Source organism: Pieris rapae, chromosome 7 (genome assembly GCF_905147795.1).
Source record: "Pieris rapae chromosome 7, ilPieRapa1.1, whole genome shotgun sequence".
Lineage (NCBI taxonomy): Eukaryota > Metazoa > Arthropoda > Insecta > Lepidoptera > Pieridae > Pieris > Pieris rapae.
In genome coordinates this window covers 5,315,002-5,603,359 of record NC_059515.1, presented here as the reverse complement: position 1 = coordinate 5,603,359, position 288,358 = coordinate 5,315,002, and the positions used below count along the sequence as shown (strand labels likewise).

Genomic DNA, 288,358 nt, shown 5'->3' with positions numbered 1-288,358 from the left:
GGTATAATAATCTAATGAAGTATGGCATTACTTATGTTAGTAATACTTATTTATCAATAACATAAGTAATAAAGTATTTTACCATCCAAAACTATGGCCAATATAAAATATTATAACAAACATTGACGAAATGAAATATTTTTTGTTTCCTGTATTGTTTGGCTCTCTGGACATACGAAGTTATCTACAGCAATGATTTGATACTTGTGACAAGAAAAAAAATGATTTCGGTTGTACCACCAAGGCTATTTAGTTTATATTGGAGGATAAAACTTGCTGAGTTTCTTGCCCGTTCTTCTCAGAACAAGACCTCCTGGTAGTCTTGCGAACTGTTAGAAGTATCCCAGTAATTGGGATTTTAAAAAAAGAAAGATGAATTCACTTTTTCACAACTTTATTTAATTACACGATATAATGGAAGCCAACAAATGTGTGTGCGCGACGAAGGATGATACCGAACTGATTCATGTTTTTAATTATTCATTTTACCTCTCGGTTGAGAAATGCTGACTAAACAGAAGGTACTAGTATGTCAGCCACATAGGGTGCAAGGCTATGATATAACAACCCCCCGTTTAAGAGTAAACTTACAGTTTTAGGTAAGTTTGCGAAAAAAGGTAAGATGGTTATTCCATACGGAGACGAGGCTGAGGATGTGGGGCTTCACTTGTTGAAGAGATATTATCTGGATTCTCTATGTCTTTGTTTCTAAAAACGCATTTATTGGCTTTTACAAGGATTATTAATGCAATACTTAAGATAATTATAAAAGAAATTACACTAAAGCTAAAACTAACATAGTCTGAAGAGTCATTAAGGAAAACATCTAAATTATCATCAATGGGCTTAATAGTTAAGTCGTGAATTAAATTCAAACTATCAAGATTCACATGACGTAACTGATGTGTTGAAATATTAATATTTACTTTGGAAAATTCCATTAAATTACAACAACTATCATTAATAATGTTAAAATTTGAAACAACAGGACTTACGGTAATTTCATAAACATTTTTCGCTTCAAATCTATTTTCTTTACAAAATGCGGTACAACCTGGTGTCAGGCTAAGTATTCCGGTTCCTGATATAACAATTTCGATTGTTCTATGATTACATTTAATATTCAGTTTCTCATCATTAGATTCAACATAAAACCATTTATTATTATTTAGTTTATGCCAGATATCAACTTTACCGAATATAAATTTTGTAGTACAACTTTTAGGTAATTTTTCAATAGCTTTGGTGATTATTTCTGTTTCACATATTGGATAATTAACAACACTGAGAGTATTCAAAGGGTTACAAATATACTGATGTCCAATTATTAAATTACAAGAATCTATATTATCAAAATTAAAATATAATTTCTTATCTTCACTTATTCCTATAAAAGATTTCGTAGCAGTAATAAGTGCAAATGAATTTGGAGATGTCGGGTTATGTGGTACAGGGATAGGTATAACTTTATAAAGATTGTATGTTTCTACATTTACAAGTGGAATTTTTATTACAAATACTAGACAATTATCGATAACATATGAAATTATTTTAGCGAGGTTCATGAGGATATTAATATTATCTAAATTTAACTCTACAGGGAAATCCTTAAGTCTAGATACATCTTTAATATTACTTACTAAATCTACATATAATTGCTTAGGAGTAATGATTGACGGATGAATAGTGTTTGATTTTGAAAACAATACACTGTTTACAATGTCTTCAATCTTAAATGAAAGTGTTAATAAGCTAGCTTGTAACACACTCAAGATTTCATCTAAGTTCGTTTGGAACTTGACAGAGTTAATGACCTCAGAAACATTTTTGACGGAAAGAGATAATTTATCAAGCACATCGTTAAGTAGAATTTGGTTTTTATTGAGTTCGTTCATTGAAGCGTTGAAATTTGTAATTGCTGATTTAGAAATATAGATGCTTTGTTTAAGATTCGAATTTAGATCTTTATCGGTTTGTTGCATTTTAGCTATTGCTTTATTATATCGATGTGCATCATCTTCATCCAAAGTTCCAAAGATATGTTTAAACACAGTTCCAATACCGGCAAACCAGGCAGATCGTTTCGATTTGGAAGTTGTAAGGTGTGATACAGACTGAAAATCCCGAATTATATCTTTGAACAACGAATCGAGTGGTTGAATAAGATTATGACATTCAAAGTGGTTGAATGATTGGCTTTGTTGACATAAGTAACGTATTGTACCGAAAGCATTTTTAATATTGTCAATATGAGTTGGGGCAAAGGATATATCAATTGGGATCACTATGTGAATATGATCGTTTATTATTTTTGCAGTACCGTGTGGATCGAAGTATATACCAGGACTTGAGGTGATAGTATGAATATACTCTGCATTCTCGATTCCCAGGATAGGATTATAAATTATTAGTCTGTAAGAAGAAATAGAATAATAAGTGCAAATTATAGTTTAGTCTATCACTTAGTTTTAATTAATATATATAATTAATTTATGTATAAGTAAATCTTACTTAAAAAATTAACTTAGTACTATTTCTGTAGTATTTAGTCTTCACTTTCGACCGCAAGTTTAACTTCGTCATAGTGATGTTTTACATGACGACGATTAATTAATAGAGATAGGGTGTTATTGCCGTGTATCTTTACTACTTTATATGGACCTTTCCATATAGGTGATAAGGCTTTACGGAGTCGGACATGGTTTTTAACATATACGTAGTCACCAATTTTATATTGTACAATCCGACTATGTCTGTCGTAATATTGCTTGGATCTTTCTTTAGAAGTATTGATGTTCTCTAGGGCTTTTTGATGGGAAAGCTTTAAACGATGGTGTAGCATTTTAATATATTCAGGGTAAGTGAGATCCGGTTGGGAGTTAAAAACTGAGTCTGGTATGTATGGTTTATGACCGAATATAAGTTCGTAAGGAGTAAACTTGGTTGTGCTATGGATAGTACTGTTATAGGTAAGTATTGCTGTGTAGACGTATTTGTGCCAGTCTGATTGGTTTTCGTTTACGAATGATTTTAAATATTCTTTTAATGTTGAATGGCTGCGTTCAAGCGCGCCTTGTGTTTGAGGGTGGTATGGTGTTGACCATATTTGTTTAATCTTTAGAAATTTGCAACACATTTTGAAAAGTTCTGCAGTAAAATTAGTACCCTGATCGGTTAGGATAGATTTTGGAATACCGAATAAAGAAATAAAATGAGTTAAGCATTCACAGGATTCTTCAGCATTAGCATTGGTAATAGGATAAGCTAAAGAGAATTTAGTAAGATCATCTTGTAGAGTAAGTATGTATTTGAGTTTAATAATACCAGCTTCGGGCAAGGGACCGACTATGTCTAAAGCAACTCTTTCGAAAGGACGAGTTGATGTCGTAGTTATTTGCATAGGAGCTCTATTGATTTTGCGAAAAGCTTTGTTAGATTGACATAAACTACAATTTTTTACATAATTTTCAATGTCGGATCGCATTCCTTTCCAATAGTATCTTTCTTTGATGCGAGAGAACATTCGATTAGAGCCTAGATGTCCAGCAATAGGAATATCATGATTTTCTTTCAGCAGTTTGGTAATTTCTGTTGGAACAGGATATATGATACTGTTATGATAGACATTAACTATTATGTTTGTATTATTAAATAAATAAATTAACATGTTATATATTTTACAGAAAGATTGGTTTTCATACGGATTTTTAAAGTCAGATATAGCTATTTCACTGATATCACCGGATAATAAAATTTTATCCCGTATAGTTTTTAATGTTTTAAATATATCTGGATAAGAGCAACTGTCGAAATAGTAAACTTTTGTTAAGAGGAGGTAAAAGGATTTTTCATTTATCTGAAGTTCCTTAAAAGAATGGAGTTCTCGTTCCTCATTCAATATTTCCTGGTTTTCTAAATTAGAAAGGATTTCCTCGAGATAAGGATTGGATTCGTCGAAATCGATTGACACCGGTACAAGGATAGTTTTGGATTTAGTCTTCAGGAGATTTTCATTATGTTCTTTAATGTGAGTTGTAAAGGTTGTATCATCTTTGGAGAATGCTTTCAAGAACGTATTGTAATCGTCGTTGGATGAAGGAATTATCTCAGGAGGAGAATCGTCAAAATGAGAATTACTGGGAGTCAATAATTCGGAAGGAATTGAATTATTTTGTAGGTTCGGAGAGTGCGAGTCTCCTAGTTGTATTAAGTCGTCTAGAACTCGTTGTGCATCTATAGGAGATTCAGCATGCCGTTGATCTGGCATTGGATCGGGATTTTGTATTTCGGAAGGGATAATGGCATCTGGACTCAAGGGCTCAAAATCGACAAGATGATCGGGATTTAATGGGCTAATTTCATCAAGGTTTAAAGGAGAGTCATCAGTCTGTATAGGGTTAACTGGGTATCGTGATAGAGCGTCTGCTGCAGAATTGAGCAGACCTTTACGGTAGATTATATTGTAGTCATACTCCGAGAGTTTGAGCCGCCAACGTTGTAACTTACTACTAGGGTCTTTATGGTTCATGAGCCAGGCCAATGGTCGATGATCGGTTATTATGTTAAACTTGCGCCCATAAATATATGGACGAAAGGTTTTGCAGCCAAAGAGGATTGCCAGAAGTTCTTTTTCTGTGGTGCTGTAGTTGGTCTCAGCTTTATTCAAAGTTCTGGAAGCATAGGCTATTGGTCTTTCTTGGCCTTTAGGTCCTTGAGAGAGAACAGAACCTATGGCATATTTTGAAGCATCGCAGGTTAAGGTAAATGGTAAGGAAAAATCTGGATAAATTAAAACAGGAGCAGAAGTAAGTTTAAGTTTTAATTCGTCAAAAGCGATTTGTTGTTGATTTTCCCATACAAATGGTACATCTTTTTTCAAAAGAGCAGTTAAAGGTTTGGCGATTTTGGAGAATTCCGGAATAAACCTTCGGTAATAGGAAACAAGGCCTAAAAAGGACTTAATGTCTTTTGGGGTTTTTGGAGTTGGGAATTGTGTCACGGATTTGATTTTGTCTGGATTGGGTTTTACACCTTTATCGGAAATAACATGTCCTAGATAAATAACTTCACGTCTCAGAAACTCACACTTATCTGGTTGAAGTTTAAGGTTAAATTTTCTAAGACGTTGGAAAACTAACTCAAGGTTTGTCATATGGCTAGGTAAGTCATGGGAATATATAACAATGTCATCTAAGTACACAAAACAGCGGATATCTTGGAGACCAGCGAGAGCTGTGTTCATAAGTCGTTGGAATGTAGCTGGTGCATTTTTAAGGCCAAAGGGCATTCGAGTAAATTCAAAGTGCCCTTGTGGAACACTGAAAGCGGTTTTGGGTGTGTCCTCTTCTCTGATGGGAATTTGATGAAACCCAGAGGCTAAATCAAGAGTGGAGAAGTATTTGCTTTGTCCGAGTTGGTCTAAGATTTCGGAAATTTGAGGAATAGGATAGCTATCTCCAATAGTAATGTCGTTTAATTTTCTGTAATCAATAACTACACGCCATTTGCGATGTCCTGAAGCGTCAAGTTTTTTCGGGACCACCCAGATAGGAGACGACCACGGGGACATAGAAGGTTTAATTATGTCTTGCTCCAACATTTGGTCTATTTGTTTTGCTACTTCTTGTTTGTGAATCTCTGGAAAGCGGTATGATTTTACATGTATAGGATTCTGGGGTGATGTATTTATTTCATGTTGGATGGCATCAGTATGAGATAGTCTATCTCCAGGAATATGAAAGATATCAGAATACTGAGAACATATATCATGAAGAGCATTGGATTCCTCTGTATTAAGGTGATTCACTCTTAATTGATTTAATACTTCTTGAGTGCGAGTATAAGCGTCAGTATGTTGGGTATATTGTAAGGTAGAATTGAAGTTAACTGATTCATGAATCATATCCTCAAAGTCTAAAGGATTCAGAGTAATGTCAAGATTTGATCTTAAGGTAACAGGAGATTCAGAGATATTCAAAACAGAAATATTAATTCTTTTATTATTTTTTACTGAGACAAGACAATTAGCGAAAATTAAATCTTCGTGAAAATTTTGATCTAACACGAGACCTTCCTTTACGTTAGGGTTGGATACTGAGCATTCAATAACAATTTCTGAACGAGCTGGAATTACATATACGGGGTTATGAAAATCTATCTGAATTTTATGATTCTTTAAAGTTAATGAATTTTGGTTATAATCAATTATGCCTTCCAGGTCGTTTAGGAAGTCATTGCCAATTATTGCGTCATAGGGTAAGTTAACGTCATCAACAGCGTGAAAATCAAAAATAATATTTTGTTTATTGCTCAGGAAGAACTTTAATGGAAACTGGCCTAAAGTTTTGGTTGCTTCGCTGTTTGAGTTTATTCCTTTAAGTAAGATCTGGGGCGGTTCGAAGATTTGTTTCTTCTGGATGCAAGATTGTTTCATTAGGCTAACTGACGAGCCTGAATCAATAAGGAATTTAATTGGAGTTTCGGATACATTTGTCTGGAGTAATACATATGGTAAGGATCTCTTTATGGCATTGGATGTCACCTCGAATACAGTAGGTGTGTCTTTAGAGTAAGAGCTTGTGGATGTATTGGGTATAGTGGAATCAGGAAGCCCAAACTTCGCGGCGGAAGCATAAGATTTAGTGGGGCTTATAGGTATACTGGAAACAGAGGATTTAGTCACAATAGCATCTCGTTGGTTAATAATATGACAACCATGTCGCGGAGTCTGTGGATTTGGATTACCCTGAGAGGATATTGAAGTTTTACAAAATTGACTACCATGTAGCGGAGTCTGTGGATTTGGATTACCCTGAGAGGATATTGAAGATTTACAAAATTGACTACCATGTAGCGGAGTCGAGGAGTTGGATTTTGGTTTAGAGGGTAAAGAAATGGGATCACTATAATTGATAACATTGTTGTTAGATGTTGTGCCGTATTTTATCCTTTGACCCGCACGGCACTTACGCGAGTCGGGATTCAGTTTAAATCATCGACAACTTCATCATTATTAGTATCTTCATAAGATATCGGATCTGCAAAGTTTACGCGGTTAGAACTATCGTTAGTTCGTGGTTGGAATGTGCGTGGATTTTGATTTGTATTTTGGAACCTTTTATTATTAAATTCACGCTTCCGGCAGTTTTCAATTACATGCCCTTTAGCTTTACAGTATCGACAAAATAACGACTGTGCACTGCTTGCATTTACATTATTAGGAGCCCGTTCATAAGTTAATGTTGGTTTGTTTTGATAACGATCTCGGAATTGGTAGTTAGGGCGCGTATAATTATTTTTATTGAGTGGCCCTTGAGGATTATTGTATCTTTTCCGAGAAGCTTCGATGATTTTCTCCTCGGAAATTGCAAAATTTATAGCGTCATTTAAAGTTTCCGGGTCTCGACATCTGACAATAGTAGATAATTGTGGTTTTAAACCAATAACAAAATGATGCAGAGCTAGATCCTGCATTGCTGCGATTCGGCCAGCAAGTTCGCTTTTCTTTTTTTTTTGGGACAGATTTACTTCTGTCAATAGTCTAGATAAACATGATTCTACACGTAAAGCGAACTCATTAACCGAATCATTATTCTGATTACAATTTTGTAAGTCGGATAATAAGGCCGAATAATGTTTTTTTTCTCCGAATTGTGTATTTAAAAATTCCGATAATTGTTCCCATGACTCGAATTCTTTAATGGCACATGCACTTTCGGCTTTACCCTCCAACTGACTTAAAATATATTTTAATAATACGGGCCGTTTTGAATCACTTGCTAAATCATAAGCGTTTTCGCAATTGTTGAGAAATGGGATTAGTTTTTCTCTAGACCCATCGAAAGGTTTAATAAACTTTAATAATATATTTAAGTCCATCTTATCGTCGTTGTCTTCCTTTTTTGTTCGCCTTGAAACTATCTCGGCTTGTGTAGTCATAACAATCAAGGTGTCACGTTACTTGTTATGGTATGCGGAGATTGATAACTCGGTATTGAATTGTAAGTTGGACAAAAGTATTTAGAAAACTTACAGGGTGATGTACATAAATATCGTTCTTGGAAAATAATATAGTTCCGTCGGTGCTGGGCTCAACTGGGCTGATGATGAGGCCTGTGCCACTTATCACACAGTGGACGGAATGAGTTCGATACCACTTTTCACTTTCACTAAAACACTTTCACACACAGGAGACGTTTCCAGGATTTATAAAAAATCCCTTTTCGCTGCCACCAATGTTAAAAGTATCCCAGTAATTGGGATTTTAAAAAAAGAAAGATGAATTCACTTTTTCACAACTTTATTTAATTACACGATATAATGGAAGCCAACAAATGTGTGTGCGCGACGAAGGATGATACCGAACTGATTCATGTTTTTAATTATTCATTTTACCTCTCGGTTGAGAAATGCTGACTAAACAGAAGGTACTAGTATGTCAGCCACATAGGGTGCAAGGCTATGATATAACAGAACGGATGGCGTAGTTTTGCTCTTTCGCGAATTTTGTAAACGTTTTTGACTTTCATAAGCATGCCTTAAGTCGCATCTAAACTGAATAAATAAATTTTGATTGATTGATTGATATTTATACTGTGATAACCATTACTTTGGATTAGCTTGGCGTCTTTATAGAACACATGTTTCATTTATGTCTTTTATTCTTATTTAGACTGTACACATAAAAGGCATTTTAGTAATATACATTCTTGTTTCATCATTTAAATCACAATCTTACTCAGCGATAGTTTTGATTTTGGAAGTAAACCAAAATGCAGATTCTAAGGAATAGGACAGACGAGGAAGTCTACTAACTCCAAAGAAATATATTATGGCCTGAATTGAACCTTTGGCCATATCAGTTTACCACTAAGCCTAGGCTTTAAGGCTAAGCATAAGCTTAGGCATTTTAAAACGGCAAATAGGAATTACTTTTGGCATCACCTCAAATCACATGAACACAATTAATTTGCAGTCCTTGCCACTGTAACACCATAAATAATATCTCGGCAGTTCTAAAAAAAATGAATAATAAATAACCTTTTTCAAACAGCACGTTAAATAGGAAATTCATATCAAGTACGTCAGGAGAAAAAACTTTTGATGAGAGCCATTTTTGGCTCCTTGGCACAAGTTTCAGGAAACTTTACACAAATTACACTAATCGCGCATCGAGAACTTCCAAGGGGCAACCGATCAAATATTTATATCACAATAATAATATATCAATCAACAAGGTATTTACATCAATATATTCCAAATGAAATAAACATGAGTTATAGAGGAGTAGAATTTAAGGAATAGAAGGTTAACGGAGGTTTTAACTCGGAGATCGTTGGTTCGAGCCCCGTCTGTGCAATTTAATTTTCGTCTAAGTACGCATCTCAAATCCCGCTCGGTGGCCGCACATCGTGATCAGCATCTCTTACCATTAGACGCACATTATATTACTTTAATATGCTTTTTAGATGTCAATGTCTAAGTTAACAATATCTTTAACTAGAACATTAACATAAATAATTACAAAAGGTACCAAAAGTGGGGGGTGGCCCCACAACAAAACACTTATTTTCTTTTTAGCGTAAAAAATGAACTCATTGACCCCAGGATAATGGAGGTCCTTGACTCTTGTACAGTTCAAGAAGGTTTTATGTAGCTCAATACAACCTAAGTTTATACAATGCGTCGAACTACTCTGCAAAATATTTCCTTTAAAGCAAGATATAGCTTTACTTTTTTTTTTCAATTAAAAAAACTGATAGTTTTTTTATATTATATATGTTTTTCATGGATGCTTAACTTAGATAAACTTAGAATCAATTTAACATCTTTTCCATTGAGTTCATAAGTGTTCTTGTTTAACTATATGAAAGAAGTTATTTTGAGTTTACCTTCATCCAAGGACCATACATATTGATTACTTACTTTATACAAAAAATATGTATAACACTTAGCTGGTTATAAAATGTTGCTAGTCATTATATATTTATAAAAAAAAACTGGGATTATAAATTAATATGTAAAAGTGTTTAGAAAACATATTTTTGGTTATTGTACTTTAACATTTAAAGTACAATAACCAAAAATTTTTTTTTTTTGGTTTTAACGCATTTAACATTCGCTCGAACGGTGAAGAAAAATAATAGAAACAAACATGTCTTATACCCAAAAAGTCGACGGCGTGTGTCAGGCATTGAAGGCTGATCACCTACTTCCTATAAGATTTAAAAATGATCGTGAAGCAGATGTTTCTTTTGAATCGAATTCGAACTGTTCACTTGATCTCTAGATCTAGATTATCTAATCTGTTTATTTTGATACAGTTTTTGATGCAGGCTTCGCATCAAAAAGTACTAACAGATCCATTAAAAAGTACATTATATTATCTACCTATGATTTAAATACGTAAAAAACCATAGCACAATAACTCGTACTGAACGCAAAAATGTACTCGAGAAGGACTTAAAATTCAAAACATGCGGACGTTTTAATAAAAGAAATTCGCCCATAAATTAAGTTGACGTCAACTTGTTATTTTGTTGCGAGGAGTTTCTTAGCAAATTAAAGTTGTAAGAGGGATTTCAATTAGTTTTTTGCGGACTGAATCGATCTTCCCTAAAGTTTAAGTGATTAAGTATCTAGCATATAACAATACCTTATACTTTTATGGCTTTTTTTTACTAACAACAAAACGTGCAAAGAGTGAATTTTATACAAATTATAATTTGGACTAGAGGTTTCCAATTTTGTTTTCATAAACTATTATTAAAATCGTTCTGTTTTCCTGTCGACCTGCAACTGCATTTCAGTTAATCTAATGTAAAATTTGCGATGCAAATATTTCAAACCACGAATTAACAGTTTTCGAAAAATAAGTGATTATTAATTTTGCTTTGAGTGAATGTTAAAAGTAAAGCTTTCCTGGACAGAGCACAATAAACAATTCTAGTTTGTTTAATTTACAAAACTTATTCAGAAAACAAAAATAAAAACGTGTGTTATATTTACACAACTTTCATCGACGACGAATATGAATGGTGACATCCCACTTTTTAATGGTCTTCGCATTTTGGTAGATGTCAGTAAGTTCGTGATTATATTTGTCTATAAAACTTACCCTGAAACTTATCTGTGGCGACAGGTCCATATGTCCTAAAAACTGCAGTTGAATCATTAAAAATATGTACCTTTGTGTACCAAAAACATAACAACAAAACAAAACAACAAACAAATTCCAATAGAAAAGTGTGGCACATTCTAATTAACATTATGTCCATTGCAGCATAATAAACCTTGTTATTATTAAAATTTATCCAAAACTTTCATAACAGCGTATGGATAACAGCATAATATCGATTGTGGGAACTTTATAACTTTGTTGTTCCAAAGCTACAATTACACGAACAAGCCACAAATTCTGAAAGTGCAACTATGAAACTCAATCGTTTCGTACAGTATAAATAACCTATACCTTAGGGCATTTTGTATTTATAATTATTGAAATTTTGTTTATAATTCTCTGTTCAAAATTCTCATATACATAAAACTTCTGTAATATAAACGAATTTATTGCATTATTTAATAACTACACGGATTGAGTGACGCAGCGTTGGCCGAGAGACTTCACGGCGCGACTCATTCCTAAGATTGATCCCCGGTCGCGCACTGATGGACTTTCTATCCATGTATATAATATTCGTTAAAAACATCGTGAGAAAACCGGCTTATCTTCAATCTAAACATCGATGTGGATCAATCAGAAGGAATCACTTATTAGTCTATAAAAACATTATCAAAGAAATACATGCGATTTGGGGCTAAGATCCATATAAGGGTTGTAGTGCTACTATATCTATACTTAATATTATAAAGAGGAAAGGTTTGATTTTTTGTTTGTTTGTATGAATTGAATAGGCTCCGAAACTACTTGGCAGATTTGAAAAATTCTTTCACTGTTGGAAAGCTACATCATTCCTGAGTGACATAGGCTATATTTCATTTTCAAAAAAAATAGGCATCCTTACTAAAATTACGATAACATTAACATTTGTTTATTATTTGATACAATTCTAACAGATGGCGTTGAGTTAAAGGTAGTTTAGTTTAGGTCTGTGTCGTGGTACCAACGTTTCACATAAGTTCTCCTACGGTTTCCCTTGATTAATTTACTACTATGTAATATAACAAAAACCTTAGCCACAGCAACGCTTGGCCGAGTCTGCTAGTTATGTATATATTAAGACGTTTTGAGTAGTGTAAAATGAGAGGTGGATTCGCCGACAAGGACTATATTATACGAAATTTCGGATAAACACAGTAATAGTAATGTAACATTTTTAATATCACAAACAGTGACGATGTAAGTTATAATTAATGTTAAATTCATGGCCTCACTCAGGCTTTATAAATAATGGCTGGGCTATGTTAAAATAAATCAAAATACTACTAAGATGTATCCGCAAACCCTCATAAAATAAAAGTTGAACGAGCTCCGAGCCATGGTTATGAACGCCATTATTTACATATCCAAAACCTTCCCGAGCCAAATACAATATTTCACAAATCCATACCCGGCGCCACAAATCCAAAACGATATTCAATTAACGCTACCGAAATTTTTGTAACAACAAATCGACAGGAAACATTCGCAAATCGCCTCTTTTGTTACCTAATTCCGAGCTTATGTCCGTAGCACAGCTGCGACCGATTTATAGCTTAACCTTTCCTTTTCCATCGAATTGAAGATAATAAATTATACTTGAAACCCAAATAACGCCGCTAAGTTACAGAGGTCTGTCCGATCGACCGAGATAGATTAGATAGAAAAACAAACTTAATCCGAAGACTTCACGTATAGGTAATAACGCTTTTCGTTGAATTTCCTTGCAGTATTTCACCAAACTGTTGAAACCATAATATATTTTGCGAAATGTATAATAGGAAAATAATAATTGTAATTTGATTTAAAATATTCAATTTTATATATTTTTTTTTAATAAAATAGGAATCGGTGGCCATTAATATATTCGGTATATTGTGTCGTATAAAGTAAATAAATAAATCAGTGGCGCTATTACCTCTTTAGGTCTTGGCCTCATATTTCGGAATCTGTTTCATGATCATTCTTAAATTTAATAGGCAAGTAGGTGATCAGCCTCCAGTGCCTGACACACGTCCTCGACTTTTTGGGTCTAAGACATGTCGGTATCCTCACGGGGTTTCCCTTCACCGTTTCAATGTTAAATACGCACATAGAAGGAAATTTCATTGGTGCATAGCCGGGGATCGAACCTATGACTTCAGGAATGAGAGTCGCACGCCGAAGCCACTAGGCCAACACTGCTAATTTTATATTGTGTCGTATACAATTTTGAATACGACAAAATACATCGTGTTGTAACAATGTAGGAAAGTAATTTCTTTTCAAATTTTTGCAAAATAAATCTAAATATATTGGTATAGTTCTTATATAATTGTTGTATTTTAATTAAGTTCGAGCAAAGCTATTAAAATTCCTCCAATAACAAGTAATTACACGCAACTCCAAACTTTTGTTTTCGGTATATCACAATAAGAATATAACAAATACTCGTTTCACGTTCGGGCGAACTCGTTCTATTGTCTCTTACTGAATTGTTCTAACAGGCTTATACATTATCGTATTTGTGAGACCAGAATAATACTGTTTTTGATACACCCGGGAATGGGGTGGATTGAAGATCTTATATCTATGGGACTGTTGTAATTTTGAATTGGAATTTCTGTGGAAAAATATTAATATATTTAATGTCTTGGTATGTATATACAGAAATGTAATTTTAAATTAAAAACACTTATAAAATAACGAGACTTGATTTATATCTAAATAAAAGCCATATTACAAAAAGTAAACGCAGTCACAGAATGCTATAGCTAATTCAATAAGTTATCTAAACATAGACGTATGCAACCCATCGTTACGAAAGTAAGTGGGCTAATTGACCTATTTTTTCACCGGTACTAATGAACTTTGCTCTACCGTATAGCATCTGTAATGAGAGGATGTTCGGATTGTTTTTGCATTTTTTTTCACAAGTAGTTTGATTAAAGCCTGACTTTTAACTCTTTTGGAATTAACTTTGCGTTGTTTTAACTCGATTAACATTGAGATTTCGTGAAATACTGCATATATAATATAATGTTTTTAAAGAGTAAACTATTAAAACGTAATGATGTCGTTTAGCTGCGACTAGTGTGTTCATTATACCACCATTTTGTGGATACTGCTGCATTCTTAACTAATTGAGAATAAATTTCATGACTTTAGTTTATTTAAGTTTACTATAATAATGTAAGTTTAACTGATATTAAAAACAACTAACTACTCTGTACGGGAGTTATTATGTACGTTTCCAAATAATTTGTTTTACTTTTAATTAATAAACTGTGATATAGAAAAGTCGCAAACATTGGATGTGTGGTTCAAAATAACTTTATTTAGATGTAAAGTAGTAATAACATCCCAGTGGTGCTAGCTCAAAAATATAGAAAATGCAGTTTTCTAAGAATATAATTAGCCCTCTGCGCCTGACACATGTGGTTTGGTATAAGAAATTACGGCTTCCTTCGCTTCGATTTTGCTTCGGCGATGCGTGCCTTTCCCTTATACGCAGAGATGCAAGCCGGTTGTGGTAACCCAACAAATGAAAAAATAGAGAATGGTTAATCCAGGTATTATGATATTTATTGGTACATTAAGAAGTTTTTATGAAAGTAAATATATGTTCAGTATGAGAAAAGCAAATTTGTACATGACGTCATAAAAGTAATTTATTACGTCGTTATCCAAATTTTTGTTTGTCAACAAGCCTTTTTGTCATATTATATTTCTCTTTACTTTGCCTCGAAGCATGGTAGAATAATATAATTATACGAAACTAAATATGGAATCATACAATAAGGTTTGACTGGTTACGATATAAATGTGAATATTAAACAAAACCTTATAGATTTAAGCCTCACTTTTTTGTATCATATATTTTTCTCAGGTATAAGTATTAGTAAGTAGGTATGTGGTGATCAGGCTTTTGTGTTTGATTTACGCCGCCCCATTTTATGATCATATAATCTCCTCACAATGTTGTCCTTCACTGACGAACATTCAGCAATGAAGAATACATCAAAACATACTATTCCTGAGTAACAAGGCTTTATATACAGAATTTTGATTGAATATCCAGCCGTGCACAGTTCTTGTTTTTAATAATGAATTTATACGCTGTTTTCTATAATTAGTTATGTTAGTTTCAGAATTATAAATACACTTTTGCCGAACTTAAACGTATCATAAAAAGCATTTAATGTTATAATATGATAATAAGGATCTACGCGTGCTCCAAATGCCTGAATGGCAAGCCTGCTACGAACAGCATAGGTGGCGTCCTCTAGTTTCGGAGGCCAAGGCTTGATTTTGGTCGCTCCGCCAGTTAGAAAAGGAATAATATAAGAAGACTGTAGAAAAGCATCTTCTACCGTCATAGCGCGTATTAACGTAGCTAAATTTAAACGTACGAATTTAAATAACTGTGAATAAAAAGTAACAAAAGTCGTTGAATCAGAGCTATCTGATGGTTGTCACAAGTGGCTTGGGACGGGACGTGCACAGAAACTAATATGGCTTTAAATGACATCCACTAAGATAACCGGACGCCAGGGACGGCTTATAAATAATAATTTTCATTAAAATAAATCATAGATCATTTTAAATCATCAAATTTTATCATTAAATTTTATCGATAAATTTCATTATTTTTTATTTTTTAAATTTGAATTTGGTTAACGCCTGAATATTAATTTTTTTTTAATAGAACAGGGGGCAAACGGGCAGCTCATTTGTTGTTAAGTGATACCGCCGCCCATGGACACTCAATGCCAGAGGGCTCGCGAGTGCGTTGGCGATCTTTTAAGAATTGGTACACTCTTTTATTGAAGGACCCTACGTCGAATTGGTTCGGAAACACATGATATATAAAAATCTTAAAACATCAAAAATATGGTAGTTTATCATTAATAAATGACATAAGTTAATGGAATTGTTTTATGCTTACAAACACAGCTTTAATATAATATTAAATTATTATTACTAAAAGGAATAATTATTATTAATTTTAATAGTGGGTAATCTAGTTTTAGACAAACCTTAATTTTATTATAATAAATTCCTTTGGCTTAATAAATTAACATTTTTAAACATTGTTTAACATAAACCACACGCTTAAACTCTTTTCCTACTGCATTACTTATATGTTAGAAATGTCATGGCTCCAAAATCACGGGGCCACAACCAGCATTCAATGAAGTCCATCCCTGACAGGAATACGGGGAACGCTTAACTTTTTGTTTCGCGGACACAACTCCTGTTTGGACTTGTTCCAATGGCAATTTTTATATTTGTTACAAAAGCTGAACAAAACATATTTTATGTAATAGAAATAAAGTTATGCAATGAAATATTTTATGGTGCTTAAAAAGTCTTTTGAATGCCGTTTTAATAATTATACAGACGATTTTAATAAAAATGTTTAAATATATTTACTTTGAATGGTGAAGTTAGTGGGTGGGAAGACATAATTGGTTATACGAACGTTATTTTATTATGGCGAAAAGATAAAAATATACCAGAGTATTTCGCATGTAAGTAAGACTAGCTCATAGTTTTTTTTTTAAATTAACATACACGGCTGCAGAAGTCTCCTTCATTCATTACGTTTTACTTTATTTATTTTTTTATTAATTTAGTACTCCTACAGCTAACATAAATGATACATAATGACATACAAATGTGTATTTGAGAATATAGCCAAATATGGAATACATGATATATTTAACAATAAAAAGATTTATAAAAGGGAACATACAAACAAAAATTCTTTTAAAATTTCAAAAATTTATATGAAACAAAGATTTAATTTTATTTTATACCTATTTATTTCTAGCCATATTCATGCCATGGCCATATATATAAACTATACGTATCTAGGATTAATTCTCATTCACGCCTGTATGAGTCCTTAATATCCTTGTATTATGTACGAGTGCGTTTATCCTAACAAATAATCCTAATTACATTAATAAAGTAAACTACGGGACTGTTTCTGTTATTTACGTTAGTTATGTTATATAGTTATATAACCATAGTATAGTTAGGTTTTTGTTATATTACATAGTAGTAAACTATTCAAGGGAAACAGTAAAGGTAGATAGATAGATAGCCTATGTGAAACGTTGGTACTTTTAACACAGCGCTGTTAGAAATGTATCAAATGATAAACAAATATTTTCAATAAAATAATATTCGGGTATAAATTGAGATGTAAGCTATCCTATCTTTGAAGTTAGATCAAACTGTACTGCAAATGTTCGGTAGTTTAGGAGTCCATCGCGGACAAACAACGTGACACGTAATTTATATATTTTACTATTTGTAGACCAATGCGTCAAATGAAAGCCCCTGTCCAATCGAAATTCCAAAAATTATCATTACTTTTATAAAATGAAAATAACAATATGCCCACCTTTCCGCGTCCGAGAGATTTATAGGACAATTTTATCAACAAAAGGAAATATGTCCAACGCATTATGCGATATCATAACACACTTTTCTTGTGAAAAGGTTTCAGTCCGTTTCATACATGAGAAGTGAACATCTGTGTAGAAAAATTACCTTTTTAAATGAGATCTGTTGGATTTCCAGGTTTATTTGTGAAATATCTTCTGCGACTTCTCGGAATTGGGTCATTTACTGGGTTAAGAAGTTGTAGCTGTTGTTTTAATTGTGCTTATTGTAATATATATAATATCGTTCATATTGCATATACAAAACGTGTATATTGTATATGAAATAAAATTAATAAAAAAATCCGACTTATTATACCTGTCACCTTGAATATCCCAGAAATGATCTCAATACTAGGTCGGACTAATATACCTTTTTGTTTTATACAACATAGAAACAAAAAGGATGATATCGTATGACTGTGTCAAAAATTTGTGTACAAACATACATACCTAAACATAGCAATACAAAATACGATCGGTGTCAACTCGACGTCCGTATTTCCACATCTAATCGTTTTTTAAGGCATCTTAGCCGCATACCACCACAATGTGGAATCAGCTGTATAAGTATTTCGGAATCAATTCAACTTAGGGTCCTTCCAGAAAAGAGCGTAACAATTATTAAAAGGCTGGCAATGCTTACGACCTTTCTAGCAATGTGAGTGTCGATGCGGCGGCGATACTTAAGATGTCATTTAGAACATGGTGTAATGGTTGCAACTCCTTACAAACGTTGTGTGAAACAAAAAAATAACTTGGCGATTAAAAGGGGTGCGGAGAATTTATTGCCAGTTCTTCTCTTCCGTTCTACGTCCTTGACTTGAGAACTGGCAGTAAATTTAAGATTAGAAGCATTTAATGTATTTTCTTTTTTTACGTTTATAAATGTACATTGTGTTACCTTTATGAATAAATTATTTTTGACTTTTGATTGTTGACCGCTAAGACTCCCGCCTATTTGCCTCCTATTGCAAAAAAACATCATACTCATACACTACATCTACTTAACTTATATTATTATTACTAAACACTATACAAACACGCAAGAACGTATAAAATTCCTCTCAAATAAACATTAAAATTTGATACGTGCTAGCTCAACCGCAAAGCTCATTAAACTAATTTAAGATAATTGCTATAAAATCCTCGGCTCCTACTTTATAAGGATTTTTCGGATAACAACAGATTTACATTTTTCAGTAAACATTGCATGCTTCTTGTTTAATTAGGTGAACGGTAAAGTTATTTTATTATTATGATAAGTTAAGTAATGTTATAAAATAGTAAGTGCTACCTACTCCAAAGGCTTTAAGTGTTTATAAGCAAAGATTTTTGTGCCGTGCACCACCGCTACCTGTAATCGGCTGACCGATGAGGTATTTTCCAACCAATGCTACTTAAGATCATTTGAGATAAGAGGGTACCAATTTTTAGAAGGTCGGCACGCCACTCGTAGTGAGCACTCTGATTTGAGCGTCCATGGGTGGTCAAATCACTTAAAATCAGATGAAGATCCTTCCCAAATGCCTTCTGTTCTATAAATAATATATTACTGGTTTATAAAGTTATTTCAGTCGTTTGGAAATCAATTTTAGAATTATATAAAAATAGTATTAAATTTTAAAAAATAAGTATAAGTATATAAAATGATTTCAGACTGTTACTAAACGAATTTCTTGCTTCTACTGCGCTTTGTTACAACGCAATTAACATTTTCCCATTCAATTTAAAAAAGTCTTAAGCTATATTTCTGTACAAGTTTTTAATAGTCAAATACATTTAAAATCTTATTTAAAGGCCGTTCAAATGAAAAACGTAGTGGAAGAACTAGTACAAAAGTAATTAAGGATGTTAGTTCGTAGCCCATGAGGCACGTTTGTTCATTAATATGCTAATACCGTGGCGCATCGAGCGAATCGCTAAAAAGAACCGACATCTCCCGGGATTTCATTATTTGAGTTTATTTTGATACTTGAAATAGATCTAGGCTTGTTACGACTGCTTAAGCCAGCGACGTGGGGCTGTGCCCTATAACACCGGTGCTGCAATGTTTTTTTTTTGATAGCATTCACATTAACTCAATAAGGCCCGCAATTTGCCTACTCTGCCTATTTATAAATCTGAGTAAAATATACGAGTTTGAGTTTCAAAGAAATTTGTGTATACACATTAAATAATATGTGTTTGTACTATACTTACCTTCTTAGAAACCTACATAGATACACAAATATTATTACAGTCAAATTGTTAACCTCGCTATGGTTCGGTTAAGTTAAGAAATAGACACAGATTGTCATGTAAGTATAATGTTATTATACTAAATTTATGTAGTAAAGTGAGCTATAAGCTAAATTCTTGTATGTGTCCCATTAAACATTGTTTTGCCTCTAGTTTTTATGTAGGTCTTATATAAAAGCAAAAGTGATGCATGTCAAGACTTGGCATAAACTCTGGTTTCGTATTTTTAAAAGATACCTACGGGACGCTGATACTGAGCAATCATCACCGCCCATGGACAGATTTTAGTGGGTGAGTTGCCGGTTTTTGAGGGACGAGTATAATTTCTTTTTAAACATTTGGACGTCGTATCTCTCAGGACCTTTCTCGGGAGTCATTTCCACAGTTGGCTAGTTTGCAAAGGAAAATGCTTAAAACGACTTTTAGCTTTCATCATGATGCGGATGAAATAGTATTATATATTTCGCACATATTGTATGGTTTTTATACTACGAATGATTATTTCTACAAATTGTAGATTATATGGAATGACGCAGCTATTATATACAGCGAGGAAATTTCTACAACAATATATTATTGAAAATACAAACATGTTAAATAATATCGAATTGTGAAAATAATCTCAAATGATAAAACCTAAAATCATCGTTTTTTTAATTTTTTTATAGAACATTGGGTAAACGGGCAGGAGGCTCACCTGATGTTAAATGATACCGCCGCCCATGGACACTGTCAATGCCAGAGGGCTCACGAGTGCGTTGCCGGAAAATTTTAATTCTTCCTGATCTCAAAATTAATGTTTGTTTAAAAAGGATGGTACCCAGCTTAGCCCAGCTTAATCTCAAATTAACACCATAACCGCTGGTCCTCAGCAAATACAATGTGATTCAAAGTTATAACACTTAATTACGAGTACATTCTGTTTAAGACCCCCTGAATCGCGTAATCCGTTCTAATTTGCGACTTGTCCGGATAAGACCGTGATAAATTTCAACATATTCTTTATGGGATAAGCTCACAGTAATTACATTTAAACTATTAAGTTTAATGTGTTTATTTGGTCTAATGTTTTGTTTTAATTGGCTTTGCATTAATCGTGATTTCAACCCCCTAAGAGGTCAATTCGAGAGATATATTTAAATATATTTTTTAAATAACACAATTTGGTCCTTATTAAGGAATAGTTAATTATTCTTGTTAATTTATATAAATTGTCAAGTCTTTGACCCAAACCCTTTCGGGTCCTGACTAGCTTTATCTACTTTCATGACATCAATATGCTTGCTCGTTATGTTTATTAGTCCCTTTTCTATTACCTTCTGGATATGCTCCACGTAGGTACAACAACGCATTTTACATGGCCATGCCACCTAGCAATCCCTTAGGTATCCTTTTCAATACATCCTATTAATTATTCTTACTGTGATTTAAATTATATGAAAATTTAGTTACCAGATGATACAAATTTATCGGTATTTTTAACAAACGGCAATGTTTCATTTTGAATAATGAGTAAAATTTTACTATGATTCATATTTTGTACATCGTTTTTTATATTTATTTAGTTACTTAAAAGTAAGGAAAAAAAACTTGGCTATTAAAAGGGGTGCGGAGAGTTTATTGCCTTCTTTTCTTCTGATGTACGCCCTAAATGTAAACCTAGAAACATTAAATGTATATTTCTTTTTTGACGATCAATCCTATGACCTCAGGAATAATAATTACAAGCACACGTCACTAGGTCAACACTATTCTCATCATACAAATGAATAAAGTTAATAAATATACGTATACAGTATACTTATATTTAGGCTAAAAGTTAGTCATATCATCTCTTTTTTCATCTGATAGTAAAAATGATCACATATTCAATATTGATAATAATAATAATATAGTACTCCTGACATTTTTCTTTTACAATAAATATCTTCAAAGATAATGCCAAAAGACAAAATAAATGCCAAAGCTTATCTTATAGACCAGTGTCGATAATTTTTGAAAACAAAAAAAATTACAGTAGGATGAAACCCATTAGAAATGCAGGGGAATATGATCAAAATGAAAGGAAAAATAAATTACGGTCGATCCGAGTTCGGGAAGTGGGAGGGGGGTGACTTTTAAGGGGGAAAAATTGTTTATCTTGATTTCCGGCGAAACTACCAGTCCTATGGAAAAAAGTTAAATGGCAAAGTTGTAGGTCATAAAAAGATCTACAACTTTGGTATTTACAATTTTTTCACATAACCTCAAAATTTAGGTGAAAAATTCAAAAAACCAAGTTTTTAGTTTTTTATTTATATCTTTTTTAAAAAGTTTTTTTTTTCTACGAAATTTGGTGAAAACTTACCTTATTATGTCCCAAATATACTGTAATTTATTTGATTAAAAATATTTATTTTTTCGCCTCATTTTAACTTAATATCAAAAAAGCAGCCTAATTTTCAATCGAAAATTCTGACGTCAAAATTTCAGCTTTTTTCAAAAAGTTTGGGGGCTTTTTGTTCGTTGAAATATCTACTTTCTGATGGTGTAAAAAAAATTATACATTACCATAGGAAATATTATTACAAATGCAAAAAATTGAAAAAACCTCAAATTCGAAAATTTTCTTTGAATTATGTACAATTTTGAGGTATTTATTAAAATTTACACTTTAATTACTCAAAAAACGTAAGATTTCATGCTTCATTGATAAACGAAAAAATTGCCAATTAAAATATACTTCTATAATTAACAAACAAATAAGTTAATAAAGTTAATATTTAATAAGACATCTACAATATTTTGAAAAAGTTGTAGAATCTTCTGTAAATAATATTTGTAGATGCCTATTTATTGCTGTTTTAGGATAATTTATATACCTGAGTGACCTTCGGTGAATTTTGAATTTTTCTTTGAATAAAGTAAATTTCTCACAAATCACTTAGAGTAACTCAGCCTGCAGGTGTATTTTTAAAAACGATGTTGTACACTACTCTGTATCTCGAATACTGGCTAACGGTTTTTACAGCTGCTACGAAATAGCAGGTATGTAGTAAGGCCCAGACCCTCCTAGGTCCATCCCCACTTCTCAATGAAATAACTTACACTGGGCTAAAATTCACCGAAGGTATATAAATTATCTTAAAACAGCAATAAATAGGCATCTACAAATATTATTTACAGAAGATTCTACAACTTTTTCAAAATATTGTAGATGTCTTATTAAATATTAACTTTATTAACTTATTTGTTTGTTAATTATAGAAGTATATTTTAATTTGCAATTTTTTCGTTTATCAATGAAGCATGAAATCTTACGTTTTTTGAGTAATTAAAGTGTAAATTTTAATAAATACCTCAAAATTGTACATAATTAAAAGAAAATTTTCGAATTTGAGGTTTTTTCAATTTTTTGCATTTTCTAATAATATTTCCTATAGTAATGTATATTTTTTTTTACACCATCAGAAAGTAGATATTTCAACGAACAAAAAGCCCCCAAACTTTTTGAAAAAAGCTGAAATTTTGACGTCAGAATTTTCGATTGAAAATTAGGCTGCTTTTTTGATATTAAGTTAAAATGAGGCGAAAAAATAAATATTTTTAATCAAATAAATTACAGTATATTTGGGACATAATAAGGTAAGTTTTCACCAAATTTCGTAGAAAAAAAAAAACTTTTTAAAAAAGATATAAATAAAAAACTAAAAACTTGGTTTTTTGAATTTTTCACCTAAATTTTGAGGTTATGTGAAAAAATTGTAAATACCAAAGTTGTAGATCTTTTTATGACCTACAACTTTGCCATTTAACTTTTTTCCATAGGACTGGTAGTTTCGCCGGAAATCAAGATAAACAATTTTTCCCCCTTAAAAGTCACCCCCCTCCCACTTCCCGAACTCGGATCGACCGTAATTTATTTTTCCTTTCATTTTGATCATATTCCCCTGCATTTCTAATGGGTTTCATCCTACTGTAATTTTTTTTCGTTTTTTACTATTTTTGAAGGCTTCGGCACTGGTCTATTAAGCTAATGCGGATAAAGATAAGAGACTAACTATAAAAATGAAATGCCGTTAAACTCCTATTACGATTTAAGTCTGCAATTCTTTGTAAATCTTCACACTTGAAATCACCAGAATGGACAGATATTTTAGTATTAGAATTACGTGAGCAAAATACTGGCATTATTTCAAACGGACCGAGTACACATAGAACGAAATAGCTAAACACGGTTTGGGTGGAAGATGACAAAGAGTAGGGCGCGAAATAAAGCGGCGAGTTCTCTATATTGTATTGTGGGTTGAAACGGTATTTTGAATTGGGATAGAATCTAGATTAGACATTCTATGTGAGGAAACTTGCTTTATAGAAATTGTTACCTAAGTGTTTAAAATTATTCATAGATGGTTTTTTACCATACTTTTTTTATTCTCAAGTATACTTTAACATTTGCTCGAACGGTGAAGGAAAACATCGTACGGAAACCTGCTTGCTTTAGACCTAAAAAGTCGACGACGTGTGTCAGCCGTCAGGCACTGGAGGCTGATCACCTACTTGCCTATTAGATTTAAAAATGATCATGAAACAGATTCACAAATCTGAGGCCAAGACCTAAAGAGGTTTTAGCGCCACTGATTTGTTTATTTTATAATTGAACAACACAAATTTTAAATTGTATATTTACTATATATATTTTAGTGTTCTACATTGATCTAGTTCCCTTTGGAGTAGAGACTTATGGGACGTGGTGTACACAGGCACCTGGTAGATAATACCCCCAGAGGTGGTGCTATCTTCGCTTCGTTTCGCAACGAGTAGGTATCGCAATACATAAGGGTAATGCACACTGTCATTGGGAACAAACTTAATAAAATTGTTATTATTCTTTTATTAACATATACATATGTTAAGAATATCGTAAATACTGTATATTTATGTGGGAAATATAAAGATTAGTTATAAAATAAAATAATTATAATTAGGTGAATTTCTTCCGCCGCTTCTGGTTTAATAAAAACCATCGAGCGAATATAAATTATGCCATATATGACATCGTTACAGAATTTTATAACCAAGCGATAAAAATGCTACAAAGATGATTTTTAATGAACTTCTTTAAGTAGACTGAGCTGAATAGGGACTGTAAATATGTATTTCAGTACTGGCATTACGTAACACGCTACAACCTTGGTACCTTGTACTTAATAAAATTTCCTTACAGAGGTATATTTGATTTAGGCTGTGTTCATACGACAAACGATGTATTTGTGAATCGGGCACCGTGAGAATGAGCAAATAAACTTCACAGTTCGTTTACTGCCTTAGAGAAAGAAATATTTTAGCCCTCAACACAGGAGACATATGTAAAGATATAGAAGACACTGCTCACATTGTTTTCTGCTCAACTTAATAAAAGAGCGTACTAATTCTTAAAAGGCCGGCAACGCACTCGCGAGCCATGGCATTGAGAGTGTCCATGGGCGGCGGGGCGGTATCACTTAACATCAGATGAGCCTCCTGCCCGTTTGCCCATGAGCCCCTGTTCTATAAAAAAATAAAAAATAAATAAAATAAAAACTTGAAAGAGACAAAGAAGGCTAAATTACGATTAATAAACAATTTTAATAATAAATTTACATAACAATCGCATACGAAACCACCTCGTAAATATTAATTAATTAATTAATTGTTCAAGTGAAACAATAATATACATTAAATTGCGTTAATAAAAGTTTTCAGCGAATTACTTCATAATTATCCTTTCATAAAATCCCTCCTTCAAATGAACGGGATGATTACAAAGAATAATGTTCTGACCGCCATCATAACACCTGCAACGCTAAGTCCTTGATAGTGAATCCCAGTTTTAATATGAACGGTCTTTTCTAGTAAATTTTAGGATTAGTTAGTTTAAAATACTTAGATTGAATTGACATAGAAGTACAAAATGTGCTTTAATACTGTCACTATTATTACTTATTAACTGTGACATTTTACCTGAAAATTACAAAATAAGGTTTTATATTATGTATGACACGGTATTCTCTTGAGTGGGCACGTTCCTCCAATCTACTTAACAAAATGTATCCTTTATTATAAGACCTACTCGAAAACTTTCTTTTCCTTTGGCGTCCCTTAAGTATATTTTGTATGAATCCGAGATTTAAAAGGTCAGCGGTACCGTCAGTAAAATTTTATTCTCGTGTGAAAGCTGAATTAATGTTTTTTAGATAGTTTTATTGAATTCGTCCTAATCTAGAATTTATTGCTTGAACTTAAGATATCGTGGGATATCGAACAGTCAGGCTTATTTCATTGGGTCATTAAGATGTTGTTTATCGGTCTGAAAGAGATTACCAAGGGGAATTTCAATGAATTCAAATACTTTGCTCTTGTATAAACCAAGGTACAATTATAAAAGTTTTATAATTACAACGTTTTGTTGGCCGTAATTGTTTTACAGCACAGTTGTATAAGTCGATATTACAACACGAATTTAACTAAGTTTCGTCTGGGTAAAGTTTTTTAGTTGTGATAAATAGAGAGTAAATCAGTAAGAAGAAAAAGAAACTCAATAGGCTGATTTAGTTTTTAAAAATGAAGAAAGTAATTTACATAAACAGCATAGTATTTGGTCCTTACTACTATGAAAATGGCCTTTTGTATCAAAGTATGTACCATTCCTATCTATGCAATTTTACCATCTTATAGGTAGTTCATTGAGCCCTTTACTATCAAAAACCATTGGGACAAAAATCAATAAAATCTATGAAGACGGTTTTTTTTAGTTAAGTAATTTTTCACCTTGCAAGAAGTTATCAATATTTAGGAATAAATTGGTAATCTGTTGGAGCAAGTTAATTGCGGGGAGTTCGGTGGGTGTTTTAAATATTCTAATTGAAGCTACTCTAACTTGGTAGCAGCGTTGGATCTAGCGTAGTCGAAAAGCAGCAGTGACTAGAGCGATTGACTTGTCTTGGTTGTTAAGCAGCTCGCTTTTCCACCATGGTTTGCTCTAGTTCACCAACCACTCACAAAAAACTTTTACCCAGTCCATTTTTGCTTGAGGCAAGGTTTGGTTGGTTCGGCTGGGTACAACCATTGCGATGTGCTTGTGCCGATTGAGTAATGTAACGCAGCAGTTGACGTTTGTCGATTTGATTTACTCAATTGGTGAGGTATCTTTGCAGTTTTTTCACCTTTCCAATTAGCTTTAAGTGGATTGATATAGTTTTATCATTAAAACCGCAGCCTGTAGCTAATCCGCTTCCACAGTAGCCTTCAATTCTTCTTTATCAACTTTGGTTTCCGGCCGACCACGGCTTGTCCTGCAGGCCGGAATTTTCAGATCGACACCGCCGCAATAATGGAACTAGAACTCGTAGAGTTACTCGTACTCATAATAAATTCATGATTTCAATTTTATTAATAGAGTGTCGAATAAATAACTGTAATAATTTGAAATTGGAATATTTAACCAAAGAGGAGATATTAACGTTCAAAGTGGTCAGTACGATTAAACGCCAATTTCATATGACCTAATAATGTAGAAAAGGAGGCAATCAGGCAGGTAACTCGTCTGATGATAATACCGCATCGCACTAGGCTTTGCCTAAACAACTATATTCACAATTACAAGTTTTTTATTCATAATGACAAACTCATTTGATTGTTTGTTATCATTGAATTTTGAATCAAGTTATATTACTTCTGATTAAGGTATATTTAATTTAATTATGTACTCTATATCATATTTTAATTAAACTTTTTAAAGTAACACCTAAGTTGCAAATATCGAACCATTGAAAATACTTTGAAACACTACTTCGAAGGCATTCCGACGCATTGTAGCATGACATTATCAGTTCCTGTCGCGAATTCTTTTCAAGTAAAATTCAGCCGGCAGATGCTTGAGAATTTATTAGTTCAGACTTCAAATAAAAGTTACTTCACTTTCTCATTGAAGCAAACTGCAACTACTTGAGAACGATGTTACGTGCGCATTGTGCCCTGATTCGTTCATTATATCACTTAATTTTTCATTTCATTAACAATAGCTTGAAAGTGTTACTTTTGTATTAATATCAGAATTATTTTATTTTATATATACAGTGTAAAGTCTGGGCGTGCGTTTGTTGGTAAATACAGAAGGCTACTGGTTTATTAAACTGATTTAAAATATAACCGACTTTATTAAATTATTTATCGATTTGATAACGCCCTTCTATGATTTTTTGGAGTTAATGAGTAATTACGAAAACTTAGTCTAGTGATTTTATAACCTGTATCTCTCTTCGGGATACATTAAAATGAAACCTGATTATTTCAAGCCGTTTGAGTATAGTAGCTCTATAAAATTCCTATAGACAGTTAGATTTTACCAAATATTATAAAAATAGTATTTAATTTGAAACTAAATGAATTGCTTTATTGAGTTTGTAATTAAGCTTTATTTTAGTCCCTGATACCAGAATTACATTTATGTATAAACAAAGTCAGTACAGGCACTCATAACAACTATTAAATATTAAATTTAAATTAGTAAAAATATGAGAAGGTTATATAATTAGCGTATCTAATTAAACAAAACACGATTTTGATATTCTGGAAATCGATAAAACGTAACGTCGTCAAAATATTGCTACATCTATTGAACCAACACAATACCTTCCCTGAAAATTACATTGGATAGAGAAAAATATTCTCCAGAACACAAAGGAAATCCTTTACTGAGGTGCTTAAAATGAAGTCTCTTATTTATTACACTCCAGAAGGGCGTTACACACGGAAACGTCTTTGTTGTTTAAGAATGCTTAAAAGTAAGGAAAAAGTAGCCTTTTCAAGAATACCTCAAAATGGGGTATAAACTTTTTTCGACTTTTTGTTAAGAATTATCAACTTTTCATTGTGAGGTAACTGTGAAATAGTTAACAGCTAAGAAATGTTTATGTTCTATCAAGTGTATTAATAATTTCATATAAAATTCCGCTCATTATATTTGTACTTGTATAATTTGTCCTCATTTGATTGTATCAGCTAACTTATGTAAATAGTTTCTTCGAGGCGAAAGAATATTCAAAATAAAAGGTTCGGAAAGCACATACAACTGAACACATACTGCAGTACTGAGCAAAGTATTCTTCAAATACAATACTATTAAATAAATTGCTAATTATATTTACCAATAGTAATACCTACATTTATAACTTTAAAACATAATATATAAGAATTAGTCTAGCTATTCAAAGGGGGAACACTGCCAGTATCTTCGGAACCTTGCCTAAAGGCACTCCTTTTAATAATATTTTTTAATAATTAAATTTTAAGGTTAGTTATTAGGTATATTTTTATGTATTATGTTATTTGTTTTGACTAAGTAATAATGTACACATATATAATTAAAACTACACAATATACGAACAAAAATATTTATAGTTATCCCATAATCTAGTTCCTAGAATGTTACTGCATTTCCATCGGGGCATAAATGATCAGATCACTGGTCTGATGTAAAACAGAGCAAATGCACTCGATCGATATTGTAGTTGTGGTCAAAGTCATGTAGATTAAGGAAAGTTTTCCTTTTATTTCGATATAATTATACACCTTACTGGAACCACTACACTTTTAATCACAAAAAATGATCCCTTAAAATCAGTCCCTAGATCACTTATCAATTTTGAATCCTAAATCCTCAAAACATTTGATTAATTTACTACGAGGAATAAAACGCAACGCATTATTTAAAAAAATTGATATTTCATTGCATCTGCCTTATCATAAGATGAACATGGTTTAAATTTATGAATAATAAAGTTTTATTTTGGTTTTGATTAGTTAACGATCTAATCAGTCATTATACGCACTATAGCGAATTTCATACTCTTTTTTTTCTTCAGTATAAATTTAATTCAAAAGAAACGACATAAAAGCACCACTCAAAAACTGACAACGACATATTTTAATTAAATAATAATATTATAATTTGAAAATTTATGACGTCCAGCAAACAATTTACTACTTTAAAACTTCCATTCAAGTAAATATTGAATGTACTTTGAGAAGTTTAACATATTTATTCGCTTTTCATTCAATCAGAAATACAATTTAATACCATATATATGAATAAAAATTGAATGCTATAAATATAAAATTCAATTCTCAAAATTTCTACACCGTTTGTTCGTATTTTACGTAACATTAAGCACTAAATTTGCCGATTCAAATGATTGCAAAAACTGCCGTCATAATTCATTTAGATTTTTATCAATAAATACGAATAGTTTGTTATTCAGTGACAATAATTGCACTGAAACAATTAAAAATACATTGTTTGAAGAACATTGTTTTTATAAAGTTATATAATATAATATTAATACTATTTTCAGTTTCAATGGAGTTACGTTTAATTAAATATAAGTTTTAATATGCTTTTAAAATATGGTTCCGGGCTCCTTTATCTGTCATACATCAACTTATCGTTCATATACCAAGATTCAAATTATATATTATATAATTTGAAAATTTTGTTAATTTAAATTTAATCTTCAAAAAGACCTTTACTAGCCTTTGGTAAAATATTATGGTGGTACAATCGTATGTTTGCATATTCTGGCACTCATGATGGTTTCAAAATTTGTCTTTAAAGGAATTTGACATTATTAGTCATATCAATTAGTCTATTCTTATATTATTTGTATCATATCTTACTAACAAATGAATAATAATCATAGTGTTTCACGCAAATAATATTTTTTTTTTTCAAAAGTCGTACATTAAGTTGATTTTTAAAAACTGTAGACGAAGGAAGATCTTTTAATAATTTTGATAAATTAATGTAGACCGTTCTATCCCTATCTAATAAAGCTCGCGTAAATAAATAAATCGTTTTTATTAACGCTAGCTTAAATGGTTGGTTTACAAGAAGATACCTAGAACGGATATCACTTTTTTCATAACAATTTTTTTTATACAACAGGGGGCAAACGGGCAGGAGGCTCACCTGATGTTAAGTGATACCGCCCCGCCGCCCATGGACACTCTCAATGCCAGAGGGCTCGCGAGTGCGTTGCCAGCGTTTTAAGAATTGGTACGCTCTTTCCTTCAAATAAAGTCTAATAAAGTTTCAATACTAATAAAATATTATAAACATATTCAATAAACCACTAATACAATTTTTTGACAGCAAAAGAGCAAGTAAGCAATTACTTTTGCTTAAACATCGCCATATTACTTAAATGTGTTTGTTGATTTACAACAAAGGTATTCTACTTGCTAAAGCTACTTGTAAAACCCGCAATAATAACTTTGACAGCACTCAAAACTAGATCACGAATGAATACCATTTGTAATATGGGTACCTATAAATTATTAATAGGCACCTTTATCCCAAAGCAAAGGAAACCAATTCCTAAACCGAAATTTAAAGGGAATAAATTAATATTAGAACGAACAAATTAAATTCGAAACGTTCTCAAGTTATAATTCATTTACATAAAATTTAATATAATAATAAATTGAGTTAGACAAAAACGAGGACGGAAAATTTATATTCTTATTTTATTTTTATAATTATTAATAAATATTTATTAATTATTTATTTTTTAATTAATTATTAGATGTAGTCCTTAACTTCTTTTCAAAGTCGTTCCTTTCCTTAATCTATGACCAATTCTAAAATGATTAATATTTATAATACCTACAAATCTTAAAATTAATTGAGCTTAGAAATATATCTTTTAAATGGATTGATTTAAATAGTCTAAAATAGATATACATCTAAACAATTTCAAAGTCAATCTACCTAAACTAACCATCAACATTTTATACAAAATATGACAGTAAATTGTCAATATATATATATAAATGTACTAAAAATCATATTTCAACAAAAAAATACGCCTTATAAACTTACCATAACAATGCATAAAAACTTTTCACATCACAAAAGTAATTTTCAATTAAAACAAAGCTATTTAGATGCAAATCAGTTTCACAATTCCCACCAACAAACACGTATTTAGATGACGTGTGACGTAACGTCCTTTCGCGGTGAAGTTAAAAGTACAACTGAGGCTCACCGACACTCTAGGAGCGGAAATTCTCCCAACGTTCCAGCACTGTGTCATAGAATTCACTTTTGTATGTAAAATTTCGAATTTCTTTTTCGTGAGTTAAATAATACCTTTTTGTCATTAATTCTCGATCATAATATCTTTTAGCTGTAGGTTATGTTTTAATAATGTATTAAATAATAAAGTGAGCTTGCAGACTAACACAGACTTTAAGTAAACCGTCATTGAAACTAACAGTTTTTAATAAGCGATTATATATTACTTATGATGAATCGTCAAAACTCCGCTAGTGTGACGGTCTTGGTAACCATTGTATCCGACGTCATAAAGACCTAGAACTTTACCATTCATCACCAAAAATGTTATGTCATTTGACCCACTTCTATTAAAAAGTAAAGTGTTCCCTTTTTTAATATTTAAAAAATAACATATATCAAAAATCGTATCGTAACAATACTTTATGATCATGACATACAATCTTTTAAAGTAATCCTCGTAAAAATGAAGTGATTAGACTACCGCTAAGAAGAGATTTGGTAAAAGCTTTTAAGAATAACTAAGTGACCAATTTGTTGTTGTTATTTTTACGTTTTGGTATATTTTACTAAAGTAAACGTACTTTATATATTTAAAATATTTTACTGAAAAGAAAAGAAAAACAAGAAAATCTGTGGTTGATATGTAGAGTTACCATCAAAAGCGCGCCTATTTTGCAAGTAAAAAACCTTTGACTGTTTTTTGGATCAGGGTCAAGCTTAAATCTCTGGCTTCACAAAGAACTAAATGAAGCCATTGTTTAACGAAAGCAATAGAAATATTTTCATTATTGACTCATTGCTAAGACTTATTGTAAAATTATTTTGTTTTAAAGCATAGCCAAAATACTTTTCAGTACTAAAGTTTGGTTTAACTAAACCATCTTGATATAAGTAATTTTATCAATGGAAATATTTTAAAAATATTAATAATTTTCTCAGTCCTTTTCTATTCTCTATAGATTGCTACGACCTTACACTTTATCAGGAGCTCGTAGAACAGTCGTAGCACGTCCGTAGCGTACTGTAGAGTTCCTTCCGCGGTGATATTGTTTGCTATACTAACTTTTTTAACTTATAATTTTAACAGTTTGATTCTTTCATTTCTCTCTTGTCTTTGATTTCTCGTTATAATTTAATTCAAAAACCGCAATATCTCTCAGAAATATAAAAATTGTTTTGGATACACATCCTTTATACTTTAAAATGAAATTAATTTATCAGTAATCTAATTAAAAGGAAAATATATTATTTATACAGAAGATATTTTCATTATTGCATAAATATTATTACGAACTTTGATGAAATCTTAATTAAACAATTTATACTTAGCATCTAATCAAATACATTCGTCATATTATTGAGGCTTAAACATGGGTCCAATGTTATTGAATAATTTCACACTTCCAGTGGAGTGAGTGCTTCTGGCTTTATGATCCAAAGTGTCTTAGCCTCCAAAACGAGCCATTCCTGTCCCTGTCATTAATATTGCTTAATAACACTAAAAAATGTTTATTGGTACATCGCGCCTGCATTGTTGTGTGATATACCTTAGCTTTGATCTATTTTTTTATAGAACAAGGAGCAAACAAGCAGGAGGCTCATCTAATTTTAAGAGATAACATTCTCAATGCTAGGCGCTCGCGAGTGTGTCGCCGGCCCTTTAAATAAGTTATAGTTTAAACAATAAAACGTTGGATAGTAATTTTATATATTTTTCGTTCGATAGTGAATTTATTGACTACATAGTTTTATATAGTAATAATGAACATAAAGGTGATTTTAGAGCAAGATTTTATATAGGCGTTTTGTAACTTTGCATTAAAATTTTGCCTGATTTCGTTTAAATACTTTGGAAGGTGAAAATTCAAGCGGGCCTCGCAATTAGATTAATAACAAGAAAACGCCTTTGACCTGCTCTAAGTTCGCTAATTACTTAGAATTTATCCAATTTTTAAGTTAAGTTGCCTTAAAGATATTACGAATCTTGCTCGATCTCTTATACCATAAATTTTAACTCATAAAATTTACATAATAACAGAATTCTATTTCTTTCCTTTTATAATATCGCGGCCTTTCGGGTATTTAACAAGCTACTGAATTTTATAGAATTACATAATAAGGAAGTATTTAACTGTAATACTTAATAAGAGAGCATAGATTTCTGTATTTTTTTTATAGAACGGGGGGCAAGCGGACAGAAGGCTCACCTGATGTTAAGTGATACCACCGCCCATGGACACTCTCAATGCCAGAGGGCTCGCGAGTGCGTTGCCGTCCTTTTAAGAACTGGTACACTCTTTTCTTGTAGGACCCTATTTCGAATTAGTTATCTTATTTTTTTTATTTCTTGTTATGTTAAAATCCCTTCTTAATCATTAAATGTAAATTTAAGATACGACAGTGCTTTTGAAAAATGAACGAATGATAAGATTGTCACGGTTATTACAGATTTAGGAAAACAATGTTTAAATATAAAAACGAAGTATGAGAGAGACATTTGTTATTGATACAAAGGTATGCCAATAAAATAACAAACATATCTCTCGCGTAGCCCAAAAAAGTAACAAAATATTACGTACTAAACCCTCAATCGAATTACGAAATATCGGCAATATTCAGTTACCGGTACGACACGAAGCAATCAGACAAAATTGGGCCGACAAGCGCCACGGGTTTCAACTTAATTGTTTTGTATTATTCACATCTCTTTCTACGCTTTCGGATGTACTGTTAGTATTACTTAACGTTAATTATGGTATTTTCTACACATAATGTAATTCCAACTACTTGAGCGTAATCATGGACCGAATATTAACCACGGAATTACGATGGTAAATTCACACGCCTGGTTGCGCTTGACTCAAGCGAATCTATACCTTAGGGATTAATAAGATTAGAGTGATCACGTCTGTAGCAGAATTCTGATATTAATTGTATTTTTCTTTAAACAAAGTAATTGATGTTCGGGGTGATTTAGGTGTCCAACGATTTGATGATGAAGCTGTGTGTGTTCACATGTCATTTACTTACAATATTTTTATTTATCGTATTACAGAGTATTACTTGCGCATATAAAAGAGCAGTTAGCTGAGAAGCATTTGCGTGGTGGTAAGGTCAAACGTCAGGAATGTGAAGCAAGAGACTTTTTTCTATGTGCGCAAGAGAAGAACAGAATTCAGTACAGGAAAATCTTCATCTGCTAAAGGTCTTCTGATTTTTTTTTAATGATAAACGATTGGTATTGATACTTTTTTTTTACATTTTGAGTCATTTGAACTGTACTAGTACCTTTTAAAACTATAAATAGAAAATGTTAAATGTTCGAACATTGTAAACCAAATCGTGTGTCCACGATCAAAACATCTCAAAAGCTAATTGTATTAACGAGTGAATAGTTTGATTGGGGCATAGCAGGAATTCAGCTACAACACATTTGTAAGGCTGTTATTTGGCATTAAAATAGTGGAACGATAATTACCAGCTATTTTGTTAGTTGAGGTCGAGTATACATCAGATTACAAGCTCCCATTTGAACACTCATAACAATATAAGAGAGCAAAATTTGTATTATTTTATTCAAATTTGTTTCTCTGTGTGTGAAACACATGTACAAGAATGTCCGGTCCCTATTGTTTTAGAGGCTTAACGTATTGAATTTTTAAATCTGATAAAAAAGTGAGGCTAAAACCTTTTTAGGTCTGGGCCTCAGCTTGTACATGTATCTCATGATCGTTTTTTAATCTAATAGGCAAGTAGGTGATCAGCCTTCTGTGCCAGACACACGCCGTGGAATTTTTTGTCTAAGACAAGCCGGCTTCGAATTTCATCTTTTAAATGTTAAATGTGCACATAGTTAGATGTTTTTATTGGGTTTAGTCTATTGGGGCACAACCAGGATTAGAACCAACAACCTCAAGAACGATAGTCGTACGTTGAATCCACTACGCCAAAACTGCTCTAATTTTTTAATCTAATATTAATTTTAATTTACAATTATTATTTTGAATAAAGAAGAAAAATGTTCTATATCTATAACTGATTGTTTTGTAATCATTATATATTTCGTCCGTTCTTATTTGTAATGCTTTTGGGGCAGAAGTGAATAAAAACTAAATTCCCTTTTTCCCTTACTGTTGCCATGTTGAATTATTGTCATAAACAGTATGACAATAACTATTCTTAATATTTGTTAATTATATGGCCTGGAACAAAGAGTTTTGCTTGCGATCATTCTGTACATGTTTTTTAAAGTATTCAACTCAAACTACCTAATATCGTAAATTAAAAAACCTAATTTTTAAGTATACTATATCAACTGCTAGACTGCCTAAATTCGGCTCATTAGCGCAAATCCAGCGAATAATTATCCCGTAGCTTCAAAATACATGAATAATGAAAGGGGCTTATCTTCAGTGGATAATTTCATTAGAACTTACTTTACAGCGCCGACGTTGATTGATAACGAGGCTATAATATATAGAGGTATTGTTAGGAATAGTACAAGAGACGTCGAATAAAATTTTATTCATTAAAGTTTAGATTTATCAATTAGCACTATTGTTTGTTTGAAAGAAGATTTAAAATAAATGAATCTACACTATCGCTAATATAAATTTGGTCAAAGAACCAAAGGTAAAAAGTAAACGTTAATCGAAATACTTAATAATTAAAGCCAGTGATAACAAATTGTAGATGAAATTACTTGATATTATAATACAAAACCATTTAAGAAAAAGGAAAGTAATTATATGGGTTGGACGTTGAATTCGGTTAATTTCTTACAAGGTTCCTCTATCCCACAATAATTACCCATATAATTTCTACAAATCAAAGAGAAGGATGAAAACCGCACGTAATATTCAATCTTGCAAATTGCAAATTCAAATTACTTTCATAATGAATTTCATTTCATAATTTTGGAAGACAAAGAAAGTACTTTTTTTATCCCTGGCACTTACTTAAGTTAAATACAGCTCAGTAGTAACTAAAATAGTAGTGTTAAAGTGAAGAACTCAGGACAGGAGCCTGTATAGGGTTTAGGACATTTCTGTGCTTCTTGAAGGAGCAAGGCTGGCTTAGTTAGCCAGGATTTTAAGCACTACGGACGTAATAAGAGTCTAAGGACAGAACTCCACCAACCAGTACCAAAAATACAGCAAAATTTATCTGAAACACATATACTATTTCGTATTCTACGTCGAATATAGGTATAAAATATTTTACGTATATGACGTATTTTAATATATCATCTCTTGAACTATGGCTCAATTCTCTTGTTTTATGAAATATGGCTTTATTCATTGACACTGATGGTAATTTATCGAAATGTCAGCGACACCGGCCGCTCGCGGTTTTAACTCAACGTCTAGCTGATCGGTTTGAGCGAAACGTAGTGAGTATTGACCCCCAACGACCTTTAAAATTAACTATTGCCGATATAAATAAGTGGGTGAAACCTTAAATTGTGTTATTAGATTGATGTGGAGCTTCAACACTGGAACAAAGAAATGAACTTGTTATATTAAATGACTGGACATAGTAATTGAAACCCCCGCCCATGAGCAAAGCCAACACAGTCGCGTAGCTGGTCATTAAAGAAAATGTCCGCTAGATAGCTAGCTCTAGATGTTTATTTCCTATTTTTATAATAACTAAATACTTAAACAATATAAAACTAAACTAAAAACGTTTTATATAACAACTTAAAAACATAAATCCTAAGCCATTTTATAACTAATTATATATTATATAGAAATAGGTATATCTGTTATATGTTATAGGTAAAATAAAAAAATAAAAAAAATAAAAAATACGTTTATTTTGGAACATAAGATCTTCTAGGTATCACTTATTCCACGTCAATCAATTCGAACTTGTAGGCATCCCTACTCATCGGCAAAGACAGAGGGTGTAGGCCGAGAGAAAAAGCCGGCGTAAAAAACTCTCGGTACTCTTTTACTCGGTATCTGTTAGGTAAACAGACAAATAACAAATACAGGTTGTATATGTGAATGACATATACAAGTTATAATTGTAAAAGTGCCCTCAAATTGCTTCACAGATATGGATAAAATGATATTAAAGAGTAAAAAACAACTTAAGAAATTTGAAATGTACTTATATCAACACTCATGAGAATGTGTTTATAAAACAGCAATCATAAGACTACATACATCACAACTCTTAAAGGACCTTCATGTTGGTTCGGAAATATCTCGCCTCACAGTTAGTTCGAGTGCATCTTGACATCTAGGTGCTCTGGGAGAAACTTTGACGTGTTACCACATTATTAACTATGCGAAGAATTAATTTTAGAACTGTAACTACTCAAGTTACATGTTAATATTTTCGCCAAAACCTTACCGAAATATGTTACCTTATTAAAATAATGAACAAAAGTTCTAACGCAGACTGTTCAGATTCCTTGCGGAGTATGTGCAAAGTGAGTTTCTTTAGTATATGTCTCTCAGTCCATTACTACTTAGCATAATACAGGGTATAAGTAAATATCTTTACTTAAAAAAATAACGTGTACGAAAACATTGATAAAAAATTCAATTTTTTTATGTTACAGGAGGCAAACGGGCAGGAAATAAATTATCACAAAATTATAATTATTTTATACAAAGGAGTTAATTAAAAATTAAAAAAATTGATAAGTTCTTTCATCCCCTTCATTTTTTAATTGACCAAATAGTTCATGTATGTGCCACTGTCAGACAAATAAATGCGTCACAAGCCAAACGCTCAGTCCGATCGTGCCTCTCTATCACTTTTTCCGCGCTCTCACTTGCACGCTCGGCTCAGGTGGAACGCGACAACGCACACAAAAACATAACTCGTTTTTGTGTGCGTGCAGCCAGCGTTCATCGATACTAAATCAAGTAAAAACTAAATGACACAAACGTTCGTTGTAAAAATTAAATAATTGATTTATGATAAAGTATTAATGGGAGTTAAAATATACAAATTTTGGAGTGTACGATTTAATATAGCTTTTTATAAACAAATTTCAAATAATAATTCTGCAACACTTTTTTGGTCACTAGATGCTCGTCATTGGAAAAATTTCTCCCAGTATACAGTGGTACATACTGTTAATATAAGGTTCATTTAGCTTGTATTCTGCGGGTTTATTATTGTTGACGCTGGCTAATGAGAAACTTAGTGTATATAAAACGTAGAAACTGCCAAAAAAAGTTGAAGTGTAGTCGTAGAAGTACTTCAATTCCGTGGTTATTTTTTTTCAGTTCTAGTCATCTCTACGATGATCCTAATACTGCTTTCGTAAAGATTAAATATATTCGGAACCGTGCACTCAGGCGGTGGCTGGGTGGTGATTTTAGTAAAACTTGATCTTAACGCTTTACAATATGACTCCAGTTATACAAAGTCACACCAACTGTGGGTTACTATGCATAATATAAGTCGAAATCTTGTTAACAAACCAATAAATCTACCCCATATTATTACGGCATATTTTACAAGGATATCAGTAAAGTCGATGGTACAAATGATCAACTTGCTTTAGACATAAAAATGGCATCTAATAAAATGTCTTGACCAATATTTTTCAAATTCGTTATCAAGGGTAATAATAATATAACATACAGTAATATAATGGTATATATACCTTCTTAAAATACTGCTTCTTCCTAGAATAAGAATATAATAAAGAATTTACCAGTTCTCTTTGGATGATACAAATAAACAAAGGAGATAAAGTTGTTCAAATAAATACCTACAATAACTACAAAAACTACAAAAGTAGTGGAATGTTAAATACTGAACTTTTCTTAATACATCTAGATAAATGGAGTTATCATTCCAATGATAACTCCATTTATGGTATGGATGGTAAGGTATGGATTATTCCCATGTAACTATGGTGGCGTAGAGGCCTTCTAATATAATAATACTAAAACTTGATTAATCAAACCTTATTCTATTGTTGCACTATTTAAAGATGCTGTAAATAATCCTTCTTTAAGAGTGTTTTTGCGTCAACCTTGTTCACCTTCTGATTCCGCATCGGCAATAAGCAAGTTTGACTATGTAAATAGTAAATGGCAACTGTAAATGACTCGGTCATGAATCTCAAAAAGAGTTTTGTAGTGAAAATTTGCCTCCAGTACAGTTTGATAAATTCACACGCTATTTCTATTTATATCCACAACAATACACCTTTTACAGTTAGTTTTCTTCTCGGATATGGAGAAAAAAGTCCACATAGTAGAATATGTCAAGACAGATCTGGAAACTCTAATTTTATTTAAGAAATAAATAGAAAAGTTATACCGACTTTGAAAAAGTATATTTACCGTGTTAGTCACGTTATTCTTTTGCATTAATATTACAAATTGGATATCGATAGGGATCCTTTAACATGCTTATATGATTTCAAAAGTTATCAGGCCGTTGTCATAAGAGGCTTCACATCTGACTATGTGGCCATGAGATCTGGCCTAACTGCCAAAACCTGCCAGATCAGGTAAAGGTCTGTTCCCAGACGCAAAACCAGATACAGACACAGACACAGACTCCATACTCGGTCAGTAAAAAAATGTCTTCTCGTGATGATAGAATTTGCGTCTACAACTGGTACTGCATATTAAAAAACATAAAAATTATACAAAAAAATATCAGTAAGTGGTCATGTCTGACTGATATGTATAAACACGTCACAAACGTAAGCATGTACTTACTAATATTTACGAGTATATAGGCCATCATGGCAATTTCTTCTTATTTTCATTTGAATACGTATTTTTTATAAAAACCGTATCTAAACAAATGCATTAAACAAATTATTAGTGCAAAATCGTTTGTTGCTTGCAAAATATAAAAAGCAAAACGCCAATTCATGGTAGACAAAAAACACTCAATCAATCTCAACAAAGATATATTAGGCGAGATATAAAGCCGTAACTTTGATACAGTGCCAAAATGCAGTGTTACTTAGATTAATTAGATTAGACAATTTATCAAAATATATTTAGTGAGCAAAAACTACTGGGGCTGAATCAATAGATTTTCCTTAAGGGCGTGGGATTGCACGCGATTTATATGAGATAAGAATTATTTATTAAAAATTGAACATTCACTTCCAACGAAAGCATTTAAATTTGCATATGCTCTTTTTAATTATCGCTTAGTATTGCGACAAAACAATGCAGTAACTTAACACACAAATTATTTTTCGATATATTTAACTAAGGAGGTCAAAAACAAGGAAATTCTATTATTTATGTTTCTCGTTTCGTACGTACTTTTAACCATTAATGTATATGTAGTTGTATTTTTTAAGGAAATAGCGAAAAGGTTAGTCAACATCACAGAAGACCGAAAAGCTGTCAGCTACCTAGGACAAAGAATTAGTTTAGCTATTCAAAGGGGGAACCCTGCCAGTATATTCAGAACTTTGTCTTAAGGGACTCCTTTGAATAATGTATTTTTAAAATTAGTTATTATTTTTTGCTTTATAAATTTATGTGAGAAGTGTAGTTAGTGGTATTTTATCTTAATAATTGACTTATGTTTATAAAGAATAAAACTCTTTGTCTGACTTAATTGTGTCATTTTTACTGCATTTCAGCAAGGGTTGCCGGTAAGAGATAATAATTATAATAAGAGAGATATATAGAGATATAGAGATCACATAGCGTTAAATCCCGTTTTATCCAGCTTTACTTAAACTGAGGTGTATTATATTTATTATTATCTTGTGTACAAATAACTATAAAAGAATAAAACAATATACAATGTTTGAATACGCTAACAGAAAGACCGCAAACTCTTATAACTAAGAGACTGACTCATATGAAGATAATAAACAACGTAAGGCAAATAAGTGCGCACATAATGGAGTTACCTCTCCCTAATATTTGATGAATTCTTCAATAACAGGTAAAAGGGAATAATATTCTATTTATGCCTGATTGGTTAATGTAACTTAATAAATTAATAACCAATATTTTACTTTTGGATCGGTTACGTAATAGGCATTGTTTTATACTAGTCAGCCTACTTTTGATTTAAATATAAGTGTTATTTGTTTGCGACAAAATTAACTTAGTCTAGTAATCTAGACTATAATATAATCCGGCGAAGTCCAAAAGCGGTGTTTTTGCTGAGCTACGAACAAAGGATATAAGCAATTTAATTATATTGGATTCTTTGTACGTTAGAAGCAGGTTCCTTTGAAAGGTCGCTCCGAGTTCCAATTTAAGGAAATTGCGTCTCCAAAGATGGCGGTTAAACGTCGCATCGTTTATTTGATTATCTTGTGGTAGTGTTTAAGTTTAGTCAATCGGATGCGATTTTATGACAATCTTTTTGTTTAGTGCATATCTGCTTTTCTCAGGAAGTAGGAAAAATATGAAAGACTTTATTTATAACTGTATGTGTACGGAAAGTGTATTGACTGCATAGGTCTGCTAGCTGTAGCCACTGTCGGCCAACAGTTATAAAACCCACATGGTTTGGTGGTATAACCGTTACCTCACTTCGGCACCACCATTGGATATATCTGAGACAGGTTTGGGAAGACTGAAGACTGAAAGTAAGCTTTTGTTTTATAATAGCAAAATAAATTGTTGGTAGTTTAAGGTTTAATACTGAGATTTGGCGTTTGTTATTTATTAATAAATAGATATCGAAAAATGGATTGTACCATTACGATATATAACTATGTTTTATCTGTTGTTTTAATCGATTGATGTTAGAAAAAATTATAAAGTTTTATCTAAAGGATGTCTTCGTCAAATATTTACATGAAAGCTTTTAGCTTTATGTCATTAAAGGCATCAAGCGTTTCACGTCAAAAACATTTATTTTCTTCTTCTTACTTGTGAGTATTAAAGGACTAAAAAAAGTCTATTGGTGTACAGTTGTGATTCAAATGCACAACTAGGGTTGAGAGTTGCGAAGCCACTAACGCTCGAACCCAAAATGTATCCACAATCTCAGATAGAAAACAATCTGAGATTGTAGATTGACAGACCGTGGCTGTCAATCCATCTTCTATATGCATCCCAATAACCAAACCCTACAAAGACAATCCATTTTTGGTGACGGATAAAATGCAATCTCTTCCCTCTTTCTTGTTCCATTTTACCGAGTTTACACTCATATTTGTTAACCAAATAAAATTTAAGATAGGATATTGGCACAATTTAACTGTCATTTTCAAACAAAGGTCTATCCGCGGATATCGATCCGATCTACCATGGATAGCTTGTATCGACAGATGGCTATTACAATTCATCGATTGGTTATTGGCACACTTTTTACAACATTTGGATTAAGATGTCTATCTCAGATGGTCAAAAATGGATTGAGAGAGTGCACTTAAGTTTCACACTTGACAAACATAAGTAAATGAATGAATGAGTGAATGAATGAGTAAATTCGGTAGGAGTTAAAAGACAAAATAGTGCAAATTCAGAAGGCGGCGGCTTTCAAGTGAAATGAATTAACGAAAGGGCACAGCAGCTGTTTCCGTCGACAGATGTTGTCACACCTGTGTCAAATTGCAATGCGACTTGTTAGGTTTATACTGTTTTCTCTACACGTCTGTCTTGGGCTTAGCAGAGCTTTAATACCCATTTGCACTAAAGGCATTAAGATCTTCGCTTTGAGTTCCTATTCGGACAGCACATTAAGGGAATAATTACTAATACATTACTGTCCTATCTCTAAATTAGGAGTGAAAGTGCGTATCCTGACAGGTCGGCAACGCACTCGCTAGCCCCGGGGTGTCCATGAGCGGTCACTTTACTCAAAATAATCCGCTTGTTTACCTTCTGACATATAAACCTATATTCTTTTAAATGTTAACATTAACACAGATTCGCAAGAAATGTATCAGATTTTTATTTTTAATAGTTATTTTGCGATGGGATTTCTTAGGACATTTAAATTAATATAATAAAAAAAAATCCCTCGCTATTGGCCAGACATAAGTTATTATATACATATATTATATTATATTTTTCATTTAGCTTATAAGCTAAAAAAATATAAATTAAATATGTTAAGTTAAGTTATATAGTATTTTATCGCAATCTTTACTTAATATCTATCAATTACGTATAAACAAAAACGTTTTTTTTTATAAATCTTGGCGTTCTCTAGCGATGACACAGTGGACCCACTATATTACTATATTTTTTAAATTGCTCTTCCAACTGCCAGCCTCTTTTTCGTTTCCTGGTTTACGATTCTGTTAATTTATTGCTTTTTTCTGCTTGCTTATTTTTAGTTGTCCGTATATTATGTATGCGTATTTAAATTCTGTATTTAACACTGCTTAATTTAATTTTGTTTTTTTTTTTTGCTTTTTAATCCTGTTGTAGTTACTTGCTTTAACATTGAATTTTTATCACAATACCTATCAAATACACATATTGATAAATTTCCTATTTCCCTTCAATGTTATTTCCTTTTCTTTGAATAACCTCATCCAGTGACCAGCCCCGTTTCCAAATGATGGCTTTTCTTCTCTCTACTTCTGTGACATGTCAATCGTGTGATTGGTAAATCAGTTGACGTTTGTTTCCCGCGCTGCGATGCGGTGCGCAAACTTTCCCAACTTCCTTGTTTAACGCTCAAGAAGCTTGCCGGTATCTGTACCCGTCTTACCGTTTTCTACAGCCAACTATTACAAGTAAGACTAAGTCGTCTTCAAAACGCTAGTGGTTCATATACGTTTTGCGGACGTAACAGATTAAAGGTTTATCGAAACCAAGTTCCTGAATATAATTGTTTATGATAGCAGAGAATACGGTCACCATGACATACAACTCTTTTTATTATGTGTGCATTTATATTTTATTTGTGGTGTACAATTGTGTTTCTTAATAGTAATGTTCAAAGCGGGCAAAAACTTGAATAAAGTCTACAAAATATTTATTCTTTACTTTTTGATTAGCTTGTCGGTAGAAATAGATGTATAATTACTTCATTTAATATAATTATAATAACAATGAAACCACGCATATAATAATGAAATTAACATACTCTATTCCTTACCGCACACTTAACTTCAACAGTACTGCAAACTGATTGCAGGAATTTCATACAAAAACGACCGCTTATTACTAGACAAAGCCAATTATCTCGTTCACAACGAAAATAATTGTATGAATTATCAAAACCGTAGCACATTGTTACAATCCGGTACGTAGTTGCAAGAATTGCCACCATTAAAATAAGCTTTAAAATAATCCCCAGTAGTTCTAAAGAAATAGTACTGGGAACGCTTCTTGAATTTCGTTGCCAGATGTGCACTAGCAGTTGAATTCAAGTTGACTTTTTTAAGTTAGAATGTCGAATTGACGTTTATATTTTCGGTAGGAAGTGCATTTAATGTAATATTCTGAAAGCTTTCATTAGTTACTAGTAAGTGAAGTGTATTAAATGGCAATCACAACTAAGTAATTAATAAATCCTATCAAATATTTGCCGTTTGAGTACTGAAGACCGACTACATATCCGATTGAGGATCTAAAACCTTTACTCCGTAAACGCCGACACAACATACCTAGAATCAGACACCCGAGAGGCATGTGCACTTAAGTTGAATACCTAAAGTGAACTACATCTACACTCCTGTATGGGGCATCTCTGCTTTTGATTGTTTTTCTTCAAAATCTATTTCTACTTCAAAGAATTGCGACTCACCAGCTTTCGATGTGAATTCGTCGCAATAAACCAAATGGTGCAACGATTAAGATCAGTGGTAATCTTGAAAACTGATTAATTCTTTTGAAATACAGATAAATGTATCAGAATTGGACTCCCATATTTGGCACAATAAAGTGCGAAACCATGGACTCGTAGTTCACAAAGCAAAGACGCAATTTGCTAAAATTTTTATTATAAAGGAAGACCCGCAAATGCGGCGTACAAAGGGATCTGAAAGTTTGTTTATTATTTCCGCTTGAGGTCGCCCCCAAATATTGGTTCACAATTGTCAAGTGAAAATAAGCTTTGTTAATATTTTACAATCAATTCGTTCCAATTCATTTTCCGAGACTTTGTATTGTTGATATTGTTATTCTTTAGACTCATAAAACGAAAGAATAAATATTGGTAATATATATAATTCAAGTCGCATATAATATATGGTCCTGTCAAACAATCACAATCTAGCGCTCCATTTTTTCGTCCGTTGTTTTACACTCTCACCACCCAATAATTTAGAACTAGTCTAGCCACCGTTACAAATAAAATAAAAAACATCTATTTCAAACTTTAATTAAGAACTTCTTTCGATTTTGCGCCATTTATTCTTTTTTAGCGTTCTTATCAAATTACCATATTGAATGGATTGTCGATCGAGAGAGTCTTTTAAAGAGTCTATGGAGCAAGAAAGTGGCGAAATTTTACTGCGTTTAAAAACAGAAGAAAGAAACAGTGCGTTAATCCACAGATACGTGGCCTCTTTAAAAATATATATTTTTTTAATATAAAGTAAATAGAAGGACTCTATAAAAGCCAAAGGTGGTCATTTCGAATAGGATATTTTTTTATATTTTGCTGACACTTTAATAAATATGTGTTACACGACTTCTTAAAAATATTGCATATTAATTTATAACATTTATGGCTGGTATGGTATTTAACGGGGTAAATAAAACACATATTACTGTAACAATTGTAATCCAAAATAGCTGTATCTTGATTGTAAAGAACTTCTAGCGTACCGCCTCCTTACTTTCAATGAGTCGCTGTGTAGCATTCGTTCGGGACTTGTCCGTGGGGATATTAGATCTGGGCACCTGGAAAAAATACAATGTATACACATAATTAGTAATTTATTATTAAAGGCATCAGCTTTGCCTTGACCTTAAAAGGTAAATCAGAGTCGTTTATATGTTAGAGTGCGAGTTTTTTACCTTCCCGTACGTACGTATACTTAACGCTTAATCCAACGTCTAAATCTCACTACAAATAATGTTTAAGGAATTCGTTCATAGTGTTTAAAGTTTTAAAAACTTCACTTTTTATTTTTAATTAAAGGACGTTTTTACTCAGAAAATGGCATCTTATTGTTTTTAATCATTAAAATAACAATGAGCACAGAGAAAAGCATTTGAATTTTTAATTGTATTTATCCAGAAGTTAAAAAGTCGACGACGACTTTCTTAAAAGAGTGTTGTACACTGTAGTGTACAATTAATACTATAATATACTACTATAGTATGAAATTGTGCTGATTATTCGTATATGTTCTTAGAACTTAAAAATATATGGAAATAAAATTCATACTAGGAATAAAGTGTCATGACTCATGAATAAAGGATAAGGAAGATAAATAATAATTGGCACTTTTTTTATATCAGAAATACGAAAAAATTGTGTCTATGCTGTAGACGTAACATATATGGTTACTTGCAAATAGCTCTATTACAAAAAAACCTAAGTCTAAACCTAACACAAATAAATATTGTTTTATCTGTGTTACCATATTTATAAGAAATTATGTATCTATTTATGTGTCATCAGCATACCAATTGTAAAAAAACTATCATAAGTAAGTATATATGTATAGTTTTAGTATTATGTGCACACGCCTTTATCCCTAGAGACAAAACATTTTCTTCTAATGAGAGCTAAAATGCAACCCATCAACTTGATTCAATGTGACCCAAGGGCTGATTATGCAAATTGAAGATTTAACAAATGACTAACGTAAGGATCTATATGCATTTGAATTTTTTTTGAGGCTTATTCATATTTCTTTATACTTAGTTCTCTAATACGATTCAATTAACATAAGTAACTCAGACACTCCACATTATTACTTTTTTAGTCTGAAGTAATACATAAAACCTCATTCGTAATTATTAAAGTGTATTACGCATTATATATGATACAAAGTATAATTTTAAGATTAACAATGTTCATATTTAGGACTTTTAGCGATCGTCATTTGTCACGATCTTCTGTAATACATTATTTACAACATAAATTATATAAAGAATAATACTTTCCGAATTACAGGTGAGTTCAATTTTAATAACTGTTTAAATGTTTTAGTGCGTTCATATGACCAGTTTCCGAATTAAAATGACGTACCACAAAAGATACTATTACTAAAAAAAATACGTAAATAATTTATTTGCAATGAAATTAGTTAATATTATTATGGATGAATAAAAAAACCGCAATTTTTTAATTATAACTAAAAGTAATAAGTTATTATGTAGTTATTAGTTATTATGTTGGTTTATCAAAAGTTATTTTACCTTATAGAGGAATAAAATCTGCTAACCAACTAACATATTTCGTCGTAAGTAAAGTACGTACTAAAAATACTTACTTATATATTTCCTTTGTTATAAAATTATCATTCTTGCATCGAGCTGACCACTGGGTCCAGTACTTGAAGCCTTCGCGATGGAAAATGTTCACTGCGCACGCTGTGTCATCCCGTATGTCATCGTCTAGCAAAGCTGGAGAAAAAAAAACAACAATTAATGCGTTCTGTTTTACGTATTTCTATATATTCTAAATTTGGCTACACCATAATAGAGGAAATTAAAGTATTTCAATCAAGATTAATAAACAAATTTACATTGTATAAATTACAAAGTATATGAAAAGGTTTTATATAAATACACGTATATTAAAATTCACGAATATCTAAAGAAATACACGTTTTTTACGGATTATAGTTATGTATTATTGTCACCGTGACCACATGTAAATTGTCTTTTACAATACTATTCACGAATATCATTTTGCGACGGAACGACAAATAAAAGCCTTATTTGATCGTTATTCTACCTCATGACACCTTGGAGCGTTGTTCAGTAGTACCAATTGTTTTTACTTCGACACAATAGGAATGTAGGAGCTATTCTGGTAGTCATTATGAATACTTTGAGTATTAATAACACAAAACTTATTAATACTAAGATGACAGCATTTTGGTCACTGAGGTGCCCTTATGAAAGGTCAATGCCCTGTCGATATCAATACGTTCAAAAGGTATTGAAGGACAAAGAGCAGTGGTTTCATTGAAGGTTAGGGACTGGACATTGATAATTTAATATATTACACGTAATCACAAGTTTATTTATCTAATCACACAGAAACACAATTAAACTAGCAAAATACTCGTGGCTGATTTTCAAAATTATCTACATCTGAAAATTATGATTGCAATTATTAAACTTGTAATAAAAGTAATACAAGTTAACTTAAAATTATTCATTATCTATTCAAGTGTCAGAATATATAAAATATATACCATAATTACGAGTATTAACTGTATTGACAAACACAATATACTGACTGATGATATTAAAACACAACTCTCTCATTTTAATATGTGTACAAAAAGTGGTTACGTGAGTTACATAACCTGTATGTTTTTAATAGATTCAGTAATTGTAACAACTTTCTGTCAATGTCCAATAGGTCTACTTATATTCTTTGTAGGTAACAGATTTGTCACATTTAAATCTCCAAAAATAAGTCAAGTTAGTTTTTTTTTGTGAAACTTCTTTACGCACGGTTGACTTGGGGAGTAAGCTGGCGAACGCGTGACGTTAGCGTTACGAAAAGTGTGATCGGGCAAGGCGAACGAAAATTGAGTGGGGAATATAAGCTCCGCACATTTTCTTTCTCTCTTTTTGTAATAGATAGTAAATGAAATATATATAATATCTACATATAAATATACTTCAGTCAGTAGTTCGTTTGCGAGTTTACTAGCGTTACTCGAACGGTGATTCTTTGGTTATTTTTCCTAATACTATTTCGTTTTGAACAATTTTATTAATTAATATTTTGTACAATACATTCAATATTCTACGTTTGAAGTGAATAAAACTGTAAATTCATTTTAGAGTTCATGTTTTGTGAATTTTCAGGTAAATAATAACAAATTCTCTTTAGAAAGAAAGAAAGAAGTTTCACTTCTGTCGTGTGGTCATAAGCACACTCGTTTTTTTTAATCCAGCGTTGCAACCCCAGTATTCCCTAAATTTATGTTAGTTCTTAACGATTAAATCCAGTTGACACCCAGCTTCAAGGAGTTTCAATTGTTTGAACATCCACAACCTTTACTCGCGCAAAACAATTTTTCTTTTGGATTCACATTTTATAGTAAATAAATGTCACTATAGAAATTGTATGATTTTTAAACGCAAATTATTATAAATACTACGACATATACTAGATTTTTAATAAAAGATAATATCTAGCTCAGCTTAAAGGAAATTAGTTTATCATCACAGTCTAGAAATTGTATTTGAACTACATTGTGGAAACCACTTCCCCCGTAATATAGTTAGCCTGGCTGCAATAGTTAGGCGACAGTTATTCTAACTATATTATATTATGCATAACGAGCAGTCGTTATTCATGCGATATTAGGTTTGAGGCACATCTTGGTACAGTGGCTAAATTATTCTGTAAGAACAAAACCGATTCACCAAGTAAGTTATTTAACTACTAAAAAACATAATCTTCCATAACAGTAAAACTCTATCAAGTACTATAAAAATAATTTCTTCTTACGGAAATATGCTTAACAAATAGTAATCATAATATTATCAATAATAATCAAACCAAATTTTGAATAAGGCAAACAAAATCTACCTAAAGTTATTCATATTAAATAAATTTATTTCTCATAAGAATTGCATACATAATTCAATTACTGAGGAACAATATATAAACTAAGATTAATAATTGGAGCGCACAGATGTACGTATATAAAATTAGAAAACAAAACAGCTACAAAAATATGGGTTGATATAATAAATTTGATCACTCAACCAAGCAAAACATGGATGTTCGGATGTTCTGTTATTAAAACTGTAAATAAATAGATATTGTTTTCAGTCCAATCCCAAATTTCGTTTCAATAAATAGGCAACCTCAACTTGATTTGAAAAATAAAATACGACCAAAAAGCACTTGTTCACTTAGTATTTTACTAGTGGTACTTGACCGTTGTAAAATTGCCGCGAACGTAAAATGCGCTCCATAAAACTCTACAATAGACCTAGGGAAAGAAAGAGATTTTGTTTATACAAAATTGGCTCTTAAAATATCAAACTAAGGGCTAAATTCCTGTATGCCAGTGATTGTTGTCGAACCTTTATGCCTGAAGGAACTTACTTCGTTTATATTTTATTTGTTGCTTATAATATTATTTCGTACCAGTTTTTGATGTGCTAAGTAGCGTATGAATACAAAAATATATAATAAATAAAAACCGCTAAACACGCTTAGTTAAAATAGACATTGCAAAAGATGTGTGAAAGTAAAACGAAATAATAAAGGCGCGTTTTGTTTCATTGTGTTTAGTGAAATGAAATCGTGTCCCGTGTTTATGATTAGACTTGAGGTGCTCAATGACAATCAAACGTAACGTCCCATTGTTTTTTCTGTCGTTTAGTGTTGTAAGTAGTGTTGGCCTAGTGGGCTTCAGCGTGCGTCTATCATACCTGAGGTCGTAGGTTCGATCCCGGGCTGTGCACAATGGACTTTCTTTCTATGAGCGCATTTAACATTTGCTCGAATGGTTAAGAACATCGTTGAGGAAACCGACATGTCTTAGACCCAAAAAGTCGACGACGTGTCGGGCACTGGATGATCACCTACTTGCCTATTAGATTTAAAATGATCATTAAACAGATTAAGAAATCTGAGGACCTAAAGAGGTTGTTGCGCCACTGGCTTTTTTTTTATTTTTTTCAGGGTTGTAATATTCGGCTTTTAGATGTCTTTGGGTACAAAAACTCACATTCGCAAGCAACATTACACTCGCCACCTTTCTTCCCTTCACGACACCATCTACTGGGAATCTGTGAACGAAAATTATAATTACATAAATACTTAAATTGATAACGATCTGATTTACTGTACTCCTCATGCATTTTCTAAAAAAAACATTCTTAGAAAATAAATTATCAAGTTTGTATCAATACTACTATGAATTAATTTGAATTACAATAGAACGCTTCGTATATGTATGAGACATACTTAATCGGTCATTGTAACCCCACTATCTAAATGTTATTATGAAAACTTATGTATAAGTTCTAGTATGTTTAAAGAAAACACTTTTTACCGGATTGAAGCTATGTATTATTGTAAACTTATAATTATTTAACATAATTTATCCTACCCAAGATATGTGCGAAGCCATTGAAATCAAAAAACACGACAATTTCAATAGAGCCTAAAATTATCAAACACCTGGGATCGAATAATATTCAAATTAAAATGGAGGACACTGTAAGCAATTTCTGCAGAAACACTTCATCTTTTAATCGATACTAACTCGGGGGAAATAAATACAGATATCACAACTTTTTCTACAGCTGTAATACTTTTTTTGACATAACCTTTCGTCTTTAGTTACCGTGACCACGCACGCTGTACGCGAAACGTCGGATAAATTAAAAATTATGTTAAATAATTAAGTTTAGAATTATACATAGCTTCAATCCGATAAAAAAGCTATGTCAATAAAAGACTATCTAGTATGTTTTCTACACTAGCACGTTCAATAGGGAATTCCATGGGGCAGTATTTTAGCAGGATTATACCCGCTCTTGTTAGTTATATTTTACATGCGTATATTATATTCTTTGTTAGCCATGAGTTTCTTCTGCAAATTAACTTTATAATGAATATAAGCAGGTTCAAAAAGAATAACCCAAAGCAATTGGATTCTAAGTCTAGACGTCGGCTTAGTTAGGAGCCGTCACTCGGCAGATAGAAATTAAAGGCCCGTGAAATGTCTGCCCTATTTTCATGAAGAAGCTTTACACGTCCCCTGAAGTATGTGAACAATATTCACTAAGATTCTCTCGCGGCCCAGATACATACACCTACGACCTACAAACGCAAGTTAAATGCAAGTACTTTTAAACAAGATACCGACTGACAAACAAAAAACGTATCCTGGTACATTTAAAACAAGAATCGTTATGCTGGTCCTGCTACATAGGACAATCATGGAGCCTTAACAAAATTAATTAGTTGCTGATCTTATTTTAGATTATTTTGTTTTTTTAATTTAATTTTTATCTCACACACGTTAAAATCGATGTTCAGTTCAGTTTACCACTGAACTGTTGCATAACATAATTTGATAATCATAAAGTATATTTGGTTATAAAACTGATTTTTATATTATTGTGAGCACACTTTGAATAATTTTTTTTAGTTCTTATAATTTAGGAATCGATGTATTTTATTCCTTAGTGTTTGTTATTCGTAATAAGAGCTTGTCACATGTAATCTTGTATATTGTTTTTCTTATGTACCCAATGTATGAGCGTAGCGTTCGCAAGCTTTTGTAAATAAATAAATAATATACATGGTATGATTATGATACCTGATATAATCCATAAAATTTCTTGCCACTCGGTGTAACGACAAAGGCTCTAGTATCTCGGTTACTGACCTTCTCAATCAGACATACCCCTGCAACATATAAAATCTGTTACCAAGGAACCGTCCTATCGTTTCGGAAAAACCTTTACGGGTAGATCCGTAAAGGTTTTTCCGAAACGATAGGACTTAGGCATTCAAGAAAAGGGCGTACTATTCTCTAAGGCGTCAACAACGCACCCGCTAGCCCCCAAAATTGCAGGTGTCCCTGCGCGACAGTTTTAATTTTATTCAAAGTGATAACATGCTCGTCAGTCATTATATTATATCTATTGTAACATTTTCTAATAATGTGATGAACAGAATAAAAACTTAATTTATATGAAACTTCTTTCACATAAATCCTATGTTTATAACTGATATATAAACGAATGTATTTTATGTTCTAAAGAGCGTATATAGCTTTATTTAAATGCATATACGTTTCAGTTATCAAAAGGAAATCAGGATTGTTTTACTGTCCTCGTTTTGTAGTGCTGATTAATATTTAATAACAAAGTGTGTATATCTTTACAACAAATTCAATAAACAGTACTGAAATTTTAATTATTATAAATTATATGCACTAATGTTTAAACATAAATGCTGTTTGTATGAATTAATTATATAATATGTATATAGGATAGAAAGTTCTAGCACTATATATTCATGGTTTTATTTTAATTCAATCAATTCATGCTTCGTTGCATATATATCATTACATATATAAATCTACTGTGCAAGTGTATGTCACTGAACTCAAAAGATTTGAATGTATATTTTTTGTATTCGTTTGTATGGTACCCTGGATGATTTAGGGTCTGTTTCACAATGTCCGGATAAGTTAATACCAATAAGTTAAATAAGCTATTTATTACTTATTGGTAGGATAATCAGTATTTTTGCGTTTCACGACTGTCAGATAGCGCTATTCGTCACGAAACGCGAAGTTTAGTAAAGATTATTTGTAACTTTTATCTTCGAATAATTTATGTGTTGCATAGCTATCTGGTACTTTATCCATACATTGTGAAACATGCCCTTAGATTTACAAATTAACCCGGCAGATAGCGTTGCCGGTAGAAGTTTATTTATCTATACAGCAAATAAACAGCTATCAATACACATAACTCTTCTATGCATGTGATCGTTATTGAACTCCTAAACAGCGGGACGGATTTTGATGAAATTATTTTTTGGGTTTTTTTTTTATTATTTAATATAAAATTAGTGCAAATCCGTTTTTGAAACAGATAATAATCGAAGGATTTTTAAAAAGATTATGAAATTTAAATTTAATTGTTTTCGTAGATTATTGAGTGACCTTTGACCTTTCACAAAAACACATTTTCACTATGTGGCATTACAATTTGGTACTTAAATATAACTAATAAATTATTTCTTTTAACGTTCTACTTAAAGTTATAGTAAGCATAAGCCGTTTTAAATTTGAAGTAATTAAGAAACGTATGACAATTATATTAAAATGCATATATATAGTTTGTAAATTTTAAAATCAATTCACTTTATACGAGTTATTTAAATGAGTTCGAGCCCGGCCTGACCTTTCTTGTGTTGTTTATTGTTTCATATTATGTATAACTACATTTGCCAGTAGATATATATATTAGTGTAGCAGGTATTACAAACATAACTTTTTCCTTGTATATTTGAGAATATGCAATTTACACTATACAGGAAGTACGTGTTAAACATATTTAATGAAAATTTGACCATGTTTGAATTCCAATGACGGGCCTTAGCTAAAACTCTCTCTCTCTTCTCTTTATTTCTCCTATTATTTCAATCATGTTTATAATGTGGGTTGCTTGCTGTACTGATAACCGAAACAATTTATATTTCCCCGGGACGCAAAACTTGGCTAGTACGCCACGCGCGTCAACACTAAGCTATAGAGGATAATACGCAAACACATACAATGGAATCTCATGACCAAAAAACTAGTTAAATTCAAGGTAACTCGCAGCGGAACTAACTGAACTTTACCCTGCGCATGTGATGTATTATTTAACGTTATTTAATATGCTTACAATGTCCAAAAAAAACATCAGTGGGCATTCCAACTTTGATTAATTCCCGCGCTAGCTTGCATCTTGTCTCAAATCGCTTAGCACTCACACAAACAAACAAACAAATAATCACACATGCATACCGCATCACGGTCGTTTACGTATTGACGTAAAAGTGCGCGCGCGAGGGAAATGTCAATGTCATATGACGCGGAAGAATGTAAAGATTATAATTAGGGTAACAGTAGAATGTATAATTGCCAAACGGTTAATTCAAAACATTAACATATTTATTTTATAAACCCTATAATAACTTGCATTTACAAAGACACTTATTGAATTAAATTTGTCTTAGAATATAAAAGTACAATATAACGTTTTTAAAATAAAAAATATTGTTGTGATGATACTATCAAACCACAGGTAATGACTATAAAATTAGTTTTTAATTAATTTCCCAGTATGGACGTGAGATAACAATCAAAACAATTTATGAAGTTATCACTATATAGTAATCATATTAATAAATTGTCTAAAATGTGTCTTGCAATATTGAATTGTTTCAGCGAAACTTATTTAATAAATCCGATTTGAGTGACAAAAAAGGGAATGAAAAGGGAATAAAGTAATGAAAATAAATCTCAAGACTCAATAACCTTGAACCTATCAGATCTTCATTAGCAATATATAACTAGAATAATCATCAAACGCGGCACAATATACCTATTTCATATATTATGTTCAATAAAATGTATAAACAAGATTTTACCTATAATTTAAGTAACCCGTTGGCTGGCATATAATTAAATAAAACGGTTTTTTTAAAGGAAATTATGTGTTCCTCACTAATGAAATATTTATCTGTTCTGGCGAAGAAGAAGAAAGAAACAGACTATATAAGTTTTTACTTTAATACATAATATTAATGTTAAACATTTTTTATGTCAAGGTTTTCACTAAGATATAGCATTAAAATATGATTTATATCACAATCACGGAGTTCGCTGTGCTTCTTGGCAAAGGTCTCCTCCAACCCTTTCCACTGTTCTCTATCTTTTCTCTACATATAGATATGGAGTGAAAAAATATGTATATTAAAGTTTAAATGTATAAAGTGACTGAGTTTCGGAGTTAAAAGAAAAAGAAGTATATATTTCAAAAAAATATATCTCAATTAAATCCAAGTGATTTATAATAAAAATGAAAGGGTATAATTTTTTGCTAGTAGCCTATAATCTGTACTCCTTAATATTAGTGAGTTATTTTAATACTTACAGTTACCAAGGAAGGTTTTATCGATTAGCGACGTTTTCATCAACTCAGTAGCAAGCCTACACCTTGTAAACCTCCGACATTCACAAATACCCAACAAGAGAAGCACTACGAATATTCTCATTGTTCAATTATCACGTATAATATGCATGAACATCGTGTTTCTTCTGTCTTATCATAGATGTATATACGAGTTATATAATTCATAGGTATTAATTGATACTTGTCGTAATCTTCGCATTATAAGTACTGCAATAATATTTACCTACTAACGTTATGATTGGATATGATATGATTTTAATCAATTCTATTTAGAAAATGTTTTATTATAATTGCTGTTATCAGTTTATATATCTTCCTACAGTTAGTCCGTTGGGGCAGCGATCCAAAGCATGCCTGGGTCACCGAACGCCATATGCCTTAGATCGCGCGCTACCGGTTGCCATTTGGCAACTAGGAATGCTCAGGACCTTCTTCCGATGAGTATGCAGAAATCTCCTCACCTTTCCTAGCTCTCCATTCCTGTCCATCTTTATCGGGCCAAAATCTTTCGCAGAACCTTTCTTGTACCAAATAGTTCTATTAACATCTAATGAAATCTACGACTAATATTTTTGAGTAGAAATTAAAGAAATGTACCAAAACGATACATTTTACGATAAACTTAAAACGCGTGTTATGCCTAATAGATTCAACAAAATGTGGCAAAAGTTTACGTGTATTTTAAATGTAATAAATTAGCCAAATCTTTTTTCTTGCAACAAATTGCGCATATTTATGTAGGTGTAAATCGAAACTGTTTTAATTCTAAAGCAATGAAACTCGAATTAAGCTTAGCAACAGCTCTGCCGCTACGTATTTGTAGCTAATGTGTTCTTACTTTAGATTAATAATAATTTTACTAACAAATTTCGGTTTATAGTTGGTATAATATGTTGAAATATTGTTACGTAGACGGGTTGACTGTTATATATCTCGATATTTCTACGACTTTCGACACTTTCTGGTCAGGCTCTCTAGAGACCAAAGCAAAGCAAAGAGCATCTTCTTTCCATTCCGTCTTCAACGATAAGTGATCCGAATCGTCGAGGACCTGTCACTTTCTTAGCGGCGAAGGGATCACCATTGGTGTTACGTAGAATTGTGGGGTCTCTATGCAGCTTCTGCTGTACCATGTATAGTGGAGTTGTTCAGATATGTGCAGCTGAGTTTTATCATCTCGACTCGTTATACGATAAGGGTTTTTAGGCAATTCTTGCCGCGCACTTCTTTTATGTGGAACCAGCCGTCTACCAGCATTATGACTTAGGATTCTTCATGAGAAGAATTTTCCGATAGCTTTCTGACACTATATCTACAAATGGGTATTACTTAATATGAGATGAGCCACCTCCATTCGGGCCAAACGCACTTGTGGGGCGTTTTCTTCATAAAAAATGATTTACCTTAATGTGTTACATTTAATATATGAATTTAATATATCTAGATCAATGTGTTTCTAAAAAATGTTGTACCCAAGAGCTAAGAATTAATAAATCAAAGTCATCAAAAAAGACATCAAATAAAAGTAATAAGGTGTTTTACGAAAATGTAAAAGAAGTGTCAATCATGTCTTATTATCGCAATTACGATACAAAAAGAAATATGAAAGAACATACTATTTTGTCATTTCAAAATACAACCCTTAATTGTATTGTGTACAGTCGAGTATGAAAGTGATATGAGTACTTTTAGGAAAACAATATGTTCATAGTGTAACAATTTTTCTTATAATATATACTGTCTTATCTTTACTAAACTTCAGGTCTTGTTGTTAACTAAATTACAAAAAAATACGTAAAAGAAGTGTGATCCTTACTGATCCTACCAAGAAACGGAAATACAAAATAAATATCAATTCAGCAGCAATTTCTAACAAAAAATAAAAGCACTTTTTCACGCGTAAGTACAACTTTATGTCAATTATGATACTCAAAATTTCGTATTACTCCAATAAATCACTTCTTAACACTCGACATGGATGAAACTTTCCAAGTCTTCGATCGTATTCTCTCTTTCGCGGGCATTTCGATTTTCGCAAAACCAAACTGGAATTCCAAAGGATGGCTGATAATGCAGACTTTTATTTTGCTTTTAGGTTTTTTAACATTTATTTTTACCTCGGTTTTTGTGATGTCGAATCTATCTGACTTGCTGGTATGTATTCAAGGAGCTTGCGTGTGGACAACTGGAGTTATAATGTTCATCTCTTTTGGTATTTGTTTGATATTTAAGAAGGATTTTCAGGTATATTATCATTATTTAATGTTTAAATATATATCACGAATACTATTCACTAATTGCTCAAATATAAGCTTGTTTAATATATTACAGCACCTGTATGACCGAGCTTTGCTGGTATTTTTTTTATAATAATTTTTTATAATAAATAATTGTGTTTTTTGGAAATTATATTTAAGTACGATTAACATACTAATAAAATTATGAAATATGAATATATTATGGAATAAAGATATTCATATTTAAGTTTTTATTTGACTAACACCTTTAAATTTTGAAACAAAACTAAACCTGAAACCTTTTGAATAAAATATCATTTTCTAGAAATGATTCCTAGCTAGATCGATTTATCGCCCCCGAAACCCCCGTATACTAAATTTCATGAAAATCGTTGGAGCCGATTCCGAGATTCCAATTATATATATACAAGAATTGCTCGTTTAAAGATATAAGATAAGATATGAATGTCTGATTTTAGGCTTTCGTTGAAGAAATGGCGTTTTGTGACCGAGCTTTAGACATACCACTTGTAAGGTCAGTTATATCGTTACCTACTACGACGGGTAAGCTCCATGAGTTGAAGAACCTAGTACTCACTTCACAACTAAGAGTTTTTAAGGTAACCAAGATATTATTGAAGACATACGTCGCAAGTGTTTGGTTATGCGCTACATTATATCTTTGTGGACCAATTTACATGATGATTATAAGGGAAGACGAAAATTTACGACTTTTAGGTACGTATTAATAAATAAATAAATTGTGTATTTACAAAGAAAGTGGTACATTCATTAATAACAACCACAAAATCAGCAATAGAAAATGAGACATGCAGTCATATTAATTATCATACTGTCATAATAACACCAGTTAAGATATTTATAATTAAATACTCACCCACGCAAAAAACGCACAGATCTATAACATTTTAAAAGATGATTAAATAGTTTGATGGCATAACAATTTTTATAAATAAAATAAGGTTATTTTATTTTTAATCTATACATCAAAACTGTATACGTACAATTGAATATAAAACAAATGACGATGCGTGTAAATGTGATTGCACAAGAGGAATGACGTATCGTGTTGCATGTACATGCTCTTGACCAATCACAATCAAACGGAATGCGATACCGTTTCGTTTGATGACATTGTAAGCTCTATGGTTTATGTAATTTGAAGAATTCGTTTGTAATTAACACGTTAGAATGGTTTTGATTACCCTCGACATTTCGGTGCATTACCAACACGTTTCATATACATTTACGTTTCGAATAAATAATATGTAAAAAATATGTTAAAACTCGGCACACGACCACAAAATGGAAAAATTTATAAAAATGAATTTACGATACTACTATTTAAAGATACATTTGGCGAGTATAAAATGAAAATAAAAATATATCTATATAAAAGCTTCTGAGAAAACACTTACTGTTGTTTCAGAGGTTCAATGGGGGTTCTTGATTCGTACTCGATTTAGTTCCGTTTGATACTTATATAATATTATATAATTAATGCCTCCTGGTTAAATACGATTATCTCAAAATCAAATGTTTATTCGTCCGGTTTTCATATGAATGTTTAGGTTACATTTATTATAACGATTATTATAGAAATCAAAACACAAATTCCACGCCCGGAAGGTTTTTTTCATTTCTATTCACTGTTTGTCATTGGATATGATTAATATTATCAAACTGTCTCAATTGAAGTACTAGCTTTACTACTTTTGAAGCTATATCCGAAAACCCAATAAACAGACTTAATAATAATACTGACGGTACACCTAAATCAGAACCAGTATAGTTTAGACTTTAGATGATAAAGAATAATATAATCAAATATTGTGATCTATTTTTATTATTTTTAGCGTTTGATATGTGGTTTCCATGGAGCTTGGATGATTTTAATGTGTACATTGCGTCATTCATATTTCACGCATATGCTGGGTATTTATGTTGCATAGGTAGGTTTTTCATACTTACTTTTAATACTTATAAATTATTGAATTTTTTATCCTTTTTCCGTGATTTTATTAAAGTACCTTGTACTTAGGGTTTACAAAAAACAGTGTATATGTTTCTTTGGTAAAAAACAAAATTAAAAATAATAATCTTCTTGATATGTTCTTGAGATCCCTACATCTACCTCTATATCTCTATATTTGTTATATTAAAATATAATGAATCTGAACCTCCAATTCCTGCATATGTTTCGAGATCGTCTTTTCTAATATGCAAGTAAATAATCAGCCAGTGCTCCGACTCACGCCGTTGAAGTTTTTGAGTCACAGACATGTCTGGTTTCCTTACAATGTAATGCACCGTTAAAAGCTCATAGACAGAAAGTCTAATGCACCGGGAATCGAACCTACGACCTCATGGATGAGAGTCGCATGCTGAAACCACTTGGCTTACTTACCAATAAGTTAAATACTAAGATCAATACACGAAACAAATATGCAACCGCCGCCGGCCGTTAAAAGGCCGGCAACGCACTCGCGGTATCTGATAGTGAAAAATATAATTTAAGCAATGTTATTTCCAGCATATCCCGGTCTCCAGGCAATGATAATTTTGCTCGTCTGTCAAGTGATTCGACAACTACAAATAATAACATTTATAGTGACTTATCTAGATGACTTAGTTTTAGAAGTGATTGGTACTAGAAATGAGAGGTGGCAAGTCGCTTGCACTTCTGTTTTATCACAATGTATTCAGCATTATGTTAGAACGAAACGGTAAGTTACATATATGGAGATAGATTTAGGTATTTATATAGATAGATAAGTTATAAATAATGAAGCGATATTCCAGTATACTAAATCATACTTTCATTTCGAAGATATAAGTTGAGCAGATCTCACTCAAATATTATATTCCAAATTTATTATAATATATAATATTCTATTCCAAAAATATTATTTGCCAAAGCTTTTGAAAGAAAATCGACTGGCTTTTATAATAACTCTATACTCTTTAACACTTCAATAATAATTATAATAAATAATATTATAAATGCAAGTGTTTATTGTGCTAGAAAGAAAATATTCTAAATCAGTCCTTCTCACTAGGCTAACACTACTGTAGAAACAATTTACAAAAACTTTTATTCCCAGGGGGATATACGTTTAAACTGTTAAGTATAGATATATATGGCCAAAACTCTAATTTTAAACCTTTAAAACATAGCCTTGCATTCTCTGTACTAATCCGATGTTAAATGAACGTCCAATCAATTTTTAAAATATCCATTTGAACAGATTCGCCAATCGGCTTAATGTTATTTGCCAGCCATTCTATTTGGCTTTGATACTGGTCGCTATCATGCTAGTCTGTGTATGCTCGGTGAAGATTGCAGTTTCTGTAAGTAATATTTTCAAATATCAATAGCGGACAGCTGAAACTACGAATATGAACTTTATCCAGTTATTATAATTTCAAAATAATAATTTAAAAAAAGCTATCATAAAATCTTGAAAACTTGGCACTTAAAAAATCTTACCGATAACGATCAATTAAAACGAAAACTAAACGACTTATAAAGGTATCTATGTTGTATTTTTATTGATAAACTAAAAAATAATGCATACATTTATGTGTGTGTCAATGTTATTTTGGCAGCCTAAACTAGCATTGGAGACGTTAAAGTACTATATTCATGAATTTTGTTTTATTCTTGTCGTGTTCATGTTTTGCACGTTGGGACAGCAGGTTGAAAACCAGGTAATAAAATATTATAAATAACAAATAGAACTAGTTAATACTGTAGTTTAAACTTAAGGTAAAAGAACTTGACGAAATTAAAGGTATCATTCACACATCGGTGAAGCTTTTATTTTATTTCTCCTTTTTAAAATGGTCCTTTAATTATATTTCAATACGTTTCAGTGTGAAAAACTAGAATTAGCAGTGACAGAGAAATGGTATATATTTAATCGGAAACATAAAATCAACGTATTAGTATTCAATATGGCTCTCAGTCAAAGGATGCCTATTTTCGTATTTGGATCTATAACCCTATCTCTACCTACATTTACATGGGTAATATTTCAGAGATATTATTTAATCTAGTTATTGTCTTCCAAGTCCCAAATGAATACATAAAAAGTTTATATCTTCTAAAGCTAAACGCACAAACATTTTACACTGAACTAAATTAGTACACGTAGTGAATTAAAGCAAATGAAAAAATAAACACAAAAACAATAGCATATTTTAAGTGAAATTCAAAATAGCGCGTCACCCGCTCAACGCATACGCGATCATGTACTGGGTATTTGACATTTGGCGCCATTTTGTTGAACTAAATTTGGCGGAAAACTCTTAATAATTTTTGTTTGTGTATCAAGGCATTGAATGCGAGGAAATTACATTATCAGATATAAACGTGTGATATAATATCTACTAAAATGATTAGATACAAAACTTCATGTGATAAGTCTAAAAGTGTATCATCAGGTTTCTTATTTTCTAATTTGATTTTTTTTCAGTTTATCAAAACGGGTATGTCATTTTTCACTTTAGTGATGTCAGTGTTAGAAACATAGAAACTGAATCATCTGTCAAACATGAAATATAGTTTTAGTCAGATTATGTGTTTTTTTTTAATTTAATTCCCATCCATTATCAAAGGTAATGCAGAACTTATTAATAAAATTGCTTAGTTCTTAAGTAAGGATATTATAAATGTTACCCTTAAAGAACTGACGTTACATTGAAACCACTTGACAGGCACAATATACGTTTTCTTTTTAGATTATTATATATTCCTAGAAACGTTAAAATATACATATATATATATAAATATATATAACAATACATATATATAGTTATAAAATCTTTCTTAACATTTTATTATATTTTTTAATACAAATTTTAGTCAACAATAACATAATATAGAAAGAGTAATGGCTTTTTCATAATACATTATGTTTATAAAAGAACGCTCAAGAAAAGCGAAAGAAAATTTACCCAAATATAGAGTGAAACAAAAACATTGATCATTTCCTCATCTGTTTCTTCCATTTGTGTTAATGGGCCCGTAAATACTTTTTACCGCCTCAAATAAATCTTTATCAGATAAACGGTATTCATACTAGTCTCATTTCGGCTTTTGCCTGCAGGGTTATCCAAAATAATTTATAATGAGACATCCGTTCATTAATTTAAATTTTATTGAAGAAGTAAGAAAAGCTTACTTAACAAGCTGGTTACCATGTTCGAGCGAGATGCTTAATTTATTTATTTAGATGTCCTTAACAATGTGTATGCTGAAGAAATAGAAGAAATTATAATGTCACTAATTTTACACATGTACACATCAAGTTTGTTAGAACATAATTCCGGTTATATCTGCTACGTGCTGACGAATCGTCCGATATGCGGGGGTGCTCAGAAGTTGCAAAACTTCTAAACCTTTTAAATTTCTTTCTTTAAAACGAGAATATCTTACTGCTGGCCCAACCCGAGATTTTATGGTCTGCAGTTGAATATGATAACCTAACTAATGAAAATTTAAATCCCTGTTACTAGATAATTCATTTTCTCGACAATAAAGTCACGGACATATTTGCCACATAAAATATGGGCATATTTGCCACATAAAATATGCATAATAAACAAAAAGCACAATTTGTTAAATGGTTAATTTGTGCATTTATTTCGTGCATTCATCAAAATACCGTAATTTTGATATTTGGCATTTAATTAGTTATAATCTGCTTATAATCACGCTATTAACTATTAATTCAGTGAAATAATCAATTAATGACTTCAATCATTGTCTTTAATAAGCTCTATAGATGAACGTTTGAGAGGCGGGAACGCACTCGCGAGCCGTCTGCAGTTTGCGTGTCCATGGGCGGCGGTATCTCCTAACATAAACCCTGTTCAGTAAAACAACATATAAGCATGAATATATTTTTATATAGAACTTATATATTTTTTATTTATAACTAAATAAAGATAGATTACATACATTTTTATTTCACAGACTCCGACAAACCGTCTCTATATAAATATTTAATGAGACTATATAGATTTGTCCTGGGTTCAATTCTCAGTGATAGAATAATTGTTCCGGATTGTAAGACGCAAATGTCTACGTAGGTTACACGATTTTTTTTTATTTAACTTTTTCTGGCAATTTCGTTTACCGTAAAAATATAATATAACGTATATTCCTAGCTATGTCGGTATGAAAAATTGCATAATTTTATTATTAATTTAAAAAAAAACTTCATTCATGATGCTTTATATCTGTGAATGCAAAAGTGTATCCATATTTTCGTAGCTGAAGAAGATTTCGTAGTTTTAATATATATATATATATATATATATATATATATATATATATATATATTAAATATATCTTGACTTATTTATATTTAATATACTACATGCTGTATAATTTATTTTTATTTTTGAGTATACTCCTTAGTCTTAGCGTAGAATATTCTTATTTTAAGATCGCATTCAACCTCCTTTTCAGAACTATTTATTAAATTGTAATAAAATACTCATATTGTTACAAAAGAAATTCATCATCAAAACAGTAACCACGAAAGTATCACAAAATGTTAACGAGCGAAATAAGACATCGAATGAAACAGCTCATTCATTCGTTCTTTACGACTCACTTTTGTCTCGACCCCATTCAGTCACGATGTCATAGCATAATGTAATTTATTAAGGCGTTGGTTGCTCTTAAAATTCTTAAATGAACTACTATTGTTACTCGTTCTTTTCTCGAATCTAAATTTATTCATCTTTAATAATAAAAATACTATCGAAATATACTTACTAATGGTAGGATTAAGAGTCCAAGGAACATGACTTAACGCTAAGTCTGACTCCCCTATATCAAAACTGTATTAGATTTTGACAATCAGGCGTTATACTTAAGGGTAACATTCAGAAACGACTCAGTCCGAAGTCTGACTCCCGAACGTTAATAATGATTGGTATTAATTATAATTTGAGCAGCGTTGGCTTAGTGGCTTCAGCGTGCGACTCTCATACCTGAGGTCGTAGGTTCGATCCCGGGCTGTGCACCAATGGACTTTCTTTCTATTTGCGCATTTAACATTTGCTCGAACGGTGAAGGAAAACATCGTGAGGAAACCGACATGTCTTAGACCCAAAAAGTCGACGACGTGTGGCACTGGACGCTGATCGTCAACTTGCCTATTAGATTTATAAATGATCATGAAACAGATTCAAAAATCTGACAAGACCTTAAGCGGTTGTAGTGCCACTGATTTATTTTATATGTCAAATTTAATCCTACCTACTATCCTTTGTTTTAATCTAAAACAACACTGGTGGCTGGTGGATCACCTGCTTGCCTAATGAATTTAAAAATTATCATGTAACAGATTCAGAATGAGGCCAGGACCTAAAGAGGTTTAAACTGATTATATTTATTATTAATTATAATTTATTAGTATTGGAATCATCTTTCAAAAAACTGTTTCGGAAGCTGTTCACAAAAATCTCTGTAATAAAAAATCTTGATGCTCATTCCAAAATAATCTTGTACATTGTTTCTTTTTTCTTTTCTTCTACTCTTTTTGAGTTGTTAAGGTAATAAAATATATAGGTCTATTCTTGCGCACGAGAATGTCCGGCGTTACCTTTCGTAGGCTAAACATTAACCGTTCCAATCATATGAAATAATTAAGAAAAAATGTTCTTTATTTTAATAAAGGCCTTTCGAAAACCATTAGTACAAAGAGTTGTTAAGTAATAAGGTCATCGAGGAGTTACTAATTTTAAAGTTTGCTGCTGGTATTGTCGTATCAAATTAGTCTATTACGTAGTTTGATAATAAAGTTTTCTTTTCTTACAGTCGTGCCTTATCTTTGTCATAAAATTGTTTCATTAAGATTTAGTGCCGATTTAGTTAATCTGTAGTAGCATATTAAATAGTGCCTCCAAAAAGGGCGCCAAATCGTTGTCTATGACATTAAACCAGAAAAGTATTCTAAATTTTCTAAGCAAAATTATCATATTTTATGTTATTCATCGAACTTTGTCCTCTACATTTTTATATGAAATGAAATGAATAAATTATTTTATAAATAATCTCTAATGCTTCACAAATAATTAAAAAAAAATGAAAAACGAGCCTATATCCTATTTGTAAATTGGCAGCATGTATACAAACTTACAAATTCCCGTAAAAACCTAACAAATATTTTTTTCTACTGAACAAAAAACAACTTATTACTATTATCCATTTCATAGTCTTCCCAAACTAGTCACAAATATATTCAGTTCTGCTGCAGATCAGAGGAACGGCTAAGGAGCGAGATCACTAGCGGAATTGGTGACTGCTGGAGTTCTTATGCTCCACTAAAACAGCAGGACATCCTCCTGGAGGCATCTGAAATACTTTTCAGGTATATACAGTTGAAACCGATCCGGAAGCTATTCATGCAGTCTGTTATCCCCCTCATTAAGGGCAAAGTTGATTGCCGAGTGCTCTCTCGGTAGTTCAAGTGATTCATACCCCAACGTACCCAGCAAAAATGCAAATAGGTACTAGGGTTAATAGTAATATTTACACCGGTAAAGTTGCTTTAAGAACCGTTTGTACTTTTCCTAGTTCTTTAGCTATTAGCTTCAATTTCATACCAATCGATCTTCAATCCATACTACTGAATTCGACATGAACATTAGGAGCATGTTCGAGAACATGCAGTGCAACATGAAACGTTATCATTGCCCTTACGTAAGTATAATAAAGCATTTAAATTGTTAAACTGTCGCATTGGTTATAACGGTTAGGATAGAAGTAAATTCTCACTCGAAGATGTTTGCAGACATTTTTGCGTACAAAGGACGTTAAAACTCATTGTTTTTATTTAATGGTGGTCAATAAATTGCAAGAAATCTTTCCTACGTTTCTCTGTTATATTTTCGATACATCATAAAATTCAAAGAACGATAATAAAGCAATCTTCTTAATAGTAATGGTACAAGCAACAGCAATAAGAAATTTTTAAACGGAAGAAACCTTTAAGTCTCACAAAGTTGCAAAAATGTAGCGATTTTCTGTAAGCAGTTTACCTTTGGTGCAGAGTAATAGTATTATGTAAAAGATTTTAAGGCGATTATTTTAAAATCGATAATTTCCGAGTCTACCATCTTTTACTTCCGTGTTGAACACTTATAATACAAACGGCTTAGCATATTTAATAGAAATAACTTTGAAAATAGACAGAGGTACATGTATTGAACCAACTTATCTATACTAAAAATTAGAAAAGCCTCGTACAAAAACCATCCAAAGATCTGCTAATTCCCAATTAACATTCATAGTATCATAAAAAAGCCAGTTAGGCATCAGCAGCACAGTAAATGTAATTAACGTAATTATGTAGTGCGTCCTTGTCCTTTTTAGGGTTTTTCAATCCTGAATACGTTTGAAAATAGAACACAAAGTACTTGCTATTCAGACAATTGTTGTCAATAAGTTATTCCATATGAATCTAATCTTCATTGGTGGACATATAAAATATTGGAATTCCGTTGAACCGCTGATCCTATTATGCAACCGCTGAGAAATAGGAGTTTCTCTTTTGTTTTTATCATAGTTAAAATGGGGATGACGTTTATTTTGTTTTCAATATGTTCTTTTGTTTTGGAGGTAAACACTGCCTTTGGGTCACTACCCCTGCGGCGTAAGGATGTGAATGATTATTAAGTTGACTATAAAAAATAATAGAGGCACGGATCAATACATATAGAATATGTATCTTTGGATATCTCTGGTAAGAAACCACATTTCTCGAATAATTCCCGGGACCAAATCGTCACGGATGATAATTGTTGAGCTTCAGATTGTCTGGAGGACGTGAGTGTCTAACGGAGACTCGATTGAGATAAAGCGGTTTGAACGGTGACTTGGCAGGCATTGGCTTAAGAACTAGAAATACCTAGGAATAATAATATTGATTAAAACATAATATATTTTAGTGTAATTATTATTATCACTACTTTCCTGTATAGTGCTTTCGTAGTTTAGTGCTTGTAACAATGAAATTATATATAATATATATAAACAGAAGTTTATATCGTAACTTGATAAGGTTGTGAAAGAATATCAAACAATATTCTAAATAACATATAGGTAATAATTTTCTCAAATACTTTATAGAACAAGAATTTGTTTTCCACTACACTATCTGGACTACACTCACACATATTCGAAAATAGAAATACCAATGTAAATATTCCAAGTCGTATTTACAGTCGAATGCAATTTGTTTGATTGTGACTCAGGAGACTGCACTTCATGTATTTTTCATACAATATTTATCTGTTCAAAGATTTCTATTTTAAGCGTAGTATCGTAACAGATACTCAATGGAAAGTTCTCAAAAAGTATTGGAGTGAAAATTCTTGGTGGAGAATCTAAAGAACATTCTAGTATTGAGACTAAGGGTAACGAAAGTGATTGTATCTGTCATCTCATGCATTTTTATTTTATTGCGGTATCACTTAACATCAGGTGAGCCTCCTGCCCGTTTGCCCCCTGTTCTATAAAAAAAAATATTTATATATTACGATCTGTTATAGTCTTAATTAGTGATAAGTCATTTTATAACCACAAGTAGACATGAAAATTTCTAAAAACAAACGTTTTATATCTGTTTGAAGCTTTAAACTTACTACGATAAGTTTATGATTTATTCGTACACTTTTATAAATATAGTATATTCTTAGAGGGAAATTTTGTTATATATAAGGCAAATTTCCAACTTTGGTCCAGTGACGATTAGTCTCGAAAACTATTAATGGAAGGGATAAGTGTTGGCAGAAGAAGTCGGTTTGATGGCCTACCCGTTGGCCTCACTAAATTATGAGTCTCAACATCCCTAATGCAGAGACAACCTGATGATAGAGTGATGCAGTAATGAAGACTACGAAGAAGAGAGGTCAAACGGGCAGGAGGCTCATCAGGTGTTAAGAGATATAGCGGCTAATAGACACATTGCGAGAGTGATCGCAAGTGCATTGCCTTTTAAGAATCGGGCCTATAAACGTTCTTTTCGTAATACTACAGTGGGCTTCTGGTTTTACATAAAAATAAAAAAATCAGTGGCGCTACAACCTATTTTAGGTCTTGGCCTCAGATGTCTGAATCTGTTTCATGATCATTTTTTTTTTAAATTTAAATATTTTTTAACAAGTAGGTGATTAGCCTCCAGCGCCTGACACACATCGTCGACTTTTTGGGTCTAAGACATGTCGGTTTCCTCACGATGTTTTCCTTCACCGTTCGAGCAAATGTTTATTGCGCACATAGAAAGAAAAAGTCCATTGGTGCACAGCCGGGGATCGAACGTAGGACCTCAGGCATGAGAGTCGCACGCTGAAGCCACTAGGCCAACACTGGTCTTACATAGTATCGCCTTATGTCACCTTGACTGTACAACGCGTGCTTATCAATGATTTGTTTTGTAAATTAAATACTCTACTGATCGTTAAGAATATGTATGTATGCAAAATTAGTTGAATATATTTTTAACAAATTATTATTACTTTTCGTAAATTACTAATATTATGTCACTGTAGGGTCCAGTATTGTAAAATATCTTTAGATGTGAATTTAAGCAAAGACCACTTAAACTAATAAATGCTTTTCATATTCAAATATTTGAGCCTTCACCCTTTTCATCCTATTGAGTTTTTCAGCGTGAAAAGGGTCTACTCAATTTCCGCGTGTCTTTTGATTTCCGTCCTTTTCTTTCCTATACAATTTCGATATGGTAGACGGAGATGGTTAATATAGGTCGAAAAGATAAGTTCCTGTCTCTAACATTCTCCATTAAAATAGTTTTCAACTTTGTGGAATTTACCTAAATTATTTTATAGGAGCTTTTGAACAGTTTGTTTTACGAGTCAGTCTTAAAGTTTAGAATATTAAATACCTCTAAATTCTAAGGAATTTTGAAGAGCAATATAACTGCATGTCTTATAGAAATTCTTTTATTTATCATCTCTTTTTTAAACTGCCGTGAACGTATATAAAAAATATTTAAAATTAAATATCTTTCCTTCACAAAATAATACTACTAACAACTCCAGAAATATAGAGAAAACAGTATTAACAGAGTATTAATTCAAACTCTATCATAAATGTCCCTATTTCTTGACACTTATCTAGTGCCAAGCTTTTTCATTACTTTATGTGTGTATTTTAAAAATATAAAAATAGTGTAAATGAAGTCTGTTACTTATATTATTAGGCAAAATTACATATAAATATTTTAGATTTGGTGTGTTGTGATTATTAAGACTAAGTGATAAAATCGCTCTTTCATATAATATGAAAATACACAGTACACCTTTGTTTTGTGGCGATGACGTCCATTCTTTATTTTCTCATAACAGTTGCTACTAATACGATACAACGACACAATCATACCTACACCGATAATCCTAAAATTAAAATCATTCAAAATATGTATTATGTATACATAAATATATATATTTAAACTTCTAACTAATAATACAGCAAGCAATCGCGAGAGTAGTCATAGCCCGAATCGCGCAAATGATTTGTTTAATAGACTAAGAGACTGCCAAAAGCCACGTCAGGAGAGCCAGGTCACTCTTTAGAAAGAACAAAACTTCCTCTCTCCTCAAAATCCTTTCAGTTTTTTTTTATCTTGTTACTATAATTTAACAGAGCAGAGCACTTATACGTACCTATATTTAAGCTGGGACGTGACTGTTTCTCCCAGTATCAGATGTCACAAGTAGGCATTCTATGTCATACCTATCTACGTTTTATATTTCAGTACGTATTATATGTGTAATCTACTACAGCTAACTTCATACCGTTAGCACCAACCTCATTTCACAACAGAGGTTTTATTCAAACGCTAAAATTTTGAAAAGAGAATAAAACGGAAGATGGGAAGTTTCAATCCAGAATAGCCCGTCACGGGTCACAAATTGTTTTTGTGGCAGCCCTAATTATTTCCACTTGATGACTTTACACGGATGTTGAGTTTTACTGGATTTGCATTAATTGCTTGTTTAATTCGATTTAAATTAAAACGAAACAAATTGTTTACCATTTATACTCAATGTTGGAGAAATTTAATATCAAAATGATTAATATGTAATTCTATATGGTTGTTACAATGATTCTATATATAAGGAATAGGATAATGAGACTATATTTCTCAATTTATTTAATTGTCAATAATATTTACAATAAGCCGTAGACTAATCAATCAGTTCACATTATAAATGTCTTTGTTGCCAGCAGTTGCTCAGCCTTCTAAAAGTAGTGTAGTGTACAATTTTAAACATTCTTATTAAATTCCAGTTCTTCAGTAAGACATAATTTTTGCTGAGAATGTATGTAAAGACTAACTACTAAATATTTACACTTTTACTTATTTTTAATACGTAAGTGTAAGTTACCTTTCATCCTTATAAATATATATGCCGTGGAGGAAGGATGAAATTTGCCGGCCTGAAAGTCTCAGTTGCTAAGTCGATATATTGTATATATCCTTTACGGAATAACTTTATCAACGCGTTTCAAAGTTAGACGTCATCGCAGTGAAAAGCTACATACCGATTTAATATTTTGAAAAAGCATTAGTTTCAGAGTTTTATATCTATGACCAAAACTACAGTAACAACAAAAATATAAGTCAACATTTATCATAACTGCACCTCGGTGGACTACAGAATATACTGCCTCAAAACAATGAAACCATGTTAGTATTCAGAGTGCTTTAACATTTTTGTAACCTCTTTTTTAATTACACTCGGCTTGTCACTTAGTGCATATGCGTAGCAGATTAAAAAAGCCCGACTTCTTGTTGCCCAACCAATGCTAGGGCAATGTAGGCATCCATACCAAAGATTTGAAATGCATACAAAAAACTATAAGAAGCTTATATTATTTCGTATTTATGAGCCATGTTACCATAGGTGTTCACTTAAAATTATCTGTGGTGAAACTAACACCTAACATTAGTTATAAAATGTAATTTTTGAAGTATAATATATATATGTTTTATTTTTATTTTAGAAAAATGACGAGAGTAAACATTAACGATGCACTCGCACACCGTCACAAAAAGCCGACACCCTGAAGCTATAGTCAACATTTTGGTTTTTTACTATTGTTAGTGTCGTTTTTTGTACAAATGTAGAACTAAGCGAAAGATAAAAATTTTGAAAAGATTTTTGTCTTTTTACGCCAAAGAAGTACTAACGCGTGTATATGAGTACACATATTTTTTTTAAAGGTGTTTAACAAATTCCGCTACCATTGTAAGACAAATATTGTTCATACTACGTCAACTTTTATGTTTTGTATGATCCTATTCATACCGTACAATTTAGCCTTGAAAGCACTCCTGACATGATTAACAATTAGACACATTGTCCACACAAAAAACAGTACCATCATGTATTAGTTATAAAAGACATTAGACACGAAACACAAAAACCTTACAAACTAACAACGCATTAAAGAAATTCCCTGTTAAAATGTAGAACAGAAAATCTAGCGAACATTTGAACCTTCGTAATTACTTTTCACTGGTATTTATTTGGCACCAATTTAATTTTACAATCCATTTACAGCGATCTCGCACAATATCGTCACGATTGCTTGTTGGAAATCTAATTAAAATGTCTTTACATCTACATTTGTCTAATATTCGTTTAAAACGCTTTCTAGTTAGAAAAGCAGGAATAATAAACACATCCCTATTCCTACTGGAAGTTGTTTTTATTCAGAAGATTCAAATATGCGTGGGCTAATGTATTAAATCGTTGCATTTAATTGTAATTCTATTAGGACATCAAACAACGGGTAGTAAAATGTATTACGCCTTTAATTCGATCCGGAGTATCCTGTTAGGTTTCAATATGAGTACTAAAGCCTTAATACTATAAATAAGACGGTATCCTATACCATATCGGTTTCAATATATGAAGAAGCATAAATACAGCTCAAGCCATACAAAAGGCGCCGTCTCAGATTTCCCGTCTTGCTTATTTGAACTTATATATTTTAAAAATTCATATTTGAATTTAGAATATTTGTTGCAAAGTATAATATCAGATTACGGGAATTATGCTAATTTAATAGGATCGCGTCAGAAGGCTGCCCTAATACCGTAAATTATTTTCGTTACGTAGATTTTACGGTCAGATTCAGAAATGTAGAAACCTTGAAGACAGAACTAAAAATGTTCTATTGTCACTGATTGTTTAAGATATTACGGTAGGATTAAATTTGACATATAAAATAAATCAGTGGCACTACAACCGCTTAAGGTCTTGTCAGATTTTTGAATCTGTTTCATGATCATTTATAAATCTAATAGGCAAGTTGACGATCAGCGTCCAGTGCCACACGTCGTCGATTTTTTGGGTCTAAGACATGTCGGTTTCCTCACGATGTTTACCTTCACCGAGAAAACTTCGAGTAAATATTAAATGCGCACATGGATAGAAAATCGAAGGGGATCGAACCTATGACCTCAATTATGAGAGTCGCAGGCTGGAGCCACTAGGCCAATACTGCTCCAAATTTCACATATGAAGCAGGTAATACAGCTTGGTAGTTGTAGAAAAAGCTCTAGGTGTTCTTTATTCAAATATTTTTGGTATATGTTCTTTACGTAAATATTCCCTATTAACTAGCAACAAACATTAAAGAGCCAAGTCACGAATCATAAATATATCATAAACATCGAGCCAAAACATTATAATATATCAGGCGCCATTGTGATTTATTGCGATGAATGAATATTGATTGATATAAGACAAATTTTTATCCTTGCTTCATAGATGAAGACTACAACTAGAGTTTTACCTCATTCTTTTCATTTACTATATTTGCCTATAAATACCGTAAACTATAATTGTAAATAAAAACCTGCTATCATATATTGGAGATATTTATTTTTAAGGATAAGATATATATATATATATATATTATATATATATGCTGGAATAGCTTTAGTTGTGTCGTTAAATAAATTTAATTAAAATAGTATTATTATTCGCCGATAGATGTCAGGAAGAGTCATTTTTCAGTTTAAATTGGGACTACTCAAACGCCACCTTTTTGTTATTTTCTATCATCTATTCCTAGCTAGATCGATTTATGTCCCTCGAAACCCCCCGTATACTAAATTTCATGAAAATCGTTGGACCGATTCCGAGATTCCAATTATATATATGCAAGAATTGCTCGCTTAAAGATATAAGATAACAATAATATTATTTTTAAAAGAATAATAAATTAAACTGTTGAGTTCCAGTTTAAAAACAGTAATCTTAAAAATTTAAAGAAAAACACTTTTCAACGGATTATAGTTATGTATTATTGTATTTAAACTTATAATTATTTGTACATAATTTTAAATTTAAACCGACGTTTCGCGTGCTTTACAGCGTGCGTGGTGGTGGAAACGTCGGTTTAAATTTAAAATTATGTACAAATAATTATAAGTTTAAATACAATAATACATAACTATAATCCGTTGAAAAGTGTTTTTCTTTAAATGTGTAAAAGTTATGTTAATAAAAGACAATACTAACAGTAATCTTCTAAACTACTGTACTGATTCTGGTCCAAGTCCAGCTTACTCGTCATATTAACAATATGTTTAAAGGGGGTAGGGGTTTATTCTATTATTTTTTATGTCCGTCAAGCATCTATGGGCTGAAGAGGTAACGAATTCTTAAGCCGGTAGCTGTAACCGCTAATGCGTGATCAATGAATAAAAATGTAATTCTTAAACTACCTATGCTTTGATAATACTAACTTTCTTGTTTTGGCGGCGTTTTAAAGGTGAGTGTGATGTTAGTGTGGCTCATACGGATTTTATTTAGAATATACATTAACAAAGACAAATCAAATGTACCCATGTCCCATAGCTTATGAGAGTGGTGAAAGCGGGAGAAGTATGTAAGGACTATAGAAAATGTACGTCCTAGTTGGAAAACCGGAGGAAGGATAAATAAATGAGCATACTTTGTGGAACCAGCTGCCAACTGAAGTATTTCCGAACCAATTTGACTTAGGGTCCTTCAAGAAAAGAGCGTACCAATTCTTAAAAGGCCGGCAACGCACTCGCGAGCCCTCTGGCATTGAGAGTGTCCATGGGCGGCGGTATCACTTAACATCAGGTGAGCCTCCTGCCCGTTTGCCCCCTGTTCTATAAAAAAAATTCTATCTGATAAAAAAACAAGCCTTTATTGGCCCCGTACAGTCACCATAGACATTCTTTTTAATATCGGGCTTAAAACCCAACAAAAGTGGGCTAAAAGCTGCTGTCACGTTTTATGTGAGTCCGTTTTATGAGTAAGTAGCTGAAACGACAACTGTCACTTTATGACCACCCTAAAAAGGTCTATAGCGATATAACAATGAGTATATTGTAGTAAAAATGTCTTAAGGACCATATTATAACTTTTTTTTATAGAACCGGGGGCAAACGGGCAACGGCTTACCTGATGTTAAGTGATACCGCCGCCCATGGACACTCTCGATGCCAAAAGGGCGTTGCCGGCCCTTTAAGAATTTGTACTTAATATAATGCCTTTTAAGCATTTTATAGAGTACTGGTCCGTCTAGACGATTAAATATATATAGCCATTTTTCCCAAACATGTTACAATTACAATACAAATTCTAAACAGTTTTGAAGAAACCCTATGATAGAGCTAGGCGCCCTGCAAACATTCAAAGTTACCTTTCTTGGGCTTGTCGGAAGAATCTGATTATTTAAGACAGGCCGTATTTTTAATTTAACACTGTAAGGAACTTGTATCATAAACTCTAGTGATTAAGCTGCTTTCTTTTTAATTTAAACAAATCAGTATTTTAGAATTTATATCCCGGAACCGGGTCCAATGTTTTGTCTGAAGACGAATTCATTCATCAATCAGAAAGGGTATATTATATATAACGGTGAGCCATACGATACATACAAATACCATAAATACGATAGCCATTACTCCGACATATATTTATTTTATATTTAAAATACAACCATTGAATCTTGGTGGTATTTTAAATACAAAATAAATATTTCACTTCGTTATAATCTAATTGTAATAATTATATTAAATTGTTAGGTAAATGATTTCCGATTGCTTCAAAGGTAAAATTTATGCCAGATAATAGGATATATCAATGTAATGAAATATCGTACCAGTAGTGACTAGAGGTTAAAGCTGGATTTTTTTTTTGTTAACAAAATAATTTCAGTGTATGTAAAATCCACAACAATAAATATCATAATAAATATATAAAGTATGACCTCAAACTTCAAAACTCCAGGGCCGGCAATATACAACATATGTTAAATAATTATAAGTTTACAATAATACATAGCTTCAATCCGGTACAAAAGTGTTTTCTTTAGATACTATTAGTTACAATTAGGTATTATTCGTAGCAAATGTTCATAGCATAACCAAATAATGCTTCGCCATTGTGTTACAATATGAATTATTAATCTCCATGGGCGATTATTTTCGGTCTCAAGTTAATAAAACATTATCCGATTTAATTAAGCCAAACATGAAGATAAATTTGCTTGGAAAATAATGACTAGTCCAGGTGTTGTCTTAATTTCCTGTTAATGTTACCTTTTTGCTGTGTCATTTCTCTTACCTTGGATTTCTACATTTTCATACTATATTATGATAAAGATAATGAAATAACCAATATATTAAAAAAAACTTTTCAATAAACATTATTAAACTTAAATGACGTTGTGGTTTATGACATTTTCTTTTGAATTATTGTATGTAAAGGGAGGATAAAACTTGCTGAGTTTCTTGCCCGTTCTTCTCAGAACAAGACCTCCTGGTAGTCTTGCGAACGGATGGCGTAGTTTTGCTCTTTCGCGAATTTTGTAAACGTTTTTGACATTCATAAGCATGCCTTAAGTCGCATCTAAACTGAATAAATAAATTTTGATTGATTGATTTGATTAAACGCTATTTATTTTTACGTTCTATAAAAAATATCATTTATATATTCATAAGGTATTAATGAGTATATTAGTCATATCACATTATTTATCAAACAAAATCCTATACCCAACACACTTTGTTGAATTTTGGGTCTTTTTTTTAATAGAACAGGGGAAAAACGTGCAGGAGGCTCACCTGATGTTAAGTGATACCGCCGCCCATAGACAACATCGATGCCAGAAGGCTCGCGAGTGCGTTGCCGGCCTTTTAAGAATTTGTACGCTCTTTTCTTGAAGGACCCTAAGTCTAATTGGTTCGGAAATACCACAAAGTAGTGTTGCGCGGCAAAAACGGCCTTGAAAAACGCGCAGTTGTGGAACGGTGGACGTCGAGGTGATACGTAGGTTAACGACTAAGCTAACAATGCTCTTACATTACACGTTTATCATCTAAATAATCATTGTTCACCTCATCTATATTGTAAAAATAACCTAATGTTTCATCAAAATGTAAATGTTCTTACTAAGAATAGCGACTTCATTACAAGTTCATTTTACAGTATGCAAAGGTATGAACAGCTCTAATAAGTACAAAGTATTCCTTAAGGGCATTGTTAATGAACAAAAATGTATTTTTTACAAATTCTTTTATTCGCTGGTTTATCTTGTATCTTAATTAGCCCGTCTTTTTCTTTTCAACTTAATTATTTGAGATTTAAAGGTATTATCTGAATCTGAACGAGCATTAATGGAATAATTAATAATTAATTAGTGATAAACGTACTTGTATTTTCTTACAAGAAAATCAAAGATAAAATTAATTGTATTTCCTACGTATAATTTTAACTTAACTTAAACGAAATGCCACATTACTCTTTAGACAAGTTATTTCACTCTTTTTTTACTTAATTGCTAGAGTATTGTTAATTTTGAAATTTCAAATTTTAAACTTAATTAAAATACTTCCACAGACATTAAGAATATGTCATCTATATAATTCAAGACGGTTTCAAAACTATATGCGGATCCAACAAAGCATATTGAAATTTGAAACAGGAAGAAAGTCAGGATTTCCTTTGAGACTCCAAGAAACGAGACTTGTAAAATCCTGATATTTCTGAACTTTCTGAAAACTTCGTCTCGGTCCCAAAAATATACACGCGAAGTTTATTTTATGTGGTTTACTTTCAAATTTAGACTGATTAAATGTTTAAATTATTCTCTCTTTTTTTAATATGTTCTAGAACTTTCTTAATGAAAAGTGTTACAATACATGGAAGGCCCTACTTTTTATAATTTTATCCAAAAGCAATTTGAATTTGGAACTCTACCCATATTATTTAGCACGGGGCTCATAAAATCGGGATAAAAATCACACAGTTTTGAGCGATAGATACAGACCATCACCTACTTAATCATTATAAACATACTCTTCATATGTATTTGACTATGAAATGGATGCAGAATACACGAAAATGAAATATATAAACGGGTGTAATGGAAATCATTTATTAAATATAATTAATCAATTTGACTGAGGGGCCTTCAAGAAAAGAGCTTGGACTTTCTTGGACTTGGACGCCGCCCATGGACACTTAACATCAGGTGAGCCTCATGCCCGTTTGCCCCCTGTTCTATGAAAATAAAACATATTAATTAACAAAAAAATTAATTAAAGTATAGTATATAAGATATCACGTGTAAAAAGATTCAATTTTCATATTTCAAGAGTTCAGTTGCACCAGCAGGGTAAGTGCTGCCGACTGCCAAACGTGTGATAAAACTGCTGGCACTTGACACAAGGAATCCTATAGAGACTCTGCTACTTAACATTAATTTCTTAGTATTCTTTGTCCTATATTTATATTTTAAACTCTGGTATTATTGATACTGTTTTTAAAAACATCGTAGCTGCATTATATCTAATGTAATGTACATGTAGGTGCGGGTAGAATTTGTATATACCCCTTTTCATGCATGGATTATTATTTAAAATATTTATTTATAAGGGAAAAAAATTCAGGAGCGCAGTTCTTTATGGGTTTTGACTTCATCCGTTAGCGTTACATCCGTTTCTTTGATCATTTATTTGTTTATTATTTATTTATCCTTTATCGCCTTATACAAAAACAAACATAACAAAAATAACAGTTACAAAAGATATAAGGCAAAGGGCGGCATTTTTTCATTTTTATTTTATAGACAAGTATGTCTGACACATGTTGATTTTTGATTTGAGACCTGCCGGTTTCCTGGCGATGTCGTATACGTGCACCTACAACTTCAGGCATGAATGTCCCACGCAAAACCCACTAGGCCTACACAGCTTTAGGGAAATAATGTAATGGTAATTGTGATATACAACAATATAATTCGAAGTTTAAATTTTTAAGTCGACTCTATTCAACTCTTATTCCTTTTCGTCACCCAATATTACTTGAGGTCGAACATTCAAGTAGACGATTGCTGACTTTATTCCTTCAAACCCAAGGTACATTCTCTCTACATTTGCAAAACCTTTGTTCTAAGACGACAACGTCTCCTCGGAGTAGCGTGACAAAATTAAGACGGCCTCTCTACTCCGAATAAATGTAGGAGGGTGTGGTCCAATTACACTGGCTTCAAGGGTCTCTTTAATCTGGCTAACCGGTTCCGCTGGTAGTTAAACAAATACTAGTCGTTAACTTTTATGAACTATAACATGTATTTGGTATAATAGAGCCATGTTTGCATTTTGCGTCTCATATTTAATATTAACTTCTTCAGTTTCACAACTTCATACAATGTATACTTTCCATGAAGATTTTTATGAGAGATTTATTTTCTTTGAAAATATATTGCTCTTAAAATTTTGTTGGTTTCTCTAAATGATTGCTTTATATTTATTAATCAGTATATTGTCTCAACTCCCTTGGACAAGAAAGAAACCTCCCTTGGCAAAAATAGTAAGCGGCTCAAATATAAGAGTCTATCCTCTAACTTCTAATTCGTTCCCTTCACACTCTTGGGCCGTGGCAAGTACACAGATGCTAATTACATATTTAAGTTGGCGCCTGGTATATAGCATCGGTGACCTCAGAGCTAGTGGAGTATCGCAATACAGCGAAAAAATGCTGCCAGCGTTAAAGGTACACTGCCACAGTTAAAAAGTTATCAACAGTATCTTCACTTATTTTTTATTGAATTACGATAACTATATTTCGGGCAAACTGTCCCGAAACTAAGCAGTATTATTATTGCAACTTAAAGTTAATCCAAAAGCTCCAAGTGACAAGCGGCAGCACGCGTTCGGCAAAGGGTGCCTTCCAGTTTCGGGGGCAAAGGCTCACTCTATGTTTCTACGCCAGAGGAGTTAAGTTTATATGGTGTGGTTAAAATGTTAAATGGGAAAATAAAGAAGCTTAAATATCCTCCTAAGCAGAAACAACCCCCCTAACTAAATCTAAAAACACTGTTATAACAAAATTACTCCTTTATCTCTTTCTGTTACTTTAAATTTTTTTATGTATATTAATATATGGTTTGGTAAGGAAAAATAAACTTTAAATATTCTTTTTGTTAACGAACTATACATTAATATTTTATTCTATGTACTCACTTGAAAAACTCAATCACTCACAATATTGTCAACATAGTCAATGTTTATTTATCATTTAAATTACGCATGACGCTATTAATATTGAAGGAACATTTTATATACTAACTAGCAGACTCGGCTCGGCGTTCCTGTTGCTAAGTTTTTTGTTATATTACATAGAAGTAAATTATTCAAAGATAGGAGAACCTATGTGAAAGGTAGATAGCTGTCTGTGTCTGTGAAACGTTGGTACTTTTAACACAGTACCATCTGTTAGAATTGTATTAAATAGTAAACAAATAATTTGCAATAAAATAAAATTGCGACTATAATTAAAGATTTAAGTTATCCTATCTCTTAAGTTGGACCAGACTGTGTTGCAATAAAACACGGTGTGCCAATTTAATTTAAAATCTGTTAAGTAGTTTAGGAGTCCATCGCGGACAAACATGGTGACAGGAGATTCATATATATTAAGATTAGTAATTTCCCTATTATATAATAATAATGAATAATTGCATAGAAACTATAATGTATGCTATTATCATATATAATAAGTTTTACAACCACAGAGTATTTTAAGTTTTTCGTGAAGAGTAGTTCCAGTTATGAAAAGTCTGACAAAAAATTATCAAAAATCAGAACATTTCCATCAAAGTAAGATAATAAACGGAACTTTATAAAACGTGATCGGTTGCCGCTAAGTGAAAAGCGAAAAAAACGAAACTTAGCTCTCAAAAGCATCAATATTTCACGTAGAAGTTAGGTGAAGTATAGCGAATTTCAAAGTTAAGCAATGCGAGGTCACGTATTGCACGGTTTTGCTCATAAACTGTATTATGCTCAAAGTTGCCGAGGTTTTACTGACTTATTTATTTAGAGTAATCCCTTACGCAGCCAACTCGGCGCTTGGATGCTGTTGTTGTGTAACGAATTTGTAGTTTTCAAAAGATCGCTGCTACTCTGGAACTTCCATAGCGATATTTATACCGCTCCCGAAATTTTCCAATGTATAATAAATATTTGTTTCATTTTGTGACTCCAGATTAAAACAATAACGTCTTTAACAAGTAATTTAATGAATTGACTTACACCTGATTTTAAATAATACCACTGCACATCGACGGACACACTAAGTAGGTTTGTAAACACGTTGCCGACTTTTTAAGTAAACATTCTCTGACGGTTTCCGCCCGCCTCACAAAGGCGTTTGTTCCCTGGGTAGGTGAGGTTGGCAGTATCAGCCGGAGATGATTTTACGAACATATGTTTTATACTTTTATTAACTAAGCTTCTTTGTGGTGGAAAATAAGAAAACTTATTTGATATCTGTCATTGAAACCATTAAGAACTTTAGGCATCGTGGAATATAATATCCACAATTTTATTCAGAAAAACGTTTCGCGTGCTTATCAACCGCAGAGAATATCAATCATACATTAGCTGTACATAGTCGTTTCGTGAATATCCGATTTGTTTGACTAACAGTAACATGCTTATGATACTCAAGTTTATTTTAATTAAATTTGGCCATATCTCTGCACCTTTTTCTTATGATTGCGAAGAAAGTTTACTTTTATCATCGTCAAGTTTATCGTGGGTCTGCAGGATTCTTTTGTTTTTGTACAAAAAAGTTTATTAACATTTAATTACATAAACAGTGTGTTTGTAATTTATATTTTGGAAAACTTAGTCAAAATATAAAAATGTAATAAGTAGCGCACAGCCTTAGATTTTTGTATCTGTTTGATGGTCGTTTATCAATCTAATAGGCAAGTAGGTGATCAGCCTCCTGTGCCTGACACACGCCGTTGACTTTGAGTCTAAAGGCAACCCGACTCGAGTGAATGTAAAATGCGCACATAGAAAATCCATTGTTTCATAGCCGGGGATCCTAAGACCTCTGGGTCGAGAGTCACACGTTGAAACCACTAGGCTAACACTGCTCATTGCGGGAAGACTTAATGAGAGAGGTGTAATATGTAGCTACTTAACTGCTGATGAAATCTATATAATATTTTGAAAGGTTAAAATATTTTATTGAGGTTGATAAAAAAGGTTGTATAAAATTAAATAGTGGTTAATTATTAAGCCTTAACTTGAATAATAATCCTGCACACACACACATAATATTAATACAAATTTAACACAGTTTATTTTTGTCTATAAAGAAAATTAAATTACGAATGCCCAAGTGTTAAATTGAAATTTTCTATTTGCATCTGTTGTTCACACAATGTATTCACAAAGAACTTCATGCATACTAAATTTTTTATGCTTGATTTTCTTAATATTTGAGTTTTAAATAATATTGCCTAAGTACGTAAGTGGTTCCCACTGCCAAACCGGGTTCGAAATTCAAACATAAAAATTATACGAGTTCTTACCAGCCAGGTATTCATAAGGTAACATACAACCTTACAGGTAGCATTTGTGTTCCAGGTTTCAATAGTCTTAGTAAAAATACGAAATCGCCATAATGTGGCAAAGTTTATATTTATACATTAAACTATTCAAGGGCACTTGAAATATAATTTGCTTTTAATATTTATGACACTTTATGTGCGACAGATTCGATGTCGCTAATTAATTTAATGGAATAGTAAAAAATTATACTTAAGTATTCACATAGTGGCATTTAATCCCAACAACTACCCCCTAGATAAATGGAACTGAAGAAAACCAAGGCCAGGATCTGAATAAAACTTTATATAATTTCAAATGTTATATATAACATTTCTTTTTCCTTACTAGTTAGAGCAAGAGTAATTCTGGGAAATATACGACTAGCCATGTTCCTTAGAAATTTCTATTATACTTCTGAAAGCAAAAATTCACGGAATTATATCCAGATTCACAGGAACGATGAAGGGTGTTAGTTCTCAATTAACCAAAAACATACATCGTACAGTGAAATGGACTGATTTTGAATGCAAAAAATACAGAATGTATAAGAAAGAATTATTATTTTTTTGTTTAAAAAAGAAAGAATGCAATTTTTAAACTATAGACTTCAGGTTCTTTTTTATCTTATTTATTATCTAAGAACTGTTTTTATAAAAAAATCCTAGGGCCCTAAAAACTAAGCTATTAACAAAGTAAGCATTCGATGTATTTGTCTCCAACTGAATGATATTTTGATTGTGTACGCCATAGGCCAATTACGTTTTCACAACATAAAAGCTACGTTAATTTTCAATTGGAAGGGCGTATGTTACCGTCTTTTGTGCAAAATTCAATCGAACGCCAGTCATACGGCAATCTTGAGAGATTTAGACTTTATGAGTTTAATCAAATAATTCTCTAGTTCAGTCATGTGGTTAAATTTTTACGATAAATTAAAAAAAAACGGTAAATGTATTTGGATAAACGGTTAAAAAAAGTAACAGACGTATTTTTAATGTTATTTATTTTTTCCTTAACTGTAGCCGCTTTAGTCTTTCATATTTTGTTAATATATTTGTTGATGGTACATAAATAAATTGACGCGGATTTCTCTTGAAGCGATCGGGAGATGCTCTTGGAGGGTACTGCCAATCTGGACACCTGGAAATAAAATACCATAAGCACCGATATCTAGAAGATAATAACAAAGATAGATACATATTGATGATTATTATTTTTTAAAAACTCGTTTATATTACTTAAATAAAGTACAACCTATACATACGTACATAATATTTATGTAATATATTAATTTTATAATGACAAATACCACATAATATCTGGTGATAAAAATGTAATTAATATAAATCTATAAGAAATAAATAAATGTAGCCATGTTTGATTGAAATGTCAATGTGTATGAAATTAATTAAAATTTCCATCTTCGCATCTATTTTCTTAATACATACTTCTCAATATCAGGCAATCGTTCTCCTTTACATCTGTTCTCCCACTTTGTCCAATACTTAAAGCCTTCCTCTTCAAACACTTGCAGTGCACACGCGCAGTCGTCTCTTATTTCTTCATCTAGCAACGCTGAATTTTTTTTTTTTACTACTATTATTTTATTTTGACTTTAAAGCTAAAAATGCAAGGTGAATGACCTTCTTTCATAGATTTGAATATTGACTATAATATGTAATTGTATCTGTGCAGGGTATCCTTATATGTTATGCATGTTTTAATATTTCATTGACAAGCCAATAATTTTATCATTTTGTTACGTCTTAAAACCCGCTCAATCATTGACTTACGTGTGATTGAGGATAAGTGGAAAATTATCGACTATAACTAAAAAAATTTTAGTAATAAACATCACCTTCACAAGCGACGTTGCATTTTCCTCCTTTGCGGCCTTCCTTGCAATATTCGTTACCTATCTGTAATTATATAGACCAGAGTTAGCCTTCAGCTGACCTAAGACGTTACGTGTAAAATTGCCCCCAACAGTGAATATCACAAAACTAAGAGTCAAAACGACGTCACCCACAGAAGGCAATCAGGCTTTATGTCTATAAATATAGAGAAATTATTGAGAGCGTGCCCCATAGAGTATAGCCGAGATATATTTAATTATCTATAGATCCCTGACGACAGATATTTGCTTTCATGACAAATTTGGTATTGCCCAGTAAACAGTACAGTTAAGATTAAAGTATAATATAGGTGACTTAAAATTAGTCTTTCAAATGAAAACGTTTTCTCCAGAAATTAAACGCTATTTTACTTATACATACTTGAAATAATCCATAATACTGCTTTCTCGAAGACTTTACATTAAGAGCCGATGTATTTCTGCCACTTTCTTGTTCTATTAAACATACCCCTGGAATTCCAGACGAAACATGAGACGAATATACAACTTGAAAGAAATATACTAATTTGGTTAACATTAGATTTTTTTTTTAAATATTATTTCGTAGAAATACTGCTTTTTTGCTAAAAATGTTAATAAAAAAATATAAAAATCTTTGTAATATGTTTCTCTATTCTTGTTTTTATTTTTATACACCTTGTATTAGTGATGTGTTTTTTATGTTTTCTCTAACTCTCGTTAACTCTTTGTGCATTTTTTAAAAGAATATTTAACAACATATTTATCAAAGCTCCTTGACTAACTTCTAAATAGTTGACGATTCTAGTCGGAGACACACACATATAAGCCGTGCTAGTAGTAGTGCTATGTAGCTTACATCTAAAAAGAAATTGTATGAGCATGAACTTGAAAATTCTTTAAGAATGGAATCATATTTAATATCGGAGACTTCCTTACAGTTTGGTCACCTAGCTCCCGACGTCAAATTCCGACAATGATATTATGTGAATTTCATAATAATATGTAATTACAATTTATTTTTCTTCTGATTAAAACTGATTTCGAGAGTACACAAAAATGTCTAAATATTTGATCGGGAGCACGATGGCAACATTACTTAATTATATTAAAGTAAACATGTCTGTTTATAAAGGCATTTAATTGTATGTACTTTAAGAACCACATTATTTGAACGTTTTATTCGTTGTTAGATGAATATTATTTTTGTATAAATATTACAATTTTATTATACATTGTTTGAACTAATATAGCATTTTCCCATGGTTTTATAAAAAGGTAATTTATAATATATATTAAAGCCTTACTCCGAGTCATCATTAAATTCGTCTATAATACAATTACAAATATATAAATGTCAAGAATGATTTAATCTAGCGAGGTAAAAACATAGGGCGTTAATGGTTTAACCAAGGATTCTTTAAGATAAAACTATAGACAAATTATATAATTTAGGTAGGTACTTTTTATAGCTGTTGAGTCTATCTAACAAACCATATATAAATACATTCGAAATTTAAATAAAAAAATTGTATGTGCGTAAAAGATTAAATTAAAGAAACTGCAGGTGGTACGTGGCCAAAAGTGGCACAATGCAGAAAGCAGAGGCGGGATTTGGAGGAGGCCTTTGCCCAAATAGGGCACACAGATTGAAAAAGAAACATGTTTAAATGTTAAAGTATCTGAATTAAAAGGCTATTCTTATTATGAAAATTAATTATAACTATGATTTTACCACGGTTTAACGTTTTAATAAAATTGAGAACAATATACATTTCAAACAATTAACATGACGTGTAATAAATGTCCCATACATTCTATAACAATAATGTTTAAAGTTTATCAGGAAAAAACCTAACTAATTTGAAATAACTATGCAACATAACAATAGAACATTACGCGTACATATTATTAAAATAATTATTTTGAAATTTACTTACAGTTGCTAAGGAATGTTTTTTGATGAAAATTAGTTTTGAGAAACTCTCGTGTTAGTTGGCATCTCGTAAATACTTTTGCCTCTGCTACATATACGAATATATAGATAATAAAAAAAACGCCCAGCACACATCTTGCCGCCATCACTGTTGGTTGACAACTGATAGTGTGACATTTTATCTTGCGCACACACCGTTGACATTTGACATCTGATTCGGGAAAGCCAGTGATAATAAACATTTGAGATTATAATTTGATCCAAAGCAATTATTTTTTGGTTGCAAATACTTGGCTTGAACGCAATATACAAATTATGACGATAATTTTCAACGGATATGAGTATATTATATATTATGGTCAGAGAACTTGGAAGTATTATTAAAATATATGAAGCATTAATTAACTCACGTAAACCTTTACGAAATGATCAGTCGCATCGTGCTGAATAGAAACACAGTTATAAAATTATATCTATATTAGAACACGGCGACGTACGCATTTTTAACATGGCTCGGCTTGTCAAATTTAATTAACGAGTTTCCCGCGCTCTAAGCTTACTGAAAACCCGAAGGCTTCTAAATATTTAGTATTTAGGGATTTACAGATTAAGAATACATTCTGCTTTTGCATAATATACGTAATATGAAGTATTCTAATTCAAAGGTAACATAAATCAATACTAGAATTATATTATTACTATTTATATTAATACATATGAGAAAAGGCATTTTTACATATTTTCCTATTTTTCTACTTAGCAGCAGCAAAAAAAAAGCAAAAAGCCCATTGTTAATATTTTATTAAAAAAATAAAATGTAATTTATAATTTAATTTGTACACTAATTACAATCTAATTAAAGCAGAACCAAAGTTCTATTCAAACATATACAATCGCCGTTACAAATTAATTAAAATCTACGTTAATACCACAAATAACAGAAGAAATTAATTAAGGGGAAAACTTGTATTAAATACAAAATCATCATCATTCAAGTTTAATATTACATAAGAACAGAATTAGGCAGATTAGTAGAATATAAATATTTATAGTAGGTAATCTAAAAACATTATGTGAATCTAAGCTAACAAATCATATTATGTAGTTCATAAATTTTCTTAATATAATTTTTACAGCACATAATAAACGAACGAACATTATTGAAAACCATTCAAACTTAATAAAAGTAACTACAATCTCGTAAGTATCACATATTTTACAGTTCAATTATCGTCAAATGACTCATATATTAATATTTTGACCTGCATTGTACCAGTGTAATGCGATTTAATTTCCACGCAATTTTTTATTTAAACACGTGTGTCAATATCGACGTCATTGAGCAGGTAGGATTATCGTTAGTGTAACTATATAGAATCCCGAATATTTACTCCTAAGTTGTACACGAATAAATTCGTTCATAGCCTTAGGCCTGATTGCAAATTACCGCAGAAAAAAGAATAAAAAGCAAAATTTTGCGGCCATAATCTATCATTAATTTTTAAACATAAAAAAAAGTATTTTTCTAAAAAAAAACAAAATTATATGATTACTTTTATCAGAGTAGAAGTTATACATAAAAATTATATAATCTAGTATAATTACTAGATTATATAATTTGTATTTGTATGTAATATAATATAATAATAAGTAATATTTAGTAATAGTAATATTTACAATGATTCATTTTTCGTTTATTATTTAACCTCATTGAAGAGTTTCTCCTTAGAAGTCTTTGAAATACCTGTTGTATAGTTTTGAACTTTTATTGAATACAAATATATTCTATCGTACCGACCACAGGATAAATAATACTTTTGATGGATCTGCAAGGTATTTTGGTTAAGAATTGCGTGATTTATTTTTGGATTCAAATTTTAATTTTTTTACAGAGTTTTAAATACGTATTATATAATATGTAGTTGTAATTATTGCGAATTAAATTGTCTTTTTGTAATGAAGTGAATATTTTATATTTCCAAGGACTTATTTTTTTTAACTACATAAAGTACTTTAACAAAAACATTTAAATTAAAGAAAATTTAATTTCCCTTGTCGAGTTATTTGTTAAATGATCATATTGACAGGTTCATAGCTGCTCCACTGAATGGCAGTTTTTAAATATTGATACAACATCATTTTTAAATTTCGAATAAAAAATACGTATGTTATAACGATAACATAATCATGTACGTAACGATAATATTGAAGTAAAAAAAAAGTTAATACAATAACGAGATAAATTCCTCGATGCCTTGACGTTTATAAGAAAATATAATTTCCTTTTCAATTCGTAATCATGTAATAAACGTATAAAATTAGGAATATAGACGAACAAACTCGCAATCAAAACGTATAAGGACCCTTTGGAAGCCATTAATCTTCATGTTGTTTGAAATCCTGATCAATCGTAACCTGGTGACCTAGTTATTGATAAACGGCTTTTTAAAATTGTATAGCTAGAATGCTAATTCGGAAACTCTTTTAATATACATTTGGGTATTTTCTTACATACATTTATACTTAGAGATACAGAACATCCTTGTAAGTTAAAGTCGGTGACAGATAAGATTTTGATATCTATCATCAATTTGAAGTATTTACGTGATAAGTAAGAAGACACGCTCTCGCAAGATCTCTTTTTAATTTTTATTGAAAAAACATTTTTAATATTAGGTCTAACCTCTCTGTTTTTTTAAATACATTTAAAGGGTTCGGAAGTCAGGGGTTACAGACGTATGTTTTAAAATATTCTGGACCTATTTTTATATATATTTTAAATATTCTGGGATTCTGGACGTCACCCAAAAATACGATTCATGTAATAATTCAAGGCATAGATGGAGGAAGACCTTGCCGCAGAGGCACGTCTTGTTGAAAGAATCTTAATGGTTTGGTCCAGGCATCCAGTAATTGTTCAGAAAAAGTAAAAGTAGCCATTATGACCAACCGTGTAATGGAGATGGTACTATGAGTAGATTTAAAGATTCAAACTCCAACGTTTACTAAGTTAAAAATTCTCCTCTAATATGCTTTTTTGCAATTATTATTACTTGTATAAAATGTATATATTTGACTTTATTCAATTAATTGTAATTCAAATTGAAACAAGTAAGGAAAAATAAATGATTAAACTTATTTCAATATGTTGCTATATTAGATAAAACGGAAATTCCAATAATTAATTACAACCTTAAGGTTAATTATAATAACAGTTACAGGCGCTTATCAACAGTTAAATATAATTAATATATTCTAAGTCTAAACACGAAGTAATCCAAATTTAAATTATTTATATACAATTCATCATAACAGAACAATTTATAACAGTCCCTTACATAAGTACCTGCATTATACACAAATAAATACAACTATGCATGTCAAAACTTTGTATATTCTAAAAATCTATAACAACTTCCAATGAAATTTCCAAAGTTTCTTAAATATACTTCGAGTATGTAGAACATTACAAACGTAGAAATAATTTAAGTTATGTGAACAAGTTACTCCCTTTTTCGTAAAGAGTCTTTCAGTCTAATTGCACTATTTTAATTAAAGTACTCTTTCGTCTCTATCTGTCTGATTGCAATGATTAAAGACGAATACTTTAGTTAAAATAATGCAATTATTTTATTTTTCAACAGCAACAATTGCTATTATATTAATATAAGCCTGTATTACTTAAATTGTTCCCAAGGTTTACACTTTCAGACTTTCGATAATAAACACACTGCACATTTTTCATGCAAGACTAGTATCAAACCTTAGACGTAGCAGTCAACATCACATAACTAGCTCTAGTCTCCTCTTGCACCTGCTCAGACCGAAAGCATCTATGAGGCTGAAATTCTACTGGCTTTTTCAGCATTTTCCTAACAAACCAGACCAGACCCACGACAATCACCATTAAACCTAACGCAATACCAATTAACGCCGTATTAAGACCTTTGACTCCAGATTTCATTTCGGAACCCAATGGTTCCAGCATTTGAGGTACAATGCATATAGGCTGGGACTTATCTTTCTTCTGGGATATTGTAGCGCAGACTTCATATGGGCCGGTAATGAATCCTTCCATGTAAATTGCTAAGGTCTCTTGACAAGGCGAATCTTTTTGCGCTACCAATGAGCCCCGGGATAGAATTGCTAATACGACATAGCAGTGAGGATAGTGGTCTGAGAGGCGCTGGGAACGTAATGAACGTAACGGGAGACCCATTACCGATATCAAGACTGTGAGAACTCCATCGCTTGTTACGTTGGATCGAACCTCGGAGACACTGAAAGAAAATATTGATTTGCATTCAAGTGAACAGCTTATTGCAAACCAGACTTTTCTTTCAATCTGTTTACAAGTAAAACATTCAAAGGATATTTTAAACTCTAAAATTACTAAATATTACTATATTATTATTAAAAAAACCTCCTTTTCTCTAACTTCTTTTGTTTGGGTTGATTCTATACATGTATTGCAAATTCGTTTTGTTAATTAATACATATAAAAAAAGTCTTGTTGATTCAACTTAGAAAAGCATCATATCTTTGAACTACGTTATTAATAATATTGTTCTGCAATTAATTAAATGGAGTATTACCGTATATCAGGTTCGGGTGGTAGAGTAACTACAGTAGTCCTTACTGTGATGTAGCTCGCTCTTTGTCGTACCAACTGTGGAACACCACATCCTAGTACCAACGCCATTGGCACATCTTTATCATCCATTTCTTCGAGTGCAATGCAAAATCTATGAACAATAAGAAATGAGTTGTGTGTTAAATAAACTTTTTAAATTTAGAGTAATGCTATTAATGAGATGCATTATTTTACTAGATATATTCTATACAGGCAGTTAAATATATATATGAACTATTTACTTATAAAATGCCCATGCCAAATTGTTGTTACAAGGAAAGTGATGGTTTTATTAGTAACGCCTTCAAAAATATACACAGCTGAGTAGATGTCAAAGAGAATTGCGATTTCCATCGATCAAGTGACTGATCTCTTTATTGACATAGCGAATGCTTCGCAATATTTATTTTACTTTTTCGTCAATAATAGGCATAATCCTTAACTGGATTTTCATCAAAGACTCATAATAAAAGTTATACATAAACTTTTTAATTTTCACCTGTTTGAAACTAGTTTACCTATTATAAACTAAACTAACCAACCTTTAAACGTGAGATCTAGAGGAAAATAACCAAAACTCCAAGAATGTAATATTATAGTCATTCAAAAAGAACTCATAAATATACTTACGTATACACCTCTAATGGATCAATTTTTAAACCCCGTAATATTACGTTAGTGGGTGGAGCTCGATGACAAGCAACATGCTTCGCCAGACCACCCCCTTTAGACGCCGTGACCCCAGTACATCTGAAGCGCCGAGTAGATGGAGGTTCTACTGCCCAAGATAGGTGAATCTCTTCATCGTCATACCAGGCGTCTAGCAAATGTACCTAAAATAAGGAAATTCTCATAATCTGTATTTTCATTTAAACTAATGATTTTTACATTTACGAAGCAACATAAATGTTTTTTAGTAACCTTCAGAGATGAATTTTCAGCGAGATACCACGGCTGCGATGGTCTCAAAATCTAAATTTATGTATACAATGTAGTTGCCATAATTTATTTATTACAATTTGGTATATTATATCTTTGTTAAATTATCAAAACTTTATTAATTTAACAATGAAACCTTATACCGTCACTGCAAAGCGAATTAGCTGCTCTTTTATCGAGTTTCTCCGTAATAATATTAAACGTCCCTATTGAACATTAATTAGTGATAACCAATATAAAACTCGATAAATTTAATATTACTAGGAAGCATTTCAAAGTTAAGCTTTCTTTCAAGACCGACTTCTTTTTTTGTATCGTTTGTTTTCCATTCAAAACTGAGATATGTTTTGAAAGAAAGCGAACAATTTTCAACAAATTTATTTATTTCCAAGGACACATTGTATACATATCTAATTACTTTGATGTCTAGACGAAAAAACCGTTTTCCTAAGTGGTAAATGCTAAAGAACATAAAGAAAAATACCTGATCTGTCGAAATTGGCAAATCCTCTTCGCCTGGCACATCTAATTCTTCGTCGTAAACATCATCATCTAATCCATCGCGTTTATCACTGTACATTTCATCATCTATCGAGTTAATCATCACCTTACTATAATCGTACACATCCTCCTTCGTACCCACGTGTTCGAAGTCGTCACATAATTTATTTTTCGACAGCCTTGCCAATAACGCCCCCTCCAAATGAGGTGGGGTCGCACAGACCACAGAAGCCTTATCGGTCTGCGAGACGTTTTTTGCTTCCCGTAACCACCGGGCAAAGCCAGCCATTAAGCAATCGCAATTAAGAGGATTATCTGAAAAAGAGAACGAATTTATCTTTATGAGTATAAATGGGATGGAATTAAAATTAACGATCATCAAACGATTGTAGCGAACTTTTTGCTTTTTGTTTCAGCGATGTGATTTCATCGGCATTAATGAAGGCTTCAATTGTGAATGGAAGTTGGGAATCCGTGAATTGTTCTGTATAAAAATCGAGTGCTTTCCGCCGATAATCAAGTCAATGAGTGAATATAATTATATTTTTCCGTTTTAAATATTGCCTCCCGATTGTTGTTAAATTATATGGAGTGGATTTATTTTCTACGAGTAAACCAATTTTCAATAAATTGTGGTTTACAATTAATTGAGAGCATTCAAATATACGCTATGTTTTACTGTCGTATTTGTTTTTGTAAATTTATGATGTAAAGCAGTGTTGGCTTAGTGACTTGCGTGCGCGTGCGTCCTTATGCTTGTAGGTTTGATTTCCAGCTGTGCACTAATTAACTTTCTTACTATGCGCATTGCTTGAACGGTGAAGGCAAACATCGTGATGATGTGTGTACGGCACAGAAGGCTGATCACCTACTTGATGAACATATAGTGATGAAACAGATACAGAAATAGGGGCCCAGACTATAAAAAGTTGTAGTGCCATTGAATATTTATTTTATGATGTAGAAAGAAGTAAAAGTATATATTGATCAGAGTTTAATATTCCCAATTTAGAACAGTATTTACTCTTCATCAGTCTTCACAACTTTGTACGTTCAAATCCACTTTTATATTTGTAATTTGAATATTATAGAATTTTCTTTTATTAGACAAAATAGCCATTAATAGTGGTTAGTTGACGGAGATCACCGCGGTTATTGAAAATATTTACGTACAGGATGTAAAAGCTAGTAATCCCATAAGTTATGAAGGCCAGATAACAATGAGTCATGGGCGCCATGGCATAATACAGGGTGATACGCTGACAGCTCAACAAAGGGTTTGACATACCGACGCACAATGACCAGTATTGGATATACGGGAAATATTACTAGAAAACATTTACTAAGTTTTTTTAAGTGAGACAATGATTTTAAATAATACGCTACATATACAGAGAAACATTTTTATTAGTAGCTAAATTTGTAGACAGCTCAGATCAGTTTTGGTAATGGTAATGATACTGGAATGGTGCAGAATTAAGATTTCCCAAAAACTAATTATATCTTTGATTTGTAACTGGCAGTAAATGTAAAATTAGATTCATTTAATATTTCTTTTTTTTTTGACGTTCATAAGTGTACATTATGTTACCTATATGAATAAATGAATTTTGACTTTGACTATCAGTTAGTGAAAGTATTTGAACAAAACTTAACATATAAACATTTTCACAAGAAAACAATTTGTAAACATGCGAATAATCCCTGTGGTAATTAATAATTTTCAATAGTTACATAAGCTAAATTAACAATGAAAATATGTGTGTACCGGTAAAGTAGGTGTTTGAGAAATCTTTCGTCTTATTCTACATATGTAGACGACTATGTAAACGACACTAACAATAGATAAAAGGTTTAAATAACGTTTATTTAAATATCACAAAAACTGAAATGTTCACTTTAGCTAACAGGGTGTCGGTTTTTTGTGACGACGTGCGCGCGCATCGTAAAAATCTACTCTCATAGTTTTTCTCTAACGCGCGAAAGAAGTATAACTTCAAGGATTTAAAAGTTTTAATATTTTATTTTTGTACAGAACAGGGCTCCTGCAAATGGGCAGGAGGCTCACCTGATGTTAAGTGATACCGCCGCCCATGGACACTGCGTTGCCGGCCTTTTAAGAATTGGAACGCTCTTTTCTTGAAGGACCCTAAGTCAAAATTAATAATAGTACATACAGGTATAAAAAAGGTTTTAAAGTTACAGTGTGCCAACATCATAGATTTTGTTTGATACACTTTCAGTCTGTATGTATCCCAATAAGATGCTTGTCACTGTATAGTCATTACAATAGAAGCCCAGATCATTGTGTAGCGTGCTATCATCATTGATAAATAATATTTCATTATTATTAATATCCCGTGCTTAACTTCATATTAGCGACGGATATATTTCCTTTGAAATATGTATTATTAATAAAAAACAATATCTATTTAGGAAATATTTTAGTATAAGATTCAGGTCAGACTAAACGCGAACTTTGCTCATGTATGTCAAATAAGGTAAATAACGTATTGAATCTGACATAAGGGGGCTCTAGTATTTGCTACGGAGTATTATTTATGAAAAATACTTTATTGGTTATATTGAAAATGATCAATCAGCCAGGAACAATAAATCACGTCTGAATTACGCAAAAAATTTATAATAATAATTTATTTATTGCAAGATTATGGTACAAAATGTTAAGGTGGTACAATCGTAAATTGTTCGCATATTCTAGTATCACACCATTCGCTGTTAATAATAAATAAATTGTAAATTATACCATACCTTCAATAGTAAACCGGCTAAGATTTTTATGTAGTCCTAGTGCCCCATCTTCAATAATCGAAATGTCATTATCGTGTAACAATAACTCGGTGAGATCGTAGAGCGACCGTAGAGGCTCCGCAGACAGTGAACGTAAAAAATTGTGGGATAAATCCAGGTGAACTAGGTTCGTTAGCTGCGCTAGTGAGGCACCTGTTGGGAAAATAAATAAATAATTCTCCAAAATTTTTTTACATGGTATAAGGTAAATACTCATCATAAAGAGATTAATAAACAATTCTTATATTTTTTGGTTTTTGAAACTATCCTAGGATATATCGAACATTGTAATTTCTATTTGACTTTTATATAGTACAAATAAGTTAAGAGAAGTATGTTACCGTAATTATAAACAAAATATAATAATCGACTATAGTTAAGGTGCATTGCTATGCACCGAAAGACTTTTCTTTTGTTGGGCAAGTAATACTTGCTGGAACAGTAGAGAAAGACATTGTAAAGTACTAAATATGGCTTGATCGATGGTTTTGTCAGACAAAGAAGGCTCTTCCATCTGCCTATAAAATGATCAACGAAATAGCTAGAATGTTAGGCCAAGACCGAAACACGTGCAGGTAGACCTATGTCATTGTATAATCATTTTCAATCATTGTATTTTCGTGTTGTTCCCATCATGCCATGATAGAGGACAAATCTTTGTTTTTTGATTTTATTATTGATTATTTCAAAATTTCATGTGTAACATGGTGTAATGGTGCAGCTTCTTACAAAAAATTGTAAAACAAAAACTTGGCGATTAAAAAGATTGGTGGAGAGTTTATTGCCAGTTCTTCTCGTCCGTTCTACGCCCTTGATTTAAAAACTGGCAGTAAATGTAAAATAAGAAGCATTTATAATGTATGTGTTTATTTATTGACGTTTGTTAGGTACATTGTGTTACCTACATGAATAAATTAATTTAAATTTGAATTTGAATTATAACGAGTTGAAAATGTACTGAAATTGTTGAAATTACCAATTTAGAATATTGCTTGAATTCAACTACTGACAGTGGTCAGTTAATACTTGACAAATCTAGACCGAGTTTATTAGATCCTGTAAGATTTTCTAGTCATGACACCAGTTACAGGAAATTGCTTGTTTTACGAGAGTCAATTATCACTTATAGTTTTTGTAGAAAAATATACAATAATACGCCCTGAATTTTCTAGATCTACCTATAATTTAAGGACAGTAAAAATAATACATTACTATTTCTTGTTAACTTAATTTATTAAAGCATAAAATATAATGACTAAAGCAAAATACGGCAATCTTTTCGCAATCCTTCGGTATTTTTTGCGGAAATTGAACCGTCAGGCTTCCTGAGCCCCATTTTATCACAATAAAGCTTATCTGGACCTAATCTGATTTAGGTCTTGGGAAATATTCTTGAATATCAATTCTATAATGTCTCGGAAATGATTTATTACAATGTTATTCAATTACAGCTTTATGTAACATTACTAAAAATGTTCATGATTCAGTTTCTTTTATCAATGGATTTTCTTTCCATGTGCGGAATTAACACTTGTTCAAATATCGTTAGGAATTGGCAACTAAGGTCTAAAAATCGACTTTTCTTTGCCACAACATGCTGCGCAAGTAAGTTTTCTGCAGCATATATTAGTTATATAAATAGATAAATAGGTTATTTTGTGCTATATTTTTAGCCAGTCATACACACAACCATACTGATGAAAGATCACTACTTCCTTATAATTGACTGTTATGAATTATTTCTACTTATACAAGAACTGTAATTTTAAAGCAAATAATTAAATAAACTTAGAAGAATCTTTGTTTGTAATGTTTATTTTCAATCATTTATAATGGTATAAGGGTTTCAATAAATGACATGCTTTATATTTTCGGCACACTTGCGCTGCCTTTCTAGCTTGTTTTCTATATGTTCCAATTTTACACCGGTGTCGCCCATAAAAAGTGACAATTTTAAATGATGTCAAAGGCCACCGACAATCCATGTTTTTTAGATTATACATTCCGTCTCATTAGTGTTTTTTAGATTTTTCGTCGTTTTGCTTTTAGACTTGTTAAATTGACTAGCGTTACGAAGTTAATTATATACTAGTTACCGACAGCTGCACACTAATGAGCAGAACTATTACTGTCATTTGTCAAGTATTAGCTGTCAAATGTTATCTATGAACTATCATCTGTCCACGGTCATGTAAGCTATTAAAATCTATCTATATTTTGGACATAACAGTACTAATAATTATACTGAATGTAATTATATGACATACCAGAAACGGAAACGATCTCATTATGTGATAAATCGAGATGTGTTAAGTTAATGAGTTGTCTAAATGCGTAGTCCTCCAATACGTCTATTTGATTGTTATGAAGATTTAGATGTGTAAGATTTGCGAGACCTGAAAAATAAGTAGGCACCTGTCAAAATGTCAAACATTATGGAGGATTTAATAAATATTGAAACAAGTTGTTAATTTGATTTACGTTTTAATACGGCTTCGCTACAAATACTACGAGTCGATTTACAAACACTACGTCAATCCGACGTTATTCACAATACGAGCCTCGTATTGAATAATGTCGGATTTAAAAATGATACATACAAGTAATTTTGTTTATTCTCCATAGCTTCTAAATATAAAAAAAAGACACGATGAGCTATTATTGTCTATGCTAACGTAAAGCTTTTAACTGTTAGCTAATACGTATAAAAGACTACTCCAATAAGTACAGTAAATATTAAGAATAACTTTCAATATTAATAAAATTATGTATTATACACACAAGGAAATATACAATTCATGGTTGAGAATACTTAATTCCCGTGACCACCAATAAAACCAGCAAAATACCTGCCAAAGCGCCACGCCGTATACTCGCGAATGTATTGTCTGACAGGTGTAGGGTCTCCAATACCCATAAGGTCGGCAGTGTTGTGGGTCCCACAGGCCCTTCCAAGGCATTGCTCGATATATCTAGTTCTTTCAACGATTTAGCCCCCTATGAATAGTTTAGATATGTACGTTCGAAATTCAACGATTTTATCTTTAGGTAAATGTTCCACAAAACTATGTTCAACGATGATAGTTATAATATAATGGTTTAAACTTTATGCCAGATTCAAGTAAAAGATAGGGAAACTACAACGTTGTTCATTTAGATCATGCAAGTGTTCTAAAATCAAATTTAAAGATATGTGCCCAAGAATTGCCACAGAATTTATAATTAAAAATAAACAAATTTGAATTTAGAATTTCAGCTGAAGCAGATTTTTTTAAATATTACAAAATATGGAATCTGACAATACAATAAGTTGAAACATATTAAGACATATTAATCACCGTGCAGACTTTTGTGTATTTGTACTAACATTTACACAGTCCCAAAGAATAAAAAAAATAATTATCAACATCTTGCTAACGAGTTAAAAGTAACTATAGAGCTAATTTCGCTAATATTCTGGTTAATATTAATCCGTACCTTGAGCGAAGATAAGGCTGATACTTTAAGGAGGTTTCCTCTTAACCTCAAAACTGATAATTTGATTAGGGGTTTGAAAGCCTCGGGCGATATACTCGTCAGCTGATTGTCGTTTATGTCGAGATAAGTTAGATTTTGAAGACCCTGGAAACATTATCATAAAATACATCAGTCTCGTAACCTAGGCTTTTAATGGACTGGGTTGTTTTAAGAGACATGGAGCGGATATTTAACACTTAGATTTTTATTTTTTGTTACTCAAATATTGTATGTTGATTAGTAGAATCGAATTCAATGAATTGTGAAGCAATACATTGTCATAAAATAACAACCACATTGATACAAAACATTTTTTTTATTAACTATAAAAATACAAAAATAATTAAACACAAAATGCATTAAGAAATTAAAATTACTGAAACACTTTTCTATAATAACCGCATTTAATTGACTTTAATCAAAGTTTTAGTAGGTCTCCTCCTTATAATATAATTATAATATAATATTAATAATTATTTTTCTTTAACAAAGTTTTCTGCATCGATTTCGATCAAAATTTAAATTATATTTATCATATTATTCACACTTTCATGTGTCCACAGTCCACTTCAAATCGTTAAATTAGATCGGATTTTTGGTATTAATTCAAAATATTACAAAATATATGTATACCTTAAATGAGTTTCCATCCAACGCGTGAATTTTGTTATTTGAAAGATCTAACCTGTCTAAATAACCTAAGTTTGATAAAGCTTCCGTAGGCACTGATGGCAGTTGGTTATTTGGAAGACCTGTCAACAAAAGAATTAAATTATTAAAGTGTAAGTGTATTTACATATACAAATTATTCGTATTTAATCACGTTATTACTCATAATTGTGTTGTCTATGCTGTCTTTAAACTAACAATGGAATTTCAACTATTTTTTTTAGGTGCATAATTATTATTTTTACCGATCAAAATCAACAACATTGGCGAAGTACCTTGTTTCCAGTTGGCACAAATTAAAGCCATTATTATTTTTTTATTTATAGCCGTACTCACACAGTTACACTAACTAGAACCAACATATAGCATACATATAGCAGCAACATAGCTTCAATAATAATGTACGGATGGTGTACACAAACATATTGCGTTTTTTATTATATTTTGATGTCTCATTTACATTGATATTTTAAATAATTATTGTAATTTGAATGCGGTTCCTCCATCTTCTCTCTGTGTAAAATATATCTTAGACATGCTATAAATTGTGACAATTAATCAATTTTCTTATGTAAAATCTAAGAGCCTCTAATTGAGCTGACGTAAGCCAGTTTTGAAAGAAATATGTGTGTTACCTAAAGCCAATAATGTATTAGCGATACTCGTGAATGCACCCTGTTGCACCCGTTTAATGTCCCCAGAAGATATCACTAAACCGTGAAGTCCTACTCCTGCAAGTTCTGCCACTGAGGCAGAGGGGAGGGACGTCACGCCGCGCAGAGCACAGTCTAAGAGCGAGACAGCTGAATTCTTATTTCTCCCTCTTTTTTCGCGGAGATGTCGACCTATTATCTGAAAAGAAAATCTAATTAACGTAATTCTTAAGAATAGGTATATACTTTTATTATTTATATTATTTAAGGTAATAAACTTTTATTTACTTAAAAATATAGTAACACAGGTAAGTATATGCATGGTTCGATTTACTTCACTGGATTATGTACACTGAGAACCAATGTTCTGTATTTCTAAATTTAAAACGATTCAAGTTGCGTTCGTAAATGCGTACGTACGGATTTCCTGAGTGTGTTTTAACAACAAAGAAATGTTTGTGAATTGTTAGGGTTTTTTTTTAATAGAACAGAGGTGAAACGGGCATGAGGTACATCTGATGTGAAGTGATACCGCCGCCCCTTAGAAACTCTAAAGGCCAAATGACTCGTCAGTGCGTTGCCGGCCATTTAAGAATCCGTCTTCAATCAATCAGGCTCTTTCCTTAAGGGACTCTCAGTCAAATTGGTTCCACATAGTGATGGTGCGTGTCAAAAACTGCTTTAAGCTCAGTTGTGAAGAAAGAACTATGAACCTATTATAAATACAATGAAATCATTTAAATTATTTCAAATAAAATTTTGCTTTTACAAATTCGATTCAGTTAAAATGAATGATTGGTACCGAATTCATTGGTTGTATTAATTCGTTTAGCTCTGAGGGCAATTTGCTCCTAGTCTGCAGCTCAGAGTAAATATAAAATTTAATTAATGTTCTTCTAATACGAGAAAGCTGTTTTATTTGATTTATCGGTTAATGGGTGTGTGTTTCAATTTAAAACTCTTTGAAGCCCTGGTCAATGTTGAACTTTTTATATCGTTTTATTATTGCCTACTTTTACGATTATTTGAACTGAATCATACAAGTCGAAATTATTGATTAATATATGATATAAACATGTAATCAACCCTGTTATATATGAATCAAAAAATGGATCGAAAAGAAAAAGATAGTTTTAAAAAGCTACGTCAAAGCTTCAATAAGCTCAGGTCACATAAAAATTAATAATGAAAACTGAACAATCGCTCTTCTCTTAATACATCTTTTGGTCTTTGCGAATTCAATTTTCCAACCATTGTTGTTCTCAATCCATATTTTTTCTTTAGTCTCTGGTCGTATTGAAAGATTTCTCATTAAATTCACAAAATTAAAAAAGAAATTTCCAATTTGTGGTCTGTTTGAAACAAATCACTGTACGTTTGTATACAAAAGTTGGGCACAAATTATATCGTTTCTATTATACGTTATTACTAAACTTGACAGTTCTATGTGAACGATAAACACATTTTGAATTCAAAATTGTTTAGTTATTACTATTCTCTAATTTATTTTAAATATACATATCTAACAACTTGCGTGTTTTACAGCATTGTCATAATAGTTGAGTAAAGTTGACTGCTTAATTAAGTGATGCTTAATTTTGTATATTTTTAAGATAAAGGGTGAAAATTAAATTGTATAAATAGTCTTTGTAACATAATGTATATTTTATGAATAGTTTGAAATATAATGTTATACCACTATAATAAATACTTTAATGGATCGACTTGACATTTAACAAAACTTCACACCAATCCACAATAAAAATGGCACCTAGCTTTTGAGATGTAGTGCTACCGTCACAGTATTAAAAGTTCATGCAGACTTTCGGAAAATCCGGACATGACTAACATCGATTTGACTTGCAGCTCGAAATAATGGACAAATTTCAAGGCAAGAGACGGGTAGGTAGATGGAAGATGTGGTTGCGGAATATACGGGAGATTCATCACATCCGCCTAGGAACTGTTTTACCTTGCGCCATACATACGGCAATACTAGTTAACAAACTTTACTAATAAAGTGATATTTGAAGCAATAGAAGACATTAAAAATAAAAGCAAAATCTATATCTTTTAGAACTTTTCATTAATCGTAATACGTAGTTTGGGCAAGCGTAACACATTGGGTAAGCATCTGGTGCAAAGATTGTTATCGAGATTTTATTTTGTTTCAAAGCAAGGTTATTTATTTTAAGTTAATACTTATTGAGATTATTTTTTGTTTTAAATTTAAAAAAAATTAATTTATTAATAAGGTCAAAAAAGATTATCTATATATATCTAATCACAATTGTACCTTAAAAAAATTAGAACTTTAACTAATTTACTATATTCATTCATCATTATTTACATATATAAATGAATATTAAATTGTATCCCTATATTATGGTTTGTATAAAATAAATAGACAAGATAGCGACCTAAAAATATTTGGCTCAATCCAAGAGTAATCCATAATGTCTATCTGTATTGTCACTCGAAGAAAAAATATGAAATATTTGCGGCCAGTGATAGAAATGTGTGTTTGTTTTGCTCTAGATTTAGTCGAAGAGGCATCTATTATAATATGCGGACGATTTATTTGTCCTTATAAATTATAATAAGCATTTAATGTATATCTCTTTTTTTGACGTTCATAAGTGTACATTATTTTACCTACATGAATAAATGATTTTTGAATTTGAATTTGAATTGCTTAGGTAAGAGAACCTTACTTAAATTATTTTTGTGTATTCATGTACAATCTGCGCTGAATATATACAATGGACCTGCTAACAAACCTAGCAACCTGCGTAAACCTTTTGACCTTAGCCACTGGGGCCCTTGACAAGTGACTTGTTGAGGATTTTCTCTGTAGGTTGGAGAAAGAGAAGGAGAAGAGAAACTTCGTTCCTCTACACTATTAACACAAACTTGCGAAACTTACCGGCTTTGTGTGTCGTTGTTAAGTTTATTCAATAAACTAAGGACGTGGAATATAATTTTTATACTTCTAATAAAACTTACATTTTATCTCTTACGGTAGAGGCTATATTATTCCCGTCAATGTTCGTAAACACTGATGGGTTATAAGATACCGTTTATAAAAGGAAAAGTAATAATAGTCTGAGATCGTGTGTGTTTTACGTGACAGGCGACAAAAGACATTATTAAGTTATTTGTTCATATTTTCACTCGTAATATGAAATATGTTTTGGAATAGGTTGAAATAAAATTTATTATATTTAAAAAGCTTTAAACCTGGAAATCTTTTGAGAAATAGGCACATGTATTTAGGCGAAATGAATGTTTAATATGCTACCTGCGGGTAAAGGACAGTTCAGAAAAATAAGTTATAGGTTTAGTAAAAATGTCGGTTTTCGTTATATTCGAAACTTCGAAAATCCAATGAAATTACACCATTGACACTCTCAATGACAAGACTTCAAAAGAAAAGGAATTCTTTCAATCTATTTTGTTGGATACTATGATTTCGATTTGTTTATCATCTAGTTTTTACGCTGCTATTGTTATAAATATATATATATATATATAAATATATATATATATATATATGTTAAAAATAAATATTATATTTTTATATCGGTATGCATACTCTTAAAGAACGCAATATTTCCTATAAAATAACCTAAGAATCATTTAAAAAGTTAGCCTGTTAAATAATTATCGCATCACCATACAAATCACCTGATACATGTACAGAACAGGTATCTCAGGCTCCCGATATTATGAACACAGATTTAAGATGTCTGTGAATGTCAGCAATATGCTGTGAAGGAATATACTTTTGAAATAATCGTTTAATAGTCTATAATAATGTAGATTTACCTGTAGGGCGGTATGATCGCCTGCGCAGCGAAGTGTGTGAGGTAGATCGCACGAACACTCGGCCGATGGGCGCGCACTAAGCTCTGGACAACGCCATTCCGCCACCGAATTCGATACCAGACACAGTAACGCGGGAACCATTAGCCACATTCTGAGGAGGAATATACAAATTATTATGATGATTAACTTTAAAACAAGGAGAATTTCTTGCGAGTTCTTCACATCTATGTGCTTTATTTGAGAAGTTGCAATATTGCAATATTGCTTATTGGTGACATGAATAAATAAATTAACATCATAATCTGCTAGCTACGCGGCATTTTTTCATAGCAGCTGTAAAATTTAGAATCTGGCTATGGTAATCACTTGTTATCGGTGTAGCTCCATTGCCATTCAAAACAAAAAGAATTAAAAATACTAATATAAATAATAACTAACATAAAATACTAATAAATATAATAACTATATAATAAAAATCCCTGCTTCAATGCTGACTTCCCAATTTAAATACAAGTACACGTTTAAATAAATTAATAATGCGGAAAATGGAAATTTAATATGAGTTTTACGAACTAAACTAAATTACTAACTATATAATAAATTAAGCTATAGCGGCAGCGAAACGGTTCTCAGTCGAATAAAATATCACATAAATAATAGAGGTTTTATGAATACTGTAGACACGTACTAGGAATGCTAGATTAAAAATATTTTTCTAAGTTTTTCTCTTGGGGATATACAGATAACATTTATCCAATTAAATATAACCTATTTTTATTTCACATTCACAAATCATTACATTGTCTAATATAATATAAGGGGTTTAATTTTGGTGTCTGAAAAACTACGTCACAGTACAAATGTTAAATCCCTATAAAGCATGGCAACTAAATAGTTTAAAAAAATTATACAAAAAACGATACACAAACAAACAAAGAACTTTGTAAAGTATATTTATAAATGTAAATCGACTGACTAGCTTAGCTTATGCGTTAATTAAAAACTTAAACATATTATATTCAGATTTCGTTAAGCAACGAGCTATCATATATATAAGCTTATTTGCAGTAAGCCAAGCTTATTTGCAGTAAACATATTCGTTTCGATAACAAAGCATCGAAAGAAAGAACCCGCTAAGGCATTAATTCAATAAGAAGTAGGTAAACATCGGTTATAAGACATCTCAAATCTGTTCCGGTCATATTATGTGGTACTTGTAAAAGAATTGCCACTGCATTGCGTGTGGTTGCGACATAATGGGATATTTCCACTGAGTGACGGCCGGACGAATATTGTATGGGATAAGATGTAGGAATATAGAGGTTTCATTTTTATTTTTTAAAACGTGGTTTTTGTTATCAAATGGTAGTATTTCGTATACAGATACTTAGTGTGATATTTTACTAACACAAACATCATGATTTTACTAGGAATAGATAATTTTTTTAAGACATGCCAGTTATTTTTTTTTTTAAATTTAATCTGTGTAATCTGTTTTGGCTTTGTGTATTGTATTTGTGTTTTGTATAATAATATGTGTTAAGTAGCTGTTGGATTACTTATTATTAAATAAATAAATAAATAATATTTCATATTTATGACGTTTTAGATCGTTGTTATTTCAAAAATACCTCTCTCATGTATATAAATATGTGAATCAGTTCCAAGTTAGCAACAAATTCTGACAGCGAACATGAAATGGGCGCTCTTGGCTATCGCCAATTCATTTATCAAAGCTAACTAACAAAAGCTGGTCAATCGCTCAAGGCTGCTGCTACTTCACGACTCCTCAAGACTCCTCAAGACTTCAATAAGAATGTCTAAGATATCTATCATACTCCCCGGACCTCCTGATTATTTATTATTTTTTCGAAATTTGGAAAACTTGCAAGGTATTCAACTGCAAAGGCCCAGTGGAAACTACCTTTAAAGATTTTATTGATTCCCGTTCGAATGGTTTAAAAAAAAGAAAGAATGAACCATCTATGAGATGGCAAAAATGCAAAGTAGCTATGTTACACACTTTGATTAGTTAAATCTATTCTATTTTTAAAAAATCTACATTTTCTTCCTCCCATACAATGATATGTGTACCTAATATGATGCGACGTAGGCTTGTAACTTACACTGTACAAGATGTACGGTGGGAATAATAGCAAATTGCAGGACCATTGATAACGCACGGTGACGGACGGACAATGCTCCCTCTTCGATCTGCATCTTGATGTATGACCTATTTTCATAGTTAAATTCAGTGTCTCTGCAATTCGCAGGATATACTTAAAAATTAAAATTATAAAGAGATGTACTCGTGTATAGTGTGGAATTTTTATCCCTGGGTCTTTTTTATTTAATTAAGCTATCTGTAGTACTCTATAGTAAATATCTATGGATTAAGTATTATCTTTTATGGTAATTTCATTATTTAATTTGCATAAAGTACCTACTATTTGATAAATTATTTCTGACAATTTAAGATTCGCTTGGTTTGTATGTTAGACATAAATGATAATTGCTTCCAGTCCTTAGTTTTTCAACAAAGAAGGCTATCACAAATGTTCTTTACAGAGTAAAGGAGAATTATATCGAAAAAAAGCTTTTTTTTTTAAATTATTTTATCAAAACTTGTCAAACATTTACAATAACATCAAAAATCGCCAAACTGTATAACAGTTTGTCGGCGATGAAGTGCGTTTGTTTTTTTTTGGGAAGTTAAATACTTCTTTAAAGTTACTGGCTATTATTATACAACTATTTTGTGTGTAAATAGTTTTTCTAGTCTTTGTGATCGGTTATTTTCCATTATGATTTATAAAAAAACTCACGTGCAAAATTAACGATTAATAGGCTTCGAATAATCCTATTTTCTATGCCTACACTTAATATCTAGCCTACTTATCTGATATTATATTTACTTGTTGGCTTAATTCTTTATGGTATTACGTTGTTTAGGATACAAAAAAATAATATACGTAGGTTGTATCAGGCAGTTATTATTCAATTTACATTTAATTATAATCAATCATACATTATGTTGCCAAAAGTGAGCATTCGTGGAGTTTAGATATTCAATGGAATGTCCAAAATCATACTAATTTATGTTATTATAATTTTCGTATTGATAAAACTAAACTAAAATATTTGGTAAATTTTTATATTCTATGAATGATTCAGAAGCAATCTAGCTGCCTCATTTTCGAAATATGTCTAGGCACGAAACTTGGCTAGATTGTGCGTGGCGGCATTCTACCTTGTATTTTTATGTTTTCTTGGAAAAAACATTTAACGCCATGTTCATATGTAAACTTCGTTCATACATTTACATGTCGTTTTTACATAACGTTGCTTATCTTGCCGAAGCCTCGTACAAATTATTTAAAGATGTCCATTAGGTATGGTGTGCAATTATTAAATGAATTACCCTCTAAAATTAGCAATATTAGCTCGTTTAACAAATTCAAAAAGGCATTAAAGATTCATGTAGAGTGAACATAGTAGACTTAAATTGGGACGGCTAATGGCGACGTGTATCTCGCTCGTATATACATATTAAGTTTCTCATGTGAATAAATTTATTTAAACATAAATAATATTTAAAAAACATAACAACGTCTAAAATTTCACTAAGCGAAATTTTAATCTCATCCTACCGAGTACAAAACAGTTACCCTACAAGCTTTGCACAATTGAATAAACATAATCATATCACTACATACAAACCCTGCGAGTACAATTTAGTAACACAAAGCACCAGAAAGACTTAATATTCCCTTTTAAGGCGACGTTTTTGCACCATTATTCGGACCTACGAGAAAACCGCCTCTTCACACATTAAAACAATGTGAAAGGATTCATTTGAAATTGGAATCATTTATCAAAATAATATGAGTGTTTGTGACAGGGGCTTATGTTTAAAAATTACCTCAAATTCATGTTTAATGTAGGAACCCGAGACTCGTATGAATATTCTTCCTATAAATCTCGGGTTCATAACGAATTTGTACCTACTTCTAAAGGGACTATCTCTAACTTAACTTAATTAAAGTCATATTCATACATTCAAGTAAACCAACTTACTTATGAACACTTCATAAAAACTTTATGTTATTTATTTTTTTAGCTAGATAGAAACGCACAATATAATTGACAAGTATATTGAGCCTATATACTCTGTACCTGACGCTTTTGAATGTCCCAAATGGACCCATAAAACTGGCCTATAATTTAAAAAGTTAAAAAGATAGAGCCTGTGGAGACGGGCCATGAACACATCACGTAAGGCTTGAGAGTCACACGTTCTTCATCAGTTCTACATTAGTAAATCTTTTTTTTTTCTTATTTATTATTATACTTCCCCTTAAGTCCTCACGCAATGCGTACAATTACCTAAATTGGTAATTGTCGACTCTTGCCCAGAGTTACTTGCATTTGCATCACGACCGCATCCACACACTAGGTAAATAAATCTTTTATTTAATATACCCTTTGCTTGATCCATATGTATTAGCAAATAATTCGTTTTATTCATAGGCGTTTATCATTCATTACTTATACCTTGTTGTTTATCGTTGTTGCGTATCGGGCGTTTCTCTAGATTTTACGATTTTACGTCACTAACAAATTATTGCTACTAAATTTATGTTACTGCTTGTTCTCAAATCTAGGGCGTAGTACGAGAAAAAATTACATAAACTATCTCTTTTAAATCGTCATGTTTTTTTGCAAACGGAAGCACATTATCAAAGCCGTTTCTTGTTGTCATTAAATAATAAATAAATTCGAAAATAAATCACGGTGAAAGAGAAGCATTACGTAGCCTCTAGAAAGAACACGAAAAATATTAATACATGGCCGTATACACTTTGCTACACAAACCTTGAGTGAGCTTTTTATATAGATATTATGTATATTACAAATTTTAATCCTTTATTTTAATTCGTAAACGTTCTGATATAAAAAAGGTACGATGACACGTACCTTTTATGCACACAATGTTGAAAGAAAAATTACTGTAATACAATCATAGTATAAATATTCAATGCTGTTATTAAATGCTCGTTAATAATGAAACTGTATTACTTGAGCAAACAGAATTAAATCGCTGTTGTAAAAATGTTGGACTAATCCAAACATGTACACTGTGTTCATAGTAATTTAAATTAATTATGAATGTTGCTCGTTAAATGCAAAATGTTTTTTTATTAAAATATAATATTATGTATGATATATATGAAATATTTTATGAGTATGGCAATTTATCCGCGCTCCGTAGCATATACTCATAGTTCGTTGATTGGATTCCCGGCGAATCCAGTTCAGAAATTCCCGTGTGGTAGGTAGTGAGGTAGATACTAACCTTAAAAATGTAAATTAAGCGAAGAATTTTGCATAACAAAATCTAGTTTTCATACTTACAAACATTATACCAGCTATGTACTTTATGTTATGCTATGTTTTATGTTGTGTATGTTATTTTATATTAGAAAATTTGTAGCCATAATTTATAAGTCTCTTTTTTATTTTCGATACTAAAACTAGATAAATATTATAATAATTTCTGATATGTTGATACATATATAATCATTTCTAAATATATTATTACCGCTGCAACAACATTAATTTACTGTGAATGTATCAATCTCTCGTTAAGAAATATATATCCCGGAAAAACATATAAACCGATGTTTTTATATAGAGTATCAATGTGTAGGATTATATCTAGAATTTTAAACCTCATTACAGACCTGTTGTATCCATAACTGTGTTAAATGCTTTGTATATTAGGTATTTACACAATAACTGTAGTCGCACGACTTTGGAGGTACTACTAACTTTTTTAATGAATTACACAATTAATATTAATTAACTTTCATGTGTTTGAAAAAAACTAAAAAACTTGAGACAATACCGGGAAATAAATGAACTTTTTCAAGAAAAATATTAAAATAGCTTTTGAATTAATTTTTTTTTCGCCCATGGTGCAGGCTGTAGACTATTCTTTCGTAGAATTTTTCCATTAATTATTAATTATATATTAGGTTCATTTATGTCTACTTTTGAATTTAATCTTTAACCATCAAATCTACACCACAGATTAAAACTAAATGAAATGGCTCCTAAAGTGATTATTAAATGTTACACTCATAAAAATTATAGACAGTAAAGTCAATATAATATAATAGTAAAAATAACTGTTGTCATTTAGATGTGTCTATGTTAAATGACAGATGCGCCTTAGTCGCTCGTGTAATACAGGCCTTATCGCGTTCGTGGTCGCTGATTCCGCGTTTAATTGAGTTTCAAGTTTTTGCATCTCGAGCGGGCATTTTCATTATAGCTCAACAATGCTCTGACGAATATGTTAAATTTTGTGTCTGAATAGTATTACATTATATCGTTTAACAAATTGCAATGTTTATATTGGTTTTCATTACTTTAAAATTACAATGCGACGTAATTTCATAATTAAAAATGATGACGCAAACAATCAATCTTTCGCTTTTCATGTATAGTTTTTAAATTGTCTGTCTATGTGCGTATTTAACACCCGAAGTACATCGAAGGAAAATGTCGTAAGGAAATCAGAAAAAAGCTTTATACAAAACAGATTTTTTTATCTCGCCTTTATTTATCAAATCGCTTACAGTACGTTTAATTCGTCTACCATTCCTCATTCACATTCCCGCCAAAACGTAATTACGAATGCCGCAAACCATAGAATATGGTTCTATAGTAGATCTTAGTATTTTTAACAATGGATGTCAATACTTGACGCTGGCTAATGCACAAACCGTGTTAGAGCCAAAAAAAAACATTGGTTGTGGTACGAATAACGTTGGGTTATTTGTACTTAAATACAAAATTTATGTACTATATTCAAAACATGCTTAACTTAAGAATCTAGAACGCATTTTACTTTAATAATAATAACATTATGTAATTTACTCACAGTGGTTTTTTCCTTTACCCACAGTGATTGTCTGGAAGAAATCGCTGTAAAGCGATAAGGCCGCCAGTTGCCTTTCATTAAATTATGTTTAATATATTTTTTTCCTTTTATGTAATGCAACGAAGTGTTAATAAATATTAAATAAATAAAAATTATTGAAACGATTTTTTAACATTAAAAATAATAATTCATAAAGATAACCAGGAAAATACTTCTGAAATTCAAACTATAGAACACATCAAATATTCCTATTTCATTGTCTTCAGGTTAAGACATTAAGACTCGACAAAATTCAAATTAGCGTCGCTGTGATTTTCTCTTGCAAAGGACGGAATCACAAAGTTGTATTGCAAATAATAATTTGGAAGTCTTTTGCAACCTTATATTGTTGTTTCCTTTTGTATTCATGCTAATTTACAGTGGAAAGGCGAAATTCGTAATTAAAATTCTATTGCTTTTTTGAGTTATAAAATGTTTTCCAACAGTGTAAGCCTAGAGGCTAGTCCATGAGACCTATGTACACATGTACTTTCTATGTCAGAAAGATCACACACAGAAGATCTCTCGACACAAGATCTCTAGATCACATACAGAAATTTAAGCTTAAAAAAATTAAAGTTAGTGGGTTCTACTATATCGTGTTTTATCTAAGGAAATTCATATTATATTGTCGATTGCTATGGAGCGTCAATACTTGCTCACTTTTTCATTACATAGGTTCCCTACCTACAGGACATGTTCAAGAAATTCGTAATTTTTTTTACATTTGTTTTCAGATTTCCAAGATGAGATTACATCCAAAATTGCTGCTCCTAACCACCTTGGTACTGGTGTACAGTGCCCATGGGCACAAACGGACGTTTACTAGATGCCAGCTCTCGAGAGAACTACTGCGGTATAATTTCCCAAGAACATTGATACCCAATTGTAAGTTGTCTTTTAACTACGAATTGACTATAATAGTGGCTTTCAGCATGCAAATCTCATCCTTGAGATCGTCGGTTCGATCCCCGGCTGTGCACCAATGGCGTTTCTGTTTATGTGCGCCTTTAACACTCTCTGGAACGGTGAAGGAAAACATCGTACTAAAACTGGCGTGCCTTAGGCCCAAAAAGACGACGACTTGTGTCACGCGCAGTACAGCTGATCAGATGCGGAGTTAAATAAATAAATTTACAATATAATTTAACACGGCTTTAAGCTAATACTAATATTATAAACCGGTAAAGTTAGTAAATTTGCGAGGTTGTTTATGAAAAATGATTTAGCCAATAGCCGAGTTAGTTGTGAATGTCATGGGCTGTATAAGATCTCGAAATTTAAAGACTTTTTCGTGGTAACTGGATTTGCATAGTAATTCGAGAAAATACCTTCGTACGCAAGTTTCTTACGAAGGCTGCAGTAACGATTATAGATTAAGATTGAGTTCTAGAGTAAAGTGTAAAGTTTGATAATGCCAAAAAAAACAAGTGCCGATAGAGTATACTCTAGCAAGGAATTTACTGCTATTCTCAACAATATTTAGAAGGATACTATTTTTTAAGGTTCACGGGCTCGGGTCGCTAGTAGGTTCTAAACCTATAACTTTGTGTATTATGTTATGGCTGCATATGACTTAGGCGTTTAAACGTAAATCAACCGTAACTCGACCTGAATGTCATTCTTGACTTAATTGATGCTGACACAACACAAAGCTGTCAAAGTTACTGATTTCCGTATCCCCAAAGTTAGTATGCAAATGCTATAAATTATTCAACATACCAAACAGATTGTGTATTGAAAAGTTATACACGTTTATTTTAGTTTCAATACTTTTCATGCCTTAGTTGCCGATTCAGCCGGTTTGATTTGTCAAATTCTTCAAAATTATGTTTCCGACTATGACACAGTGTGTCGCTAAAATATCATTGTTTATAATAGAAATGTAACTACTAGAAGATCTTACGAGACTTTTTAAACAGCTGTATTCTTCCTATCCCTTGTAATGTATAAAATAATTGTTATAAATATATCCCATCTGTGACGGATTATTCATCAAGATACCTCTTAAAACGATTGATGCACTCATCCCTGTGATTTCAGGGCGTAATCTATGACATTTTATTTTTATAACGCGGAATTATATTTTTTATTTTAAATTCTGTCGATCATTGAAATTTGAATTGAAAAAATGAAAGTGTGAATTATTTATAGGGCAGTTTTTGGAATACGCCAATTACTTCCACACAATTGAACATTAAACAGTTGAACAGTAAACATTGTTTAATAATCTAAATAGAATTGTTTGAGTTGCAAATTCAATTAACAGTCTAACCGAACGTAAATTAATATCTTATATTAATATTGACATTTCACTATGCATTTCCCTATTAATTCTGTCACCGAATCCCAATCCTGCTATAAAGCTCTATAAATCTAATAATAGCTGTTTATTTTTGCTGAAGACACTTCAACTGCGCTTCGATACATCATCATTTTATAATAAGTTTAGATCAACGGTTACTTATGTCAGATAATTAATTCAAAATATATGTTATTGAACACAAATTAATTTTGTTGTTATATATTTACAATATAGGTAAATAAGTTGTAATTTGTTAGACTTATATAATATATATATATATTATTAGGGATGCATCGATACACCTATTTGCCGATAAGACCGATACTCTTATAGAAATATCGTCGATACAGAATTAAAATTAAATTAAGGTAAAATATATCAAGTTTGGTTAAGTTTTTAATTTTTATAATAAAATATATACATACACAACCTTTAAATACAATAAAAGGTTTAGTAATAAAAATTCAGAATTAACAGTAATAATTGAATTAAAATAAAATAAACAACTGTTAATAATTAAAATTAACATTGATAACATTTTTGTAACTCTGTATTTTATTTTATTTGGTATCAAAAACATCATGAACATATATCATGTTTGCACGATGGCAGCAGTTCATGTCTCTTTTGCAACGCACTATATCAAACAAGATGCGAGTTCACATAACTTTTTGAAAAGTATCATTGTATCGGCAAACCCAAGTATCGCCGATATTTCGGTATCGGTATCGGTGCATCCCTAATAGATAGATAATTATTATCTCAAGAAAACAAAGTCCTGCGCGTTTGCTTGCGTTATACTCAATAACTAGTGCACGGATTTTCAACTAATAGTGAGGACACTTTTCTACAATATATTCTCAATTTTAATAGTATGTGTATTTATATTACATCGTTAAACCACTTTAAGGCGGCAATAAAGCACGAAGCTAAGACAAAATATATACAAAAACATGTTATAAGACGTTATGCGAAATGAAATTCAATTGTTCTGTCGGATAAAAATTATGATAAATTAAGACTTAACCTTTAATGTACTTTCGGAAGTCGGTTACAATTTAAAGTAAATTGGGCTAAATAAGTAGAACAAAGTTGGGTAACTATTTGCATAAAAAGGTTTCGCTGAGGGAAAACATTTCTAGAGGCTTTCATTTAAGTTTAAAGTCGGAAAACGGGTTTAATTGACAATGTACAGGGAACCGTATCCAAATTAATTCTAATTAATACGAAACGCGTAAATCAAAAGCCACTGGTTTCTGATAATATCATCTCAAACAGTGGGATTGTCTGAAAACGCTTATTTCTAATGAAGGATTCTTCTACGTTTAGTGTCATCTTCTTTCGAAGATGATCATTATGACTATTAATTATTGTATATTTTGCCACGCTTCTGAACAATGACTTGGTCTTTGCCTAAAGGTCGATTTACATCAGAATATCTTCTTCTAGTGTATATAGGCGTAGATCATTTTATTGTTCTCAGTGCGCTTATAAAGAATACATGGCATTTTACTTGCTTGCTCTCTCGGTATAAACGGGGCTAGAGCGCGCGAAACTGTTCGCTCAGAGCGTTCTTGTGTGTTCGGGTGTGCCAGCGCCCCTTAGCGTTCTTGTGTCCTAGCGTTCTTCATTGCTTCACTTAAACATTCAAAGCAGAACAACATGACGCAGATCTCCTTCAACATAACACTTTGTCTTGAATTGATTAGTTGAAGGGTAATTTTTGGTGTTTCGTAAGACGTGTCCAAAATATTTAAGTTTTCTTTAAATTAAATAATGTTTCACGTTTTTTTTCCATAACCATGTATATAGGTTCAACAAAAAATACCGTACCACTTTTATATTATAAAAACAGGTAAATTATTAAAAATGTTTTGTCACGAAAAGTACTTGGATAGCAAGAGAGTAATGATGGCAAAATATTTTATAGCTATTTAAGCTTTAAAGTACGTGTCAGGACTATAAAAGCTCAAGTATGAAGTTAATAAAAATTGTTACATTATTGAATATATTTATCGATACTTTTTACGCAAACAAATTTACACTATATTTACGTTAAAGTTAAAAATTAAGCAAAATAAACATTGATTGTTTTTTAAATATGAAAGTGTATAGGCACGTAACATCACGAGAATAAGGTTAAATTATTACTTTTATCGGTGCGTGTTTAGGGCGGTTTTGTAGACTATTGTTAATACTGTGTGGTAGAATATTGTAGAATTAGTTTGGATTAGATATACTGTAATGAGATGCGTGAAGGTTTAGAAATGAATTATTGATGGGATCGAAAGATTTATTATTATATATCCCGTCGGTTTGCCGATATATAAATGCCAATAATAATTAGTACATAGAAGAAGGATATAAGACGGACGGCGTTATCGCATTTCAGCGATCTCTTACTAGCAAACGTTAAAGGATTAATTAAATTAAATAAGGTGTGTGTAACACGTGCAAGTTCACTGCAGTGTAGTGTTTATACTACTGATATTGTTAATTTTATTTAATAATCTTGATGTATTTAAATGTAATTTGTTATTATAACAACTTAATATTTCAGTACAGTACTGGTGTTTAGCAAAGCTTATATATTATTTCTTGAATAATTTCAACACAATTGTCTCTTATGTACTATGAATTTAAATTATATTATTTTCAGGGGTATGCCTGATCGAGCATGCAAGTGGCAGGCAGACGGATAAACAAACGAACCACAACAACTCATATAGCAGCTATGGACTATTTCAGGTAACTCATAGTGTGTAATGTAAACTATAATTCAGAAAGTAAACTTTTTAAAAATTTAATTACACATATTAAAATGAAATATAAATTAACTATGACTGAAATCTTTGATTATCTTAATATATATATTTCTTGTGTGCGTGTGTATGTGACTGAACTCCTCCTAAACGACTGGACCGATTTAGACGAAATTTTTTGTGTGTGTTCAAGGGGATCTGGGAATGGTTTAGATTCACAATTTTGTCCGCTGGACAATGTTTTTTTAATTAATTTTCAATTTATTAGTTGTTGTTGATTTTGGAATGTTTTACATTGGATCCGACAGACGGCGCTACCATCGCAGTGTCAAATTTTAAATAATATTCGAATTTTAATTTTAGTCTGTCCCGAAATTTAAAAAAAGTTTTGTTATCATTGTATTATATCGTGTGTGACCATGTGCTGGATCGTTAGATATTATCATAACATTTGAATAATAATTTTCATCAAAATGGCTTAATAAAAATTGAAATTTTGAAATTAAAGACGTGTAGACAGGACAACGTCTGTCGGATCCGCTAGTTACCTGTATAAATTTATATCAATTAATAGGTACAGTTCATCACAAAGTTCGTTTATTTCAGAAGAATATTGCTACAGGTAATGCATATTCTTTATTTCAGTAAGGCACAGCTGTTGATTATCTTCCTTGGTATTTTACCTAGTATAAATAGAAAAATAAGCAATTAAAATCAAACTATTGATGTGATATTTTTACAGCTATCACTAAAAACGTTTTCAGTTCTTAATCTAGAATTCTTTTTTTATTATTATTCGATTTATATAAGTCTTAATATACGATTTTATGTCAGGATTTTGCGGCTAAATGTGAACAGTGTTGACCTTCAGCGTGTTACTCTTATCCCTGAGGTCGTAGGTTCGAATCCCGGTTGTGAACGGTGAAAGAAATCATCGTGAGGCAACCCACATATCTTAGACCCAAAAAGTCGACGACGTGTGTCAGGCAACGGAGGCTGATCACTTACTTACCTTAATATTATATTAAAATATGATCATGAAACAGATTCAGAAATCTGAGGCTGTGAATTTATATAGAAAAATTTAGAATAGGCTATTTAGAAAATATTAAGTATACATATAAAAATAATTGTAATAATAAACAATACTGTTCTAATAAATACCAAATAAATCTTAACAAATTAATATTATATAGACAAAACGATATCGCTTTACCGAGCATTAATTTAGCTTAACGCTAAGCTCCTAGTGACGTCTCCCAATAGAAATTAACGTATGACGAGCTTAAACATGACATGATGTAGGTATAGATGTGTAAACCAATAAAACCATATGACTAATAAAGATAAGACAGATTTAATGATAATGACGATAATATTTATTTAGACCTATTTTGTACATAAAAAATAAACATTAATAACAAAAATCTTCAAAACGACATGATGTAACTAAGGAGTAAAGCTTCTAAGCGATCTCGTTGGCAGACAGAAATTTAAAAATAAAATGCGAAGCAAAGCAAGAGTTCAGATTTTAATTTATAATGAAACATATTGTAAAATGTTAATTCTTGTAATATGCAATATACCATAAGATTAACTTACCATAAACAGAGAGAAACAGATCAATGTAATGATAAGAACATGATTATTAAAATAACGACTGTGATACCATATTACACAGAATACTGACTTCCAGGCAGTATTACTTATGTCTCAATATTAAAGTCGTTTTATAACAAAACACAGCTTGCTTTAATTTTGCCCATACAACCGTTGATCCCTAATCCAAAATCCTTGATAAAAGATGTCATCATAAACCTGTCACCAAAGATGTCACCAGGGCAAATGTGAATTAAAATTTTATACCTAACGAGTATTTCATGTTACAATAACTCAAACTTAAGTTTAACATGGTTGTTTTTGCTTCAAGAATAGTTTTAAACAAATGGTCGTACGTACTAGCTTTAATATTCTCATGTTTGCCTATAAGTGCTTGTCACATTTAAAATTGCATTTAGTGATTTTTTTTGCGATGTAACAGTGTGCCAAGCGTTGGCAAGCTTTTTATCAATAAAATAAAATATTAATATTATTTTATTTTATTAACATGTCGGTTTCCTCGCGATGTTTTCTTTGACCGTTCGAGCAAATGTTAAATGCGCACATAGAAAGAAAGTCCATTGGCGCACAGCCCGGGATCGAACCTACGACCTCAGGTATGAGAGTCGCACGCTGAAGCCACTAGGCCAACACTGCTCAATAGTATTTATTAGTAGCATCAAAAAACCATCATGGTTTAATGGGCACAAAGCTTCGGTCCTTACATAATTAATGCAACAATATCATTTATCCATGTAGTACATTCAAGCGTGTTCCATTACGTTTCACACAATATAATTGTGCCAGGCAAATCAGCTTGTGTAATTTCAATTTCAATGCTCAAACTAAGGTAAAGCACAGCCAAACCTCAACTGCACACAGACAATGTATTTACATATTAATGATAGATTAGCAGGCTAATTGCAAACAATTTAAACTCGGCCAGTAAATGAGTGAGTATTAATTAAAGTATCGTTTTTATCGTTCACTTGGTCTGTTATTATAAGTCAGTTCAGGGGATTGAGAATCTAAAACAAAAGACGGTTAAGTAATCTAGAGAATACTTTCTACAAACTTACAAAATTATTTTTCTATTATAGGGAAAATATATAAGTACATGTTCATAAGTGTTAGTCTAAAACTTGGACGTGTAACTTTTATACCTTAGGTCCAAAGTTCAAAACCCGGCTGTGCTACAAAACACTTTTTATGTGCACCTACCCTTGCATTTATGGTAAACGAAACATTCAAAAAGTCGGCATGTCAGACACAGTTTATTAGAAACATACAGTGTCTATTAGAAAATCCAAATGATCACCAAAACAGATACAGAAATCTGAGGCCAATGCTGTTTTTTTAAATATTATCTCTAAAACAAAAGTATTGATATTTATTAGCGTTTTCAAGCGCAAAATATGAAACGTTCTTAACGATTTTGTTATTAAATTAATAAACAACGAATGTTCATGATTTTAAGCCTGACTTTTAAATATAGAATCTATTTAGTTTACTTTTTAAAAATAAAGTTATTTAATTTTAAAAAGGAATATAGATTAAAGGTTAAATTGAAAATTCCATTCGTGCTTTCAAAGGAGCTACTTTGAAACGTATACTGAAATAAGAATGAAACGCGATATAAACGGTAATTCTTTTGTCAAAACTTCTGATTATCTCATTATATCATTAGGAGGGAGAGGCTTATTGTGGATAATGTATGAAATCGTAATTTCCATACGTAGGGGTCGTTTGTATACGAATAATAACTGAAATCATTATTGAAATTTTCGTTCAATTTACTTGAAACAAATTAACAACATTCGTTTGTAAATAACAATGAATTGATTTGTGCTAAAAGTAATTCTTATGCAATTTTAAAGCTGAAATTGACTTCGACAAATTCTTTCGTTCATACACACCGATTTCAATAGATTAGATCTGCCAACGCAAACTATTGATGAAGTTTCATCCCCATCTAAGAAGTGTCACTCACAGAGCCAAACCAGTTCTTAATATCAGACACCGACAGGCCAGTGCAAGGTGTTTTCTCGTCGTTAAAATTAAAAAAAAAAACTTATTTCAAACGTTAACAAGGCATCTATACTCGCGTATTTGCATGATTCCACTGTAATCACCAATGCAGAACTCTAAACGAACTCCAGTCAATGTTTATTTCCCCAATTGATTACTAACAAACATTTATTTTCAATAATGTTAAAACTGTACCGAAAACAAATTTAAAATTGGTAACTCTGATAATATAAATATTGAATCTATATTTATACTGTATAGTTTTAAATTAAAAGTTTCTGTCTTAGACTTTACGGCAAAATTAGAAATAACAAAAAAGTGGAAGAATTTCTTTTTTTGAATTAAATGTAATAATAACATAAACTTTAAAATTATACTACTCGAATATAGGCATTTTTCTAATGTACAGGTCTACGGCGTCCCATGTGATTTGTACATGTTAACACGTGTGTTTCATTAGAATCTGACAAAGCCATATATGAAATACAGTAAATTATTTAAAAATTAAAAACTTCCTTATTTATTATCGCTGTAACATAATTTCTATGAAAACTCGTATGTTTGTATCTCTTCTATTCAACACATCGAATATCCGCTTTTCGTGTACAATGTGCGTTTTCAATAGCAATTTGTGTTATTGTCGACGTGTTCATGTATGTCCCTCTACAATGTATTCTACACTGATTCGTCGTGTTAATTTAAGTGGAAGTGACAGGGCATCGAACCGCACAAAATATCAGGATTAGATGTGGTTAATCGGAGCTGTGTTTTGCTATGGCTTTGTCGGATTAATCGGATTTGAAAGAGAGCCTTAATTCCGTGTTTTATACGAGAAACACTTTTGCTAACTGAATTGTAGTAATTATGTACATTTTCAAAGAGACTGCACCCAATACAATTTAATATTTTAAGAAAATATTTGTAACAAATAAAACCTAATATATTTTTACAATATTACAAATATTTTACACTCTAAAACAAAATGTTTGATCTCCCTGTGTTTGTGTGTCTCTCTGCGTCTTTTCGTGTTTAAACTTTATTGGTTGAGATCAGTATAGAAATGATTAAATTTAATATCAATTTTATAATTACCATGTCCACATTTAATTTTTAATATGGATATGATAACGTAATTAACTGATGCTCTTAAGTACAATTTTAATCATTTTCTTAGCGATAGTTATTTTCTTACACCTAAACAAAATCACCGTACATAACACACATACAGTCTTCAATACAATACTATATTACTGTGTTGTGTAAGCGTGATTTGGGGTGTGATATTCTCCTAACTCAGACTTCAGACGACCGGTGACTTCTCTATATCATTCGTCTGTGTCAGCTTCAACTTAAATAGGGTTGGGTTACAGTATCGTATGCTTATCGATTATTATATATCTCTACAAATCTATAAATAACAATGAATCGCAATATAAATTGCTTAGCTCAAAACTCGAAGCTGGACCATCACGTGTTATTTTGTTTCTAAACCTATCAGGAGAAAAATATAAAAACAATTTTGTATTTTTGGAAAAGTGAACACTCTCCTTGCATTAGTAACATATTCCAAATGGTGCGTAGATGTTACAGGAGCAGGCTTAACAATACATTTTACGATGTTAAATGCACACATCGAAAGAAAGTCCATTGGTAGACAAAGATAATAAAAATAAAAGATCAATATGCTGGAGCCAACACTGCTTAATTGTATTTATTTTCTTTTAAACTTGGTTTACTACACAACACGTAAAAAAAAGTCGTATTTATGTTTTAAACAGTATCGATAAACATATCACATCCCTTACAAACGTAAGCTTCCAATACATGAAGATAGTACTTACAGTTTCAATCACCGTGGAAATCTGAACCGAAATCGTTTACAAAGACCCTTTGATATATATTTAGTAGCATAATTACATGTTATATGTTCTGGTTTCCAATTACGGCGTCTTCAATTATATGATAAAATAATTATATACAATAAAATAATATAATAAATAAAAATTAATATAATATAGTGTTTAACAGTGTCAGTTAAGGGGCGTCTGCGTCTCTGATCTCTCAGGTCCTAGATTCAGCTACCCTGGCATCAATCGCACGGTGAAGAAAGACATTATGGTGAAATGCCTAATGCTCAAAAAGTGGTATTTTTTATTCATTTAGGTAATACAATGACCGAATCAATAAATAATTAAATATTAATAAAAAATACATAATGCTAAATGTTTATTTTACTGCCAGTTCTCAAATTTCGTAGAATGGACGAGAAGAACTGACACTAAACTCTCCGCCACTTTTTTTGGCTGATTTCTTTTTTTTAACTGAAGCCTGATCACCTACTTATGAAATAGAGAAAACAATTGATAACGAAACAGATACAGAAAAGTGAGGCTCAGACCTAAATGGTTTTAGCGCCACTTTTTTTAATATCAACGAATTAGCAAAAGTTTTGATTTACATACTTTAAGTAGCGTTTAACAGCAGAGGGCTTCTACTTAAAACTTTACCCACTTATACACTAGTTAAACTATATTCAAGTATATACCTTTGAAGTCTGAAGCGTTCACAAGTATTAAGTATCACCATTGAGCTATAATCCATCGTGGTTTTGCTTGGTCGAGTTAGAACCATAAAGAAAAAAAGAATCTTAGGTAGTAGTCTTATAGACTTTATTTAAGAAGCTTTAAATATGTACTTAAACTAATTGTATAAAAACCGATATGGGATTAAGAGTTAATGGAACTTTACAACAAAATAAATTCTTTATTAAGATCGACTACAATTGGAAAACAATTAAATCGTCTACTGCCACTACAATAGACAGATCACTGTTGTAGTGTGGCAATCAAGTCAATTGTTACAAAGCTCGACAGTTCTACAATCAAAGCAAATCTACAACCATTTGACGAGATGTATAAAATTTCATTGATTGAACTGTATTGACTGAGAGTATTGTAAAAATTAATCGCTGAATATGAAATAAGGTATTTATTACATTGCTTCTCTTAGAAATATGTGACTACTATAGATGCAAACATAATATAATTTTTTTTACAACATTATAACACAGAGTAGGAGAAAAATTGTATATTGTGCGGTTCTTTAATAAGACCATCCTGCTAAACATAGTTTCTATCAGACAACGCACGTTCAAATTCTCTCAATTCTATAGTTTTACCTCTACTGTATGTAGGATTATCCCAGTGCAGTGTGTGCGCCCAAACATATAAATAGTTAATAAACTTTATTTGACATTTTTATAGATGAAAAAGTTGCCCGGAGCACTTCAAGTATTTCAAAACAGTAGATTACAGCTGGTACTACCAACCACTTCTGGCCCTGAACACCACTTGTGTGATGAAATTATATTCGTATCCTAAGTCCCATTTATACCGTAATGAGCAGAACAGCTTCTGTACGGCTCGCAGCTTACTAATAAACAATACTTACACGTAAAACTATCATAGTTAAGAAGCTCACAAAACAATCACATTAATATCATCAATATTGGTCCCTTATCCCTATACTTTACCTAAATCCAAATACCCTGTGAGCGTGAGTCTCATTTCGTGAAACCGTATTATTCCAGCCAACATGTGATTACTCAGAAAACCGTTTCTCAAGACTTAGTACACTAAATTGAAACCACTAAAGACGGTATCGACAAATCGAAGTCGTTGAATTCAGACGGGACAATGATAGGGTTGGCAATTTAGATCTGTAATTACATTTAGGGCATTTGTACTAATGTTTTTAAAAATATTATTCAGATTTTTAACTCTTGAAAGTAATTGGCTGTAGGTATATACAAAAAATGTTATGAAATAGATCATAATGTTACAATTCTCTCTCGACCTATTTTGTCTGATCATAAGAAACTTGTGCTTTTCAATCGCAAATAACTTATGTGAAGATACTTCTAATATAGGTCTAGGTCACTGGGTTCACTGAAACCCTTTACAGCACTACTTGTAAGGGTATATATCGATTTTAATTAATTAATTCGAAATAATAATCAACCATAAATATTCAATAAAACACGGTAGTTCGTAAATTATAGCAGTAACAGCCCTATACCAAAAGGTCAGAAGTCGCCGAGACGTGTCGGGGTCGGTAAATAACATAGTGAGCTAATACTTTCACGCGAGATTGCTAATCCCCAGCTTGTACCCTGCTCGATCACATTCACAATAACTAAGATCACTTGGAAGAATTCATTCATGCGTGCCAATTAATTGTATAGGTTAATAATTTAGGGTATGCTATTAAGACTCAGTAACATTTGCCTTGACTTAGTGATGGATCAAAGTTAACTAAATTAGCTATTAAAATATATTTTGACTATAATAAAATAAATCTTTATTTATAATACTCCAACTTATTGAGTACAGTTTGGAAATTTTGGTAACAGGCGTTGAAAGGCTATTTGGTAAGCGTTTGAATAAAAACATAAAATTATAGAAATTTAATGTTATGATAAATTAGTAGTTTTTAAGAAATAGAACAAGACGTTGAACTTTTCTCTTAAATTAGTATTTTTGAAGTAAAACTTCTTTAGGCGCATGAGGGTAAAATTTTAACGGATGAAACGTCACGAAGATGTGCAGCGTTTTTGTCGAAGAAAAGAGAGAGAGCGAATGAGATCGAATAAGAGAAGGTGAGAAAGGGAGATGGAGAAAAAATACACGCTTTTGTATATACACGATTAATATATTCATATAGATATAGATGTCGTTCATGTATATTAGAACTTTAGATGGCAATTCAGTAAACGATTTTTTATTATTATTATCACGTATACAGTGTGAATATAGATATACTCATACATGCAGTGATCATATTCTGGTACATGATCACATATTGGGGGGCTTTTACCTTAGTAATAATTAATTCAGTCATGAATGACATGTGTACTTTGTACGCACGCCCTTTTTTAAGCTGCGGTAAATTGAATAACCCCTTAATGTATATAATTGAAAACAACCATGAACTTGGTATAAACCAATATCATTTTGGCATTCCGAAGTTGGAATATCACCTAAGTATTCACGAGGTAACTATCACAAGTTAAAACTATTTACAATTTCATCACATATCAAAGTCTAGACAGTGGTTACTAGACATCAAACTTCATAAATGATTGTCGTATGCATACTGAAATAGAATACATAATGCTATGTAATAACAGACTAGCAAATTTATACAAATAAAAGTAGTAAAAAACAATATTATGTTTTGTTTTAAAATGACTTGTCAATTCAAAAAGATGAACATATTTGACAGATCTGAATGAAACACAGACTTTACGCATTAATTAAAATATGGTTGTCACCAATAAAGCGTATAGCAACTCAATATGCTTAATATCCCGCAGCGCTATCAATACACGTTCAAATAAATAAGCGAATTAATTAAAAACGTGTTTGCTGACAAAATACAAAATGCAGCGCTGTGCCGCTGAAATTTACATTTTTATCGCGCTCCCCGCGAATATGTGCGTATCTGACGTTTTTCTACCGTTTACGGTTCAAATGTCGCTGTAATGGCTTTTATGATACGACTTGCATACAAATATGTTTAGCTTACACAAATATGGTAATACTTTGTAACTTAGATATATGACTCTGTAAATATCAGCTTATTCCAACTTTGTAAATACATATGAAGTTTTATTTTTAAAACTATCGTCTACGAAAAATCGCTAATTAGTCAAATGTGTTTAGGTTACATTAGATAGCGTGTTAGACATACAATAATTCATCTGTAAATCTCACGAATAATTTAGGAAAGGTACAGATGAGATTTCATATAAATAGTATTTTATTATTTGAAATTGATCGTAATACAAAATTTTAACTAAACTATAATTAAATATTTTTACATCCAATACTACTAAAAATACTATCTAAAATGCAGTACCCTTGGAAATCTCTTAACAACCCATCGAACCTAACTTACATCAATTTAGAATACCCATTTGACTGAATGCAGTCATGGATTGCCTAAGTGCCTAGCCAAAAGCCACTGAACAGTATTACTGATTGTAAGAGAAATCTGCGTTTTACCACGAATTAGTGTGAGACCACATATCCTTTATGTTATAAAATTTTATATTTCCTATAAATTATAACTTTTTAACGATTTTTAAATCATACGTATTAGAAAAGTGTGCTACGGTGCTACGAGCTACGGAAATAGCAAAATATATCAAGGTATCGTTAAATGCTTATAATTTATAATTACCTTCGAATAATCAGTTACGATTGCATTCAGTGCATTGAGGACAAACCAAAATAATGCATGTTCCGTGCGGTTATACGATTAATATTGCGGTCCGGCGATTTAATAAACGATTGTTATTTTTGCGATCCCAAATAATTTGTGTGATTTATTTATATATTTAGCAATATAACCCAAAAACATGCTTATTCTACATCGCCAAACCAGATAAGCATTCCTTTCGTACACTTGTCTTTCGTTCTCTTTTGACCCTCAATATTACTTATCCATTCCCGCAATGCTACACCACATACTTCTTATTCTACTTTCATTCTTTCTCTGCCACCTAGCATTCAGAAGCGAATGTTAACGTCGAAATATGCACCTATGTACGTCCATCCGAATCGCGTATGAGATTTCTTGACATAAACAAATGCAACACTTCATCTACTCTATTCCCAGCATGTGCAGCATTCGTCTTTCTATATTATCGTCATACTGTCCGCTTGTTTCTCTTTTGCTCCTTTTATATATTATTATTTTTTGTTCTCTGACAAAACGTCCTTTATCTTTATACTTAATTTTAGTGGGTAACGTCTCACTCGTTTAAATCTGGTATATTGAGTATTAATAAAAACATAAAATAGATAATCGTAGTTTCTAATTTCCTTCTCTGGTTTGTTGCCTGTGTCTTCATAAGTGTACATTTGAATTCATTGATTACATTTAATTTGAATACTGTTTATTGTTATAAAGTTTAATACATGTCAAGTGGTCTTATAGTAATAAAAAGAATTAAACTTTATTTATAAAAAAAAACATATCACATGATTGTTATAATATGATATTACAATGTAATCAAATATCAAATAAACGCAAATCGTTCATACAAATTTGTTAATGTAACTAATATTAAACATGAAAATTGTCAACAACGGTCTGCCTATTCACAATCAATCCGAACAGTAATTACGATATTTAATTAATAACTATTGATTATTGAACATATTGCGACTGAATAGTAAATCCAATTTCACTAAGCTTAATTGTGGTTGTATTAGTATTTTAATTACGTATGGAACAATGCTTCTAAATAGTGCAGGAATTACGATGTAAATTCAATTACGAGGTAAATAGTACTAAAATATATCTAGCTTCAATGACAGTTTTCAGTATCCCAACCTTGACTTATATCTATATATATATATATACGTATACATATCATTTACATAACGAAATTGCTTATGTATAAAGTTTTAGTGTATGTTATAAACGAATTGGGAATATTTCATACAAATTCAATCGTTTATACGTTAAACCTAAAATAGTTACAGAATGTTTTGTCTTAATATGATTATTATCAAAGTTATGTGAGCGTGATAAGGAGAGAACATTAATTACATGTTCGACTCATATACTATCAATATTAAAGACGAAACATTACGATTAAGTAATCGTTTAAAATGTCTATATTATGCTTATTTTCCATTCATAATAAAAAATATTATTTGTCCAACTACGTTTGAAGAGAAATTCGAATATTTTAAAAGTCAATATCTTCTAACAGAAACCGTAAAATATAAGAGACCTATGCTAAAGAAGTGATCCTATATTTTCCGCAAATTCAATTGGCCTGAAATCCTATGGAGTGACGGAGCTCTATATAGACGGGCGCAGACAGCGAATAAACGTCACCATCGGATGGGGATTTCACTATTTTATATTTGAACCGTTTTAACGGAAATTCTTGAAAGTGTACATTTTATTTAAATTATGTATTACTGTGCATCAAAGATGTATTCGAATTTTGAATCAAATTAAGTAAAAATGTCGTTGATAAATTAGTTTAGAAGTAATGGATGTCATAAACTGCTTGATCATCACGCTATGTCTCGACTCTCGATGATAGACTTACAACCTGTGACATATGTATATTAGAATTAACTACAATTACATTTTTAACTTATTATATAAGTCACAATTTTCATTAACTTAATAAACTTATATTACCTGTGACATAAATACATAAAAATAAATGTGTGATGATATAGTTTTGAGTTTTATAATTTAACTTACTTATTAAGCTAAGAATCGCTTTTATATCACCAAAATTGATAGTCATTAATACATTTTCATCATAAAAAAGGAAAAATATATATTTTCAAAATTATTATGTGTTAATAAATTCTTTAATGCCGTTTTTCGGTTCCGGTGATAATATAATAATCTTAATTTCAAAATCTTTTACAGATAAACAACAAAGACTGGTGCAAAAAAGGCAGAAAAGGTGGCAACTGCAGTATGAAGTGTGAAGGTATTTTACTCATTTTTTAATCCCTTCATACCTTTTAGTTATTTTTGATTTTATAGCATAAACATATATTTGCTGGATAACAATACATTATAATAAGCTAAATTTTATTTTATTAAACAATGCATTTTATCTATGATACAATTATATTTAATCTTAATAAGACGCTTTTATGAAAATATGTATTTATAAAATTACAAAATAATAAGAAACAAGATCAAATTCATAGTATAATTAGAAGTAAGTATAAAAATTGTGTTTTTGTTTTATGTAGTGGTTTCTCGGCGTACGGAAATTTAATTAGCACATTTTCGTTCGTCTACAACTGCTAAATTCTAAAGGGTTACTCTTAACATTGTAACATTTTATTAAACATTACAGTCAAAGCCAATGCTTTGAATTTAAGTAACGTGCCTTGACTGAACACGGTAAGACTGCTGCATTAATAATATACATATAGTACATTCAACGTAAATGAATAATAAAAATAAAACTTTAGAATGAAGATTGCGCAGCGCTTTGGGTTCGTGCTCCTGGGTAATATGGGTGTATTTGGAACTCAACAGGAGCACGAACCCACACCAAGCATTATTCGTGTAGCATTATGATGTACGCATTATGTGATTAGTATAGAGAACGTAGTATACGAATATGTGACAAAACTATCGAAGGGTTTTTGCTATGGGTCTGACTTCACACACAGACGCCATGAAAATAAGGGTGCCTAAATAATTTTTGCCACACTTCCACGACAAACTATTATCTATATCCTTATATATAAGTAAGTAATTTAAATTTTCGCCTATTGTAGGTACAATGGATACATAAAGATAAAGAATATTTAAAACATACATATTTCGCTTATCGGACCTGTCCCCAAAGATAATATTTATGTTTGTAGTTTAATTTTACTTTCTTTATCTGTATTTAATAATATATAATTTAATATCATGCCGCAGAAGCAGTCCGTTCATCTCCCGGAATAAGCAAGGAAGCGAACTTTACCTATTTAGGAAAATAAAAATGTATATAAAACTGGAGAACATTTTATTTACTCAAAATTAACAAATAATAAAAATAAATGCGTTGAAATATGAAGATCTCTGGGTCTGGCTAAAATGCATGTTTTAACACTATGTTTTTTTAGATCTCCTTAACGAAGATTTGGCTGATGATGTAAGGTGTGCCAAACGCATCTACGATCGAGTAGGATTCAAGGCCTGGCCCTCCTCCTACGCATACTGCAAGGAAAAGAGCCTTCCGGATCTATCTAGATGCTAAGAGGAATAATTTGCGCCTATTACAAAGTTAATGCAATGTTGCATGTGCACGATAGCTCTATTTTAAATCGACTAAAAATATGTTTTGCGCTGCGAATATTTTGAAGTCGATTTTTAAAGAAGTATCTATAGAAATATACATATACATTATTATTCATTTGTGTGTAAGCAATCATTAAATATTAGTAAATTCGTATTTTAAACGACTGATGTACTGTTTACGAAATTGAATCTTTGATATTGATAATTGATATATTAGCTTAGTTTGAATAAATAAAGAAATATAGGATGTAATTTACAATGTTATATAAAAAAATATCAAAGGAAAAATAGTTATGCCTATGTTGATTCCGAATTATATTACTTTAGTTTTAAGTTATTAGTTAATTAGTAAGTAATATTGTATTTTTTTTTACATTTTAGCGCAAGATTATATCGTAATGTTTCTCAACATTGATTGTTTTTCAATATAAAACAGAATGAAAGTATTGTTTTTATTACATTTTTTTTAATATGTTCATAAGACCAATTTTTCCCAATTCCCCCAATTTTTTTACCTTCTACCAGGAATTTAACAATTTAATTTTAATAAGTAAAGATTCTTTTGCAACCATAGACTATTTTTGTATTTAAGAATAACGTGTAATGCAAAGTTAAATTATACTCTTCCTTCATACAGTTTCCCATGACAAAACCATGAGCATTTAGCACTCGCACGCTAAAGGAAAACCTCGTAAGAAACCCGGCCTGAAAAGAAAACGGCGTTATATAAACTGGAGGCTGAACACCTACTTTTTTTTTCATTTACGGGCCGCACGATCACCTACTTGCCTATTAGAAAAAAACAAATGATCACTAAAGATATACAGAAGTCTGAGGTATGACAACAGGTTTTCGTCACAAAAAACAAATATCATAACTAAAATACTAATTGAACATATTCAAATATGGAATATTTTTAATTAAAAATTATTTACTGAAAATAACCAAAACATTAATTCAGGCTCGAATTAAATACCTATCATCAAACATAATTATGAAATATGGTGGAATAATATTGTGTCGAAATTTCATTATGCTGTTAAAGTTTCATTAAAAGTTATCAGCTGCACATTACTGAGTTAATTAGAGCAATGATGCTTTAACTAGATAACGTGAATATAATTATAATATTTAATATTAAAATTAAGGCTTAAATTAATATGTCTTAGGTTATAAATGTATATGCCATATTCACATGGAGCCGTTGGGATATAAACACAGACGGCTTAAGATACATTTCTGAGTCTGTTTCACTCATATTTTTAAGTACGTGATCCATCCATATAAGGCATCATATAAGCATTGAAAGTTTTTCATTGTAAGCTGTTTTTTAAAGAAATATATGTAGGGATGTTATCGTCAGTTTGACAGTGACGACTTTGACTCTTTGAATTTAATTAATTAATTTATTTTATAATTAATTAATTAAAAAAATATAACAAATTCTTCCCGCTCAGTGATAAAAATAGGGGAAGAATTAGGTCAAACAATAAAAAAAAATAACATTGTAATTACGTATAAATAAAATGGAAGAATGTATTTATATTTATATCTTGTATATATAATATATATATAGATCAGCTGAGAGCTGGGAGTCCTGACACAGGTATGTTTACTAAATAATATGTTACAAATGTGACACATTGTAAGAATATTCGCATATCTACATTTAAGGAGTAAAAACATTTTTACTAAATCAAATAACAATTCTTTAAACATTTTTTATGCCTCTACTAAGACCAGTATTCTGATATCTTAATCTGTAAAAAGCTTTGATGTACCAAAAGCCAATTAAAAACCTTCGCTTGTAGCACATGAATTGGCAAGACTGTCAAAACATGGTATGAAACTGGATTTGACCTTAATTCAAGCCTAGTTTACGATAATCGGCAGATCATGCTTTTTTGTATCGACCTTTCATTTTTGTTTACGAAGATATATGATTGCAACAATGTTAGGTTAAATTATTTGTAAACAAAAACAGAAAAGGATATTGAACAATATTCTGGAAAACGTAAAAAACGGTAGCTCTTATTGATAACGTCAGAATTTTATTTACCTATTGAGTTACTGGATTCTCATATGAATGTTTCCACTATTCGCAATTCCACGAAGGCTTATTGAAAAGAACAATGATTGGGAATTGATTGAAGCCGTATACTAACTGTTAGATATGTTTTGCATCAAAAAACGATCTACGGTAGTTCAATCACCTTAGTATCTCTAGGATGACATTTTAATAATTGACAAAGTGGTAGTATGAAATAGCATTGTAATATGTAATTTCATTAATAATAATAATGATAATAATAATAATCTTTATTTCTTCTCTCACATATACATGGTTATAATGATTAAAACTAAGATGATGATAACATTTGAAAGCGTATGTGAGAGACTGGTCTCTGTAACAGAAGACCTGAGTGCCAAATTGGTATTCATATTAATTAAATTGGCCATAGAAACAATTTTTTCTCCTCAAAATCTTTAGATTTTATTGATAGGTTGTTAAATGTTTCTACTTTACAGATTCGGTATCTGTGGTATCGTAATAAAGTCGTACGTATTTTATACGCGAAAGAGAATTCAGACTTCCTAATTTGGAGTGATCATAAACCGATGTAGTACTAAAGTATATCGAGTCTTGACATTGCTAAGATATTTTTAATTAAAACTTTCGAAAAAAATATAAAAAATAATGGCTTCCTGCACTCAAGTACTTGAAGTATTCAAATAAAGTTTAAACGTCACTTATAAATCGAAAAGCTACAAATTGCATATCAAATATGTTTCATATCTAAGTTATAACTACAACTAATATTACGACTGTAGTAGGGTAGCCATAATTATAAATTTTGCCAAATATATATTTAAGTAAATCTTCGAAAGTTTTTATATTTTATTAATTTTTTATGACTTCCTTATTAATAAAAGTTATATTTTAACTTGCAGAAGCCCTTGTTAAAAGTAAATTAATTAATAAAGCCTTTTATAAATGTGACGAATACTTAAATGATCCTAATCCTTGGGATTGATTTGCTCCAATTCAAACAATTTGTGTTAAAAACTTGGCGATTAAAAAGAGTGGCGGAAAGTTTCCTGCCAGTTCTTCTTACAAGCTCTACGCCCTTGACTTGCGAACTGATTGTAAATGTAAATTTACAATTAATTCAATTTGTTTTTCTTGACGTTCATAAGTGTACATGCTTACCTATATGAATAAAGATATTTTTGATTTGATTTGAATGGAAATAAACACCCATAAAAATAAGGCCAAACAGAGAGAAAAAAGAAATTATCTCTATAAAACGTTAAATTCTCTGAATAACAGTACGCTATTGCCAACTTTAAATGTATATTACAAAATACATTTGTTTTATGAGTATGGTGACCCTAATCCCAACATCTCGTTACAAATTTCAAAGGCCCGGATATTACTAACATGCGGTTAGTTTGCAGTTTTATTTTCAAAGCCTCGTAGTCTGATGAAACGGGATCTTGATGTATACGGACCGAAATATGTACTCTGTGAAAGATTTAAATTGCACTACAGCTTACTTCTTATCACTAAATAAACATGTTAAGATTTCTTAAAGACCTATATAATAACTGGTGACACGGACATTGATATACAAATTAAATTGTAGCAATCTTGAAATAGTCGTTGTTGAGTGAAATATACGCCTATGTAATATTTGTAAGAAAACATCACAGGCAATGTGTATGGAAGAATTGCAAGAGACTTAAACTTACATTAGGTGCTACTTGCAAGGGATCTTTTAACTAGATGCCAGCATACTGTGCAGGGGATCTTTCTAACAGGATTTATTATGCCGCCAACATCCCTTAGCAGTCAGTAGGAACCAATTTTAATAAACAAATATGCTATTGTTTTATATACATGTGTCTTCACTAAGACATCATACAATATTACGATCTAGCCTAACTTAAGACTGATAAGTAATTTAAGTCTAACCTAATTTACTAAAAAGGACTTTTATCATAAGTAAGTGTCCAATAATACTACTTACAGTCTCTATTAAAAGGAAGACACTCTGTTCATATGTTCTATTTTTTCACTCATTGTTGAACACTTAATATTAACGTACACTAACACTAATTCACTAGTTCAAATGGTTTTGTCCTTTCCAGTCTTCTCACTAGGCCTATGGTGTCAAGGAGTTGAATAGCCTTATTTACGTGATGGTGGAGCCTGTCCATGGACTGCAGCAGTATTTTTTATTAATGTAGCGACGTCCACATTATATGCTATTTAATGAATTCTTACATAGGAGTAAAAAAATAGAAGATGCAATTATCAGTTGCTTTCTCACAAGAAATAAAATGTCATTTACTCTTTAAACGTGTTTAACATTTTACTACTGTCATTACAATGATTAATCGTAATTTAAGTAAATGGATCCGATTATTTTTAATCGATCGAATCAATTTCCGATTCGATGCCACACCGGATGTTTTTCATTATACTTATTCTACTGAATATGGAACTCAATAAATGTAAAATTATTTAGTATATTTAAAGTGTATTAACTAAAGACACTGGAAAATATTTTATCAATCTAATATATTTCATAAAGCGATCTGAACAAATCATTATAATTTCAATAAAGATATTAAAATCGTTTTCAAACTGAATAAAATAATGGTTGCATAAAGGTTTAAATAAATTAACCTCTATTCAATCACTCATTGCGTACACTCTTTATAGCCCAAAACATAATCTTATTCATTTAACATCGTATCGGAAGCAATAAAATCACTAAGCACCATTAAAATCGTAAAATCGGCGCCGTTTACACAGTTTAATTTATTAACGAACTCCTCAATAAACTGATAAAGCCTACGCTTACGTAATTACCATAATATTGTTCGCTTTCTTTCATTCCGATAGCTCTTACATCTCCAAATGGGTATAACTTATAGGGCTGTCTCGAAGTTGCTTATTACAAATATTTTTCGGCTACAGAAATGTACCTCAAATATTAATAAACTGTAAGATGAACGAAAAATGTTTTTGTTATAGTCTAACCATAATTATATAATTTATAGTAGACATTTTGTGACAATAAAAGTTTTCAACCAGGTACTTTGAAACCTTTTTAATATGTATAACCATATTTATATCACAAAAGTGAACACAACATTAGTTTTTTAATCTATAAATTAATACCTAAACCTAAATCTTTAAGGTTCTTTAACTTATTTATAGCTTGTTTGCTTTTTTAAAAGAGTATCGAAAGTTTTTTACGCCGGCTTTTTCTCTCAGCCTACACCCTATCTTCTTTGCCGATGAGTAGGGATGCCTACAGGATCAAATTTAATGACGTGGAATAAGTGGTACCTTGATGATCTTATGTTCCAAAATAAACGTATTTTATTTATTTATAGTATAATAAGTTTTCTACCACATTAGCGTAAAATTACTGAAAAAATAGAATACACCAAAAATTAATTTAATGATAATGTTTTTGTTGGTGAGACTAAATGTTAAATGCGTTACATTGCACTGGTTAATTTCAGTGGCATTGATTATAATTAACATAATTATCACTTAATGCTTAAATCTAACAGAGGTTAAGCATTCACCGTATTAGAATTGTAAAACATTTAAGATAAAACTGAAGTGTCTCGTTTGAGATAATCTAACTTTATTTATTACGTCTTCATTAGCTTCAAGTTAAAAGTCGATTTTATTTATTAAAACATTTCTAGAAATTGCACCATGAACTGATGTTTTGAGAGAAAGAGTAGTAGGTAAGTAAGTTAAAAGTGTGTGACATTTTGTGACAAAAATTTTATCTATTACATTTCTTATTTCATAAAGAACTGACAAATTTAAATAATATATTCTTACGAATCCGTTTATAACAAGTATAATTTGTCAAAATAATTATGGGTTTGATGGAAACGCGCGATATTGATTGACAGAAAGCAACTGTTTAGTGTAAACCAATACCAGCTTAGATATGAAAAAATTTCACGCACTTAGGGTCCTTCAAGAAAAGAGAGTACCAATTCTTAAAAGGCCGGCAACGCACTCGCGAGCCCCCTGGCATTGAGAGTGTCCATGGGCGGCGGTATCACTTAACATCAGGTGAGCCTCCTGCCCGTTTGCCCCCTGTTCTATAAAAAAAAACTTTTGTCAATCTGATGCCCATGATTAAGGCTTCTTAAATACTGTAAGTACCATTTCCCAGGGTATGTGTTGTAGAATCTACGACATTAATATCGAATTGTCAGAAGTTTTAACAAATTTATTTTAAATAGCATTCAATTCTTAAATTAACAATATTTCTTAGCAATCCCTTGCGCGTGCTTTAAGTATCGTCTTATGTACACCATTCAAATAAAAAATATTAATAATCAACGCATTTGAATTGTGCTAAATTCAGATAAATAGTGTTTTATATCTATTCCGAATTATTTCGCATGAGATTTTCGTGTGACTATATATTGTAGCATAAGCACCTCTACCGTTAACTAAAAGTCCATTCTGATTCAATCAAATTTGGCAGTTTTAACGAGCGCCTCTAGCGGATACATGATAAAATTACCTTACGAATCCTCGTTAAAACTCTAGGGCTCCTGAATTTGGCAACAAAAAGTGTACAATACGATGTCATCTCGGCCGGATTCCCACATTGAGCCGGTCATTGACACTGTATCGATAGGTTCTGATGCTTTTTGTTATCGAATGCGAACTGGTTGAATTCCATCCCTAACGAGCATTGGATGCCTTGAAGGTCGGATGTGGAAAAAGTACTTGATTCGCCCAATGTCATTTGTTTTGTTTTATGGAATGACAGCACTTCACTTAAGCTAAAATCGAAGTTTTAACTACAGGACGTCGCATTAATTAATCGTAAAAAGACATACCAGTGATCATGCTGTAAAGTGTATAATTAAACTATAATTGTAACATAATGATTATCCTTTGCGTATTGGAGAGGTAGCTAATCGACCAATAAGAGAAAATTAACCATTATAGGTTCGTTATTACTACATTTTTCAGGCCTTAGGTATATTAGCTAGTGACCAAAATCCTTACAGGCGTCATGGCGCAAGTATCATCTCCTTTTTTTGTTAATACGATTTAAATATAAGAAAAGTATAAAAATGAAGATTGACAAAATAATATTTTAATTTCTAGAACATTTGCAGAATTGCGAAGTTTGGACAAGTACAGAAGGACTGTATCACTGTCAACAAAGCGCCTCCTTTGAACACATACACAACAAATACCAAACCTATATGTAACAAATATTCTATATGTCTCAGTAAAGTAGTCTAAAAGTATTAACTGCTTTAAATTGGAATACGATTAAAAACGTTGCCTTTAATTTTTTACATTAAATTCCACACTTTCAACTAATTCACAATAAGGCACCGGCTTTGTTTAAACGCTATTCAATTTAACTGCCTTAGATAAGATCAATCAATTAACATAGCTATTGATTTACAAATACAAGACAATAAAAGAAATGGACGTCCTTGTTGAAGGACATAGAAATTCTTCTCGGAAAGCCGTGCCTAATCTGGCATTCATACCACACAAAATGTCGCCCGCTGCGTCATTTTAATATTGAACTAGGTTTTGCTACTGGCTGATGCCGTCACATGTTTTACCATAAGTATTTTTTTGTGTTATATCTTACGGTATGATTTTCTTAAAAATTAAAATGCAATTATTTTACGTATTTTATACTGTTTTACAGAAGACTATTTTATATTATCAGTATATTTTTGAAGTAGAATATTATTTCGTTTTAGCACTAGAGTATGCTAATTCGTACCTTGTAGATTGAATTTATATTTATTGGATTCCCAATGGGCTAAGCAAAAAATGGTTTTGGTTAGTTCAACTATTTAAAAAAAATGAACATCTGAACCAGGTTTTAGTTATTTAATCTTCAACACAAGCCTTCTGGATTTTTCCATATATGGATTATAAATGCGTCGTTTATGGCAATGATAAATCAAGCATGTTCACATTGTCCCATGTCAGGAGTGGCCACAATCTAAAGGACTAACCGATTCAGTTATTGTTAAAAGTTTTTACGTACTTGGTTAGGGAATCAATTTTAAAATGGGTCGAAATACATTTCAAAGGGTGATGTGAAGATTTTTTAAAAATAAAGTTGTTATTGTACGGTATACTAAATAATGTAAGTATTTTTACTGCTCCGAGACCTGCACAGTTGTTAAAGCTTATTTATCAAATGTTTTAAAGAAATCACTTGATAAACACCACCTTTTTGTGAGGAGCATGAAAGATAATAATAATATTTATTGGTGTCGTTGAAATGGATTAAACCCAAATTTTCCTACAATTTAATAAAGTTTAAATTTTTAAATTTATATTTATTTTTATGGCAACTCTACTGAATGCCCGCCAAATTCGGACGTTTACTAGAGACATATATAGTAAAATAAAATGTTACCGAAGATGCTAAACATTTATTTTTCTACTGAGAGAAGCTGCTAAATATTAAATGCACTGAAAGTAGACAACCACAGATATTAGAAACTGGCATGTACGGTACAATGTAAAAAGACAATTGGTGGAGTGAAAGAGTCCTACATTGGCAACGGCATAGCCCTGGTGCAGCTGGCCGGCACATACGCAACTTTGAAAGGGTTTTTTGGGTTGGGTAGGGTTATTATTTTGTTTCATATTTATTTAATTGTAACATTTCTTTAAATAAGTTATATTATTATTGATAACTGTTACTACTAACTGATAATGAGCATACGCCATGTGAATATCGTTTTCTTGTCGATTATTATTTTCAAAAGAATATTTTTGTGTATAAACAAACTATCCAGTTCACAGACTCCAACCAGAAGTAGTACTGACATGTAAGGTTTGATAGGGGGAAGAGGAAAGAGAAAAATACATTTTTGCGCAAATGCAAGTTTGGTACACCGAATAAACAATGACAGTGTCAAGTGAAAGGGGAAGGTCAACGGCAAAATTTGTTATATCTGTAAAACATAAAAAAATCGTCAAGCTTTTTATTTCTATGACGTAGCAAAAAAACTATTCCCAAATTTGCTGCCTTAGCTGATAGCTCCAGCCTACTCAGCCACTGTTGGATTGAAAATTTCACAGCTTTACTTGAAGATGCTAATACTTTATCACACCCACACAATAGCCTAATACTCCAGATATTGGCCGTTAAATAAATACACAAACAAAATTGGAAAGCAATAATTGTGTTGAATAAAAAAATCATTATGGAATTATCAGTCCTATTGTTTTAATGTAAAGGTGAAATTTGCGTAATAGTTTTAGATTGTGTTTAGTCAAGAGGTGTACCGCCTACAGACGCGTGGGTGCCGTGGAACCTCGCGATAATAGCGTGTACCTTTTGACAAGCGAGGCGATTCTTCGATTAACTTTATTAAAAGAAAGAGATTAACGGATGGCTTGGCTACACTAAAATTATTTTTTAAAAGTTATCAAAAAACAAAATATTTTACAGTAGGAATAGTTTTATATCAAACAAAGTAAAACATTTAAAAACATGCTTAATTTCTTTGTTATTCAATTCATAAATACTCTTTTAATTTAAAGATTTATGAAAAAAAATCAAATTCACAGTCATTTGTGTTATAGTTAAAATAATATAATATGATCTATTTATAAAATCTATATAAATAAAATTACATCTAATGGACACTGTATTCAAATGATACTCAAGTACTGCATAGAATACATAACAAAAACCTTGCACTATGGAAATAATAATAATATTGTATTTATATATTTAGTACTGTATTTATTATCGCTGAATATTTATACATATTCGCTACTCGCTCCCGCTTATGCATATGAACCAGTCTTAACCCATTATAATTTATCGCAGATTATTAAACATATGACAAGTTTTATATGAAACGTAAATAAAATATAAGTTTTAGTGAGAACCTATTGTAATTTTAATACCAATGACCATTAAAGTCTCAAGACGGCTTTAATAAAACAGGTTTCGTGTTATATGTAATACATTCGCAAATACTATAAATTATATTAATTTTAACTAACAATAGTTTATAATAATTCAGACGTCTTAATTATTTATTATGACTTGTTTTATCAACCGGCTCCGTGGCGGTATTCTAATAGTTTTGTGAACAAACCTATGTAATAGGCGCATTAACGTATGTGTTCATATATACACCCGTATTATTGTTATGGAGGTTCATACAAATGCAAATTATTTAATAACAATAGTGGCATCACCCAACTCAAAAATGCGGAGTAAATGTTCATTGATCGGTTTCCATTCAGCGTAGGCTCACGCGCATTGTTGTCGCACGAGTGGGAGGTATATAATGCGTGTGGCACCAAAACCTTATGGCAGTACAGGGCCGGTTTTATGGGGCTCATGCTAAGGCCCCATACTAATAATTATACCAGCACTACAAATTATTATTACATATGTAAAAAATTCAAGTATTGAAATTTATTATAAAAAGTCGATTTAATTGCGTGTGGATACTTAAGACACACAAACACCTACCAGATCATATCAAAAGGGTTTTTTTCTAGCGGCATTTGACTCTATTTTCAATCTCTTTCCTGTTCACAAATACACACAACTTTTAATTTGTTCCTATACTTTGTATAAGAGTAGTAAGTACTCATTGGAATAAATATTATTTCTAAGACAAAAAAATCATAAAATTAATGAATTAATGAACCATATAAACATATTTATCTCCTGTATTATACGCTACCGAGTGGTATACGGGTGAAATATTTTTTTTAAAAAATAGATCACAAACTCCATTTTGTAATAAATTTTCAGTTAATCTGTCGGACATTACGTTCTTTATATATCTCCTATGATATCCCTACAATCTTTGTTTCTCGTCGATTTTAAGAAGCTACTGTGTCAAAGTATTTTAGTATCATAATTCAAATACAACAACCACACGGACGATTGGTAATGCCACAAAGTAGTTTTATCCAAGACACAAAATTATAATAAAATATTAAATTCAATCCATTTAGTATACTTAGGGTCTGTTTCACAATGTCCGGATGAGTTTCAAATAAGCTATTTATTACTTATTGGTAGGATAAACTAGTGTTTGTTGCGTTTAACGACTCAGATAGCGCTATTCGTCATGAATCGCGAAGTTTCTTATTCGGAACTTTCATTTTCCGAATAATTTTTGTGTTGCATATCTAGTACTTTATCCATACATTGTGAAACAGGCCCTAAATATCCAATAGGTTATTTGCCTTCATCTTTCCCATTCCTTTGACTTGGATAACATTATATTTAGTTAACGAACCGTAATATGAATTAACTATTACGAAGTGTCAAAGATTAAAATTAAAAGTGTCATAATTATAAAATGTTGTTAGAAGCCAACCTAGTTAGTTACCTTCACGTTTCGTCAGACGCCTACACACTGTTGGTATTTCGGAACAGATTAACAAATTATTATACCATTATTATATGTTTGACAATTAATCATAGTTATGCAATAAAACGCGCAAATCGCACTTAATTCTTAATCGCCAGTATCCTACAAATTTAAAATTAAATCTGTAGGAATATACCGGTAAGTACCGCGTAATTAATTTGAGGATTGGTCATTTGATCTAGATATTACAATAAAGAAAGCTGGTAAGATGTTTGGTTTTTGTCCTAAATAACAAGAAATGATTCCGAACATCAAAAACCAAAATACAATATCCGCACGAGACGAAGCATACGATACAGTTGTATTAAGACTGTATTATAAGACGCATTTGTTGCGCCTTGCGTGCTTACAAAAAAGATTACTGTGTCTACTTTCCTCTAGTATCTCGTAAAAAAATATCGACATATCGTTTGCACTTCAGATATTAAAAATCAGGATAATTATGCCAACCTTTAAACTAAACATGCGACCTACCTACACTTTTGTAAAACATATCGTACATAATAGCAACTAATTTTAAATATTTTAAATAGTTTATTGTTAAATAGTTCCAAAACATATACAACAATAAAATTTCTCATTAAGTGAATGTAATTCTTTGAGAAATAAAGTCTCTTTGAACTGAAATTTAAATTTCGTGTCCTCTAGACACCTCAAGCGTCCTATCATCACATTCGTCCCTCCTTTCAGAAGAAAGCGTTTAGGACAAAACTCACCGATATCCAGATTGAACGCTCTGACAAGATGTCTAACAAAGTATCCGACGGTCACTTTGCATAACAGCAGAAGCGACTAACAGTCACAGTCCACATACATTCCAATACATGCTTTAACCTTAAACCGTTAAGTAGACAAGCATTAATTATATCAACTCATTAATTTGTTAACTAGTATAATGGGTTAATTTAAACTTTTTCGGTGTATATTTAAAATACGGACTCAGTGTCGTAAAATTTTATTCGATTTTTATCAAATCGTTTTCTCCATTCCAATATTTTAGGTAATAATTAAAATGCGAGCGTTATAATCAAAAATACTTATATTTGTGGTTTCAGCCGTAAAGAAACTAACATTCGAAATCCGAAGAACTTTAAAGAATGAGTGCTAGCGCTAAGCCAGGTTACCCAGCAATAGAGCTCAGGACAGACGTTCCAGTTTAATAAAAAAAAAATACAAGGGAATAGGAATGTTGTTGTGACATCAGCCTGTACCTGCATAAGTACTCTCGAGACAATGTGCTGGAATGAAACCCCAGATCTTCCTGCCCATAATACCAACAGATAGCAGGTTCGACACCTATAATCAATCATGATGTAACTACGTGGGCTCATAAGCCCACTTGATGTCAGATATGTTAACAAGCTCTTAAAATGCATCACCTACATAATGTTTTAAGATAAGTATTACTTTTAATAAACTTTTAATCTTTTCATGTCTGAGCGTTGATGCGGTTATATGTATTAAAATTGCGATGCCTGTCATGTCTAATAAAATATTTATTTTAACCGCTAAATTACACATATAATATTGTATATGAAAAATATTGTTGTATAAATTATTTAAAGTGGGTTTTATTTTTAACGTCTATTACACCTTCATCCTTAAATATATCTGTAGTAACTTTAATTTAAATTCTTAAAATATTTCATTGCGTATAAAAACAAGATAAATTTTTTAACATCGATTATTTTAGAAATGAAATTGGCCTCCTAGCGATATCCAAAAATATTCAGTATAATTAAAGCGATGACAGGTGCCAATACGTCTCGTAATTTAAAATTCCTAAAAAATTCCCAAATTTATCACTTTCCTAACTTATGCACATATTGACCTGCATATAGTTAATAGCCCTTCGTTGAAAGTAACTTTCTAATGCCACACGAAAACGCAAAAGGCATATGTTCAACACCTACATGTATATATACTTATGACTTTGGCATTTGCTAATGCTTCATGATTCCCTACCCGGGAATTGAATACAGTACTTGAAGAAGGTGGGTCTGATGGAACTATGGTGTTTAATCAACCTTTCGCATTTATACACCATAAAATCCAACTCATAAAAACTACGCACTGTGGTTTCGTACGAAATGTACAGAGAAATAAAAGAGTTTTTAAAATACTATCGTGAGTTTATCTATATAATAACGCAGCTCGGAAAACTGAGAACACTGCCAAAACTCTAAAAGAAATATAAAATCTACGCGAACGATACGGCATTTTCATTATTTTTAAAAATATTCACGATGGCATGAAATAAGAATTCTTTCACACCATTTTACTTATTTGAGTTTTTTGAGAGAAATGCCGAGATCGTGTTTATGCTAAAGTTTTATAAGAATATAAATTTAGACATTCGAAAATCCTAGTAAATTTATACGTGATATTATTCGATTATAAGTTTCAAAATCAACATTTTTATATCATATAATAATATGGGAACTTAATTAAATAAGTTTTATAACAAACATTTATTTATACAAACAAATTCAAATCATTCTGAGTATTAGTGCAAGTGCAACCCGAAACTCCTTCATAGACACATTTTTATGCGATCGCTTGCGCAGGTGCAGTCCTCTAAAATAATACTGATACAAGTTATTTTAAAACCAGCTAATTGACATTATGTATAAGAGCCCCTAACCTCAGTGCAGTTTTAATAATAATAGTATTGTCTTTTACTAACATAACTTTTACACATTTAAAGAAAAACACTTTTTTACGGATTGAAGTTATGTATTATTGTAAACATAAAACTATTTAAACATAATTAAACACCTTTTGTCTTCAGTCACCGTGACCAAGCACGCGAAACGTCGGTTAAATTTAAAATTATGTATAAATAATTATTAAGTTTACAATAATACATACTTCAATCCGTTAAAAAAGTGTTTTTATTTCTCTACCAAAAATTATTAAAAAATATCCTTAAAGCTGTGATGGATTCATCGTCTCTTTAAAATATGCATTAAAAGCCTATTGTGGGTAATAGTAACGAGAGCATACAAGCACTCTTTTAAAAAACATTTGTAGAACAATGTGCAGTTTGCCTTTTGACCGCTGGCCTATTCTTGGGACAATGGGGTAACTCTGGGTGACCTGTATAGACTGATGTAAGGGTAAATGAGAAAGTATGAAAAGCGTTTTACCCGACAATGGAGCTAAGGGCTATTCAAACAAGAGGGGTATTGCTTTAATGTCAGTGTCCTTTTGCAATGATGCACTCAATAAAGGCAGTGCTAATATTGACATACATATATAATAATAATATATTTCTGTAGCGTTAGTTCAACGTGGCAATTAAAGAAGATTTTTCTTATTAAATCAATATATTTTAACAATTGCACTATACAATCTTCAAATGTGCTATTTCTTCTTATTACAGAAGGCATGATTTTAAATCATAAATTGCACATTTAAGACTTTGTGATGTCATCATCTCTTTTTTTAATTAAGAGCATTTACGTGTCAAAATAAAAAAACCTATTTCAGTCGTTTATGCTAGCGTAAAGCTATCAATTTTCTTTAAATATTGCATTTTAAATATACAATCTAAATCTTAAACTATCTTACGAAGGTTTAAATAAATATATAATAGTACAGGTAACATATGCACCGATAATTTCGTATTCCAGTTCTATGGAAATAAATTTGAGTACATCAACTAATAAATGTATAATAGGTGGTCCAAGTATCTAAAATTCCAGTGCATTTGAGCTATTACTGAAGTGATTTTAAGACCTTTTACGATTTACATAATATTCACTCAGATAATTATGAACCAAAGCTTTTTGTCAACCGACTCTGTAAAACTAAAGTAATATGAAAATTAGCAAATAGCAGCCAGAGGATGTCCATTTATTTTCAACCTTATCTCATTAGAATAAAGTTCAAACTATATCGTGTAAATGCCATAATTTCGAAATGTCGCGACATTACGTCTACTCACCCACGCGTCCATTCAAATATTCGTATGTGTGTGGTAAACTAGAATGATTACTATGAATACGGTGTTTCATCCGGATGGCTTAAATGTTTATTCTAGACTGCAGGAAATTTATCTTGTAATCATCCCATTGTCGCCACGGCTTCAAATGAGGATCAATCAACTAGAGTTTAGCTGGCATGACTGATATTAATTTTAAATTGTAACCAATAGCGTTTTCTATGATTGATTCCATTAGTATTTTGCAATTTAAGATAATTACTAATCACATCTTACGACAAATGTGCATTTCAAAGTTGTTCTTTCAATATAGATTTGCATATCGCTAAATTGTGTCTCATTATCCGGAACTAAACGCTACTAAAAAAAGATTAAAATCTAGTTCCCATTGAACTTATTTTATAAATTTGCAAGGGTGTATATTTGCAGTAGTTATAAAATAATCTAATATAAAAATCAATGTTAACTGCTAGTCTTGATGATTTTTAGTGATAATGACAACCTATAACGATACCATTTTTAAGGGGTTAATTCGATCGAATGATACTAGAATTAGTATCAGACAAAACTTTACCTTCAATAAGAAAATAAAAGAGGCCTTAAATAAAACTCTTAAGAGGCCGCACTAGTGAGTCTTGTAAATACTAATCTACAGTCACCGTCACATGTATATAAAGATTTTATATTGGTAACGCCATAAACCATCGTTAGCGATAAGTCATTAAAATTATGTTTTTTTGTTTGCAAATTCTGTTTATGAGTATAAAAAATTTGTGGATTACTAGCTACCATCGTTTTAATTTCGAAAACCTTCTCTCGTTGTAATTCATTAGGTTCATAAAATGAACGTTGGAGTATAAACGAAGGTTCTCCTCAGCAAACGTAGGTTGCGTGTAGGCGAATAGGCTGTAAGTAGTAACCTTAGATGTATACTGACGTTTACTGTTGGCCCAACAAATAGCATACTCATTACACTCACCTTTCCACTCTAATGACTGCGCATTGTCAACTATTTGCCGCCCACCGGACTAGAACCAGCCACAACACTATTCATATCGTCACAGTACACTCATTCATAAACATTCACTCAGTGTACAACACTATGCCATTCCAAATCCAAACAGATCGAGCACAGATAAAACCGGAATTGTCAATTCGATTTTTGAATTAAACTTATCGAACTACGTCTGTGACGAGCAACGCGCGCGCAGCTTTGAACGCAGAAGCCTCCGAACGATCGCCCCCGCGATTTTGAAGCGTGGGCGCAGGCCGGTACAGCCCAAAGTAAATTTGCGTAATATGAATAAAACACCTTTGATTACTACCTCCGCAAGACGACCGGCGACAGCAGGGGACCGCATCGAAATGGCGAGCTTTCTTTATATGCTCATGTTAGAATTTTAAATGAGTATCGAATAATGCATGGGACATAAAAAGCTATCGGCGACTAACAATATTATGTGAGCTGGTGCGTTGGAAAGCCAGTTGTGGAGTTCCTTGTATGGTGAAACAAGTTCGCCTGGAGTCCCACACGTTTCGACTTTTTGCGGTTCAGCTAAGTGCTAGGGGCATCTTCGGCTGTTGTAAGTTGAAATGCAGGGTGTAAAGAATTTGTAGGCTTTATAGATACTATCGGGTGTCATCTTAGCCTGGTCTGGGGATGGTAAGGACAGAGCATTGTACCTATAGGTCGTGTGCTTGCAAACCACGTCTGCTTCATGCATTCGTAATGGAATCGTCTTAGCACAGTTCTAATTACACATAGCTGCCATTGCATTTACACCGACGTCGTCAACTGAACTGGGATTTGAAGTCTAAAAGCTTGTATATCATCACAAATAAAATCTACTATAATATTCAATTAAACATAAAAATTAATATCGGGAAATGTCAGTATTATTTTTATAGTAATATAAAATACTTAAATATCACCAAAAGAATAATTCACAAATTAAAATCAACATGGCATGAATTTATAAAACATTAGTTCTAAAGAAATAGTAAATTACGAAAAGCTTATTTTCTAAACAATACATTAAGTATTACAAATTCTTTAAGTAATTATAATGGATATTAATTACGGCGCATTCCTTAATTATCAAATTAGATTTACGTTGCAATATTGTGATTTATATTATCTGGGATCGTCTAATAAAAACAAAATATTTTTTATCGGTGTTGGTAAGTACTTTTTTTATATTATTGTGTACAGTAAATCATTTATCTTCAACCTATTTGAGTTTAAGGCACTGGCGCTCTAAGGGTAGTAGTTGTAGTTGACTGGTAGTGGACAGAAATAATTTTAAATTATTAAGGGACATAAATAATTTGTAATTATTTGTTTTGGGCCCACTTTCTGCGCCTAAAATATTTTTTTCTTTTTTCGGGTATTGCATTAAAGACTTCTAAAAAATTTCACGTTTAGTTGTGTGTGTCACGGAAAAGCTAGGAACCCTGATACAAGTTATTTTCGTACTTAAAAAGGGTTCCGGAATCAAACACTCTATAATTTAAATAATAAAAGAAAGGTTGATTTTATTTAAATGGCAAAATATGAAATCTATTTATTCATTTTCATTGCTTAAGAACCAGCCAAAATGTTATACATAGCTATATAAGACATAAACATATTTTTATTTGCTCCTAAGTTATGGTTAAAAAGTAACAATGAAATACTAATACAAAGTTATTGAATGTCACACGCACAAAAACCGCTATTTATAAAGTAAATAGTCTCAGAAGTCAGAAGTGTGTCGGCCTATGATCGAGTCAGAGATTTTGGTACTTTATACAACGAATCATTATCACGAATATAGAAATAAATCTACTGGAAAATAGAGGAAATTCCATATCAGTAACCAGCAACAGACTTTTGCAGACTCAAAACCGCCACAGAACAATTATTGTAAGTGGATCGGAAGTGAATGAAACAATTGTTTTCAAAATTCAAAATTTATTTATTCATGTAGGTAACAATGGACACTTATGGACGTCAACAAAAAGAAATATTAAATGAATTTAATTTTACATTTACTGCCAGATCTCAAATCAAGGGCGTAGAATGGAAGAGAAGAACTGGCAATAAACTCTCCGCCACTCTTTTCAATCGCCAAGTTTTTTTTTTACACAATGTTTGTAAGGAGCTGCAACCACTACACCTCGTTCCGTATTCCATGTTTAATTGTGAACGAATGAACTTCAGATTTGTAAGGTTGGCTGCCGACACTCAATTATTGGAGGAACACTAGCACCAGAAATGTATTATATTTATCATATGTGACATATATTATACTCTGAAGTAAAAGAGTGTAAAGTAAGTCTCTTTTACCACAATTACTTAAACTGTGATAATTATATGTATCTACCGAATCCACACTGTGTATGCATCGAAATGCTATATGTTTTTATTCTAGTACTTATATAGAGCAGAGAAGAGCAGTGTTGTCCTAGTGGCTTCAGTGTGTGACTATTATCCTCAGGTCGTAGGTTCGGTCCCCGGCTGTACACTAATGGACTTTCTTTCTATCTGCGCATTTAACATGCTCGATCGGAAAAAGAAAACATATTGAGGAAACCGGCTTACCTTACCGAAATATCGACAGTGTTTGTCAAGAGGCTAATCATCAAGTAGGTGATCAGCTGTGCCTATTAAATTGACTAATGATCATGAAACAGATACAGAAATCTAAGACCTAGACATTGTAGGTTGTAGGGCCTCTGATATATTTTATTTTATTTATAAATATGTATTTTTTTACAATTTATAATATTATACTTTATTCAAAACAAATAACATAATACATAAAAATATACCTAATAACTAACCTTAAAATTAAATTATTAAAAAATATTATTAAAAGGAGTCCCTTTTATTTAGGCAAGGTTCCGAAGATACTGGCAAAATAAACAAATATGTATTATATTTCACATGATATTGGAATTTGGCGCAACATTATATGGCTCTTAAAATAGTAACAGAATTACTATTTCATCTGTGTCTGACATCTGTAATTTAAATGTTTTGGAATTATAAAAGTCCCATACTTGACGCTGGCTAATGCACAAACCGTGCTGGAGCTAAAACGAAAAATAAGTAATAAATCATTAAAATGGTTAAATTAGAAACAAATAATATAGCTCAGTAAACGATAACTGTTTGTCTATACAAATAAACAGTTAGTGACGCTACTACAAATGACTACTCAGTACTAAATTACCTAGAATTGCAATCGCCCACCGTTACTGCTTTTAATTTGTATCGTTAATGTCTGTTTACTTACTGGTTCCTATATCAAGTTTATAACGGTACGTTAATTAGAATACAGAAGTTCCTCCTAGTGGGAGGTGTAGAATATAATGTAAATTGACATAAATAAAATAATATAATGTAGAATGTTCAGTTGATAGCTGAAAGGGCAAAACTTTTGGTGCAGTTTTGGCAGATCCTCGATTATAATATTTACGATCATAAATAAATTATATTAAGGCATTTATATTGGAAGTAATACCTACCAAATACGCTACAAATACAAAATTATATATCTCAAAACAATTACGAATGAAATTTGTAAATATTAAAATTTTGTGCCTTCTTTAATATTGTTAGCAATTATCAGAAATTAAGTATAAAATATGTAGAAATTATGTATTAAAATTAACCTAAAATAAATATCTTATACCTTTGATTTATTCGGTCCAGGTCTACCTGAGTGGAAAAGAAAATTTCATTACAACTAAAATAATTGTGGCGGATCCTCCATACATTAAATGACCGAAACTATTATCTTAAGGGTGGGTCACACCGCTTCATCAGCGGGAATCAGATTTCTAATCAAATAAATCGATGTAGATTCCATTCCTTTTCCTATTAATTTAGTGGGATTGTTTTTGCTCATCCTTCCTGCAGAGTTTATACGATATAAATGTCTCATACATAGATAACATTCTAAATTATATTAATATATGCACTTCGTTTGTATACATACAAGTTTATCTTTTTAAAGTTCTATAAGTTAATTTGATGAACGATTGGCATTATTTATCTTTATGCTTACACTATATTTGCTAAGTAATAAGCAAAATTATTCAAGTCTAAATTATAGTTATGGAATATCTGATTGATAAAACAAATATTCTATATGTTTCTTTGTTTTTGTTTGAATTCGTTACATCGCTGTTAGACTTTTTTCAATATTCTAAAGATATTGTACAGTGCTGAAATAATACCCTTATTAAATTTGAGGTTATTGTTGTAATGACAACATTAAGTCATTGTAGTAAGACAGGGGAATAATACTTAATATAAAAAAAATAGTTTTTTTTGTTAATTAAGAATGTTGCGTAGCTATATTATTATAAGTATTAGTGCGCATAACTGCCTAGCCAGTTATACTAATACGAATATAGTCTCCAATATTCTTTAGAGGGAAAACCATATTCATTTAGTATATATACTTTTTATAGGTTACTTTAAGTTCTATCAACATTATATGATAATGATTGCATATTATATAAACATTTTCTTGCAGTTTTCTAAAAACACTCAAAGATTCTCATTAAGTTAAGTAAGAAATATCCACTCAAAAATAATTCCACTTTTGTAATTTAGGTATCTTTCTAATCCATCATAAAAGTAAAATAATCGTCATTCCCACCAATCTTTTTTAGTTATTTACTTATCATCTTGAGTCGACTGAGAACCATACTGCAACTATACGTTGTGTAATGTATTATGATCGTATTTCTAACGACTCCTCTGCGTGAGTGCAAGCTTAGCTTCGGTTTGACAGAGCCTTAAGCATTGCGCACATTCATGAATATTGTAATGAAACTAATTGTTGCATTAGTCACAACATATGTAGGGAACATAATTATATTGTCTAATTTAACAATTTTCAGACATAAGCTTTGTATCTATGAAGCTTTCAACTAAGTCGTGATAAATGTTTGCATAATTGCCAGTGGCGAAGGGTGAAATTTTGGCAAAGGGAAGCCGGTCCAAAAAAATGTTGAACAGCACTCTATATGAATTAAAGCCATAATAACAAACAAAATCCACAGTATTTAACCAAATCTGCGATTAAATTACCTTACAGAATCAGTCACAGTTTAAATAACACAAATATTAAAATATAACAAACGAAATTATCACGCACCAGTGGTATAGGAACACATGTCACATACTAAAAATAATCTATTTTCAACCAAACGAAATGGAACGCGAAAATATGCCAAAATAAAAAGAATATGACTTGCGAAGGATTTCATTATAACGCTAATTCTTTTTTTTCAATAACAATAATTTCTTTGTCTCTTTCTAATAGAGGAGAGGAGAGAACTGCAAGCCGGTCGCGATCAGCCTTATCTTTCTTTAAATTTTACGTACAGTTAGCGAGCATTAGAAAGAGATGGTTTGACACGCTCTGTCTCTTTTCGCCTCATAGTAAAACGTTGGCCGAGATAAGCTGTAATTCGTCGAGTTACCTTTAATGTAATTTAGGTACGAAAAATTGACGCGCTGATTAATTTACGACTATAAAATGAAATGTGATACTTAGGGTATTGCTAAGAATTACTATTGCTATTGTAAATCGCGCAGGCATTTAATTAATAATACTTTGTTAATGAAATAGAATGTAAATACTTTTGTATGAATATGGAACTGATTTTTGAAAGGTAACCCGGTGGGAATCGGCTTGTATGGACTCTTCGCCACTGATAATTGCATACACGAATTATTTAGGCGTTAAAATACCAAATACCTAATGTCTTGTGACATACAAGCGACAATATCATCAACTGTCTCTTCTAGAAAAGTTCATAAGAATAGATAGCTAATGAAAACACTACTCAATATTTTTTTTATGTTACAGGACGCACACAGGCAAGAGGCTCATCTGATGTTAAGTGATACCGCCTATGGACACTCGCACTGCCAGAAGACTCACAAGCGCGCTGCCAGACTTTTAAGAATTGGTACGCTCTTTTCTTGAAAGACCCTAGTCAAATTGGTTCGGAAATACTACAGTGGGCAGCTGATTCTACATAATGTTGATGCGCTCTCAATACTCTCAAAACTCAATACTCGTCATATTCTGAACTTTATAACAGTAAGAATTATATAGAAAAAATCAATACCGCAAGTCACTTAGCAATTTTAAGTATTAATATGTACCTAACTTTTTGAAAGCGCTAATTTCAGGTCATTTTGACTAGTCATAAAAACAAAAGTACATTATGCATGTCTAGCAACATTCTATGGCTGCGACATCTTATCCTAAAACGCGCTAAAAAAGTTATTGCAGCTGCTAAAGATATACACAACTTCTCGAACAGTCTTCTTGGCCAGTCAGTGATTAAAATGTTTGCCATCGTGCCTCTTATATAATGAAATAAAGCGAAAAGAAAATATTATAACCTACAGATTGTATCATTAAGTAGAAGTTTTAAAAACGATTTCCTTATGAATACAGAAGTTCATTTACAAACATAAATCATTTTGATTAGAAGTTGCTGTAATTCATAAATTCGTTTATGAATTCCGCTAAAGAAATTCAAAACCTATTAAGGGTCTTGAACTATAATAAATTTAATTAAAATATTTCGTCTGTAGAGGCAGTTCACAGTGATTTTGTTCGGGGACCAACTTAAGCATCTAAGAATCTGTAAGCGATGACAGAAGGAGTCGTTAGTACGTAGTAAGATAATACAGAGCGTATTTCAAGACATTGACCTTATAACCCACAGATAAGTGAATTTTAAAGTCAACCATTCATCTCTGAATTGAAGCGAATAAAAAACTTGTGCAATACTTTATTCTAACACATAAGAATAACATATAACACAGATAACATAAATTAAGACAAAAATAAATACATATTTAAGAGTGACTTGCAGCTCCTAAACTTCCCTGCAGATAGATTTACCCATATTAGTTAATAATATATTAATATTACTATATAATTCGGGTAAATTTATCTACATATTAATCGGTACGCTTTTATTACAAGGTTTCACATGTCCGAAATTATTCTATTAATAAAATCGACAATAATTTAGGATTTGTTGAATTTGTAGAAAACTCTAGAGCTACGGGTTGAAGTGCCCAGACGCTTATTTAAGCGGGGCCTGGAAGATAGTACCGGTGTCCCCAGAGCTGCTGCCAGCATTAAAGGTAAATTACCACAGGGCCTTTGGGCCCTTTTACAGTATTATATTTATCGATTTTTTAAAAATTATTATGTAGATATATCTAACAACTAGCAGACTCGGCCAAGCGTTGCTGTGGCTAAGGTTTTTGTTATATTATATAGTAGTAAGCCATTCAAGGAAAACTGTAGGAGAACTGATGTGAAAGGTAACGTAAGGATTTGGTACTTTTAACACAGCGCCATCTGTTAGAATTATATCAAATAATAAACAAATAATTTGCAATAAAATAAAATTGCGACTATAATTTGAGATTTAAACTATCCTATCTCTCAAGTTGGATCGAACTGCACATGGTGTGCGAATTTTATTATAATCGGTTAAGTGGTTTAGGAGTCCATTGAGGACAAACATTGTGACACGAGATTTATATATATTAAGATATGAAATTATTCCATATATCCGAAAACGCATCAATGTACTAACGTAAAAAAAGCTAACGTAATACGAAGTCCAATTCAATAAAAAGAGTCAGGAAAGAAGCTAATCGTGTATATCACATTACATTCGACGCGTACGCAATTCGATCTCACTTCCCGCCAGTTGTCAGTACCCTCCCAATACTTATCATTGGTCGTTTACAAATTATTCTAATTAACTGATAATTTTATTTACACTACCCCTTTGACCCTAGATAAAAGTTTTGTCATTTCAATTGGTGTTCGGCTGTGAAAAGACGTGTACAATGATTTGATCATGTATTTTAGTGTGATAATTTTGTGGTTGTGTTTAAGTGCCGTGAGAGGATCGGGAAGTAAGTTGTTTCATTGAAATGTTGTAGACAAACTTAAGTCTCGCTAATTTAGGTACTTAAATTGACTTTAGTTCGTAGTTTTCATCATGTTGCAGTTACTGCGGAGCTTCGGGTTTTATAGAACTAGTTTATTTAGTAAATTTGCAGTCATGCATCTTTTGGCACGTTGATACTATACCAGCAAATCTGCTATTTACATGACATGTTAGTGTACTTAAAAATAAAATTTATTTCTATAGATTATTTTTTTGTATAGAGGAGAATTTTAGATGTTAATTACTTTCAGTACCTTCTAACCTACATATATATTGTGCATAGAAAGGGAATATATTATAATGTCTATATGAAATATGATATCATTGTTTTTACAATTTATTAACCTGTAATGAAGTAGTGGATTTTTTCAAATGTCAAATCATATTGTATTGATGTTTAAGAGACCTTGATCTTATTCTTAATCTATTGAAGTCAACACTAGTCTTTCTACACTTTTAAGAGTCAATACGGGCCTATTTAGATATTAAAGTTGATGTTTAATTAAATAATCTTACTATATCGCAGCAAAGTTATAGGGGAAAAAATCAATAAACTCACGACAATTTTCAAAGTTAGAAAACTTTCAAAGTTAGTCAATCAGTCAAAGTTGGGACACTTTGCATTATGCGAAGTTTCTCGTGTGTTAAATGTCTTTACCAGAGCAGCGACTAATGATAAGCGATAAACTAAAATTGAACTAAATCGACTAAACTTAACGATAACCTTATATTCGTCTTATAAGAATAAAATGTATTAAAAGTCTTCAAACTGTTATGCGCCCATGGCTTACTTGGTAATGCACGTGGTACGTAACTGTGAGGTATAAACGGTTTTTGAGGTTCGATTCTGGTAACAATTTGATGGGTTTAGAAGGCTGACCATTCTAAATTCATCAATCTAATTGACACAGAAACTTGTCTGATCTACTAATGTGACAGACGTTGTACATAATACATTCTGTACATAGGAAATATAGAATATACAATTTTGATATTTGAGATTAATTAAGAAAAAAGATTGTTAAATGTAATAACACTGTTTTTTCGCTATCATCTAAATACCCAAAATATATGCTATATAATCTAATTCTGTGTTGTACTTTTTATTATGAAAACGGATAAGTAATTTACTGGTAGCGTTAAACGCCTAAAATAGTTTAGATGTTTGTATGTAGTTTATTGCTTTCCTAGCTATATTCAATATGCAATGTTAACGAAGTGAGCCTTATTTACAATTGAATCTACAATAAAAACAAAAACAAAAAACATAAATTTCCTTTATTAAGTTAATGGTTTTAAATTTACATATTAGTACATCCCTTTTAAGTTCTATAACCTGTGTTAGGGATGCACACCATCCCTATAATTCCCTATAATGTAATCTAATATAATCCCTATAATATAATATACAATATGTTATTATTTACTTTTAACGTACTATTTTCTTTTTTAATTAGCCGCCATTGTGTCTAGTAAAGCCATGCAAGTGTGTGAAAAGAATATTTTATGAGCAATATACAAGTAACGTGTCTTCTAATAAAATACATTTAAAATTGATTTTTCCTCATTCCTTGATTAATTGTTTCCTTGATTGGCCCCTATCCATTTGTATTGAAGATCTGGAACCCTTTTTTGAGACGAAGGGTCATTTCCTCAATTGGAAGGGACTCAATTTTTCTTTGTCTTCGCACAAGCCGTTTTTATCAATTTGCTCGGAATTTTATTATAATTTTATAAACAAGCATTTACGACTAATTTAAATAACCATTGTTTTGTTTTACGTTTGTTTTTTATCGTAAAAAAATATTCAATCTTTATGACAGAATTTTATTAATTCGTAATACTTTAAACAGAGAGCAATATAAACTTAAAGGTTTGTAGAAATTGAAGGTAAAAGAAAAAACTTTTTTAAAAATGAGTTCAATTAGGATAGAGAAAATAAGTTAGTTCTATATAGAATTACTAAATAAACTAGAACAATTCATAACTCCAAAGACAATTGCGAAGAAATCCCGGCATTTTATCGCTATTTTAATTTTCTTTAAATTTTTCTATTCTATAAAAGATAAAGAATAAGTTCAAATATTTTACGCTCAGTTTAATTAATGACTCTTTGTATCCTGGGGCATATTTTTAATTAATTTTTTAAGTAAATTTTCCGGGAATCCCCTTTTACCAATATTAGTCAATGGCTCGTTGGAGTTTTATTACAATAGCATTTTTTTTTCATTTACTAAGCCAGATACAATATGCAGTTCATTTAAGATCGTCGGGTCGATTATTAATCAGTGCTGAACAAATTTTAATCCTTATACATACATATATACTATATCTACTGTACGTGTGTATGCCGAACTCCGCCTAAACGGCTGGACCTATTTGAATGAATTTTTTGTAAGCGTTTGGGTGCCGCCCTGGATGGTGTAGATCCACAAATCAGCCCCGCAGATGGCGCTGCAGTCGGTATCTAGGTTATGTATCTATACAGCAAATAAACAGCTATATAGACTTTTGTGCATGTGTTCTTATTTAAACTCCTAAACGGCTGAACACATTTTGATGACATTTTTTGTGTTCAAGTGGAGTCGAAATTGATTTACAGCATTTGTTTTTTTTTTGTATGTAAGACGTGTGAACAGGACAGCGTCTGTTGGATCTGCTTGTCATATATATTATATTAAGGGCCTGTTTCACAATGTATGGATAAAGTGCCAAATAGCTATGCAACACTTAAATTATTCGAAAGATAAAAATTCAGAATAAGATACTTCGAATTTTATGACAAATAGCGCTACCTGACAGTCGTAAAACGCAAAAATACTGTTTTATCCTACAAATAAGTAATAAATAGCTTATTTAGAACTTATCTGGACATTGTGAAACAGACCCTTAGTGTACGTGGTTTTCGATAACAATAGTTAGCATTTAAGTTTTAGTTCTAATCAATATATTAAATATATGTATACAGTTTCTCACAACTGTTATATTAATAAATACCACGAAAATAGATAAATAATGTAAAATTGCTTTAACGTTATACTTTAATTTGTGTGTTTTGTATATAAATTCATATATTAAATGTTATTGTAATTAGTTAATTGATATTAATAGAAATATTTTAGTGAATTCAAAATTTGGTAACGATAAAGTTTACCTACATTACTATGGATTTACAGTATCCGACTATGCGTATTAAATAACTGATTATATGTGACGACACAAGTTTAGACAGTAGGTTATCCTCTGGATTCCCATTTTAAAAAAGTGGCGGAGAGTTTATTGCCAGTTCTTCTCTTGCGTTCTACGCCCTTGGTTTGAGAACTGGCAGTAAATGTTAAATTAGAAGCATTTAATGATTCTTTTTTTTTGACGTTCATAAATGTACATTATGTTACCTATATATTCTAAAGTGAAACAACATCAATTTTATATTTTCATCTGTCCCTCCAGATAATTAAAAATATTTATCAATACCGCCCACAGAATTATAAATTGACAAAATCTTTTATCTAAGTACCTATATTAGTCAATGGCTCGTTGGAGTCATTTACATATCACATATCATACTACTACAACTTTAATTATCTCGTATGAAATTGTCGCTTTACGAAGAATTGATTGCTTTTGTCGACAGAGATTAGTAATTGTTTTCATAATAAAAGTAAAAATATACGACGCATACATAGACGTTATATTAAAAAATCATTGTCCTTCGTATCTACTAATTTAAAACTGTTCTAGCATTGAGCAATAATAAAGAACGCTCACCATTTATCCTGTTAAGTCTAATAGCGACAAACAAATGGAATATTATTGAGTATTGTATGAGTATTGGTATTTTGAATTTTTTATTCTGAATAAGCATAAATAAATAATTTAAATGTTAATAGGAAAGGTTTAAACTTTTGTAAACTAAGATAACCTATTTAGTGCGTGAGAAAATAAAATAAAAAATAAATCAATGGCGCTACAAACTCTTTAGGTCTTGGTCTCAGATTTCTGAATCTGTTTCATGATCATTTTTAAATCTAATAGGCAAGTAGGTGATCAGCCTCCAGTGCCTGACACACGTCGTTGAATTTTTGGGTCTAAGACATGTCGGTTGCCTCACGATGTTTTTCTTCACCGTTCAAGCAAATGTTAAATTGCTTGAACAATTATATTTTATTATAAGAAAGAAAGTCCATTGGTGCATAGCCGGGGATCGAACCTACGACCTCAGGTATGATAGTCGCACGCTGAAGCCAATAGGCAAACATTGCTCTGGAACACAACAACAGTGCGCGTTCAAATGAATTATTGTTTGCACAAAGAGTAATTAGATGCGATGACTGATGCAATCTTAAGCCTGCTTGACGAAAGTGGTATTCATTTATTAATTAAGCCCATAGGCATCTCAAGTACTCATCTAACAAGTAACCTAGGTTGAAACCAACTTTTTTTTCAAGTATCAAGATCAGGCTCGCAAAGCTCAGGTCAAGAAGATATCACGTCAAGTGTTACTCGACATAGTTCATTGAAATACCTTCACCGAGGTATCTAAAATAATGCTTTAACAATTCATAAAATCATTTTTTTTAAGTTTTATTACAGAATACGTATTTTTAACTGATTAATTGGAATATTAAATACAAAACGAATGTCGAAGACACACAAACTCGCACTCATAAACATACCCTATGTTTATGTATAAATATTTTATGCTTTTTGTTATAGTTATAATCATAATTGCTTATTCTCTATTTTTTAATATCTTCTGTCGATCCGAAGTGGTGGAGGTCTGATGACCTGTAACACAGGAGCTCCTACCTTAAGCAGGCATCAGTCTCACATAAACAATAATTTCCTTCAAAAGAAGAATGACAATTATGTATTTATATTATTTTTTGTGAGAAATAAAGATTATTATTATTATTTACCATAGACCATGGGCAAAACATTTTTTTGCGAATTACGCAATCTTGTGAAAAATCAAAGCAGATATTGCAAAATATTCGCAAAATATATGCAACATTTTATTCTGTGTTGCCAGTAGAGGCGGTTATTATTCCGTGTCGTCGGTTTTCAATACTCAATCGTTCCCATTTACGCTCGCATGGGATTTACAATCTCTCCCTAGTTATATCAGTGTATCTTCCTACATATTGCGTAATATTTGGCAATGCGTTAAAATATATATTTTAAAATATCCTAGAAAATTTTAAATAATTCCGTTTCATGTCTGCATTGTTCAGGATTGTAGTTTTATGACACTATTAATAAAGATTCAGTTCATAAGTTACTTATTTTCAAACTAACGAAATGTATGTTGGCAAATAATGTTACTTCAATAGGCAGGAGAGTGTTAAGGCCTGTATTCACTTTTATTAGTGATTAGTGCAGATTAGTGGTGATTTAGTGTAGGTGTGTAGAATAAATTGCGTCCAATTATTGTTTAGTGGCTCTGTTAAGTAAATTCAGTTGTCATAGTTTGGCAGGCACGTTGCGAGTGAGGGGGAAGGGTGCACGTGACGTCACTACTCGCAGTTCACTCGCAAATAAATATAAAACGCTTCAAATCACTTTACTACGCAGACAACCACCTGCACTAATCAGTCTCCGTCCACGTTTGTTTTCTACTAATCACTAATCAAAATGAATACAGGCCATTTTTGGCCAGGCCAGGCTTTTACTTCAGGTCATGTGTTCGAAACAGCTGTCTGCTGTGCATAAATATATTTTTTCAATATTCGTAATAATACTCGCGAATATAAAGGAAAACAATGTGGTAAAAGATGCAAACTTAAAACCACAATATTAACGGCGTGAGCAAGCCCAGAACCAGATCACCTACTTGCTTATAAAATAAATTATTCACGGAAACAGAAATCAACGACCAAGGGTTTTGGGGCCACTGGTTTGCAGTTTTAGTTATGCAACGGTCTTTTTTCTTAAAATCTATCAGCTATTTAAATTAAGGGACGTCAAAAGTTAAACGAAATAATTTCTCATTTATTTATATTGAATTTGTATAATTTTCTTTGACCGGTCAAGACAAAATTGTCTATATCTCTGACGTTACTAGATTTTCGTTGGCGAATACGAAGCCTGGGGGCTATGTCAAGATGCCTTAACAGAAGTGTATGTAGAAAGTTGAAAACTTAATTTGAAATAATCTTGACTAAGCGCCCTGGTCACTTTATGAAAGTGCTTATTAATATAATATTGTAGTATGTACCTATTTGGACTGCTTGTTTATTTCTTCTTTTGTAAATTTCTTCTTTTATCAAAAAAATATGACTTGTTGCGTTATTTACTCAATTATAATATTATATTCTACCTATTTAATTTCTCTCTAACATTTTTTTTTCAGATTCATTAAAAGATCCTTACATTTGTGGATCGCCAACATGTACACGTAAGTAAATTTCATGAGTTCAGCATTGTAAATAATTAGGTGCCTAAATAGTTTACTTAGGGTTACAAGAAACCATACCTTTCTAATTTATGTTTGACTGGATTTTTTTCTCTCTCTCTTCTACTAAACTGTTAACATTAGGATCTTAGATTTTAATTTTTAAATATCATTTAGTGAAATTTTATTAGGTACTTGAATTAGGTATATTTATTATGGTTTATAAATTTTAAGCATCGTTGAGATTATAATTTTACTAAAGTTTATTGAGAAACCCTACCTGCATAATGTGTTATTCGTAAAATTACTGTTAAAATGACGTTTAGGTACATTTTTGTAAATCGGAAGAGTTCTTAATCAGAGATGTACCGCATCTATTTTGTTATATGGGGACAAGAAATGTCAATTGTCAAAATAATTATTTGAATTCAAAAATTTCCGAACAAAATTTACAAGTAAACACTATTATTTATTTACGATGTTGTAACTGGAATAATATTTTATTATAATTGAATATAAGTTTATTTTAATTTTCAGAGTCTCAAAAGTTTAAATATTTAACGTCAGTAAGCTACCACTACGAATACAAAGTGAATGTGGAAACATTCTTTGCTGGATCTAGTAATAACCGATCAACACTTGATATCAAAACAGAGGTACCTAAGTTCTTATAAAAATACATAATGTTGTTTTAACTTTACTGTATTAAGTGTAAAAAATTTAAAAAAAAAATATTATACCTATATGCTTAAAGTGCTTATCCACGTATATATCAAGTATTAAATAAATTTAAAATATTAAATAAGTATTAAATAAATTAATAATAGGATTTAGGAATGATGGTACCTATTCTGATAATCTTAACCATCCAAGAAGCCAATTTCCGAAGTAGGCAGTAATTGCTTTTAATACTACAGTTGGTTAGCTAAAAAAGATTATGTTAAGTTTTTGTCTCATTAATTTTCAATTTTATCTAACAAATTATTTTTATGTTCCAGGCTGTAATACAATTTATCAGACCTTGTGAGGGTGTTATTCAATTAACTGATGTCACTCTTCTAGACCAGAATAAAGATTATCCAGTAGAAAGAGCTGAAAAATTTATTCATGCAGTGTCACTTTATGATCTCAGGTGTTTACATGTTGTATCTTAATTGTTTACAATTTTCTTGCATTAAAATCTACTTGCTTCAAGTTTCTGAATTAACCAAAATATTTTATTATCTTGTTACATGAAAGTGAAACAAACACTATTGTCATTATTTTATTTTGGTAAAATATTATTTAATAATTACACTATAACAGTTTAGTTACACTACTGAGTGGCGCTAGTAATGCCTCAATGAGGTGTACATTTGTTTCAAAACAATTATTAATTTATTTGTTTTGTCTGGGCAAGCAATAAATTTCATTTAATACATTAAAAATAAACTTAAATAGATTGAGAGATTTAGAAAGTAAATTTAGTTGAAGTATTATGGTTATAATTTTTAATCTTACAGATTTGCATTTCATGATGGTGTTATATCAGAATTATGTCCTCAAGAAAATGAAGAAGACTGGGTTCTTAACTTCAAACGAGGCATTTTGTCACTCTTTCAGAATAGCATGAAGCGATTTGACATTAATTTCAAAGGAATCGAAGTAAGTCCAACAGTAGAATAAAATTTTGTCATTTCTGTTGTTTTAAAAAAACAGACACAATATTACATTAAGACTAAAGCTTTTGTATATTTGAGCCTAAGCTAATAATTTTTTTGCTGAGAATAAAATATAGAACCATTGTATTATTATTTCTTATTAGCAAGACACCCATGGAACATGCAATGTGGAGTACTCAGTACGAGGACAAGAAAACACCAGTTTGATACTGGTGAAGACACGTGATCTTTCACAGTGCACCGACAGATACAAATATATGTCTATCTTACAGACTGTCAGATATGACTTTCAAAGTGTAAGTAATTAAAATATCTCTTTTTGTTATTGTTTGCTTTTTTGAAATGTAATGTACATTTGAATAGACGGATAACATAATTTACTGAAGGAAATTTTTTCTTTTTGTTTATTAATCAAATAAAAACATATTATATTTAGAAATTACTTTAATGTCTGTAATTACATACACAAACAACTTGAATTAAGCACCGCGCCATCTAGCGGAGAGCCTTGCAACTACATATGTTTCACTACAAATTTCAGAAATTCCAAACATGGCCAGTGCTTAAATCGGAAAGCAAGTGTCGCATCAACGTGGATCATCACATCTACAAGTCGGTTAACTGTCGAGAACGACATCTGTTTGAGCCGTTCTCGGGAAAAAATTCTGGTGCTATGACCACTGTTATACAGGATTTGGAACTAATTAGAGAAGTTAATAAGACCGATGAGCTGACTGTCGATGATGATACAAAGGGTAAATAATTAGATGATTATAATTTAAGGTAAAAAAGTAATTAAAATTGTAGGAAATTTAAGTGTGTATTGCACCTTAATAATATTGCATGTTAAACAAATCTTTTAAAAATATTTCATACAGGATTACTATTAACATAAAAAATATAACTTCTTGACAAATCTTTGTTTAGGTCAGAAAAATAACGATAGATGGTTTTAATCAAACAAATCACACGATACGATATTTGAGCTAATCGAATTTGTTACGATATTAAATTTTGATAGATTTCTATCATAGCAATACCTGTATTTTATTTATATATAAACATATTCGTGATGTATCTGTTACCTCTTAAACATTGAATTCTTAAGTAGTGAAATATTCTTTAGGAACTATACCAAACTATACCATTTCTATATTAATTTATTTAACGATCTTATTATTTAGTGTGTGCCATTACATACTTTTCAGGATGGACTGTGATACAGAGGCGTTCGAACCTTCTTCACCACCATCACCCGCAGTACATGAAGTCGGACAGCAATGAAGTGAAATCGGCTAGAGATGTATTGAAACTACTTTGTCAGTGAGTAAATCCAAAAAAAAAGTAGCGTTGAAACATAATTTCTTTATTACCAGTTTATCGCTGTAGTGGTTTTTAGTGTTACCAAGGAAATAGTTATGCATATATGAGGCTCGTTATTATGTTTTTACTCTAGAATCGAACCTGAAACATTATTCTTTAACCTCTATAGCATTTCAGATTCTGGATTGAATATAGGTGTTCAATGATTTTCGTTGATTGCAAAGATTCGTTTATCTAGGCAAATGGAATAATTAACTAGTATTCCGGTTTTGAATTTAACTTTCTTATAAAACCCTGTGACTTATTTTATCTGTACTAATATTATACAGAGGTTAATTTGGGATGTCGTAGGAGGTGATCCCTGAATCTAATAAACCAATTTTGATAATGCTTTACATCTTATAAAGCCACGTTATTTGTGAGTATAATAGGACATACATGGTATTCGGATTTGCAAAGTTAGTCGGAGTTAAAAGGCTCGAACGAAAACGTTTTTTACGTAAACTGCCTATACGTTTAGAGAGATATATCATTGATCTACAGAAAAGTTGTAGAGCTTGATAATGCTTACAAATACTCAACGACATGTCTTAACTTTTAAATTATATAAAAAGAACCACCGCGTCTATGTCTGTTCGTGATTTTTTTTTAGAACAGGGGGCAAACGAGCAGGAGGCTCACCTGATGTTAGGTGATACCGCCGCCCATGGACACTCAATGCCAGAGGGCTCGCGAGTAATCCCGGCTTATCACGATAGTGACAATTCTCCGACACACATACAGGGTGTCCCAAAAGTCGACGTCAAGTCGAAATTTTCTGATAGGTAATGCCACACCAGTTATCAGAAAAATTTAAAAAAAAATTAAGTCATGTATTTTTGAAGTTATGGAAATTTAACTTTTATTCCAGAAAATGTACACCATGTGACAGTTTTTTCATTCCTGTTGTTACAAATATTTACTTTTTGCCAATTTTTTTTCTCTTACGTCATCCCGAATAGTGCTTTATGTAACCTATGATCCTAAACCCTGTGCCGATCACTCCAACTTGTAGGAAAATGTCATTTTATACCGTACCAAGTTTTCAAAATTAATTTTCGCACTACTTCAACTGATCGTCCTGAAAAAAAAATGTACTACTCCAGTTTGGCAAGTAGCTTTAAGTTTGCGCATTTAATAAGGATTCTAACGTGGTATAACACTTACTTCATTATTTCTTAGATCGGCCATAAAAAATTTTTTCGTTAAACAAAGTCTGTTTTTAAAAATTTCTCTGGAATTACATTATATACATAAGTAAGTATATACATTATATTTTTCTTGTTACCATAGAGTAAAGCAAAATACAGATGAAGAGACTACAGTCGATGAGAACATGGATAGTGGTTCAACGGTTGGTTTGTGGGGGCAACTTGTACGATCTGCACGTAAATTACATCACACTACACTGGACTTGCTACTCACCAGAGCACATACTATGTGCAATACTGCCCAGTAAGTGATGTCATATATTTATTTTAGCTACTTCAGAAATAGTAGTAATAGAGTCAAACTGTTCTAAAAATTGGTGTTACAAGAATAATACTATTGGTATACATGGAATTTAAATCATGTTTTTTTTACTGAAAAACTTTTTTCTTATTTTCTATATATATAAGTAATAAATTAATACAAAAAAATGGCTGGATTGATTTGGTTAATTATGATCGGGAAATATTTGTATAAGTTCTGGGAAGTTTTCTAAATTAAGAAACATAAATAGGTAATAAAAGATACTAAAAATTACGACGAAACAAAAACACTAAGATGAATTTTCTTAAGAAAAATATTTGTTTTTTTTTAAATAAATAATTAGCACTAGGTTTCATATATTTATTCACGTTTCATAAATGCCTTAAAAAATTGGTGTTTCGTAGGTGTAATGTGAGGTCCGATCTCTTTGCTCTGTTTTTAAAATCTTCTGTTACGTTTTGACACAAATATATGTCGGCGATACGAAATTCGACGAGTCATATAGTTAATTACTTAATTTTAGGAAACATATACTCGATGCCCTCCCATACATAGCTAGTACGGGCTCAGTGGAGTTGATAAAGGACAAAATTCTGAAAAACGAAGTAAACAATGACACGAGACATGAATGGCTTATGTCTATGGCGATGATTCCCAGGTATAATTTTAATCTTCATAAAATAATATAGCTTTTTTAATTTACTAAAAATTTCTTCTGTCTTACTGTTTGTATAGCAAACTCCTCTATTGAGCTGAGAAATTTCTGCATCTGAATTACGTAAGATACAAATAAATGCTTTCTCAAAAAAATTCTCCGGGTTTAGGTCTGATATGTAAGATTTTAATGTGATAATTTCAGACCGAAAATTGAAATGTTAGAGAGTATGCTCGAACTACTCCGTGGTCAGAGGAATGATAAAGTTGTCAGTTTCACCGTCTCTTCTATGGTGCATTCATATTGTAAACACAGTGGAAAGTCATGTAAGTATTAAACTGTTTCATGTTATTCTGTGATACAATAAATAATTCCATACATCGAAGGCTTCATTGACTATTTTAGTTTTTGGAAATTAAATTATTTAGTATGAACAAATATTGAGTGGACAAGTAAAAGTAGTTTAAGCGTGCGATTCTAATCACTGAGGTCGAAGATTCGAACCCTGGCTGTGCACTAATTTTCTTAGTCTTTGTAAGTATTTACTACTCGCTCGTACGGTGAAGGATTGTAAAAATACCTGGCCTTAGACCCAAAAAAATACCGCACGTGTTATGCGCAGAAGGCTGATCACCTTTTTTATTATAAAAAACAAATGATCACAGATCATTTATTACATTAAAATGCAATAAAAAATCTCTCAATTATTTTACAAGAATATGGCCTGTGATAAGTCCATTATACGTTCCTTTAATAATAAAATAAATTCATTATAGTGCGTGAATGTTGCGAGGAAGACACTCCGAAAGCAATTGTGGAAGAATTCCAAAATATCGTTAAACAAATGATACATCAAGGAATTACCAGTCCCATGCGAAGTGATAAGGACACAGTAAGTAGACTTAATACAAACAACATTTCCTATTTAATTTGGCCTTTTGTGGTGTTTTGAGCATAAAGCAAAACGTATTACAGTATATATATATCTTTTGGTATTGAGTCAGAGTTTTGAAATTATAAAAAAAGAGTATCTCCTTTGAATATACTGTTTTATTGGAGCTTTTAAAAAAACAAAGTATTGAACTAAAAACACAGAAAAAACTAAGAATGACACTTGTTTACACTCGTTATTTATTTTATTGTTTCAGCTCATAATAACGATCAAAGCTCTAGGAAATATAGGCGGGTTCAACAAAGAATTTGCCGATTTATTAATGGGCATTATCAGTGATCCATACATTTCAGTCCCTATAAGATTAACAGCCATTGATGCGTTTAGGAGAACACCTTGTACAGAGACCAGGTATTTTTTTTTTATTTTAATGATAAAATAGTTCAATTGTTTATTGGAAAAAGTAAAACAAAATGAACCATAACTTGATTTGGTTTGTGCAAAAATTACATGAATTTTCATATTATATATCTCTTTGCCGGATCGTAGATGACATGACAAAAACTTATTTTCTACCTAGAAATGGCTAGGTAGATCTATCAATCAATCAATCTTAGAACTTATAATTTAGAATTTAGTATGAATTTGTGCTTTATAAAACTGTGCTTTATGTTTTTTTTTCAATGTGTATTCCGTTTTGGCTTTTGTGTATAATATAATTATTTGAATATTGTTTAATAGTATTTATTGTCTAATAGTTTCATATACTTTTTAGTGAATATTTCATGGAAACCTATCGCCAGGATCTGATTGATGTGGAAGTCCGTATCGCATCATACTTACAATTGATGCGTTGCCCTAATCTTAGTACTATCAGGAAGATATTTCACTCGCTACGACAGGAATCTGTTAATCAAGGTAAACATACATACATATATTTTTCGTTAAGTTAGTAATTTATAATACTTAGCAACTCCAAATAAATGTGCACTTTTTCATATTGTATCCTTTTTAGTTTAGTTTTTGTCCCTATCATTGGTTTTTATAATATCTTTATCTATTATGTATTTCTGCACTTATGGCTTGCTTTATCTAATTAATTTTTTTACGTTGGGTGCCTGGAAGAGATCGCTCGAAAGCGATAAGGCCGCCAGTTGCCCTTATTTTCATTTAATTATGTCAATGGTATTATATTTCTGTACGCAACGAAGTGTTAATAAATGAATTTAAAAAAAAATGATCACATTCGCTTATATTTGTTGTGATAGCAGTTTAAAAATAATTAAAGCTTCTTACGTCCCTAAAAATTTATTATTTTTCAAATTTAATCCAAACGAAGTATCATATCCGCCTGTACTTTTTCAATATACTCTGATACTTTATATACTCTCATAACTTAACTTTTTTTTCTAGTGGCAACATTTGTATGGAGTCACCTGAACAATCTTGGTCAGTCATCATTGCCTTCCCGAGTGGAAATCCAAGGTTTATTATCGGGGCATGAGATGCCACAGTTAGAAGATATACCCGACTTTAGAATGTTTTCGAGGAATTATGAGCAGAGTGTATTCTTCGATCAGTATAATGCTGGTAAGATTAAATTGATTTATAATGACGTCAGTTTCGCATTTTTTTTATTATTTTATTTGATTTGATACATAAAAGCTAAATAGTGAATACACAAACACAACCAAAAAACATGGGCGTGTCATTTAATTTAACGAAACATTTGAGAAACCGCCCATGGACAATATGGATTGACCATGGGTGTGCCACATAGCATTGGGTATGCCTCCTGCCCGATTGCACCCTGTTATATAAAAAAATATAATAATCCTTATATTTTGAATTATATGATAATTTGCTAGTTAGACTTATCGCAGACGCATTTTAATGATAATGTATTTTGTACTACATGTTGATGAACTACATTAATTATATTAAATTACCTATTTTTTTTTATTATTTGTAATATGTATTTTTTGCACTTCTTGCCTACTTTATGTAATATACTCACAGTAGTTGTCTGGAAGAAATCGCTCTAAAGCGATAAGGCCGCCAGTTGCTTTTCATTAATTTATGTTTAATATATATTTTTTACCTTTTATGTAATGCAACGAAGTGTTAATAAATAAATAAATAAATAAATAATAAATATGTTCACAGGTGGTAACTACGAGGCAAATGTTGTTTTTTCACCGGATTCCTACATTCCACGTTCTCTGGCTCTCAATTTAACAGTTGATATGTTCGGCGAATCAATCAATTTGCTAGAGGTATCGTGTTATTGTTATAATATATATATATACGTTGTTATTATATACGTTGCAAACTTAAGTAACTAGGCCATCACTGATCTTTTGCCATAAAATTTCGCATAATGTTATATCTAAAATTGTAAACAGTATAAGTACTACCGCGAAATAAGTGAGAATTGTTATTATTATAAATAACTTACAAACTAAACCTAACCTCTTGTTAATAATATACTAAATATTGTTAAAATTTTTAACGTTTTATCGCGTTTTCACTAACAAACACTTAGGTATTGGATAAATGTACGTATTTTAGTTAATTTTTATCCGGATTATGCCTTTTTTTAGATAAAAGCTAGAGGAGAAGGCTTCGAAAGATACATCGAGGGCCTGTTCGGTAAAAATGGTCCTTTAAATAAAAATAAAGTTGTTGAAAATATCAGTAAACTTAGATTCTTCCGCTCGGCAAATGAGGCGGATCAACTTCGGGATAAGATAGACGATATTGGTTACAAAAACAATGCTCTTAAGCACCGATTTCCCATAGCAGAGTTGGGTTTTAAGGTGTTTGGTAATGAAATATCGTACTGGAGCGCTGAAGGCGACGAGGAAATTCGGAAATCTTTGGAAAGATTGGATCCGAAGTTGAGGATTTTGGAAATTTTGTCAGGAAAGGTAATTCGTTAGTATTATAATTTTTTGATCATTCGTGCTATTAATATTTAAGAAGACGACAGACATTTTTTGAGTGGCGGAGAGTTCTCTTCTGTTCTTCGCCCTTGATTTGGGAACTACTGTAAAATTAAAAAGCATTTAATATTCATTTCATTTGATTTGGAAAATTGTTTGTTTTTCAAAGATCAAGCAAACACTAAATTCATATTAAGATCAACTAATTAAAACTCAAATTTCATTTGTTCATTTAGGTACCGCAATGAGCACTAATTATTGTGAATTTATTTTAAATAGCAGTTCTTAATCAACGAATACTATATTCTACTATACACTTTTTAGGAAATTTCCTATAACAAAGCCTCATTATTCCTTGATACAACGTTCTCTGTAGCAACGGGATGTGGTCTACCACTCAATATGAACCTAATGGGTACTAGTTACGTCGATACAAAAATGTCTGGTACGGTCGTCGATAAATACACTCAGCACGGGAATTTGGATTTTGAAGGGAAAATACGGCCCAGGTAAACATGATTTTAATACGAGTGTATAGTAAATTTTACATCTCTGACATTTTGCAATCAGTAAAATCCTTAAAACGATGATCAAGATAATGAAATAATTGTATAGGTAGATGACGTCATGCTTTCCTTATAAACGTGCTTTAAGTTACATTAGATAGTGTATCGTTATATTTATTTACTCGTAAATTGACGGAAAATATAAGACATTTATTATCTGTAAAGGGTACGATTATAATAAGCGTTTTATTTGTTGTCATTTTAATTCTTCTTATGGGAAAACCTGATACTACGTCCATTACAGTGTGGCAGTAAATATAGCAGCAACAATGAGTGTTCCGGCCGGCTCTTTAGCTCTGAGTGGTATTCGGTTATCTTCACGACTGTACACTGCTACGGCAGTCGAGGCTAAACTTTCTGTACGTGGTTTGGGATTGCTGAGATTAGATCTATCTTTACCAAGGGACAAACAGGAGATATTTGCTGCCAAGTAAGTTTGCAGAGTTTTATTCTAATTTAATTTTTAGTTCTTTCCAAGTTTCTTTAGGAGATAAAATTAAATATATTGATAACTGTTTAAGATAATATAAAAATTTGGTGGCGAGTAAAGTGTTGCCTCATTGCGTATTATTAACATAAATGGACCAATAATACCACCTTGAGGCACTCCTTCTTGAATTTTAAAACGAAGTAATTTATATAATAAATTAGTTAAAAGTATTTTATAAAAGTGATCCTTATTTACTCTCATACTAAATACGTTACAAATATATGGTTTTAAATTTACAGATCTGAATTATTAATACTTCATGGTGATCAGGAATTACAGCAGCAAGGTCTGAATAAGAACAGAATAGAACAGAACACTTGCAGTTGGACCACCTTCGATAAAGCTATTGGTATTAAAGTCTGCGCTGCCTATCAGGTAGAATTTTTATTGTTATTGTTATTTTTTTGAAGATCTCGAAAATGCTAAACTAATTTTAGTTATATTTGTTAGGTTAGAATTTAGATATAAAAAAAAGAAAATAAGATATTTCACTTTCTGATGATCTTTCAAGAATAAAAAAAAAATAGTTCTATCTGTTTATATCCTGTAATAATTATTTTTAGTTCCCAAATATGACGAATCTCCGCGACGCTCCATATTTCATTATGAGCGGACCAGCGAAGTACATTGTTTCTTTGGAGAAAGCAGATCCGTCTGCAAAAACGTACGCCCTACAATACAAATGGGATCGAAATGAAACTACCGATGTCTTGGAATTCTCTTACGATACACCTAATAGTAAAGTAAGTATTCAATTAGAAAACTATTTATTTTAAGTATTATAAACAAAGGTTTATTTGAGGATTAGTTTAGGGATATAAATTTAATAATTTGGATAGAAGAGTTACAGCCGATACCAGGAAATTGTACTTCGGAAAATATTTCTTAGTAAATTATATATGCACTTTTATCGGTGTTTTTTCGAAATAATTACCATAATATGGAATATAAACGTCGCATGTTGCGACTTATTTAATGACACCAATCTATCTTGCTTACAATAATACTCAGAATAGCAAATGGGCTGTGGTTTGTGATCAATAGATTATATAGTAGATCTGATATTGAAAGGAAAACAAAACAAATGATGACGTATAATCCTCGAAAAACGCTATTGCTTACAAACTATTATTTCTAGGAAAAACGAATGTTTAATGCAATCCTTAGTATATCAAACACAACCAGTACCGCTGGGGTCACCTTCCAATCATCTGAAAGTATCATGAAGGCTAAAGCGCTGTATAGAAACCTCGTCCATGATAAATCGATAGAGGCCAGTCTCGATGTAGATGGACGAAAGCAGTTTGATACTGTGATGTCTTTGAAACGGCATGATATAAAGTATGGGTTCGTTTGGATACCACATGCATATTGGGTTGTCAATGATGAGCGGATTGCTGAATTGTCTGGTAAGTTTTATCATATGGAAAATGTTTCGTTGCATTTTTTTGTTACAATAGTAAATATTTCTGTATATTTATATGCAATTGGGATGAATATTGATCATAGGATCTTGATCGTGACTAATCAAAATGTATCGATAAAATTCATATGTATTATTTTTAATTCTTTAGTAACATGTTTATGTATGTTATATATTTATATTATATATAAACGTTGTGTATGTAAATGTTGTATATATGTACAACAGGGGACAAATAAGCAGAATGCTCATCTCATATTAAGTGGTATCTCACATTGCCAGAAGGCTCGCAAGTATGTTGCCAGCCTTTTAAGAATTGCTATGCTGTTTTCTTGAAGGACCCTTAGTCGAATTGGTTCGGAAATACTTGTGGGCAGCTGGTTCCACATAATGGTGAGGCAAAAACTGCCTTGAAAAACACTCAGTTACATTAATTGTCAAAATGTTTTGTTAACATTAATTTATTTGTGACAGGTTAAGGTATCTAAAATCTAACCAAGCTAGCTAATAATAGTAGCAAATATCATATAGTATATTAATAATAGTAAATAATATAGAAAATAATTAAAATAATAAGAATAAGTAGGTATTAAGATCAATTAGTTAAGCGTTTAAATATATTTAAACGCTTAACTAATATATATAGTGTCAAACAAGTATTATAATATAGGTAAATAAATATAAACAGTAAATAGCTACATAATATAGAACATAAACAAATAAGTAGGTATTAATATTAATTTTAATTAGTTAAGCGTTTAAAGATAAGTTAATGTAAAAATTATATGTAAAATTAATTTGTAGGAAATGCCTTTTATTTCTTTTTTATTTTTTTATTTTATTTATATTTTATTTGTAGGTACTCTGAAAGTGAAATCAAAGGGCGGCGTCACCCAGTGGGATATTACCGCCGATTTCCAAACAAAACAGCTCGCTAGTCGACTTTTAGGATATTACACCGTTAACGGACCAACACAAGGCATGAAATTGCAGCTCGATTACCAATTTTACAAAAACACGAAGCAAACTATAAAATTGGAGGGCGTATACAGCGAAAGGTCATTGAACTTTAGGCACGATTTGTACGGGGATTTGGCCATGGAGTTCACCGCATACCCTGCGTATAATTTCTATGCAGTCCTGAAGAATTTGGTGAGTGGCGTACTCAATTTACTGTTGTTTGGACATGTTTTCTTACCTTTTTATTTATATTTTGCTTGTATTTAGATATATTTGTCCTAGTGGTTTTGTGAGAAAACCGTTCTGCTTTCATAGGCTTGCTTTGGTCAATTGCTTAAAATGCCTATTAAATTACGAAGACCAAATATTCTTAAATAGCGGAACATTCTTTTAGCAACCTTGCATGAACGTAATATGCAGTTTTAAGTAGATAGTTGTCAATAATTCATCACCAATTAGATTAGTGTAATCTTACAAAACAGTAAAACAAATAATGAAAAAAAATATTTTATTTTAATAATAAATGGAAAATTCTGATAAAATAGCGAGTCAATATATCTTTTAGCAGGAATTTAAGATTGCATTTTTTAAAACATTATTAGATAATTGCATAATTTTTACAATTATTAAACTATGTTGCAACTATAACTATGAGAGTAAATTTGTATTTAAATCTTGTCTTAATTAGACTAACCATATAATTCAAACATGCCATACTTATCAGATTTTTCATCAAATTTTAATGCCACAATTTAGTTTCATTAGTTAGTTGCCTTTTTACTCTTTACTCAGTAAGATACTGCCCACGATGTTTTTCAGTCGGATTTCTGCAAGTTTCCTATACCGAATTCTAATTACTTATACAAAAATTACCCTTTTTCAGAGAACACAAAATCACGTAGACGTTTCTTTTAACGTCAGCGCGTCGAAAGACCTTAAACTAGATCCATCTTTCACGTTCTCGTTCAAGCGAGTAGAAAAAATGAATGGTATGAAATTGAGTACGGAGGTCAATTTGCATAGGCCGAGACCGATTTTAATGAAACTGCAGTTTGAAGAGGTATGCAATATTAAACATTAACAAATTAGTACAAAAATTCTTAATATTTGAATATGTAAAATTAATAATTTTTTTGGTCATTGCTAACTAAACATTTTGCATGCTTTATGAGTTTAATTCGTAACACATCAAACAATGAAAATGCTCATAACCATTTCCCTGATCATTTAATCATTTAAATATTTTATTACATCATTTTTGAAGTTATACTTCTTTTGGAGCGATATAGAAAAATGATGAGAGTGAACGCGCCCTCACCAACACCTGAATTCGACACCGTAAAGTTAGGTCTAGGTGGCATCGAAATTGATTACTATGTTCAAGTTGTATATTCTAGTACTTTTATATTAAGAACGTGTTTCGTAACAGTACAATTAAAGAGTGTGAGTAAATAAATATTATTTTGGTGTTTTTAAATCAATTTCATATACGACGGTGATAGTATTTACTAATTATTTATTTATTTAAATAAAATCTTTTTTATTAATTTTAATATTTATCGTTAATCACTACTGCATTTTAGTTATTTTCCATACGCCAAAAAAGTATAACTTCTAACGCGTGTACGTAAGTACACACTCTTTTTTTAATTCATGTTTATTTTTGGCTGAAAATAAAACCTAAAACTTCACCTTAAAAATGAAATGATAAAATATTCCGCTCCGCAACCAAAAGAGTGCCCTGACTTATAGTGAATCCTGTGTGTCACAACACTGAAACAGCAAATGACTTAGGAATCTAAAATACTTGCAGATAGGACCAAAATATTCAGCCCTGGCCGTACTAAACTTCAACCCTAAATCAAGGGAGATAATTGTATCTGGATTTTTATTCACGCCCCCCGGAACGCAATTGTACGCGGACGCAGAATTAAACGTTACACTGCCGAATTTGCATCCCTGTATGTTGAAGGGAAAGCTTTTCGAAAAGCGCCCTAATGAGTTCCAGGTAAAGTTTGTATGCGCAATTAATTTGATTTGAAAACTTATTTTTTTACTACGCAATTAAAAATTACGATCTCTTCCAACTTAGGATTAATAAGTTATTTGAAAAGTTATTTACTAAAAAGGATATTTAACATAAGAAAATATCCCTACAATCTCTATTACACGAAGACACTATTCTTGTGTTTTCTTCCACTTACCTCTGTATAGAACTTAAGACTAGTTATGTCCTTTTCTATCTTCATACTAGGCCCATGGTCAAGAATAAAGTCCTAATTTATGAATAAAGTATTATTAAACCAATTGTTCGTTAGGTAAACGCGAATGGGATTTGGTTCACGGGTGTAGATTTCAATGTAGACGCAGTGTATCAGGACCAATCAAAAACCAACATGGCGTCGCATCGTCTCAAATTACTCATTAACAGCAGCCATTTTAAGGACATCGCTGTGGATGCGAGATTTACACAGGACAATCGGCAGATTACTTTTATTGCTGAGGTAACGATATTAGTTACTTTAGAGAAATGCTGCAAATATTTCCTGTATCGTAAAGTTTTAAAAATATTGAAAATATTTGGGAAGGTTTTAGGTTATATTTCCACATTTCTACTTATCTTTTGTTTTATCTTCAGTTCTACCCTGTTATGTGCGGACATCATCCAATTGTGTCACACGGTGAATGAAATACACCTATCATATAAAAATCACATCAATACAAAATTTTATTTTATGTTGTGTATCAGTTTCAAAATTAATCATTTACAATTATTTATTTACAATATTGGCTATATATCATATTTTATTTTTAATTTCAAATTTCAAGCCAAAAACACTTTTCTAGAATTCAATTTACTGATTTTGGCCAAATTTTGTATGAATATCAAATATTCACCTATCAACCCCTTGGTAATATTTTAAAATCGTTTTTTTTATTTTTCAGGGCGAATACAACGCGGATACATACAAAACACTAATCCGCTACATACTGCTGTCGGAGCAGAACTTTACTGCGTATGGTGAAGTTGACATTAGTGGGAAAGCGTACAGTGTCAACCTTAACGCCGATTTGAACAATAACACTGATGTCAATATGGACATACATTTCGACCAGTAAGACTTTATAATTCTTATATAATATAGCCTTTTAATTCTGACACTCCATTATATCTCGGAGTTCGGTGTGCCTCTTGGCAATGGCCTCCTCTAACCTTTTCCACTGTTTTTGTTGAGTTTTTTGTTATAATTCTTATATGAATTATCATTAATTTATACTAAAAGGCTTGCCTGAACTTGAATAAGCTGTTAGTATAAAATTTACAGCAGCGTTTTAAGGATAAGTACGATTCCCATATTTCAAATGTAATATATTTTCTGTTACACGCGCTTCCACTTAGTAGACAGATACTAAAGCCAGCTTTAAAAATATATCTTTTTTTCTTATCTAAGAGGTAAGAAAGATAGGTATTGTTTTAAATCTCAGATAAATTTTCTCCGCGTTTATAATAACTTTTAAAAATACGTACGCTTTTGGAGACACACTCCTTCGACTGTTTGGTCTAAGACATGTCGGATTCCTCTCGAGGTTTTCCTTCACCGTTCGAGCGAATGCTAAATGCGCATAGAAAGAAAGTCCATTGGTGCACAGCCGGGGATCGAACCTACAACTTCAGGGATGAGAGTCGCTACCAGGCCAAAACTCCATTAAAGATTTTACAAAAAAAATTACAGATTACGAGACGTTCATATATCTTACATCCGAGTAACGACACCAACGCAGAAACGCCTTAGCGCCTCTTTCAACTGGGACGCGAACCGGGACCCTTCACAGAAGATAAGCATTGATGCCAAACTGGACCATAAAGGAAAATGGCACCATGCGGGACAAGCCACAATGCATTATCCGGGACAAGTTGTTAATGGGGAATTTGAATTTTTACTTAAAGGTATAATTTTTATATTAATCTTCTACAGTATTTTTATGTTCCTTCGCGCTCGGATTCTAAAGGTGCGTCCACATCGGTGAATATGCCGCGAATGTGCAGCTCACGAGCTGAATTCTCGACAGATGTGGACGCACCCTAAGAGTGTTTAATAATAAATTTATGTAACTACGTAATGAAAAACTACCATGTACCTCAAAATTATGGGAGATACTTTTGAATCGCTTATTTATTTTAATAAAATACTGTCCTTACTGGTGACCCTAAATCATATGAAGGCATAACCAATAATAACGCAGGAAATAAAAAAAATAGGGATAAACAAGGTAAAGAATTACATGATTAATAAATTACTAATTATAATAACCACTAAGAAATATTAGAACTTTTGTCAGTTTAAACTACGGACTATATTAACAAAACAACAATAAAGTAGGTCCGTTAATCTGTATAATTAAAATTAAATACAAAACATAACTGAATTCGTACCAGCTGAAGGACAATTGGCTCTTAATATATTTAAATGAAAATTATTTATTGTCACACTTAATGTATGCCAAATAATTAAAAGTATATAAAGATAAGTCTAAGAAAATAAAACATTGTATTCTTAGACTGGTACTGCGAATGGCTTGTGCGAGCTGGATGGGCGGACCCAACATCTGTAGTGTGGAGGGTGAAGGCGTATTCTGAAGCTCACGAGCAGACAGTATATGCACTGCTGTCTAGTCTCCAAACACCATTACCTGGCTGGAAGGATACTAGCTTTAATGTTATGTGAGTAGATATAGCCTTTTCTTTGAACATATAGAAAGTCCTTACAGTTTATAGATGCCTAATAAACTAAAATTATTGTTTAAGAACTCAACTCTGGGTAGAAAGCATTTTTCGTAACGTAACGGTGTAACGCTAAACTTAATCCTGACTATTGACTAGATATAATGTTTCACTTACTACACCTAGAAATCAACTTAGCACCTGCGAGGAATGTGCTTCCCCTCCCACCACACCCCACCGTCTACCGCTCTCGCCCTTGACGCGACAGTACGATCAGTAAATTAAATACTACCGTTACGTTTACGTTAGTCTTTGATAAACCTATGGATATTTAGGTTATACCTACATTTAACCCCTTATTGATAAACGTTGATATTATAAATAATAGATAGATACCTTGTATCGCGAGTGTCAAGAGGCCTTAATTTTTTAGATACTTTAATTTTTTATGCAGTTAGTACAACACTATGACGTCATTACAGCGAGGTGCCTAGTTAACTTCTGCGTGTAGTATGTTTAAATTATTGAGTACCAGCATGATTTTTTTTTACCTTAAAACATAGGTGGCGCTACCAGGACAACTTACAAGCCCTAAACGCTAGTATGAATTGGCAGGAAGACTATCTCGCTTTCAGTCTACTAGCAGACTATTTATTTACTACTACAAAATTCTATGGTGAAATAAATGCACTTGTCAACTCGACTATACCAACGTTGCCCAGGGCAGCTGCAATTGCGAAACATACAGTTATTTGGAAGAAGAGTGCAGACACTTTGTTAAGTTTTCAGGTAAAAAATAATAATTTGTAGACGCTCTTTGTATTAGACCATAGAATAGATCAAAATAAAAAATCTATAAGAGCCGCTAGCGTTCCTACGAACTCTTTTAGAAACAGAGTACCCTCATTGGTCCCACTATTTTATTTCATACATACGTAAAATGCAGGCCATATGAATCGTGCATATATTTTATATGTCCTCCTCCAAGGACAAATGATACCTTTTAGGTATGCCTTGTAAATAATTAAAAGTATATTTAAATAATTTAAATGTTTTTTGTATAATTGTGTACAAATTTATTTGTTTATATTTCAGTATAACGAAGATGGCCTGTTAATGATAAATTCCTCGTGGGTATTTGATAAGGGACAAAACGAAAATAATATAACAGGCAATGTGACCATCTTGACTCCATTCCCAGTAAGTATAACATTTTCTGGAACAGTTTAGGGACGTCCTTATGTCATTGTGTACCTGTAATGCCATAAATACGAGTAAATACAAGAATATGCGTCTGAAACAACAGGCATTATTATAAATATTCAAATATCAAGTATAGGATTCATTTAATTTATAAAGCAGGAACAGATTTCTGAATTTTATCATTTACTTTATATGGGATCTGCTGTCCCAATGATTCGCCAAAATCTAGACGATGCACCGGGTTTTACGTAAAAAAACATATAAAACCGCCAATTCTTTGCCTTTTCTAATAATATATATTGTTAAACGACTGGAAGAACACCGCGCAATAAAGGCATTGGGTCCTAAATATCGTCGTTGAAATATATTTAAATATATTTGTTTAAACATTCACGGACGGACGAGTCAAATATTTATAATTTATAAAGTAAAATAGAAGTTGTTGACGTTTTACTTTTTTTGGCGCGTAAAAATGATGTTACTAAATTTTTACGCTGCGCACGCATACCGTCACAATAAACACCCTGAGGTTAGCTATAGACCTATAGACAACATTTTAGTTTTTTCGATTGTTAGTGTCGTTTCTACCACAAAATTAGGCGAAAGATAAAAATTTTGGTTTTTTAAACTTGTTACGCCAAAGAAGTATAACTTATAACGCGTGTATATAAGTATATACAGGTTTTTCTCACATAATATTTGTTTATTAAAGGGTTATACAAAGGGTTACTTGGATACCAAATTTATATTCGGTCACAAGAGAGATATTAACGGAATAACCATCATGGATCTAGAAGGAAAAGCTATAGAAATTCGGGTTAATGGTATGTTAATTTTATAGTATTTTTAAATATAAAATATGTGATCTCCATTAATATATTCAAAAAAATTATTTTTATTTTTATTACATAAACAATATGTATAATTTTGTATGTCTGTAAATTTAATAAATAAAAAAAAGTTAAATTATATTAACAGCCAGGATGAACCTGAACACTACAAAAAAAGAAAAACATCGGAGGCAAAAGTAACATCAAAATCTTCTGAAATTCCTTAACGTTAAGAAATGACTAGTGTTATGGATTTCAGATTTAACTATTTAGGCTTTCATGAAATAAAAAAAAAGAAACTAGTTTTAGGAATAAGACAGTTCATTATTAATAATTATATACTTGCGGTGTTATTTTTTTTTTTACCAAAAATCTGACTCGTTTCATCCTTGTCTTTCTACGTACAATTTTTCCAGGACACATGCGTCGTATAACGAACTGTATGCTCGTGGTGAATGTTACGAGTCCATTACCCCAATTCTCACAAACAACTGCTCGACTTGGTTTCATAGAGGCTGATAGACATCTTGTAGCCATGGTGGTCACGACTAACTCTACTACTGGTAAGTATTCTTAATATTAAATTAATTCTTGATTATCTATTCTACAGCTGTATAGAAAAAGTAAATAAATGACATGTAGTCGAGTAATTGGAGTCGAGCATGACGTACATACCCGCACAGTAACACTTTGTAAATTGAGAGCAAAGAACGTATATGACGAGAGAGTTGAGTTTGCTAGCGCGGCTAATACTTGGGCTTCCTAGTTATAAGATAGCCCTACGTTAACTAACATAAAAAGTAAATTGAAAAAGTTATTATTGTCGCGTTGTTAAACAAGACTGCTGGTTACATTTATACAAATGTTATATGATTTTATTGCATTTTCTGTTATAAAAATAAATATATAAAAATCATGGAGGACGCGTAACTTGCTAAAAAGAGGTCTTCGAAATAGTTAAAATATGTTAACTTCCTCGATATATTTTCATTATTAGATTTGGATTTCTTGCAAATTTGATATTTTTTATAAAAGTGTAAACTAATCATATTTACAGGTATTGAAGTTTTACTAAAATTGGTGTCGCTCCAAGACTTCAACATATTAGGTCACGTGGCCTTGCCAATACAGTATTTGAATAGAGCTCTCATTACTGCCAAACGGGCTAAGGAAGAGGTAAGTAAACATATTCTGCAAATATTGATATCGTGGTTATGCACTACAAGCGTGACATTTATCCCACATATCCAACGCCTTAAATAAATGAAATATAAATAAGCGCAATCTCGTTTGTTTCTGCGCGTCAGAACGGATTCTGGACATGTCTCAGCGTGATGAAACTTCATAAATGGTTGTGTATGATATAATGTCCACTTCCTTAAGGACCTAGCCGGTCGCAAAACTCCAAAAAACCACATTGTTTCTTTGCATATTGTCATCGTTTCTTAAAGTAAGAATAAAAAATATATGGTTGAGTTGAGTAGTTTATGTTTCCATTTTGAAAGATCGATACACGATTTAAATAATTTCGCTCGATAGAAAAAAATCAAACAGCCAATTTTTGACACTTTGAATTCATTCTATGACGAAAATTTATATAGAACATGAATTTGAAATTTACATGATATATTTTAACGCTATCCAAGAAATCCATTGCACAAAAAAACAGATAAAATTACATTAATTTAATGTTTTACATAGGTCCTTTGCTATGTAGTGGCCTCCTGCTGCAGTAGTTGTTGTTTATATTGGAAGTTCTTCCTCGCTTGAACTCAGAACTTCAACTATAGAATATGAAGAAAATGTTGCTCTGAAGTCAATGTAAAAAAAAACATCATTTATTTACCTTTTAGGTGGACTTCAGAGTGGGTTGGGACTCCATGGATTTTGGTTTCACCGGAATTTGGCAATGGCGGTCCCTTTTAGACTTTACATACGTGTACAAATTATATACACCCCTTGATGGATTTGAGGAAAATGGTTTAGTACTGAAAAATGTGTATGGGAAGGGATTGGATACTGAACTGTCAGTGAGGTTGTCTAAACATAAGGTCAGTTCTCAAAATTAGGAAATGTTTTAATTATTATTAGCCTTTAAACTTTTAACGTATTTTTTTACGTTTATTTTCTATATCCCCAAAAATATACATTTCTAGGTTTAATCGTAACTTTAGAACAACAAAAAAATATTTATTAAAAATTATATGAAATTTATTTTTTTATTTATTTATTGAAACTTACCAAATCATTCATAGTAATAAATCTACGGCATATTTTACAACCTCTTGTATATAAAATTTATGACAATTTAAGTAACATAAGTGTTACAAAAAAAATATTATAAAAATACAATTAAGTATACAAGATAAAATAAGCATACAATAAAAATACTAAACTTAAATAGTGATATAATACTATATATAGACCGTTATGTATTGCCTGACTTTGCTTGTTTGATTTCAGTTCGGCGTGGCGATCCTCCTAGTAGACAACGGCAAAGGACTCATAGAAGTAATCAACGATCGTATTCAACGCAAGCCCAGCGACCCAGACATGATCGTAGAAAACTTCGACACGGCCGCAACTGTCACATTGGACACCTTGTATTTGCCGACTATCAAGTTCCACGGCCATATTATGAAGGTCTATAACAATACTTTTTTTTCAATAAATCTTATACTAACTTAACTAATATTAATAAATGTAAACTAAATAATTGTTGTATGGAATTATAAAGCTTTCATAATAATAACAATACTTGTACTGTGCCTCGACTATTAATAACTTATGGTTATCAACTGTTGTTATTGTATTTATTTTTGATCTTATCAGTTTTTTTCGAAAAAAAAAAATTTTTTTAACTTATAATTAATTTTTGGAAATAAAGGCTTTTATTATTATTGTATCAGTAATCATCAAGAAAATGTCCTTGACTGTGTATTATGTGTATTTGCGAACGCACGAACTTGTCATGCCTACATGTCCAATGTCCATTAGAGAGCTTCCGATATATGATATAATTTTTACAGTATGTGGGTCCTGATGAAGAAGATATAATTGAAGCGAACGCAACGCTACACTTACCGGACAAAACCCCGATAGTGCTGACAGATGTCTTCATACTTGAGGTACGTTAAAATTAAAAAAAAACTAAATGCGACCTACCTTGTACTTGCATGCATCCGGGTGGTTTTCGGAATATAAATAAAATTGTATTACTACTTTGTAACTGTTGTTAAACTCGCACTGTTGTGCAAAATGATTGATGATGATGATTCATAAAAAAAATTGAATTTCCTACTTGTAAGTTAACCAACGTGTCAGAGGCCATAGCCAGCGAATACGTAGATAAATAATGCGTGCGTACATTTTTACGTACGTGTATTTTTTCTCGATCTCCCTTTCTCATTCTCACTCAATCGGTCTCAATCACTCTCTCCCTTTTCTTCGACGAACGCTGCTTCTTCGCGAGTATCCGTAAAATTTATACCCTCATGCGCCTCAAGAAGATTTACTTCAAAAATTAGGTTGTATGTTAATAAAACTGTCAAAAACTAGAATTGACGCATACGCGTACCATGTATACATATGGGTATAGGTATGTATTTGAAACTTTGCTCTTTGAAATTGATAAGAGTTTTTTTACAGGAATATACGGTCTTCCGTAATACACTGAATTTAGTGACGCCATATCAAATGATGAAACAGGTTAAATCGGTATATACGGTGGACATTGCCATTGGGGAGAAATTCAATGTTACCTGTGTCGCCTTGTTATACAATGGAACATATTGGCATGAGGTACGATTATTATTTAACAATTTAATCGATTGAAAAATCAGTATAATTTTTGAAATAGTTGGTTCCGATGACAAATTATATATAAGACAAAATTTATTATAAATATATCGGTGTGATACTTTAAACATATTTTTTCGTCAATAAAAAAATTGGAAAAAAATTGCTGCATATTTATTAAGAAGAGAAACGATATTATATTCATATATTAACAGTATTTATATATTTTTTGCCTAACTCTATGTACTAAAACTAGTTTTTTCTCCAAAACTTATACTAGAATAATATAATCAAAACATAAATAATTATTTAAATTTATTGTATACTTTTACGCTTGCTTTCGTGTTTACTGATTCCAAGTGTAGTAACATTCATTAAAACTAATTTTATACTGTGTACTATGTATACTGGAATTATATATATATATCCCAGTTGTCTAGTATCAAAGGGCTTATTAACGAACGACATTGAAGTGAGAGTTAAAAAAGCGTTATTATTATTATTAAAATGACTATTAAAAAACTATGCTACCTATATTATGCATTAAGTTAAAATTTTAAAGTGACTCTTACAATCGACGATTTTCTAGAAAGAAATAAAAATATCATCACTTCATTTGAATTATTTCACTTAATTTATCCAGATATCGTACAAAGTCTATTATGAATACGAAAATGGCGAAGATGACGCTTACAAGTCGTATTTAGCATCTGTTGGTATAGCAACACCACTGGCTGTGTTGCCCGCTCTAGAAGCAAGAGTTTCCGCTAGATTGGAGGATGCTCTATGGAAAATGTCTGCTGATATTGCCATGCCATCGTTTACTGTCACTGCTCTTGCCCGACTTGAGGTAAAATTTTCATATTTAAAAATAATATTTTTATATTCCTTTTCTTAGAGAAAGTCAAACGTAAAGAATAAATAATTTTCATATTAACATTCAATTTCATTTTCAGTTGGATGATCCGTTCGTTGAAACATCTGGTAGTCTGAATTTATCGTCTGTATACCTGGAAGATTATTTCATAAAAATGGAGTTCAAAAAGGACTTTTCTGATGTGGAAAACGTTGTTAGTGGAGGCATCCAAGTCCTTCAGGGTGAACATAGTAATTATGTAAGTACATCACTAAATCTGTAATAAATTTAAATTATTGTGAAGCCTATTTTTTATCATGTTTATTAATAAACGTATTCATTTGCGTACACGTTCATTAACGTACTTGCCTTTAATTTGTGTATTTTAAATAATGATATTGTAGAGTAAATCCTGAGATTGGTTGACTGCATTCTGTATATATGTTTTACAAAAGTCAGGATGTTTTAAAAAATATTTGCGGCAAGCGGGCCGAAAAAATTATCTCGCTGTTAATCACTGCTAAAAAGATGCACATTAGAGAAGATTTAGATAAAATTCCCCCTCTTCTATCTACATATTTACAAAAAGTTGGTGGTATTGGTAAAATTGCCAACCTCAAAATCATGGGTACAATACAATACGCGTTAAATCGCCCATACTTTCTTCAACGTCTCAAATCAATCTATGGATCTCTGGAGATATTTTTTCTAATAGTCAGAATACTAAAACTCAATCAGTAAAGTCTCTATCTCAGTACTTTTGGCCGCTTAATGGCGACGAAAAGGACAATTAGCCAAGTTTTCTACTTCATCATAAACAATGAAAATTTTGTTAACATGTTTATTTATACTAAGACATACCAATTAGCTTCCATTGTTTATTTCATCATGATTCTATCGGAAATAAATGAATAAAGTCCTAACGTCCGAGATTCAAACCATCTCTTCCTGTTTCTCTTATTATAAGACAATGAACAAGAAGGCGGCTTGCTTTATCTCGGTAAAAAGTAAGTTCCAGTGTCATTCTCGGACGTCTTAGAAAACATAATACAAATTTTTTTAGATAAATTGTTTTACTATATACAGTCTAGTAATTGCAGTATAATTATGTTTATCCAAAACATTCTTGTATTCACGCATTATAATGCGTACAAGAATGTACCGTGTTTGAGACTTTTTGTTTATCTTAAAACATTACTTATTCGCTTTCTTACAACAACATTTATTTAATATTATTTTCTAGATATTCGCAGACGTTGTTTGGCGTCCGTCACCAAACATGAACGTCCGTTTTAAAGCGCGTGGAGCTTTATCACCTATTCTGTCTCCAGCAGATGTAGCATTACTTTATAGTGATGAAAATAATCAAAGATCTCTTACTGTGGATCTTAATAGTGAAGAGAATTATTATTCCTTGAAAGCTGACCAGTGGCCGTCGTCTTTGAATGTGGCTTTGAGCAGTCCGCATAAAGGATTTAGGTAAGAAAATATCTCTGAAAATACTCACTTATACAAAGTAAATCGATTTAGTAAACTAAAGTTATCTTTCGTCTCTTTCTGTCGAATCCTGTTAACGCTGTAATAAAAAGAGACAGGGTAGATACTTAAGTTAAACCTTGTTATCCAACTGATTTAATTTGTATTAGTGAGTGTGTCTTATCTTTTCAAATATTTTAATATTTTTACATATTAACGTAATTGATAAATGTGAGCATAAATAACTGTTTAAAATAAATTTGTCGTGAAAATGAAAAAAACTAATATTATTAATATCCTTTGTTCATTAGTCTCCGAAAGAATAGATAAGGAATTTCAGTAAAATCATAATTTTTCTTTATTTTTTTACGTTACTATTTTCAGGGCTGTGAAAATAGTTAGTGAATTTGATGGAGACAATATACGAGGTTCATTTGTGACGGACACATCCGAATATGGAATTACTGGCAAGATACTTAATAGACAACCACTTGAGGTGACTTAATATTATTATTAAGAACTACGAATACATCTAATTCAATATAATTTTTAAATAAAAATTTCTGGCCTGAATGAGAGGCAGAGTTATTGCGTCTCTATGCGTATACTACTAAGTGTGTTATGGAAAGTATTCTAAAGAGTAGTTTGAATTGATCTCTCCTGCCTTGTTTCATCACCGTTCGAGCCGTATTACCTCAAAACATCTTCCGCGTCAGAGGTCTTCCACAGTCCGCTAAACTAGACGGTTTCTTTTGCGATGTTTTTTTTTCGATTGTTAAAAAGAGCATACTCATCCATCAAAGGCCGGCAACACACTCGCTATAATGTGAAGAATACACGTTTTTAATGATTTTGCTGACTATCATATGATTTGTTGCAAAATAAATACGTTATATAGGAGTTTAAAATAAAATACACCTTCAGCCAAAGCTATAAAATCGACATTTCAATGAACCAAAATTATAAATAAAACAATTATGTTAATAATGGCCATAATACTGTCCAAATGTGTCCTATCTTTCGTTGGTTATTAATGTTTATATATATTTCTAGGTCACCCTAACTCTAGTACCCAAAGGTCAAGGAACACCAATTATAATTCGAGCCAAATATGACACCAGCCCAACAGTATATGGCTTATCAGCGCATATAACAGGCCCCATACAGTCCACCGTACACGCCAAGGCAGAGTTCGAATCTAATTTCACAGACATATATTTTAAGGTAAGAAATCATAAAAATAATTCGTTATTTAGGCTTACAAACACGTGTTTCTATGTCAATATATCAATATCAAAACGCGCTCAAAAATATCGAAAGTCGCTATAGACATTTTTGGAACGACTCGGCCATTTCTTCAGCATATATTAATAATCCGCGTAAAGACGGTGCTAATTTATTTCATTACATAACATCTTAACAAGAGTCGTTGACAGTTTTTTTGCCAGTTGTTCTTTACTCGTCTCTTGATTTGAGAACTGGCGGTAAATTTAAATAAAACATTTTATTTTCTTGAGTTTTTTGACAATCATAATTTTACTTTGTAAGCAAGAGTCCAATAGGTTTCTTGGAAATAGCTTAATTATCAATTTGCAGTACGATAAAACTTAAAGGTGTAGCTTGTATAAAAATCCAAATTTTGTTTTGTCCCTTCTGAAGTGAAACTAATTTAATTAAAAAAAAACAATGATACATCTCAGGTTGACATACCACAAGTGAAAGGTCGCGAAGTATACTTCAAGGCGCGAGTGGATAGTTATCCCGGATTACGGCGAGTATTGAGTGTACAGGCCGCCACGCCCATACAACGGCTCAGCTATGTGAAGGGAGATACTGATTTTGTGTGAGTATACTTGCTTGAAATGTTTGCGGAACGAGCGACAAAAGGGCACAATGGAGGCCTATTGTGCCTCTTTGTCGCTCGTTCCGCGCTCTCGCTTGCACTTTAAGCCTTAAATGGAACGACTGAGAGCGAGGAACCGGCTCCATCGAATTATAAGACGTCGCGTCAAAAACTTACTAGAACAGGAAGCGTGTTTTATACAATACTAGCGACCCGCCCCGGCTTCGCACGGGTGCAATGCTGATACTAAATACACTACAGAAAAACTGTGAACGTTGTATATAAAAATGTGGGTTATCCATAAGAGATAGACATATACCATCATGGACTTTTCACTGTACTTAGTACATTATTTTGATAAAACTCGTAGGGTTCAGCCTGCGTTTGCAATGTAAGCGGAAAAAATGTAATTATTTACGACATCACATTAGAAACCTCAAAAATAACAGTACTTCTCCACTATTTAATGGATTAATAAAGATTTTAGCATACAAAGGGACATAGGGACAGATAAAGCGACTTTGTTTTATACTATGTAGTGACATAAAAATACACGAAAGGACCAGGCATCGTTAAAGTGTCACTAATTGAATTGCATACTTCACAGATATATTATATTAATGGTTTAATTTAGTATAATAATTATAAAAGGTTTTAGAAGATATTCCTTACCTAAGTTGTAAAATGATCTACCCACTTTAATTATTAAAATTGGTTAAATTTTTGATATCCCATATGATATTACTGTATCTCGTGTTTTATGGGTCAATTCCGACATATTCAATTTATTGTTTACAGTTTCGGACCGAAATCGGGATATTTACTTGGGAAATATAAGCTGCCAGAAATAGAGGGAGATGGTGATTTGAAATGGAGTTTTATCCTTGATGATCTTTATATACGGGTACAGTAAAAATATTTTACGACTTCCAAAAGCTTTTTATTTAACATTCAATCATTTGTTTTTTCAATTTAAATATCATATTTGTCTACATACGGGAATTCAGAAAACACCGGGTCACAGGGATAATTTAATGTTTCGAGAACATAATAATGAGGCGTGGAGCAGCCTAATTTTTTTTTTGTCAAGAACATTTCGATATCGCAAAACCGATCTTATAAATTCTAGATGCACTCAAATACTACTCTTTGGTCCACTTTGTCCTTAATCACTTTTAAATTATCAGGCACTCGGTCATCAACTAGTAAAAGAAATACAGAGGAGCGTGGACCTAGATATTTTCTTTGGCAATAATACAGTGGAAGGTCTTCCGAAAACCAATGCTGGATTCAGAATGGATCTGGATAAAGTTTGGCAGTAAGTCATATTTATTGATGTAACAATTGCCGGTAATTTACGGTAAACTCTAGTTATACGTTCATACAAGATGCGAACTACTCAAATCTATTGGGTTTTTGGGAAGTCTATAAATAATGAATTTACTTATCTATATCTACGGACCTGATCAAATGGAAAAGTGTATTTGAATAGTTCTATAACATTAAAATTAATATTAGCTATACTCCCCTTTACTATTCAGACATTTATCCCTAATTATTCTGTGTGTGTGTGTGTTCTTGGTAATAGTATTATTTTATTTTTAAATTGAAGTAGTCTTAAAGAAACTCTGAATTCCAGAATCGGTGCAAATGCATCGTTCGGCTTTATAATGGACCGTCGTATTAATTTGATCATAAATGCGATACTTCCGAAGCCGAATGTAGATGTACACACCCTGTACATAGACGGAAATGGCGGTAAACAAAATGATCCTGGATATGACGTAGACGCAAAATATATGACTGATGTGACTAAAATTATTGCTGGGATTCAAGGAAAGGTTGGTTTTTTCAAATTTATACTGATACTAATCCGATTGGATCGCAACTATAATCAGCTTCTGATTTTGTTAAAATTTTCGCTTTATAGTTACCATTAAAAAGTTAAATAAATAATCAATGAAATAACTCTTCCGAATTTATCCAGATATATAATGGCGGGCGATACCGCTTAATGAAACTGTATGGGATTGATATAACATGACGCTGATTCCATACAAATAAATTTTAATAGAATACAATGTAAATACGTTTAACCTAAAAATAAATTAATAATATAGCCTGTAGATCTGGGCCTCAGATTTCTATGTCTGTGATAATCATTTGTCAACTTAATATACAAGTAGGTGATCAGCCTCCTGTGCCTACACACCGTCGAATTTTTGGGTCTAAGCAAGCCGGTTTTCCTTCATCGTTCGAGTGGCTAAGTGCAAAGCCAGGAATCAAACCTAAGGATGTCAAGTCGCACGCTAAAGCCACTAAGCCAAATTTCTCTCGTTACCTTAATGCTAAGGTAAGGTAATTTGTAGTTACCTTTATTAATTTTCGGAATTTCAAGGTAATCAAACTCGAAGAAAGCTTCGATGGAAATGCAACTGTCACTTGGACTTCCAATTCTGTGTACAAAAACGTTGACAACATAGTGTCATATAAATGGGACGTTAATGGATCTAAATATATAGACTATGTATTAAATACACCGGTTTATGAAAAGGAACCTACCTTTACTCTGAAGGGTTCATATCAAAAAGATATGTTGCACGATTATCATGTTGTCAAGTAAGTTTTTTATTCATTTACTAATTGGAACTTTTTTTTCATGATTGTTATCAATAATAAGTGTTAAAATTTAGTACTCAGAGTATCAGTAAGTCAAATTTTAAGTTATTTTTAACTACTAATTTACACAAAGCTAATAAAAAATATCATTTATATTTATAGATTAAAAAAAATATTTCGTTAAATTTTTTTCTTATTTTTCAGAGGGCGTATGCATCAACCAGGAAGTAGTCAAACCGGTGAAGTTGACATTAGATATGGAGGGTTGAAGCATTCTGACGGACATTTTAATATGTCCACACCATTTTCGAGGTTGCCTTGGCTGAAGTCAATATTTAATGTAAGTGGATTTTTAATTTAATTTACTAAACATTGATTTCAGAGGGGTTTTAGGTTTTTTTAATGAATCCCTTATTCAAACTGTTGTTGGGGTATAAAATACCTAATCTAAACGCCTAATCAGAAATTAGATGCTGTTTCTGTTCTGTTATTTAGATGACAGCACATTCACTTATCAAATTTTATTTAGACGGCTCTCGTTCGACAAAATCTATCGTTAAATTATTTACATAATTTCAAATTTAATTGCAGGTAATGCTAGAGCTAGCTCTTATGTTGAAATCTTAATAATCGTTCATCCTGCGTAATTTCATTTTGCTCGCTTATATTAAGGAGAATAGAGAGAGAATTATCTTAATATTATAGAAATTCCTAGATATAATTGCCGATTTTATACGATTTCAGATTAACAACCTGGAAGAGATATCAGACAATAAAGTAGATTTATTCTGGCCGAACCATACCACGTCAATAAATACGACTCATACTTACCAAAAACAACAGAACGGCTTCACACAAACGGGCACTATTGCTCTTTCAATTCCATTGAGTACTCAACACTTAGTTAGCACAGACTACTTCTACATACAAGGAGACAAATGGAGCAATGGAAATACCACAATCGATTTCGACTCGGAAAGATTCGTTAAGGGTAGCTTTAATCAGATACTTAGTAAGAGCGACAGGAATTTGGACCTTGCTACCACAGATATAGAGGTCGAAAACGAACATACGCCTGTGGGAATTAAGTATATACACGAATATGATGATACAGGAGATACGGTAAATATATTCCGATATATATTAATAGTAAATTTTCTTTCATTTTATAATTTATGTTCATCATCATAATACCTTATGTATTTTAGTACTAGGTGAAATTGCAATTTCAATAACCAAGGATTGATCCAATTTACCGACTTTAAAAACCAAGAAAGTTTTTATCTATCGATCTCGGTGAACTGTGGTAGAATATTGAATAACTAAATATTTACAGGACGTAAAACAAGCTACAGTATTCCATTTACACAATGCCACAAAGTTCAACGTTACTGGTAAGTTAGATGTGCAGACATACGACATTGGCAAAAAGATGCAGTTCACGGCCATCCAGGGTAATCGAACCTGGACCTTCGACAATAAATATGAAGCTAAGGATCGCGAACTGACCCAGGGTAGCAAATTAACATGGGCGGAAGATGTATGGATTCAGTATAATATTCATGTTACTAATATGAGTGTGGTAAGTTTTTATAGTTTTAAGAGTTTAATTTAACATAAGTTTCATTAACATAAGCTTTCTGTTTCTACCAAGCACAATCATAACGCGAGGTATCAAACCAAAGCTATAAACTAAGCACGCTAAATGTTAAGCAAATTTTTTAGTAGGAAAGAAATATGTACGTATAAATTCTAAGAGAAAAATTACGTATACGTTCCGAAAACGTTTCAAGTGGTATTTGATGTAACATATCACTTTAGGAGAGTATATTGCCAAGTTTTTTCTACCATCCTTGATATAAGAACTGGCAGTAAATGTAAAATTAGAAGAATTTAATATGTATTTCTTTTTTTACGTCATGAGTATAAATTGTGTTACCTATGAATAAAAGATTTTGATTTATGGTTATTAAAATCTTCTTACTCCTTACATCCTTTAACAAAGCATAACGATACTTTAAATCAATAAACAGTTTCAATATAACTTCATATTTGCAGGATTTTGGTATCTTTACCCTATTTTCAAGAAAATTTATTTTTAACAGGACGAAACAGAATCGCAAGAAATTGTAATGGATATTGAATATCCGATGCGTAATTTCCGTGTGGCCGCAATATACCATCTTCAAGACTCTTTGGTGGATGGAAAAGCAGATCTTCTATGGAATGTGAGGGCCGAGAACAAGACTGCCCAAATAAGTGGCAAATGGGAAAATCCCCCGAATCCAGAGGGAAATTTGCACAATGTGAACTTTGCGTTATCCCATCCGTCATTTAAAAAGGTATTGATTCTCTTTGTTTACTCAAAATTTAAATATTGTTGTAAAAAAATATTTGGTTGGTTTTGGTTTAAGTGCTGAGAACAAAGACGTTTGAGCTGCTACATCTTGGATAAAAAATAATATTGAAGATAAGAGATCAGGGAAATTAAAAATGTGTTTAAATTTCAAGTATACATATCTGTTATTCTTACGGTCAATAAGAATTACTTCACAATAACTAAAAATAAACTAAATGCCGATAGTATTTGGCAGAATGACCAGCGCTGTGGAACAGTCTGCTTCTCAGCATAATGCTGAGCCAGGGCCAATTACAACCACAACCCACACGTATTATACACTTAAAACGGACCTTGTTCTTTAAAAGAAAAAGTTATCTCTTATTATTTCTCTTTACTATATTGTGTGTTTATGTGTGTGTGTGTGTGTGTGTGAGGTTGTGCGTTTCTGTGTGTGTATTAGTAATAAATATTATGTATATGTCCTTTGTCATTAGTCTTTACAATATAGGTAACACATATCGTAATGAATATGGATCGTCCATAATAGTCGGCTTACATAACCTCTAAATGAGTAAAATTCTTTCCAGGACGTAACCTTGAAAGGCCAGTATCTAAGTTCCCCAGTGGTCATGTCCAATATATCCCTAGAACTACAATACTCGGACTATGACAACGAATACCTAAAACTGAATTCGATATTAACTGACAATTCAAACGGACCAATACGTGACTACAAATTTTCATTGAAATGCACTCATCCATCCACGAATTTGGATCTAGATATGAACACTGATATATCCATACAAAGCAGATGGTATCACTTGAGCAATTTCTACAAGTTTCAAAAGTCATTGTTCTATGAAAAACTTCGGAGTAACAAGCTATTGGTGGATTTGAATAAAAGTTCTGTTAATTGGGAGGTAAGTGTGTCTATTACATTTTTCATTTATTCTCAAAATTTTAAAAAAATTTGGTCAGAATTAATATATGTACAGATACCGGCAAACTTCTTGAGCATTAAACAAGGGAGTGGGGGAAAGAAAAGTCATCCCCCCCACCACCACAGTATTACCTAAAAATCGCTTCTGCGCAGGCAAGAACATTTGTTCAAGGTCTTCTCCTCTTGTTTTTTTTTTAATTAACAAATAAGTATTGAATTTGATTTGTTATGTTTCAGCGTGTAAATGAGACGTACTACTACAAAGTGAACGGTACATGGTCGTTAGTGTATCCTCTGTACCAAGTCCGAGGTTTTGTCGAGCGGCCAGATGCAAACGATACGACTGTCGCTCAACTGTCTATGATCGATAAGGCATTTATTGCTCACTATAATAGTACTGATGGTATGTAATTAGGGTAAATTATTTTTAACACACGGATCTAAAGTCAAAGGCAATAAATGGATGAAAGGAAGTGGTGGGGAGCATTCTAGAATGCTTCGTATAAATCAAATCGTATCCTAATTTCATTATCAACCCTAACTCAGAAATTGGTTCGGGTATGCTCACGATTTAGGGCTAATTATAGTCTGTGGATTTTAGAGCCCTGTAGCCGCTTTAAAAAAAATTGTAAACATATCATCATCGGCAAGAATCATACCTACGTCGAATTCTATATAACTTAAAAAATATTTAATATGTATAATAATCAACTAAAAACGTTATGTACGGGAACTTGGTACATAAAATGAAAATAAATGCATACTTGTTTTGATAAACTAATTGATTAGTTTTTCTACTGATTTCCAGATATTTCGTTCCACTTAATTGGCGAAATCATTGACACTAGATCCGCTCAACTTAACGCTTGGAGGAACTACGATGACGTCACAACCGTCGACATAGCCTCCTACATACGCCTTAATCATTCCCGATTACTGACAAGCTCTCTTGTTTGGCGTCCACAAATATTCGGGGAAATCAGATCACAAGCTGTATCTTCATTAAAAATAATATACGCTCAAATCAATGAAACTCTACTTATTATTAAGGAAGCTCCTATGGAGGCACATTTAGCATTACGAAACATCTGGAGCGATGCAAAACCGAGGGTCAGGGATTTCCTTGACGATTTGAATGATTTACACGTAATCAAGGATGACTTGGACGAATTCGAAAGATTTTTGAACGAATCGTACAACAAGAATGACTTTTACGTCAAGGATATAGTTGAATTCACGTATTACGTGCTAGACGAGATGGCTATACGTAATCATTTGGAGAATTTGCCCGGCTTCGTGAATGATATGTGGGGAATGATGGGTAACACTAGTCAATCGATCAAAGATAGTCTGACGTACGTGATTGAGTCTATAAAAAAGGCGTACGCGAACTTCTTGGAGTCCGTCAACAAAGTGCTGGAAGCCGATTTAATGGAACTAGTATCGGAGAGATTGGAAGCAATTATATTGCAATACGACAACTTTGTTAGAGACTTGCATATGCGTTTTTTGGAGTATTGGGAGGAGACTTGGGTAAATGCGACTGCTCGATTGACGAAATACTGGCACGAGTTGTTAAAATCCATAGAGCCTTTGTTCTTCAAGATAGTGCATTACACAGAAGCCTTCGTGGTAGCTATTTGGAAAGAAGTTATGGACTTCTTCCACGAGAGGACACATGAATTAACGGACACGCCATATTTCAATTATGTATCTACATTTGGACACGAGATGGACAAGTAAGTATCAAAAGCTTCTCTTTTTTATATATTTTTAATCTGAGAAGTATTTAATCTAAGCACTTTGCAATAAAAAGTAAAATGCAAAAATCTGACGTTATAAATGCTTGTACTTTTATATATGTATGTAAATCAATTTTAAATAATATAGGGTCTGAATAATGCAAAAGCAACATAAACTATAAGTACACGTCAGACAATTATCTATTCTTCTTTTTTTAGAATCTACAAAGATCTAATGAACAACGACATAATTACGAACGTAAAGAAATATACAAGAAAACTATGGAATGTCATTTGGAGTAAAATCGAGAAATATATACCATTCACTGAAGAGTTCAAACAGTTGTACAATGAGTTTAAAACCGCTTGGGAGAACTTCTTGGAAACGCCACAAGTTGTTTACGTTAGAGAAAAGGTAATTAAACATTACGTAGTACGTACATACATGTACGTACATGCATACGTACGTACTTAGGTACGCAGAGTCGTAGATTCTAAAATCGTATTAAAAGGCTTTTTGTAAACAATTTATCTTTTTTTATTCCATCCTTAAATTTACATAGTTTTACGTTTATTCAAACACGATTTTAAAGTAAATATTTCATTATATTTTAGTGTAAAGAAGCATATGTTAGATTAAAATGGTGGTACGATTACTTCTTGATTGGCGACGCCTTGGACTCTCTATGGGAGATTTTGTATGAAAAAGTAACGGACTTCGCCAAAACTGCTCTTCAATATGAGGAACTGTAAGTAACAACTTAAGTAAAAATATTTCTATTTAATAAATAAAAAATACGTTCAATAACAGTATTGTCTTCAAACTATACTAACCTATAATTATTATATAATTATGATATAATTTTCATCTAACGTGTTAAAGTTTTTACCTAAATATTAGTTAATTAGTTTATTACCGATTTTTGGGCAGTAAAAGTTATTTTTATGAAATACATGGATAAATTAAATAATAAACAAATTGTTCAATATCTTTAAGAAATATTTAATTCGTTGCCCGTTTCATATTTATTTTTAATATTATAGACACCGTACACCGAAAACAAACTTCATATTCGACCCGCATAAGGGCAAAATCCTCCTCGAACAAAAACTACCGATGTCCTGGCACGCATTTAACCAAACTCCTGACTTCACTGAAATAGCTGAATATAAGGCAGTAAGAGACTTCCTTGATGAATGGGTCACAAGTAATAAAAGTATTTGGACGTATTACTATGAAATACGGCCATATTTAGATTTTAATAATATCCTACCACCATTTGCTGGTAAGTGTAAATAACTATTAAATAATTAAATGTTTTATTTTTTTTTCTAAATTACGATTATTTATTTAATTAATCAACTCGCAGGTATGGCAATGATGACAGGGCAAGGTACATTGGTAACATTTGACAAGGAGGTCTTCACAATATCGCAGCCGGGAACCTTCTTACTAACCAAAGACTACAGACAGAACAATTTCACAGTTCTTATGGAGAGCAACGAGCAGGGTCGTTATGATTTGGTTGTTTTAACTAAACGATCGCTGATTTATATCGATCTATATAAGGAGGTAAATATAACTCTCTAAAAAAAGTGTTGAAATTAACATCATTTCGATTTTGTTAATTTTAATCACTTCTATTTCTTTTAAATTCAGTCCTAAATGAACTAAATAATCTTCGTATTCAGATTTAAATAAGTAACATGTACATAGACAAACAAAGCTACTTTTTCCATAGACTAATAAACAAATTAAATAAAACATCTCTTAACACAAAATAGATAATAATCTAAAGAATCTTATTCAAGAAATATTATTATTTTTGTATTCCCATCAAATATGTTAGCATACCTATCATCATAGTATACACGAGACAACCAGGTTGTCTCATCGCAAAAGTTTTCCTCCTATATGTCAAAACGGTATTGAAATTTGACATACCCTAGAGTCTGAACGACTCGAACTACGAACTAACCCTAATTGTTTAAGAGGAAATTTAAAAAAAAATACTGTAAGGATGTAACATAGAACATTGGCGCTACAACTCAAGTTCTCCGTCTTGCATCTTCCTAATCATTTGTTCTTAATGGTCAAGAAGATAAGTGTTCTGCGCATGACACGGCAACTTTGTAGCATGCTGGTTTCTTTCCAATGTATTCCTCCATCGTAACATACAGGAATGTACAATTCATAGTAATTTTTACGCAATAACAAAAAAATATTTTTGCAGCAAGTTTCACTCGGCCGTTCGAAGCCTCTAAACTTACCGGCGTCTATAGAAAACTTCATCATAGATAGGCAAGCCGATACAATTCATATAGAGACCAGGACTGGACTGGAGGTACATTGTGACCTTCTCTTCAAAACTTGCAAGCTTCAAGTTGATGGTGAGCTTTTTTGTTGTTATTTATTGTAATTCAATGGATAGATGTAATATTATGATGAATTTTGAAGAGATATTTTCTTATAAATTAACACGTTATTATAATTTTTAATTTCTTTTACGAATTGAAAAAAATATTTTAAAACCTCTGTAGAAATAGGTGTATATGTTGGCTAAATCTATAGAGCAAAAAAAAACAACATAGGGAATGGAAGATAAATAGCGATTTAATTTTTTTTGATACCGCTATAGGTTGGTACTACGCAAGTCTTGGCGGGTTACTAGGAACGTATAACAATGAACAATACGACGAATTACAACTACCCAATAGTACAATCCGAGCGAATATCGATCAAGTGGCCAATGCCTGGCTGCTGAGACAGATGTCCTCCTCGCAACCCACCTGGGGTCCAGTTAATGATACACAGTGCGCCAAATTCTTTATGAACAAAGTTTCTCCTCTGCATCCGTGTTTCACTGTGGTAAGTTCAATAATTGCCCTATAACTTGTATTGATACGATATTCTGCGTTTGTTTTACTCATAATAGATTTATTTCAATTCAAAGCATCTGCATTGGGGGTCGAGATTGATTACCACGCGAGGTAGAGAACTTAAAAAATGCGTTGATAAAAACCACTTAACAACAATCTCCACCCCCGAGCCTACCCACTGGCCAAGCGACCCTGGAAGATTGCCTGATGTCCTGGACTTCTTTCTAATGAAGGGTCTCACGACTCTTTCATCACATTGATGGCTTTCTCGATGGTTCTTCAGCCCACATCCCAGTGATATTAACTATTAGTACCAACGTCCTGGAGTGCCAACGGAAACTAGTACTGTATAACAATAGAACAAATTGGCAAATGTTTCGTGAACTCGTTGAGGACGCCCTACTTCTGCGGATTTCACTAAAGAATGAGGAGGAAATAGATGAGGCAGTCTTGGCATTTACGAGGGTGGTGCAGGATGCATGCTGGAGGAGTTCTGAGGAAGTGGGTCGGAAAAACACCAGACAGCTCTCTGTACCCCACGAAATTCAGGGCATGATCCTAGAGAAGAGAAGATTACGTAGAGTGTGGCACAATAATCGTCATCCCGCTGACAAAACAGCACTAAACATCTACGCTAAACACCTTAAACAGGCTATAAAAGATAATCTAGATGCTACTATTGAGGAAAACCTGAAGTCGTTAACAGCTACAAAAGACACCGACTACTCTCTCTGGAAGGCATGCAAAAATCTAAATCAACCAACAAACCCTAAACCACCTATACGTCTAGATAGAAGCAAGTGGGCTAGATCTAAACTAGAAAAAGCAAATGCTTTTGCTGACCATCTAGCTAAAGTATTTGTACCAAACGAAGCCACTCCAGGGTCGGATGAAGCAGAAATAGATGATATTCTCCAGCAGGATTTCCAATTGGATTTGCCCTTGAAGACTGTAACACCAAGGGAGGTACAAAGAACTATACAACAAATGGAGAATAGAAAGGCACCAGGTTTCGACCTCATTGACAAAAAGGTTCTTTCCGAATTGCCTCGTAAGGCTATAACCTACTTGACAACCCTTTTCAACCGGATTATAAGTGTTGGATACTTTCCAGCGCTATGGAAGGTTTCTCAAGTGATTATGGTCCATAAGCCCGGGAAATCGCCACATGAAGTCTCATCTTACCGACCTATAAGTCTTCTCCCGATTGTCTCTAAAGTACTAGAAAAGATATTACTACGACGACTCTTGCAAGCTATGAATGAAAATTCTGTAACTCCAGATCACCAATTCGGGTTTAGAGCACAACATGGCACCATTGAACAAACTCACAGGGTGTGTAAATTCATAAGCAATAGCCTCGAGCTAAAAGAGTACTGCTCCTCAGCTTTTCTGGACGTTCATCAGGCATTCGATCGGGTATGGCACAAGGGGCTCTTATGCAAGATCAAGTCACTTCTGCCTCATAGTTACTATGGAATCCTAGAGTCTTATATCACCGATAGAATATTCCAAGTGAAAGAGATGGATTGTACATCAGGCTTTCATGATATACTTGCAGGGGTACCTCAGGGCTCTGTACTTGGTCCAGTGCTGTACACCATATATACCTCAGATCTACCATGTACCCCTGGCGTCAATATTGCAACCTATGCAGACGATACCGCAATCCTGGCTTCGAGTAAACAACCGGAAGAAGCCACGTTAAAGCTCCAGCGAAGCCTAAATGAAATAAGCAACTGGTTCGATAAATGGAGAATCGGGGTAAACACGGGCAAGTCAGTGCAGGTGACATTCGCTCTGGGAAGAAGGACATGCCCGCCTGTCAACCTAGGAGGAAGGGAGCTGCCTCAAAGTGATACAGTCAAATATCTTGGACTGCACCTGGACCGTAGGTTGACATGGCAAAGGCATATCGAGGCAAAACGGCTTGAAATAAACTTGAAATACAAGAGGCTGCACTGGTTATTGGGTAGAAACTCGAAATTGTCCATCGACAACAAACTCCTTATTTACAATTCTGTTATAAAACCCGTGTGGACCTACGGAATACAATTGTGGGGAGCAACATGCGACTCTAATAAAACTAAAATTCAAAGAACACAAAATTACATCCTTAAACAAATAAGCAACTCGCCGTGGTTCATTAAAAACGCTGAAGTACATGAACACCTGGGCATACCTACAGTTAAAGCGGAAATAAAATTGTACGCCCAGAAGTACAAGACTAGGCTGGAAAATCATCCTAACCACCTAGCTGTTCAACTCACCCTACCCGAGTGTATAAGCCGTCTCAAAAGACGAAGAACCCTTGAGCTCGGCAACATTGTCTGAGCTAATATTATTATGGTAGATATTCCTATTGAGGAATGTCTCCACCCGTCAGTCTTCCTACAACTCATCTGCTCATATTCAGAAGACTGATTGCACGATGCGCTCTTGAAAAAAAAAAAAAAAAAAGATTTATTTCAAAGCCTATTTTAGCTTCAAGACCAATTTATATTGCTGAAAATAAAACCCAACTTTTAACGACCAAAACCTGATGAAGAAACTGTGAATTAAGAGATGTCTACACTTGCTTTTTAAAGTCCTGAAGTATTTACAAAATGTATTTTAAATATTATACTATTCCTTTTAGATCGACGCTCTTCCATTCTACTCAGAATGTGTACGTGGCGTAGACGCTTGCGCGCTCGCTAACTCGTACTTAGAACTTTGTGGACAACAACATGTTCCTACCCATATACCGGACCATTGTGTACAGTGAGTATTTTAGTTAAAAACTATTCTACTGTATTTCCTTTTAATAAGACTAGAGATCCCGCCCCGGCTTCGCCCATACAACCCTGACACTTTAACATTGAAAAAATATATACTGTCTGATTCCGTGCAGTAGTTTAGACTTATTATGCTGCCACTGACTTTACATTATTAGGCATTCATGACTAATAATAATAATGCATTAATGGAGATTAATTTCTTTTATTTTTTCCGGTATCATATCGGGCCTTTAACGATCACAAGTAACGTGACAATCGATTAAAAAAGAATTTTCCAAATCGGTTCAGTAGGCATAGAGATTACCATTATTATACTCGTATAAGTATATATTACCAAATTACCCATTGTTCCTTATATCATTCATTCTCATATTTTGTACTTTTACAAAATAATACAATTGTATAGATGCACAACGCCTCAAGGAGACATGGTGGAAGAAGGGTCCTTCCTGGAGTTACAAAGCCCGCCCAAATCCGCCGACATAGTATTTGTCGTCGAAGCTCAGTATTGTAACAAGAACGTGCGAAAACTGAAGAACATAGATCTTTTCATTGACACGTTTGATAGTAAATTGCAGGAGAATGGATTCTCTGACAACAGGTACGCTTTTTAGGCTAATTTATTTTTGATATTTTTATTATAATTTTACATAATCTAATTATAATTAATAGGTTGTATATAAGATTATATAAAATTCAATAGGTATTTAATCTTGAATGTTTCCTAGTTGTATTTAAGTAATTCATTGTATGCCACTTGTAAGTAATTTATTGTATGTAACATCTTGTGATAAAATCTATAGAATTATCGCTTACTCTACTAATTATTTTTAACCAAAACTACTCGTATATCTGATCTAAGGGAGTTCCAAAAGGGTATCTAAATCGAAATTAACATGTATAAATGTATAGACAAAAGTATTAATATTTTAAAACTGCATTAAGCAGACAATTGGATGATTAATTTTAATAATTAGAATCATAAATTTTTAGATATGCTGTAGTGGTGTATGGAGGCAGTGGGGTTTACCGCAAGCCACGAGCTCTGTATCATCAGAATAAATTGTTCACGAATACGGTGGACATACCACGTCATTTCGACACATTTACTATAGGTGAGATTTATTTTATCCTAGAAGTGTTTTTTTTTTGTTTTTGATAAGGAAATAAATGATATTTCACGGAAAATCGCTATATACCTGTCAAGAATTCTAAACCTCGGAAAAAATTTAGTTTGAACAAATTAATTGAATGAAATTTGGTACTAGAACGTGTTGTTACTTGATAACAAATTTATTATCAATTTTTTAATTAGTTATAGCCGCAACAACAGTAACACATAAGAAACAAAAAGATGTTACATAAACTAGAACCAATGATATATATAATTAATAAGGTTACAAAAATGAGACCAAAATTTAAAAACAAAAGGCTAAGAGTAAAGTGCTATCGAATGTACTTTCAAATCGATGATCAGATGGGTCGTCCGAAAAATCTAGAACATTCGGGCCTCCAACCCAAACATTACGCAACAAGATTGTTAAATCATAAAGCATTGCACTGTCTGCAATACATAAATCCTTTAGTTATTCTGTAATCCTATCAAATTTTCATTTTATATATTTGGATATATTTGTTTTATAGAAAAAAGTGACTTAGTCCGTGGAAACCGTACGGTTCGTTCGGACGTGTTCGCGGCCGTGCGATTCGCGAGCGGACTTCCGTTCCGTGCGGCAACGCCGCGCGCTCTATTCCTTATGCCCTGCACTAAGTGCGATGCTAGCCGAAGCGAGGTAAGAATATAATCTAAAGAGGTAATGTTTTTTCAGTGTAATGAATATTTGGGCTTGCATTATAGTAAGGAATTCTAAAATGTCCAATATTAAAAAGCAAACTAATTTAAGAAAATCCTAGGTTCTTGAATTGAATACAATTAAGTACCTTAATAAATAGATGCCCCAATGTAAGCACAAGTAAATCTTCAGTTAGTATACAATTTTTTTTTCAGTTGGACTATTCGACTATTTACCACCACCTGATGGAAAACTCGATCACTTTACACATACTAATGGATGAGGATTTCACGCTGTCCAAAAAACGAGTGGCAAAATATCTTTTTGGTGAGTGAACTTTTACGATTTGTGATAAAGGAAACTTTAAAGTAATGCGGGGGGGTAAATTCACCGCTTCGGAGACTAGTAATTTTTACGTATGGAAAAAATTGAAGGACCGAAAACTCATATGAAGTTGCATATAATGATACTTATGTTTGAAAATCCATTTTCGTTCGGCATTTAGCACATTTGTTGAACACACTGTATTACATATTAGTACGATCAAAACAGTGATATGTTTTCATATTTTAGATACATGATTGAAAGATTTAAAAAAACTAATCGCATAATGATTACACTTCTAGGTGTGGACAGTACTCTAGCGTACACAAACAAGGATTACGAAAGAGTAGTAGGCGACGCTGGATTGAGGAAACAAGTGAAGTTGCCTAAAGACAAACTGGGATTGTGCACCTCATTAGCACTTGAAACCAATGGTACAGTAAACTTAATTATAAAATATTATCAACATATATGGTTCTTTTTTCGGCAAATAAGCTGGCCAGTGTATCGCGCAAAATCTGACTCGGTAAATTTTAATTAATTATTTGAATTAAAATTCTATCGAGTATACTTCACAGATATTCTACTGATATCGAACCTAGAACCCGCCGGGTTGTACGCACCACAAAACGTTTCATTTATAAAGTTGGTGGCGAGTTACATACAACAACGTTGTTAGTTACACATTATAATTGGTTGTCGCAGGTACAATTTGGGCGGGCGGCAAGTTACAAGGGGAGCGCGGGGCGGCGCGGCGCTTTGCCACCGTAGTAGGGGCTAGAGCAGCTCGTGCTTCCAGCGTGTGCGCGGCGCCACGCTGCGAGTGCCGAGCGGCCAGGCTCCACTGCCGACCATGCACTTCACATGACCCGGTAACTAAGTCTTTAATTGCTAATACTGTTTCAACTCTATACTGTTTTTTTTTTTTGTTCTTCACAATCTCGTAGTTTCTGACTACTGTCAAAATTAAAAAAAAATTAATTTGACGTTCTCGAGTCTTCATCTAATGGTCTAAGATCCAGCCCTAAACGTCCTGCACCGAGGTGATTAATGAACGAAACATATTTTAAATGAAATTTACAATATTAAAAAATAAATAAACAATGGGTTCGCTGAAAAAATCCTGGACAGGCTGTATTAAATTATTAATTAAAAAATGATTTTTTATTGAAAATTGTACTGATGAGATTAATAAGAAAATCTTATACCAGCTGAAAGTATGAGACTTGCAGAATGTGCTATTGTTAGGTTCTTTATTTTTTTCCTGGACGGACACAAGGTTCACAGGTATACACAGGTATATTAATAGTAGGTTTTTACACTGAAATGATTAATCAATAAATTTTATATCAATGTGAGCGCTGTTTTATAGCAAACACGTTGATATAAGGTTCACTGCAAAAATGTTGGTCCTAAGTGCGGTTCGCGAATTTTGAAAATTTGAATTTTAGTCCGGCTGGGAACAGGCCGACAAAGAAGTCCGAGCTGAGTATCTCATGGGACAGAAAAAGATGCAACAATAATGCACAGGTGTTATCAAGCGTGTTCGTTTGATTTTTTTTTTGAATGGAATCTCGCTGATGGCCTTAAGGGCCTTTACAGCTCAGCATGGGCTGTTTGGCGAGCTTAGCTCGGCCTGAATGGGTGGGGTTCCCGGGACTCGCGCAAGGGCGTCTCCTGTGAGACTCGAACCTCGGCTTAGGCCGTCGCGGGGGGGTCAATCGCCTGAAGTGCAGGACGGAAGCTTGTTCGTTTGATAACACCCGTGCCGATTCCATTCCAAAAAAAAAAAAAAACAAACGAACACGCTTGATAACACCCGTGCATTATTGTTGCATCTTTTTCTGTCCCATGAGATACTCAGCTCGGACTTCTTTGTCGGCCGTTCCCAGCCGGACTAAAATTCAAATTTTCAAAATTCGCGAACCGCACTTAGGACCAACATTTTTGCAGTGAACCTTATATCAACGTGTTTGCAATAAAACAGCGCTCAAATTGATATAAAATTTATTGATTAATCATTTCAGTGTAAAAACCTACTATTAATATACCTGTGTATACCTGTGAACCTTGTGTCCGTCCAGGAAAAAAATAAAGAACCTAACAATAGCACATTCTGCAAGTCTCATACTTTCAGCTGGTATAAGATTTTCTTATTAATCTCATCAGTACAATTTTCAATAAAAAATCATTTTTTAATTAATAATTTAATACAGCCTGTCCAGGATTTTTTCAGCGAACCCATTGTTTATTTATTTTTTAATATTGTAAATTTCATTTAAAATATGTTTCGTTCATTAATCACCTCGGTGCAGGACGATTTAGGGTTGGATCTCCTACTATAACAAACACACTCGTTGTATTACTAGATAACTTGCTGACATACTAAAAAAATTGGTTTATCGTTTAAATATTTATTTAATTACATAGTCATCATACTACTAAAGCATTTAAACCAATTTATATAAATATTGTAATAATCTTATGAGACACATTAAAAATATGAATATGTTTTCAGTTGGAGCTATCATTTTGGAACACTGAAGACATTGACGAGCTAATAGATATGGCAATGGACCCACCCAGTCTGCCGTCATTTAGGTGATACTCTAGGTTATTATAGCAATTTAAGTATGTTTATGTGAACAAAAACCTTAGACAATATTTAATGAAACACAGGTTTCAAAATTCAGGTAAAGAAAAAAACAATGAAAATACAGATAGACAAACTTTTACAGATTTACATAATTAATATGAAAAAGATTTGTGTAGCTTCTATGCCCAGTATTTTTTAAACATCCTTCATATTTTTTTTTTATTTTATTATTGACAAAGAACAAAAATGTTAAATGTTTAAATTTCTCTATCCTGAAAATGGACCCTACAGCTTGACCTAGGTGTGACTAGAATCCTTGTTACAATAATTGTAAATGTATATTGTGTAGGACTAGTATAATTCATAACTAAAGTAAGGATTATATATTAATTGTATTTATTTTATGACAATTACTTATTTAGTGTAATAATTTATTGTTTTATTTTAATGCCTGCAATAAATTATTTTTACATGTGGTTGCTTATTTTATTAACACTTAAATGTTACTAGCTGCCCTCGCGAACTTCGTTTTTCTGTAATGCCTAGCCTATCTTGGAACATTTGGCTATACTACCCTAGAGACTATTTGGTTTTATGGAATGAATTTTTTTCCGGGTGGACAGTTATAAGGGATAATTAACTTAGGAAACTTATTTTATTAATTAAGTTTGAAAGATAGATGGTAGCCAATTCTCAAACTTACTCAATATGCATAAAAAACTTAGCCATTTTGGAGGATTATGGGAACCAACATAGTGACTCAAGAATTTTATATGTTAGATGTATTTGTTGTCATTAAACTTCAGATTGTTGTCCCATTAGCAAATAAAATACAATTAAAATTTTCAAAATAATTTCAGTCTTTATTAACAAAAATAGCTACATAAAGTATTTTTCTTATATGTCAACTAAAACTAATAATCACAATGAGAGGAACTAATGTATATGTTAAGCATCGGCATATTCCAACCACAATGTTGAATATACTTGATATTAAATATCTTTGACATATTTCCTGTATGTATTGTGTATTATTGCTAAAAATTAATATAACATTGTCACTATACTTTAAACTATAAAAAGCTAAATAAGAGAAAGAGAACAGTGCTTCCAAGAAGATTATTTGTGTAATTTATAAACCATAACAACACTAATTACTACTAACAGCACAGCTGATGCCTTATACATTAAATTGCAGAGAACTTTATTCTGGCCCCCCACAGAGTTGACAATCAGATTATTCATTAAAAACACTTGGTTGCTTTCCTCTATAAATGCGTCTTTCTCCTCTTCAGTCATCTTTTCAGCGATTTCATTCATTGCAGCTCTGAAGTCATTCTTCAATTGGGCTATATCTACTCCAGTGAAATCTGTCACTTTATCATTGTATCCAGCTGTGGCATCACTTTCTAAAATATATGTATATGAAAACATGTACTTGTGACTTATATTATAACCAAAACTTTTTATATATTTATTTACAATGAATGAACTAACTACAACTTAAGTTATTAATCAATAGTTTAAGATATTCTTAAATGTTGAGTTGAAGAGTTGAGACACATCATACTAATTTATGAGTTCTTTATTTAAAAATAATCCAAAATGAGCAACTTACTGTCTCCAAACATTTTGCGTTTCTTTGAAAGGATCTGTCCACCACTGAGTAGGCCCAGATACAAATGATAGATATAAGCCATTAAAAGCTGCGGGTTTTCTTTTTCTAAGTTTTGCAGGTGTTCCAAATAATTTTCTAAAGCGTTAGACTTGGGCAGAGACTTCCAATCTGGACCCAGATAATGAGCAAGGTCTTCTTCAAAGGCCACTTTTCTGTCAAGTTAGAATACTGTATATTTTATAAACTAAACCAATCAAAAATTTACAAGTAAATCTTTAGGAGCCATACCTGTATAAGAGTTTGTGAACAAATAATCTATCAAAGTCTGACGAGTTCAATCTTTTCTTCGCATCTTCCAGATAGGCAAAAATATGGTAAAATACATACAGTCCTCCACCCCATACTTTTTCATCACGTAATGCTAAAAAAATATCATAAAATTCGATAGAGAGGAAGTAAGTATATAATTTAATGAAAAAAAATAATAGCGAATATGCAATACCACTTACAAATAGCAAACTTTGCATTAACCAATGCATCGCTAACGGAATGAATTTTTCTGGTAGCTTTCCTCATGCGAGTAGTAAAAGGTTCACCACAAATTTGAGCCATTATTAAACACGAATGTACTCGAAAATTCTAAGCAAAGGAATAATCACGATTTCACAGCACTTACTTTTTTCTGTTATTTTTATTTTTTTGTAAGTCCCGAGCACAGACTACAACGTTATCGGTTGTTAGACATAGTTTAATCTCTTATCACAGATGTTTCAATCTTTGTCACAGACTGCATAAAACCTACATAGCAAGCTAGTTTGCTATCTTTAAAATAACACCATATCGTACAAAATAAACTTTGTAGACATATATGTGCCCACATCGCTGTCTGACTAATAAAAAATGTTTCCATGCGATTTATTTACATTAATATAATTCGTGGAAAACGTCCCTTGCCTGTGTGATAAAACAATAGAGGATTATAAGAACAAAATATTAAAACGAAACTCTTAATGTCAATTCAAATAAGGCGTCATTCTATAATAAACATAAAATTTTCTTTCATCTTGAACTAGCATTTCATGAGAAATATAAAGTGTTCCTGCTAGGCACTTCTACCTTCCGCAACAGAGGATGTATCCAACAACTCTTCTTTCTACTTTGTCTTCGAACGTATAACAATATAGGTAAATGTTGTTGGCGATTAAAGGTAGGACTCATTGTAAAGCCGAGGAATTTTAGTAAAGCACTGCGTTACGTCCGTTGCGACGGGGTGACATAGTTTTACTGATCGATTATTGTCGGATCGGATTACGGATATAGTGGAGAAGCGCAATCCGGCCTTTCGATATTTTTCTCATGACTCATTCCGGCTTCCGACGCCGAACCGGAGCAGTAGAGAAAGGGCCTTAGGCAACATGGAAGATATGGATATGTATATCTCGGATCCCAAATCTCAACGAGGGCGGATTGTCTTCTTAATAAAATCGGCATGGCTAAAGATGCTATGACGCGTTTAAGCAACATCTGGACGAAAAGTCTGTTTTTCATGGCAGTCAAACTATTGCATAAAATTCTTAAAAACCAAATGTAGTTTTGTCTTTGTCGATCTTTTAACTATGAGAACTACGGTGTATGGATTGTATATCTTAAGAGATCTCTCTAAAACCATAAAATAACTTAGTTTATTGAATTAATGTATGTAGGGTCAATTAATATAAGCGGCAACATCAATTTGGAACACAACTTATTTTTTTAAATTCTATATTTATGAACAAAAATCTAAAAACAAGTATTAGCCCCCTGTTCTCTTGTTGTATTGTTGCCGTTCTCTTCAAAACAATTGTCTTTAATAATATTTTAATAATAAATAATGAGGACAAAGGTTTATTAAAGTAGGGATGCCTACAGATTCAAATTTAATGACGTGGAATAAGTGATACCTGTCCATCCTATGTTCCATAATAAACATATTTTATTATTTTATTGGAAACCAAAAATAAAGTTTTAAAATATATAATATTAATTTTGTAAATAAAATAACTATCATAACATTTTTACGTTTATTACAAGAAAAAACAAACAACTGTGATAATATTTTTTACTTTTATGGATTCAACGTCATTCCTTTAGCATTATGGCGGATGTCACCAATTCCTGAAATAGAAATAAATTGTTACGCAATACTAAAATATAAAACAATATCGTACGCCGAATATTTATTTAACAATTTATATAAAACAACTACTCTTAAATTTTGAACCTAATCACATTCTAATACACTTGAACGACTTCTAAAAAAATGTATCTTTATACACTTATAATAGTTTGGGAAAAGGAAAATCTTTCGCTGTAGCCGTCTGCCAGGCTTTTGATTTATGGAATGCCTTAGCCATAAGTTCAAATGTCAAACACGCAATTTATAATATATAAAAATGTTTCCTATGCTCTGTGAAATAAGAAAGGCAAACGAAATCAATAACGTCATTCTCAAACAATAACCTGACCTAACGAAACCAGGATACTTAATATAAAATGAACGATGTTTATATTTAAAGCTTACCTTATGTGCTGCTAAATAGGGATGGTCGGTGGAAGCAGCAAGTATTTGAATAGCGTCCACTATCACGTCAGCCGCTTTCTTGACGTTCTTAGCGAATGCCTCTAGGACGTCACTAACACATACCTATTTATATTGTGTATTATTAATTATTTTGTATAAAATAACTATTTACTATTTTAACTATCTTAACTTTAATAAGTCTTATTAGATTCAATGTATAAAACACACATTTAAGCTGCTTCGGCCTTAGCTATTTAAAATACAAAACATTAATACACAGGAACAAATCTACAAATCGCATATTTTAAATTATTTTTATTGAATACGAAAGGGTAGACAGTATCTATGCGAACTAAACAACTTTATTCTTCATTATATATGTATATTGTTTAAAAATTGTTGTTAATAGTATGAACTATGCACAGTTTATCTTTTCATCAGGACCGTGTGGATGTTATGTACAATTCAGGAAATACCTATATTGAAAAATTAAACAAAAACGACAAATTCTGTCAATACAATTTTTTACAGAATAACCTAAATCATGTTTTATTCTATTTGTGCTTTGTATTCATGTTTTATTAAAAGTATTGATAGGAGCGCGACAATTTGCTTAATCGATCTAATAACTGACCGGGTAGTCTATTAGCTGCGGTGGCAAATACCTAAACGTTCTCCATGGACAAGACCTCTCTAGAAGTACATAGCTCGGATATGTAATTAGTTTTTTTTTTGTGATATGAAATATCCGACATGTCAAATCCTTGTGACTGAGGTCAGTAAAACCATTTTATGAATTAGTTATTTTATCAATTAGGCCGAATTCCTACTCGGACTTACCGATTTTTCGTTATCCCTCCAACAGTCATAATCTGTGACAAGAGCAACCGCAGCATAACTCAAACCAGCTTCTTTGGCTAACACAACCTGAGATGGAAAGAAAATCTCAATACTAAATATATCGAAAGAAATTTTTTGATTGCTTTGGCAGTGTAACTCTGTATGAATTAATTACGCATAAACGAAAATGATTACATCATTTGTATCGTTCAATTATGACTTAATTAACAAATACATAAAAAATCAGTTTATCAAAAGTCCTAAGTGATTATTTTAGGAGCCACGAGTGTTGTTGTTTGACGACAATTGCTTGATTCAAACTTATGTACAAAACTATTTCATAATTTTAAAATGATTACATTTGAATATTAATCTTTCAAGACTACTTCAGAACGAAGATATACAAACAAATAATCTAGGTCTCCGTCTAAGACATAATTTTCATATCATAATATTACAGTTATACCTCTGGGACTGTTGTCATATTGACCAGATGACCTCCCCACTGACGATGCATAAGACTCTCAGCACGGCTTGAAAATCTGAAGGGTTTTAGTAGAATTTATGTATTATAAAAAAATTGGTATAAAAAATAACCTCTGTCGTAATTTTATCAATGTCGACTTATATGTACTTATTGCAAAGTATTATGAATTCCAATTGGTTTTGGTAATTTTAAATCATGATACAATCGTGTGGCGTCCAAAGGCCGGGATGTGTCTTTCTCTACAATATGGTGAGTGGTTGAGCTGGCCATGCGTCGTACTCGTGAACAGGTGCTAACTGTGATGACTCAACGGACTTAAGCCGTTGTATATATTTAAGCTAGGCTTTATGTATTTTGCGCCTTGATTCACATCAAACGTTTGCGTGTTGTTCCTACCCACCTAAGTGGATTCTCCTATTCCACAGTGATAGAAATAAAACGTTTGGTTTGAGAACTGGCAGTAAATGTACATTAATAAGCATATTTATTTCTGACCTTCATAAGTGTAATATATCACCTACATGAAAAAATGGCTTGGTTGTTTATTTACCAAATTTATTTCAAAAACAATTAGGTCATTAGCATAACATGTAATTATGTATACGATACTATGCTATTTGGTAACAGTAACTAATTGCGAACATAATGAAGTTGTAAAAAAGACCAATGCCGATGAAAAGAATCGCGATCTGGCCTGAATATTGTATATTTTTTCCCGGGTTAAATTTCGAAAAAAGAATTGCCAGCAAACAAAACTAGGTTAGAGGTCAATCCAATGGTAATTTTACTGGTAAGATGTTACCATTGGAGAATCGTAGTTTTTTCTATATCGTATGCTTTTATATACGAATGCCCCAACCGTTCAATTAAATTTAAATTATTTTTACCCTCTATCCCATTATCTGATTTGTCCCTCCTTTCTTAGCGATATCTAGATCGATCATTCTGCTAAATAAGATAAGTCTAGGTTTTATGAATTAACGTAGTTTTGTCCCATCGGTTTGTTTGCCAGTAAGTACTTGTAATAAATCTACATACATATGCTGTTACTTAACGTACTAATGTATCAGTGTGCCGAGCGTTGACAAGCAAAATGAACAATCAAAATAAGTTATCTTAATAAAGACATTAATTAATTATATTACCTTGGTCCCTGTATAGTAACAACAGTTCCCTTGTGGTGACATAAATAATTCCGTGCTCGTGCGGCGGTTGATAGAGCACTGCGAGCTACTTCACAAAAAGCAGGGCTCATTGGAAGGTGGCAGACGCCTTTGGGCCCACCTTCGGTTCGATCGTAAAAAGTACATTTTCTACCCCAAGTCCTAGGCACAAGAAAAATTCGAATTCAACGACATTATAGACTCATCAACATTCATATACTTATAATTAAACAATTTTTTGAAGTTTGTTATGCCGTAGACATTTTTATCATTTAAACTCTTTGAAGAAAATACATTTTCTACCTATCTATCTACTTATATACCTTTTTACTAGTCTGGCCATAAGTTTTATTACAGATGAAAATGCATTTTTTTAACACTTCAATGATTTTGAATTAGGTTTCAAACGTATTCTGATATACTTTAACCTCTGTCGTCATTATAGAATTATATGTACCCATGACAAGAAGAGCCCCTACATGGGCTGTTAAAGCCAGAATTCGTCAAAACCCCATAAGAAGCAAAGACTCTTCTGAAAGACCCAAAAAACCCAGTGTGTTAAACATAGAATTGTACTGATCATATACTTGCCTGAATAGAATAAAAATACCTACAATAAACATGGGTATCATCATATCACCTAACGTCTATTTTGACTTCTTTGACATATGAAAATGTTCATTCCTATTTAATTTCAAAAACTTGTAAAGAATTACCGATCAATAAAGTCATCTACGATAACCAGCGAGCCGGGCTGATAATCCTCGTGCAGACTGCCGGTGGCCGTAGTTGCCAACACGTGAGTACACCCCACTTCCTTCAAAGCCCAAATATTCGCACGGTAATTCACGTCACTGCATTTGAAACAATGGACGATAAAAAATTGTTCTGCCTTAGTTTAATACCGATTCACGCCTGAGTCGTTAATCGTATTAAGGTAATAAACATGTAAGATAACATACATTAATGTAAAGTTAAAATAAAATAAATACATTATATTATTTTTTTCAATTTATACAAAGGATATGTTTTTCTGTCAATTATATATTCGATAGTATATAATCTATATGCAATGTATAAACAATATTTAATAAAACATCTAATTATAAATATGAACCATTCTTGGAGCCACTTAAACATTTAAAAAAACGGTAATCAAATCAAAAATTCAGATAAATTCTAAACGCAGAACATTTATAGACATAAAGATATTGCCTATATTTTTTTTAAATAAAATAAACAGTGGTACCAGTAACTAACTAATTATATATTGACCATCTGTCAGATGAGAGCAATGTATAATAACTGGTTATGCACTTCTTGCACTCATCATTTTTTTTATTTATTGTTTTCTTTTCTTACTAGGGTTGCCTGGAAGAGATCGCTTGTTAGCGATAAGGCCGCCCGTTGCATCCCTTGTAATTTATATATATTGTGTTATTTGTGTTTCTTTCTAGCAACGAAGTGTGAATAAATAAATAAATATATTTTTTTAATCAGTTCAAATATATAATTTTTAGTACCTTGGTTGAAACTGATGTTTCCGTCCATGTCTTGCCAAAATTACACACGGAACTCCCTTAATAACTCCTTCAAGTAAAACATCTGAAGGGTTGCCGAAGGGCGTAGAAACAACGCGTTCCACGGGGTTTTCAAATAATCCTGGTTCATCAAAGCCTGACCCTCCAATTATGCCAATCTAAAGTATTTTGTAACAGTTAATGCAATTATTGACATGTAATCTCATCGAAAATCGAAATATAATCTCAGCATAAAACTCAACAAACATAACAAACCAGAGTAAAATATTTTTTTTTACCTTAACATAGTTTCAAATAACAATTATTAAACAAGCGCAAAAAAGTAATTGAAATGTAAGAAAATCAATGATTATATTATGGACCATCTGTCAGATGAGAGCAATGTATAAGTAGATTAACTTAAATTGGGTGGGATTGATTTGCTCCAGTGCAAACAATTTGTATTAAAAACTTGGCGATTGAAAAGAATGGAGGAAAGTTTCTTGCCAGTTCTTCTTACCCGCTCTACGCCCTGGACTTGCGAACTGGTTGTAAATATAAATTTACAATTAATTTAATATTTTTCATAAGTGTACAGTACATGTTTACCTATATGAATAAAGATATTTTTTATTTGATTTGAAATGTTTCTAAAGTTTGAATGAATGAATTAACTACTCTAGACTACTACAGACTACTATAATCATAATGTTTGTTACTAGAGAAGGCACCTCACCTTAAAAAATTGTATACATTCATTATGAATAACAAATACACCATTTATTGATAAATAATATTTTAATTTACCCTCTACACAACAACTAATACATATAACAAACAACTATTTATCATCCATTTCACTTATTATCAAGGCCTTGTTGAAATTTGACTTCCTTTGTTTGTTCCTTGGCATTTTGAAGAGATTGTGCTATTGTGAAATATTTCTTTGCCTGTTCTAAGTCTTTTTCTACCCCATCTCCTTTTTTATACATAAGACTAACATTAGCGCAAGCATAAACATGTCCTAGCTCACAACCTTTCAGAGCAAAGGAAAATGCTTGTTTCAAATCTGGTTTGATCAAAAAATCTAAGTTTTTATTCTTCTCAGGTTTGTGAGGGTTATACTCCTTTGGGTTTTTGGGTACTCCAGTTAAGTACATTCCTGAGAGATAGTGGCATGCCATGTTCTCTCTGTTATCACAAGCTTTCTTTAAGTAATTATAACCTAAAAAATGGAAGAACTAGTGAAAATATATTCCAAATAAATTTAAATATCATTGTGTTTTATGATGTTTTAAAATATATATTTTTTTAAATGTATTTATTGTAACGTTAAAACATTGACAAGATTGATATGCAGCAATGTTTTGATATAATGAACTCAAAATATAGAGGGGATCAACGTAAATTCAAATAACTTACCTTTCGGAACATCTCGTTCAACAGATCCATCAGGACTTACGGCTGTCAAGAGTAAGCCAGCATGTAGACAAGATGTAGGATCATTATTTTCACAACCTTTCTCGAAATATTTTAGAGCTTCAGCGGGTTCGCTCTTATTACTGCCTTTACCGATTAATTTATAATTTCCATACTTCAGGCATGATTTACCGTAGTTGTAATCTAAACAATTGCTTTTAAACACTGTAGCAGCCTTTTCAAAATCCTTCTTTATCGCTTCTAAATAATCTCCTAAGAGATGGCATACTTCAGGCTTTTTCTCTTTATAACATCCAAATCTGTATTCAATACCGAGGTTTTCTACAAACTCCTTGACCTCTTCTTCTTTTTTTAAATCATAGCCCGACATTTCGTAACAATTTTGTGATATTAGATAAAAATCGACCCCTAAGAGGTTAGATAATACTATGATATTAGAACTTTTGAAACATGTCAAAATGATAACGCTTATCACTTCGTAAACATATCGTTGAACAACTTTTCTTATTAAATTAATACAAATTAATTTTATATTAGAATTGTATAATTTAAAATATAATAGTTACACTGTATTAAGGGATGAATAGTTTATAATAAAAAGTTATTTACCTTAATCTTCTTAGAATCACCCATGCTTTTAATATTTATTATTACTGACTTGAATATTCGTATAACAGTTTAATGAAAATTTTAAATTAAATAAATATTTTACACTGGAGGCAGTACACGGAACGTTACAGAAGCACTAATTGAATTAAAATAGAAACTTTAATCTTTATACTACAACTTTATTGCCATTATTGACTTTCGGCAGTATACAGTACAATATTCACAGAATACTATTTCATACATCGATATATTTTATTTATTTTTCTGTGAGCCATTGTCAATGACTAACGATCTTGTAGTCACAGATAAAAACTTACGTAGGTCAGGTTATAATCATGGCCGAATGTTTAATATTACCACCGAAATTATTGTCTATAATAACTTAGTATTTAGAAAAAATAAGACACGTTTCTGCTTTGTTAGATGCAAGAAGCTATAATTTCCATTATATATATAAAAAAAGTATAATTTATTTTTCATCAAACTAACAAAACAAGTCTTTAAAAAACATTTATATGGGGACCCCAAAACAGTTTTAATTCAATCGTTTAATCAATGTAATAAATAAAATATGTCCAATCTTTATAACATTAACAATAAAAGGGAAAACATTTAATATTAATTAATAATCAGCATAATATAAGTATTTAATTTCCAGCAAAATTCTCGACTTCATTAACATTTTAGCACGGGTCTTAAATTAAAGAGGCTATTGTAGAGAAAGGATGGTGAACGGTTCCTCCAACCTAGAGGGACAAGTGTAAACTCACTGGTCAGCTGTTTTTATTTTAAGAATTGGATCTCGCTGTTGGCTTGAAGGATCTTGACAGCTCAGCTCGGTCGGTTTTGGCGAGATCGTCCGGAATAGGCTTTTCTCTCAAGTAGCGCAAGTCAATTCTTCTGCGAGACTCAGACCTCTATTTGGGATGCCACGGTGACCTGTCGAGGGGTCACCTAAAATGCAGGACTTCGTTCTTTGCCGTCATTAAAGTAAGCGAAGAACGAAGTAAGGAAATCAAAAATAAGAAAAACTCCGCCTTCCACGGTGTAGGCCGAGTTTTGCCCTAATTTGAATTTATTTCCTCACGAAATATCTATTAATTTGTTGTAGCTAGTGACGGATCCAGTAACACTGGATCATACGGATCCGTTAAAACGTGTCAGGGCATCCTAAGGGCCTAGTGGCTAAAATCGAGCAGTTTTATGTATCTATAGCGTCCGGAAAGAATTCATCAGCGCGTCAATGTAGCCATATAATGTAGGTATCGCTACAGTAAAACAAAGAGTAAAAACATCACATTTATAGAAATTTATAACAGGAATATAAGTTACTTCATTCTATCGAATTCTAGTTTAGTCTAATAACTTGCCTTGTCACTTTTGCCTCCTTTTAAAAATAAATAGCCGGGAATACCTATAATCATAATGCGCGATATTGACTTCATTCAAAATCATCATAAAAACTAACTATATGATTAAAAAACAAACTGTGTGTAATTATTTATTGAAAGTTCACATAAAAATGAAAAATTACACTTACTAAGTTTAAGTTTAACCTTATCTACTTAATAATTACGTATTTAAACTTTAATTGATGTTAAGTGTACTGTAATGTAATAACTGTAATGTTTTGTTTTTAATCAACAATTTTTTTTTAAATGATACACTGTGATATAGATAGTGCAATCCACAAAGACGCGCCCCAATATTTCCACCAAACCGTTACTAATTATCTGTGTGCAAGCTTCTGACACAAAACACACGCACACTTAAATGCGCCATAGACGGTAACGGGTAAGCCACTGATGCTCGGAGATGACTCCCCGCACCCCGCGATCTACTCAACCAAAACATGGTGGGGCGCGTCTTCGTGAATTGCACTATCTATACTTGTTATTAACTCGTGTAGACTACCATTCACAATTGAAATTCCTTATAACTTCCCATAACTCAATCAACTAAACCTTGACATATCTTAACTAACTATCTAGCTTATTGTAAAATAAAAGATCAAATTTTACTCAAATGCCTTATGAATCTTCGATGCATCTGAAATTAAAATATAAAATTGTATGTTTGTTGTTTTACATTTAAATTATATTATAACAGGTAAGGATCAGTTTTTTCCGATAACAATTTTCTTAGTAATTTAATAATATCTGAATAAATGTGCAAACAATTGTTAAATTGTAATGCATACATTCTTGTCTAATACAGTCCTTTACAATGATTGTTATATATATCTTTTTTATAATTAAACTCAACACCACTGGACCGATTGCATGACTTTTTAAAGTGTATTTGAGAACAGTTTAGATTTGCAAAAAGATGTTCTTTTCTATATATATAAGACGTGTAAAGGACAACGTCAGTAGTTTTTGTATTAAAATCTGCAAAGCAGGATGGAAACTTAATAATTATTAGCCATATAATGGTAATGAAGACTTGTATTTAATTACAGTACAGCCTTTTTAAACAAAACGTAGTGGGGAGTCGAACATACTTACAGCGATTAATTCTTGGTCCAAGGATTGCGTGAATGTCCAGGGATCATATCCAACAAATATTGTCTTTGTGCTTCCGCTACGCGTTGCATTTCCGCCATTGCAGCGCTGCTGTTACCGCCTTTACCCGCTACAAACGAGGCTAGCCTTAGATACAGAGCCGAGACACGCTAAGTATGACTCCAAAATTGTATTTTGCGATAGTCAAACGGAGTCATAGTACGCGTTACTCGACTCTGAATCCCTAGTCTATGGCTTATTGTTTATAGTTATCTAGCGAAAAGTAATAAACAATAATAATGTCTTATTTAATAATTCCGCATAATTTAACAGTCAACTTATACATATTCTAGAAAATATTAAAATAAAACCATAAATCCAACAATTGTCATTATTTCATGAAATTTAATATTACTAGTTAAATTATTCACTTTCCAGTTTCGGCGTGTTTTTTAGAACAACCTGATGACTGAATTAAAGGTCCTTAAGAAACTCATTCTGGTAATCATGCAAAATGTAAAAAAAGTAAAGTGAATTACGAACAATTACGTTTAGTATAGAATTAATTATTATTATTACTATACCAAACTAAATACGTTATTATTATATTAGTATTGGTGAAAACCGACAAATGCTACGGTGTATATAAAATTATTATAAGGGTTAATTCGATGAAATAAATGAAATGTAAAGATGGCGGTGATACATACAACGCTTACCTAGCGCGCTGGCCTGAGCCATCGCGAGCTGGTAGGTGTAGAGCAGTGGAGAAAACTGCATCATGGCTGCTGCCGCTGCTGCAGGAGACATGCTGTTGTTGCCCCCGGCGCTGCTCAAGCCTATTTCAATACAACGAGAAAAACTAAATTCAGAACATATCGATACACATATCCCAATATACTTGACCGGTTTTCATGAAGTTTAAACATACCAGATTCAAAAAGGTTTGCCTAGATATGAATTCGTACCATACACTTGCTTGAAATCCTAAATACGACAATATAATATACATACAAGTCAAATAATGTAACACGTTAATTAATTGAAGTTGGTAAAAATTATTAACATTTAATATTAAATATTTTTTTTATTAAGGTTGGTATTCTTCTGCCTTTATTAACGTCAGTGAAACTTAAGTTTCAGGAACCGTGACACCTTTCTTTATGAAGTTTGACATTTGACAGCGATCAAGTCGAGAACGTAACTTGAAATACCAATGTTTTCCTTGATGTACAAAAACCCATGAATACAAGGAATTGACAGTTTTATCAGTCAGCAACATTGGGTTAAAGATAATATTTGAATTAGGGACCTCTGAGTAATTGGTGCTGCAAGGCCTGCATAGCAGCCGCGCTGTGCTGTTCAAACGCCATCTGGGCCGCTGCAGCCGCTGCGAGTTGCTGCAACAAATTTCATTTACGTTGTACAAAACCATAAGCTATGATCTTTTTTAGTAATTGTTTAATGTATCATAGGTAATTAATTATAATAACATTTTCAGTAACAGACTTAAGACCAAATTACTTAGGCGAGACCCACTAACGCCAAACAAATTTGCGTGGGCATGACATAAGATCACGTGACCATTTCATACAAATTTGTTAGAGAGTTACGCTTGGCTTTTTTAAGTATATAAAGAATTATTAAAACTAAACAGTTACCAAGCTAATAATCCAAAATGTATATTAAAATATATTTTTGTTTACTATTACTATAGCTATGTTAAAAGATTGAAGGTTTCGTTATTCTTAATAAGCAAGACTTGGTTTTTTCTTGTAACTTGTCTGTTGCTTACCCAATCAAAATTAAAGCATCTCTTATCCTTTCAAATAAAATGAACGCAGAAGAAATAAGACAATCATTACTAACTGATGTTAGATGTTTGGATACAGAAATGAGTTTCTTAGTTCTTCTGATACCAAGATTAATTATTAAGTTATACATATTTTATTTTTTTAGTAACATTTATGAATATTATAATAATGATATATTTTAGTAATAATAGTATGTTACATATAATGTAGGTAGTGCATTATGTATGTGGTCAACTTTGCATTTCACTAAACCTCTCTATAAGACCTGTAACTGTGAGCCGATAGATAAATAAATATGATTTATGATCCAAAGTCTCAGTTAAATCGTAAGAAGTACACAGAACAACATACCTGATGCTGTTTGCTGCTACTGCTGCTGCTACCACCCTGGCTTGTGCTGCTTGACGATGATGCTGCAAATTTTGATTTGTATTCTATATTCAAATGTCTGACGCTTATTTACGACATAAACATAAACTAACTCTATGAAATGAATTGTTGTCAATATGTTAATCGATAAATTAAAACAAATAGAATATATAATTATCTTTGTAAATAAAACTTCTCCGCCTAAATAATATAACGCAGAATAAACATTGAAATTCTGATAATTAATTCATTTAACGATTCTTTTGATCTAATTTAAAATTCTTATATACTCCATGTCACTTGATATGACTATGATTACTGTAGAACTGTAATGATGTAAAGTAATTTAATGGATATTTAACACAGTCATTAGCATTTAAATACCTCATCAAATGGATGATGAATTACAAGAATATTCCAATAACTAACAAAGTAATCTCTTAACTTTTAAATAATATTAAATCAACTAAAAACAAACAGAAATTTTAATACACTGAACAGAACTTTTCAGAAAAATACACTACAAAAGATAACACTTGGTAAATTGTCATTACAGTGAGTGTTGCCATTTGCCATTTGGCCAATAGAAAAATAAGCTCAGCCTTTTAGGACAATTATTAAGTTATCTTATCAAAGTGAATTTTCTTGTAAATACAATAAAAAAGTATAAAAATAAGAATAATAAATCGTTCGATAGGATTACCTTTACCTTTCTTGGCGGGCACTTCAGCGTCACGGGCGCGATCGCGTTCGCTCGACCCGTGGTGACTGCGCAACGTATCTGAAGAGCTTACGCTGCGACTGGAATTTGAATTAAACTTATTATGAACTGTTATATATATATCTTAAAATAATATAATATATAAATTTTTAAAATATTATATAAAGTTTTTAATAAAATATAAAAATAATTTAAATATTTTTTTTTTTAATTTTTTTTTTTTTGGGTTTTTAAAATTTAAATTTATAAACAAAAGTATATATGGGGAGAAATTATATTGTGTACCTATTGGCTTGTGGCGATGGTTTGGGTTGGGGCTGCGCTGGTGGCGTCGGAGGGGCCGGGGTGCCTCCGCCACGTGACATTCGCGAGATCGGGGTTTGCTGTAAACAAATATTACAAGAAACTGTATTCGTTTCAATTTCTTACAATGGAAACATAAATTAAAAATATATGTTTTCAGGTTATTATTATATTCACATAAATAAAAGAGTTTTCGAATTCCTGGAACGTTATAGTGGCCAGTAAGGATTTTATATCTTTCCTCTCAATCGCCTACTTCGTAAATCAGTATGAACAAGAGGTTTCAGACGCTTCTCATAAGATTTGTTCCCAAGTGCTCTGACCATTTTCGTGGCGTTACTTTGAACCCTTTCAATACGTAATACCCATTCTGAAATACAATCTACTAAATAGAGCTGGGGATTTATCGTTTTTTTACAATCTTCTGTCTGTGACATTCCCTCTTCAAATCATAACTGATTGTAACCAACTACCCAACCCAAGACTAAATGCATACCGTTATTGACCTGGGTCATAAGTATTGTGCGGATTTTTCTTGCCCATGTGCAATATTGTGCACTTATTTACATTTCAGTCACTGCTTGGGCAATCGAAAATATCATCTAACACCCTATATTGCTTGAGAGTGGATTTCTGAAAAATTTGGTGTTGACGGGAAAAAGCGAATGTGAAATATGTAAAGTTTTTCAGATTTGTCATACACAAAATAAAAAGTAAAGAGCCAAGTACTGTGATCTTTAATGTTCTCCAAGGCGAACATGAATACACTTTCCGTTAGTTTAATAAAATAATAGAATCATTGTTATTCAAGTCATTTGTTTTCATATCGGATCGTTCGAGTCTATTAGACCTACCTGCGAAGTCCTATTATGATGAGAGTGTGCCGGGGGCGGAGCAGGAGTGGGGGGTGGCGAAGTGGAGGGGGCAGCCAGGCGACGCTCGATCTCTTGTTCCTGCTGAAGGGCGCGGACGAACGCCGTCTTCAAGCGAGCTGTGTGTTCCGCCTGCATCGAGTCCCATAATAAGTAATTTGTGCATTTCAATAAATCGTAATTTGAAATCTGATTAGTTAAAATATATTTTAGACGTTAAAATAGCAAAAAAAAGAGAGAGATAGCAATGTATATTGGGCTTTGTTAAGTTGTAGATAAATATGTCTAAATAAAGGAATAAAGTAATGCTTATAAATACAATTTTTTATTGTTTAGCTATAAAGATAACAAGAGCAGTGTTGGACTTAGGGTTCAGCGCACAACTCTCATCCCTGAGGTCGTAGGTTCGATACCGGCTGAGCACCAATGAACTTTCTTTCTATGTGCGCATTTAACATAAGAACCTAGCCTTAGCTTGAACGGTGTAAGAAACGGTGAAGTCAACGTCGCCGGCGTCAGACGCATCCCAGACGTAAAAATGTTGTTGCATTGCGACACTTTTTTTTATTAAGAGAACTTTTAAAAACCAAAAAAAAAAATACGTTAGTATCCTTGGTAAAAAATATGTATTTAATACTTATATTAAAAATTACCATATTAATAAAATTAAACCCTGTATAATAAATTCACAATCATACCTTGAGCGCTCGTTTAACATTGCCCGACACGCACAACTCGCAAAGGCGTCTCGCAGAAGTAGCGGAAGTGGAAGCGGGCGTGAATGTTGCGTCCTGGCGACGCGAAGGCGCACGCTCCCAACGCCACACGGGCGTGAAGTCGCAACCGCACTGCGCGCACACCGCTGGGACTGACGAACGCGGGAAACTGAAAGGGCTACAAAAATTAGGATATCACGTCTTGGCTAGATTTTGCCTAGCACCTCCCGGGTCCCTTGGGTAGAATGCCTAGCGAACCCCGAGGGCCCATCTTAAGGGCGTGTGATGGTCTGAGGTGGTTTTAGTGGGTAGGGTCTCGCTACCCCTCTGAATAGCAGAGGGTTTTGAGTGTAGATCCAGCCCCACAGTCCCCGCGTCAAGTTCGATATTCTTGATGCGGGCCTGCATAAGTGCATTTCCACCTCATAAAAAAAAAAAAAGATTTTGCCTAGCAGGGATATTACAATTAACGTCAATGACATGGCTCCATTAACCGTCGATATCTAATAAAATAATAAATAAATGCAATATAACAGGTCTAAATATTAATGTGTAATTCGCAGACTGCTGTGAGACCAATGTCGTAAAGAGTATAACGATGAGAAAACTACATTATTAATTGTAGATAAATACTTCATATTATATAATATTCTTATTAAGTAACATTGAGGGTAAATTGTCAACATAAATCAGGATTAATAAATGTATTACACCTCTTAGGGCCTGTTTTACAATGACCGGATAAGTTCCAAATAAGCTATTTATTACTTATTGGTAGGATAAACGGTATTTCTGCGTTTCACGACTGTCATATAGCTCGAAATTTCTTCGGAACTTTTATCTTCCGAATAATTTATGTATTGCATAGCTATATGGTACTTTATCCATACATTGTGAAACAGACCCTTAAAAAATTAAATAATCAGAAATTGTCAGACAAAGATTGAACGAACCGATCTTCATTAGTAAGGTAGTCGACGACATGCTCCAGGCCCACAAGGTACACGAAGTCCGTGTTGCTAGGTGACGGGATGAAGTTCATCTCTGGCGGTGGAGGTTTAGGAGGCGGGATCTTAAACAAAGTATAATAATTATAACATGTAGCGACACCTACATTCTACAGCTACTGCGATGACTGTATCCTTTTTCCAGAAATATTTTTCATCGCCAATGGCGAACAAATGAATGTGTTTGCATACATTTTCAATGTTCAGTTATATAGAGCATGTTTTCTGTTACAAAAAATCATAAGAAGTCATAAATAAATTAATGAGTACAACTTGATGCAGCTATAAATTTCACATATGTTAACGAATCGTAAAATGTATGCAATGCGGCCAAAAAATAGAATTTAATAAAGATTATTATCACTATTTGGACAATGTTTACAAATAAAATGACATTTGAATTCTTCACGAAAGCAACAGATTCATTATGTTTGATATATTCGGTAATATTATGTTGATCAATTTGAATAGCGAAAAGTCTTTAAATAAGTAATTATAATATTAGGTTAATGTTAATTTTTTTTGTTTCTTCTTTTTTCTGGAAATCTTATCTTCACTTTTAATGTCTAAAATCTAATATTCACTCCCCCTCTACGCCCTTGAATTGCGAACTGGTAGTCAACGTAAATTTAGAATCAACTAAACATCTTTTCTGTAGAAGTTCATTTGTTACCTATATGATTTAAGTTAATTTGAGTTTAATATTATTTTTATTGTAAATTTTATAATCGCCGTAATTGTTATGTTTTAAAACATTATCATGGAGGTATGGACAGCGATTGGCGTGTTTTGTGTGTATTACTAAATTAGATTTAAATTTGAAACAGTAGACAATTTTAAATGGTACTCTAATAAATAAGTACCAATTATAATAAATTAAACGTAAAAAACACGATATGCTAAACTTAATTCAGTGATTTATTTAATTTTGATAAAAGTTTAAAAAAGTTCGTTTCTTTTAAATACACATACAAAAATTTTAAACATACCTGCAATAGCGTCTTCTCTAGTTGTTTCCTGAGCGCTAATTTAGCGGCAGCCTGTCGTTGGGCCGGTGTCTGTGTATCTTCCGAACTGCGGGTACTCGCCTATAACAACAAAATACCCTCATTTAAACACTTAAAAACGCAATATTTAATTATTACCAAAGTTATTATTTATTCGCATTTTAAACAATTTTCAAATTAAGACCAGTCGTTCGTTCGAAATACAATTCGTTTAAATTAAGATTTTTTTGTAGAAGATTGTATAATTTGAATTATATAAAATATTAGTGGACATCACATTGCCATACTCACTGCATCGCTGGTACTGCTCGTCACTGACGAATTATCCTGAGCGGGCTTGCAATATTTATATTCAATTATGAGAAAGAAGTCAACGAATCTACATATTATGTTTATTATAACTAAAACATTTATATGAAATTTGTAACAATGTTAAGAAAACATAGTTAATTCTTAAATCTTAGTATAAATTCAATACATATAAAATATTTCTCTAATAAATGTAAAGAATAAATAAATTTAGACTTGTTTGTTTGTTTATGAAGACTAGTTTTGATTTTGCTGTAATCTTATAGCAGGTGTAAACTAAAATAAAAATAAAAAAGCCTTTTTATTTCCTACAAATATAACTTTTTACATTGGCCCATCTCCAAGCGCTTACTTATCTAATTAAAATTAATACCATCTTATTTTTATTTATTTTCTATATTATTTACCTATAACTATTTTATTTATTGTTATTAATATACTACTTATATAATATTTGCTACTATATATATCATATTTACTATTACATATTATAGCAGGTGTATGGCGTGTTAATTATTTTTTAAAATTTTGAAGATTTACCTTAGGCGCAGACAGTTGTGAAACTGGTGGCGGCGCAGGAGTGATCGTCACAGACGGTGTAATGCTTGCGCCTCCCGATGTTGACGACTGAAACAATTTTTAACTCTCTTTACTTCCAAACGCAATCCCATAGAATATTTTCCCCGTGTATCATATCTACATCTATTCTGATGTGATCGTGCAACAAACACACCCTTAATATGAGTAGTAGTAAGTTTTGTAACACATGTTGAATTTTGGTGTCTATGGGTAAATTTTGCCATAAACAATATTTTAGAATATTGCAAGAACTATATTGAAATTTAATTTAATAAAAATTAAAAACAGACAACAGTTATAAGCTGTGCGGCGTAAGCGTGTTTCTCTGTCTGTCTTTGACTCTCTCTCTCTCTCTCTCATAGAAAGCAAGCCAGTTATTTTCGTTTCGTCTTTCTATTTCGCATTGAACAGTGTGGTGTCGCGCTCGCGACGATAATTCAAAATCAACAAAAAAATATAATACTATCTCCAATGCAATTATTACTAAAATTGGACTGATTCAGATTTTTAAACATTATATTTGTTAATAATAAAAAATATTATAACTTAAAAAAAAGAATATTACAATTCCTTCACTAATCGAAAGAAACTTCATCCCATCCGGGTGTCCCTTGAAACCTCTCAAATTTTTTTTCATAAAAAAAAATTACTAGTATTTTTTTGCAACATTTATGTTTACCAAAAATATCATATTTGACATTGAGATAGCATGTAACATATACTATAGATATAATATAAAATACCTGGGAGCGGTAAGGGCCGGGAGTGAGCGTGGCGCCACCCGGGAGATTGGCGGAGCGGCGGGAGGTGCTGCTAATCGAAGTACTGCAGTTACTCGCGGCGCTGTTGCTGCTAGTGCGCTACATAACAAATTTTACATCAAAAAAGAGCTTATCCATTTGATGCTTGCTTTAATTCGTTGGCATTTCTCAACATAGGAAACAGCGAAGTGTCATAAAATATCTCTATGTCATAAATATCAGCGGAATATAAGTACAAAGGTAAGTTATATCGTTATCAATTTTTTTCTTTTCACTTAAAATCGTAATTCGTGGTAAAGAAATAGATACATAATGTTGTATTAAACCTTGGTTTGCTGATGAGCCGGTGGTGGCGCCGGAGTAACAGTGACCCCAGGAGGTACAACGCACCCACTGCCGGCTAATGCTGTACCCGTTGTGGACTCCTGGAAACAATTTAATTAAATTGGATTCCACAATATTAAATCATTGTGTCGACTTGGTGTGGAAATGATTGATGTAAAGCACTCAATAACATAATCTAATTAAAATACAAATATATATATTTGTTTTAATTATAGTATGTGTTAGCAAAACAGCGACATTTATGACATTTACTTTGATTTATAAAAATAAGGCCTGCCTCATCTAGGTAATCTAAGTCTTTAAATGTTAAAGCGAGTGACGCAGAGTTTTCACTATATATAAACAGCTAAGTTATCAAAAAAAACTCACTTTTACTGGAGGCAAGGTAGTGGCCTGTTGGGATTGCCTCAGTTTCCGAAGTAACACAAGCCGGGTCTCCTCCGCTCTAAGCTGTTCGCGCAGCGTACGTAGACGACGCTCACGTTCCCATATCTCGGCACTGGACAATTCCTTAAATAAAAATCAATAATGTTTTATTTACTCTAGTTTCATAGTTTTAAAACATTATTTACTTTAAAATTTAAACATCTATAGCCGCACGTAAAACCGATTTCTGGCGTGGCGACGCATGCCGTGGCGACGCGTCGCCACACTATATGATATACAGTCTAAATGCAGTAGTAAATTTCACATTAAAAATATTTAATGAAAATAATGTTTATTCAACAAATAGTCATCGTTATCTGGAAAAAAAAGCGTAATATTTTATTTTATCATTATAACATATTTAGTTCCTATCACAGTTTGTTCTTTTCTGCATATTACTTTTACAAAATAATGTCGATGTTTTACATCTGCCAGGCGTCCCGTGACGGCTCACATTTTTTTATAAAATATAACAATTTACTTACTAAATTTTGTTTGTTAAAGCGGAGAAATCATTTCAATTGCAGGTTATTGTCCATATCATCCGAATGTTTCTTATATATTAAAATTAAATCAATGTTACCGTAATATTAAAAAAAATTAAAAGACTTCTTTGTATATTACCCTATGCCCAGGTATTGGCAGCGGTGGTTCATTTTCCTCCTCAGAGTCTTCTTCATCTCGAGGATCACGTGGTGACTCCACATGTGCAGGAATAGCCTGCACTGCACTGGCTGTTATAGACACATTGACAGGTGCAGAATTTAACTTGCTGCTTACATCTGAAACAATTCCAGCGAAAAAATCATAAATAAATAAAGTAAAAAGGATTTGATATAAATAACTTTGTACAGTAACCCATTTTTTTAATTTCACACAAGCAAAGTCTTTTTAATATCATTGCTTAGAGTAGCGGCTTGTTTGTGGTGCCTACATTTTTAACTTTTTTTTCCCTCAATCAATCTCTAATAGACACTTTCTGCAGAGATGACAGAAAATATTAGATTATTTTAATATCTAGGTGTTTTCTGTTTCATTGTTGAGCAAAAAAAATAAGAGCAAATGTTGGCCTAAGGATGCAAATCTTAACCCTAAGTTATGTTGGATTTACGATACAGTTCCATATTTTTATTATATATATATATTATATTAGACATCAACATGTCTTAAAATTTACGACATGTGTAAGGCTGATCATATATTGCGGCCAAATCTCATATACTCATAGGGTTCTACTGCCACTGGATCATTATATATGTAAACAATAATAAATAACAAAGCCTTTTAATTCTTACAGCAGAACAAGTTACATTGATTTAGTTTACTTACATACTAGTGTTAGTTTTGTTAGTAATTAAATTTCTATCTTAAATTTAGTTGTGTTAGTTTTAAAACAATAATTACCAGTAAATGGAGCAGGTGTGGCCGGTGCTAGAGTAGGTTTTCTATGAGGCGGTGCTGCTGGCAGAAGCACAATATCAGGACTTTCAGCATAGCTACGGGTTTCAGATCTAGGCCGAAGCACCCGTTTGCCACCTGCACCCTAAAGAATAAAGAGTATTTGTTTTTGTAATGCTGTTTTTTACAATTATTCTATTTCTAATAATGTCATAATGTTTTACATAAATCTATTCTCCATATTAGAGTATGTAGAAGAATATGTTTACTTAGGGCAAATAATCTCTCACGAAGACCAAATGTCTAAAGAAATACACAAAAGAAGAGCAAGGCTATGAATATAGGTCTAAAGAAAAAAGTCTTTAATACCTGTAAACTGCCCTGTGTTACATATGGATGTGAGACTTGGTCCCTAACACAGTTACACAGAAAAAAACTGACAACATTCCAACATGCAGTTGAAAGAAGCATGCTCGGCATCAAGAGGAAAGATAAAATTCGAAACACTGACATACGGCGTAAGACAAAACTAACCGACATACTGATCAGGATAGACCAACAAAAATGGAGGTGGACAGGACCTTTGATGCGTTCTTCTTCAAAGAACAAATGGAGCAACATTGTCACACACTGGTATCCACGTAACGGCAAAAGAAGTAGAGGACGTCAATACAGACGCTGGGAAGACTAGAACTAAAACTAACAGCATGTCCAAACTGGACGAGAGTCGCCGTGGACAGAACACAGTGGAAAGAATTGGAGGAGGCCTTTGCCGAAAGTCACACTGTCACTAGGGACATTCTATAATTTTAATGTATATATAGTAACTTTAACAGTAATAAAGGCTATTTTATTTAATTTATTCTCCATGAAATAATCTGAATAAAAAATAAAATATAGGAAATTATTCTCACAATATTTTAAGTACCATATGTCAGTTCATAGATAGGATCATTTACTGGGAATTAAGGTTGAGATTGTCATAATATATAGAACAAAGACAAGCCAAGTGTTATACATTTCACATTGTTTATACCCATTATTTTTTTAAATAAAAATGTTGGATCATACACCATATCATAATTTAAATATATAAATACTTACTCTGTCCACCTTGTATGCAGAAAGGAAAATGTAAACTTATAATTAATAAACTCGTAATCATTTTAGAATTACTTGTATGAGGTGGAAATTATTGTAGTGCTTAAATAATATTGACATTTATTTACAATTTTTACATTATGTATGGTAATTTTTAATTTTACTCCAACTGGTTTTTTAATTCATATATTTAATTTACTTTGTACATGAATTAAAACTATGGAGTTCCCATGACCATCAAACAACTCTTTTTAATTTATTTTTAATACAGCAGGTATTGCCCAGTACAAATGTTTATTTTACATTAAAACCCAAATCATTTATAATGACAGTAACATTACAGAACACATTTATTTTTATTTATTTATTTCCAGTAAATATTCACAAACGTATTCACAAACATACTAAATAATAAACCCAGCAATGGTCATGGTATACTTATGTGGTAAAAATTATTTAAGATTCATTTTTAAGTGAAAATGTATTTAAATTTGAAGGTTTCTGTTAAAAATACTTCACTGGCACTCAAATTTAAAGGAAGCATAATATTACAAGTTTTGATTATACTTACATGTGGTGGAGGCTGTGCTGGTGTAATAGTTAGTCCACTTGCAGTTAGAGCTCTCAGCTCACTCAGCTCTGGTGGTAGGGACCTACTAACCACCATAAACAATATTTATTTTAAATTATAAAATTTTATTATAGCAGATATTTTTATGTTTCAATAAGTACATATCTAATTACATTATATTATCTCGTTTTCCGCCATGTACACATGTATATATGATCCTCGTACATTATATAAAATTGATTACGAATACTTTTAACAAATTAATATAATCGTTCTCATGTATGAAAAATTCACACAATTTCATAGTTATACTTTTTTTAAATGTTACTAACAAAAGAATATTAAAAACTTAATTTTTCGAAATAATAAACACACTTAAATCTAAATTACCTCACGCTGAGATCCACAGCGGAATCGTCCACGTCCATTGTTCTCTAACTCACTAATTGCCGAAATGATACAATCTCCACAAAAATCAATAACTATGAAATTATGGATGACATAAAACACGCCGCGAAATTTTTATTTGCGTAATTAATTTTATTCTTATTGTAATGATAAAGGTAATTGATATTTACTAAGTATTTATGAAAGCGAAATAAGAAAAAAGTTATGAAATATTTTAGTTAGTAAACATAAAAAATTGGGTTCTTAGGATGATTGATGACACCGTACTTCAAAATTCAAGTGGCTATCATCGACTCATAGCTTACTAAATACACGCGATTACCATAACTAAATGAACATTTAACTCGTGGTACTACAATCTTCACATAAAAGCCTAATTTTTAAATAAATTTTCTAAGAATCATAATGTATAAAGTTTTATTAGAAACCACTAATATATTATTTTACTTCTGAAGACACTCGACGAGCAACAAATTTAAAGCCACAGAGTAGTTAATAGTTAATACTTAGAAACAGACATGACACAACCCATAGTAATGAAAAGGGAATGAGCTATGCCACAGGTTTTACACACATCCATTAATAATAAATAGTTGTTCCAAAACTTTTATATTTTTATGTTAGCTATAGAAATAGTAAACTTAAGATAAATATGAAACAAATATTAACTATTATCAAAATCTACCTCTCTTCTACATCTTACTTTCGACATTAGAATTACATTTCAAAAAGAATAAGACAAAGAGTAATGTTTTAATAGTTACAATCGAACATGGAACACTTCTTTTATTATTTTGGTAAGAGTCAGATCCTTTGTATTTAACGAGTTTTGCTAATATTAAAAAATACTCTAAAGATTTTTTATATAGTATACATATAAGGAAAAAATAGTTAAATACCATTTCCACCTGACTGGAAAAGAACTAAATAGAAGCCTAGATTTAGTAATGTTCCTTTTACACATTTGTATCTAGTACATCATGAACCATTAATGTCTGTGAATGTACTTCAATTTGTTATCTTACGTCACTCTATATTTCACTAGCTACGACAATGTATATATTATGTACTTGATAAATAATGGGCGTCGCGAAAACATGCCAAAGTAGAATTTATACAAATTACACAGATCGTGACAACCCTGGGGGTCTAGTCAAGACAGCTTAACAGGAGTGTATGTAGAAAGTCGAAAACTAAATTTGTATGAAAATGACAGCTAGTGTCCAACAGTTGGTAGCCTAGGCCTGTATGTTTAATTTAATATTAATAAATTCCTAACTATTTCTTTTTTTTTATTTAAAGCAGGAACTAAATATGGTGCTTTTTCATTTTGCAGATCAGTTGTTGTTAGACCAAATCCTAATAATTTAAATTATAAGTACTACAACTTATTGTATACCGCGATTATGTAGGTTCATATTATTTTATTTAGTCATAACCTTAAATTTCTGAGAGAAAATAAAACGAACCAAAGTTAATTTTAACATACCATTTAAATTCATATATTATGACACTGCATCTTTCCAAAATGTCTACATCAAACATATGCAAAATACAAAAATAAACGATCAACAACATATCAAAAATTATTTCGATCTTGCTGACATACTTAAGTCCATTTTGAAGCTTTTTATTTCAAATGTACAATAATATTGTAGGTGACCAAATTAGCTGTTAACGTTATGTCGTTGATACATGAATAAATTGTTCTGAAAAGAACAGTTTATACGTTTGCGTTATGATATGAGTGTGTTCTGAAAAGAACAGTGTTGTCAGCGTATTGCATAGGCTACAAGCATATCGAAGTGATCTCAGGAACACATCCGAACGCTTCAGCCGCTGCGCGCAGAAAAGGGTCGAATTTTTGCCGCGCCTCGCTTTTGTTGAAACACGAGTCAGGTAGCGAAAGATCCTTTTCGTACACACCCAGCGCGTATTGGCTGAAGCGTTTGGATGTGTTCTCCTCTAGTCATATTAACGATTTTAACATAATTTGACTTCGATCATCGATGTCGTTAAATGATAATGTCAGTGACAGATGACACTAACACCATTGCTGGGTAGCGTTTTTTGACGTTTTTGTATTTCCTAATATTTTGTATAACTCATTGTCATTTCCCACTTTGTATGTAAGCTGTGAGAAGAGAAAAACAATAAGTGTTTACGAAGGTTATGTTTTTAGATTTGTGATATCGTAAAACCTTTAACTAGATTGCACTTTGTTAATAAGTTAAAGCTTTCATTTAATAAAAATATAATGCCCGGACCAGATTTATTGTCAAGCCAAGGTTTGCGCCTTGATGGTCGGAGACCTAATGAGTTACGTCGAATTCGATGTAAGTTAGGTGTTTTCACACAGCCGGATGGTAGCGCTTATTTAGAACAAGGAAACACGAAAGTTTTAGCAGCCGTGTATGGTCCACATCAGGTATATCATCAAATGTTGAAAAAAAACATCAAAAAAAATAGCTAGCCATTTATATATATATAATTCTGAAACTAACCAATAAGAAATAACCCCACCCCATCCATAAACAGTTCAACTTTATAAACATTTTCATATATCCTGATCTTCTAGTAAAAAGTAGTAGTAGTAGTATTGTAAATGTGATATCACCTATCCCACCTAAAAGTGGCTTGCACTTGAAAGTTGCAAAACCTTAACTTTAAATTATTAGTTTTATAAATTCATGCAATTCAATCCTGGTTGTTTTTTTTAAATTTTTTGTGACATGAGATTGAACACCCTTTAACCAGTGTGGAGAACTAAACTGTGTGTAAATTTAAACTGTATAGTAGTCTTGTCCGTTCACAAATTACTGTAACTATCTAAAGTTAATACAATTCAATATTCTAGGCAGCAAAATCAAAGATGTCTACTGAGGGAGTTGTAGTTAATTGCCAATATAGTATGGCAACATTTTCTACAGGTATATAAATATCATTTTCTACTATTGTATAGAAGTAGTACTGCTTGTGAATGAAGGTCTGAAATATTAGTACAATTCAAACAGCTGATTGATTAATTAGATCTAAATGGATGAACAGATCTGCATGGCACTTAAGTAGAAACAACTTCTATGTAATTAAAGAAGTTGTAGAACTTTTTATTTTTTCTACAATGTTAATTTTTTATGCACAGTTACATTTTACATTATTTGTTTTGCATCAACTATTAACAGTAACAAATGCAAAGGGAAAACAATGTGTATTACCATTGAAATACAAACAAATTTTATTATTTTTTAAATTACACTATTCATCCATGTTTACTTTTAGGTGAAAGGAAAAACAGACCTAGAGGTGATAGAAAATCACAAGAAATGTCACTACACCTTAGGCAAGCTTTGTCATCTGCTATAAAAACTGAACTGTATCCTCGCTCTCAGATTGATATCTACATTGAAGTATTACAGGTTTGTTGTTATGCAATCTATGATTTTTGGCCACAAATTCAAGAAATTTATCTCAAAGAAATATATATGGCCTTATTCTGGCTTATAAAACATGAGCATTGTAGTTGATAAAGAAAGAAACCTGAATATGTTTTATAATTATATTTATCTTAGAACTTTAGAACTTATTAATTATATATATATATATATATATCATCAAAGTTCTTGGACTAATAATATTACCATAGAGCTATAGTTACATTTATCACTGCCACTGCCTTTTATATAATTAGATGAAATTTTACAAGACTGCAAATATACCAACTAATAATAATTTGATAATATCATCAATATTAAATGAATAATAGGGGAGATTATTTGGCAATAAATTAGTAATTTTGCCAAAATAATTTTAAAAAATTGGCAATTACCTATAATTCATTTGTTGATATTTACTGCAATTATGTTTACATATTTTTAATCAATTTTATTTTAAAAATATGAACTCGCATGTGTACACTTTGTAAACCAGAGGATGGATGTATAGTCTATTAGTTTATAGTAGTATGTTAGTATGTTTTGTCCTCATTAATTACATTAATATTACAAGTAGCGGCACGAAACTCTAGCGCTGACCGTTATTGCGCAGAAGTAAAAAATAAGGTACCTGAGGGGGGCTAACGGAATGAAGAGCGTCGATTGGCTCTCCACTCGTATTCCGGCCCCAGCACCATAGTACACATGCGCAGCAATCCCCTGCACGTATCGGCCAGCGCTAGACTTACGTGCCTATAATAGTATCATGTTTTAAGAAACGAATTGACCATCTGGTTCCTTGCGCTCACACTAACCTGGAACAACAATCGTTTATTGAATGCATGGCAACCTCAGCCAAATGTTTACTGGTTTTCATGGATATTAATATAAATCAGAAAATATAAATATAAACTAAATCTTATTTTATCTATTACAATTGAAAAAATGTATCTGCTTACCAAGCGTTGGCTGACTGAGCGTTGGCAGTTGGCACCCAATTTATTCTCCAAGTTCTCTACATCATTGACTTAAAAATTGCATAAAATTGATTAAAAAACATATATGTAGTTGCAATGTATATCAACAAATTAATTACAGGTAATTGTCCCAAATTTGTTTTTAGGCAACATATCACCACTTATGTATTGCAGTCTCATACATTAAAAATGAGAGCTTAACCTAGAAATTTATTTATGTAGGCAGACGGCGGTGCGTACTGTGCGAGTGTGAATGCAGCAACGCTCGCGCTGATAGACGCAGGCGTACCTTTACGGGCATACGCGTGTGCGTGCACGTCGTCAGTCGCATGGCGTGGGAGTCAGCCTGAGCCTCTACTTGACGTTGGACACGTTGAAGAGGCTGCTGGAGGAGTTTGTTTAACTGTAGCAGCACTGCCCAGTACAGGTAAGTTAATTCTGCTCCGATAATCATAAATGTTCTGCGTTAAGTGCGTCGTAGCATTAAGACAGTCACGTTACTTATGAATTTTTTAGCCAGGAAAGTACGATTACTTATCGTATCGGTCGGTGATCGTGAAAGTTAAAATATTTCGTACATGCCTTAATCTATAGACTATCAAACTAAATTTAAATTATTTATTTCCTTATTTCCTATTTTTACAGTAACTTAATACTACAATAAATAAAAATACAATAGAAAACTAAGCTAAAAATTAACAAGTAAAGACTTAAAACCTAAACCATTTTATATCTAATTATAAATAATGCAATTCTTGTGAATTCAGCCAGGGTGCAACTAAATACATCTGTCTCACACGCAATAATATTTAGGGTGCGCAAGACGTGTCATGATGCTTCTTTGAGTAGGTTTGTACGCGCCCGAGGCACGGCCAGCAATTGAGATCGCTTACCACGCCGAGTGTGATTTTTTGGCACACGCAGCCCCAGTCTCTCCAACATTTCTGCATTATAAACTTTACCTCTAAGATCCTTAAAAAAATATGAGATAAGATGAGGAAAGATCATAGGATCGGATCTCAATCACCATTATCCAAATAGTGATATTATGATAATGGTGATTGAGATCTATGATATCATATTAATCATTATCTTGTTTCCAAATTATTTGTAAAAAGTAGACTGAATTAATGTTACATTTACTGACAATCAACTGGTTTCAATTTTATATAATAATTGCAGGTAGCATAGCTTTATTGGAAATGTCACATCGCTTACATATGGACTACTTTGAAGTTGTTATCAGTAGAGCTATGCAAGGGTGTCGAGATATTGAGGTAAATACATCTTTATGATATGTTGTTGTTATGCCTTAAATAATAAAAAAAGTAATTAATCAAAAACATTTTAGGTAATTTTGGATAAGGCTGTGAGGGAACATTTAGCTGAAGGATGGACAAAGCAAGATATTGTTACTATATGAAATAAACGTTTTCAATTAAGTAATATTTTTCATTGAAACATAAGATGTTCTGAAAGTGATCAAAACTAATTCCACTACTGTTTCCTTAGTGACCATCCTTATGCCGTGGAAAATAAATAGATAATATTCGTTATAAAATTAGATATATATCTTTTTTTGAAAAAAATAAAACAAAAAATTAGACTTACATATTTATTAGAGATCTCGAACAAAATAAGAAATTAAATTATATGTACAGTCTATGTTAAAACTAACTAAGTTAGATGTAAGTAAGGTACACACCTAGGTAATGTGTGGTAAAACTTACAGCAAGAGTACATGCGACAGAATTAGTATAGCATTTGCAAATAAAATATAAAAAAAACAAAAGTGGATGTAAAAATCAGTCCATCCGTTTCTTAAGATTGCACGTTTTAAATAAATAAATGTTATCTCTATATAAATAAAGGCTTTCGAGTATGAATAAATAATTGTACTTCAAATAACAAAGCTAAGGAAAAGTATGTTTAAACAACCCCCACACATGTCATTAGACATCAGATCGCCAAAAATGGCAATCGCCAAAAAAAAAGTTATTCTTTTTTGATTGGCTACCAATGTCAATTTTCCAATTTTAACATCCTAAAAAACCGTGTGATGCTTGAAAAATCGGCATTTAAGACGAGAGGCAAAGTTTCTATTATTTTCAAACTTGTAGCCAAAAAAATTAAGATACACACAATGAGTCAAAATTTCAGGTCAAATGCGGTTTATTGCTGTTTTCTCAAGCCCATTAAATAATTAAGATGTAAATTATCAAAATGATGGGCTAATATTGAAAACTATTGATTAACCAAGTTTTTATAAAAAAAAACCAGTTATCAAATAGCAACGAAAAATTTTGTCTCACCCTGTAGTATGTTACCTTATCATTACTGAGTTGCTAAGGCACTCATCACTACACATTACTAGTTTTCTAAGCATTGTAAAACGAAAACTGAAAACAGGCTAAAACTGATTTTTAACAAAAAAAAAAGGGAATGCTGTAAAAATGCATAAAAACCACTCTCGGGTACTTTTCCTTTTTTTTAAATTATTATGAATAGGGGCATACCACAACTAAAATAATGAATATAGGATCTTAACTTGTCTTAGCCTTTCGAATAAAATCAGTATAAAGCATTTAACTAGTATATTAAATAAATCACAGGGCTTGTACATGTATGCCACTGGTTCAACCACTAATTCATCTTATAGATGGCACATTCTTTACGATATAAATATTAGCTAATTGCTGACAAGTTAAGAATCTAAATTACTGAAAATTAGTAGTAGTGGACCCCAGGACCACCCATGCAAAACAAATAATCAATTCCGTTGTGGACTTAACCTAAGTGTATAATACGAATAAATGTAATTCACATCCGTATGGCCGATGCTAAATGATAATTTTAAAAGCTTTATTTTGTTAGTTTGCGACCACCGCCTCTTGTGATTGATCCAAATTTGCAGTGGCATCTGAAAAATATAGGAAATTCTTTTAGTATGGCACTGTTTGATATATTTTAAAGATTTATATGACATCTGATGGAAATATGTATTCGCATCCAAGAAAATGTCAGAGGCTAGCAAAATTTTGAAATTATTAAAACTAAATTATTCACAACATTAAACGATAATCTTACCATTAGTCTTGACTGGAGAATTTTGCTCGGAGCTCTTTTGTGATTCGCTGGTGCTGCCCTCTGCCTCACCTGTTTCACCAGCCGAAGATGTTGTCTGTGCAAAAAAAATCACTTAATAATTATGAATTATGTTACGCACAACAGACCGTATTTCGTATTGAAATTGGAGTTTGAATTCCAATGAATTCTTTTGGAATTAGTTACCAGTATTTCAATTAATTTAATATTTTAAAATATATTTTCTGAGTTATTTATATCATGATCGTCAAAGCTAGATTATTAAATACCTTAGTATTTTGTATACAGGAATAATTTGACCCTTATATATAGATATGCATTAATAGTACTCACAGCCTGTATACAAGCATATAGACTAATTACAGCTAACTGTGTTTTCTTTATGCCTATATATACCTTTGTTTCAAAGTGTTAATTTTAATTAAAAGTGTTATTATATCATAATTTAAAAATTAAAGTATTTGTTATATTTTTTTAACATCATTCAAATAACAATGTTTAAATAATAGATATAACATATAAATTTCTGCAATATCTTACTCTATTCTTGTTGACCCTGGGTTTAGGTGACTTGGGTTCTTTGGCTGGATCAAAGTGGCGATCAAATATATCTATCAGCTCCTTTATATCCTCTTCCTTTGCCGACACGGAAAGTGCTGACAATTGTGTTTCTAAACCTGAAGAAAAAAATTTCCAATTAGCAATAGTATAATCACCAAGTCGTGTTTTTACATTTCAAAACTCACCTTCTTACAAAATATTCTATTTAATTAGGTATTTAATAATTACATCAAGATCATAACTACAAGAAAAATGGATTAAGTATAAGAAAAATAATAACAAACTATATATTCTATTAGGCTTACCTGAAACCTGCTGGTCCTGCCATGCATCTTTGAGATGGTCATAGAGCAAGCCGGCGTCGGCTAACAGCCGTCTTAGCTGAGTGACACGCTTGCGTTCGGGTCGCGCCAGACGTAGGAGTGGCGCAAATACCGGACGGAAAGTGTTCTGTCTGTATGTTATTTAATTGTATATAAAACACAGTATAAATTTAAATGATCACTTGTAAAGTAGTAGAGATTTATCAAATAAGTTAGCTTGTCCCTGAATGTACTGCATTTTTAAACTGCTTGTTAAACAAATTATTTCAGATAGAAATATTGTTATTTCACATCAAGCTTAAGGCCTATTTTCTATAATATAAAATTCTTAAAACAGTTCTTGATTCACATATTGAAAAATACGTGATAGTTGAGTATATAATGAATTCAGAAAAATTCAGTTTGATCAGACGACTTACCTTTCCAGTAGCTTTTTAAGCTTATCTAGTGCCTCAAGCTCTGTATGTACAGGTCGCGCCCAAGCCCGGGCTGTCTCTACCATATCTTCACTGGCTGATATTCCCTCACCACCACCACCTACTTCTTGCTGTTCACCTAGTAAATTGTTTAAATGCTATAATTGACAATAATAATGTAAATTATGATAATTTAACTTTTCCAATAACCTAAATTTAGGTTCCATAAGTATGTATATCACCTAATAATCATTAATTATGTTACTTACTTTGTGACAAATGCTCAACAATTCGATAGGCTGTTGAAGCTCTATCAAGTGCACTATCAACAGACAGTGTATCTGCATCTAAAAGTACTCGAGCTAGTACCCGTAGAGAAACAGACTTCACTGTTGCCTTACATTTCTCAGCAGCCAAAGCATAACTGTCTGTGAAACCTGCTACTATGGTCTTGAAACGGTCCAACAGCTTGTAACTGTAATTATTATAAAAAAAAATTACTATAAAGAAAAAGTAAACGGTCCCAATTTTTGTAAAAATCAGTATATATAGGATATCCTACCGAGTTAAAGCCTCAAGCAACATTGTAGGACTGAGGCGTCTAGGTTCATGGTATATTAGTATGACACTTCCATCCCCTTTCTCCTTCTCCAGCCAATCTAAGAAGTCTGTTAAGGCTGACACTTCCGACTTTGTCTTTAATATCTATAACCAAAATAAAACCTTACAAATCTTTAATAACACTTCAATCTACTGTTAACCGAATAACAAGTATACAGATGTTGACCAGATGTATTATAAGCTTACCTTATGAGTTATAGTATCTTTAAGCATCCGATACCGTCCAACAGTAACAACTCTTACATTGTGCCGACGTCTTGCTCCAGGATTCAAATCACCATATGGCATTATATATTGAGAGTATGTTTGCTTAGGAGTATATGCTGCTATTTGACATATCTAAAAAAAATTCTCAGTTCATATTTTCAGGATAAACTAAATTCTTAATGGCAAACCGTAAATAAAAGTACAAAATCAGTAATAGCCTACCTCATCAATAAGTCTTCGGCCAGTAGTGTCCATGTCCCAACCCACAAGAGAGTACTTACCAGGTGGTAAGCCAACAGGCTTCTCAGCCAAAGCTGGCAGCACCTCAGAAGGTGCATCATTTCCATTAACCTTAGCTTCCGAAACCATTTCCATGAACACTGCCTTTGAAAAGAAATTATTAATTTTAGAACTAGATCACATTTAAAAGTTGTAATAATAATATTAAAAACAAAAATACGTTTAAAATGTACAAAATGTTAGGTACCAATGTACTATGTAGGTAGCTAAAAAACACATGAAATCACCTCATAATAAATTGCTAATAAAGAAATTGATCACAAAATAGTAAACACTAGGTGTAAAATTTTTGAATTTTAATACAAATATCTGTATAAAATGTAATTGTTGAAGCAACTGTATAGCGTAATTAACTAAACGGCCATTAATTTATCCAATAGGTAATATATAAAACTTATATTTTATTAGATTAATAATTTGTTCCAACCTATAATAATCGTACCGTCACAAGCACGCCGCTATAAAAACAAGAAGACGGCAAATCGATTAGCAAAGTAACTAGCGCAGACTTGTAGAGCCATAGTCATAGTAACCAAACTACATAGTCACCATACAAAAACATTAACTCTTATCTATTTTTAATGTGCTTATAACGCGAATATCTATAACAATAAATAGAAAATAGGACACGTGGCGATCATTTCTGAGGACATTTTGCCCCACCCCATTATGTCAAAATAAAACAATAATTAACTCACTTTATTCTGATGATGTCTTTTAAAAAAATATTTGTTTATTTATCTCAACAACGAGACAAATATATCTGCTGGAATAACGGCAAAAAGAAATTTTTCAAAAATATCACAAATACCACAGCACGTGTGCCGCAATCGGAAAAACGCCAAAGATTTATTTTTTTTTATTTTTGGATTTTGCAGTTTTGGTACGATAAACTTGTCAATATCATCTGGAGTCTTGTGTCTATGAATACGATAGATAAAAATTACTGCCCATTTTTAGTTCTCCTAAATTTTATATTATCTGACTTACTGGTGTTCTCTTTTAGAGTAAAATTCACTCTGACCTAGTCTCAATTCAGAGTCGACACTCTAAGATTTATCACTTAAACTGTAGTACGCCTCCCTATGCATTAGACATAATATGAATAATATACATATATACCTTTACCTTTTTAACATACAGGAGTCATGGACCATGGTTATCCCTAAGTTCGATTCTGGATATTAACCGTTTTAAATGTGAAATAAATGCTACTTATAATGTGAAAATTTTATTTAATGCAAACTTTTTCATGAATCAAAACCACAAATCGAAGTATATGACATTTTAAATTTATATTCCATAAATATTACTGAATACTTCTATTCTTCATAATCTGACTGTATTTTCTGTAATCTGTGATTATTCGATGTCCAAAACAAACTTGTACCTAAGTTACATTTTGTAAACTTTAATTTTTTTTGTTACAACCTTTGATGTACAGTAAATAATCAATTATTATGCCTAAGCCGATTTGTGTTCAATGCAGTACCAATGATTCTTTATTATGGCGTAGCGCAGAAAATGGTCAGATATGCAACGAATGCCATTTAGGTAATGCAGCTAGTAAAGAAATGGAACTAACAACAAATATAAAAACAGAGGTCGATGATAAAAAAGATGACAAGGAAGATATGGAGAGCCGGAATGGTAAGAGTGATGGGGATTCTACGCCAGCAAAAGCAACTGGAAAAGGTACACGGAAAAGTACTCGTGCTACTAGATACAAAGCAAAAACTCCTGCTCCAACACCTGCAAAACCCTCTGCACCGCGAGGCCGAGGGCGCAGAAGTATTTTTAAGAGACAGCCTCTAAAAGCACCTACTGCAACAGCTACTGTTGTTACAAGTGATTCTATTTTTTATAAGGTACTCTATTTTTATTTATCAAATGCCTAAACATTTAAGCATATAATGGTAAGATTTCGAGCTAAGCATGACTCCTTACGTCCTTTTTGCTCAACACTAAGTTTTGACTGTGAATATTGTTGCACTGTATTTTAAATAAATAAAATTCTAATACAACAGAAAAACAATATGATGGCCAACTAGGTGCTTAAAATTATCTTGCAAAATATTCTTTGCAATGTTTCCAAAGTGTCACATGAATATTTGAATGCTACAGTATTAAAAAAAAATAATTAAAACAAATTTATTTCTGATATTGGAGAAGTTATGCTCATTATTATTATACAAATTTTTAATTAAACTAATTTTTTTTAGGGATCATACATGCAAGTGGGAGATATAGTGTCCATGCTTGATGTAATGGGTGGGACATATTATGCTCAAATCAGAGGATTTCTTACAGATCAGTATTGTGAAAAGAGTGCTGTTGTAACCTGGCTTTTGCCAACTAAAGCAAGTCCACCCCCTGAAAAAGGATTTGATCCAGCTACGTATATTATAGGTAATTGTTGTTTAACAGACCATATACATGTTTCATAGATTTAAGCACTTTCATTTTAAGTTATTTTTTTTGCATAGTGGTTGAGCAGGCTTAGGTTCATTTAAATAACACTTGATCATATGGTTCAATAAACATTTTCAGCCTGAATAATAGCATGCCTTTCACAATGTTTTTTTTAGACAAAAAAAATTTAACAACATGTTTCACGAACAAATGGCTGATATACTGTCTATAATACGATAAATAAAAGAGATGTAGAAATGTGCCAGCTACATATATACTATATAATTAAAAAAAGGCGAAAGTCATAAGTTGTGGAAACATGTTATTTAAGTTGATGTGACTAGGTAGTAAGTTAGAGAAACCTTATAAAATTAGCTTTTAGTCAAATTACATTAAAATATAAGTTTATACAAATATTACACTCCTTTTTATTCTGAAGTCAAACTTTTTCAGGCCCAGAAGAAGATTTGCCCCGTAAGTTGGACTACATGGAGTTTGTAATGCATGCACCATCTGACTATTACAAAGCCAGCAATACTCCATACCCATTAACAGAAAATGAATTAAATAACTATTCAGGATTTATATGGACAACATTAGAACCTAAAGAAAAAACTTAAGTTTAATATAAATAAATTAATAACTTATGTAAGTGAAAGTAAATGCATAAAACATATGTTTTACATTAATGGTAACCCTATATGTAATAAATTAGTATTAGTCCATTGAAATGTTACATTTTTTAGGCCTAACCTTGCGTTTTTTTTAGAGGACGCAATTTTATTTTTTCGATGTGTTTTGTTCACATTCTTTGCAACAAAACCAGAACAGTTTTTACTGCTTCCTTAGTTACACACTACTGCAAGGTAGCCTAATATGTTATGCCGCAAATAAGGCCGATCAGCCCCTTATCGAATTCGCGAAATCAGAATCAGAGCTACTTCTCAAGAGGGTACACAATTGGTTGTATGTAGTGTGCCCATAGAATAGCAAGTACCACTATTAAGTATATATATACTTATAATATAATATATTTGTCCTCAATTCCTAATGGACATTTAAGGACCACGATAAGGATACTATGCTGGATGATGCCAATTTTTGGCTGGTCGAGCGCAGCATGTCGCCGATTTATTTTAGGCGTGGTTCGGGCAAATGTCATCTACGAATACGAGCTACTCTGAGACAGCCGCAACGAGTGATAACTCAAAATTCCTTTTTTTTAAACAATTACAATTTCCATATAAGGAGTGTTTTATTTTCTGAAGCCTGGTTGGTCGCTTAAATTAGTTTCGTGTTTTATACTGGTGAAAATTACCATTTCTTTTAAAATCATTTATATTCTTTTACATACAACAAGGCTTCAAGAATGTATTGACAATATAGTGTCATAATATTTAATTCCTTAAACTTATTCCATACAGAATCCGGGAAATAGCCTTGGGGTGACAACAAATACCCTGCACAGACAGCTTGTGCAGCACAAATATGAATATCCATAAAACACATAGCTCTATTTTCAGACAAACAAAACGAAGCGGAACAACGTTTCCTTGGATATATATGGCATTGCCTTTGCTTAGTTTTCTAATATTTACAGATGGAGTTGTAAAGTTTCAATAGTTTAAGTCAAGTATTTTCCCGCGAGGCATGATGCTTAGTGCACCTTAGCTTGTTGTACTATACCTGAATGACCACGTTTCATTCATTCACATTGAAGTTAACTACTAATTAGGGAGATTGCCGCATGCCATTTTCGGTAAATTTAAGTTTTAAATTCTCTACGAAAATCATGGTTGCCAGGTAAACATTGGGGTTGGATCTGATATTCAATACCTTGAATTTGATTATACTGAGTATGTAGGAGTCTCGGGGGACCTAGATTGGACCTACACAAATCCGAATCAGAGCACCCCACTATCCACGTGGTCTTGTCTGCCCTACCCCTAGAGTGTATAGAAATAATCGGATACGCGGAGAAAGAGGAGCCCCCACCCGCAGTAACACCCTTGCATTTCATGCCTGTGCTTTGGTACGCCAGGGTGGAGGGGATTCGTTTTCCGTAGCGCCGGAGCTGTCCGAAAAACGAATTATTATGTAGTTCGGTTAGGTTAGGTTAGTATATTAATATTTTATTTTAAATAACTGTTACTTTAATACCTCTTCGAAGCATCGAATTTATTCGATTTATTTTTTTATTGAAATATCTGTTTCTGGTACTTTGAAATTGGTTGGGGGTGATAACTATACCCTCCCCCAGACCTCATAATCGAGGTATTGAATTATAAATTTTACCTAAAAATTGGCCTCAGGCAGAGTTTGCTTTCAATAAACGATTCTCGCTTCAGGTAAGTGAGTGAGGCAAGCGCAACAGAACGTTGATGAGTGGCGATTGTTAATCATAAATTCATTATTTCATAATTCGTGTGGTATTTACTATTTACAGAATATGCAGTGAATATCAGTTGTCATTTGTCAGTTCTCACTTTTGTTCTCTCAGTCTACAATTCCTACTTGACGGTTAAACTCAGATGATTGAGTTGTTTTAAATTTTTTAAATAATTAAATAGTAATCCTGCGAAAAGATATCTTAAATAAAAATGAGTCGCAAAGAAGCTCTTTCATCTTTTATTCAACAAATACATGGGCGTCCCGTTGTCGTGAAATTAAACAGCGGTGTCGACTATAGAGGTAAAATTTTACAGAAATTATTAAGGTTATGTTTACAACTAAAGTTTGGTGTAACTTAGTACTTAGGTTCGTAGTTAATTAATTTTAAAAGTTTGGTTAATAGGATCTTTAATGTCGTATATGTTTAATATAGTGATATTTGTAAAAGATAACATTTATTTCTGGTACGACTTCAGTAAGACCTACGTTTACAAACAATTCTTATTTGCTATCTTAATTCTTAAGCTTCTCTTACTACTTATACTATTTATTTTTTTATTAAAGATTATTTTTTCTCTGAAATAACATTATTTACAAAAGATTAACACATGCATAAATAGAACACTAACTATAGAGTAAAGGATTTCTCCAACTTGCTCCATCTCTCTCTTCTTGAGCATATTTCTGCCAATCTTCCAAAGAAAGTTTAAGCTGATGTCAGCTCATAGTGCAAGAGGCCTCAGGCGTGTTTGGCCAACCATTTAAGCATCAAAGCAATTTATCCATCTATTGTAGCTCATGCGAGTTGTGTGACTGCTGTTCCACTTGAGTCTTTAAAATTTAGAATGCATTCCTTGCTGATCTTTTCCTTTATCTTTTATTATTACAGGAGTACTTGCCTGTCTGGACGGTTACATGAATATTGCTTTGGAACAAACAGAAGAATATGTGAATGGACAGCTCAAAAACAAATATGGTGATGCATTTATAAGGGGAAATAATGTGCTTTACATTAGCACGTCAAAAAGAAGAATGTAATTAGTTTTAAATATCATTTAACAAGTAACATAAGTACATACATAACTTTATTATATTCTTATATTACATTAATAACTCGTGTATAAATTAAACTTGATATTTTTTTATGGTTGAAAAAGAAACAGGACAGGTTTATGAAGTGGTTGAATTTATCCATTTTATAAGTTTTTTGCTCCAGGATATGTATAATAAAACTTAACATCTTCACTGATCTGTAAATTTATTAAGAACTATTAGATTTTTTTTTGTTTAGCTATACTATTTTTAATATGTATATATTATATTAAAAAATAGCTTCAATGTCAAGTTCACCTCTGTCTTTTGATTTAATTGCATTAAAGGTACTTCTACAGACTTACATTTTGATCATTTTCACTTGGAGCTTTACCATTACCCAGATCTCTAATTAATTTTTCGCCTCGGTAACCATATTTTCTAGTAAACTCCTCCTTTGCATTTTTACCTCCATTAGGATCATAATTTAAGTCAACACGATAATTTAAAATTCTGGGATTAAACAATGGTGCCCAAAAGCCTGAATATAATACACTTTCACACAGAACTAACATTGCCAGAATAAAAATAAATTTTAGCATTTTGCTTGACTATATTCCTACAAGTCACTAGTAACAAATGATGAATAGAAGGAAATACTGGCAGTCTAGTGTACAGTAAATATAAACATGTAACTATAGTGCGCAAATAATGTAGTTTTGTATGATGAGTTCACTGTATTCAAGGTTGACTTGTTAAGATGAAGCTTATAAATGGTTATTAATTTTGAGTTATTTGAGTTACTTACGAGATAATACTGGTTTACATCTAGCAGCTTGGTTTTCTAGAATCAGAATATTACTACTTTTAAGAATATAACTTTATTTTTAAGTCTCAGATTTTGTTCATCATTTGTTTTCTAATATCCAAGTTGGTACTTAGATTATCAGTGCCTGACACACTCATTTTGGGTTTAAAGCATTTCTTTTTTGGTTTCTTCATTCTTGGTAGACAGCATAATGTTATAGTTGCTTATATGGCGTGCGTACATAGTTCCTCTGCCATAATCTGTTCAGTAAATATAGATGTCTAATTTTAACCAATAGAAGTACTATAAAACTATAGCTTGAGTAACTATAGTATAGACTTGAGGATCTGTATGAAATAAACCAAACACTTGGCCATAAAGGCTTTTTTAAGGTGAGGATTCTATTTACCAGGTAAATATAAATACGCAGCTATTATGTGTCAAATAATTCCTTCAAAGAACAACCTTGCACTTCACGTAAGTTTAAACAACATTATACAAACACGTACAATTTTATTTAATAAATGTAAAATAAACTTATTTATTTTTAATTATTTATTTTTTAAAGATTTTTAACAAATGTACAAAAAAGGAAAACTCATGGCGGAAAATTAATAACTACATTGGAGCCTTCTTCCCTTTAGGCAGACTAACGTAGGACCTCCATCGCTAACGCCATGATAAACGATGGTTTTCTTCCAAGGAAAAAATGACCTTATTTTAATAACCAGTTTCATTATCTATCTACAACAATAGAGGCCACCACTCATATATTTTACATAGATCACAAGGTGCAGTAGAACTTAAATCGATTTAGTGAATTCCTTCTAAAGGCGTGTAGGATTTATATTGATACAGCTCCGGTCCTCCATAGCCATATAATAGCTTTCCCTTGCCATTCTCATCATAGTACGGGTATCGGTATTTTGGCCTGAAAATAATAAAATACTCTTTTAACACTAAAAACTTATGTAATTCTCGACTACTTTGGTGCTGCTACTCCAGATAAAATTTATCGCCTCTAACAAAAACTTGATAACCATGAAGTACCAGCTTTCCAGAAAAAAAAGACATCGTAATGGGATCATTTGTTTAGGACTATGCTACGGATAGACACTGACGTCGAGAGTTTAGCATTAACTAAATATGTAGTAGTATTACAATAAGTTTTTTACTTCGAATCCTGAAATTAGCGTATTTTACTTTTAAAAGAACTGTTCACTACTACTACCTTTTCGTTCCTATAAGTCGCCTTCACTATTGGATATAAAAATCATATAAATATATCGCAAACATGAGATAGGCATATATGTATGATATAGTACGTACCTTTCAAAATATTGGAAGTTAGGTGCTCGTGGTTGAGGTACAGTAGACTCTGTTGTGATAACCATTGATAACACTACTATAAGCTGAAATATTATATAAATTTAATTAAGATGCATATCCTCGTTTACCAGGATCTTTATACAAGAATTAAACAAAAACTGTTCAGTAAATTATACTTAAAAGCTAAAAAATAATCAATTTAATTTTCACAATAAGTTCGCATCTTTTGCAAGAGATACGATTTCAAATCCTTGAATAGTCACAACACAGTTAATTTGTTCGTTTTAAGCGCCTGTTCATTAATTTAACTCAATGATTACGGACGGCTACCATAGCAGATTAAATTTTATAAATACATATTTCAATATTAAGATATTTACTTATTGTGATAACATACTATTCAGTTCAGTTTACCTCGTAGGTCTTGCGTATAAAACACATCAGATATTACAATAGTCGCCAAAGCCACAAAATACACTGTGACATAATACAACATATTAAAGATCAAAGCAAGATCTTGCTAGTAGTGGTCAAACTTCTGGCCCAGATTAAAATAACCTATTTTAAGTTAGAATCTTGTACAATTTAAAGCTTGAATAGCGTTATGCTCATTCCTCGTATATACGTATGACTATAATTTAGATGACGTCGAAGGGAAACCTATCACTATAATAAAATTATTCTCTATACTATTCTGTAAACTTACCGTGATCAAGAATAACTTCCAACACTTTTCCATTATTCACTACGATATTTATCGTTATTATCTTGTACCGTATCTACGTGCGTTCTTCAACGTAGTAGTTACAAAACTGCTCGGGAGTAGAAAGTGTGTTGTGAATGTTAATGATCCCTCATAACCGTGTTACCTGTGCTTTCTGTCCTTGGAAATGATTAAGTAATGATATACGGTAATTAGGTATTCTGTTCAACTTCTTAAATATCGACGACAAAATTAAATAATGTGTATAATTGCTGAAAATAAGAATATTTTAACAAGAACCAAATATTAACATAAAATATTATTCTTAATAAACAGAAAACCTTTTTCTCTCGTTTCTAAGCTTTTAAATCACAGTACATATATTACCTCTCCTCCCCATACGCTTTACGAATAGGTCGCTCTCCGGCGAAGAGTCTACCAAGCTGCCTCTCGCAGCAAACGGGGAATAGGAGCGTATTTATGCTGGACTGAACGAGTAGAATATACTAATTAATATAAAAATATGTTTGCTATGTTTAGATAGAATACTTACAATTAATTCTACATTCATAATATAATTTGCTGCTGCCACTATGAGCCATAAAAAATGATAAGAAATAGGTTATTAGAAATCTAATAAGTAGATAAATATATGCATTGGAACCAAATACGATTTGTGTTTTTATTAACGCATACAAAAACGCTCATTGCCGCTTGGAATCAATTACTATTACTGTTATTTGTAATTAATATAATATTTCTATTTTGTTCGAGTTATAATATTACAGGAACAAAATGAAAATATTTCTAACGATCCGCTTGGACATAGAAGTGAATCATGCTCTTACAAGTGAAAGTGGCCGAGGTGCCGCATTATGTCATAAAACATTGAACAACACGGTTCTAGAATATTCTACCACTGCCGAGCTAAAATGAAGCTAGCGAAGAAGAAAATACCTATATCGAAAAGAAATTATATACTGACCGTCTCTTGCTGCATCAAACTTCAGGATGGTTGGTGAAAATTTATTTCAAAGTCGTGTTTTACTTTGATGCAGTTTATGAGTCCCTCAGTGTATAAAATATTTATATAGATCTGGTAATAAACTACTAGTTTCACATAATCCTTGAAATACAAACATTACATATCCACATCACTACGGCTATGCACCAATGGAGTATTTATGACCGCAATTAACGCTTGGTATTGGGGTTGAAAATCTGCATTTATAGATACGAAATCGACGGCGTGTGAGTGGCACCGAATAGTGATAAAGTCATAACCTCTTCCGGACACTATTCATAAATATCAAACATATTTGAAAAAATGCTACAGAATATCTACCAATACTTGAAGCCAGACTGATTTGTGGCCCATCGGTGGTCGGGAGGCGCGGCGGTCCAAGTAAGAATGGTTTCAACGCCTGCTATATCAGATAATATTGTTTAAAAGTGTAAATAATGAATAATTTAAAAAAATGCTCACTACCTACAGGTGTTGAGTTCAATTATTATGAAAAGTTTTATGATCTATAATTCGAAGTATTTATTGAATACTATAGGTTTATTAGGATTTCGACATAGTCACTAATTAGCATTAGTTCTCAATTGTATCATATATTTATCACAATGTGATCAATTCAGTATTATGCATAAGCACTATATAAATCAGAGATTGAAAATTCGGCACTAGCCTTCAAATTGTGTAGTAGGCAAATATAAATGTACATGTATAATTTAGATAGCTATCTAATACATAGGTCAGGTCTCCCTAGACATAGTTCAGTGACTACAATATCTACTAAAACAATGTAACTTGTTATTGAATAAAGAATGTATAATTTTAAAATACATCAAAAACGTATTATAATTTGTTATACGGGAAACGAGTAGTTCGCTAAGTTTCGTTTCGAAAACCAAGACGCATTTTGGGTGGAGTGAGTGAATTTTAATAAAACAAATGCTCGAATGTAAATTTTATTCATGAAATTACAAATGACTAGAATATTATCTACAACTACTTAAACGCTAAAAATAAATTCTTTTTAATAACTAATAGAATATAAGCTAGGCTTATTTTTTAAGCGAACGTTATCCACAATCCACGGCAGACACCCAAAAGAAGCCAATTAGCGAGTGAATATTCAAACTCTGCTTAAATAAAAAACGTGATAACAATGGGTGAGATCTGTCGACCCACAGATTCAGTACAAAACATATCGCCAAGTCTGTCTCCAGTACAGGAAAATGTATTGGATTTTAACAAACGGGAGTCATACTCCCCGCTATATTTTGACTCTGAATCTTACTCTTAGAACTTAGTTCTTTGCCCTGCATGTTGGATTATGTTTAAGAATCACATAATAGTGGATATTAAAACGTCATTAAACGTCACAATAATCTAAATAACGATGTAATTATTAATTAATGAAATCTTTAAGATTTTATATTCGAATTTTGTCTCTGTTGCTAGATTGAATGGTATATTTTTCGTCCGTATTAAAAAATGTATTTAACACTTTTTTGAGAATAAAATATACATACAGAATAGGCGAATGTTGTACTAGAAAGTAAATTAATCATTATCTTCTCTAGCAACACTTATTAAAACAATTAATTATAATATCACAATTGATTCTCTACATGATTACTAGAAGCCGTTTTATATTAACAATGCAACAAATATAGGAATTATTAACAAAAGCTTAACAGTATAAAAGCCTATATGGCGTAGCTTCTATAAGTATAGAAACCCATATAAGCTCTCAAACTGAGATAATAAGCAATAATAAAAATGGAATGTTCTAGAAAAATCTAGTATTCCAAAACAAGAAGCCGACTCCAACAACATCATTTGAAAAAAATAACCAGTTTAAACTCACAAAATTACAACGTATATATAATTTAAATTCAATTCAAATAATCAAATGAATTACACATAGACCTTCTCCAGGTACACTTTAGTTTTTTTTCCGAAATTCGTAAGCAACTTCCGATTATTTTTCCTTCGTCTTCGCTAAATCATCGTCGGCTTCAACAAACTGATTGACAGGAAGCCTGTCAATTGTCAGTCAATTCGCGGGAATGATGCCCATCAACTGAGCTCTATGCTCAACAAAATCGAATACCCTTTGTACAACAGTACGTTTCCTCATCAACATTTCGGCGGCTTGTTCGAATTTGTGCTGGTTCCTGCGAATGTATGCGTTCGTATCTGTTATCATGTTTTTCAATTTTTCCGGGTTGATTTCGTCCATCGCGCATTCCTCGTGAAGCGGTGGGTTGAAACGGTAGTAAGAACCCGGTGGAAGGAGATCGTTAAGGGCTAGATGTACGCCTGCGAAGGAATTAATTCATGGAAGTCAAAAAATTATTAAGATGTGAATTATAAATAACGTGCCTTTAAATGTGGAAAGTTTATGCTGTAAGGTTTGCTACTAGAAAAGTTCTTCACCGAAAAAGGGAAAAAATTGACTTATTGGAATTGTGTAATTATCACTCGCCGTCAACCTACTTCAGAATTCAATGGAAATTTAAAAAGTATAACATATATTTAATGCATATTAACGTGAAAATATATAGCAAGTAATAAAATAAAAGTGTAATATATATACATATAAATTATTCATAAATAGGAAGTAGTATTTAATCATGTTATTAATTATAATTGTGTTGTCTGTGCTGTCTTAAACTATTTTTTTTAGATACATAATTAAATTTTTTCCCCGATCAATCTCCTTCGTGCCTTCTCTATCTACACCACACTGGCGAAGTACTTTATTACAATCGAGCCTACTGGTGGGCTATAAACACAACTACCGCAGCCTATGAAGAGGCATTATTATTAAATTTAGTTTAATGCATAAGAATTTTGCGTCTACCTTCAGTATCCGTCGCCGAGTCAAGAATTTTGTTAAATTTATTCTTCCAACTTGTTCCAGACGTGTCCTTCGCTAAGCCCTTACTAAGGAGTTGATAATCCAAATGTTTGTTTAACGCCTGACCTGTCCCCACGGATATTACTGTACCATTTTTCATGGCATTTGCACCGAACAACAGTTTAGCTTCATGTAGGCCCACTGCTGTTGGATTGTTCACCATGATACCTCCATCCTGTGAGCGATTATATCAGTTATTTTTTTATAATTTGATTTAAAAAACAGCTAAAACGTTTTCATACACATAAGAATATGTGTATGAAAATTTTGACCAATTGAGTTACGAACTGAAGATTAAAAACGTTTAATTTTGACATACAGAAGTCAAACTAGAGAGATACTTAAATCCATTAGACATTTTTCAATAATGGGTAAGCTAATTATTCAAATGTATTATTAAGGATTACCTGATGCAATAATCCATCTAAGTTGAATTCAGTGAAATAAGTGGGTGCGGCGGCAGATGCTCTCACAGCCTGCCAGAGTTGAGCCCGACTCGTTCCAGGGAATACGGATCGTACGCGGAACCCGCACTCGTACGTACGGAATAGGAACGGGGCGAGACGGGAACCGGAGTTCACTACGCACGATACCACTGACATCTACGAGAGATTTTGCTTTTATTAGACTTTACTATTAAATCGAAATTTGTTTATGACGGTAACATACAAATATGGTTATTTTTATATGGAACTGTCGTTAGAGAAATTAAATAAACTCATAGTGAAATACAATCATAATTTAATTGTTATTAAAAAAGGATGGATAACCAGTTTATACTGGTTTTCAATGGCGTATAAATAAGGTGTGAAAAAAGTTTAGCAAATATTAACTCACTTTAGGCATATTGTAACGGTTGCATTGAGTAAGAGTGATGCCCTTCAAATTATCCTGAAGCATTTTCTCCCACGCCTCTGTGTCATAGTACGAGTGGGTCCATACTAATCTTGACGTACCTAATAATTATACGTTGAAAATGATTCATACATTCGTTAAACTTAAAAAAACAGTTATTTACTATTATTTTTTTTTCGAATATCACTCATCTTAAAAGTTTAATTCAAAGAAAAAGAGAAATTCGTAACACAAAGACTAACGAGTCAAATCAATCATTAAGTTAAGACTTTCTTGACAGTAAAAAAATAATATTAAATAATATTTGAATGTGTAGTATATACCATAAATATGCTTGATTTAAACTTATTGGAATTGATATACAATTAGTTAAATATATAATGTTTAAATGAAGTATTCAATGAATCATAATTAATAAAAATATGTCTTACCGCCAATGAGTGATGTGTTTCCAAACATTTGTTTAGACAGAGTAACGTACATTTGGTTGGCAGTCTCTAAGGTGCCTGCTCCACTTGCTGTAACAAATTTATTTGATTAAGAATCCTTCCGTGATTTTTATTCTTACAAGTAGGTTATTCTAAGACAGGACATAAATTGGCTTTGAGAAATGCCAAGTTTCTTCACGATGATTACCTTTCTAATAGCGCACATAGGAATAGTGATAATTTAACATAGTGATACTTAATAGTAGAACTAATGTTCGTAGTTTAAAGAACTTTATATGTCATTACAAAAATGTATTTTATTTAAATGAATATTTCTATTGCATTTAAATTTCAATTTAGCAATATACATATTATTTTAATATTGAAAAAATACATATTATTTTCAATAAGAACATAAAAAAAAGATGAAGAATTATTTTGATACGCATTTGTTGCGACTATTGTTACATTAGTACAAACCACTATGGTTTTCAAATGATTGATTTACAACCGATTATATTGTCTTAATTATTTAATAAACCATAATCAAGGGTAAACTCTCATTGATTTTTATCAAATACACGAAGTCTACAGGTGCAATACAAAATAGATAAATAAAAAATAAATCAGTGGCGCTACAACCTCCTTAGGTCTTGGCCTCAGATTTTTGAACCTGTTCATGATCATGTTTTTGTATATAACAATTAGCATTTTACTGCACTAGATAAATAATTTGCAATTATTAAATTAAATAACAATATTAATATTTAAATATAGCCACCTATGGTTAACTAACTTTTTAAGTTCTAATTCCAGAGAATGACTTTTATTGGGACCAAACGTAAATGTGACTTGGTTAGTAAATATTTCTGTTACAAACCAAATCATTAAGTAAAATAAATAGGAGTATAGGAAAGAATATCTGTATTAAATGCCACAACCATTTTACATATTCTGTTATTTCATAAGTAAATTGGAGCTAAAACTTTTTAGGTCCGGACCTCAGACTTATGTACCTGTTTAATATTTTTATTGAACGTCTATTTATGACAATTATATTGAATACGTACCTATAACTGCGGCTATGATAGCGCCGGTGCTAACTCCCACAATATAGTCAAATAGTTCGTGCACTTTTTTCCCAGTCAATATTTCTAGATGCCGCAATATCTCAATTGCGATAATCCCTCGAATACCACCGCCATCTATTGACAATACATTGGGACCACGACTCTTAGTCGGACCAGTGTAGCCCATCAGTGCTAACGCCTGAAAATTAAATTCATTTATAAAACTGAGTTTGTATTATGACTTTTAATTTTTATTTGTACCCATTAAAAAATATACAACTGTAAAAGTTTTTAAATTATAATAAAAAACTAACCTCATTAACAATTCCTTTGACGTCATCACCAAAGGACGCATCACTAGACTTAAGCTTGTGTTGTACTCTTAATAATGCCCTCACTGCTCCCTCCTTGAAACCAAAATTTTTATAACTTAGTCACAACAATGGTATGAATTAAATATAAGCTATAGACAATATGCCACATATAAAAACTTGATGCATATTTTATGTTTTTGTGCAGATTAACGAAAAAATAGTAATATATTAGCTGCTTATTACAATTAAACCAATGCACGCTATATTTATCAGCTACCTACAAAATGTATGGTGATTTGAAGAGGTTGGAAAAATATTTTAAATTATTGAAAAAAGGGGGTTTGTGCCAGTAGTTCAATAAGATATATTGCTTCACCAAGGATACGTTCGTATGTATACATATATTATGTCATTCAGAGTTTTGAAGTGGGGTAAAAATTATGTGTTTATGGTTGACGAAGGCGTGTTGACGGAATAAGTTTGTGCCGCTCTCAGGTATTCACTCTGTATTCCATATAATTAAAAAAAAGACTCTAACTTATCAAAAATAAAAAAAAATGTTACGTAAAGCGTCGTTTTAATCCCGTATACTTATATCTTGTAATGCACCGTAAAGTTTTACAAGACCCCCCTCCCCCCTTAATTGCGTTACGTAATACTTGAATGCTCCCTAACACACCCGCCTGCGTGCCTATTAGAAAAACACATGATCACGAAATAGATCCAGAATTCTAAATCCCAGACCTAGCAGGTTGTAGCGACACTCGTTTTTTTTAAATAAAATACTACATATAATATTACTATTCTACCTTTATAGCGTAATCCCTAGCTTCAGGGTATTGTTGCAAATGCTCGATAAAATGTTCAGTCCGTTTAAGAAGGCATTCTGACGTTTCCGCTGTCACTAAGGCGGATATTACGTACGCTGTTCGCGAGTGGATTGATGTCTGAAAAAAATTAAATGAAATTATTATTATTAATTAATACTATACTTATAAATTATTTTAAAATTAGCCTATAGGGGTCCAGTTAAAAGGACGAGTTCATAAAAATTGTTTTAGCCTTAAACTCTACGTTTCTATTTACCAAAAAGGAAAAACGTTTATTTTAAAAGGAGCTCTTTTCAATAATATTATACTCATAAATTTATTTATAAGTAACATACATGCTATGCATAAAATGGATATGTTTTATTATTGATTATATTTATTTATACAATTTAGGAAAAAAAATTGGTCACGTAATGCGCTCCGATGATTTTAAAAATTTGCGAACTGAGTTCGCATTAAAGTATACGCGTAGTGTTTATTTATGCACGTAACTAACAGTCCTAGCTTAAAAACACCTCAAGGTCGACATCTTTACTAGCACTGTTATTTATACAATCTAAACGGAGCTAAATAGGTTAGTAGGTTGTTCAATACTCATCTAAAATCAGAATTACTTAAGCCTAGAGCCAGGAATGAAGGCGCCTAGTTTCTGCGCTGTAAAAATTTTGCAAATATTTTTAGCAGCACAGTACTGAAATTTCGGTAATCTGTACGAATACTGTAATACAAAACGAATACGCGAAAATGAGAATTCTAAGGAAATTGTATATCCAAGAACTTTCAAGGATTTATTAGGAATGCAATGACGTCGAGTTGTTTTTTATTTGATAATACCTACCTATACACAAATACATATAATATTAATTTCTCGATTATTACATAAAGATTTAACCAGAAAAATATTCGATTAGGGTTGATACTATTATATAGTATCAACCCTAATCGAATATTTTTCCGTGGTAGTAGGATTTGCAGTCGGAGAATACGCACAAATTATGTAGAGCTTAATAATGCTTACATAGGAGTCAACGACAGCATATCCAATAAGTTGGATAAGAGCAATCCATAGACAATAAGTTTTCCGCTCCGTCTGTTTGGGATAAATATCTACTATTTATTTCGGTTTTCATCAGTATCTAAAATTCATCAGGAAGGTTTATGCAAATAATTTTTCAAGATTTAAGGGTCACGGCGGTCCACGCAAAGCCGGGAAAGCTCAGCAGTGTTAGTGATGTCGATCTAGAATAGACCATAGGTCTCAATATGACAGACTAAACTTTGCGAGATGTTAATTTTAAAAACTAAATCTTTTTTTTTATTTTATTGAGAAATACCGATTTCTATGGGACAAAAGTCGCTGGTAAGCGGTATTATATATTGGCAAGTTGAGAGATGAGTTCATAGTTATTTATATACTCAGCTATCATGTCTTTCATATAATACAAACAAAGCATATCATGCGATATCACTGTTTTTACATATAAATGTGACATTAATGCATTATCAATATTTAAATACTAATAATGTATTGAATGAATGAATTATGTCAGCTTGATAAAAGTTATAAAGCCATCTTAATACTACTTGACAAAAAACTTAAAAAGTTGTTTCTTTCCTACACACAGACCGCAAAAACGTGTTTTTATCACCAAATAAGAAATGAAATATGGAAATGGTCAGAAATCAAAGTTCTACTTTAGATTAGTTTATCAAATAATATATTACTTAGTAAGCATTTAAATATTATAATACGTACAATACCAAATAAAATATTTAAATTAAAAACTAGCCAACAGTATGTAATAAGAACATGATATATCACTTTAATAACATGTTCTTCATTATCAGCTTTACTGGCATTATTTATATATAATCTATCATAATACTTGATAAGGTTTTCAAATGTAGCACAAATATTTAAGATGGAAAAAATGTGATATATACTTATAGCATTTAATGTTTTTTTTAATACAATAAGCAGGATGAATGCAATTTCATTGAAAATTTGTTAAGTAGCTTTTGTACCAATAAAATCTGATTCACAACGGTTCAATTGAAGTAGTTGTTCAACAACTTCATGTAAGTTTGAAAACTTTGAAAGCTAGTATTGCTGTTAGAAAATTTACAAATCTTTTATGATCTATATTATATCTCCAACTAAGGTTATGCAGAACTTTGGTAGTCTTGTCTTCAACAAGGTCTTGGAAGAGTTTATTAAATTGCAAATTTCAATTTCCGTATTTTTATTATAAGGAAGATAGATCTTAAATTACCACAAAAGTCATTATTAGTCAATTTATTCTTATTCAAAGATAAAACTAACCATTACATAATGATTTGCAGGGCCTTTCTTATTCATTGAAAACCATGGCCAGCTAGCCACGGTTTTCAATGAATATTAAATTTGTATATTAAGTAAATATGTAATTCTATTCTTTAGCAATAACTCAGTATTCAGTCATTGAAAACCTACTAAACTTCATGAAAGTTAATACTGAGATGTCTATTTTTCAATAAACGCACTTTACTTTTCTTCCAAACTCTTATTTAAGTAGTTATTAAAGTGTTAAAAAATAAATATAAAGTTAAAAGATATATATAAACCTACCTTTGTTACAATTGGTTTGTTTGATTTCCAACTCGGCTCAGACATTTTTCCTAGTTGCAAATCCTTTTTTAATTTTATCCCTTCCCATATTCCTTCAAAAGTTATTTCCTTAGCTTCGGAACCTACTGTAAGAGCTTCTTTATCTTCAAGATTCTCTGATTTTTCCTTAGTTTCAATTTTACTTTCTTCTATAGATGTTGCTTTAACAGTATGCTTTATAAACTTTGTTTCCTTTGCTTTAGCTTCAACTTGGGACAAACGTTGAGTGACACCATTTTCAAACTTTTTAATAAGATCTGTAAGGGGTTTTCATATAAGGCTGAATCTTAGGTTAAGTATAAAAAATAGCAAATGTCTATAATTATTTTAATATTACAAATTTAATTGTGTATTAGCAGAAACCCTATGTATAAACACTTACTTTCCCATTGTTCTGGTGTAGCAGGCTTTATTCTTTGGACTAATTTTTCTACTTCGGAATTCAAGTTTGCTATTGATAGATAGTGTCTTATGGCTCGCCACTGGCCCCCTAACGACGACATGATTGAAAAACTTTGTGAGACTTAATTAATAATTTTTAAGTAACAATCGTATTGCCGACTATAACAAAGATTTTTTATACTGTACAAGTCACGTACGCGTAATTTTTTTTAAGTTCTCACACCATAAGTTAACACTGAACATTCACTTCTAAATAAAGTTATTATACACTAGTGTTTACGTAAAACCTTGGCAAATAAATTAAAACTGCCAATATTATTAGATCGATGACAGAACAACTACCCGTTGACGTAAAATCGCGCGATCAGTGCTGCCAATAGTAGCGCATCAAAACAAACACTGAAAAATTTCACTTCCGGTTTCTTATTACGGTCAACGAGATACAAATAAGATTAAAAAAACTAGATTTAAAATTTTTAGAATACAGTTGGAGTAACTTTTTACAATGTTTATCATTCAAGAACTGGTTTTCTACTGAGGCGGCGCATAAATTATCGCGGGTTTTATAGAATAATAACAAAAACATGTTTGCGCGATTAGAAATACAGCGCAGAATAATTCGTAACACGCCAGAAAGCCACACCTCTGATTTGGCTCAATGAAAACGTCGCGATAGCAATATAAACAACAAACAAGCATCGTATGATTTTCTCGCTTGTATTCCAAAATATCATGTCTAGTTAGTACACAAACACAAATAACGACTACGACTTGGCAAATCTAGATATTACGATTTAATTTTATTTGAATTGCTAATAACAAGCATGTCACTATTACCTATAAAATATTTATTATAAGTTAATTGCTGATAATATATTTAGTACAAATGTGATAATTATTTTTATAAAGGTAATTCAGGATTTCTAATATAATATTACTAGTAAGAATAACTTTCTTTAAATGCAGACCACAGTAACTAATAAGTATTTCTTATTTAGGTACGAGACACAATGTGTATTTTTAGAATTTTATCTAACACAAACACAACGCGTAAATACATTTTGTGCTACGTTTTGAGAGAATGAAAATTATTATTATAATAAGATTATATTTGATACGCCGCACTTTAATTATTTAAACTAAAATCGTATTAAAGGTGAATAATAACGATAAATAAATGATTCATTTGTCCGCTATAATTAATGTTTATGTGCAGAGCCTAGTCATGTGTAATGTTATTATGTACTATTAAATTATTATCTAACAGATGCATGTAGAAATTCTTATATTTTAGCTTAGAGGCGTTTATAATTTATTACTCGTATTGTAAACTGAATTACTAGACTTGTCCATCTGATATGTATATCTTTTTATTACTAATTATGTATGTGGTATTTTTGTAATTAAATAAATATTCATCATATTTTAGTAAATGTGCTTAATTTAATGTTTGTAGTAGGTTCCGTTTTTATTAGTATATAATATGTAAACATGAAACTTCGCAGCGATATTTTCTTTTTATTAATACAATTACTTTTTATTTAGGTACCTATGGATGCGAAACAAGGGCAACTAGTATAATGAAGCATTATCAATTTAACACATACGTAGCGAAATCAGCTTGATAAAGCAGTCAAGGTAAATTGCAAATATCAAGGACAAATTTTAACTACGACGCATTTTATGAAATAATTTTTAGTAGCTATCTACTACTTAATAAGTAGTAACTTCCTTTAACTCCTAAGGCAAAATTCAGTTATTCAATCTGGTTTCTATGAATCCTGAAGTCTCCTAATTTTATTTCAATCCCTTATTGTTCCTATTCCGAATTTCCAACACAAAAATATATTATGGCGTTCACTTGTTATTAGATTTATTAGATATTTTTAGTGGTCATTTCAATATTAACTTAAAAATCGTGCTGTTTGACCTATCCACACTGTGACGCAAAGGTGTATAAATGAAAACCATTGTGTATTATAAAACAGCAGCATATATTTACTTAAACTTAACATGTTATAACACCGTTTATTGTACAGAATATCAGATAGGCCGTTTACAAGACTATCAAGGTCTATTTGTTGTTATAAAGTAGCTACTACTACTAATCGGTACTAACGAGTTACAAAAAAGTATTATTAACAAGCAAAAAGTATATCTTTGTATTCCGAAAGTTCCACCAGTTTCGGCGATAACAGAATCGAAATCATTCAAAGGTATCGATTTGTTTAATTAATTTTTAATGTCCAGACTTAATCCACTAGTTCTATTAGGTATATTATGCACGGTTCTCTACATAGCGAATTAAATTAAGCAAGTTCAGGGATATCAATAATATCGCGAATTAATTCTTTAGTACCGAACACATTGTTTAGTATAATAAATAGGTACAAACTACATATTAAAAACCTATTTCATTTTCTACAAAATAACAACAACTATTTATAAGATAAAACTATATTTCTATCGTGTAATATGGGGAACTAAATATACGTAGACAAGATACAGATTGCATATAAAAACTTATTACATTTTATTTATTAGAAAAATCACATTGGCACATTGTTTATTGTTAAATGAGTATTATGTTACTTGTGGTATAGGTGAATTTCATTCTAAGACAATAATAAATAACAAAGAGTTTTTAGACTCATTAACATTAACTCATTCATATTCCTTAAGTATGCTGATATCAATACAAAGTTTTGTAGAATTTAACTGGCTGTAATAAAAATTGTCTATGAATTTTGCTTGCTCCTAAATTTCATATCCGCCTAAAATATGATAAATAAATTTATATTTCCCATTACATACCTAAGCCACGTTCATACATTAATCAGTCTTTCGTCAATTGATACAATGTGCGCTTGCTTTAGTGCGAATAATCACTACAAGTGATAGGCAATTTAGGCTTATTTTGTAATTAATATGCAAATTATCTTATAGTATTCATATTAATAACACAATGAATAAACAGGAAATCATAGAAAAGATTGTCTTTGATAATTCATAGACCATAAACAGATAATAGCTCACCGTTACATTCCATTACATTCCGCTGTCAAAACTTCTTAATTTTTTATTCTACATCCTGATACAACCAAAGAGAAGAATGACAATGTAAATAAATTTTCTATGTCCAAAATTAGACATATTCAACGAGCAACCAAAAAAAAAATGCAGCATATCTATTCTTAACTTCATTACATCATTAAATGTAAATAATGATAGACGATACAATAATTTTAACGAAAAGATATAACAATTACTTTACTACTTAACATTCGTTAATTCGCAAATATTTCATGCTTCTCAGTGAGATACCTTTGAAACTGTTAAAACTTAAACTGTGTTAAAACTGCTCAAACGACAATATGTGATTTTAACTAAATCACTGCTATTTTTTGCTATCTTTCTAAGTAGTTAAGTCTGCACAATATTCTGATAAGGTTTTTAAGCCATGCCTGCCAACTACACGTGTATTAAGGCCTGACACCGCGGGATTTATGTGAGCGTTGTGTAATTCTGCTATTTGGGTCGAGCACGCTGCAGCAGGGTCGCCTGACCCTTGCAAGCTGCCTAACCTGTATATAAAAAAAATATAAACACATAAACAACACATTACAGTCACGTCTTAAGATAATATTTGCTCCATACAAAATTCTATTATGTATATCTTCAGCTAGTTTTGTCAGACATTTGCGTTTAATATGGCTATTAAATGTATTAATTGCTTACCAGAATTCGTTCCCCGGATGGGCATTCCCATCCCAAGGGTAAGTCATAACTAGCAGTTTTCCCTCGTGTTCGCCTATCAACTTGGCGGATGGCTCGCGCTTTTCCAATTGCACATTTATGCCACCTGCAAAAAAAAATTTTTATTCAGAGTAGTAATAAAATCATGTGTGTAATTCACACGAGCTAGAAGTGAAACCTTCAAAAACGAAATTTTATAATTAATTTTATGTAAATTAGACTTTTTTCACTATCTAAATGTAGGATTTCTTAAAAATATTTTAATATCACTCTTTAATATGCTAAAAACTAAAATAATTAATGTTTGAAATTCGATGAAATGAAAAAGCGACAGTAAACATAAATTCATAAGATTTAATGTGGGAGAAAATGAGATAGAAAGCACTATACAGTGTATAAGCATTTACTTGATTTTTCCGTTGCATCCGGTTTGTAAGCACAATGATTCTAAATAAGTTTCAATACAAAAATAGTAATAAATTTCTTTATGTAGGTTTATGTACTTTAATGAACGTCAGTAACAAGATGAATGTATCTAAATGTAATTTTAATGCCAGTTCTTCAAATCAAGGGTGGAGAAGAACTGGCGAAGTCTCCATCACTCTTTTGATACGCCAATTCCGTGTTAACCCATCGATTGTTAATATTCTTTATTTATTAAATTAATTATAAGTAATCTTTATTTGACCTAAGCCTATTTTCTTATTTCAAGAATAATATCTGGTACTTGTAAATCAATAAAAAAATTATATTAAAACTAACTTTTGCTCACAAAAGGTAGGGGGGATAAATAATTGTAGTAATCTGCTTACTAAATACAATTCAACGCCCTTCATCGTTAAAAGATAAGTTAATTTTTTTATTTGCTAAATGAAAATGAATAATCATAGCTTATTAAAATCCATTTTAAACTATATTACGAAATAATATTTGAGTTTCTATACGTTTTGGGAGTATACATAAAGTCGAAGACTGATACACGAGTTACTTTTGTGTAAATACATCTAAGTAAAAAAAGCAAAACTACATATTAAAAAAAAAAGTTATGTAGAAACAATATTAAGGTTCTGCTATTTATTAGTAAAGTTATGTAATTTTTCTTAACTTACCACTTGGATGCCGCTTGCATTCAAAGAATATCCGTTTCTCTGTTGGTGAGTCGCCCGGGGACGATTTGTTACTGAATAGATCTAAAAATATAATATTGATTGTATTTTAATGCAATAAATTGACAATATTAGGCATGCTGGGAGACAAAAAAACCCACTAAATCTCTTCATTAGAAGAGATTTAGTGGGTTTTTATGTCTTTTGGGATTAGTAGAAAAATAAATATTCATTTTAAATGGTCATCGGTAATAGTGGCAAAAATCAAACTAAATATTTCAAAAACTAATGATAATTGTTATAAAAAAAAATTACTTAATATGAAACAAAAAATTTAAAAGGGAAAATTCTTATACCTATCAAAGAAATTTTATTTTTATTGACCTTACCTAATATCGGCTTACTAGGTTTAATATATGAAAAATTAACATCTGAGACGTGATTCAGTAAATCCTTCTTCAAAAAAGCACGTATTCGCTCCAAAAATGTCAAAATATAAACGTCATTCTGGTGCGGACTCATCTTCCAAACGCCTAGACCTAAAAGTATATGAAATCGAGTAAATCGATAATAGACTGTTATAGATATAATGGCACTAGCAAGTTACATCTATAACACTCTAAATATTTACAAAATTGTACATATTATATTATATAAAAAAAATGGATAATCATAGTTGTTAATAGCGATTCAAGATACAAGATACTTTCATCAAAATCCTATGACCACATGATAGGTGCACTATGATTGTTAGTAGTAGGTGGGGTGAGATTCAAAAACGAGACTTATTGCGAAATATGACTATCGTATATCAATATATGTACGACAATATGTTGAAATGAACTTACCGCATCCAATAACATTTAAAAACGCCATACGATCCGCTTCTCGACCTCTCCATTCGGCTTCATACAAGGAGGTCTCGGCTAACACACTGACCCGCTTGTAGTATACCTCATTGTCAAAAATACCCCGAGATGTCTTAACATATCGTTCAAGATACTTTTTGTCTTCGGGTTTGTCTGTTATATTAACGTATGAGGTCAGCTCCTGGTGTGTGTAGCTGTGAACCTGAAATAAAATTTGTATTAACTGAATATAATTTGAGTAAAATTAGATTTTTGCCAAACCTCCACTATGTGGAAGTTATCAAACCAATAAGACTTAAGGTTCTTCAAGAAACGAGCGTACCAATTCTAAAAAAAACCGGCAACGCAGCCGCGAGCCCTCTGGGAAAGTGAGTGTCTATGGGCGCCGGATACATCAGTTACTTCTTCATCTTCGGCCATCTGTTACACATATTTAAAAAAAACGGTTTTCGTAAAAACCAAATCTCTCGTTTGACAAACTGTGATTAAGATAAGTACTTAGTTTAAATGTTGCAATTTGTTTTTACCGACTTAAAACCCGAAGGTGAATTTATCAATTTATCATACTCAGGTTATCTTAATTAGCACTGTATTATTAAAACATTGCAAACTTCTCAAGAATGTGATTCGTATTTAAACGGAATCATTATTGTAAAAGTTTAAGATTATAATGACATTAACTACACTCCTGTCACGATGTTTGTCCGCGATGGACTCCTAAACTACTTAACTGATTTTAAATTAAATTGGCACACCGTGAGCAGTCTGGTGCAACTTAAGAGATAGGAAAGCTTAGATCTTCAATTATTATAGTCGCAATTTTATTTTTTGTAAATTATTTGTTTATAATTTGACACAACTCCAAAAGATGGCGTTGTGTTAAAAGTACCAACGTTTCAAATAAGCTATCTACCTTTCACATAAGTTCTCCTACCGTTTCCTTTGAATAGTATAAAAATATAACAAAAACCTTAGCCACAGCAACGCTTGGCCGAGTCTGCTAATGTTTAATAAAATTTTCTGATACCTGATAAAACTCCGACCAAATCTGCCTCCACATATGTTTAGCCGACTGGTTGTTCTTCACATATGTTGTTTTAAGTACGTTGAGACAAGTCGTCGGTGTGACCTCTTCACCATATCCATTTTCAGATGTATTCTGTTGTTCAGTTATTAATATATCTTCGTACTCCATTCTTTCTGGTCGATCGAATCGAGGGCCTATGAGACCTGTTATTTATGATAAGGTAATTAATTAAAAACGTTTCATTACACATAGCGTTGTTTGATGTCCCGTTACTTTAAGGCTTTTATATGAAGCAATTATTTTTTAATTACTAGTAACTTTCACAAAAAAAGTGGTGAAGAGTTTTCTGCCAGTTCTCTTTGTACGCCCTCGACTTGCCGCCTGGTAGTAAAGGTTAACTAGTAATAGATTTGACATCTTTTCTGTTATGGTTCATAACTGTACGTAGTTACCTATATGAATAAAGTTATTTTGAGTTTGAGTTTATACGCATCGGAATTTTAAGTCAATTAAATTCTATTATGTAACATATAAACTTACATATATCTAATCCATATATTTATAAGAATGTTGTATGGTAAGAAAATTTATATTTGTACAAAGGTACGTAGGTAAGTGTCCTGTGTGTGTCTGAAACACATCCATGACATTGTTTAAAATACAAAACGCTGCTAGTTTTGTATATGTCCCGGCTGTGATGTGTATTCTTATCTGTTAGTGATACTGGCCTTCCGTTTACTGCGGGTAATTGATAAGCATATATACTAAACCAAATTACGCCAAATATAATCGAAAAGAGTTATGTTGGCAACATTTTCAAAAACAAAAATTAATACTGATAATTCATCAGTAACCATACTAAATATGAAAAATTTATTAAAGCAAATAAGAATTATAATAGTTTGCATAACCGTAGGCAGCTATATATTTATTCAAAATTCTTAAAGTGGCGACAAGAAGAGCTCGTATCTGCTCGGCTCGATGTACTAACATGTGGAATATTCGACTTGTGACATGCTCATATCAAGCAAATCTTCAATGTTTTCCTTTAGTTGTTCAGTATTCTCATACAGTGTAAGCTTAAACTTACCAATAATTATAGCGTCCTCTTCCACATTTTTCTCATTAATAATTGCCTGATTGTACCGATTCCCATCATTAATACACTCAGTGTATCCACTCACATAGACCATTGCGCTTATTTTAATCTCATCGTAACTCAAACAGTTTTCTAACTCAAGCGGTGGCTTTTGCTGCAGAGTACCTACTTGTTCCCAACCTCCATTTCTGTAATAATTTATTAACAATAAGTACAAAAAAATAATTTCTTTTAGCTGTGAAAGGAGTTGAACTTGAACTTAAATATTAGATTTAAAAGTAGGTGATGGCGAGAATTATGGCATGTTTTTCAAACATAACACAGAGCATTGTACTCTGAATCTTAAGCCTATATCGTAGAATGACAAGCAAACTTAAATCTAGTTTTACGAGCAAACAATTTAATGTGGAAGCAGTCTGACCACTATCACAATATTAGCAATCTTACCCAGTCTCTCCTGTCAACAGTTTATAAGTGTCCTTTTTAGTCATAAATGTAACGGCGCGCTTCTTCAACAGTCTATCAATAAACTCAGGCACTGTCATATTACAATATAATGTTTTTTCAATTGAAGATCCAAATTCTCTGAAAAATTAATTACTCACCTTTATTATTATTTTATAATTACTAGTATTTGGAAATAAAAAAAATCTTAATTCAGAACCCATTTGACCATAAATGCATTGAGAAGCATAAATTATATTTGCTATCTATAATAAAGTCTAAAAAATCAATGATTAAGTATTAAGTACTTTTTTATAGTATTTTAATGATTTTATATGTATTTCATCAATATTTATATGACAAGTGGAATGGTATGATATAACTAATGTGCTATATGGTACCTCTTATAGATAAGAAAATGAGTAATCAATAATAGAACTCGTTCATGAATTATTGGATATGTTGACACAATGTTTCTTTTTAATCTCTCTATTGGTTTTCTCTCCCTCAATGGTTCTAATCTGAAAAAAAAATATGTTTAAGAGGTATAAATTACCACACATAGTCCCATGAAAAGTTTCAATCAGATTTTAATTTACAAATTAAATATAAAATCAAAATTCTCAAAAGTTTCGACTTTATACCCTAATATAAATACTGCTTTAAAGTAGTTCTAAGTTAATAGCTATAAGTTTAGGGGTAGAGACATCTCAATCTATGTTTTACTTTTGGGACAAATGTTAATAACAGATATTTTAATAATAGATTCATAATTAAAGGTAATTGATTATAATTATTTTAATTAAGAGTAGTTTATAATTAGATCCATTCAACTTTTCTATGAGAAAATGTATTTTCTAACTTACCTGATCTTATTTACGGGAAATGGTATAGGAAATGCCTGGCTTTTCTGTATTATTTGATCAACATCATCATTTACTTTTATTGGTGGCAAATCAATGCACTGTTTAAGTAAATCATTCATCTCTTTACCCATACTTGGATAGCACCAGTCTGGTTTGCACCTTAAATAAATTAGAATGAAAGGTCAGAATTCTAGTCAATTCCAATATAAAAATAAACTTATCATAATATGACAAAATAGACTATAAGATTAATCAGACACTAGCATAATGTTTATTTTTCAAATATTTATTTTGGGTTATTGGGTTTATCTATATATATTATTTATATATAGATAAACCCTTATAAGCATTAAAATATATTCATACTAGAATATTAGGAAAAAAGAAATGAAATCTTGCTTAATGGCTAGAGTGTCATACTAGTGTGTAACTTAATATGTAAAAATGTCTTTCTTTCCATACTTTAATACAAGGATTTTATTGTTTTGTTAATAAATTTCAATTAAGAACATATAATACTCAATGTGAAATTATCTGAACAAGGTGAGGTTGATCTTTTTAAGAACTTTTTTTGAAGAAGAAGAACTCTGTAATTATAACAATAATCAAATCAGGCAACAGTTACAAATGTTTACAGTATTGATATGGCTTCATTATTAGAAATCCTATACAAATCTAAATCTAATTAACTAGATTTGCAATGGAAAAGCTATATCAAGAAATTGGCTGTGTGTCCCTTTGTAATTTGTTGCATAATGATAGATGTATTAAGCTTTAGATAATAAAATATTTCTAAACCCTTCATTCCATTTTTCATGTAAGCTATCTGCTGTGTTATACTAAATTAATGTATGAGCTAAAACTTCTAACAAAGCTTCGTCAGAATGTTTGTTTAATTTTTAAAATTAATTTTGTATACTGTTTTACAACAAAACAACTGTTTTATTGACAAACTAGCCAACTGCACAGTTATCGTGCATGGTAGTAAATAGCTCCCTAAAGCCTCATCTTTATCTATAAAACACAAATTTTATTTACTTAGTAGGCATGAAATCATACAGGTATTTTTAAAAACAAATGAACTTACCACGGTATACTTTGAAATTGACGAAGAATATCCATTTTGGATTTATTTATCTAAAAGCAACAATGAATCTCAATCAAGACTGAGTTTTATATTTAACGTATTTCGTCAGGGTTTTAACTTACACTTAAAATACTGTTAGGAATATTAGGCGACAAGAAACAAATTATTCTCATGTAGTTTATTAATTAAATAACATAACTTTTTACTTTACGTTTTTCACCACACTTAAGAAATACTATATTATAATGTAAATGTAAGGTAATTAATTCACTGCGATGTAAATTTTTAAATTACATGAAAATGTTACTTAAACAATTAAATTTATACAACTATTTATTAATATCAGTAAGTTTAATGAGATTGTGCTTTAAATTTTTCCAGATCGCATTTCTGAAAAAATAATCGGTTTCATTGATAATAAAAGAATAAGTTGTCAGTTGTCACTGTCATGAAACAGTTTATATATAGGTTTCAAATAAATACAATGAAATATAATTCTCGGTATTTTTTCGCGTAATTAGGCTCTAAACTAATCAAGAACTTCATTTAAACTTTAATCTAGTTTCAAGACTTGATAAACCACTTTTGACATGAGCCCTACGTCTATTAAATTGATGAACGCCGACTGAACACACGTAAAAGCATGACTCATTGTCCGATTACGCTGATCGCCGCGTTTACGCTGCATGTATATCTCTTTCACTTTATGACTTAGTATGAAGAACTTAAGATGAGACTGTGATATGATATGATAGACGATTCGTCCGTTAATCTGTTGTCTATAACAATACTGTTTAAAAAAAACAAGATTTTCCTATGATATTAATTCAATCGACCACTCTTGTGGTAATTGTTACATCCTCCCTCGCGAGGGGGATGCTTAAAACTGTTCTGGGCGTATGCCCTCTTCGGGTGGTGTGGTGGTTCGCGCCCTGCTGATACAGGGTGGTGCGGGGGCGGGCTTATAGCCCTTGGTGATGGGCTGCTTCGCGCGAGGAGGCATTGGCTCGACTCGCTGCGCCCAGCCGATGGGGTCTATTCCGGGGTGTCAATCCGGTGGTGTGGGGTCAAGGAGTAATCTTGACTTGACCCTGGTGTCTTGGTCGGTGGTATCGGGCAGCTAGCTACGCGGTTCGCGGTCAAGACCCCCGGTAGCCCCGGGGGAGGCCCAGCAAGGCGACCAGCGGTCGAAGCCGCGGCTGCTGCCCTGGTGTCATGTCCGGGCTACCACTCTAACATACTAACAAGCTTATATAGTTTCACAGCATAGTATAGAGTCTCACTCTAAGGGCGAGGCCCCACTGCTGCGTTGTGCTGCGTCATCGCATCATCGACGCATTGTATGCTACATCTGCATGCACGACGTCGCGACGCAAGAGGGTATACATGCCGTCGCATCTGCATCTCAGCCTTCGCAATGGACAGACACAACTGAGTTCTTTTGTTGGTTTTATTATGCCATCGCCGAATTAAACTTAGAAACCCGACTAGATTCCGGATATCTTCTCTGTTATCATTAAGAAGCCCAGAGGGGGATTCTCCACAGTGGAAACGTGTGGTCCCCCTGGGGTAATCTTTCTGTAAGCTGCACCGTCATACTTGGGGGGGGGGGGAATCTGTGATATTTTTGATTTATTAAAAATATTTCGATTCTAGAATCGATTATTTGATCCTTCCCTGCATTGATGAAGATTTGCAAAAAAGGAGTATTTTGATATTTTTTTGATTATAAAAAACAGGCACTTTAGAACAATAATTCTTCCGCTATTTTTATACATGCAGGCATGAAATCTTATAATAAAATAGCAATTTATATAAAATAAAAACACAGGAAACTTCGCAGTACCCACGGTGACTGGACAGTGGACACTGGACACTGGACAGCAATGTCAAATTGTCAACTTATAGAAAAAACACCTCCAGTGTCATTTCTCAGGAGTCAGGGGTAATACAACTATGAGGTGTGAACCGAGTATCTCTGTTTCTAATCTGTGGTTTGTCTGTTGATACTTTTAAATTAAACTCAACACAACAAATATGGCCATCGGAGTTGATAGTTCGAAATGGAAACCTAGAAGGTTACAGGGTACACCAGCGGCTACATTTAGAAACCTTGTAGGAATAGGTATTTTAACCTTTGGAGTTGTTTGTGGACTCATATTTCAGTAAGTTTTTTTCAATCAACTGTGATTTTTCTACTACAAATTGAGGTTAAAATGTTCGATATTTTTATTTCAGTAATATAGACGCTACAAAAAATCTGAGAAAAGCTGTAGAAGTCCTATACGAAGACCCAATAGAAGAAGTCGAAAGAAAACAAATGATTGCGGCAGGGTTACCAAATCGAACCGGAGATCAAATAAGGAAGGCTATGCAAGAAGCTGAAAGGCCTGATTTACCATTTAAATAACATGAATGTAAATAATTTTAGTCATAGGTAGGTACTGAAAGTTGTTATTTTTATTTAATTAAAATAAATATGTAGTTACTAAACTTTGTTTTAATTCCCTCAGTGCAAGCACATCTAAAACTCAAGTGACAAGTAAATATTTCTCAAATGAAGCTGTGTTGGATGAAAGCCTAACTGAATTTCAGGAGAAAAGAAAAATTGTTGGCCCTAAAAATCCTCCAAAACAAGCACCCAAGAGAAAATGTCAAAAGCGTATCAAGGGGCAGAAGGATATACGTACCCTCATCAAGAAAAAAAATGATTTAATTGAGTACTCTAAAAGTTTTAATAATATTTGTAAGAAATCTGGCATAGACATTGACTCTGAACAATTGCAACTAGCAATTGCTTTGTCAAAGTCCTTACATGATTCTAAACAATGTCCAAATGACACAGATTTTGCAAAAACTTTAACTTCTCGTGAGAAATCTAATAAAATTAGAACCACACTTCAAGAATATGGTTTTCAAGTGCCAGAAGTGAAGGCTACTAATTTGAATAAAATAAAACAAAAAAGATATAATTTACTGACAACTTCAGATGAAGAAAAACAACAAATAATATCTGCAAAATATTTGCAAATTATTTCTTCAAATAGGAAAAATGTAACTATTGAAACCAATTTACAAAAGGAGTCTATTTTTTACAAATCTACTAGTATGTTATTTGAAGAAATGCAAAATGATGTGTTTTATGTGAATGGTTTGATTGAGAAATCTTTAAACACAAATTTTCTTTTAAGAGATTGGTCTGACATACCAGGCAGGTGTCAGAGTCCAGTGTTTGAAGGACCTTATATTGGCTTTAATGATGTAATGTACTCACAAGATGAACTTGATATATTTCTTAGTGGTTCTATTGCTATTACTCAGAATATATGTCATGTAAAACTAAGAAATTATATTTTGCAAACAGGGACACTCAGTTATATTACTTCTGCTGAAAATGTAGAACAAGGAATGTCTAGCAAAATACTTTCAAATGAAACTTTATCATTATCAATGTCTGAAAAAATTAATAATTTGGATGAAGATATTGAAATATTAAATAATGATAATGAAGAAAATTATGTAGTTAATGAAACACTTTCTCAACCGCTTTCAATGGTGACTGAATACATTGATTCAGAAACTGATTTACATCACAAAACAGTTGCAATTTGCATTTCAGAAAGCTTCAATGAAACAACAGTTTCACGCTACAGATGTAAATCACCTGATTTATTTGATGAAGAAGTTTCAACTATATTGAATATGTCTCCTGAATTATCAAAACCCATAATTAAGTATGATACAATAGATCTTACACAATGTGTGCCTAGTAATATAAAACCAAATATTTCTAATGTATCAAAAAGACTTTCAAATGATGTTATGGAACTAACAGAATGTATTGGGAGGGGTTTAAATTCTGAGGATAAAATTGATTTGACACAAGATTTAAATGATGATGACACCATTGTCTATGTAGAAGAGAATGTGAACTTCAGAAAAACTATGAATTCTTCAGAAATGATTCAATTAGATCAAGTTATTATTTTAGATGAAATCAATACAGTTTCAATATTGCCTGATTCAGTTGCAGATGTAATTAAAGAGAACATACAAATAGTAGATTCCAAGAATTTAACAGAATCTTCCGAGACATGTGATAGCTTGCCAGATATAAACCTCGGGGGTGAAGATAAAAAAGGTACAACGGAAAACATTAATGATACTTTGTATGACAAAGTAGTAACTGAAGTACCTAATTTTACTTCTAGGGTTAATGAAAGTAATAATATAACTAACAAATTAAACAGAAACAATATAAGTTCTTTTGATACAGATAATAGTACTAATGAGAATATTGATCTAACCCCATCAAAAGAGTCTAATTATAGATCTGTAAGTTCTGATTTAAGTAAAGTTTATAATCCTGGCACGATAGATAATTTGTCTATTGATTATGATGACATGTTTGATCAGATCATTAGAAATACTACTAATGCATCAAATTCAACTAATAATTCAAAAAAATACATTACTCATAACAGTAACTCAAGTTTTTTAAACAGCGATGAGCTTGCAAGTGAGTCAGAAACTTGCAGATTATCAGATCAAGAATTAAACTACTCTGTAAACATTTGTGTTGACAATAGTAAAAATAATTTTGAAGAATTGCCTTCCATCAATATGAAATGTCAGAAGGATTCAGTAGAGTGCAAAATACTTACACCCATTAAAGAAAGAAACTTTGATATTATCAAAACACCCAGCAATAATGAATACATTATTAAAACGGTTGATGTGACACCAATGCAAAATTTTGAAGCAATGTCGTCTCCAGAACGAAATAAGGAACTCGAGAAATACGGCTTGAAACCATTTAAAAGAAAAAGAGGTAATGTTTTAAAACCAGTGTGAAACACTGCTTTTTTATGTTAAAAAATTCTAATGTTCTTTTAGCAGCATAAGTTAATTAATCAAATATAACCTTTGTTTCATACAATAATTAGTATATCAAAAATATTATTTCACATATTAATTTCAAGTAGGAACAGTATTACCAAAGTAATAATGCGCAAACAGATCTTCGCCAGTATTCCTGTAAACACCCAAATTCTAAATTGAATCATAAGGAGCCTGAACATTTCAGTTGCACCTTTTTTGAAAGAAATCGCAATGAATTTTATGTGTATACAATCGAAAACAATTTGGGTGGTCGGTCGCCCGAATTGTTCTTCGGCAAATTAAAAAAAATACAATAATATTATGTTATCAGAATTAATTTTATCTCTATTTTAGCAATACAACTTCTGACATACATTTACAATCAAACTCATCCAGTAGTTGAGTCATGTGAGGCTGAGTCTCCTACAAAAAAGCCAAAACTCAATTCTCCTCAAAAGATTATACCAGGAAACTTGACCCAGTCTCCTAGTAAATTACAGAAATCACCAAGAAAAACTAATTTTTCTGTTAAAAAACCGCCTCCAATATGTCAAGATGTGTGTGATAAAGATAATATTTTTATCCAAACTGATGATACACCAACCATAAAGAATATTGCTTGTGAACCAGAGGATTGGGTGTTCCAGAAGAGAGAGAAAGCTAAGGTATTTTATTATTAGAGATTTAAAATTTTTATAGAAACAAAAATTATACAAAAAAGGGTCCCAAACTGCATACGAAATTTATCTTCTTACCATAAACAATTTAGTTTAATTAATGCAAGTAGGTATCCAATATTGTTACATGCTTTTAATTAAGTACATACTTACTTGCACAACCCATAAACAATAATAATATAAATAAAATATTTTATTACAGTGATAAAATTTGTTTTGGCATAATTTAGAACTTTTATTATTATCATACATCTATAAATTGTTTCATATATATTTTATAATTCTTCTTGTTTGTTTTTCTTTAGTTATTGAGTATATGTTATGTATGTGGACGTGCTTTTGGAAAAATACATATTACTTTATTTAATTGTATTTTTCTACTATTTTAGCGCAAAGTTTTTAATTGCTTTTCGTAAGATCGCCACGAGGCCGCCTATTACTCTCCCTATTATTTTATTGTAATTTGTACAGATTTTGCAATGAAGTATATTTACATATATATAAATAAAAATATGAATAATATTCTCATTTCTAGGTACATTCTTGTAGTGTTCCGTTACATATAGCATTCCACAATTATGTATCGTGTCGCAGACTGCTGAGGGAAGCTATTTTATGTTATGAACCAATCAATATAGATACAGTACACAAGGATTTGGTTGCTGCCGGCTATAGATATAATCCCAAGGTAAGATGGTTGAACCATATTAAAGAACTGGGCCATTCATATTTTATTTCCATAATCTTAGAGGTGTCATTGTGGACAGACTCCTGACTTCGCTAGGGTAGATTTCGGAAATGGGGCAAATAAAAAAATAAAAAAATCCTGACAAGAGCAAGTAGTCTTTGTCAGGTGCAAACCCCGTACTCTTGATCAGTCTCGGAAAAATTGCCAATACGGGCAAGACATCCTGTGGTAAAAGTCCGTCCATTAACTAGGAGTCACGCTCGATAGGGGCATGCACTTTCGTAAGAACATAGACGCCGTTCGCATAGAGGCCTCGTCTGTACTTTCTCGCCCCTACTTCCTTCCAAATAAAAGGAGTCAGATGTGCCATAGACACAGGGTGGCACTGTACAATGCTTGTGCCCGACCATGCATGGGCTACGCTAGCGTAGTTTTTACACATTTCGCCCCTTCCTATTCCATCGGCTACATGTACTCCGATTAATGAGGTTAAACATCCCTACCACGATTGCCCCTTTTTCACAAAAAATGCCAAGCTACGCTCGCTAAAATAGCCTAAACTGAGCAGTAAGGGCCCTTTAACCCTAGAAAGATAATCATATTTTGTAATACGGAAAAGATAATCATGCGTAAAATTTACGCATGAATTTGAATTAGTTGTAGGTATAAGTTTAATAGTTTATTTTCATGAATTCTATGATATTATATATACTCATATATTAAATTAATTAATAATGCAGATAATTTGTTAAACTTCTTTATTTGTATTTAAAAAATAAACAAAACTTTAAACGTCTTCTATAAGTCAATATAATAGTATAACACTTACTCTTCCTAATAAAAAACTTATTTTTTATTCTAATAATCAGACTCATTTTAAGTAGAAAATCAACAGTAAGCTTTTCTTATAATTTAGGAACATACATTTACATAAAAGTAAGTAACAAACAGCTTTGGCACATATCAGTATTATGCTCACGACATATAACTTTTTTACATTTTTTGCAGGACGCATTTGCCTTTCTCCTTTTTTTTAGAAGGGCAAAAAGAACAATAAATCCTTTTTTTTGCTACTGGCTCATTGCTATAGTCTTCGGATGTAACATGCACTTTAATTGGCAACATATCAGATATTTTATCTCGCAAATATCTCTTCAAAGTAGGTACTTCTAAACGTCTACGCATAAACAAAGACAGTCCCAAGCTAAGATTTTTCATAAATCTTTTGCGACTTTTCTCCTTTACGATTAACATTATGGCTGTAACTTACATATGCATTAATGCAGGCAATGTTAAGAATAAAGCCATAGACCATCTATTTGTCTTTCTAATACAGGACATCAGAGAACACATTTGGTCTAGCGTGTCAACGCCACCTTTTGTTTGATTATAATATATTATCATTTCTGGTTTGCCAGTAGCTTCGTTGATAGTAGCATTCTCCTTGCAAGATGATAACAAATAAACCATTTTTGCCGGTTTCGGTTTGTAGAAGACGAGAGTAAGGGGTCCGTCAAAACAAAACATCGATGTTCCCACTAGCCTGGAGCGACTGTTTTTTAGCTCTTCCGGTATCTCACGTTTGTTTGATCGTATGGTTCCCACAATGGTTAACTTATAAGGTTCTTGGAGCAAGCTTGTTACCAAAGGGATTGAGATAAACCAATTGTCCTCTGTTGCAAGGCTACGATCCTACGAAAGGCCGATGTGGAGACTGGTTGCTCAGTACTGCTTTGCTCTTCTAAGATATTACTTCCGCTTGGCGTCGGCTGTTCTTCTTGTATCTCGTTTACAAACCCTTCTTCTGTGTCACTCAACACTTCATCTTCACTGTCGTGGTCCGCTACTTTACTGTCGGTATCCTCACACGGAAGCATCATCACTTTGCATAAGAGCAGCCAGGATTTCGTGTTCGTATAAATTGGTACTCCCCATTGTGTTGTATATTTGCCTCAATATCTTTAAAAATGAAATAACAATATTAGTTATGATATAAAGTATTAAAAGTTACGAAACACAATAAAACTGTCATATAAGCCAAAATCATAAAAGTCACGATAAAGATAATCATGCGTAATTTTGACTCACGCGGTCGTTATATTTCAAAATCGGTGGCACTTACCTCATTGACACTTACGGCACGTGGCAGCTCCCAACGACGAATGAAATGTCCTAAACGCACAACTATGGATTCGCGCTAATTAGAAAGTGAGAGCAATTTTTCGAAAACGCATGCGTAAATTTTACGCAGACTATCTTTCTAGGGTTAAGCTAACAGCGATTCTAAAAAATAACTGCATGTGCATTTATATAGGCTTAATCAATTTTTTTATATTCAATTAATGATATTGTTGCAGGACCTGTTAAAATTCATGGATAAGAAATGTATTACTGTGAAGACTGCCGATAATAATGCGCGGAATAAAAGATGACAGATAGTTTTTTTTTAATTATTTAACCCATAGCATATACTTGTAGAAATAAGAATTCTTAGGTAGTAGTAGTAACTAAGACTTATGTTTGAACTTTTACAATTGATATTTAATTAAATTAGGTTGCATTAGAAAATTATTGTTGTATAATTTATATAAAATAGATTTAAAAATTTGAGACAAGTTAGGGAGCGTTCAAGTATTACGTAACGAATTTGGGGGGTTTTAGGAATCTCCAAAAATTGCGTGCCGTAATACTTGAACGGTCCCTTAGTTGCTTGTCCTTTTTGTAATTTCTTCTTTCCATATCCTTTTCCTGATGTAAGCATTCCTAATCTCTATTTTATTTATATTTAGCAAGTCTGGTACAACACATTTCATATGAGATAATTATGACAATTTTTGTGCTTTTTTATATGTGCTGAAGATTTTTGTCTGAATGCTCTGTATTATTAAAATTAAAAAATAAACGTACAGTCGGGGAGAAAGTATTAAATAAATTTTAGATATGGGTAATTTATTAAATGTTAAACTACCAATGTGTTGTTTATTTCTATTTTACCTGATGAATGAAACAGCTTTATTGACAGTAACATACATTTATAAAATACATATGTAAAATATTATTACTATTGTTTTACGAACCTGTAGGTACAGCGTGTAACAATTGCGGCTTATGATCTGGGATTGGTCATTGAAGACTTGTTCAGGCTATAGATATACAAATGAGGGTAATGTTTTAATATCTAGCTCTGTCCTGTTTTCGACAAAACATTTTTTTTCTGTTTTGTGTGTAACTTCTTTTTATGTGTTATACTATTGCAGGTGGTCATAAATAGCAACATTACTTACTAGTGCCAATGGTAGAAACAATTTTGAAATCAGTATTTCAAAATGGAAATAAAAAAAACTCGTATAACAATAAAAATTTATTTACAATCCAAGTATAATATAAAGAGTCGATTTTCATTAAGCAATTTTTCTATAAAAATAGATGCATGAATTTATTGCCAATAATTTTCGCATTTATGTGCTATAGAATATTAACTGTCATTTTTTAAGCAAGCCTGCTTGTTGTATAACTTGTCTAGTTGCATTGTTAATGTGCCGAAATCGGTCTGGACCTAATTGTATTCCACCATACCTGAAGAACAAATTTTGCATTAAATGTATAAACTTAATTTGCAGACGTATGTGGCTGTATATTTTTCGCTAGTTGTGCGTGTTTGTTTACTTACTAATAATCAGATGACAGAAATATTAGTAAATAGTTGACAAATGTTCACTTGCTGCATAGGTAATATTTATACATACTAATTGTAAATATATGTATTACTTTAGCATGAACAATGACCTTAACCTAAGATTAACTGACTAAAATGTCAGTACTTACTAGCTCTAAAAAATAAATTTTTAATATCTAGAATGTTCATGTAATGCTATAAAATATATTTAGTACCACTATATTGCATCCCAACATAACTACCAATTGAGAACAAAATATATTTATTTATCGTAGATAACCGTACTTACCACCTTGAAACCACCACAAGTGTATTCTTCTGGTCTAGAATTTGCAATAAATGCAGCATTCTTCCCCCAGCATGAGACTCCCCATCATCGTCACAATCTTGAAGTATTGTTGTGCCCTTGGCTGCTTGTCTCTCTATTCTGTATGCATACATGTTATGTGTTGCATTTTGAATCTTTTTATTTTGTTTCAACTTAAAGAGGACTGCCCTGAAAAACCAAATATAAATCAGATTTTTAAAAATGTTGATTTGAAAACAAGAAATCTTTAATTATATTTATTTACATTATAAACAAAGGTGATAAACAAGAGCTGCACACATTTTTACATTGAAAAATATCAAATACTTACGTAACATCATCCAAGCTGTGTACTTCAGCTGCATGACCTTGAAAGGAGCTTTTCCTATCAATAATAACTTCACCATGTGTTATTTCTGGGCAGTTTATTTCCAGCTACAATTGGAAAACATTTATATTTTAGTGGATGGTTTGATTCAACACATTAAAACTAAAAAAATACTTATATAAATTATTATTCATAAATGAGATTTGCTATAAAAATTATTATAAAATAGATCATTGCAGTAGTAAATTTTAATTTATTTCCTTTAAGACCATTCTTACCACGAAAAGAAATTTATTATTACAAAGGCACTGAAGAAGATGTATAAATTAAAAAAAAACATCTATGATTAAGATGTGTTTTGGAATGAGAAATTAATTGAAAATACCTGTGACATATCTAATGTTTCTACTACAATGGCCTTTTCCTTTTTATCTTCTTTCTGTGGCTTTATTTTTTGTAATGTTTCTCTTATTTTTTCAACCCATTGAAATATAACAGTTTCACCAATATTTTCTCTGTAACAGTTAACAGTTCTTATTATTACCTATTATACCTACATAAAGAAGTCTTCAAAGTATATTGAAACAGAATTTTCATAAACAATTACCCTAATATTTAATAGCAGTGCCTATATACTCTATTTTTACTAATAAATATACTGTTAAAATAAAGTTTCAAGTTTATACAGGAAGACTAAAACATACTGTAATTAATGAAGGTTTGTAGTATGATCTAAATATTAGGCATTAAGTTATGAACATTTTACTCCGAGACACTGTCTACCAATAAGCAATAATTTAGATGCTACTATTAGTTACATAACATGTAGGAAAGAAATAACTTACAAATAAACTTCCTCTAAACTATAACGAAGATTTTCTTTTGCTTTTCTATCCATCCAAGGAGCTGAGAACTCATACTTAGGAGGTGCTTGAAGTGGATAGTTTGATGGCATAGTCACACTCAATATCACTTCATTATTGTTGTCCTTAATTTTAATGCTATATGACCTATGTGTTTCACTATCAATTAAAAAATCATCAGCATAGATTGATGTGAGAGCCTCAACTTCTTCAATCTGTAGCAAAGGAGGAGAAATATGTATTAATGTTAATGTACATAAAGCTGTAAGTATAAACAGTGTGTGGTAGGTTACCTGCTTTGTGAGATTATCATCTGTATCCATTGCAGTATAAAAAATATGTAGAGTAGAGAGTGCAAAAACTGCTTAAATTTAAATACATATGTCTGTATGGCGTATTGTTGTATATTCACAATGACTGTAAAATTAAAAACAACATAATTTGTTTACATGAACTAAATACTAAAAATCTATAGCACATTGATATAATAGTCAACTACTCTTTATGACATTAAGACTTTCTCTAGTTCTCTAACATTATTGTATAAAGTTTTAAAATAGTATTTACAATATAACGAATTATTTTAATATGTAGACAGTAAACGCGGTTAAATATAATATAACAGCTTTTTTCAGAAACAAACAACTTATATAATAAATTACCTTGAATATAAAATATATATTATCAATTTAAATACAAAAACATCATAATGGAACAATTTTAACACTTTTTTTTTTTTTTTTTTTTTTTTCCCCTTTCTTGGCCTGCACGGTTTGTGCGTCAGCCATGTACAAAAGTTAGGAAGTGCATTATTAGGTTTATTGGATAGGAAATTAGTACGGAATTTGGAAAAGGATCAGATAAATTTTATTATAAGTACGTATATACATAAAACATAGGTTATAATTTTATATTGTTATGAAAAATGAAACTAGCTAAAATTTTATATACATCAATATTTATATTAGATAAAAGGACAGAAATAGAAGTAGGAAAAGAAATATTTATGTATAAAAGCGGAACGGTCATGTCTATTACAGGCAAAAAATATATGGTTAAAACCCCCAACGTCATTGCCACACTCAAATGTGTCGTCAGGCAAAAGGTTTAAGCCTTGCCAAATGCAAGGGTATGCATGCATGGCCCAGCCTCATACGTATAAGGGTCGAAGTAATATCTTTACCAAGCGTCAAAGTAGAAGTGGAAGGGTGAGGTATATATATACATATTTACAATACAAATATTATTTACACTAGCAGCAATAATAGAAAATTTATCACTGTGATTAGGGATGGGTATGTGAACAAAGGGCACACCTCCTCTAAGAATTAGTGCAACTCCACCATACCCATCTGTTCTGTCTTCTCTAAGACAGACATGTCCTTGAATTCTAGAATTGAATCGGGGACGAAGCCAAGTCTCTTGAAGAGAGACGGCAAATGATTTGTAATTATTTCATAAAAAAATTAGGTCACTTTTTTTACTATTAATGCTCCGGCAATTCCATTGAATCACCAGAGACTGGTTTTGTGGATGGTCTTGACTGTCCATTAGTTAAAAAACTTTTTGTAGAAGGGGCATCGTTGGACGGTATTTTAATTATGTCAGATTGTGAAAGGTACTGTATTATAGAAATGATGAGATCCTTTGTTATTATTTCTGACAAATCATTATAGTTGTTGAGACAACCTGTAGAAAAGGAAGGAATGTTGCTGTAATCTTGGATAAGCTCTGCATGCGTTTTTTGATCATATCCCTTACTTACATTTTTAGGACGAGCTTTGGGTTTCATGAATACTGTTTTTCTAAATGACTGTGTGGAAGTCTTAGTAGGGCTTGTTAAATTATAGGGACTGGAATAAGAAATATTCGGACCAGAATGGGCCGATGACGCAGAAGCAACAACATCTGCATAAGACTTAGAAATTGGTGGATGGACTTTACTGGCTTCTGAATATGATATTGACTTTTTAGCCATTGTTTCTTTAATAGCTTTTTGCCTAGCATACTCTGGGCACTTTTTATCCGTTGCAAAATGAGAACCAGAGCATAAGATACACACAGCATCATCCCTTTCAGTCTTGCAACTAATACTTGAATGATTGTCACCACTTTTGTAACACCTTGGAGTGCCTCTGCATTGCATTTTGGTGTGACCAAAACGGCAGCAATTGAAACATTGCAGTGTGGGGTAAATATAAAGGTCTACAGGTAGGGAGTTGTAGCATATAAAGACCTTGGGAGGTAAGATCTTCCCATCAAAGGTTAAGACTACAGTCTCAGTTGGAATGAACTTGGAATTCTCTCCTTCAAAGATCTTCCTGTTTAACCTCCGAACTTTCAAAAGACTTCCACAATTCTGCGGAAGCTCAATGTTTTCTAAAATTTCTTTTTCATCCCATTCACACGGAACACCTCTCACAATTCCCATGCGGGTGATTGTGAAAGCCGGAATAAAGGCTTTGTATTTATTTGTGTTGAGAGATTTATGATTTAAAAATAAGTTAGCATCTTGAAATGTCTGAAATTGCAATGACAACATATTCCTCCCTATTTTTTTTATACTTCCCTCTACAATGCTTTTTACATAATTTTTTTTAAGGAAAAATCCAAATTGTATGGGGTGAACAGATCCGGTTTGATTTGTTTCCATGATTTTTTGAACATGGACAACATAAGGCGCAGGGTCTGACGCCTGGTAAAGCGACCTAGCAACGCGAGGATTAATTGAAATACTGTTAGAGTGGGCAGCCTCATTTGGGGGTATTTCTGTTGTTTTAACATCAGACTCGATGACTTTAAGAGTTATATTGTCTTTTAAATCATTAGGGAAATTTTGGGAACTTTTTCTCTTTTTTTCATTTCTAACAGATACTCTTTTTCTTTTAACAGACTTCGTGCTATCCGAACAGTCTGTATCGATAATGGAACCTTCCGTTTCCATTCCAGACGCATCGATTGTAACTACATGAGACACCTGGAGGGATGTCCCTCCAGGGTCTTCGGGCTCCATCATGGACGACAAGAGAAAAATTCTAATCTACATATAATAAAATAAAATAACTTACCAGGCTATTAAGACAAACTAAAAATATAAATAATCAACAATAACTACTACTATATACACCTTAAACTTAACTGATCCTGTATTATTATATGAATTTAATTTTTAAAAGTTAAGCCAAAAAAAAGACGCCCGCCTATTTTTACACTTCCCGCGCTTTCTATTATTATGTTTAGTTTCTTCACACTCATTTTAACACTTCACATGTGTTGTTATTCATGAATGAAGAATCTTGTCACTTTTGCTGTCAAATTTTGGCACTTTGTTTTTTGACAATTCATAATCGACATCAATTTCTTTTCTTCGAAGCATCTACAAATTGGAGTTAATACTGTGACTGCAGATCTATTTAAAATTCAAATATAAAAATACTTCCACCGTGAATTCTTATATAAGAACCTAATATTTGAGGTTTTACTTTTAACTATGTTCCTATATAATCTTGGATTATATGCCACCAGAAACATCTCATAAATATAATATACTGACGGACTCTTAAACTGCTTCAAACTTCAGGATTACCTTGAAATTATTTTTTAATAAGTATGCAAACTTTTTAAATTAAATTATATAAATATAGAGAGACTGGACCTTAATCATGAAAAAAATCAATATTAAAAAATAGAAGTGCAGTAAAACATATGAATATAGCCGGGAAAAGAAAATTTACTCGTAGTATCAGATTTGCGTGTTTTTTAAAAATTGATTCTTATTGATATTTTATTTTTTTGACAATTGAACTATGGTTAGCAGCGGAATGGTTGGTTTAGCTTTTTAACTCTGAACTGAGTTTCTGAACCATAGTATGGATACTTCGTCCGAAAAATCTGCTCAAATTGTAGCATTGGTGCGGGAGGGCTTGGATCAACGAACGCTTGATAAAATTTAAATTTAAAGCAGTCTACGGTTTCTGGAATATGCAGAAGGTTTGTGGAGACAGGTTCTTACAAAAGGAGACATGGTACAGGGCGAACTCGAGCAACCACCGGTCGTCGGAAATCGTTTCCTCGCGTCAGTTAACATCAAAACAGAGCTCAATGAAGTGCGTGGAGTAAACTAAGTTTCGTCCGTCAAAACGGTAGAAGAGGGTTTTTGACTGTAAATCGCTACATAACAGAGATCTTAGAAGATCACATACTGCCTTACATAAGATTTATAGGCGAAAATTTTACTTAAATACAGCATAATGCCCGGCCGCACGCTGCTGCACAAGACGACAATATTGCGCGCCGTCGTAGCATCGTGTTTGGCCTTTTAGTATTATTCCAAAGCTAAATATAAACTAGATATAGATATATAGATATAAATATAATAAGTATATTAATAATTTATTATAACATATATTTATTATTCATATAATCTTTTTTGGAATCTAAGAATATTTTATTTATTACCTTTTTCTTCAGATAGAAAAATAAGCATGGTCACAATTTTAGTCAGGTTTGTCGAAATTAATATCTAATTCATCTTATAGAACAACGTGGTTCCACAAATTTGGGTTCTAAAGCGGCTCTATAAGACAAAACCACTTTCCCACTTTTGTATCGACATGATATTAACTCTCACGTGGCCATTTGTCGTTTAACTAACAAAATAGCAGTTATTAGATTAGTCCCTAACTCAATACCGAATGCAAACTAATTAGGAATAGTCCATAAAAGTTGAGAGTGGCGCTACCGTCTGTCGAAATTGTTATATGTATTTGTCTATATTTCGTTTCATAAAAATTCGCGGGCGCTGTAAAAGGCGCCATTAAATATACCAGAGAACACGAAAAAACTACCTGGTGAAATGTATGATTTCATTTCAATAAATGATTAATGTTGCACTTTATAATTTACCTAGACATTAGTTTTGCATTAAATTACGGAGGTTCTATATAAATTAGCATTTTTCTTGCGCATTGCAATAGAATTTACATACAAATCTTGTAATTATGCGACGTAAAATTATACTAACACTCTATTAATATGGGCAAGTTTTGACTTGATCATATTTTGTTCAATAAAAAAGAAACAATAATTTTGATATTTGGTTTATTGTGCTACTAAAATACATTTATACACCTAATTGTATTATGTACATAAGATGTTTATACAGAAAATAATTACTAATTAGTGTTTCATGTATTTATTACAAAAAGTAACGTTAAGTAAGTTAACGTTATGCAAAATAGGTTGGTTATCAAAGAAACACGAAACTTTTTTTCAAGTGTGTCAAAAAAACATACTGCAATCATTATTTACGTGTATATTATTTCAGTCGCAAACATTTCATTATTCAAATCTTAAACATATTTAAATATTGGAATGTTTATT

General features: G+C 31.9%; 18 protein-coding genes and 1 long non-coding RNA gene across 32 annotated transcripts; 8 read left to right on the top strand and 11 right to left on the bottom strand.

The window, feature by feature from the left end:
* Positions 1-46,547: 46,547 nt before the first annotated feature.
* Positions 46,548-56,874, bottom strand: LOC110995151 (lysozyme). 2 transcript variants are annotated; one of them, XM_022262175.2, is made up of 5 exons: positions 56,641-56,874; positions 53,301-53,389; positions 51,699-51,759; positions 48,258-48,390; positions 46,548-46,713 (listed from the first exon to the last, which is right to left on the bottom strand). In XM_022262175.2, the coding sequence occupies exons 1-5, from the start codon at positions 56,759-56,761 to the stop codon at positions 46,578-46,580; spliced, it is 540 nt and encodes a 179-aa protein (XP_022117867.1). In that variant the 5' UTR covers positions 56,762-56,874; the 3' UTR covers positions 46,548-46,577. The 2 variants fall into 2 exon arrangements, with proteins under 2 accessions (XP_022117867.1, XP_045484937.1); XM_045628981.1 differs by lacking the exon at positions 56,641-56,874 and adding an exon at positions 55,387-55,543.
* A 1,779-nt stretch (positions 56,875-58,653) lies between these two features.
* Positions 58,654-63,182, top strand: LOC110995105. The gene is made up of 7 exons (XM_022262106.2): positions 58,654-58,923; positions 59,396-59,654; positions 60,794-60,889; positions 61,471-61,663; positions 62,186-62,288; positions 62,547-62,648; positions 62,814-63,182. The coding sequence occupies exons 1-7, from the start codon at positions 58,654-58,656 to the stop codon at positions 62,994-62,996; spliced, it is 1,206 nt and encodes a 401-aa protein (XP_022117798.2). The 3' UTR covers positions 62,997-63,182.
* A 21,694-nt stretch (positions 63,183-84,876) lies between these two features.
* LOC110995147 (protein artichoke) lies at positions 84,877-147,528 on the bottom strand. The gene is made up of 17 exons (XM_022262170.2): positions 147,172-147,528; positions 105,250-105,400; positions 101,404-101,620; positions 100,733-100,851; positions 100,061-100,204; positions 99,433-99,580; positions 98,851-98,979; positions 96,545-96,736; positions 93,756-94,087; positions 92,963-93,165; positions 92,295-92,444; positions 91,748-91,979; positions 87,704-87,782; positions 86,167-86,255; positions 85,749-85,809; positions 85,339-85,465; positions 84,877-85,030 (listed from the first exon to the last, which is right to left on the bottom strand). Exons 2-17 carry the CDS (start codon positions 105,397-105,399, stop codon positions 84,892-84,894), a joined length of 2,511 nt encoding a protein of 836 aa, XP_022117862.2. The 5' UTR covers position 105,400; positions 147,172-147,528; the 3' UTR covers positions 84,877-84,891.
* On the top strand, positions 109,675-131,183 carry LOC110995149 (lysozyme-like). The gene is made up of 5 exons (XM_022262172.2): positions 109,675-109,705; positions 112,975-113,125; positions 117,202-117,290; positions 129,401-129,464; positions 130,609-131,183. Exons 2-5 carry the CDS (start codon positions 112,984-112,986, stop codon positions 130,740-130,742), a joined length of 429 nt encoding a protein of 142 aa, XP_022117864.1. The 5' UTR covers positions 109,675-109,705; positions 112,975-112,983; the 3' UTR covers positions 130,743-131,183.
* A 7,453-nt stretch (positions 147,529-154,981) lies between the features above and the next one.
* LOC110995124 lies at positions 154,982-207,230 on the top strand. Its single transcript, XM_022262135.2, has 69 exons — positions 154,982-155,154; positions 161,542-161,586; positions 162,121-162,239; positions 162,582-162,715; positions 163,086-163,227; positions 163,388-163,540; positions 163,786-163,999; positions 164,453-164,567; positions 165,900-166,061; positions 166,603-166,737; positions 166,939-167,060; positions 167,511-167,626; positions 167,883-168,037; positions 168,402-168,544; positions 169,040-169,216; positions 169,793-169,902; positions 170,230-170,556; positions 170,896-171,080; positions 171,382-171,567; positions 171,867-172,002; positions 172,191-172,370; positions 172,766-173,036; positions 173,910-174,202; positions 174,894-175,070; positions 175,824-176,018; positions 176,329-176,514; positions 176,957-177,126; positions 177,745-177,959; positions 178,571-178,733; positions 179,297-179,522; positions 179,829-179,933; positions 180,649-180,760; positions 181,183-181,329; positions 181,824-181,942; positions 182,620-182,817; positions 183,230-183,409; positions 183,796-183,894; positions 184,415-184,567; positions 185,208-185,414; positions 185,521-185,679; positions 186,664-186,899; positions 187,281-187,392; positions 187,950-188,120; positions 188,597-188,739; positions 189,538-189,643; positions 189,927-190,057; positions 190,379-190,580; positions 191,138-191,358; positions 191,563-191,698; positions 192,103-192,480; positions 192,695-192,940; positions 193,464-193,700; positions 194,287-194,619; positions 194,877-195,042; positions 195,448-196,378; positions 196,601-196,796; positions 196,997-197,130; positions 197,426-197,667; positions 197,752-197,954; positions 198,616-198,772; positions 199,021-199,250; positions 201,900-202,024; positions 202,448-202,642; positions 203,035-203,156; positions 203,686-203,834; positions 204,050-204,161; positions 204,461-204,592; positions 204,864-205,030; positions 206,677-207,230. Exons 1-69 carry the CDS (start codon positions 155,097-155,099, stop codon positions 206,761-206,763), a joined length of 12,489 nt encoding a protein of 4,162 aa, XP_022117827.2. The 5' UTR covers positions 154,982-155,096; the 3' UTR covers positions 206,764-207,230.
* A 365-nt stretch (positions 207,231-207,595) lies between these two features.
* Positions 207,596-209,111, bottom strand: LOC110995109 (heme oxygenase 1). Its single transcript, XM_022262110.2, has 4 exons — positions 208,882-209,111; positions 208,661-208,793; positions 208,373-208,584; positions 207,596-208,163 (listed from the first exon to the last, which is right to left on the bottom strand). Exons 1-4 carry the CDS (start codon positions 208,982-208,984, stop codon positions 207,874-207,876), a joined length of 738 nt encoding a protein of 245 aa, XP_022117802.1. The 5' UTR covers positions 208,985-209,111; the 3' UTR covers positions 207,596-207,873.
* A 1,307-nt stretch (positions 209,112-210,418) lies between these two features.
* On the bottom strand, positions 210,419-217,129 carry LOC110995106 (S-methyl-5'-thioadenosine phosphorylase). The gene is made up of 8 exons (XM_045628784.1): positions 216,992-217,129; positions 214,946-215,121; positions 214,139-214,276; positions 213,405-213,584; positions 212,239-212,314; positions 211,773-211,859; positions 210,933-211,055; positions 210,419-210,526 (listed from the first exon to the last, which is right to left on the bottom strand). The coding sequence occupies exons 1-8, from the start codon at positions 217,013-217,015 to the stop codon at positions 210,491-210,493; spliced, it is 840 nt and encodes a 279-aa protein (XP_045484740.1). The 5' UTR covers positions 217,016-217,129; the 3' UTR covers positions 210,419-210,490.
* LOC110995146 (cytochrome c oxidase assembly factor 7 homolog) lies at positions 215,722-216,790 on the bottom strand. Its single transcript, XM_022262169.2, has 2 exons — positions 216,365-216,790; positions 215,722-216,167 (listed from the first exon to the last, which is right to left on the bottom strand). Exons 1-2 carry the CDS (start codon positions 216,750-216,752, stop codon positions 215,800-215,802), a joined length of 756 nt encoding a protein of 251 aa, XP_022117861.1. The 5' UTR covers positions 216,753-216,790; the 3' UTR covers positions 215,722-215,799.
* A 1,350-nt stretch (positions 217,130-218,479) lies between the features above and the next one.
* On the bottom strand, positions 218,480-232,684 carry LOC110995145 (transcriptional repressor p66-alpha). Of its 6 annotated transcripts, none has more exons than XM_045628783.1 (19): positions 232,185-232,684; positions 231,795-231,879; positions 230,129-230,267; positions 229,349-229,506; positions 228,668-228,808; positions 228,280-228,378; positions 227,936-228,052; positions 227,154-227,240; positions 226,287-226,385; positions 225,244-225,362; positions 224,273-224,468; positions 223,557-223,706; positions 222,685-222,782; positions 222,382-222,479; positions 221,661-221,722; positions 220,808-220,895; positions 220,215-220,334; positions 219,499-219,625; positions 218,480-219,040 (listed from the first exon to the last, which is right to left on the bottom strand). In XM_045628783.1, the coding sequence occupies exons 1-18, from the start codon at positions 232,220-232,222 to the stop codon at positions 219,504-219,506; spliced, it is 2,016 nt and encodes a 671-aa protein (XP_045484739.1). In that variant the 5' UTR covers positions 232,223-232,684; the 3' UTR covers positions 218,480-219,040; positions 219,499-219,503. The 6 variants fall into 6 exon arrangements, with proteins under 6 accessions (XP_045484739.1, XP_022117858.2, XP_045484738.1 ...); XM_022262166.2 differs by having other exon boundaries at positions 220,206-220,334; positions 232,185-232,683; XM_045628782.1 differs by having other exon boundaries at positions 220,206-220,334; positions 222,388-222,479; positions 232,185-232,683.
* Positions 232,685-234,318: 1,634 nt separating this feature from the next.
* On the top strand, positions 234,319-238,052 carry LOC110995112 (exosome complex component RRP41). The gene is made up of 6 exons (XM_022262114.2): positions 234,319-234,630; positions 235,060-235,132; positions 235,482-235,618; positions 236,833-237,037; positions 237,793-237,887; positions 237,962-238,052. The coding sequence occupies exons 1-6, from the start codon at positions 234,460-234,462 to the stop codon at positions 238,031-238,033; spliced, it is 753 nt and encodes a 250-aa protein (XP_022117806.1). The 5' UTR covers positions 234,319-234,459; the 3' UTR covers positions 238,034-238,052.
* Positions 238,053-238,211: 159 nt separating this feature from the next.
* On the bottom strand, positions 238,212-243,007 carry LOC110995100 (maternal protein exuperantia). Of its 4 annotated transcripts, none has more exons than XM_022262098.2 (10): positions 242,842-243,007; positions 242,066-242,227; positions 241,823-241,975; positions 241,578-241,720; positions 241,285-241,490; positions 241,019-241,154; positions 240,582-240,730; positions 240,256-240,392; positions 239,698-239,791; positions 238,212-239,530 (listed from the first exon to the last, which is right to left on the bottom strand). In XM_022262098.2, the coding sequence occupies exons 2-10, from the start codon at positions 242,216-242,218 to the stop codon at positions 239,481-239,483; spliced, it is 1,221 nt and encodes a 406-aa protein (XP_022117790.1). In that variant the 5' UTR covers positions 242,219-242,227; positions 242,842-243,007; the 3' UTR covers positions 238,212-239,480. The 4 variants fall into 4 exon arrangements, with proteins under 4 accessions (XP_022117790.1, XP_022117789.1, XP_022117792.1 ...); XM_022262097.2 differs by having other exon boundaries at positions 242,066-242,223; XM_022262100.2 differs by lacking the exon at positions 242,842-243,007 and adding an exon at positions 242,586-242,723.
* Positions 243,008-243,486: 479 nt separating this feature from the next.
* On the top strand, positions 243,487-245,231 carry LOC110995150 (GATA zinc finger domain-containing protein 1). The gene is made up of 3 exons (XM_022262174.2): positions 243,487-244,011; positions 244,366-244,552; positions 245,009-245,231. Exons 1-3 carry the CDS (start codon positions 243,604-243,606, stop codon positions 245,173-245,175), a joined length of 762 nt encoding a protein of 253 aa, XP_022117866.1. The 5' UTR covers positions 243,487-243,603; the 3' UTR covers positions 245,176-245,231.
* Positions 245,232-247,047: 1,816 nt separating this feature from the next.
* On the top strand, positions 247,048-248,342 carry LOC110995086 (U6 snRNA-associated Sm-like protein LSm6). The gene is made up of 2 exons (XM_022262073.2): positions 247,048-247,246; positions 247,836-248,342. Exons 1-2 carry the CDS (start codon positions 247,156-247,158, stop codon positions 247,982-247,984), a joined length of 240 nt encoding a protein of 79 aa, XP_022117765.1. The 5' UTR covers positions 247,048-247,155; the 3' UTR covers positions 247,985-248,342.
* Positions 248,343-249,330: 988 nt separating this feature from the next.
* LOC110995088 lies at positions 249,331-251,010 on the bottom strand. The gene is made up of 3 exons (XM_022262074.2): positions 250,822-251,010; positions 250,116-250,198; positions 249,331-249,717 (listed from the first exon to the last, which is right to left on the bottom strand). Exons 1-3 carry the CDS (start codon positions 250,852-250,854, stop codon positions 249,600-249,602), a joined length of 234 nt encoding a protein of 77 aa, XP_022117766.1. The 5' UTR covers positions 250,855-251,010; the 3' UTR covers positions 249,331-249,599.
* Positions 251,011-252,782: 1,772 nt separating this feature from the next.
* On the bottom strand, positions 252,783-261,859 carry LOC110995085 (calcium-independent phospholipase A2-gamma). Its single transcript, XM_022262072.2, has 10 exons — positions 261,283-261,859; positions 260,862-261,157; positions 258,233-258,370; positions 257,424-257,516; positions 257,110-257,308; positions 256,043-256,129; positions 255,594-255,712; positions 255,164-255,358; positions 254,700-254,931; positions 252,783-254,155 (listed from the first exon to the last, which is right to left on the bottom strand). The coding sequence occupies exons 1-10, from the start codon at positions 261,401-261,403 to the stop codon at positions 253,890-253,892; spliced, it is 1,746 nt and encodes a 581-aa protein (XP_022117764.2). The 5' UTR covers positions 261,404-261,859; the 3' UTR covers positions 252,783-253,889.
* A 1,418-nt stretch (positions 261,860-263,277) lies between these two features.
* LOC110995123 lies at positions 263,278-271,969 on the bottom strand. Of its 2 annotated transcripts, XM_022262133.2 has the most exons (12): positions 271,679-271,969; positions 271,557-271,606; positions 270,470-270,628; positions 270,005-270,124; positions 269,607-269,744; positions 269,151-269,347; positions 268,061-268,263; positions 267,013-267,235; positions 266,554-266,703; positions 266,168-266,248; positions 265,041-265,164; positions 263,278-264,886 (listed from the first exon to the last, which is right to left on the bottom strand). In XM_022262133.2, the coding sequence occupies exons 1-12, from the start codon at positions 271,727-271,729 to the stop codon at positions 264,718-264,720; spliced, it is 1,665 nt and encodes a 554-aa protein (XP_022117825.2). In that variant the 5' UTR covers positions 271,730-271,969; the 3' UTR covers positions 263,278-264,717. The 2 variants fall into 2 exon arrangements, with proteins under 2 accessions (XP_022117825.2, XP_045484847.1); XM_045628891.1 differs by having other exon boundaries at positions 271,557-271,969.
* A 1,859-nt stretch (positions 271,970-273,828) lies between these two features.
* LOC110995113 (structure-specific endonuclease subunit SLX4) lies at positions 273,829-280,749 on the top strand. Of its 2 annotated transcripts, XM_022262117.2 has the most exons (6): positions 273,829-273,993; positions 274,070-275,697; positions 275,833-276,387; positions 276,792-277,102; positions 277,650-277,802; positions 280,160-280,749. In XM_022262117.2, exons 1-6 carry the CDS (start codon positions 273,968-273,970, stop codon positions 280,232-280,234), a joined length of 2,748 nt encoding a protein of 915 aa, XP_022117809.2. In that variant the 5' UTR covers positions 273,829-273,967; the 3' UTR covers positions 280,235-280,749. The 2 variants fall into 2 exon arrangements, with proteins under 2 accessions (XP_022117809.2, XP_022117808.2); XM_022262116.2 differs by having other exon boundaries at positions 274,070-276,387.
* A 399-nt stretch (positions 280,750-281,148) lies between these two features.
* Positions 281,149-283,699, bottom strand: LOC110995114 (protein IMPACT). Its single transcript, XM_022262118.2, has 7 exons — positions 283,639-283,699; positions 283,270-283,393; positions 282,959-283,191; positions 282,499-282,628; positions 282,117-282,220; positions 281,768-281,974; positions 281,149-281,378 (listed from the first exon to the last, which is right to left on the bottom strand). Exons 2-7 carry the CDS (start codon positions 283,297-283,299, stop codon positions 281,285-281,287), a joined length of 798 nt encoding a protein of 265 aa, XP_022117810.2. The 5' UTR covers positions 283,300-283,393; positions 283,639-283,699; the 3' UTR covers positions 281,149-281,284.
* A 13-nt stretch (positions 283,700-283,712) lies between these two features.
* LOC123689339 lies at positions 283,713-286,194 on the top strand. Of its 3 annotated transcripts, none has more exons than XR_006750336.1 (3): positions 283,713-283,852; positions 284,017-284,184; positions 285,869-286,194. It is a non-coding gene; the product is annotated as an uncharacterized LOC123689339 (long non-coding RNA). The 3 variants fall into 3 exon arrangements; XR_006750335.1 differs by having other exon boundaries at positions 284,017-284,189; XR_006750337.1 differs by having other exon boundaries at positions 283,945-284,189.
* The last annotated feature ends 2,164 nt before the right edge of the window (positions 286,195-288,358 follow it).

Excerpts from the sequence above, each read along its gene's own strand:
- LOC110995151 (XM_045628981.1), bottom strand. The coding sequence starts at position 55,513 with ATGCGGTATGCATGTGTGATTATTTGTTTGTTTGTTTGTGTGAGTGCT. Across the intron at positions 48,391-51,698 it reads GTGTAATGTTGCTTGCGAAT|CTTTGCTAGACGATGACATA; the intron begins GTGAGTTTTTGT and ends TTTTTTCTCCAG. Across the intron at positions 46,714-48,257 it reads ATAACAAAGGAAATATATAA|GTGCCCAGATCTAATATCCC; the intron begins GTAAGTATTTTT and ends TATTTTTTCCAG.
- LOC110995105 (XM_022262106.2), top strand. The coding sequence starts at position 58,654 with ATGGATGAAACTTTCCAAGTCTTCGATCGTATTCTCTCTTTCGCGGGC. Across the intron at positions 60,890-61,470 it reads TGGGTATTTATGTTGCATAG|CATATCCCGGTCTCCAGGCA; the intron begins GTAGGTTTTTCA and ends TGTTATTTCCAG. Across the intron at positions 61,664-62,185 it reads CATTATGTTAGAACGAAACG|ATTCGCCAATCGGCTTAATG; the intron begins GTAAGTTACATA and ends CCATTTGAACAG.
- LOC110995147 (XM_022262170.2), bottom strand. The coding sequence starts at position 105,399 with ATGTGGCTAATGGTTCCCGCGTTACTGTGTCTGGTATCGAATTCGGTG. Across the intron at positions 96,737-98,850 it reads TGAGATCGTTTCCGTTTCTG|GTGCCTCACTAGCGCAGCTA; the intron begins GTATGTCATATA and ends TTTTCCCAACAG. Across the intron at positions 93,166-93,755 it reads TGCCAATTTCGACAGATCAG|GTACATTTGCTAGACGCCTG; the intron begins GTATTTTTCTTT and ends TCCTTATTTTAG.
- LOC110995149 (XM_022262172.2), top strand. The coding sequence starts at position 112,984 with ATGAGATTACATCCAAAATTGCTGCTCCTAACCACCTTGGTACTGGTG. Across the intron at positions 117,291-129,400 it reads GCAGCTATGGACTATTTCAG|ATAAACAACAAAGACTGGTG; the intron begins GTAACTCATAGT and ends AATCTTTTACAG. Across the intron at positions 129,465-130,608 it reads CTGCAGTATGAAGTGTGAAG|ATCTCCTTAACGAAGATTTG; the intron begins GTATTTTACTCA and ends ATGTTTTTTTAG.
- LOC110995124 (XM_022262135.2), top strand. The coding sequence starts at position 155,097 with ATGTATTTTAGTGTGATAATTTTGTGGTTGTGTTTAAGTGCCGTGAGA. Across the intron at positions 170,557-170,895 it reads TGGAAATTTTGTCAGGAAAG|GAAATTTCCTATAACAAAGC; the intron begins GTAATTCGTTAG and ends TACACTTTTTAG. Across the intron at positions 171,081-171,381 it reads GAAGGGAAAATACGGCCCAG|TGTGGCAGTAAATATAGCAG; the intron begins GTAAACATGATT and ends CGTCCATTACAG.
- LOC110995109 (XM_022262110.2), bottom strand. The coding sequence starts at position 208,984 with ATGGCTCAAATTTGTGGTGAACCTTTTACTACTCGCATGAGGAAAGCT. Across the intron at positions 208,794-208,881 it reads TAATGCAAAGTTTGCTATTT|CATTACGTGATGAAAAAGTA; the intron begins GTAAGTGGTATT and ends ATATTTTTTTAG. Across the intron at positions 208,164-208,372 it reads ACGCAAAATGTTTGGAGACA|AAAGTGATGCCACAGCTGGA; the intron begins GTAAGTTGCTCA and ends CATATATTTTAG.
- LOC110995146 (XM_022262169.2), bottom strand. The coding sequence starts at position 216,752 with ATGTCGGGCTATGATTTAAAAAAAGAAGAAGAGGTCAAGGAGTTTGTA. Across the intron at positions 216,168-216,364 it reads TGAACGAGATGTTCCGAAAG|GTTATAATTACTTAAAGAAA; the intron begins GTAAGTTATTTG and ends TCCATTTTTTAG.
- LOC110995106 (XM_045628784.1), bottom strand. The coding sequence starts at position 217,015 with ATGGGTGATTCTAAGAAGATTAAG. Across the intron at positions 212,315-213,404 it reads GTTACTATACAGGGACCAAG|ATTTTCAAGCCGTGCTGAGA; the intron begins GTAATATAATTA and ends AAAACCCTTCAG. Across the intron at positions 211,056-211,772 it reads GGAGGGATAACGAAAAATCG|GTATGTGTTAGTGACGTCCT; the intron begins GTAAGTCCGAGT and ends CAATATAAATAG.
- LOC110995145 (XM_022262166.2), bottom strand. The coding sequence starts at position 232,222 with ATGGACGTGGACGATTCCGCTGTGGATCTCAGCGTGAG. Across the intron at positions 226,386-227,153 it reads CACAACTGTCTGCGCCTAAG|GCGAGTACCCGCAGTTCGGA; the intron begins GTAAATCTTCAA and ends TTGTTGTTATAG. Across the intron at positions 219,626-220,205 it reads CAGCGCGCTAGGTAAGCGTT|CGGGTAAAGGCGGTAACAGC; the intron begins GTATGTATCACC and ends CCTCGTTTGTAG.
- LOC110995112 (XM_022262114.2), top strand. The coding sequence starts at position 234,460 with ATGCCCGGACCAGATTTATTGTCAAGCCAAGGTTTGCGCCTTGATGGT. Across the intron at positions 235,133-235,481 it reads TATGGCAACATTTTCTACAG|GTGAAAGGAAAAACAGACCT; the intron begins GTATATAAATAT and ends GTTTACTTTTAG. Across the intron at positions 237,038-237,792 it reads AGCAGCACTGCCCAGTACAG|GTAGCATAGCTTTATTGGAA; the intron begins GTAAGTTAATTC and ends TAATAATTGCAG.
- LOC110995100 (XM_022262097.2), bottom strand. Across the intron at positions 241,976-242,065 it reads GCCGAAGACTTATTGATGAG|ATATGTCAAATAGCAGCATA; the intron begins GTAGGCTATTAC and ends AATTTTTTTTAG. Across the intron at positions 239,792-240,255 it reads CCAGGGTCAACAAGAATAGA|ACAACATCTTCGGCTGGTGA; the intron begins GTAAGATATTGC and ends TTTTTTGCACAG.
- LOC110995150 (XM_022262174.2), top strand. The coding sequence starts at position 243,604 with ATGCCTAAGCCGATTTGTGTTCAATGCAGTACCAATGATTCTTTATTA. Across the intron at positions 244,012-244,365 it reads GTGATTCTATTTTTTATAAG|GGATCATACATGCAAGTGGG; the intron begins GTACTCTATTTT and ends AATTTTTTTTAG. Across the intron at positions 244,553-245,008 it reads TCCAGCTACGTATATTATAG|GCCCAGAAGAAGATTTGCCC; the intron begins GTAATTGTTGTT and ends AAACTTTTTCAG.
- LOC110995086 (XM_022262073.2), top strand. The coding sequence starts at position 247,156 with ATGAGTCGCAAAGAAGCTCTTTCATCTTTTATTCAACAAATACATGGG. Across the intron at positions 247,247-247,835 it reads CAGCGGTGTCGACTATAGAG|GAGTACTTGCCTGTCTGGAC; the intron begins GTAAAATTTTAC and ends TTATTATTACAG.
- LOC110995088 (XM_022262074.2), bottom strand. The coding sequence starts at position 250,854 with ATGGAAAAGTGTTGGAAGTTATTCTTGATCACG. Across the intron at positions 250,199-250,821 it reads GGAAGTTATTCTTGATCACG|CTTATAGTAGTGTTATCAAT; the intron begins GTAAGTTTACAG and ends ATAATATTTCAG. Across the intron at positions 249,718-250,115 it reads AACTTCCAATATTTTGAAAG|GCCAAAATACCGATACCCGT; the intron begins GTACGTACTATA and ends TATTATTTTCAG.
- LOC110995085 (XM_022262072.2), bottom strand. The coding sequence starts at position 261,403 with ATGTCGTCGTTAGGGGGCCAGTGGCGAGCCATAAGACACTATCTATCA. Across the intron at positions 256,130-257,109 it reads TATCATAGCCGCAGTTATAG|CAAGTGGAGCAGGCACCTTA; the intron begins GTACGTATTCAA and ends AATTTGTTACAG. Across the intron at positions 254,156-254,699 it reads CTCGGCGACGGATACTGAAG|GCGTACATCTAGCCCTTAAC; the intron begins GTAGACGCAAAA and ends ATTCCTTCGCAG.
- LOC110995123 (XM_022262133.2), bottom strand. The coding sequence starts at position 271,729 with ATGAGAATAATTTGTTTCTTGTCGCCTAATATTCCTAACAGTATTTTA. Across the intron at positions 271,607-271,678 it reads TTCCTAACAGTATTTTAAGT|ATAAATAAATCCAAAATGGA; the intron begins GTAAGTTAAAAC and ends TGTTGCTTTTAG. Across the intron at positions 269,745-270,004 it reads CATTTTCTTATCTATAAGAG|AGAATTTGGATCTTCAATTG; the intron begins GTACCATATAGC and ends TTAATTTTTCAG.
- LOC110995113 (XM_022262116.2), top strand. The coding sequence starts at position 273,968 with ATGAATGTAAATAATTTTAGTCATAG. Across the intron at positions 273,994-274,069 it reads GTAAATAATTTTAGTCATAG|TGCAAGCACATCTAAAACTC; the intron begins GTAGGTACTGAA and ends TAATTCCCTCAG. Across the intron at positions 276,388-276,791 it reads ACCATTTAAAAGAAAAAGAG|CAATACAACTTCTGACATAC; the intron begins GTAATGTTTTAA and ends TCTCTATTTTAG.
- LOC110995114 (XM_022262118.2), bottom strand. The coding sequence starts at position 283,299 with ATGGATACAGATGATAATCTCACAAAGCAG. Across the intron at positions 282,629-282,958 it reads AGTTTAGAGGAAGTTTATTT|AGAAAATATTGGTGAAACTG; the intron begins GTAAGTTATTTC and ends TAACTGTTACAG. Across the intron at positions 281,975-282,116 it reads CACAGCTTGGATGATGTTAC|GGCAGTCCTCTTTAAGTTGA; the intron begins GTAAGTATTTGA and ends TTGGTTTTTCAG.